The sequence below is a fragment of the Tetrao urogallus genome (genome assembly GCF_951394365.1).
Source record: "Tetrao urogallus genome assembly, chromosome: 9".
Lineage (NCBI taxonomy): Eukaryota > Metazoa > Chordata > Aves > Galliformes > Phasianidae > Tetrao > Tetrao urogallus.
This window is the reverse complement of record NC_136822.1, coordinates 22,256,470-22,544,827: the sequence shown is the minus strand read 5'-3', so window position 1 is coordinate 22,544,827 and position 288,358 is coordinate 22,256,470. Positions and strand designations below refer to the sequence as shown.

The 288,358-nt window shown below is 46.3% G+C and overlaps 8 protein-coding genes across 12 annotated transcripts; 4 read left to right on the top strand and 4 right to left on the bottom strand.

The window, feature by feature from the left end:
- Nucleotides 1–35,845: 35,845 nt before the first annotated feature.
- On the top strand, nucleotides 35,846–70,043 carry MME (membrane metalloendopeptidase; the record flags this gene model as incomplete). Its single annotated transcript, XM_079539774.1, has 22 exons — nucleotides 35,846–36,005; nucleotides 37,367–37,402; nucleotides 41,525–41,686; nucleotides 42,484–42,564; nucleotides 43,277–43,372; nucleotides 43,462–43,580; nucleotides 44,594–44,659; nucleotides 48,156–48,290; nucleotides 49,506–49,607; nucleotides 52,294–52,430; nucleotides 52,530–52,623; nucleotides 54,217–54,345; nucleotides 55,259–55,357; nucleotides 57,183–57,263; nucleotides 57,712–57,815; nucleotides 58,698–58,756; nucleotides 61,317–61,436; nucleotides 62,126–62,259; nucleotides 63,859–63,924; nucleotides 67,074–67,169; nucleotides 67,560–67,644; nucleotides 70,042–70,043. Coding segments are annotated over 22 exons (2,163 nt in total).
- A 30,643-nt stretch (nucleotides 70,044–100,686) lies between these two features.
- Nucleotides 100,687–152,646, bottom strand: PLCH1 (phospholipase C eta 1; the record flags this gene model as incomplete). Its single annotated transcript, XM_079540017.1, has 23 exons — nucleotides 100,687–102,767; nucleotides 105,699–106,059; nucleotides 106,536–106,595; nucleotides 108,086–108,165; nucleotides 108,536–108,682; nucleotides 109,419–109,503; nucleotides 109,911–110,035; nucleotides 110,502–110,609; nucleotides 110,706–110,885; nucleotides 111,211–111,311; nucleotides 112,036–112,127; nucleotides 114,158–114,229; nucleotides 116,647–116,808; nucleotides 118,457–118,564; nucleotides 121,378–121,549; nucleotides 122,918–123,038; nucleotides 123,331–123,534; nucleotides 124,731–124,824; nucleotides 129,683–129,853; nucleotides 132,386–132,515; nucleotides 134,968–135,211; nucleotides 135,559–135,705; nucleotides 152,568–152,646. 23 exons carry the CDS (start codon nucleotides 152,644–152,646, stop codon nucleotides 100,687–100,689), a joined length of 5,124 nt encoding a protein of 1,707 aa, XP_079396143.1.
- An 11,123-nt stretch (nucleotides 152,647–163,769) lies between these two features.
- On the bottom strand, nucleotides 163,770–167,274 carry LOC306949659 (protein C3orf33; the record flags this gene model as incomplete). The annotated part of the gene is made up of 5 exons (XM_079539652.1): nucleotides 163,770–164,030; nucleotides 164,598–164,758; nucleotides 165,242–165,395; nucleotides 167,041–167,100; nucleotides 167,194–167,274. 5 exons carry the CDS (start codon nucleotides 167,272–167,274, stop codon nucleotides 163,770–163,772), a joined length of 717 nt encoding a protein of 238 aa, XP_079395778.1.
- Nucleotides 167,275–169,782: 2,508 nt separating this feature from the next.
- On the bottom strand, nucleotides 169,783–178,865 carry SLC33A1 (solute carrier family 33 member 1; the record flags this gene model as incomplete). The annotated part of the gene is made up of 6 exons (XM_079540099.1): nucleotides 169,783–169,950; nucleotides 171,584–171,799; nucleotides 172,492–172,609; nucleotides 173,529–173,713; nucleotides 174,348–174,538; nucleotides 178,103–178,865. 6 exons carry the CDS (start codon nucleotides 178,863–178,865, stop codon nucleotides 169,783–169,785), a joined length of 1,641 nt encoding a protein of 546 aa, XP_079396225.1.
- Nucleotides 178,866–179,929: 1,064 nt separating this feature from the next.
- GMPS (guanine monophosphate synthase) lies at nucleotides 179,930–200,431 on the top strand (the record flags this gene model as incomplete). The annotated part of the gene is made up of 16 exons (XM_079540032.1): nucleotides 179,930–179,960; nucleotides 183,164–183,341; nucleotides 185,943–186,057; nucleotides 187,575–187,672; nucleotides 188,856–188,965; nucleotides 189,698–189,885; nucleotides 190,197–190,362; nucleotides 191,229–191,380; nucleotides 191,561–191,734; nucleotides 193,253–193,358; nucleotides 194,411–194,526; nucleotides 195,504–195,629; nucleotides 196,388–196,503; nucleotides 198,031–198,161; nucleotides 199,204–199,376; nucleotides 200,330–200,431. 16 exons carry the CDS (start codon nucleotides 179,930–179,932, stop codon nucleotides 200,429–200,431), a joined length of 2,082 nt encoding a protein of 693 aa, XP_079396158.1.
- A 6,728-nt stretch (nucleotides 200,432–207,159) lies between these two features.
- KCNAB1 (potassium voltage-gated channel subfamily A regulatory beta subunit 1) lies at nucleotides 207,160–242,384 on the top strand (the record flags this gene model as incomplete). Of its 5 annotated transcripts, none has more annotated exons than XM_079540071.1 (14): nucleotides 207,160–207,428; nucleotides 226,861–226,904; nucleotides 230,766–230,803; nucleotides 231,812–231,891; nucleotides 232,365–232,409; nucleotides 233,366–233,410; nucleotides 233,549–233,592; nucleotides 234,819–234,905; nucleotides 238,751–238,836; nucleotides 238,956–239,076; nucleotides 239,557–239,651; nucleotides 240,339–240,459; nucleotides 241,580–241,668; nucleotides 242,295–242,384. In XM_079540071.1, 14 exons carry the CDS (start codon nucleotides 207,160–207,162, stop codon nucleotides 242,382–242,384), a joined length of 1,254 nt encoding a protein of 417 aa, XP_079396197.1. The 5 variants fall into 5 exon arrangements, with proteins under 5 accessions (XP_079396197.1, XP_079396198.1, XP_079396199.1 ...); XM_079540072.1 differs by lacking the exon at nucleotides 207,160–207,428 and adding an exon at nucleotides 209,232–209,467; XM_079540073.1 differs by lacking the exon at nucleotides 207,160–207,428 and adding an exon at nucleotides 215,854–216,074.
- A 3,385-nt stretch (nucleotides 242,385–245,769) lies between these two features.
- Nucleotides 245,770–249,268, bottom strand: SSR3 (signal sequence receptor subunit 3; the record flags this gene model as incomplete). The annotated part of the gene is made up of 5 exons (XM_079539457.1): nucleotides 245,770–245,836; nucleotides 246,879–247,010; nucleotides 247,839–247,937; nucleotides 248,732–248,858; nucleotides 249,130–249,268. The coding sequence occupies 5 exons, from the start codon at nucleotides 249,266–249,268 to the stop codon at nucleotides 245,770–245,772; spliced, it is 564 nt and encodes a 187-aa protein (XP_079395583.1).
- Nucleotides 249,269–264,514: 15,246 nt separating this feature from the next.
- TIPARP (TCDD inducible poly(ADP-ribose) polymerase) lies at nucleotides 264,515–283,292 on the top strand (the record flags this gene model as incomplete). The annotated part of the gene is made up of 5 exons (XM_079540033.1): nucleotides 264,515–265,503; nucleotides 277,619–277,787; nucleotides 278,476–278,657; nucleotides 282,410–282,685; nucleotides 282,845–283,292. The coding sequence occupies exons 1-5, from the start codon at nucleotides 264,566–264,568 to the stop codon at nucleotides 283,290–283,292; spliced, it is 2,013 nt and encodes a 670-aa protein (XP_079396159.1). The 5' UTR covers nucleotides 264,515–264,565.
- Between the last annotated feature and the right edge of the window lie 5,066 nt (nucleotides 283,293–288,358).

Below are 288,358 nucleotides of genomic sequence, written 5' to 3'. Positions count from 1 at the left end.
TATTTAATGTAAAGTGAATATAATTTCTATTAAAAAGCAATAACTAACAGCAAGTTAGAGTGAGAAAAAATGAAGCAAGTAGAAAAAAACCTGTAACAAAAACTGGAAGAGCCACACATGAGCTTCTGTATTCCTTACCAGTGCCTGAAACACTCAGGGTTAAAATTTACTGTGTAAATTACTTTTTAAACCTCAAAGATGTTTCTTAAAAACGCCCCTTAAACATCAACATTCGAGGCCTTTTAAGAATAATTACATTTCTGCATAAGGTCAAAAAGATCTTAAAAAAGATCCACGTACTGTCCCATGACTGCTGTTGTTAATCACAGCCATGCTCTTCACCTGCTCAAAGTTATGCTTGCTACAAAATCAGGCTGCTTTGCTGGATCCGAGCACAGCACCCAGCACCTTCCAGCACACAGTCCTCGAAGGTTCTGCAGTTCTCAGAGTACAGACTGGGCTCTGCGCTCCATGGGCAAAGAGAAATGGGAATTACAGGCACTTTTCTCCTCAGCAACAAACCAAGGGAGCAAACTAGTGAAACTGGGGACTTCTGCAGTACGAAGGATTAGAAGTAGGAGATCACAAAAACAACAGAAAACACGAAGTACAAAAAGCACTGAAGACCTTTGTGCTAACATTAATACACCTAAAGCTCCATTCTAAGCTATTCTCACAATTCCATAAGCACTGTAGTACTGATCAACCACAAAGAGTGTGAGCTCTTCAGTTCAGCAAGCTGTGTAAGCCAGGTTGTGAAAGCCACCTACACAAGTTAGTGTGTCTCTGAATGAGCTATAAGCACCTCTGTGCAATCAACAGCATAATGTGCAAGTTACTGTTATTTAATTGCATCTGCATCAGATGGATGGAAATTATGGCAGTTCCTCATCACTAGAGGGAGCTACTTTCACATATTAATTCAGCACTACTCACATGCAAACCCTGAAACAAAAAATGGGATCATGTTTGCATAAACTGCAGTCATAATGTCTGCTTCGTAGGGTCCATCCCAGCTGGGTTAACTCGCAGGTCCAACACAAAATTTACTTTCACTGATTTTGAAAAGAGTTTAGGAATGCAAAAGCAGGTTCTTTTTTGTCCCCAATGTCTTTTCTGCTAGTTTAGTTTAGCAGTGAGCAACACAACATGGTTGTCTGCCCTCACCTGCTATGCAGAGATTCTTCTAACTCTTGCTATGCTCAGATAGCACAGGGAGCAGTATATAATGACACACACACACAAAGAAACTGGCTAGTCATCCATAGTTAACTACATTAAACTACATCTTCCTAATTATTCTCATTTTCTAAAGCTTACACTGCTGTGTCACATCTTCCCTTCTCACACACACAAAACATGCTTAAATCCACATCCCCCCCATCTTTGTTACAGCAGGAAGTCCAGGAAGCTGAGGGTGAACCATTTTTTTCCACAGGCAGCAATGAAACGTCTCCATCACAGCACACCACAACAAACAAAACAAATACACACTTTAACTGCAGCAAGACTGTCAGCTCCTGCTTTATTAATGATGTTTTAAAAGGGTGTAGTTTTCCTGCCCAGCAAGATGCTACCGTGACCTCCAAACATAATTGAGATGCATTGCAAAAGCCAGAACAACAACACTCATTTCGCCACCTGCAGCCCAAGGCCTGGCTCCAGCTGTGGCTGTCCCTGAGCTCAGTCTGTCACTGCCGTCTGGGGGTCACTCACAGTGTGCACGCAGTATCTGCTCTGACATGCTGATGACACTCAGAAAATCACCGAACTCTCAGTCCTGTACTTCAACTTCCAAAGCACAAAACCAAATCTTAAACAAGGCTGGTATGTGGTAACTGACCCAGCTCCTCTAAGCCTCTTCACACAAAGCTGGGTTGCAGCAAAACCATTCAATATGGAGTGGGAAGATTAGGGATCGCTTCTAAGGCTTTTTTTAGGTGCTGAGGAACCCTAACAGCAGCCACGGCTTCACCTCACTGTAACAAGGACAAGTAACCAAAAGATGCAATGCCTATGTTCTTCCTTCCAGTAACTTCAGTTAAAATACTCAACTTGTTTTCTACACGCACAAATAAGCAGGTAATTTATTTGGATTCCAGCTCATCGAAGGAAATGAAAAGAAAGGCTGGATTACCCCCTAACCTCTCTCTTTGAAGAGGTTATATTGCTTCACATAAGCTTACTGTGACATACTTCCATAGATTACGAGTACCTTGTGTCAAGAAACATGCTTTCTTTTGCCTTATTTATAAATCAGACCAGCAGACTAGCCCTGTCCATGGCTGCACAGCATGGTGCTGTGTTGCTCTGCTGGGAACCTAGCTCATGTTTGCATCACAACACGTAAGCCTGGAAGAATTGGGAGATTTGTTGTGGTGCTTGGCCCCTCGGCGCTAAGATCAGTGAAACACTGTGTCGCCCTAATTCTACCAATGGTACAAAAACTTCAGGGATCTGAGGAGTTAAAATACTTTTCCTCAGTCCTGATACTGCTATCAAGTTGGCTTGGGAGGGTTTGGAGGGCTGTGAGAGGACAATCTGGCTGAAAGCATTTTCTTTTGTGGTGTGGCATTCACACTGCTCACCGCACAGACAGAGCAGAACAAAACCACTATGTGAAGACAATCTCTCAAAAATCATCTCTGCCAAATCAGAGATGTCTGTATTGTGCAAGTTCTGAAGGCATTTGGAGTTGTTTAGCAATACAAAAAGCTGTTTGTTTTAATGCGCTCCCTTCTGCTTCGTGAGAATGTCAAAGATCTCCCCAAAGGCTCCAGCAAGAGAAAGCAGCTTCTCACTGCCTCTGGAGCTCTGCTAGAGACTGGAGATGCCTCAAACCAGGTCTCAGAGTCACGCCCAGGCCATCTTCTTGTGCCCCCTGCTCCAAGGTATAGCTGACAGAATTTCTAGGACTGCCTCCTCCTGGGATCTCAGGTGAGACAGTGATCTGTGGCAAATCAAGCATACATGGGGACTGAACCAAAGTCTGTGAAGTATCAGAAATTTGCTCAAATCATTTCCTGTATGTTTTTTGTTTTCCTGTGTTTTCATTCTTTTGGATGAGAAAATGGGAGAAGTAATTTTCCGGACCTTTCCTTAGCAACATACTGATCCTTGATTGATGGAGTCTCTTCTACTCATGGTATGACATCTGCTATTCACTGGTATTCTTCCCCTCTTTTTTTAAGAAGTTTTCCATGCTACAGGCGTAAACATTGAGCCTGAGCTGAACTTCTCATGAGAATGGCAAGTATGGGGAATGAGAGCTGTTACACACACCTACACCTGGTTGTGGATTATGAAGGCACCCCTCTGGGGGGCAGAATGAACTCACCAGGTTCATCACAGGAAGGAATAGGACTCACAGTCCCTGCTCTTATAACCTTCAGTTTTTTCATGTTGGAGTTGTTGGAGGCAGCAAACAACAAGTGTTATGCATAAAATCGTAACAGCAAAGAAACAATGCCTAAAAATGGATGGTTTTTGGCTTGCCTGCCCTCAAGTTTTTGCTCTATGATGGAGTCAGGTCTGAGACTTAGATCTACCAACTTGACTGCTATCAAAATATTTAACAGCTGTTTGCCTGAAGTCATTGCCCTTTCCTCAGCAGAAGAGGACATGCTGTCACATTAACATTCTTCCTAACCAAACTATCAGTTGCAAACTGCAAAGTTAAGACATGATTGAATGTAAACATTAAGGGTAGCTGGAAAATTTTGCCTCTCAACATCACCTTGAACAGAGCAGAGCTTTGCCCAACTCTTCCATGACTGCACAGTAACTGCTGATAGTCACCTCACCTCCATGTGCTCACTGCTGAACACCAGCTGCAGTTCATGCTGGCCATCACACTTCTGCCTGCTGAGCAGCCTCTGTGCTTGAGGAGATCACAGAACGCCATCACTGTGAGGACTTTTCCTCACAACAGTAAATAGAATTAAACACTTTTTCTTTCAGGAAGAAATCTGGATATTCCTGCACTCTGTTTGTCATGATGGCCACTGTTAGGTCCTATATTCCATAATAATGGATACTTCCTTAGGATGTCAGAAAGAATTTAGCACAAACAGCAACAAAGAAACATCGGGCTGAATGAGGAGGACAAAACACTTCTCTATTTAAAACATCCCCGACCTCCAGAAAGATGAAATATTTACCACTGCAATTCAGTCAGCATTTTTCTTGTCTAATATCAACTTCATGAGCTTACGCAGGCTTTCTTAGTGATCCCGTGTGTTCACTGTGTTTGAAGAGGAATCTTAGAGTCTCTCATCTACATTTAGGCTTTTTTTTACACTCTGTTACGGAAATCAGTAATTGTTTCAAATAAAACGTTTGGAAATTTCCGCATGTGCTTTAACTTGGCCATAAAAGAACTGCTTAACCACTGACAAGGAGTTCAGCCTTGAAGAGACTGAAAAGGGTGATAAAACACTAAAGATTCTGCATCCCTGGTTTCAGATGACACACTAAGCTAGATTACTAAATTAAGTCTAATTTAAATACCAAATACACAAAATGCTCTAAGAGAAACAAGGTTATTATGTATGAAAAATAACAGCTATAACATCCCCACAGATTTTAAGTTAATACTTCCTCCCTTGCCTGCAGTGATTAATGCACGCTCCATAATGCCACCTAAATTCTTTGAAGACCATCAGTAGTCCACAGGCATTTCTGGGAGGTCTGCAGTGTTTCTTTCAAAGTACTCGTTGGGTTTTCTGTAAAAAAGGCAATCTCTAAGAGCTTTCAAGAGTTTCCTCGTAATTTAATCTCTCCCTGCTCACTTGCCCCAAATCCTTTCCCTTATTTGTTTCTCAGTCAGGATTTTATTATACCAGAATTTGCAGTTGCAGGAAAGGTAGCACTGCACAGAATAGCATCACTACATACAGATGGGAGCAGCTGGAGCTGAAAGCAACAACAGGAGGACTCAGTGTCAACAAGCATAAAGTCCTGAAAGAAGAAATAAATAGCACAGATCGAATGTGTGGGAGATGATGCTGCACATCCAGAATTTCATGCAGGAGCCAGCTTATTTTACTACTTCCCTTTAATCCATTGCAACTTATTGCTGTACTGCCACGAAACGAGGTCAAACGACAAAAAGCAGGGAAGTGACACATGGAAAAAATACATATACAAAATCCACTCCCACTGTTGTCAGAGTAAGCAGAACTGTAGTGCAAAGGCTGCAGACAGCTCATGACCAGCATGGCCATGCTCTGTATCACATCTACCTTAGAGAGGCAGTCCTGCAAAAACCAGCTCTAGTGCATTTCTAGTGCACATGGAGATCAATACAGACATGAGGTGGACTTGTCCAGAAGAACGGCTGCTCTCTACCTCTCCCTTCATCTCACAACGTATAATAAATATATTGCTGCTCTTTCCTCACTGCATACTTGGGGTCTCTTGAGGAGCCAACACGTTCACCTCTGCCAAACAGCGAAAAGCAAAAGTGAAAGGAATTTTAAAAGCTGCTAAACTGAATTAAGTTATTATGAAAGTTACACAAAGTAAGTTTTGTAAGAACTACTTTTATCTGTAACACTGATTCAAATAGTGACACTCTTGTATATTCTCCAGCATTTCACCCACACAAAGGTCCACGCTGCTGCCTCAAAAAAAGAAAAAAAATCAAACCTTGTCAAAATGGTAATGAAAAACCTCTCCTTATTCCCTCCAACAGTCCCAGTTCCTGCTGGGCTGCACAAACACATCCTTAAATTGTCCACAATCTTTCAGAGATGAATGGAGGTAAAACTGGCAGAGAGAAAGAGCAAACAGGATTACAAACACTGACAGATTTCTTTATTTATATAGTGATCTAAAATGGCACTTAATGTCCAAGTGTATGTGAGAGAATATGAAGTCAGCAGGAGTCAGCACATGGGAGTGAGGAGTGGAAAAAAGGTGAACATCGACATGGAGCACTGCTGAGAGACTGCCAGAGGAGGGGAAAGACGACTGGTGGCTGCAATGGAAATAAGTGAAGAGACGAAATGCACCATGCCACCAACCGTGTCAAGTTCGACATCTCATGTCATGATCTGGCTGCACTGATGACAACACTTTCACAGGGATTCAGCTGGATCTCTGCTTCCTCACTGCTGCTACCTCCCTAGTGGGTCTTCCAGAACTAAATCCTAACACTGCTAAGTGACAAGAGAGGAAGCAGAGATGGTTGTTGCACGTGGATGACAAGATGCCGAGCCAGACCGACACCAGCACTGCCAATGGGGGCTTTCTGATGTTCTAGCTGGACGGTTTCCTTCACTTCCTCACATTAACTCCCACTGCCCATAGTTACTCACAGGAGACTCCAACAACCACCTGGCATAATTTTCTCTTTTCCATAGACATTTTCTGTACTTACTGAAAGTAAGTTCCATTCTCTTTTTGATGTCTTCCGAGCCAGATTTTTACATTCTTTTGTCTGAGCTTCAGCCCACAGTGTGTGAGAGAAGTGCCATAAGCTCAGTGAGCAGGATTCCCTGAAATACCATCACACTGTTTCCCGGTGTCTCAAGAGTGACATGGGTTTGTCCAACATGGTTTGAACACATCCGTAACAGCAGTGCACCAACACGTTGTATCTTGAGTCATTTTTATGACAGGGTATCACTCATTTGTTTCCCAAATTCTGTGGGAGTTTGACTGAATCAGAAGTGAGTAAAGAATGAACAGAAACTTCAGGGCCTGGCTAATGGAATCTCTGGAGACTTGAAATGCAGAAGTGGTGTCTCTGAGTTCACTTCCTGAGTTCAAAACAGCGTAACCTTCAGTGTGTTCTGTGCAAGTTCCTATGACTGATTCAATCAAGGTCTAACTCATCTTCCAGTAACCAAGTACAAAAACTGTACGGCCTGCAGCTTACACAAGGAGCATTCCCCTGTCTTTAAAACAGTAATATCAGCTCTGTAGGTACAGCATCTCCAAATTCAGTGTGAACTACAAAACCATCCGAGAACTACGACGTTCTGCCCAGATCACAGCTTTCTCTGCACTCGCCATACCAAGCTCTAAAATGTATCCACTTATGCTTGAATGAGTCGCAATCACACGAATACCCTCCATTACATTTCTCTTCATCTCCTATCTGATAGTTCTGGAAGATCTGTTTGAAAACAGCACCTCTATCTGCACATTACAAGAAATAGATTCATTTCCTGAACTCTGTCTTTCAAGACCGTATGTAACACCAGCTTGTCTGAGGAAAATGTCTTCAGGTTCCAGACAGCTTTCTTAGCCAGGAATTTCTTCTGATAGCCACTGCCCTGTAAACCTACAGGTAGACCAATTAGTGTGCGGTAACCTTACATACACAACTTCCATGTGCAACAACATTCCTGCTTATCTGTAATTCTACATTAGAGCTCTTCCATTACTGGGTAGGAAAACTTCCAGGCGTAATTAATTCCCATTTGATAGGAACAGACAGGTTTAGTAGGTGGGTAAACTGCATCTCAAAACGATGCTGAGGTCAAAACAGCAGCATGCAAACTGAATGCAATACTTCTAAAGCACTGCATCTGTTCCTTATTAACGTCCATTGCCATTATCTAATGGGAAAATTTCTAAGAGGGAATAATTTGGGACAGCTGGATATGCATTTCCGTACAGGTGATAGGGAAGACAAGAAACCTCTTTGGCCTTGATCCACTTGTGAACTATTCGGCTACCTAAGGTTATTTTCCAATAGAGAATAGGAGCAGTGCTTGTCAACATCACTACGTTTTGAACTGACGATTTACAAAACATCAGTGAAAATTGTTTTCTGCTCTCTCACAGTTCGATCAGCTTCCAGCAGGCACAGACACGAGTCCAGCTAACCTTACCCGCAGCTGAGATACACCACCAGGTATTGTATCTTGCAGGGTTTACTGGTGGAAATTCAGCCAAGTACACCAAGGTCTATCCCACCTACAAATACACGCAAACTTACACTCTAACATGCTCTTCTAAGTCCCTTTCAGACAGTGACTTAAAAGGAAATCCTCTGGCTTACTGTTACACAGACAAGGTCAGAGTTACACCATGTACTTCTTTCTGCACCTGGCAGCCTCGCAGGAATGAGTGCCAAAAAACGAGTGCAGACAGCTCTAGCAGCAGCCATCCACACTGTGAATGTCTCTGCACAGGGGTCCAAGTTGGAAGGCATCTCAAGCTGCAATCTGACCCATTTACGTGTGGTCCAAGTCAGTACAGTCTTTGATTAAATATTCTACGCTGCTGCAAACTACTTCTACTGCAAACAGACGTTTCTTCAAGAACGTGCACATATGTGGGAGCTGGAGTGTAGGAGAACGTACATGGATTTGAAAACAGGATGACTTGACTTTATTTTTAATTACAGCTCATCACTACTTGCCTGAAATCACTGCCCTTTTAACAGCTGTTTTAAGACCCAGATGAAAGATAGCTGGCGATTTCAAGGCAGCCAATGTTGACAAAGCTAAATGCCGACGTTACAGGCATGATCCTAGCTGACAGATTCAGTGGATGCTCAAGAATTTTGTGTGTGGAAGTAAAGGCCACTCAATTTTTCTAAAAAAGGGAAATTGAGCCAATTTTGATATTAGCCTGTTTAAACAAAGTGTGAATAACAGCTAAAAAAAGACCTAAGGTCTGTGAACACAGATTGCACAGTATCACAGTTCAAACAGAGGCACAGCAACTGAATTATGAAGTACTCACCAAAGATGTTCACTTTGTAAGCAGAATTCTAGTCTCCTATGCTGCAAAATCAGTCTTTCTCTAGCACCAAATTCACTTCACTGCTTGCTAAAAGGAAAAAAGAAAAAAGAAGTATAACTTTTGGGAATAATAAATTTTGCAGTGAGCTCTGCTAATGTGAGCTCTTCTCCATCAACTCTTCTTTTAAATGTTTCTAATAATGGGATACATGTTCACATCTGCTAAGCTACAGAGGTAATTTGCGCCCACTTAGAACTCCATTTGATGAGGTATAAAAATAGCTTGGTAACAGGAAATCTGGCCCATTCCCTAAAATGGTGTTTGGAAATGTAACTAAATAATGATTCCAGTTGCATCAGTAACATGAAAATCAGGCAGAAATGTGTCTTCAACACTCCATGACAATCTCTTTATTTACTAGAAATACGAACACAGTTCCTGAAAAGTTTTCTCACTCTTTCCTGCTGCACCTTCTTTCCTCTGGGAAGAAGGAATGGGATGCAATGATTCTGGAAGAAAGCAGAATCGTGCTGCGACTGTTCCAAGACATCTCATGCCTTGAGCTCATCGAGCTGTCACTGCAATTACATGCTCAGTGACACAATCTGCATCTCCACTGCCATTATTTCACCAGCACGTCAGTACTGATTCTGTTATTTTTCTTCTATGGTTAATCTTGCAGTACTCTGGCATACAAATATAGAATATAATGAATAAAATAATACAGAGTTCAAAAGAAAGGGAATTGAATTATAGTCCTCAGTACAAATGGGTCATTTGTGTATGTCAATCCTAATTGGGTTACTGGATTAAAGAAAGAGTACAGATGCCTTTCACTTCTGTATTACTTCATAATGTTCCAGAACTTTGATTTCTGGAACCATCTAGATCCTATTTGGGGAAAAACAATGTTACCAATAATACAGTCATCTTACCAAGTTTTACCAGCCACGGTTATTTTCACTACAAACCGGTGGATATCTTGTCCATAAGTGTACACACACAAAACTCTGTGATACAGACACTTCATTCAGAAGAGGAGGCAGAAGTCTGTGCTGAGCCTTGCACTATCTGCTGCAGGATCTCTTCACCTTCACTTTCAGAATAGCTCTGTGAACTTCCAGATGTTTCCAGGCAATGTCCAACTTCACAGCAACATGGCAGCCCACCAGGTTTCTGTATTTAAGATTCCTTCTCTTTTTAATACTTCTTCTAAATAATAAATAACCACAGAGTTAGAGCTGTATGTCTCCCCTGTGCTGTGTGGTAGCAATTCAACATCTGTATCTTTTTACATCAAGACTTTCCTACAGAAAATCAGAAAGCATTTGTATTGTATTAAAACCAAATGAATTTTTCATTCCTTACTTTTCATTCCTTCTGCAAAGATTTTGCAGAATGCTATGCAGAGAAACAGCACTGCACTGCAAAAAGGGAACCAGCAATGTCTGCTTAAGGCTATCAGTAAGAGCACTGTGACATCTGGCATGTAAGTGCTTATTTGATTTATGATGCAGATGTTACAAAAATATTCATTTTCATTAAAATGTTAGAAATGAAGATAATCTAACTTTCCATAAAGCAACAACCAAAGGACAATACAGCTGCTCCCCAGGGATTCTCCACATCCCTTCTGCAGTGCTGCAGAACAATACAAGAACAGCTGGGCAGCAGGAATGTTGCTCCCTGTAAACCTCTCTCCAAAAGTTCCATGGCTGCAAAGCTTAAGACACAGCCACATTAAAGGTATTTTTCAGCACTGAAAAATCTTTGCACTATCCATACTTATCTTAAATTCATGTCTTTCCTCTACAGAACAACAAACAGCCAGGTCAGTCCTCTTCTCTAAAGGTGGCTTTTCCCAGTTAAAGAAGCAAGAATAGGAGGACATTGTTCGGCTAAAGAACCTTTGTTTAGTTTCATGTCACTCTTGCTCTCATCATTCTCAGATGGACTTTCCAAACTTCCTGCTCTCTCCTTCCTTGCTGCTGCCCTTCTCTTTGCAAACACAAGAGTCCAGGCACAAAAAGATCTGCCAAGCAGCAGGGCTCAGGGAGGGACTGAGGACAGCTCTGCCTTGCGGAAATGATGGAAAACGTGGTAGCAAAGTGGGCAGGATTCTAAGCACAATATTGCGATGCTTGTATCTGAGAGGTAGCATCCACACTTGTGCCATGATCAAGGGATACAGCTGGAGTCACCAAAGGAAAAGACAGATAATGTGGTGAGTAAGAAGAGAAGATGGCTGCAGATTGTCTGAATAGAAACACCTGTGTGAAAAACCTGAAGGGTTTGAAGCCAAATCATCTGAACCACCATGCTTGCAGCTGCTGTGGTCCAGGCAGTTGCTACAGCACAAATTTCTTAGAGCGTGGTTTGATCCCCGAGTGAGTCCATCAGATCCAACAGTGTCAGTACCACAGTCCTAACCTAACTTCCCATAAAATGAGTAGATACCGGAGACATCAGGCAGCCTCAGGTTCCTTTAAGGAAGGGCACAAAACTGAACCTTTCCTCTACCTGTGACAATTCTTTCAGTAAGAATATGATGCTCCACTAAGCAGGTGTGCACACAGGGAAACAACACTCATGTAAGCTGCTACTGCATTGGGATTCTACTTACATCTTTTACCATGCTTTGAAATTTTCTTTTTTGCTCTCCTCAACAGTCACTTCTTCCAGGCATGGCAATACTTCATCACATCTCTCTGTAAGAACTCCTCTTTTCAGGACACATCTATAAAACAGTTCACAAATAACTGCAAAACTACTGAGTACTGTAGTTCAGGAATCACCTTCCTCTCTCTGCCATCCACACCATCCATACTTCAAAACTACTATCAGCACAACCCCCAGCAACAGGAAGCCTACTAAGAAAACCCAGCAACAGAAACAGAAGTCAGAATTAAATGTTTGTATGCAGGTTGTTCTTTGTCTAGAAAGCAATAACACAAACTGCCTTCTCCATAAAGAAGCACTTAAAAACATGATATGCAAGTGCAAGGCCACACGGGAATTGAACACTAAATAAATTAAGACCTCAAATAAAAGATTTAAACATCATCTGTGCTGCAGAAGAATGTGGATGCTTTTTAAGAGCGTTAATCACAATTCTGAGCTAACTGGCACAGCAGCTACATTAGAGCCAAGCCCCCCGAGCCCCTCGTGCTGTGGCCAACCCCACTGTGCCTGACAGGGCCAGGAGCACGCTGGCACACCAGAGCTCCACTTCTCTCACAGGAACACAGCTCGCACTCACAGAACACGCCTCCCATTTAGAAATGTCCTTTTGTGTGGCAGGATTGGCATAGAGGTTCTATCGCCATCTCGCTACAGAAAAGGGAGTAGAAGCAGCTCCTCAGAGGAACGTGCCCACAGACGGGCCACGCAACTTCTAATCCACTTACTGTCCCCAAAGCCTAAGGCACATGTCCTGAAGTCACAGGAGAGCTGCCCCTGGATCATATGCAGATCAACAGGACGAGGAAAAAGAAGAAAACCTCTCCCCTGCCAACAGCCTGTACTCTTGACGTGTTCAGGGCTCAGTGTGAGCAGCCCCAGCTCCCATTGAACAGCAACCTTCCCCAGGCTCAGCTGAACCCCACGGGAAGCCCTCGCACATCCCCACACCTAACAGTCCCAGGCATCCTAAGGAACTCCCTCTGTCTGCAATGAATAGGTCTTTATTACGTCTAAGCAAAGAGATGTATTTGGTCAGGAACAGCATTTGAGGAAAATCTAAACTGCTATCAAAATAAGTGATCTAATTTCTTGTGGTCACACAAGACTACTAAGCTTTGGTCATGTTTGAGGCTTTTTAACTTGGACAATTCCCATTTAACAAACATGCACAATGATTTAAAACCAAACGTTTCCAGCTGGGTTGCTGTACAGCAGGAACAAGAAGTGTTCTGCGACTGGCCTGCGATAAGCGTCAGAGGTTTTCTTGTAGAGGAACACAAAGATGCATCTCATTTCGTTCACTCTGTGCTTTAGATCCAAATTCAGTAAGAGCTTACAGCTATATTCACTCCATTACTCAATTTAGTATGCGCAACAATTCTTACAAAAACCCTGTTTGGTTGCACACTGGTGGAGATGCAAAACTATCTCCACGGGGTCCCACTTAAGGTTTGAGCCAAAAAAGAAAGTATTTGTGAAGCTTCCCCAAACACCTCTAAATATGGGCGAAACGCAGAGCTTCTGATGGTCTCCAGGTGAGTGGTGGAAGCTTACAGGGAGCTGCCACCTCACTGGGTGCAGGAGGCTGAACGCTGATCAGAGGAGCACAATTCCACGAGAAAGCTGTTACAGAGACTATACTGCAATTAGCTACCTCCATTAGTCTTCCATTTCTATAGGAATAATGTATAACCTGCTAGAGGGCAAAAAATAAAAAGGGAAAGGGAAAAGCATCATTAAGTTACTCTCATTTTCAGAAACGGTGCAATAAAAATTGGATTCATGGAGGAAATTCAACATAACACAGAGATTTTTTTTCCTCTGATATTTCACTTTTTCCAGGTACAAAACAGCTGCTGATTGCAGTGAAGGGGATGAGTGACAGCCCAAGGCCCCCAAGTTAGCGTTAAAAAAAAAAAGGTGAAGAAAAACCACTGGCTTTAAGCACAACGGCACGATGTGCTGACAGCCACGCAGCCGAGTTCAGCGCCTCTGCCGGACATGGGGCAGAGGGGAGCTGCAGAATGGCTTCATGGAGGTGAGGGGGAAGGTTTCAGTGCAAAGGGCTCGAGGTCTCTATTTATAGTTGAAATAACATAGCAGCAAGCATAATGTGATGCCTCTGCAGCTGCCTGCCAATGACACACACAGTCAAAGTACAGCTTTTTGAGGTAGGTCTGGGACAGAAGCCGACCGCAATGGCAGAAGTGCTGCTTATTACTGAGAAAGTCTCTGCTCTCTCAGCTGCACGCCTCCTGTCCTTCTCCCACAGTGTGTGTGGAAACATATGTGTATGGAAACATTCCCAAATGAAGAGACAGAGGAAAATACTACTCTAGGATAATTGTGCTCATTTCTGTTGAGGCTTGCATCATAGCATGATGCAGCCAACCACTTCTACCCTTAGAAAATCACCAAGATCTCCATGCTGCAAAAATAACCTGATGGGCTTTTTTCTAAGTGCAAGTCTTGTTAGCAAAACTATCCTTGAAACCCACAGTAAAGCCATGCTGTTTGCCAAATTTCAAATACGTACAAAGAAAATTTTCAACGTCCAGTTCATGCAAGCACAAATATTCCCCTAAAATCCTTGGGTATAAAAATAATGTTGCCCTATCAGTGCATGGAACATACATTTACGCACATTAAAATAGGCTCTGATGGTAACAAAATTATGGTCTTTGCCTCATGTGTATTTTCATGTATTTTTCTTAAGAGGAGTTCATTTCCCCCTGCAAGATGGAACAGCTGAAATCCAGCTCCTTCCCGAGCTGTAACCTGTAACAGAGTAGCTGCCAACACAAGGAATAAACCTTGGAACGCCACGCACGCTGCCTTTATCACGGACCTGATTCAAAGTTCCCTGAGACCAGCCTTCAGTGACTCAATGGCCTTCAGAGTAGAAGCCAAAAAAAAAAAAAAGGGAAAGAAAAGAAAAGAAATAAATGAGAAGCACAAAGCACGCAGATGCTGTGCACACTTCCTGCACTGCGCAGCCCCTCTACAGCCCGTAGCCTTTGTAGGATTCGGTCCCAACCTGCACCCCACAAAGAAAATGACACAGCACACAAAACTCCATTTCAGCCGTCACCCAGGACTGCTCTGTGAGACACCTTCAGAGACAAGACGTGTCAGTGCATTATGCAATGCAGAAATGAAACATTCAAAGGCTCCTCTTCCAGACTGCTTGTGTCTCCTAATTCATGTAACAGCAAGGAGCTCTCTGAGGGACTCCCTCAGAAAATTAAATGGGTTGAATTGATGAAGTATTTTTAATGTATGTTGACAAAGATCCGCAACGAATGCATGATTGCATTAGTTAAATTGAGGACTACTCTGCTCACCCTCACTAAAACGTCACCTTTTTTTATCATTCAGAGGGTCTAACAATAAAAAATATATACAGAAAAAAAGAACTGCATCAAACACTAATCCATTGAGAAAAAACTCCTGTATTTTCTGCAAAATGACTCTGGAAAAGCCTTTTGTTTCATTTTCATGTTTCCTTTATACTGCATTTGTACGCAGTCTTTCTCCGTTCTATTTCTCTGCTTCCCTTGTGGGTGCAAAAAAATAGGAAAACCAGCACCACGTTGTCATGTGGAGCACAGAAAGGACAACAGGAGACCCTGCCTTTACAGCCAGCCTAAGCAAGCAATGCCTGACGACATGTTTATGCTTCCTCCTACCCAGCCCTGAGCTCCAGGAGGATTACCTCACAGATGCCTACACTGCTCAGGAGCTGAGCTTCACTGGAGACCTGGCATCCTGCACAGGCACTTGGAATCACAGAAAGGTTCGAGCTGGAAGGGAACCTTGAAGGCCATCAGTCCAACTCTCGCGCAGTGAACAGTGACTGCCACAGCTTGCCCAGCCTTGAGCAGCCTGACCTTGGCTGTCTGCAGGGATGGGCCCAGATGCGGAGTCCTCAGTCCTCAGTGCAGAAGTGAGGCAGAGCTGCTGGAGCACATCCAGAGGAGAGCCACAGAAATGAGCCCAGGGATGGAACACCTCTCCTATCAGGAGAGGCTGAGAGCTGGGGCTGTGCAGGCTGGAGAGGAGAAGGCTCCAGGAGACCTGAGAGCAGCCTGTCAGTACTAAAGTGGAGCTACAGGAAAGAAGGGGACAGACTCTTAAGAGCCGTTTCAATGTGGGATTGACAATCTGTGGGCAGGTACTGTTAGGGCTGGGGCTGCTCTTGAAACATCACTGCCTGAGATCATGGAAGTGCTGATAACAGTCTCTCTAGTAAGCCAGACAGGTCCTGTAAAGAGATGAACACTACCTTGAAGTTTGGACATTCATTTATGCCAGCGACAGAAACCAAACCCTGTGCTTCTACCCCACAGTGACAAGCAAAGAAGTCCAACCTAGAACAAAACCTCAACTTCTGATCTTTCTCAGTGATAAATCACCGATTCTTCCTCACAAGGTCACAAGCAATTTGTATCTGGTAGGGGAAGATAACAAAGTGATGCTTTAGCAGACTCACTGAGGGACTTGTAGTCTTAAGATCAGAAGGCATTTGAAAGTATCATTTCCAAAGACACGTTTTCAAACACATGCAGCAAGGCTCCATTCCTTTTACAAAGCTTCTCCAAGTGGCATTTCACACCCCATGGCTCTTTCCCCACAGACCTCTTGCCCTATTCTTGACCACAGATTACTGCCGTATTTTCACGGGATCGGAGGCAACCCGGCTGTACTGCAGTCTGCCAGCAGCACCAAGTCGGTAGAGCGAAAGGATTCTGAGTTCAGCACGGAATGGACATAAAAGGAATTCCATTTCATTGATCATTTCAGCTTTAAACTTGGATACCAAACACTGCCCAAACCCTTGTGCCCAGCACAGTAACGGACGCTGAAGAGCAGCAGGCTGGGCTTTTTCAAAGGAGACACAAATCCTTGCAGCACCTGGACCCACCATTTAGCTCGGAATCACTTGCTGGAAACCGGCCCGGCCTCTCCAGCACTGAAGTTACCTTCCCAAGATTCTTCTGTCATTGTCAGCAACCAGAAAGTTCCTGCATGTTTCCAGGGCCTCTGCACTAACAGGCAGAAGGCTGACTTCAAACTGGCACTCACAGGAAGGAGGCAGGCAGCTCATCTCAACAGAAATTCCTCTGGTTTCCATCACACACTGGCACTGTTTTCTTATCATCCACCACAAGCAATGATGATCAAGACTTGACATTCCAAGAACCAGCTTTTATTGCATTCATTTTATTTGGTTCTTTTTAGAAACAGGAAGCAGCCTAGAAAACAGCAGCTGGTTGGGCTTCAGAGCGCAGTCACAGCGCAGGCCTCCCTCCGACACAGAACTGCCCAGCTCCAGCTCCAAACACACGCCTCTCCTTTCAGACAGCAGCACGAGGTCCCAAGCAAAAACATGCACTCCATTAACTTGATTTGTGCACAGAAATGTGGCAAGCACATGAGAATTCAGTGTGTTTGTGTGCAGCCCCGGGCTTCTTTGTGGGAATGCCCCCCAGTCCATAAAAATCTTTGTTCTTTGAAAAACAATGCTTGCAACACAGCATTCAAATGTGCAATCTGAATAAATATGACTGTCCTAGAGTAGCTTAAACATCAGCACCTTCATTTAAATTAGCATCATGGTGTTCCTATTCATCTTGTTAATGCAGCTACCTTTCCATAAAAGAAAATAAAAAGGAAGTGGAAGAAACTGATGCTGAGGAAAAAGTCACCAAGTCACCGAGTAGAAGCTAACAATCCCAACAGGGCTCTACTTTCCAGATCAAACTGAGTATGGGCAGCGATCTGTTCTGTGAGGAAACACTGCTCTGCACTGAACTCAGCCCCGCGGAGCTCCGAACCGTTTCCTCCTCGGGACGTACACCACACCTGAGCACAGCAGGCATCCGGAGGAGGAGGATCTGCAGAAGTCCTTTCTTCCAGGCTGCACCACTGCACTGCCCACAGTTGTGCCTCCAGGCCTCATTCTGTGGAATATCGGTGTTCACACAGCTGTTCCTTTACAAAGAAGTGATAAAACTGAACTGGAGCAGTGGGAGGATGAGGACAAGAGAGCAACCAGAGCCATTCCTGCAGTGCTCTAGTCACAGCTTGTTCTGTTCCTCTGATTCAAAAGGAGCTCTATCAGCGGTGCTGGAAGGAGCCAGGCTACATTTGTATCCATCACCTTCAAAACTATGAAAGTCACGGAGATTCCATGGCAAGACCCTCGCAAATAAAGGGAACAGTGGGCTGAAGCATCTGCAAAAACAAACGCTGTTACATGGGTGAAACACTGCTGCAACTGTTGCATTTCACAGCTCACCCACCATCCTTTTCACTTTCCGTGCACAGCAATATTTGAGAAAGTGTGTTATGAATTCAGCTGCTCGCTGACGGCTACACATTTAGAAGCACTCAGAAAAAGGGCAAAGCTTTGCTTCCTTTCTCCAGCAGACCACCCTGGTCAATGACACTCCAGCACGAGCTGCAGCTGTTCCATCTGGTGCAAAGGGAAGCAGTCAATGTCACTGATGGCAACAGAAGATGTTTTGTTGTGACTGTACCTTCGGGGTCTGCGATAGCCCTGCTGCCAAACACCTGCATTTATTCAGACACATGTGCAACAGAACTACATTTTGGGATTCATATTTGTCTTCTCAGATACCAGCCTCAATGAGGAAAGCTAGTGAAAATTGGGAAATCTGCTTTAACACTGCATGCGTGGCATCCTTTACACATCACATACAAGTCTAAATACCCAGGTAACAAAAAATCAATCTAGCTCAATGTTAGGGCAACTCTGCATAAGCAAATATACTGCAGAATGTACTGTTGGTTAATTCAGTACTTCCTTCAGTTTTACTTTTTTTCTCCAGTTATTACTTGCTTCCTTTTACATGACTAGCTAGATTTGTCCCTCAGTTCTACCTGAAGTATGTATGCAATTTATCCTATCATCTGAGAGAGCAGGTAGTAGTCTGTGTTTTCAACACAACTTCCGACTTGCTTTGTTTAGATGGTAGCTATCTTTTCTGCAGAAAAAGCTAACACAAGATTTCCAAAGAGAGCACTGCTGTGCTCTATGCCTACAAGAGTAGTCAGCTTAATTTCCTAGTTACCTTACATGTTTTATTCCATTAAGGCAACAGAGACTGAGCTCAGGAATTAATCTTCATTCCTGTAGAACCCTTGCATACTTGTGAGGCTGTTACTCAGCACATCCTTCCGTTTTTGACATTCCATTTGAGCTCTTCCATATAAATGACCGAAAAGACATCTTCCCTTAAGCCACACAAGAGAGACGACAGGCAGAACACTGATGCAACCACAGCTCCTTCCAACACAGCTGAGCGTGAGCTGGGGCAGCGCTGACTGCTGGCAGGGTGGGCCAGGCAGGTGCTTGAGCAGCAGCCAGCCGTGCAGCTGTGCGACCAGGCAGAGCCCAGCTCCTCCCCGCAGCACCGCTCTGCTCAGCCCTGCCAGCAGCTGCCCAGCCTGCCCTCCTGTGCCGCGCGTGTGAAACCAGCAGGTAACTGCAGCACCTGGAAAGTACGAGAAGTCTCCATGTGTGTCATTAAACTCAGCTGCTGTTCAGGGACAGTGAACTCATATTGCATCTTTTTGACATTTACACATTTCCTCCTGTTTTGTTCATTGTGTTTGATAAATGACTTCCATGTGTATTTGGAATATAATGAATGCATCTGAGACTCCCTACTATCCAGAGTAATTGCTCTGCTGTTAAAATAAAACAATTCCCATTTTTTCTCTTAGGCAGAGATCAGGCAGCACTTTACCCTGGTACCAACTTCTGTGCTTGGTCACTTGTTTTGTCCAAGGGGGTTTCTGGCAGAGCAAGGAGGTCAGAAATCAGTGCCACAGTGCTAACTCACGGTAGGAACCATTCCAAGGCTTTCCTTAGAAATGTCCACAATGCTGCACAAACTTCAGGGAAAAAACATTAAGAAAAGTTTATATTAAATCTATTAGGCAAATGTTATTTTATTTTACTTTTAACAGTCACGGTCAACTTACAATAAATAACTCAAAAATCTTCTATTCTAGTCCTTCAACAAGTAGTCCAAAGTTTTCCCATTACTCTTGACACACATTACCCTTTATTTTAGTCTTAATGATCACGTTTTAACAAGCATTTCTCTCGTCAATTAACACAACAGATGGTCTATGTTGGGGGCAAGGAGGGAGAGCCTCCAGAAAGCTTTGTAATTTTTGTTAATATTTGCCCTCATTACTTTTGGATGTGTTGCATTTAAAGCGCTGTTCACGTACCAGAAATCCACTGCAGCCCAAGTGTAAAGGAACAGGAGCACAGAACAGGGCTGGCACCTGATCCCTGAGGTCCCTTCCAACCAGAGCCACTCTACAGTTCTACAAAGACAAAAATCACAACCTCAATTGCTGGAGCACCGTTTGAAACTAAAGAAAAACTTTCATCTAACAAACTTTGGAAGAACTACAGTTCTTCCAACACTGACTTCACTGCTGGAGATAATGCTGCCAGAGGAATATGCTTTCCAGATATTTTATTACTGGACCAGTAGTTCAGTTATCAGCAATCTTTCCAAAAACCTAAGGACCAGGTATTTCCTTTCCATCTTATATTTGCCAGCAATAGGGCTACGGCCGCTTACGTTTCAGGCTGTTTTTGAAGCAGCTGCTGAGGTTAAGAAAGCTGAGAGCGCTCCTCTCGTCCAGCCACACCACCCCTCTCGCCCTGTCACAAGCTACTGGTGCTCTCACTGGCTCTATCCATCCCCACACAGCGACACACGTAAGGAGAACAGCCATGGGATACATCTACTTCTTCCTTCAGAGCACTGCAGGCAGCACAGCCCTCTTACAGCTCCCACCAGGAAGAAGTGCCGTAACTCTGGCACTGCTTTCGGGCTTGTTGTTTGAAACTGAACCTAGGGCTGCTGAAGCAAAACACCGCACAGACAGCATACATTGCCTGGCATGGTGTGCTCAATTATTAAGCATACCAATCTTTTTCTATCTATATTTAATTGGGCAGCTTAATAAGAAGCACAACCCCTACATAACTCTGGTGAAACACCCAGCGTACCACCAGTATCTATGGTGCCTTTCCACTCTTAACATAGAAATTTATCTTGAAGAAGACCTCAGGGCTTGCTCTGGCCATTTACACAGCCTTGCTGTGGCAGCGATGCAGATCCCATAAGCACACGTGAAGCTTTTCTACGGCACTCCCGTGGGAATGGCTGTCAAAACAATTTCTCAGGTAGCACACGGAAACTTGCCCTTCATCCTCCCCAGGGCCACACTTCGTTCCTTCTAAGAATCACAGTGAGAGTCATAACACAGAATATTTCACAGCTGCTCCACATACTTGGGTTCCTTCCTGCACTTACTGTATCCAAATACCTACAGAGCAGCCACACAGAGCCTGAACTTCAATTATTAAATCCAAAGATCTTCAACTGGATGAAAAAAGAAAAGCCGCAAGTCCGAGTATTTCCCCACACAGCTCCATTAAAAACTGACTTCACCCAGGACTTCAGGACCTGGAGGACACACAGCTGCAATCAGAAATCCCCTGTGCTCAGTGCAAACGTTCAGCCCAGGAGGAATGGCCACATCACAGGACACAACGGACTGGAATTTTTTACTCATCTGGCCTTTACTGCCTCCACTCAGCACACCAGCTGCAGCCTATGGAGCTGGGTTTGACATCATACCCAGCTTCAAGGAATTTAACTAGCTTAGATTGGACCTGAACGAGAATCTTACAAATGCACTGGCAAAGGTGCTTCATCACTGGCATGAGCCAAATCTGTAAAATAACCCCAGGACCTCTAATCTAGATTTATGACTTGATGTTAAAATTCCATCAAATATCTACGGTCATTTTCTTGCCTGGATTACAGACAATTATGTGGGAATTAATTTAACTCTGTCAACTCCAATAAATTGACACCCACTTTGCAGAAATCCTGAATTTGACTCCAAATCAATCCTCGGCCGTGGATCAGGATGCACAGCATACTGCACATTTCCAGACATATTCTGGAAAACTGAACGGCTCTGTTTTATTCACTCCTCTGATGTCTTTCATCTCTTGAAGGCTTTCTCTCTTTGCCCCCAGATGCCATTCAGCAGAACACTAATGGTGCTGGCTACGGCATTTAACATCACGTTGTTCAGAAGGCACAGTCTGCTCCCCAGTAACTGACACGTGAACTTGCTATTAACAGGCCAGATCGTGGCATCTCTCACCCAAACTGCATCACGTTTTCATCCGTGTGCATCTACTGCAGCTCCGCTGCCACAACTGTTTGTATTGACATTTGTAGCATAAAGGCTACGAATGAGTCTCACAAGGGCAACTTCTGTGAATAAAACTGCACTGAACTTGAATAGAGAGTACAAGACTGCAAGGCAGCCAAGCAGTTGTGCATGTTCTCCAAGGAACCAAAAGACACCATGGGACATCTGCGGAATATTCACCTCAAAAATGAGGTCACTGTATCTCTGACTGGCTTTCAAGCAGCAAAGTCACACTATTAAAGCTGGTTTGGTCATCAGGTATTGAGGTTTACCATTTACTCGTGCTGTATGCAATATGCAGCTGTGCATGCTGCTGTGCTGTGGCTCCTTCAGCATACATGCCAGAGAACCAAAGTGACCACCACAAACCCGCCGCAGCTGGGAGCAGCAGTTATTCTCCAATGCCGAAAGGAACACGAGGCACAGGCTCATCACTCACAGCAGAGATGCAGCTAGATTATGATGTTAAGTATTTCTTTACATTCTGCAAACTGATCACAAGGAACACAAGATAGAACCTAATTTAAAGTTTCTACACAGGGAATCTGAAACAGCTCCTCAGCAGTGTGTACATCTCCCTACAGACCTGACTTTCTTCACACTCCACTGGGCCTATTTTCCATACTAAATCTTCTCAAAAAATCACTCACTCATCGCCAGGAGAGGAATCAGGAGCTGTGCTTGAAACTGGAGCACAGAAACACCTGCTGATGTAAGCAGCTTGGCACACAGACCTGCAGTTTAATACACACCTCAAACAACTGTCTCAAAACAACTGGCTTTCTGCTTGCACTGCAGACAGTACAGGCCACTCGGTATGGACCAGTGAGAGACAGCAGCACACTCATACACTGGAAGAAAATAATTAAGACAACACTGCCACTCTTACATCGAAACTACTTGCAAAACAGTTTTCAATTGGGAAATGCTTATTCCTTTTTCCTGAGGGTAATTACTACTTCACAGTTTCCCTACCCTTCAATTTACATCTCAGCCTACCTGCCTGCCCCAGCGCAGCTGGACTGGTCCCAGAAGCACTAAAACATACATGCTGCAACACTGCCCTGCTAGCCTGGCCTACTTTAAAGGCTTTACTCAACTGCCAGAACTTAAAAGGGAAGGCTTCTTAGATGTGCATTCCCTCCGTGTACTCCTGGTAACCTCCTCCCAAAAACGGAGATGTAAGCAAATTGCATTCAAAGAGACAGATGTTATCTTGCAGCGTAGCCTGACCCAGCTCAGGGCCCAGCTCCCCCCCTCACCAGCACACCCTCTTTCTCTTCTGATGGCTGAAATAACGACATTCAGATGTACCTGTTTCATCTCAGGAGGCACAGCTGACATTCTCAACTCTCCCAAACTCCTGCTGCTGTGCTGCACAGCGTGATTACTTCTACAGTCAGCACCAGGACAGCACAGCTGAGAAAACTTCCCTTCGTGTAATTAACTGGCCTCTACTCCCCCCCATTTCTTCTTTGTAGGAGACATTAAGCAGCACATTACCTTGAAGAATTATTACTGTGGCTCTATCGGGGTATTACCACTGTGTATTCGCTGCTTTATCTGCACGGCAGCATCCACCTGCAGACTGCATCTCTACAAAAGCAGTACCAGGAGTATCCTGTTTTCTTTGTTAAGTATGTACAAAAATGTTCCAAACAGTTAATGGGACTGCAAGGAATGATATTTGAGTATATTGGATTATTCTCTAATCACTGTTAAATCGTATGAAAGATTAAACTGTTTTGTTCTAACCGTTATTAGCAAAACATCTGACAAAGTTTATCCTTTAATCTCTGCATAACTGAAACCCTGTGATCACTATCTCTCTTTGTCACAGGCTGTGGGTATTGTCGCCGTCAGGAAAGCTGCAGCCAACGTCAGCACCAGCACAGAGCGCGTCCGTGTCCACCTGAGCTCTGGGAGGATCCGCAGTGAGCACCGAGGTGCCATGGGGAAAGAGTTTAAATAAATGAAAACAGGTCTGCTGGTATCCATCTAACTTCTGCCTTACACGCAGCTCTGCTTGCTGACTCGTAAGCACATACAGCAACATGTTTACTGAAATCGTCCAAAAAGTTTAAAAATTATATAGAAGAAACTGATGATCAAATTGTAAACTGTGAATGGAAACAGCTGAAATCTGTAAAGTGGGGACATAAAAATGTAATGTAAAAAGTTGCTTTATGGTACATTGGAAACAACAACAAAAAAAAATGCATCGGGCAAGGCTGGGTCCATGTCCCAAGAAGCTGCACTGACTGCAGGCAGTGGCCAAGCTTAGCTGAGTATTCTAATGCCATACAGCCTGTTTTCTCACTAAGGCAAACACACACCAGTACCACAAGCAGCCTGACAGAACACGAGCGGTACCGCTCAGAGATACTGTCTGTAAAACAAAAGAGTGAACTATGACATTCAAGTGAGAGATGCACTTTACAGCACTGCTAGGTAACAGAAAGATCACACAGAGCCCAAGGGAGACACCACGTCATATTGCAAGACTGGCACAGGCCTCCCTATGGTTTCATTACCCCACTATCTTGCGTTCCACTGAACCAACCCACGAGGAGCCATCCTTCCCTTGCTGTGCAGGGGAGCTTCCTCGAGAACCTCTCCCCAGGCAAACATGGGAACCTGTTAGCAAATACTTCTAATGTCTGTGTTTGTTGGGATCGTTCCCTAAAGAGAGAAATGCTTTCCTTTGCTCACGCTGTCCCTGGCATCCTTCATCATCAGACAGAGCACTTCACATTTGCCACGTGCTGTTTCTTTCTGCACAGGAAGGGGATATACTGAGCTGGTAAGAACAAAGCAAAAGCAATTTTTTTGGTTAGTTTGTTTTTTGTCATTTTAACACGGTGTTCCCTGGAGGTTATCTCACGGAATGAAAACAGAACAGCTCACTCGTGGGATGTGCTCAGTGCTGAGGCACTCACTGCTCCCACTCGTGCCGCAGTCCCTGGCCGATGCCCCAGGCCCCTCCGCAGCCCCGCAGCCCATTGCTGAGGCTGGGAGTTGTCCAAGCACAGTTGGTACCACCTGCTGCAAATTCTTCAGTCCTTGTTATCTCTGCAGCAGCTCTCAGCCTTTCAAAAGCTAGTTCCATGAAGAAAGAGGAAAGGACGGTTCGTGCTTCATGCTTAACCTGCAATTCTGTTTTCCAGAAACTCTGCAAATTAATAGCTTTGATTATATTTTAAGAAGTCCCAGTGTGACACAACAAACTATCAGCTCCCGCTGCTATCCTCTCTAGAAGGCCAAACTCTGAGCTGTTAGGTTGCTTGATCAGCAGTATAAACCCAACGTCGTGCCAAAGACTGCAAAGGAACAGCTTTACCAGCAGGTAGCAAGGCTTCTCTGAAGCCATGGAAATAAGAAGTTCATCACAGCTGTCTGCATAAACAATGAGCTGCCCAGCACAGTGCAGACTGCAGCGTTGCTCTGTTTCTGCCACTGCTGAGAACACACACTTTAGTACTGAGGATGCCGTCAGAGAAGCAGTGAGGGATGTAACAGTCAGCAATCGCAGCACTGCTACAGGAACAGCTGAACTTCTATTCCCAACCAAGATTCACTCCAACTCACCGTAGCTGCCGGACCTGACCAGTACACAGCACTGTACAGGTTTAACATCTGCGAACACACACAGATTGCTACAGCCAGCAGGTCAGGCTATGGGCCCCAACTACCCGGTGGGAAACTGGGATGCTTCACAGTCAAAGCAAAATCAGAGTTCAAGCCTAGATCCAAACGTCACCCAACCCGCTGCAAATCCAAAAATAGACATGAATTGCTCAAATTCACACTGAATTGGCCATACAGGCAGGCAGACTGTTTTAATTGTGGCACAGTATTTACATGGTAATCATCAAACAAAGGAAAACCTTACTATGCTTTGGGCATCTTTAACCTGGTAATAAAAATAACAGCAAGATGCTACTGGGAGAACAGTGACCACGTGCTCCAGGCCTTGCACCCAGCCCACCACACCTGAGCCAGCAGCACTGAGAGGTGGACTGGGGAGGAAAGCATTCTCTGCTTGCATGGAGTTGGCTCCTTCTCTCTGGACAGTAAACAACAGCACCTACCCTCAGTTATGAGTAAGAACAAACCACCACTTTGTAATTAAACAACCTGGCATCTAACGTTTAATCTCCCTGAACAGCTGTCATGTCTCAGAACCTTATGAATAGTGAACAGTAGAACCAAAGAAAGCAAAGACTTTATTTTTAAATACAATTACATATTCTAGGATTAGAAAGCAGGACTAATCATATATATCTGCAGCATAATGCACACGTAACGACCAGTTAATTGCATTTTAACATTCGTGCCTTACTAAATATGCACACATGAACTCTCAGAGCAAACGCAGCACAGTGTAAGCCAGCCATGCCTTACCAAGGCAGACTGAAAAATTCATCTCTGCGTTTCACGTTCCCGAAGCCCCGAACCGTTCCCTCCTTCACACAGCAGGTCTCCTCCCACTGCCTATGGCCCAGCTCTGTGTGCAGACACTGAAACGTTCCCTGCCGAAGGAGGTGGTGTCCTTAAAACTTCTTAGAGAATTTAATAGGTCTGGAAACTCTTAGTAGGCGACTAAATCCCTTTGTAATCCTGGTAAGTTCTCAGACTGCCCATTCTCACAGGGATACATGGCCTAATTACAAACCCATTAAACATGGAGTTCAAGGGTCTGCTTTAACTCTGGAATTATTTGATCTGCCTTACGCTCAGCTTCACTGAAACAGAGTATTTATATTAATAAAAAAAAAGGACACTGAAGTGAAAACAGATCAGAGAGCAGGAAACCAAAAACACAAGGAAAGTACATGGAAACTGAAGAACACCAAGCAATATGGGAAAGAGCTCCTCCAGCCACAGGGGAAGATTTTCAGCAAAAGAAAGAAAAAGAACACCCACTTGCTCTGAGTAAGCTATTCTTAGCCAAGTGTAAGCAGAGCAAGGAAAAATATTAAGATGCTGTAGTCATGCCACCCTCCACACAATGCAAGACCAGTGCTTTGTCTCTGCACTTAGGCTTCCCAAAACCAGGGTGCTTCAGCACTGACTGGATCTGGCCACAGCGGAGTGCAGAGCACGTATGTGTGCTCACTGTGCGTGCTCTGCTGCAGGCATGCTCAGCCATCAGCCTAACAGTGCAACACGCAGCTGAACACCGCACATAAGTGCCTATCTGAACAGCCTGATTTTCCAGGGCTGAAGGATATCAGAGGATATCTTCACTCTCCATCCCACAGTGTAAGTTACTAGCAGCTTTGCCACAGGCTTCGGTGAAAGCAGGACAAGTCCTCACTGAGACGACCCTCACATTCTACCAGTCCACTTTCTCAGACTCACACATACCGGAGTTTCTCCGCACTCCCCACAAAGGACTGTAAATCACTCAAGTTAAAACAAAAATTCCTGTTTTTTCATTTGATAAGATCCAAGAAGGACAGTTTGAACAGGACAAATCCCACTGTTCCGACAGTCCAAAGCCAGGGCGGCTTCTTTCTTTCCCGTTTTCTCTACAGTACCTGTGTTACACAAGCCTTGTACTTTGCCATTCAGGATTAAGAGACCAAAGAGGCATTTAAGTAACAGACTTTGTTCAAATGATCTCACTGTCCAGGGACGTGGAGCCAGCTAACCTGCGACGCTGACAGAGAACTTATTTTTCTTGCAGACTATTTGCTTCTGTCATTTGGATGGGGAAAAGAAACTTCAAATCTAGGGTGCAAGCAGCAAGAAAGAGCAAAGCACTGACGCACAGTGTGCTGCTATGTCAGGCACGGTGAGATCTTCCGCTGCTCTGTTAAGCTGCGACACACTGTCCCCAATGATCTAGACGTTGCTTATGAATACTTTAAATCTGTCATCCTAAATTTAAACGTTTCCTTCTCCTCACTTTGAATACCTTCCAGCCTTAACATCTTGATTGTAACTGTACTCAGCACTCAGAGAAACGTGGCCTTCAGCACGTTTATTAGGTTTGCAGTATGTCAACGGCGTACTGTTTGAACATAACATGACAATGAAAGGAATCTCACCCTTCGGCACGTTGTATCCTGATCAGAGCCTGCACCAGTCCGACATCCTTCCAACTACTGAGAAAACACATACTTTGGGATCTGCTGTCTCCTGATGAAAGGCTCCTCATCCCTCACCAATTTAAATCATCAACACAATTCGGATGTGCAGTACTCCAAGCAGAATGTCATCTCACACATCACCCCTATCCCCACTTGCTACATCACACTGTTAACGTTTCGTTAAAACGCGTAATTTGTTTGATGTTCTGAACATTACTTCAAAGTGCTGTCAGATAGGATGCACAGACTTGTGCAAGCGCAGGCACATGCAAGGCAGACACACCAATGCACACAAACACAAACACCAGTATCATACTTGCAGTGGACCCTGAAAGAGTGTCTCTGCTGCACTGCACAGCCATGCCCACCTTGTCAGCACGCTACAATCAAGCAATGCATTAACAGACTCATTTAAGGCTTTACACAGCACCGCCCACGATTTTTAATGCTACATACAAGGCTGGTGACTGCCCTGAAGCTACAGACTACTCTCAAAATCCATTCTGCTCATGGTTATAATGAAAAGCATTTGTCTACCTCGGGTACCACAGGTAAGGTTTTTTCACCGAGCTGTTCTTTTACGCCTCAGTTCTGAAGCAGAATAGTTTTAGACGGCACTTGGGTGATCTCTGTTCTAAGAGCACAGTTGTCACAACAGGGACATTTCAGCAGGCAGAATTTACAGAATTCACTGGACAGAGGACCATAGATGGACAGCAGGGCTTGCAGAACACCCTCCTGGCTCCATGCGAGTGTCCAGGGACACGAGGCACGCAGCTGCTACAGCTCAGCCCTCCCTGTGCCACCCAAAGGCGGTTCCAGACCTGAGGCTCAGCAGCCAGGCACAACAACCAGGTGACAGCACAGAGATCCCCGACTTCCCACTCTCATTCGCCATCCCATTCCTGCTTCTCTGATAACAGTCTCTGGATTTTTCATGGAATAGATCGCCTCCAAAACCCCATTTTTTCCACGGTAATGACCCAGGTTTTCAGATTACCATCAGCCCCTTGAGCTGTCAGCTTCTACACTGTCATATTTCTAACTTTCTCTAAAATACCAATATTTGCTGCAGAACTGTAGGCTACTCAGGTGCCCTCAGAATACATTTTAGCCACAACATCTGCACGAGGGGCAGGCAGTTGGTTTCCCGTCACCCACTCCGTATTTTGGCCACGTTTGCCCACGGACACCCCTGTTACACTGCTCCTGCAGTACAGACACAGCCGCCAACCTCAACACACACCAGCTGCGTGAACTACGTTGCGCACTAATAAAAACAACAATCACCTCACCGTAAGTAAAAAGCTGACAGGTTGCGTGCTGTGAACTTACAGTAGCTGAAGCCTGCTGTTACCAGGACCTCCAAAAATACCATCCAAAAACACCTCCAAACAAACAGCCGCGCCGAGCTCCCAGCGCTCCGAGGTGACCCGGCTGCGTCTGAACCTCCCGCCGCTCCGCCCCGCAACGGCCCTCGTCCGCGACCGACACGCGGCTACCTCGCCGGCTGCCGGGCCGCAGCCCTGGTCCCCTTACCGCAGAGCCGGGTCCCGCCGGGCCGAACGCCCCCCTCACGTCGCAGGGCTCTGAGGGCCGCCGCAGGCCGGGCCGAACGCGGAGCCCGCCGCGCCTTCCCGCCCGCCCCCTGCCGGCCCGCCGCGGCCGCTTCCAGAAGGTTCGGCCACGTGACCCGAGGCGGCGCTCAGCCATGCTCGAGGGCGGCGCTGTGCGGGGCGGCGCCGATCAGCGCCGTCACGGCCCGGGGCGCCGCAGCAGGAGCGGCGTCTGCTGTGCTTGGAAGCCCAACGTCAAACACCGCGTGCCATTGAGGGCGTCCATCCGGTGCACCAGCGGAGGTTCTGCTCCAGTCGTTACCGGCCTGCTGCGCTCACGGTGGTTTGCAAGAGCCGGAAAGGCAGCTGTGACTCACGGTGTGCAGCCTTGGCTGTGCAGTGCAGGAAGGCCCACAGCCCTGCCCTGCTGCCATCCCATGCCGTGGCAGCCCCTGTGTGCCCTGTCCGGCTCTGAGCATCTCTCTCCTCTTTGTTCTGCAGAACCGCTCCCTGCTCTCTGCTCACAGCAGGGACGGCCGGCATGGCGGGATCCCAGGAACCCAAAAAGCTAATTAGGCTGTATTAATTGAAGCATCGTGTGTGGTTTGTAGGCTAGCTCAAAAGAGTAAAAGCACACTGCTTTTTAGATAAATGTTTTTTTCAGCCTAGCAAAGACCTGCGAGTCAGCTGTGGTACGAAGCTGTCAGCTGCAAAGACAGAGCTCTGTAATACAATACAATTAGACCTGAATAATTTAGGCACTGAAGCAAATATTTGAGGCCTGGGCAGTTTGCTTTCCTAAATGAGAAATCACCCAGACGTGGATTTGCTGCAAATCCACCCCCAGAGCCCTGAGTGTGTCAGGCTCCAGCACGGCAATGTCCCCAGCACTGCGCACACTGCAGGCGGAGGGCACAAGGCACAAGGAGAGCTGCCATTTTCTTCTCCTGCCTCTGACACAGGACTTAATGGGGAGGAGAACGTAGCAAGATTGAGATGGGTCATCGCAACCACACAGGCTGCGTTAATGCTGTTTGTTTCTTGAATGTTGTCTTTGTTACTTCGGGAAAGTGAGCTTTCCCAAAAGGAAATACAAGGAGTATCATCAACTCTGTTTCATAGCAATGTAAATGAATCCTAATTTCCTAAGTGTCATCCAGAGGTCATACTGCAAATAAGCTCTTGCTGTTGTCAGTTATTGTGACGCACTTTGTTTTTCTGAAGGCTGCACACTGCACCCATTCTGTGCATTGCTGAGATCTACCTGCCAGCAGAGCTGTAGGAACGCATCCTTCTGCAGCCACTGATTTCCAGGAGGTAACAGTGCTGCTACATCCTCTTAAACCACTAGTGAACAGGAAGCTTTATTTTTCAGGCCACTGATTTAATGATGTTGTGTTTTTTCACCTTTTTTTGGTTATGACCCTGAATCACCGGCTGGGTTTTGGTTCCGTGCACTGTGGCTGGCTGTCAGGACGGAGAGTCGTGGAAGGATCCCCGAAGGACAAACCTGCACTGTCAGCACTGCTGTCCTCTCTGAAAGCAGTAAGGCAACGCGGGAGGGTCACGAGGAAAACTGTTCTGTTCTCTAAATGTGAGGGTTTAATTATATGTTCAGTTCTGAGATGCATTTTTCTGTTGCAGTTTTTGGGGTAGTTTGGTTTTATTTTTCTCTCAGTTTTGTGAAATGATGATGATAGAACAACGATGAAAGATGATGAAGTTGAGTAAGAAGAAGTGCTTAAAACCTGACAGGAAATAATGCAAGCCATTGGTTCCTCTTGGCGCTGGGTGTACACCTCAACATATAGAGTACTTCCACTAATATCTGACCGCAGATCTCTCTGAAATCACAGGGCATTAAAAATAACTAAACACACTCTTGATCTCAGTGAAGAATTTGTTGCAGTTGTTCATAAGCAGAGCTTGAAGTTGACTGACAGGAGGAACTGTGTGCACCACCTACTGCAAATGCCCCGGCCAGCTGGCACACAGCGCTGGGCGGCAGCAGGGCAGCACTGTGTGTGCAGTGCTGTCAGCAGTGGGCAGCTGCAGAACTGGCCTGCAGCGCTTCTAGGAGGCTGTGCTGGCCAAAGAGTTTTCCAGCTGTGTTGAAGGCCTGCTGAAGGCCTGTCAGCCAGCACAAGCTCTGCTTCTCTGGTTGTCTGCAGGAGTGTAGCTATCGGATTTTAGGCTGTTACATTAGGTATGTGATGGGAGTTTTTCCCTGAAGAATGCCCCAACAGGAATTTCTGTATTTGACTCACAAGTCATACCTCCCTTACACTGCATATACAGAAATATATACATGCATGCTCCGCTTTTCCAAGCACAAGGTTCTACAGGAGTGGAAACTCACACTGATCGTCAGGCCTGTTAGTTCTCTCTGGGCTCTCCGAAGGCGAATCAGGCAGTTATGCTTTTTGGATTTACCTGAAACAAGTCTTCCTCTTGCCATTTCAGCTCAGCCCACACACGCTGCCTTCTGCTTTTCCGGTTTTGCTGTAGGCATCCACATGCAGGAACACACATCTACTCTTAGGCTGGGTGGTGAGAGTTGGCCTTGTTTGTCTCAGGGCGACTGTAGGGCAAAAGTGCTTCATTTTCACGTTCTGTTCAGCTGATTCTTTGCTGCTCTCCCACCTTCATCGCATGTGCTCTGCAGACTGGCTGCCATGCGGTTCCAGAGAGGTCAGCTCTTGGTTTCCACTTTTTGTAGAGCTGGGGAAGGCTGTGCCTCTCAAGCTGCAGATGTTTCAGTGTATGCCACCGATAATGAAAGATTTCAGAACTTCCAGTTGCCATTTCTGCCTCAGAGGCGAGATATGTGTCTTTAGGAAGGCAGCAAAAGTGAGTGTGATATCTGGTTTGAGAGAGGATGTGAGAAACTCATCTTGCTTCATCTGCAACTCTATTAGTAAAAATGAAACTTAATAAACATAAAACTCAGTGAGAATGAAAAGAAGTATCTTTTTGCATTGGTAGGCTGGTAAATCTGGTGATAGCTCAGGGCTGTCTCTTCGTGCGAGAAGTTGCAGCTGCCTTTCTTGTGAGAGGAAAGTGAATGAGGATATAAGATCTCGCAGAGGGTACGTGACAGCATCGATTTGGCAAAGGCAATGAGGCTGCACAGAAAGAGGCGCTGCAGACATGCAGCCGCTGCCCTTCTCTGTGCATCATCTCCGTCTCTCCGGAGCCGACCGGGAAGAAAGGCGCACTCCCAGCAGGTCGCCGCTCCCTCGGTCCTCCCGGCTGCCCGCCCCGCGGTACGGCCGGCCATGGGGCAGCACCGCCGGCCGCGGCGCCTGTCGCACCGCCCGCCCCGGGGCACGGCGCCTTCCCTTCCCTCCAGCTAAGCGCCGGGTGAAGCTCCGCGAGGTGAAGAGCGCGGTTCGCCGCCGTCGGGGCGGGGGGGGTTCGTTCGTTTGTTTGTTTCCCGCCCCGTCGCATTTTTACGATCTCAAAGAGGAAGGAGCCTTCGGGTCACCCGGAGAGCCGCTCGGACGGCGGCGGACCCGCGGGACCGCTTCGACCGCCAGCGGTTCGGCTCCGGCGGCGGCGGGAGAGCGCCCCGAGCTTTGATGTCCCGCCGATGCCGGCACTCCGCGGGCGGGACAGGCGCTGAGCCCCGCCGCCAGCCACCCGCCGCCACTCCAGCCTAGCCTTCCCTCCAGCCTAGCCTTCCTCCAGCCTAGCTTTCCCTCCAGCCTAGCGCTCCCGCCCGCCCCGCGCCGCCGCCCCGCCGCTGCCCGGTGATGCGCGTGGCGGCCCCGCGGCCGGACCCCTCCGAGCGGCAGCCGGTGAGTGCGGGGCGCGGGCCGGGACTGGCGAACGCGCGCCGCGCGGCTCCCCCGCCTCGGCAGTCCTGCGGGGCTTCGGCCTCGGGGCGGCGTGCCGTCGGGCGGGCGTCGGGACGGGACGGGACGGGACGTGCGGGGCGCGGAGCCCGCGGGCACCTGAACGGCCGCCCCGGCGCGGCGGAGCCGGACCGCCTCGTGCTCCCCGGCTGCGGCGGATGTGCGAGCGTCCTCACCGCGCGGCGCGGCCCGGCCGCAGCCCGCCGGCACCTCCCCGCCTACGGCGCGCCTCCCGCCGCCAGCTGCCCCCGGCCGGGCGGAGCGGAGCGGCAGCGTCCGGCCCGCCTCGCGAGCGAGCGGCGCGGAACCGCCCGCCCCGAGGGCTCCGCCGGGCTGCCGGCATCCCGACCGCACCGTGCGGGGCGGGGGCCGAGCCGGCAGCCCGAGCGCCCGGCCGTAGCGGGGAGCCCCGGTGGCACCGGTCAGCCCGAGCTGCCGCGCCGCGCTTCTGCCGCGCCGAGTGGCTCGTCTGCACGCTGCGTGCCACACAATGACAAAAAAGGTAGGGTGCTTCGTGCCGCGCTGCGTTCCCTGTAGAGACCGCACCGAGAAGCAGGTATGCCTCGAGTCACCTTTAAACGTATGCATCCCGAGGAGAAAAGCTACTGCATCAGCTCCCTGTGCAACCGCACCGGGGGCTGAGAAATGAATTTCGGCTGTCTGTTGCATCTTTGCTTTAGTAGGCAGCTGGGATCGTGGAGCATTGAAGAAATCTAAGAAAACCACGTTACCTATGCTTTTATCTGCTTACATTACTCCTCTGCTTTTGTTGTGCTTGCAGTTAGCACGCACGGAGGCTCTTACCTGGAGTTTGTTAATGCAGATGGGATATGTTCTCTAAATAACCAGAGGTAAAAATTAGTGGGATGCCTTTAAACACGAGGAGCACTGCAGGAGCAGCAAGATTAGCTCACATGGAAAAACTTAGCTGCAAGGAACGTATTGGCATGCAAAGGTGCAGTGTTTCTGCTGCTCCAATAAACCATGTTTTTACCACTTTAAAGACACTCTCAGAGCCATAAGATAAACATCACCTCTTAAATTAGGCCCCAGGTATTCACTGGTCAGCATTAAGTCAATGTGAATTACATTTTCTGCTGCTTGATATGACTGGAAGTGAGAAGGGTACAATGGTTAATAAATGGTTGTTTCCTTTTACATTACCTATGAATTTCTAGTTCACTGCTAATGCAGGACAAGCTTCTCGGCGCAGCTCTCACTCTTACGTGGCTGTGTGGGATTTCAGAGCTGTGTCTCAGCACTGGGTGCTCTGACCCACTATTCGGAGAGAAAAAAAAAGAGGGGAGATCACAAGAAGTGGAAGGGGCGGCAGTGGTGCAGATGTGAAGAGCAGAGCTGGGCAGAGCCTGCAGAGTGCCAGGCTGGGAGCTGCAGAATCCCTGGCACTGCTGGCACAGTGTGTGGCCCACTGTGTGGGGAGAGCAACGGAGGGGAGGGGGATGCTCTGATCTGAAACGTCCCCTCTTTCATTTGGGTAAGCAGTGTTAGCATGACAGCATTCACCCTATGCTTCAGTATTGCATAAACACAAAAAGTGATTCCTTAGGTCCCACCTGGTGAATCATTGATAAGCACACACTGCGGGGCAGCTGGCTCTTGAGGTGGCCATGAAAAGAGAGCAGGGATTGCTGGATCTGGGGGTTGGACCGGCTGGTCTCTGGGTCCCGTCCAACCCCTACGATTCTGTGGCTCTCTGGACTACAGGACAGCAATCAGGCAGAAACAGAGCGTGCTGAGTACAAGTGAAGACCGCTTATCGGAAAGGTTGTAGCAATTTGAGGACAAAGATGAATCCAAGGCAACAACTTAATCCAGTTGAACATACTGAAGTACAAGCCTGGGACTGGAGTGGCAGCAGAAGCTGAGAAAGGCACCCTTCCCGTTGGTACTGCTGCCTGCGGGGGAAAGTGGTGTGATGGGCATCACAGGAATGCTGAGAACAGACACTGCCAAGTTCCCATTGCCAAAACCTGAGAAATACATCGCCAGGTGTGCAGGAATGTGAATACCAGCAAAGAAAGTGAGCAGGCCCTAAGCAAGCAGGAGCAAAGCTTGGTCAAACTGCAGTGTTGTGGTTATCACCGCAAAGCCCCAGTCTCTGCACTGTCAGTATGGCCTGCTCCCAGCAGAGGCTGACTTATTTATTGTTTTTTGCTATTTTTAGTGACAGCTGCAAAGCTGTAGTCAAGAACTGCTTACACGATACTTTAAAAGATGACAGCGAAGCACAATGGTATATTTTGACCTTTGGCATGAGATAAGTAATTGGCAGATTAAGTTAATTTTTATTCAGGCCAGGAGACTTGCTTTTGCTTCCTTGTGAATTCCTGTACCATCACACAGGATTAAATTGCACGGTGAGTTTTTAAAAACAGCTTTGGTTTGCTGGCCTTCCTTTTCTGCTCGGTGGCCTCTTTGCAGAAGGCAGAGCTCTGCTGTGTCCCCAGGCACATGGTACGTATGCGTGTGGGCACACATCTGAGTGCCACCACGTCCTGGCCGTGTTACAGATAACTTTGTGCCAGTCTGGAAATTCACCCAGGAAGCATCTTGGTTTCTGTGCAGCTGAGGAGCCCATTTCAGGACCCACGATTCGGCGTTCTCCAGTGACTTTTCCCTTTTCCTTTTCAGACACTGGGTTATGGGCAAGTCAGAAAGTCAGATGGATATCACTGAAATGAACGCTCCAAAACCAAAGAAGAAACCGCGCTGGAGCGGCCTGGAAATAGGGCTGACTGTTGTCGTGATTCTGCTGGCCATTGTGGCAATCACAATGATAGTCCTGTATGCCACATACGATGGTGAGTACACGTAAATGTCTTGGAATGTACAAATCCACGTTAATATAAAAGCATTTAAAGAAATGATGCAAAAAGGCTTCATCAAATAGAATCCAGCTGTTCATATGGGAAAGAAAAAAAAAACAAACCTGAAGATTCAGCATATTAAAACACTGCATTAGAAAAGTATGTTGCATATGTACAGAGCTGCACTGCAAAGACGTTAAGAAAGACTTTTAAACGGTCAGCTCAGAATATCTGCCTGAGACCGTAAGTCTGTGCCCACAGTGCAAAATGAGAAGCAGCAGCCCATCATCATTGTGCTGCACAGTGCGCTGTCAGACAGCATGGCACAGTGCAGGAAATGCAGCGCTGCAGCCACGCTCTGCACTGCTGCACAGACACACACTAACTATGCAAAGCGGTGGGAAACACAAACCATCTGCTTGTTTGGACCTCGCAATACTTCTGTTTGTAATTAATGCTTCGGGAAGCAGAAACTGCAGAAGAGAATCCTTCCAAACAGCCCCAAACTGCAGTGTTTCCTCCACATTGCTGCAGAAGTGAAAATCCCATTTTTTCCATTCACAATGATTGCGACAAGCACTCAGTGAGTGCAGGCACACAAAGTGTTTGGTAATTCAGCAGCCATACCAAAGCATTTGAAAATAATTCAGTCTAGGCAGAAATACTGATTTTTTTTGTTGTTTCTTAATGGAAAACACAAGAATGCTCAAAATTCCATTTTGTGAACACTTGGTGAATGTTTAATCACACTAGAATTGACTTTTTTCATTTTAAAGTACTTAATGATTTTGCTTTATTTTTGTATTTCCCATTTATGGAATGGAAAAAATGCCATTCTGAAATGAAAACCAAGAAGTGCCACATTTCTGAATCTCAGAAGGAAATATCTGTGCTGTGGAGCCATGGATTTTGCTCACAGGGCTGCATGGTGAATGTGGCAGAATGTTCACACAAATCCTCCTCCATCTTTTTGTCACTGCAAAGAACTGCTGCATTCAGACTGACTTTGTAACTGTTTTCAGTCTATTTTCTATTTTTCTCCAAATTTCTCCCCTTCTAAATAAAACTAATATTTCTATCACTTGTAATTGATTGATAGAACCTTTCCTTCAAATGACCACGAGGTTCTGCATGATGAGCACAGCACTGAGAGCCCTAAAGGGATAACAGTCTTTTTAGAGCCAGACCCTATAAATCTCACGTTCTGAACGCACGCTGTTCTTTGATCTTTATCTCACTGCACCCTGCAGTTAATGCAATTTCTAAAGTGACTGTCATTGAAAGTAAAATTTACAGTAGCTTTTATTGTATTGACATTGAGTAGAAGTTAAAAGTATGATTGCTTTGTTTTCTAGATGGGGTTTGCAAGACATCAGACTGCATAAAGTCAGGTAAGAATGAACATACGTATGTTTTAAATACATGTATGTACTTCTAGGCAAAATTAAACCACATACTGTTGCCAACTGGCTGTACACAACGCAGCACATTGAGGCATGCCATCTGCTAACCCAAATCATTCCCTTTCTGTATTTTTTCTGCAAATGTAAAATCTCACGATGTGGTACTGTCGAATCTCATAAAGTCATCAGGGTCAGGCTGGTTCAAGACTCAGAAGCAGACTCCAAAAAATACCTCTAGCTGCAGATACTGATTGAAGTGAACCAGAAAACGGCTCTTCCTCACCAAGTCAGCATTCAGGCGGTGCTGCAGCACGTGCTGAAAGGCTGTGTCTCCAAAGATGCATATAAGGAGAGTCTTGACTGCTAACAGCTCTTAAAGATGCCGTGCTGCTGTTTGAGGGGAGGCAGAGTTAGTCTGCATGTCCAGAACAGCTGTGTATTCTATAGGCTGCCTAGCTAATGTCATTCTTCAGAAAGGACTGAACTGCAGAAACAATTCTTAGTTTACACATTGGCCTGAAGTCCGCTAAAAAGCCTCAAGGCAAGATGAGCCACGCTTTCCCTTTCCCCTTTTTTTGAATGGTACAAAAATCACTGATTTTTTTCAGCTGTATTTACAAGCCAGCTGTTAGTCAAGTCAAAGCCCCTGGAGAGAAATATTCTGCTCTGTCTGCTGTATTTTGGAGATTTGTTGCATCAACAGTATCAATAGGAAAGCATCAGAAATACAGCGATATCTATGTGTTATCTTCATGTCAAGTGGAACTGATAAATTCTGTGTGAATTCTGTACATCACGACCGGCCCCTCTGGGATTCAAGGGAAAAGGCAGCCCCAGGAGAGGGCGTAGACCTACTGTGTCAGTGAGAGACACAGGAGAAGTTCAGAGGAGGCATACAGGTTTTGACAGTCGGCACCCCAGAAAAACGTTTTTTCAAGCCAGGGTTCATGTAACACAAGCTAAGTGCAGATGATAAGGAATCTGAAGTGCACAGCACCCCAACAGAGGCTTCCAGAACACTTGGATTCATTGGCCCCATTTAGACTTTCAGACATGCCAGGAACACAGCAGAAGCATCACTCTATTTGTTTCCTTTCTTGTCTGGGGCTGCTCCTTTCAGGCCTCACTTCACACAGCAGTGGGAGCATCTGCTCCACACCTCAGTCCTGTGCAATCATCCCCTGGTGAAGCCTTGGCCCAGCCTGTTGTCTGGGTGCTGGATGCTGCCATCACAACAGGCTATGCATCTCCTAGGATCTATTTCAGGCAGCCTCGATGTATCCTAGTTATACTTCCAAAGGATTTTTCGGCCATCACGATGTGTGATTTGCACTTGTGTATGTATGCACGTGTTGATATGCTGATACACAGGCCTGATGCACGCTGCCTGAGCTCAAACGGCACAGACTGATGAGAACAGGAACTGTTCGTATCTCTGTTATTAATGGCACCTAGGTAAGCACACAAGTTTCTCCCACATCCTTCTCAGGTCACTAGGCGTTATGCCATCTTTTATTACTTTATTTGTAAGCTATTAAAGCAACAACTGGCAATGATGAGAATCAGAATAAAATTAATCATTAAAAGTAGTTCAAATAGGTCTCTACATTCTTCAGTGCAAGTTAGGACACTGAGTAAACACGTTAAGCACGGGAATAGAAGCAATATTTGGATCATCAAAGCAATACAGAGGACTAATGAAAAGTGTAACATCGTATTTTATTTACTTGTGAAGGTATGAGTGACTCTGTATTAGAATTAAGTAACAAAAATACTCATCAGTCTCACACTTCCAATTTCCAGAGCAAAATCATCTCACTGTTTGGGCTTGAATGCTCCACTGGGCCCAAGTATGAACTTGTAAATGACTTCCCATATTGGCATCAAGCATGTGCTCCAGGGCTTCACTGATGACAAAACCACATTCCATTGATTTTAGTTTATTTGTGGTATCAGGCAAATAATCACTTCTACTTGTGCAAAGTAGATGTGCAAATTACACTCTTGAAGTGAGTGTTTTTGGGGGCAGTACCTGAAGTGTGTATTCTGAAGGAAAACTTGAATGAAGAAGGAAGAACTGCAGTTGCCATGACTCAGCTCGGTCTTTTCACAGCATTTAACCTTAATGTTTTCATAAAATTGGATGTGCTAACATGGCTGGTTTGGGCTCTACAGCAGAAATGTCACAATAGGTAATTTTTTATCACAGCAGTAGAAAAGAAAGATTGCACAGGTACTGACTGCCAATAGAGCAACCTGATTCCACGGTTCAAGCAAGGCTGATTTACACAGACAGTAATGAAGTTGCCAGACGTACACAAGATGTAAACTTCTTCTAGTTCTTGGTTTGCTTTTGTTGTTGTTATTGTTTCTTTTCTCCAAAAGTGGCAACACAGTGGTTGAATTACATTTTCTGGGTGTCAGAAGATTTTTCCAACTCATCACTACATTGTGGCAAGGTTGGCACACGGCACTGAAAGAGCCGCTGTGAAGTCAGTCCTGGCTGTTGAGGTCTTTGTTGCTGGATTAACATGTCAGGATAACCCAAAGGACAGTGCTGCCCTCTAGATGCTCCGCTCTAACAGAGGGATTCCTAAGGACACCCTTAAACTGAAAGAGCTTGGTAATGGTCAGCCTTCCTCTGTTACAGCAAGGACCTAGCACAGGAATAAAGCACGCCATCCAAAGCATCCCTTTCCCTTAAATACAGCACAACAAACTAGGAAGAAAATAGATACCGGAGTTTACACAGTCGCAGAAGAGCTGGAAGTGGGAGTGAGCTCCGGGGATCATCCAGCCCGACCGCCCTGCTCAGAGCGGCGCCAACTGGAGAGTGGCTCAGATCTGCCCGACAAGCTTTGATCACTTCCCAGTCAGACACCTCCTAAACTTCCTGGGCAGCACCATTCAGTGCTGACCGCCCCTAGGGATGCTCAGTGGGGATGGGCGTTTGGCTTTCTCAAGAATGGGTAAAAAGCAATTGTCAAACAGTGCAAACAGGACTGGATATCATCATCTCCCATTGCTGCCATGATCCGGTGTTCTTTCAAACTGAAGTCATCCTGCCATTAACTTCACAAGGGAAAAATGGCATGCTAGGCACTGTACCTATTTCCACAATGTTTTTTATGCTACTTGTGCGTTCCGAAACTGAAAATGCATGTGTTCTTGGCTTTTTCCAGCTTCCAACATCATAAAGCCATCTAATGTTGGCTTCAAATGTAACTTTAACTGAACATCCCAAGAGAACCAAGGGAGGAAGCCAGTCCATAGAAATAGTACAGCCTGCCTACACCTCTCATCTCCACCACCATAATGGACATAGAAAATATTGAAAGCACAGAGAAATAACTGTATTTGACTGTATTTGACTAACCCGAGAGGGGGAGGAAGAAATGCTTGTACAAGCCTCACCATTCACTAAAATTAATGTCTGAATACAGGGAGGATATTCAGTATTCTGGCAAATCAAAGGTATCACTAGCTGGTCCCTGACTCTGAGCATCTCTCCCTTCCTTTACAGACCTTCTGCTACCACATTAGTGGTGAAAACAAGCTAGAAGGAATAACTATACAAAGCAAAAGATAAAGCACTGGAATTTTATGAATAGTGGCTGGGAAACAGTCATCAAGAAAGCGGATCTCAAAAAGGAAACCCATGTTATGATCAGTCAGTGACCAGTTAGTCTTTGATCAGCCAACCCTGATAGGGCCAACAAGGAACACAAGAAGCAGTGGAAGTTCTATAAAAATGTGGAATAGAGCTAGAATATCAAATGCAGATTCTGGAAACCAGCTTTTAATTTTTCTTCTCATCCCCTTTCAAAACAAAGAAGTCAGTAAATGAAACATTTTATAACCAAGTAACCACTCACAATGAATAACAAGATTAGATAGAGGAAGCTTAGCCATCCATAAACACAGGCAACAGAAAAGCATATGAGCTGCAGGCTATAAAAGAACAGTGACTGTTACTGCCTTGTACTTGGCTTGGCCTAGGACATTAACGTAGGCTGGAGCCTGTTCTAAACAAAAGGGAAAGTAGCAAACTAATGCATTCGTTGCTGCTCCCCAAAAAGCCTTTTCACCTTGATTTGTCTTATATTACAGCAGCCCGAATCATTGAGAACATGGACACCACCGCAGAGCCTTGCAATGATTTTTACCAATATGCCTGTGGAGGATGGCTGAAGAGGAACGTCATTCCAGAAACCAGCTCCCGTTACAGTAACTTTGACATTTTAAGAGATGAACTAGAAGTTGTTTTAAAAGGTCAGTAGGGTTTATGTTTGTGGACTAGATAAAGTTTCTTCTTTGGCCTCCATGTAACTCTAACAAGGTGTGGTTATCTAGCAAAGCTTAAAATACTACTAAATATTTCATTTTCTTCACGTTCAGATCAGGAAAATCCACCACAAACCGTTTGCTTGGGGAATACCTTGGAAGTTACACTGTTGTGTCTGACACTGGAGCAGAGCCGACTCGAGCTGACCTTTCTGTTATCTGAACTCTGTGTGCTCATCTGCGTATTCTAATTTGTTTAATTACTCTCATGAACTAACAGTAGCAGGGAAGCCAGGTGACAAAGACTGCCAGCTGTAATGCTGGAAGCTGCTCGCTGGCAGCCCTGTCCTGCAGATCTCTGTTCCAGCTGCTGCACCTCAAGCAGCAGGGAGCACTTCTCAAACATCACATCTGGGCCGATCAGCATTTCTGCCTCCACAAAAAGCAACACTGCCAAATCATCCATACTTACTTTTCTCAGACAAAAGTAACAGTGTCAAAGAAACCATTGAGTTTATGCTCACAAAAGATTCTCAAACTGCTCTGGACACAGATCATCCTTTCCCTGCTCACTTAGCTTCTGGTTTTACCAAGTTTGTGGTTCACAGATGTTACAGCTTCCATTTCTGCGGAGCAGTGTTTGTAAAGGAGCGCCGAGTGCGGGCTGCCCTGGGGAAGGAGAGCCAGCAGCCCAGTGTGACAGCAGGGCAGCACGGACAGGGCCTCACAGCTCCTTCCTCCCCAACAGAGATCAGATATTAAGGTACATTTGCTGTGTGTTCCAGATGTCCTCGACACACCGAGCAGCAATGACATAACAGCAGTGCAGAAGGCAAAAACTCTGTACAGATCATGCATAAATGAAAGTAAGTTCCTCCTGTATTTATTGCCTATAGGATACATAAGAATGATGTTAAGGAACAACTTCCAAAGGGAGCTGTATCTCCACACTTGTGGTTTCAGCACAGAATTTTTCAGAAGTTCTTCCTGAGTCTTAGTTACATAAAAACATCAGCAGCACAATGAGTTCTGTGCGTCCTGTTCTGCGTGCTTTGATATTTTAAGTGCATCTGCATTACTCTTGAGCTTCCAGTTTGATGCAGATATTTGAACTCAAATCCTTGCAGTTCAATATGAATTAATTCTTTCTTAGAAGAGATCAGGTAGAAAATCTCTGGCATATCAAGCTTCTATAAAGACACAGGGGTCGTTTACTTCAAGAATTTGAGCTAGGTGCTTCGCTGAGGTGCAATGAAGCAGCAGTGCTACTTAAATAATTTTTTTATTTTCCATCGAATTATGAACATTTCCCAAAGGTATTATTTTAAGTTCTATTTACAGCTGAAATCCAGTAGTCCTGCAATATCATGGTCCTAGAGATTTGCATAAGTTGTTTGCAGTCATGACTGAAATGTATTTAAAACATCAAATCTTCAAGAAGAGGCATAGATCAGAATGTAATTCTGTTGTGCTGATGGTGAGAAGAGTTCTCAGGTTCAGAATTCTAAGCTCATTACAATAGTACACAATTTGTATGTTCTAAAATGCCACATTAGTTCATTTTGTTTCTTCCAAAAGCAACCATTGATAGCAGAGGTGGAATGCCTTTGATCAGTCTCCTGGCAAATTTATCTGACTGGCCTGTAGCAACAAACAACTGGGAGTCTTCCTACGGTAAGACAATCTTCTCTGTTAAAATTCTAAATGACTTCTTTGTCACTGTTTACCAAAAAGAAGACTGAGTGCACCTTTCATTTGCCCAGGTGCTGCTTGGACAGCTGAGACAGCTATTGCACAGCTCAACTCCAGATATGGGAAGAAGGTCCTGATTAATTTCTTTGTTGGCACAGATGATAAAAATTCCTCAGCACACATCATTCATGTAAGTCTGCTGGTAGCATCCAACTGCTCATCATGTAAGTGTAGCAAAAGAACCAGAAAGCACAGACATACGTGTTAGCCAGGAGAAATGTTACTGGTCTGAATGTTACCGGTTGGACACGAGTTTGTGAATCTCTGCAGTTGTTCAGCTTCCCTTATGAGTTTGGCAGTGCAGTGTCCTTTCTCAGGGTTAATAATCTTTATTCACTGTACTGGTACACTGTTATTCTCAGGAAGGTGAGCGCAACTGAGACATACATAGATACATACACACAGTTCATAGGCACGCTGTCCAGAAGTCAGACATGATCTACTTAGATATGCATGCAAGCAAAAAAATATGCATGGCTTCCTTTCCTTGCCCTTGAGGAAGAAATCCCTCTCACTGAAAACCTGGGCTGTGGTCCCAATGGCAAAAAAGCCTGCAGGGCAGGGGGCTGTTTTTATAATGTGCTCTTATGTCAAAGTCCAACAGGAACTGCAGTTCCCTGCCCAAACATGAAAGCAGCTGAGGACGTTTGCATAAGCAGTGTGTCCAGAGCACCCTGCTGTTAGGTGTAAGACATCTCTGACAATGGAACATCCAGAGCAAGATGGGATTGCATACGGTGAATCTGCACTTGCTGCTCCCAAGACACAGCAGTTATAAGCAGTGGGGTCCAGTCATCTCAGTACCTGGGTGCAGAGATCCTCAGCTACTTTGCATGTATGAATTTCAAAGATGCAGGAGCTGCCCTGCTTGTCTGTGGACTGTTTTCTGTACATCCACTGCTTCGGCATGGATTACACACAGCATGCATTGTTCAGCAACAGAAGGAAGTCTGGAGAGAAAGACAAGAAGAATAAGGAGAGTGGAAAGAGTTAAAGGGGCACAAGGGGATAGGAAAGACACTTCCCATAGGGCAGAGGATAACGTTTCCAGAATGAAGCATCAGCACCTGTAATTGACCAAAGAGCAGCATCATGTGATGCCATTTTGTCCCTACACGTTTTAACTTTTACTTCAATTTACAGATTGACCAACCTGGGCTTGGCCTGCCTTCTCGTGACTACTATGAATGCACAGGAGCATACCAAGAGGTAAGATGGAGCTGACAGATCACTGACTACATTCCTGCACTTTTAGCCTATATATTCAAGGCAGGTGTATCTTCCAAGAGTGAGGTTGGCAAAGAACTGGAACAGTCTGTCCCCAGATTGATTCTAATACTACACTGGGAACCATCACTGGCAGAATCGAGTAACCTGAGACAGAAAGGTAATCATTATGAGCATTTAAACAAGGCTGACCTACAGGTGAGAACAGTGTGTGACAGACTGGAGGAAGAATCTGGGGTAAGTGTGCAAGTAGGTGAGAAATCAGGAGCTAGGAGAAAAGGAAAAGCAATTGCAGAAGATACAGATTCTAGGAGACTAGGGGGAAATAGAAATAAATGAGCTAAGAACAGGAGGCAGTACAAGTGTCCTGAAGAGGAGGTATTATATTATTATGCCATTAATGTTAGTGTCCTTGTTTGACCCTCCTGGCTGCACTAGGAGCCAAGTATTTTCCATCTAGGCTCCAGCTGCCAGTATTAACCACTTGTCCCTGCACTGGATGAGGAGGCTGCATATTCCTCTGGTATCACTGTGCATCAGAAATCCCAACCTGCCTCGTTTCCTTCATCATCCATTCTCTCTTTTCTCTTTTAATTAACATACATGTGGAAGAAACAGTAGTTTTCCAAATAATTCCTGTATGAACATCTACTTTTTAGGTTTTTAGGTCCTCCTGAAAGGAAATAAACCTGAAAGAGTTTGCCTTTATTACACATTTTCTGCTAGGCTTTACAGCTGAATCAAGACATAGCCCACACTGAGATAGCTAGAAGTTAAGTGCTTATGGATCACCTCTGTTCAGTGATCACAAAATGATGAACTATGATTGACTGGCATCAATCAGCAAGTGCTGAGAATGACAGGAGTCCAGGGACAGGGTTAGGACTAGGTTAGTCCAGATAGCACACATTTACTGCTGCTCTCATGCCCATAATGGGCATAGAGTGAAAGGGTCCACTGGCTGGAGTTAACCTAAGTCAGAAGACATAATCTAATCATCCTGGAAATGACTTTTCTTATCACTAATAGGCTTAGGAACTAAAAAACACAACCATTTGGAACCAAAGATCACACCTGACTGCATAAAAGATTTGAAAAGATCACAGTCCCCTCAGTTAATTGCCTAATGAAAGTGCACCAGCTAAACTACGATATCATAGTAACTGCTTTAAATACTTGAAATCTCTTGTAGCCTTTAATTTGTGTTATTGTTTGCACATGATTTCATTAACCTGCTAGCACTGACCCTGTGTATCCCTCACTGCCAGCCGTGGTTGTGCTCCAAGTCTTGGAGGGCTGAGGTGTATGTGAGGGCTGGAGCAGCTGGCGTGCTACCACAGTAACCTTTAATTAGCCAGTTTTCTTCTGGGTAACTAAATGCAGAAATTATGAAAAAGCACATTAAGCATGTTGTTATAAAGGTGTTTTGCTGACATGCTAATAGTTTATACTACAATTGAGATTACATTAAATTATGTATGGTGTTAACTGTTCAGCTCTATTATCACCCCGTTACCATGGCCTGGAGGAGATCATGTATCCCAGCTTGCTCCTTTCCTGCACTGCACCCAGTGCAGCACAGGAAACCACAATTTCTATTCTGAACGGTGACCTACCAGAAGGTATCATACTACTTTCCACTTCAGGAGTGTAGGGGGGAAGCATTTTAAAAAAAGAAACAGAGATTAGTCACTAAAAGGCAGATAGAGTAAGAACAGCCAGAGACTGGAACAACCTCCACCAGGGTTTAATATGCAATGGGACAGGACAGATGCTCTCATCCAGGCTCCCTGTTCCCATGAAGGTTGGCCCCACTCATCTTCTGGGCGCTCTGTGATTCTGTAACTGCATGTTTTACAGGCTTGAGCGCCCCATTTCACAGATGTTCCTCCTTTCAGTTCTTGTCCTCCGACAGCTCTGCTTGGCTCTGTTTCCTGCTGTCTCATCCTATTCTTTGAGCTGTATGCAGCAAACCAGCTACTGCCTCCTGCCCTTCAACCTCTGGCTTTGTCAGCGCTTCCAGCCTCTAAGCCACAAGTGGAACGTCTATCATTTTTACAACTTCTTTTTTCTGTTTTAAGGGAATGCTCTTACAGGAGTTATTCTGACATCTAAGTTCCCTCTAAAATATCTGAGAATATTCATACAGTCCATCTGAAGTTAGCTGATGTAACTGTCTGCTCTGTGACATGCAGTGGTCTTCGCCTTTAAGCCAAAAACAAAGGGCACTGATTGCAACTGAAGATTTCTGTTGACTTGCTGGTTTGGGGTAATGTTTGTATTAATATACATTTAATTATATGTGGATTTGGGTATTTTGGAATGGTATTTGCAGGCTTGCTATGCATTCTCTTCTGTGAGTTAATGTAGCTGTCAGTGGCTTAATGGGCTTTTCTCTCTGATAAAATAATCTGCCTTAATTAAAAAGAACACGAGAGTTCAGTTGTGAGCCACCTCTCCTTTTCAAGTCTGCTGTCAATTCTGTTTGTGAGCTGCTCGGTTTTCCAGCACACGCAGGCATTGTTGGCAGGGAGGGGAGGCTGACAGGAGATGGATGGCAAAGAAAGGAGTCATCAGAATGGCCAAATAAACGCAGCATTCATTAGCAGGGCTGTATCCTACTGCCTTAGGTAACTGGACACACCTAGAGATTGCTGTTTTATTCACCACGCACACCTTACTAATCCTACCGTTCTCACTGTTTCAGTAGATTAAGGTATTTTGCATAAAATAGATTTATTATTATAGTTAACTTAGTACGTATTTACCTTGCCTTTAAAAAGCATATTGAAAACAGCATTTTGACCGAAAGAAAATCGAGAGTAGTTTATCAAAGAGGAACTGGAATAAAATTAAGATCTTTAGATATTTGACAGTGTAAGGTTTAAGGAATAAACTTCTATGTTTCCTTTTCTATCCTTGGTAAATTCAGACATACTAAATTTCATGTATACGGTATTACCTGCAGTAGACGAAGCTCTGCTGAACTTACACCCAGCACAGTGATTTCTGGATGTTCCAGGCGGCCGTACAAGAGCTGCTGCTTCTGGGAGCAATGTGCCCACAGCACTCATCCCACACAGCCCATCTTCACTTCCCTGGCTTTTATGTTTCTGGGAACTCTGCTCCTTGGACACAGTATTTTTGGAAGTCGTAATTAAAGTGAACTAGAAGGAACAGAGGAGGTAGTTTAAATATGGACCCACAAATACCTCATTTTAAATACTGAAAACACAGTGCAGCAGTTGACAGCACTTAGGTTTGAACAGTGCTGCAAACAGTACAGTACTTTTCCACGAGGGAATTTTCAAACTTCTATTTGTGATCTAACTGTATCTGAGAATAAATCACTGTGCAGTTATCAAAGGAGGAGATGAAGAACCATGCACTGTTCACAAAATGGAGATGAGATCTTCCATATAATCAAGATATTCTTTGAAGAATTCTGACTCTGAAACGTTTGTGTTTTTCCCTGCAGGCATGTTCTGCCTACGTTGATTTCATGATTTCTGTGGCTAAACTAATCCTACAAGAAAGAAACATTTCTTTCAACGAGACCCAGATTGCAGAAGAAATGAGAAGAGTCATGGACCTGGAGAAAGAGATTGCTAACGTGAGAAAACTCATTTTTAAAGTGTCTTTAAATACCTGACCTCCTTCGTACCTACAGAAGCCAACTGCAAACTGTTGTTAAGCGACATGCTCGTGCTGCTTTGTGGGATCGAACGTTGAGCAAAAGCACATGGGGTCTGCAATACCTAAAAGGAACACTCACAAACACACGCCTTCTAATGAGCAAGGGAAACAGGAGTTAGCTGTTTTCCAGAAACAGCAAATTATTTTATCCTAATCTGTTCACAGAAGCCCTTCCAGGGAAAAGAGGGCAAGAGACAGGCTGGTTTCTGTTCTACCATAGAAAGTGCATTTTAGGAGATGCTGCTGGGGCCTCTTTTCCTTTTGTCCTTTTCTTCACGCAGGCTGCTTGGTTATCAGAGCAGCTGATCGCCATCCCTTGGCTTGCCACGCAACACAAAGTAATGTTTGTCCTACACAAGCTGCTCCACAATGCTGATTGTTTCAAGTGCATTTTAATCGAATGCCTGTTCTCCAGAAAGTATGCCTGGGAGAAATAGCTAGAATTTCAACTTGCACTGAGAAAAACAAGTGGAAATGAAAGCATTCAGGAGCAAGCAAGAACTTGGTCTGTGATTATTAAACATTCCAAAACCACCTGAAGATGAGGATGACTGTAAAATAGTCAAAATACAGATTTCCTAGCTTCGGCTGGTTTTGTAAGTTACGCTGACAGTGAGGGCATGTGTTTGGCAGAGGTAGACCTAACCACTCCATTTGTGTAAACTAAAGCCATCTGATTTTGATTTCCTTCACATTCTCCTGAGAAACACACTTCAGGGTTTAGATCAGAGATAGAAAATTATTCAAAGAAAAGGAATTTACTGGGGAAAGATTTGAAGGGGAGCAAGAAAGGAAACACAAGTGGCATTTCCCTACAGCAGTGGCTGCCGATAAAGAGCACCAATGGCCAGTGCCTCCTTTTTTGACAAACCTGCCTGGTGCAGCTCAGCAGGCACAGTGCTGCAGGTACAAAATGGCCTGCAGTGGAGCCAGAAGGAACTCCGTAGCACAGGCGTGCTGATCAGAAAGCACACACAGCCTGAGGAAATGCTATCAGTACGTACACAGAAGGGGTTTCGCACTTTTGCAAACTTATAGTAACGTATTAAACCTGAAACAAGAATGTTTTCTTTCTACTGCTGCTTACCAAAATTCCTGTGAACTGACTCAATCTCTTTATTAACTTTGACAGGCAACAACAAAGTCTGAAGATAGAAATGATCCACTTCTGCTGTACAATAAAATGACGCTGGCACAACTCCAGAACAACTTTTCGTTGGAAATAAATCATACGGTGAGTGATAATTAATACTGATATTCTTGGCTGATGAGATTAAATGATGAAGCTTGACGTTTTTCTTAATCTCACGCAAATGTGAAGTCAAACAAGATTCCGGCATTGCACCGCCTATTATTTATACACCTGCTGAATCACACTATGCACAGAAGTCTGTGCTTCCGTACCCACAGCTCCTGCTGACTTGGAGGCAGATCTTGCACCTCTGCTTCAACGCAAAGAGATAGAAAAGACTGCAGCCAGCAATTCATTCTAGTCTGCTGTACGACTGTGTCTGACTGTTCAGGCCCTCTATGTTCATCCAGGGCTACAGATTCAGACCAGAAGGTCCTTTTTTTCCCCAGCATTCCCCCTGTAAGATGATCACCCAAAGCAAGCAGAAAAGCCCTGGACACGATGACCACGCGTGAGGAGAATTCTGCCCATTCCTCCCACTGTGGCTCCCCCAGGACGTTTCAGCTCTGCCCTGTCTCCCATCCTGAGTCACACGCCACTTCCACAGCGTGACCTTTAATTCACGGACCACAAAGTCCAGCTAAAGAATATCTAAAGATGCGATAACGCAGGCGTGCCGCCCCAGCAGCACCACGCTCGCTGGACGTGCTCACCATAGCAACTCCTCCTCCGCGCCCTGCACGCAGACAAGCAGGTCAGCAGGGCGCTGTGGCCTGGCTGCAGGACTGCGTTCAGGTGCTATGAAATAACACGACTCCCACCCCAGTTTCATAGCCTGCTATTTTTATTGACTTGAAATTCTTTCATTTTAAATTTCATGACAGTTTCATTCTGAGTAACTCAATTAGTTTCATAATTTACCTCTTCCCACAGATCCAACTTGACAAGTTACCATTACAGTCATAATGTCAGAATGCAATCATCATGTCAGAAGCTAACTTGTTCACAGAACGGTATTGCCCAGGTTATTTTTAGTTTCTGGGGAGTACTGTAGATCAGCAGCAATCATCTGCTCTAAATTTATCCAAAAATGCTCAAAAGACACATGGTGGGAGTTGGTACTGTTGTTGTAATGGCCTAAGGATAGAACAGCAATTATTCCTAAAATTAGCTTCAAGTTTGGTGCTTCTCTTTCAGAACTGAAGAGATTCTACTCCCGAGAGCTCATGTGATTTCCTCAGCTACTTTGTCTGATAAAAGATATTACCTTTTCCCACTTTCCTCTCAAAAGAACCAGACTGGGAAAAATCCCCACTGCTCTCAGACAAATAAGCATAACGAGCGTTTTAAAAATTAACAAAATGTGTTTTTTTTTCTTCAAGCACAAGGATTACTGGCTTTTCTTAAATGCAACATTCCTTTCCACTATGAGCACCCACCCAGCCTCATAAGAACACAAAGTGGCTCTACAGTTTTTATTATGATTTAAAGCTTCTGATTTGAATTGCTTTCTAAGTCAAACTGGTCCTCAGAGCCTCGTCTCTTACAACACGGACCGTGGACCGCGTAAGGAATTTAAAGTAGCCTGTATAGAAACAGCTGTAAATCAGTGCCATTTATTCACAAGGTGAATGGCTGAATTGCTGGAAGAATACACAACCCTGCACAGGCTGCGAGCTGAAAGATCTGTCTGTACCAGCCGCTATCACACAGAGGACAAGAGAAATGCTGTGCAGATTGCTGGATGTCAGCTCAGGTGTGAACCTCCCAGCTGGAGCACACCGAGCCCTGGCAGCGCGCAGCAGTGCTGGCATGCAGCACACGCTCAATAAGGAGGCACTGCCTGCTCTCCGGCCACTGCTGCTCCCTGTCTGCTTTCTGAGGCACGCGATATCACTGACCAAAGACCAAGCGAAGGGAAATAGGTTTTATCAGCCAACTATCAAGAATTTCCTGTTTAGAGTGCCCACAGTAGAAAAACACTCTGTTCACATGGGTGGATGTGACAGAATGACAACAGCAGAAAAAATCTTCCCAGGTACTGCCCACGAGCACTGTGTGGGGCTCTGGCCAATGCCAGCATAAAGCACGTGGGGTTCTGGCACCTGGGAGGCAGGAAACAACAGAGAACATTGATCACAGTGAGAACTGTCTGCCGTGGCATCCTGCTGTCAGGTGCTCGTGGACCTGCTACCAAACCGCTTCTTATTCAGTATCTCACAGCATGGCACACAGAAGAAAATTCTGTACAGACAGTGGATTTAGTGTGTCTGTTTGAAAGCCTATTAGAATCAAGCTTTTTGTGGACTTCAGCATACTTCAGAACAAGCCCTTGCCATGTGCCTGACAGAGGATGCCACAAATACCACAAACTTCACACTACTCTGTATCTGCAGAGCCACATCATGCTGAGCATTAAATCTTTTTATCATGCTTTGATTTAGAAAACCTCAGCTGTATACAGCAAAAGAATTAGTGAAATTTTACTTAAAACACCTGTTCTGCTTTCCCAGACTAAATGGAAAGAGCCATAACGTTTTTAATTGTGTTATTCTGAAAATAAAACAACGTCTGGACCCCTTCTGCTGGATACCATCCTATTTTAATACGATTTTAGAGCACAGGGACATAAATGATCCCAGATCAGTTACTATTGTGATGACAACATTTACAAGCAGTGAAGCTGGTGGGAGATCAGCACAATTGTGCAAGGGAAATGTATTGTTAAAAGTAGCTGAAGGCTGTTTCTGCAGGATTTGTCCTTAAATAATATGTATTCCTTTTCCAGGCATTCAACTGGTCTAAATTCATAAATAATATAATGTCAACTGTACAAATTGATATTGAGAATACGGAACATGTGGTTGTTTACGACCCAGAATACCTTACCAAGCTGAAGTCTATTCTTAATAAGTATAGCCCCAGGTAGGTATGGTAGCTATCTTTGCAATTTGCATTTTATTTCCAGTGTATTTCAAAAGCCTAAAAACGTTCCCAGCTTATTATCGTTGTTTTATTACATAGAGAACTTCAAAACTACATGATCTGGCGATTCGTAATGGACCTTGTGAACAGCCTTAGCCGCAACTACAAGGATACCAGGAATGCTTTTCGTAAGGTGCAGAAATTAATCTTTCTTTTCAAGTTGTAAAAATGATCGTTGTTAACCAAAAAAGATAATTCCTTAATGGCTGTGCTGTATAAAATGTAACGTATCTTGAATGTTGTGCACAAAAGCTAGACGTGCTTGCTAAAGCTCCAGCTGGAGCGTACACCTCCTTTATACCATCTATGTTAATAGCTGAGGCGGATCTGAAAGGCGCTGCTCTGCTACTTGCTCTCTGTTATTTCCAAATCTGCATCGTTCCCCTGATGATACGGTCATTTTGGTAACGGTCCCACTTGCTAGCATCTTATGCAACAGTTTGGATTGGCTTGCTAGAAACTCCTCAGCATCCAAAGGAAGAGAGTCACAGTCAAACAGGATGGGTCTGGTCTCCTTTTTCAATCATTTGATCTTGCAGATATTTCAGTGCTTTTAAGGAAATGCTGAGCAATCCCACAAAGATTGCAGATGGAAATCTTTGCTATTGCCCCAGTTGAACTTTCTGCTTTTAAGTTTGCTAAGCAGCATTAAAAAGCAGTTAAGGCCATTTTGCTTCATCTATCAGTGACAGAGGAAACATTTCTATGCACACACGTAGCGTTTTAAGGAGATTCTGCCTGTTACCAAAACAAAATGGAGTAATTACTGGAGCGAGTTAATGGAGATTTAGTTTGATCAGGTTGATATACCCGAACAGGGACTCGCATTCATTAATTACTTCTTCTTTTTCCCCTGCCTCTTAAAGCATGAAATTTTCAAAATGAATCTTCCTGTTTGCTTAGTCTGCATCATTGAGGAATGTTTCCACAACATCCTAGGACTTCACTGAGGAAGTGTCATTTAGAAAAATGTCAAAGTTTGAAACAACAGAAAAAGACCTCGCCACTCTACGTATAAAAAACACCGACTTTTCTACCAATTAACTAACAATACGTGATATAACGTAGCTGAAGCTTCTCAGAATAAGTGCAATTAATTGAAACTAGCATTTCTCTTGTTAAGTTTGCTTCCAAATGTAACTACGTTTCTGCTGTGTGAGGGAGGTGTCAGTCCTAATGCACCAGGCACTGCACGCATACAGATCCACAGCAATCCCTTTCTACTGCAAGTCACTACTACCTGTATGGCAGCATCTAAGTTCTCATTCCTAGAGCAGCACACAGCTTTCTACACCAGCAGCACACAGACACAGCTGTCACTGGAAAACACAGCCTTGATGCTGCAGGAATGGCTCTGCTGTACAGCTGTGCAGTCACAGTGGCTGCCAGAGTTGCCCTCACTACAGATCCCTGCGACACCGCGAGCTCTGTCTCTGGGTATTCCTCTGTAACCTCTCCCATTCTTGGCTTTTAGAGTAGTTTTCTTCTCTCTACCTTACATGCTTTGAAAAGATAAAGAGCATCACTAATGATTCATCTCTTTCCTTGGCCTGTGGAGGACATGCCCTTCACAGTGAGTCCATTTAGCTGCTGTAAGTACAAACAGGAGCTTCAGCACCGACTGAAGACCCATTAGGCTCCTCCGAGTGCACATCTGCTCATCAGTCCACCCTCAGGTTCCTCGTGCCCTGAGATCACTGCTCTCTCTGCCGTTTCTGTCTCACAGGCTCTGTATGGCACCACGTCAGAAACGGCTGCTTGGCGTCGCTGCGCCAACTACGTCAATGGCAACATGGAGAACGCGGTGGGACGGCTGTATGTGCAGGAGGCCTTTGCTGGAGACAGCAAACACGTGGTAAGCCTTCCAGCAAACTTCCCGTGTGCCATGCAAACATCATTTGTCGCTTATTATGCTTCTATAAAGGTTTGATCACGCTTTCGATTCAATTCCTCTGTGCAGCAGGGTCACTTCCTAAAAGACCTAACCTTTGGATTTGCTTCTCAAGCAATGTACCAGTGAGCAGTGACAAGAATGCACGTGCTACGAGAGTCCTTCCCTCACACCTCAGTACTTCTGCATTGCTAATTCTGAGCTGGCTTGCTTCCATTCAAACAAGCACACTGTGAAGTAATGTGAAACACAAAGAGGCCGTGTGTGCACAAGTGGGGGCAGGAGCTATCTGTGTGCCCATCTGCCCCGTCAGGTGGCCCTGAACCAAAGGCATGCAGCCACGCCAGCTGTGGGCCATACATGACCAAGGAGCAGCCCCTGCCAGAACCAAGGCACTGCTTATCCTCTGCACTGCTGCCGCTTCACATCCCGCCAAAGTGCGGCACAGGGACAATTAGTTCTTTCTCTCTGCCTTCACTCACACAGAATATTTCTGAAAACATACCCAAAACGAAGATGCAGTTGCTTCCTATCACTCCTTCTGCCATTAAAGATTGAAATACACCGTTTTTTGTGGTTGACATATATAAAAATAATTCCACCAGACACCCAACGTGCAGCAGATGGACAAATGACAGATTCTTTGTAACCTGAACCATCATTGCTTTGTGAGCTCGTGCCCATTCCCAGGCTGAAAGTGCTCCTTAACTTGAGCTCCAGAGCTTGAGCATGGTCCATCAACAGCACACACAGTCAGCCAGTGCAGGAGAAACAGGATGGTGATAATAAACCACATATAAGCCAATAAGCCATAACTGCGGAAAAATAACAGAATCGTTTCCATGGATCTGTAACATGCTGGTGTTTTTGTTCCAAGGTGGAGGAAATGATTGCAGATATACGTGGTGTTTTTATAGAAACCTTAGATGATCTCACCTGGATGGATGCAGAAACCAAAAAGAAAGCAGAACAAAAAGTAAGTTCAATCTTAAACACTGGACATACTGTGTGTTTCTCTGAAAAATAAGTATACAACTGCTCATTTTCCATAATAGAAAAGCAGTAACACTTTTGTATGCATATATGTATGCACATGTGTACATAAATGCATATATACCTTTCATAGAGGCACAACAGCTTGCAGACTTTGTGTGTCAGATTCAAATTACATGGGCAGGGGCCTCTCTGGAAATAAGATTACAAAATGGGAGATATCTATATGAAAGAGGAAGGCCTCCCAGGCAAATCAGTGATTAAGTGGATAGATAACGAATATCTACAGGAAAGTAAGTTTGAAAATGAGAAGGAATGATTTGTGGTGATTTAAGCAGCTATTGTGAGCGATAGGACAAGAACAAAGAGTTAAACCATGGGCTGGAGATCTTCAGTGAATTGTCCTTTGAGGGCAGAAGCAGCTTCAGACAGTTCATGCAAGTCTGGAGTAATGAAAATCAACTGTAGAGAGCACTGAGTTGGGTAACTGAAAGCACTTGACTATATCTCTAGTTCGTTTTATCAAGGATAAAAAGTCTTCCACTTTGAGTTCTTACTGATATTTTACTATGAAAATAATAATGCTTGGAAAATGTCATTTTTATATTAATTGCAGAGCAGGACCTCCAAATTTTTGTGCTACAGAATCTTAGGAAAAAACATTAAAAATAACTATTCAAGTATTACTGCTTTATCAACCATCTCTAGACTGCACAGCCTGCAAAAACACATGATTGCAACTCAGGCAGACACAGCATCCACTGGGCTTATCCCTGCTCTCATGGGATCACATAGCAGAGATGCCATCTTATCGGCTGGTGCAAGTGCACCCCTGGGAGGAGAAAGCCTCAATAGCTGCATGCACCAATCAGGTATAACTGCCCAGTAACTCCTGATCAGGAATGGCTGTGTAACTGATGGACCAAACTGCAAACCCTATGAATTCTGTGCTAATCGTAGACATCAGCAGTGCATTTACAAAGCCCCTGAAACGCTTCTACTGCTGCAAACAACTTAACTGACAAGATTAAATGCAACCACTGGAAAAGCCCTGATGCACCCCACAGGTTGCTTATAATGTTCATTTGTTTGGGGGAACAGCCTACATCAGAAAATTAGTTGCATAGATAATGTGATTTTATTGCTAAATTTATTAATGCATGATTATGTGGAAATATTAGAAAGAGCTGCCAAGTGCCACTTGGTTTTTGTTTTGTTTTTCAATTGCTTCTGACATTGTCATCAAGTACAATGAATGTTTAGCTATGGAAAGGCGTGCAGTGAGGTCTGGGGGAGAAGCCTTTGTTAGGACTTAAAATTGCCAAAATCTGAGAAGATTTTAATAACTGGTTTCAGTGCAATCAAGGGACATGAGAGCTCATTAAACATTCTGTTATAGACTCAAACTGAGGTTCTGGAAAATTGTAAATGTGATTCCCTACAACTTCATTAACATGAAGTTAAAAACCTTCCAGACATTAATTTTAGTCCATTTTAAATACTGTAAAATCTGTCAGTTTTTTCAAGAGATCTACTATTGGTTCAACCTTCCAGCTCAAAGGCATCGCTGCAGGGCTTTTGGCATCCTGGGCACATCTCTCTAAGTTCACTGATAAAGGAAGGAACAAGATACTTCCTGAAAATTCCACAGTTACAATTAACAGTAAACATTATAGTGCTTTCAATGATTAAATAAAATAAAAACCGCATATCATTAAAGGTGTGGGCTCTCTGCAGTTGCCTACCTAGTTGATTGATCCAAAAATACGGGTAGATTTGCTGTGGACATCAAACTGTCTTTTCCCTAGGCAAGAGCAATTAGGGAGAGGATTGGCTACCCAGATGAGATCATGACAGATGACAACAAGCTGAACAGCGAGTACCAGGAGGTAAGCATCCACAACAGGCACATAATTAGAAAAAGGTCTTGAGAGAGAAACTGTGGCTTTATCTTCATAACCAAATCATCTGCGTCTGCACAGAATACCTCAATCTTGTCCTCAGTTCTACTGAGGTAAATAAGAATGCATTAAAATTCAGTGTAATACAGCTGATCCAGGACAGATGGTGACGTGTGTTTGGTTACTTCAAGGGAATGTGTAAATTGTAGAGGAGTTCTGCTAAGATAAAACGTAGAGCCAGCGGCGTTCAGCCTACTGTTCCTAAGTCTGCCACAGATTTAACACGGTTTGAAGTAGATGCAAGGCTTTGTAACTTAGTGACTCTATCTGTTTATTCATGAATGCAAACTAGCTCCTGCGGTACAATGTGGACAACCTGCAGAACTCAGACTGCATCAAACACCACCTCTAAGTATTTTTCCCTCTTTCCATGCAGCTGAACTACAAAGAAGAAGAATACTTTGAAAACATCATTCAAAATTTAGTATTTACCCAGAAGAAAAGACTGAAAAAGCTTAGAGAAAAGGTGGACAAAGAGGAGTAAGTATTCAAAAATACCTTATATAAATCTTCACTCGGTTTGTACAGGAGGAGGTACACAGTTGGAAGCCAATCAGCAATGGTTTGACTACTTTCCTGCACTTTTCCCCCCTTTCAGAGGGCAGGTTGGAGGGCATTGCTCCCTTCTCAAAGGCTGGACCTGCTTTAACAGTAGGATGATGAAATCGGGGGATGGCATGGAAGGCTGAGCAGTGGAGTAGCTCTAGTCTGGTCTCTTAGCTCCTGGAGTGGATTAAGCGGACTCTTGGAGAGCAGGTTTTCAATTAAGTTTATCTGAAAGATGAATTTCATCCCCATGCGTTCTATTTCTCTTGTTTGGAGATTACTGCGCAATGCCAAACAAAGCACAATTAAATGAGGATAAGCAGGAATTTACTTCAGAAGTGCCCTCCTCTGAATTAACGCAGATAAACCAGGAGACAGAGAGCTGGGACTGTTCAGCTTTAAGGAGAAATGACAGCAGGGGACGGGAAATGGGATCAGTGGAAGTACTGATGGGCAGGAGAAGAGCAGAGCGAGCATCCTTCTCTGTGGTGTCTAGTGACAGCACAAAAGACAATGAAATACAAGAAATTCCACTTACATCACAGAAACAACTACTTTTAACAGTAAGAGCGGTCAAGCACTGGCACAGTTTGCCCAGAGAGGTCCTACATTCTCCATCCTTGGAGACATTCAAAACCTGACCAGACATCATCCTGAGCAACTTCCTCCAGCTGACTCTGCCTCGAGGAGAGGCCCAGGACTTAAACGCCTCCCAGATTCAATTATTATGCAGTTCAGTCTGTATGTTTGTACCTGTGGTTATTAACTCTGCCATTAAGAACTGAAATTCTAACTTCTGTTTCCTGTTGTTACTAGGTGGATAAGTGGAGCTGCTGTTGTCAATGCTTTTTATTCTGCAAGTAGAAATCAGATAGGTAAGGTTTACCAAATTATTACTAAATGCTTCCAGAAGAATTTTTCTTTTTTCGTTTAGTCCCCATTAAGGAATTGAAGAAGCTGAAGGAGATCCAACAGTCCTACATTTGTAGATGTTGCTGATTCAGGCGATCTATTAAACAGATTCCTGACATCTCTCACTGGGCTCCAAACTCTCTGCAGTAGCTTGCACTTGCAGGAGCACAAAGTTGCTGGTTTGGGGAGCAAGGGAATGCAGCACTCAGCCTTAACTCCATGCCAGCAAGAACAAGGAGGAATGGAGAAAACTCCTTGTGTTGGTGCAAGCAAGGATGCTTGTGAAAGTTCATTAACTTTTTCAGTGAACCCAAACTATTCTGGCTTGGCAGGGGTAGGGACAAAGCTGTGTGACTTAACTGGCATGCGCTGCTTATACTTCAGGATGGCAAGAAAGTGCAGTCATTTTGGTAGGTGGTGTGAGCATTTTGAGCGTATTGCCAAGCATTCAGCATAAAGTTCTGCTTAGAAGGCTTTGTTTAAAATAGTTTTGTTTAATAATTTGCAGAAAAGAAATCATGATTTGTAAGATTGAGGCTGATGACTGGAGGTTAATCTGAGCCATAAATTCTTACCTCATCCTGCAGCTATGGCATATCAGGATAATTAAAGCAGTCTGATCTTTAGAGTGATGTCTGCCTTAGCTTAGTAACATTCTTTAAAAACAAGAAAGAACATAATCTCTAAAAAGGAGTTTTATGCAGGATATGGAGGAAATTTAGAGCTCCATTAATGCATCTTTACAGGGCTGGGATCCTCACGGTTCCAGCAGCAGCACTTAAAGCACATCTTAAAGAAGCTACTCAACATAAAAAAAAAAAACCAACAGTGGAAGAGCTGTTAGTAAGGCAGTCCAGCATTTCTTCCTTTGAGTACCAGCACCCCCTGCCCTGCAGCCGTACCAAACAGAGCAGATCTGTGCTCCTGACTGTTTGGGGAATGCTGTGCAACACAGTCACTCCTGACAAAGGCGTTACGGTTTGCAAACACATTCAGGAAGAAAAGCAGCGTGTTCTTTTGTGCAGGGCTGCACAGATTCTGGGGGAAACACTTCGTGCTTCCTCCTGCCTTGGAGTTCCCAAAGCTGATTAGCAGTCTGTCTTTTATATCCCAAAGGAGTTCCACTTCCTTTCTTGTCTGAATCTCTGTACCCCACTATAGGAGGAATGCCTAACCATGTTTTATGTAACAGAAGTCATGGAATAAATTTGTTTCCTGAAGGGCAGAGTAGAAAAAAAATATCTATGAATTGTGATCTATATGTGGATCAATGTCTATGAATTGAACAAACAAATGGTTACTCTAAAATTGGCTGAGGGGACAGGGTGTTAATTGAACTGAACTCAAAGTCCTGGGAACTGCCCGCCTGCTGGAAGGGAAGGCGCTTCTTTGCCAACAAGCAAAGGCTACGCTGAGCTCCCAGTGATTCCAGCTGTGTTCAGGCCACCAGGACTGACACCCATCATTCTGAGCAAATACCTTGTTAGGCGTGGGCTTCAGGGAAAGAGCAGCTTTCTGATGCTGTACCCCAAGGATTGCTTTGTTTTTCCAGTCATCAAAATACCCATGGCACAGTGCAGCATTTATACTGCTGTCTTTGCTATCAGCATCTGCTAATAAAAACGAACAGAGAAACACGCAGGTAATTTAATGCAATGTCAAAGTAACAATGACACAGAATTACTGTGACAGCAGGCAGCAGTTTGCACAGGACAGCAGCAATAGTTCATTTTCTAACGTCTTCTTTTCCTTATGATTCTTTCTCCTCTTGAAAGAAATGGGCAGAACTGTACTGGGATTTACAAGGAAACACAAGCAGCATGTTCTTCTTCACTCACAGTATGAGAACTGTCAAATAATTCCTTGGCATGCAAGTTTTGCATCCAGAAAGAACCTTTTAAGAAAAATCTTCATTTATAAAAGGTCACAATTGAAAGATGATTTATTTTTACTAAATCACTTCCCGAAAGCACATAGAAATTAGCATAGAAGTGGGTAAAAAGCTCTTTGTTCCAATTCTTTTACTGCTGGTGTGGCCTGTTTGCCTTGGTCCTAGTGGGTGTTACTGCGAGTTACAAAAGAACAGATTTCTCTGAGATTGGTTTCAAGTGGGAACAACCATCAAGGCATGTTTTCATCCCCGAGAAACACCTTGCCATCTTTCAGGACCTTGTGACGCATACATAATAAAGCTACAGGAGTCTGAGCACGCTAAGGGCTGCAAACTGGAAAAGTCCAACGGCTCTTTTGCAAAACTGAGTAGTAACAACACTGACACTGCTTGTGATTATGCAAGCGTCCCAAGAGCTGCTTTCCTTTACACCAGGCCTGGGGAAAGGGAGCGGCCGTGCTGATCTGACCCTTATTCCCTACAGCCATTACCACGTGTAAATAAAATCAGTGTTGCTGCTCAATCTGAGGGAATAGCGTGACTTTGGCACGGCCGGCACATCTGTAAAAACGGTCTGCTCACACAGAGCTGAACGAGGCACTACCTTAATCGTGTCGGGGTTCTTTTTGCAGTCTTTCCTGCTGGCATTCTGCAGCCTCCTTTCTTCAGTGCATCTCAGCCCAAATCTCTGAATTACGGCGGCATAGGCATGGTCATCGGTCACGAAATCACACACGGGTTTGATGACAACGGTAAGGTTGAGTTTCTAGTTACAAAGCATAGAGCGCGCAGAATATTGTACAGGTTTTTGTGCTTCGTCATTCCAGCGAACAAACAAAACGAAGACCAAGTTTCCACATAAAAGACAGAATTTGGATTTCTGAGGTGTTACGGTGTTGTTCCCCATGATGATTTCCAGAAGAGCAGCCAAAGGGTTTCCCAGACACTCCTCTCTCACTGCCAGGCTGCAGCCTGCAGACCCGCAGCACACACAGCCTTCAGCCTTGCACCTGGTCGCTTACTTTTGCCAAGGCTCCACCAGAAGCATTTTCTTAGAGGAACAAAGCAAACAAAGAACTGAGCGTAAGATCCGCGACATCCCGAGCAGTGTGCGCCACAAAGCAGGTCTAGCTGTGAACTCAAGGACCCAGGTGCTAAACCTGCTGCCCAGCCACAGCCACGATTCCTCACAGAGCCTTCCTCGCACCTTCTAATTCAGCTGAATAGTTTGTTTTCTTAGTTTGTTTTCTTCCTTATCTGGAATGCAGCCCTTCCAAAAAAAAAAAAAAAAAAAGGAAAAATAGGAGCATGTCATCTGTATGACTGCCTCATTGGAGAGAGATTCTTTTTATGAGTGATTATATTTATTTGCTATGCTTCTTAATGCATCAAAAGCTTCTTTTTTTCCCGTATTCATCATTCTGCTAAAATATTGTTACAGGCAGAAATTTCAATGAGAATGGAGACCTCGTAGACTGGTGGACTGAAGAATCTGCCCGCAGTTTTAAGGACTTATCACAGTGCATGGTGTACCAGTATGGAAACTTCTCATGGGACCTAGCAGGTGGACAGCAGGTATGCCATATTCATTTGCAACTACCAATGTTCGCCTTTTTTTGATGAGAAACCACAAAAATCTTACGTTCTAAATACGCAAAGCCTTTTTCACATGAACGGCTGAGGAAAAACAGCAAAAGATTCTTAAAAACAAAGATAGCAACTCCATACCTATGCTGCCAGTTCTGAACAAGGCAGGTGCTGTCCTGTCTGAGTGGCAGCCCTAGAAGCCGTTGCTCTAGGAGCCTTCATGGGCCCTCAAAGGCTCTCTTTAATTCCATTAGAGCAGGAAAAAAAAAAATACATGCAAGCTTGATCTTCTTTCCCTACAGCATCAAAACAAACCTTGCTTGCTGCTTTCCTTCACTCAGAAGTTTCTTGCTCTTTCCTGAAGATAAGCATCTGAATTAGAAAGCAATCAGGGTTGAGAAGAACCAGGGGACAGCAGGAGTGCAAGGAAAAGATGGAAAACAGCCGACCTAAACGTAACTGCACTGATAGCACTGTGCAGCTATCGGCATTATTACTGTCTGGAAGCCCTAATTCCATGAAAACAGTTGCAGGATCAGGTCTGTCTGACATCACCTATCGGTGGTAACACACACCAGCAGGCAGCGGTGAGGCAGGCAGTCCTCATGCTGACCATGAGACCAGCCCTGTTCCCATCGACTGCAGGCTGTGAAACTGCAACTGGAAGCGCCAGCTCTGTCTACACAGACTCCATACACCACTCTGTACCTGCTATGCAAGAAGGTATTTCCCTGACTACCACTGCACGGTCTTTACAGAGGCTGACAATAAATCCCGTTCTACTCAACAGGGAAAAGATGAACCCTCCTGTGCTGAGGAGTTCCTCATCACTTTTTAAACAGCTGGGACCAACAGGGAAACCTTAAAGGAAAAGAATTTTTCTGCATGTTTATCTGCCATTTTTCATAGATTAAGTTCAATGTTCAGGCTTTGAATATTGTAACCCAGGGTCCTGGGCTGCAGGTCAGAAGTACAACGTCTTAAAAATACACTGATGGTTCCTGTATTACCGAAGCTTCATCACCATTAGTGATACCTCACTGATTTATGAATACAGTAAGAGCCAAATAGTTTTATTCTCTGCATTTTGCTACCAAAGAGATACGCAACTTGCCCAATATCCAGGAACACACTTAACGACTTCCTAGCAGATTTGCTGATGTCTGTTAACTGGTAATTACAGCTACCTGCAGTTTAGATTTAACTTGTTTTGTAGACCATGTGGACAGATGTTGCCAACTTCCCCTAATAGGAACTGTGGCAAGAACATGAGCATTAAAACCACAGAGAAAATAGGAAGAATGAATGAACACACAACTAAGCATCAGAAATTGAGTAAAAGAGATGCAAGGTCCTAGAAAGCACCTGTGTGGGGACAAAGAAGGTTAGGGAAAACAAGAGTGTCTGCATGGATTTTGAGATAAGGGAAAAGGAGACTTCTCAGAGATCCTTTCTGTCACAGTCTTCTACAACTTCAGATTTTAAGGGAATTCTCCCCATGTAAAAGTGAATTAGGCACACCATTTGGCATCCAGACCCTGGATAAGCTCTTCTTTCCAGAGACTGTATTCTCTTTTTCTTTTACAGCTGAGTGGAATTAACACACTAGGAGAAAACATTGCTGATAACGGGGGTGTTAGACAAGCATATAAGGTAAGAAGTATCCATTTCTTTATTCTAGCTGAAATCATCATCATAGGTTAAGACAATTCATTTCACAGCATTTGAAGAAGCAGCATTGCTTTTGTGGTAGGGACAGGACCACACCTATCCTGTCATCAAAGCACAGTTTAAAACCATTGACAACTGCTGTATTTCTTTCATCCCATTAACTGTCTCAGGCCACATTTGAACAATCACCAAACTGAACTGATGATACTGAGCAGCTCTGGCTACCTGTCTTCACCAGCTTTTCTGTACCAGGAAGGAGGAACAGAATGATTTTCTTCTCAACTCTATCAACAAACACAGGCAGTTTTTGTTGTTGTTTTAAATCTCTGCCTGCATGAACTCTATTCACTACGTACACTGTTCAGAATCTTGTCTCATACAGCATCCCCTGGGCAGGTATCCAAAGATGTCAGTGATATCTGGATGCCCTGTCCTAAGCCTTCCATGGGGAGCTTGTCTGCTTTCTGGTTTTCCTTTCATTCTCTCCCTGAAACAGAGATCTACTTCTTCGGATTTGCCATCTCAGAGACTGAAAGTAAAACAAGGTCTTTTCTTTGTGACAGGTTGAGAGATGAGAACCAAGTCAGCTTCTCCAGGCCTTTTCCATGTTGCTTGCAAATCTGACAGTACAGGCCATCGTAACACAATGCTTTGTCTCCTTCCCTGAGCACCCTGTTCTGTAGCAAAATACCCATCACTGGAAAACACCACTGCTGTCACTGCTCAACAAAGTGCCTGCTGGAATGCACAGGCCAAGTCACACCACTCCTGCAAGCAAGGCCATTAGCAACACTCCCAGCAATAGAAACAGGAATGTTTGAGGGCAAATACTATCATGAATGAGAGATTAAAAATGACTTGAGTCTAAAAGAGGAGTCAGTAGGTTGTAATAGATCACTCAGATCTTCAGTCACCTGAATACTTACACATGAAAAAAACAACACAAGCCCACGACAGAGCATTCTCTTTCTGAAAGGAACGGGCATAGACAGCAAAAATAAAAAAATCGGAACTGTTACCAAAAAAAACCCAGTTGGATTTCCCTAGTTATGACAATATCAGAAGCAGTAAAATAAATACATAAATAAGAATAAACCAGAAGGAATCTTGAGAGGCCATCCAGTCCACCCCCACCCTCGCAGGCACAGCCAACCACTCAAACACTCTGTAAGAGAAGATCCACCACATCCTTGCTGTAGTTTGAATGCTATCACAACCTCGCTATCAAGATGGAAACAAAGAACAATCTATTCCTTCCTTTTCAGCCACCTTTTACATATTTGAAGACTGTTACGTAAAGCACAGACTTCTCTTCTTTAGACTAAACAAACCCAATTCTTTCAATCTTTCCTCATAGGTCATGTTTGCTAAACCTCTGCTCATTCTTGCTGTTTTCCTCTGGACTCCCTCCAGTTGCTCTACGTCTATGAGTGCAGTGCTCAAAACAGTACAGCGTGCTCCAGCTCAGACCTGGCCAATGCCAAGTAGAGTATAAGGATTCTTTCTTGTGGCTTATATAAGATGCTCCTGTTCATACACCCCAGTACGACATCTGCCTTTTTTGTGTTACCGTGGCACTGTTGAATCTTGGTCAGCTTGTGAATGACCAAAATTTCTGGAGCCTTTTAGTAGACCTGTTGCCTGCACTTTCTTCAGCTAACTTCAGTGATTGACTTCACTCTTCTGGCACTGCCTTTGGTCAGAACATTCCTCCAATCTGCCAACATCTTTCTTTAAGCAGAGGTAAACAAACAACACACTTTGACACATGGCCTTTATAAGAAACATGAAAGCAGTCGTTCTTACTACGGAAAGGTTTTAAAGTCTTTTGCCATTTGTTTAAAAAACCAAACCAAACCAAGAGGTTTACTTTTAGAAATCAACCTTTCTATAACGCAACATTAAATAATTGACAAAACTGATTTTTTCTCTCTGCAGAATCAATTTTATGCTAGTAAAATTGGATCCTGGAACTCTGCATTGTATGACATACGCATATTTGATAAATATTTGAGAGGGGAAAAAAACAAAACAGCAAGACAGCACGTGTGCTGTTACAACAGTTTTGCAACTGCTGAAACTTTGTGCCACACATCTCATTAGGGACAAGAAAAAACAAGGCTAGGAGAGAAAGACCAGTGAGTGCAGGAGGAAACAAATCCCTGGATCATGTCTTGGATTGCCCAGAGATCACAGTGGCAGAGTTGGACTGGGGTAAGCAGCCCAGTCACTGAGCCACAGCCCCACGTGCCGGGGGTCCCACGCTGGGACTCAGGTGAGCTGCGTCAGCTCTGCTCTGTTTGGGGCAGTGCTTTGGAAAGCAGCACAGCACCGTGCCTTCCCACATCCACCTTTACCATGCAGGTACAAACTGAGGGTAACTGACAGTAATGCCTGACCCACATAACCTGCAGGAGAGAGAGCTGCTGCAGATAAAGCCTCATACAGAAGCTCTGAGCGCTGACAGTGTGGAGGCTGCTTTAGCACAGAGCTTGCTGATGCCTCACTGCACCAACGCCTGAGTCAATAGAAGAGAATCTCACAGCCATTTCTTTTACAGAGCATACTCTGTTATTCATTCATTAACCCCATGAAAGGATTGCCTAGGAAAATATGTAACCATCCAATGGAATTTACTGCATAAATTATCATAAAGCTTGATGAAGTGTAGTACTAATTCTCATAGCTAGGTATTTCAGAACATCTCACTCATCTGCACCCTTAATTTCTTCCTCTATAAAAAGGAAGCACGGTTACACAAAGACCTAGTGATCTAGATGTGCCTGTTACTCCATTAATCTTCTCTTTTTTTGTCACAGAAAGTTGCTTTCTTTAAGCCTGTTCCTCTTACTACTTAATCCAATGTCAATGAGGCAGTAAACCTGGTGTACAACCCTACTGTAAGGTCCATTCATTGCAAAACCTGTATTGATACAGTCGGGCCACTTGTACTGCAGTACGAAGGAATGGTCCTGTCTTTTTGTGCTGAAAAGCAGCACGTAGCAAGACAGATGACCAAGGTAGTTTGTGATAAATTGTGCCAAAGAATCCACGATGTTCCTCCTTGTCATCACTTTATGTAGACTGTATAAATTGGAAGCTGTAACATTTCTGCACAATTCATTTTGCAGGCCTATAAGAACTTTGTGAAAAAGAATGGCAAAGAAAAACTTCTCCCTGGCCTGGACATGAACCATCAGCAGCTGTTTTTTCTGAACTTTGCACAGGTATTTCACATGCTTGATGGAAGGCTGCGAAAATCACTCTGTTACAGTTTAACAGCAGGTCGGGAAGAGTAGGCTGACTTCTTAGTTCTACTAAGGGCTGTCAGAGCTGCTAAGCTGAGCAGCGTTCTCTACAAGGTAGTGAAAGTAAAGTCTTAGGTAAGGTTCATCTTACCCACATAAATGAATTCATCTAGAGATAAATCTGGTGGGCAGCTTCTTGTGCTCAAATGCCTTTGTTTGAGAATAAGAACACACTTTAAAAATAATAACACATGGTTTTACTACATTTCAATATGAAATTTAATCTCCAAGTACTTCATCGTGAAATGACAGCAGGTTTCTTCCTGGACAATCTCATTGCTAACAGATGCTTTTCTTTGTTATGTGTAGGTATGGTGTGGAACATACAGACCAGAATACGCTGTGAACTCCATCAAAACTGACGTCCACAGCCCAGGAAAATTCAGGTCAGCATGTGCAGCAATCTTCAGTGTAATTCCTTAATATAACATAGCTTTCAGCTGCTGAATTTAAGAAGTCCTATATAGCAGGGTAGGTATTTCAGCATTCACAAAGACAGCAGGGTGCTAACGGCTGAGGGAGGCAGACTGCCCTCCAGCACAGCTTTGCTGATACAAACACCAACATGAGAGACGGCCTTCTGTCAGTAGCCTTTGTTTGCCTAAAGATGATCAGAGAGAGGAACTCCTTTCCTACCCAGAGCCAGAAAAACGTTCTCCTCCAGCAGGGTGGACTGCTGTCCTCGCTGCTGTGTGAGCTGCACTGCTTGCAGTGCTGCAGCCCCAAGCAGGCTCCACTGTGCCTGCTGGTACACAACACCACTGTTGCAAGGGTAACAGAAGAGAGTTTTAGCTGGAAGGTTACTTATCTTCAAACAGAAACAAACCTGTGCGTGTTGGTGCAACACACAAGCCTGTATTTTCTGTCCTGTATCTCTGGTTAGCCTTACCAAGAAAAGGTGGGCTTGAATTCAGCAGAGGCATACAGAAAAATGTCTGTTCAGAGTTGAAATCTTAGGGGCTGTCTGTTCATTTTAGGCCAGAGCAACCTGCTCATCAGTAGCATAACAGTGCTTGGGGTCTAACAGATCTGGTCCAGTGTGGTGAGATGATGTAGTAATGGTGAGATGCTGTAGTAATGCAGACACCACAGTGTATCTCATAGCTTTGAAAAACTGTCATCTCCAAGCCTCACACACACAAAGGCTGATATCTCTCCTGATACAATTCGGAGCATTCATTTCAGTATCTCTCCTTCAGTGCCTTTCCATCACAGAGCTATCTTGTTTGTCCCACATACTCAAATATTTGGTGAAAGTAGCGACTGTTCCTTCAGCTGCTGCTTGACTGGCATTTCTCTGTGGGTGGTTTCTGTACTTCCTGAACATCTCTCACAGAGGCCATTTGTGCAAAGTCCTGTGCTCAGCTGAATTCGGTCTCACTGCTCACGAGGCTGTGCTCTGCCCCTTCCTCCTATGCCTCATTTGTATGAATCACAAGTCCCCCAAAATCCACTAGTTCAGCATCTTCACACAATCCGATTTGCGCATATTTTGAACACGTCACATTCTGTATTGTGCTGTTTTTCAATCAGTAGGAAAGGCTACAAACTGGATATCCAGTTACACAAACACCAATGAGGAACCATACTGATGTTTTCAGAAGGTGAGGTAGTTTGCAGGATGAGGCCCCCAGAAGAGCTCTGAAAAGGAAAGCAGTTCAGTACACAAGACATACCCACAAGATGACTGCAGTGTGACACTATTAAAACCACACGAGGGCTCCCGGTGCACTCAGCTTGATGGAGTTTGGTTGGATTATCTTTTGTTTTTTCAAACACCTGCTGGACTAACTGCAGGCTGTGTCTCCTACAGGCAGGACAGAGTGCTTCATAAAAACTGCTATTTGCCTAGAAGAATTTTAGCTTTTGGGTCAAGAGTTCCAAGTACTGGACAGGTAGAACTGTTTGTCTACGAATACAAGAAGTAACCAGAAAGATGGCTGAGATCAAATCCTTAAAGGCAGCGAAACAGAGCCGGTATCCGAGCATTAATATGCAATGTTAAAACACTGCTGGTGCTAGGTACCAGATCTTCAACTTTCTGGGAATATTAGAGAAGGAAGCAGAATTCTCACCTCATCCTTGTGTTGTTTGTTAATAACAAATGTAAACAGAGTTTACATTTACACCCAAAATACCTATTGCTCTGCTTCTGGCAAAATCGCGTTTCAGCAGTTGCAGTCCATAGATCACTGAAGCACTGCTGCACCATTTAAACACCTTGCCTGAGTTCAGCTGCAGGCCCACATCCACGTGTGTTAGTGCCCACGTCTGACGTTCAGAGCTGAAGCTGCTGCCCCACGTAGGTACTGAACTCCTTCCACTCCTGAAGCAACAAGTGGCTCCTTGCAGTTACACTCACACATGTTCACAATTACACATGCAAAAACTGCCGTAGCTGGAATTTCCTCATACTCACTGGAGAGCTCTTGTTTGTTTGAGTCTTTGTTCCAAGAAACTCCTTCACTGAAACATTTGTGGAGAATGCCCAGAGGAACAGTATCCTCTTCGTTTCCATCTGATTGGAGTACAGATGCAAATGAACATTCCCTGAGAAGGGAGAGCCATTCCTCCAGCTCAGGGCCTCATTCTCCTGATGCCAGGAAACTCGTCAGCAAAGCAGAGCTGTGAAAAAATGCCAGCGGGAACTAAGGATAGGCAAAATGTGATGGGGGAAAAAGGTTAAGAAATGTGGATCTTTCTGTTTGGGTTGGTTTGGGTGTTTTTTCTTTACTAAAGAAAGGGAATTAAAAATGCCACGATGTTCTTGTTTTGTTTTAAAGGGTCATAGGATCATTGCAAAACTCTCCGGAGTTTTCTGAAGCCTTTTCATGCACCACAAAAAGCTACATGGATCCTGCTAAAAAATGCCGGGTTTGGTGATGGAGCTGCACGCTCTGCAGCTCAAGAAGCTTTCCAGAAAAACAGAAATTATGGACTAATTTTGACAACAGGCAGAGGGAAGAAAATGGACAGAAAAACGCTACACAAGTTCCCTTAATCCTTAGGAAACAGGCAAGCAGGAAGCAATCGCACCAAAACAATCCATTTCTCCAGTGCAGGCTAACAGCGAGGCAGCGCCCAGCTCTGGCTGTCGCTGCTCCTCAGCCAGCCCTGCAGGATGCACAGCAGCACTGCACTCACAGCTAACCCTGCTCCCCACCCCGCCATGGCTTTCTGATCATGATTTTAAATGTCCAAGTACAACGCATCATCTCCCACTGGTTGATGAACGCATATTTCTGATCGAGCAAAGGAAGGAAGTATTAAGTAACCCACGGTATTGCTGATCGTAACGTGATAACGAGGCAGCAGTTTGCATCCTGTGTCAGAATTTGTACCCTCTGCTGTTAGGATAAATCCGTTCTACCAAATGCTTTCATTTCTACTTGAAGCCATTTATACAAAGGGAGTCCAAAGATGTGTGTAGTTAAATAACTCTCGCTAATTATTCCATCGTGTATTATTTCAACTCACATTTACAACAGTTTATTTACTGAAATTGCAGGTAATTTATTAATTTTTGAACGCATAATCTATAAGACTGTGATCAAAGACCCTCCACAATTTTCTATGCTTTTTCTTGCTTTCTCTAACGTTGGCCTTTTTAAAAGTTTCTAGCAATGTATAAATCACAGTTTTTGTATTTAAATCTGAGTTACACTTTTGACTTAAACTATTGTAATATATTTTATCGTCATCTGCATAGAACTGGCCAATTAGAGTAATGAGTGGAATCAGACAGTAAGATACAGCCTCCAAAACAGACGTGCAGTGGAGAACACCAATAAGTGTACTGTCATGCACAGCTTTCAGACTGACCATCTCAGCAGTGAGGGTTTCTGTCCTGCACATAATTGGTACACGCTCTAACGGATGTCAGTCCTCACACCAGGAAAGCTGCACAGCTGCTTCCCATAACAGAGCTTTAAATGAGAAGGTAATGGGCTTTAAATCTGCAATGATAGGTACTGAACATCATCATGCAGATTGTAAAGGAACTGCTTTGTATACCAAAGCAAACAGATTTCCAGAAATAAGTGGCAGATACCTCAGATGACTGCTACAATAGGTATATTTGAAAACCTATGTTCCTTTTAGCTTTTTGAGTTTGTCATCTGATAAAAACATTTTGATAATAAACTGAAATTATAAACCAAACACAGTGCGTGTTCTTTACAGGAAATGCAGCAGAAGAGAAGCGTGCTGCCCCGTCTGCATAGTGAGCTGGGAGTTTGGAGGGAAGTGTGAAATACAAACCACCCCTAAGGCATATAAGCAGAAATAGGCAAAGTTCCCTAGCTGTTGTTGGCTACCAAGTGCTCACATGCATCCTGCCTCCGTTACATGACACCATGCCAGCAAGTGAGTGGAGATCTGGGAAACAACCTACAGACACTGCAGGATTTGGTGTCGGAATTTTTATGAGAAGGTTTAAAGAAAAAGGAATGAGACATAGTAGGAACCAAAGTACTCTCGTTAGTAAAAGCCGTATTTACGCATGCCCCCAAACCAAAGCCACGCGTTTCCCAGACCAGCACCCTCCTCACTTCACTAAGTGCAGGACCAAACCTGGAGCAAAGGAGGCTGCTCTTTCCTTCCTCCCCTCTGGAGCAGGTGGGAAAATGAACAGAGGTTGGCTCTGCTCCCAACCAAAGCTGCTGGATCAGGGGAGCATGAGTGCTGAAAGAGCCCCACTGGGACACAGACACACACTGGGACCAAGAGGACACAAAAGCAGGCACGCTCTGCAGCACAGCCCTGCACCCCGTCGCTGCTGGCGCTAGGCCTGTCCTGTGCTCGCAGCAGCCTTGTCTTCCACAGCACTCACCAAAAGCCACTGGGCACACCTGCTGAGTGCAGCAAGGCCACGTGTAGCATCCAACAGAGAAACATCATGCACAGGACGTATTTTAAAAACCAAGCTTTAACCTGTAACACTTAGGATTTTCACACTCATGCAAAAGAGAAAATCAGGTATTCCATAAGAGAAACTAGTAATTGAGATGCAAGATATCTGACGTTAAGCAAGCAGTGAAAAGTCACAACACACCTTTTATCACAGCTTGCAAACTAATTAGCACCAGTGAGGCTTTTCCTTTTTATAATGTTAATGTCAGGGAAATATTTATAGGTATGCTACAGGAAGCATCCACCAAAGGCCTCGAGAACAACAAAGCCCGAAAAACATGCCACTCAATGTGGCATTCCTATTTTGCTGCTTCTCCAGGTCTGCGTAAGCACTCTAACAGATTTCACATCAGGAGCAGAAGTTGTAGGCAACTGCACTGCTTCTCTCTAGGATTTCCTTGTTCAGAAAACCACCACGTTTTGTGCGAAAAGATAGAGAAGCAATCAATGTGGCACCACTGATGGAAGCACCGTGCTGCTGAAGTCCTCCCCTCTCTGTAATGCTCACTGCTTTGGCTGCGCCGCCTAAGAAAGCTGCCTGGGCAGCTCCTGGCCTCACCAACACCAACACTCATGAGCGGCAGATGCTGACAGTGACTTTACAATGAACAAATTTAGATGCAAGCTATTTACTTTAAAGGAAAGGCGAAGCGGCACTCATAGTGTGGTTGGCAAAGAGCAAGGCAATTACCTTAAGCTCACCTAGAGACGTGAAGTGTGGTCACTTACTTAAAACCAAACCAAGTGTCTTCCAAAAAGACAAAATTGAGCTCTATGAAAACTTAAGATTCCAGCTAACTGGAAATCTGCAGTAGTCATATCCATGGAAGGAGATTAAAACCAAGCACCTCAAAAGTCATCTGCTGAGGTTCAAATCATCCCACTAACCTAAAGCAAGTTTCTAAAAATACTGTTTTGTCAGTAGATATTGGAGTAAATTCTCCTCCAGAAGAACCACAGCTGTGCCCATTTTGTCAGTCGCAGTGTGAGCATGGCAGAATTTGAAGTTACTCCATGAAATATAACAACTTCCCACAGCTGAAGCCGTGTTTCACAGAACAGAAAGCATTTAGTACAGAAAACAAGGTGGCAATTATAATAATAAAAATATATATCCTGAGTTCTGATACCAAGCAGATTTTCCCCGAAATTATTCAGATCCCACGTGCCTCTCTGTCTTTCTTAGCCTGCATTACCTTGGGCTGCTCCTCTCTCATTGCACACCAGGACACCACAACCCACCATGGGGAGAAGCTACAGCAGTGACTCAACACAGAAGAAAGATTTGTAAAACCATCTTTTAACAGAAACAAGTCCTGATGAGCTCAGCCCAAACTCTGGGGCTCAGTAATGGTTTGAAAGCTGGATTTGTGCCCCGGCAGGAATCTGTTCCCTCCCTCACGTACATTCAGCTGGGCGTTGTATTGCCCACTGTCTCTGGCACTCAGCTGTGCGATGAGAAATACTTACTGTGCTCCACACCAAACATCATTACCTCAGAAAAGGGAAATGTTTCCTACTTTCAGCAATGGAACAATTGCACTGCCCTCCCCACACTGCAGACCCCTTACAGCCTTCACAGGTACCATGCAACAGCAGGTGAACGTAACAGAATCCATCAAGCAGACATCTGGGACAAAACTTCTCATGACAATATTCACAGCTGTGAATTTTCACTCCCAGCTGCTGCTTTGCACTGACCTGGTGACAACACCACCATTCAGGGCGTCCTGCACCAACCACGCAGACACTCACGTAGCATCGCACACTGAACTGATGGAACAACAGAGAACACAAAGAGCACTTTGTGAGGATGCACATTACGTAAACCATTTCTCTTCTTTAAGCCTTCCTTCCTTACGTGGGGATTTACTGATCAAGTTTTAGATTATCAAAAAGATTCAGATCCATTTCCTCCCAAATTCCCCACATCTACTCCAGGTCTTGTGTCTCAATGATGATACACCAGTACAGCACTGAATGAGAGCCAACTCAGTATTTGTTCTTGTCACTACCACAGCAGATACACAATACAGCACCCACTTTGTTTTACTACATACAAGCATTGCTATATATTCATGTTGGATACAGAAGACAAGACCAAAGAAATAAGTATAGCATATGCAAAAAAACTGTACAATTTGGCTTCTGCAGGATCTCAGAAGTCGGAATGCAGCCCAGAGTAGAGGCAGGCCACGAGAAAGGCCATCCTGCACAGGGTACCTTTGGGGTAGCTGCACGGCACTTCACAACCCAGCTTGCCAGTTACACTCTCCAATCAGCATATTTTAGATATCCTGACACTGCTGTAGTTAGAGCATCAGAACATCAGTTAGATCAGCTGAACATCAGAACTGACCCAGGCAACATGAGTTTGTATTTTAAGAGAAACCAGTACAGGAGCAGAAGACAGATGCCCTGCTGGTGTTGAGACATCCCATGCTAGCTGCAGTTTCTGAAGGACTGGGCTGCCTGCCCACGTGTGCTGCGTGCCTGCAGCCCAGCTAGGAGGTGATGAAGTGCAGCAAAGTCATTAATCAGCATGACGAGCCATAGTAACCCAGAGAAAACTGATGGCAGAGAGCATGACTGCTGGGGAAGAGCTGTGACAGGGAGGATTCCAGCTGCAGCTCCTCTGAGTGAACAATTCTGCAATGCATCCCCAACCAGACGCAGCCACAGAAAGCTGCAGGCCAACCACGATGACTCCACCTGTCTACAACACTTCCTACTCCATCGAGGACAACTTTTGGGGTCGGGATCAATGAACCGGCCTGCTTCTGGCTGCCAGCGCTCCCCTCCAGCTGCTTTCCAGTAGGTGACCTCATCCCAACATCACCTCCTCCTGCTGCTCCCGACCACAGGAAGGTAGGGAGCCTGGGAGCTGCCGTTTGATCATTAAATCAATAAGCTCGAAGCATAAACATACCCTACCGTTTGTCCCTCTGAGCCGACCTGCATTGCCCTGGGGCACAGCCAGCACTGACGCCACCCAGCAGCAAAGCACGGCCTCGCACAGAGCAGCTGCTCTCAGCACAAACCCGGTTTGCACAAAAAGAAACTCAGGTGTTTTCACACAGCAGCCAACCTTCTCTGCAGCTCCGTGTCAAATCAGGGTTTTAACACACAGACATCATTACCCCACGTGCTTCTGGCCGTGGTGAGGGATGCAGGCACACGCGGCCGGACCCGCAGCACAGCCTCATTTCCACACACGCACAGCCACCCCTGCGCTGCCCAGCAGTGCTTGCAGCCAAACACCCACAGCTGTAAAGCACAGCACGAGGCGGCAGCCAGCCGCGTTCAGCAGAGATAAAACCAGCGTTCCGTCCCACAGCTCCTACCTGCGTCCGCGTCCGTGCTGCAGGCTGAGCTCCAACGAAGCCCCGACTGACCCGTGCTGGGCTCAGCCCCCATCCCAGAGGCGGCTCCGAGCCCAAGCGGAGCAGCGCCATCCCCGCACCTGGGCACCGCCCGCACCTCGCTGCCTGCGGCCCCGCCCCCTTCCACAAGGTTCCGGGCCCCGCCCCCTTCCAGAAGGTTCCCCGTGTTGGCGCCACCGTTGCCCGGCAGAGGCTCTGCTGCACGGTGAGGTCCGGAGTTGCTGCCCTGAGGATGGCTGCTCTGCGCTGCGCTCAGCGCACTTCAAGCCTCTGTGGAACGCATTGCTTCCCTGGAATCGCCCGCTTTTTATGACCCTCCGAGCCTGGCAGGAGCTTCTTTCCCTTCCTGCGGCCAACTCAGGAACGCAGTTCTGTTTCGCTCCCCCATCGCTGAGAGCAGCGTTTGCAGCTCATTATCTCATAGTTTAATCTGTAGGAAAAAATGCAGCAAAGAAGCTGGGAGCGAGCTAAGGATCCACAGGGATGAGTGTGGGAGTAGTTGTGTCTTTCCAAGGCACATCTTTCCACTCTCAAAAAACAGCTGAAGCTGAATCAGACTGTTTACACTTTAGCTCTGTACGTTTCAATTTGAAGCGCTCGGTGCCAAGTGTTGATAGGCACCCCAAAAAGCTGCCAGGGGCACCTGGCTGTCTCAGCACTGTGTTCTCAGCAGTGCCTGCTAAATAAACTGGCAGCAGGTGGGGAATGGCTTTTTGGGTCGCAAAATGAGCAGGGGGCTGCAGCACCTGCACTATGAAGACAGGCTGAGGGAGCTGGGCTTGTTCAGCCTGGAGAAAAGAAGGCTGCGGGGTGACCTCATGGCAGCCTGCAGTACCTAAAGGGAGCCTGCAAACAGGAGGGGAATCAACTCTTGGAAAGGATTGATAACAGCAGGACAAGGGGGAAATGGTTTGAAGCTGAGAGAGGGCAGATTGAGGTTGGGTGTCAGGGGAAGTTCCTGCTATGAGAGTGGTGAGGTGCTGGAACAGCTGCCCAGAGAGGCTGTGGATGCCCGTCTGTCCCTGCAGGTGTTCAAGGCCAGTTGGATGGGGCGCTGGGCAGCCTGGGCTGCTGTGAAATGTGGAGGTTGGTGGCCCTGCGTGTGGTGGGGGGGGGGGGGTGAAGATTCATGATCTTTGAGGTCCCTTCCAACCCGGGCCGTTCTGTAATTTCGTGTGATTCTTTGCTGTGAAGGTTACAAGAACACTAGCACAGGATGCTCATATGTGCTGGAATCTCCTCTGGAGATATTCAGAATCCCCCTGGGGGCTTTCCTGCATGACCTGCTGCAGGGAAACTGTGTGATGGGGGGAGCTCCAGGGGTCCTTTCAACCCCTAACTCTACAACAGGCTGCTCAGGGGAAGAGATGTGCTGTTTATCTGCTCATGAAAGGAAGAATAAGCTCACAAGGCTTGTAGATAAAAAGTGTATATGATATCTACAGTGTTGATATTAAAAATAATTAAACATATTTTAGTTGTTAGACATTCCAATTTAACTTTCAGGTTGTTCCGATCAGCATCACTGTAAATTCTTCTGTCCTGTAAGATAAAGAAAATGATGTTGAAAAAGGCACTGATGCACCCCAAAGAACACGTGGATGGCATTTGGTTCAGTGCAAGTCACTTACTTCTGTCAGGAGAAGACGATATAAACCATCAGTGCACAGCCCACTATCCAGCCAACTGCGAGCAGGATGGGTACCACAAGGCGTGAAAGGGGGAGCTGGGCTGAAAGAGGAATGATCATCTTTTTCAGAGAGGGCACACGTTACATTGACTGTGAGCTCACTGCCCTAAACACAACAAAGCCGTTGTTATCACAAAACAAGAAAGATACGTGAGTTTGGGCCACATCTACAATGGCTATTTTTGGCATGGAGTCACCGTGTCTTGGCAGGTACATATACATAGCAAAACCCAAAGCCATTTCCACGCTCTGGTCTCTGCAATCAGATAGGTGCAAGGCTTAACACTTCCAAAAGAAGCAGAGAGCAGAGACAGAAGCACTGTTCTGTCCTTGGCCTCCACAGGTCATCAGGAGAACATCTGGACTGGATGGAGAGCAGACTCAGGTTCAATAGCCTGAACGTACCTGTACAGCACCTTCCAGAAGTCTCATGAGCTTGACGACAGCAAATTAAAAATACTGCAATTATGTAAGAAAATAACACATAAACTATCTGCCTTAGTTGGGCCACAGAAATCTGACGTCTTGCCTGCTCCATCCACTAAGAACTAAAATAGGCTAATAAATAGCTTGGAGGCAAATTGAAGTGGTGGTTCTCTGGGAAGCACACAGAAAGCAGGAACAGCCCTTATAAATGTGAGCCTGGGCAGCAACAGTTTCAAAGACCCTCCTCGCAGTTTGTAGCAAATAGCAGAAGCTTGCCAGTAAGCAGCACATCAACCTCAGAAACTGCATTAGTTACCAGCATATTGCAGAATGCAAAAGTACAACGTTCTGCAGTTAAAAGACTCCCGGGTTTTTGAAGGATTAATAAATAATGTAAAACTCTCCACAACACCTGCACATTTTACATCCAGTAGAGAGACTTTGGAGGGATGCTGAATAATTTAAGGCTTTCCATGTTGCTCTTAAAAAACCCCACCAACACAGCCATGGTATTCCATGGTACATCTACCAAATGGGAAAGAGCACATAGGTGGAAAATCTGCATGTGCTGCCATTAAAACATGGGACATATAAACAGCAACCATGCAGCACAAGGATACAAACTGGCTATGCAATAGAGTGTCCTTTTGCCATAGGGGAATCCCTGCTTGTTTCCTGTAAAGAGTGTTTGACTCTGTGTAAGAAAGGTCCTTCTGTTGGGAATCATTGCTCTTTCATTCTCCTAAAGATCCTGTTACACATAAAGGTCTGGACCCTACTGGGGCACATGGAAGAATTTTGATAGAGCTCTGCCCGCTGCCAATATATCTGCTGGATATCGTGTTTTGTTATGTGAGATCCACTTGAAATGCAGAAAGGTAGGAGGAGCAAGCCAGCGCTGACGGGTCAGCAGGAATGCTGGGCCACCATTTGTCATGGGCAGCAAGCAGCTGGCTCTGAGTGATAGAGTTTCACAGCAGCCATTAAGAGTACTTGTGTTTCATTGCTTAAGAGCAGAGATGACTATGAGATCATTTGCTCTGATCCCCTGCATGTCACGGGACAGATACTCCAAGTTAGAGTAAAGCAGCTTTGTGAAGACTACTTTATGCCACAAGCAGGGGATGCTGAAGCACCGAGCACAGCACGTGCACAAGGCTGGGTGCTAGGCTGCATGAGACATCCAGGGTAACCTGTCTGCAAGGCATCACTTAGAAGGTGGCAAACTCCTTTTGCAAGGCCACAGAAGAAGGTGACAGACTGCAGGGTTCCAATCTTTGGGAAAATATCCCGAGCCTAAATCTGACAAGCACGCATCACTCTCCCCGTGGAGCAGAGCTGGGCACACCCACAGCTGCAAAGACAGCATCTGCACTGTCCAGTGCTCAGTGCTCAGTGCTCAGTGCTCAGTGCTCAGTGCTCAGTGCTCAGGCTGAGCTCCGGTGAGGGGCAGTGGGACAGCAGCAGGGGAGCAGCACTCCTAAGGTAATGGAAAGAAATCTTTACTGACCCCTGCAGGTAATCAGCTGCAATCCTAAAATGTGAGGATACATCATAATTGCTGTTATAATGAATGCAAATGAGAGCAGGATACTGAGGGAAACGTGGGCTGTTGAAGAGCAACCATGAGCATTGCTTCAAAACAGGAAATCAAGCCCAGCTTGATTTGCTGGGCTAGAGCCCACTGAAAGCAAAAGGACGAATCTGGGTGGCAGCAAGAATAAAGGAATCTTACTGTGACCCGTGTACATAAGCTGGCATTCTAGCTATGAATTACTTTCTTTTTCCTCCACTGCAGTAATTTTTCTCTATTTCAGACATGAATTTATCTCAAAATAAGCAGAGAAGGGCAGGTCAGAGTGGCAAACACAGCACTTCTGTATTTCTGCAGAGTTTCATTGCTACATGCAACAAACAGTGCACAGAGTGCTGTGCCTTCACAGATCAGGAGCCCCAGAACTGTCCATGATGGGATGCTGATGTACCCCAGCAATATCAACTGCTGGTCAGCAGAAATCTGGGAAGGAAGGAGCACACATCTCCTGCACCATCCTTCAATTCTGCTGGCACTGGACACAAGAAGCATGGTCCGTGCCTGGTGGCACAGGGTGCTGGGGCTGTCCCAGGGTTGCACCATGCGTTAGGTGGAGCAGACAGGTGTCCCACCACCTCTCCACATCCGACACCACTTGCCTGCATCCTGGCTGCCAGCTCCAACAAACCAGTTTTTCTGAATTCCACGCATGCTACCAATAGAGCGCGGTGCTCTAAAACCCAGTTTAAAGCAGATTGGACACAGACAGGCTTTGTGCTGATGGCTTTTGCCAGCTTCAGACTTGAAAGTCACACAAGCCTGGCAGCCAATCTTTCTGTCTGGGTCTCCTGGCCGTGCCAACCCCCGCCCCAGTGATGCCCAGTCTCACAGTGCCAGGCTCCCATTGCTGCCCCAGGCTGTGTTTGGCTCCAGCCTGGCTCTGTCTCTCACCTATGGCTGCATCACTTTTTTTCTTTTCTTAAGCACAGACATAAAGATTCTACCAGTGCTACACATGCATCCGTACTCATTCACAGTGGAATATCAGTGTAATTTCCATGAACACCAATGAAAAGAAGGATTAAGAAATGGCATTTAGTTCCCAGTTGTACCCAAGCTCAGCAGCATTTCACTGTCCTTTTAGATACCAGTGGTAACTGTGCCATAGACAGGAGGCACAGGGCTTTAAGAGCTACTGGATAAGTTCCTCTTACAAGTAAAAGCATTGCTGAGTAACTGTGCATGGCTGACACTGTACATAAGCACACAGCTCTGTCACCGTGCAAACCTCTTTGGTGAGACAAACAGAGAGTGACAGTGAATACAAAATGCATCTTTATAAACTGCCTTTTCTCATCTTCAGTGGAATTGTGCTCACAGCAAACAGTGCATTATTAAAATCTCATTTTATTCTGCCTTTGGGCTTTGCAGAGTTAAAATCTAAATTGCTTTGTGTTCACCTAGCATTGTGCTCAGACTGCAGCTATGCAATAGATCTAAATTACTGTCAAACGTAACTCAATTTCCATGGTTCAGTTTAATTACATTCATCAACTTAAAATCACAACTACAAAAACAAAAGAAAATAAAACGGGTAGAATTCAGAGGCAGGAAGAACTCGAGCTACATTAAACTCACCGCTGCTAACAGAACTAAGAAATCTTGGGCTTTCTTACTAGAAAGTAATTTGCACAGTGTGACTGAACAACAATTAGTTCTACACAAAGAGCTGAGCATTCTCACCTCATGCTGTTCACGTTTATGACTTTTAAGAATACACGGCCACGCTGACTTCTAATCACACACCTTACCTGGCTCTGCCATTCCTCCCTCTGCCGGCTTTATTGACAAGTTTTAAGGTTTGCCTCTGCAGTTATTCCCGTGAGTGCCGGGATGCTTTAAATAGAGCAATATTTGGAATGCGCCGCAGCTGCTTTGCTCACTGCTGCCAGTTTTTGGCTATATGTTTGCAATTGTTTAGAAAGGCAGGAGTTCAAGGGATTGAAGCTCACCTCATCCTGTTCCTGCAATCACACACCTGTTTTCAAAGAAAGCTGAACATAGAAGGGTCCTTATTTGGAAAGAGAGAGAGAGAGAGATGGGGGCATGGACAGCTTTATGGTCTCTTAACGGCTAGGAAATACTGCATGATAAATTTGTGCCATATGTGCATACACATACTTAGTGTATTCACTCCAAAAGGTCATAACATACAGACATGGGTTTTCATTCCTTCTATAGGTAACAGGCAACAATTCCAAGGGAGGAATGATTTCATCTTAAAGAAAGAACAAAGAGGTTAACCAAAATTCATTGCAGTCTGCACTCTCTAATTCAGAAGACGAAAACATGGAGATGAGTGCCAGATCTCTGTCAAAAGGGTAAAGTGCACATCATCAGCTTTCCCACCCACCACATAAGGAGAGCTCCACACAACAACCACTTGGAGTGACCCCAGCTACATTTTCTGAGCAATAAGAGCTACTCAGTGTGAGCTGGGAGAACCAAAAACATACAGCACAGCCAACAGAGCCTGCATGGTGCATCACACACCTACAGGAAGCCCCAAAGCCTTTCTTTGGGCAGGGGGGGACATTTATCGGACTTGTAGCAGCTTGGTACATCATCCCACTCCAGAGCTGTGCCAGATAGCAATGAAACTGGGATGCTTCCTGAGTGCTCCTGAAGGGGAAAAGAACCCAGTTTGCTCCAAAGCCATTCAACAGAGCAGGTGCACAGGGCATCTAATCTGGACACCTGCAGAACTCAGAGGGGTTCATCACGTTCCCGGGGAAGATGAGGGAGGGCTCAGAAATACAGCGTGCATGTCTTCTAAAAAAGATTATCCCTTACTTGTGTGCTTGTTAATTAAATACATAAAAATTCAATTCCTGTTACCTCCCGGCTTCAGTTATTTTTTCTTTTGCAGTGGCTGTGAAGATCACAGCTCCCTTGGAGCTCCTGTTTCAGGCAGCCTACAGAAAGGGAATTAAACCAAAGTTTGCACCTAGATCCCAATGTGGATAAAACAGGGACTCTTCAGGTCAGCGTGGTCAGACCTGTCCCAGAGCGGGATCCTAACCCACGTGTCTAACACCGAGACGCCCAGAACTGTGGTCATTGGGCACGGACACATCGCTGCCCACCCCCTGACCCCACGGCCACAGAGGCAGAGCAGAAGGCTGAGGGTGCACATCCAGCGTTATGTCAGAACAGCTGGAGAGACAGCCTTCAGAACGCCCAGAGGAGAGATAATTCAAGGTCTGATTTTTTTCAGGAAAAAATACATTTTTGTCCTAGATGCAAAAATGGAAACCGTGGCCCCCAGGCTGCGTGTGACTTGCATACATCTATGAAATATTTTCACTTGGGATGAACAAAAAAAATGGATAGCGGTGGAACATTTTAAATACAATTATTTGTATTGCGGTGATCAGTATCTTAGAAACGATGTAACACACACAGTGACAGAGCAGCATTCAACTCTGGCAAAACTTCACTGAAGACAGTTGTTTTACATCAGTGATGAATTTAGCTTTGTGTAGATTGGTTTTGTTGCTTACTATAAACAGTTCTCATTTTTTGGTCCTCTGAGTTTGGCATGAATTCTAAGATGGCGAGTGCAGAACAACTGAAGCCAAGCCATGCCACCTGAGGACTTGGACTTCTTCACCAGCTGCTGCACTGGATACCCTGACCAAGCTGCTCCTCAGCCACTCCACGCTCCCCATCCCTTAGGCTCACAACTTGTGCTTTCTGAGGCACTGCTTCCAGCTCTGCAGATCCAACAAACATAGAGCTTCACTGTCCTCCCAGTCCCACCAGTCCCACACCAGTCTCTGCAGACTGCATTTTTCCATCAGCTTTGGCATCACCTTAAAACCAGCAGACCTATAGGGAGCTGCTGCTTCCTAGGGTTTCCAGTGGGCATTTGCTGGCTTGAGGCACCCTGGCCCTGTGGGTAGTGCACAGGAAAATCTCCATGAGCCCCACAGAGGATCAACAAAAGCCTTCCACTGGTTTCTAGAGTTTAAGCAAACGTTGCATTAATACCAGCACTAAAACAGCACATTTCCCAAGCACTGAACTTTCAGGTACTGAAGATCCCAGAAGGTCCCATTGCCTCCAATCCCCTGCAGGACAGCTCTCCTGGAAAAACACTCACCCTTCCCCACACTTCTCTGCTTGCCCATGGTGGGTATACTCCTACAATTATAACATTTCATGGCACAATGCAGCATTTGCTGTCTCGTGTCATTCTGAGACAGAATAAAAAGTGAGTTAGGCTACGCTCCTAGCCAAGCTCTGCAGCAGAACAACGGACATTTTGGGATACAAGCCAATTTGTTGTAAAAAGAAATATGATTCCATTCCCTGTGTCATGTTTTATTAAATACAAAAAACTCTGATGCAATAACTTCATTGGCTGCTAAGCTGTTCCCGTAAAAATGCTATCTGTTTTTGGTTCTGCTAATTATATATATACATCTGATCTAATGGAAATAATTTCTACCAGGAGCCATGTATCCCTAACAAGACAATCTGACCTTCACAGATTGGGATCTTTCCAGGCTTTGTTGCCTTAAGCAAGGACAGAGTGTCATTGCTCTTTGCAACGGTTTTGATAACTACTACCCTAATTTAGCTGAAAGCACAGTAAGTCTTCTCCGCAAATCTAAAGCGTGAGGTTAAGGATATGAAAGTTGTAAGCACAGAAAAATGTAGCGTGACAACATGGACATGATTTTAAACATTCACATCTTCCGTTTGGAAGGGAGGAATGAGCTGCAGACATGATTTTCTACAGTAGATCTCAGCCCAACAGCCAGTCAACGCCGGGTGCCAGTTCTGAAGTGTACGAAAGCAGGAGAGTACACAGCGCTTAAGGAAAAGCTCAAGAGAATTACTGGTGGCAAATAAGCATCTTCTCCTTTCCTAGCTGAAGAAAAATACGCAAAAAAAACCAATTTGCTCAACTTGATTTGCGTTTCACATTATATTATAGTTTGTTTTCCTCTGTGCTTGTGCAGGAAGAATAAAATCCTCACTGCACATCGCTGGAGCTGTGTGATTGACAGCGGTGGGTTGAGAAGTGCTGTAGCTGAGGTACCCACCAGATGTGTCCCATTGGAGCAGTCCTCTGGGTGCACTTCCTGACTCCAGTACCATTCACAGCTCCAAGCTAGGAATGCTTTTATCATATTCTAAATACTTCCAGTGCTCTAAGTGAATTGGGGCCAAAATTAGGAGGAACCAATAAGCCAGTGAGGCCGTAAGTCCTTCCGGAAGAGAAAACCATACCGAGGGCAAGAGCAGCACTGATTTCTCTTCTGCAGATCCACGTGGGCTTTGCCAAAGGAAAGAGAAAAAATGTGAGGCTGCTGCTGGAGCCCTGTGCTGGCTGGAGGTCATGCATGCAGATCACAGACCCATTTGTTCCCAGCAGAGCCGCAGTGCTGCTGGCTGCAGCGAGAGCCCCAGGCCAGCCATTCAGCTGTTGTTGTGCCAAAGCTTCGGCCAAGGGTTTGCAGGAACGAAGTCCCTAGCTGCGCCAGGGAGCACCTCACCTCATGTTACAAAGTGCCTTGTTCTGCTGATCACTATCTTTTGGCTGTTCCTGCAGTTACACATAGGAACCGTGTGAGCCTGCCATGGCTGAGCTGCTTAACTGCAGCAACAGGAGGGCTGGGAAGGGCTGGGGAGCCGCTGGCACCCACAGCACAGAGGGGAGCTCTGTCTGCACAGCAGCCACAGGAAAGGAATGGACAAGCACAGCCAGCGGCCAACCCAGGAGAAACAGCAAGAAGAATCGAGCCAGCGCTATAAGGAATGTGTTTGTGGGGCTCTTTAACAGGTTGAAGGTTGTATAGAGGCCTTCCAGTGGTCCACAAGGCCTGAGGACACATTGCCACAACGTGCTGCAGGGAATCAGTTCTCCTGTAGCAGTGCTGGGTGCAGTTAAGCAGCCGTGACGCAGCATCGCTGCATCCCACCACACTGCTCCCTCCCCAGCTCTGCAGGGCTGTGAGCAATGCCCTCTGCCCTGCTCCCCCCCTCAGTGCTGCTCCCTCAGGCAGAGCACGGGGAAAGACAGCCAGAAGCAATCACACATCACCTCGGTAAGAGGCAAACCCTTCCCCTTTTGTACCACGCACAGACATTCTCTACAGCACAGCCCCTCAAGGAGGGCCAGGAATACAATGGGGAAAACAAATACAGCCCACTTCAGAACAGATGCATTTCCTTATGCCACCTCTGCCCAGTTCGGGTGATTTAATGCCTGATGTTTGAGAAGTAACAGCCAGAACACCTCATTAAAATTTGGCCACATTGCAACAAGAATTGGCAATATTTTTTATTTACACAACTAATAAATTTACAGTACATTCTCATCTTCGTCCCTTTACCCAGCAGTGGATTACTGAGCATTAGAACATCAAAGTGAAGCTTTCGTTAGCCTTACTTCTAACACCAGAAAGGCTTCGTGCAGCGCTCAAGAGGCGGCCAAAGACACACCTAAGGTTGTACAAATCCTGTATGATTTGTGTAAACAACTGCACGGTACACTGCTTTGCACTGCAGCAGAGAGACACAACTCATCTTCACAAACAGTGCTCCAAGTAATAAAATCTTTATGGCTTTGTAATAGTGGCACTAAATCTTCTTGTCATTTCTTCTTTTGAGGTGTTTTTTCCTTGAATAAACAAAACAAACGCAGGTGATTTCCTGTATAAATCACCACCACTTTTATATACCTTGACTTGTTTTATTACTTTGCCCCTCTCCTTTGTGACCTGCAGTGTAACAGATGTGACATCAGGTCACTGCAGGCCCAGAGCAGCCGTATGCGTGGGAGCTCTGTCCATGAGATGTGTGCTCTTCTGGTTTGCACCCATCTCAACATTTGAGAGCTCCCTTAAAATCTCTGGCTTGCCTCCACTCACATCTACGTCATCAACATCAAGACAGAGCATTGGCTTATTTGGGTGAGACCTAAAAAATTCAATTTATTAAACTTTTAAATATTTAATTCCACACACTCCTTCCTGGGGCTCAGTGCACCCCTGGGCCACACAGCTGAATGCCAATACCTGATAGGAGAGCTGGAAGGTGGGATGCTGGAGGTGCTCCAGCTTGAAGAAGTGGCATTGTCAGTGCAGACATTTACATGCGGAACGTCACTTCTGGATTTGCTTCCCACTGGCCTCTAAAATTAATGGCTGGAGAGGATTTGGGTTTGTCTTCGTACAGTTTCTCTTCAATGGCTTCAGAGAGACTGGTAAATACTTTTCCAACCGGCCCAGGGATAATTGCTGAGAATAAATCTGCCTGACACAAGCTATAAAAGCTGTCTCAGCTGGGTTTCTAGTGCCGAGCAGCAGCCCAGCAGCAGGCAGGCTGTGCTGCAAGCAGACCTTGGGCTCAGCACTGCTGCGGCTCAGCAGGGCCAGGACTCAGTGCTACCAGGGGCAGCTGCACTGGGCTGCCAGGGCCAGGATGTGGTCTGTGGCCAATGCCATGCATGGCCTTGGGGGCTGGGCTGAGCAACACGCTGGGCAATAAACAGCTCCAGGTACAGCTCAGCACCCAGAGCTTCCCCTCAGGTCTCCGACAGCCCATACAGAGCTCTCCAATGGTTGCTCAGGAAGGAGAACCAACCCTGCACACGCCATCAATCACTGGGAAATGTCAGCTTTCTGGAGAATGCATTTTGAGCTTTATATGTCAGTTTAACCTGCTGGTGTGGCTGTTAAGGTGACAGATGAAGTTAAACTATGAGGTAAATGCCAATTTAAAGGCACCTAATGCGTCACTTGTATTTGCATTGAATTGAACATTCTTGACCACGCTGCTAAGGCCGAGTTAAAACTCCAGCTTTACCACGCTGCATTTCTCACGGGATTTTCTGCTGCCACAAAACACGCGAAGCTCACAACCCTTCCCATCCTACCTTCCTCCATCCGGCTGCATGCAAGCAAGCAGCTGAGGGAGGGATGGGGAGACAGCCGGCCATGAACAGAGGGCAGGCAGTGCCCTGCCCTGTGCTGCCAGCAAAACAAGGGAGCCACAAAGCCCCAAACACAGCAAGGAGCCCTGTGCCACTGTGTGGTACTCACGGCCATGAGCAGCCACTGCTGCAGAGCAGGCAGGAGGCCCCAGCAAATGCTCAATGGTCTCAAGCAGTGGGGTTTCACTGTGATCCCACAGCAGTGCCCAGAGTTGGAATCTGCTGAACATTAGATGACATTCTTGGTCATTCCTTCGTTCTGACTCCATAAAAACAAACTGAATTGCTGAGCTGTGATGCAAATCCCAGATTCTAGGTGCAGGTCTGAATTTCCTGATTGAAAACAACTTTGCAGTCTGATTCAGCATTCAGAAACAATTTCAGCTCATGTGCTATGCAAACTCGTACACAGGCTGAAAACATTCTGATTCGGCCTTATTGGCCCCTTTGAAAGAACATGAGATCATCCCAACAAGGAATACAATGGCAAAAGGCAAACTGCCGTGAGGAGAAAGTATATATTCACTAATATTTCATGAAAAACTTGCCAAAATACTGCATTTAACTAATTTAAATAATTCATTTCCTGAGTTAGTCATTCCAATTAACCATAAACTCTGAATAAAAAATGGAGCAAGATGATTTCAGTGTCTTCTTCTGAATAAAACAAAGGATTTCCTTGGAAGCTTCAATTCTCCATTTCCCCATGTATTAGGAAACCACAATGCAATTCAGTATCAGCCAACCCAGGAATTTATGCCCTAAGGCCACACACCCTAAACTGCACCTTCCCCAGCAGAAATCCCTATCAATATCTTGCTCATATTCCTACAGATGGAGGTTCCCTTTTCCTAAAAACTGGGAAGAGTAAGTTTGCACAAGGTGGCTGCTTCTGGATAGGGGCAAAATTCAAGACAAGAAGAAAGCAACTTCTGATGAAAGCAAAATATATTAAAGTCAGCAAGGACTTTACCAGCTGCAACCCAGCTGCAAGGAAGCAGCATTTATGAGTAGCAAAGAATTCTACACTGCAAAGCCAATTTCTGAGCATGAGCTGAGCCTGTGTGACTGGTGCAGGGCTTGGCTCTGCCCTCCTGGTGGAGCTGCTTTGGCATTCTGATGTGTTTTGAAGACAATTAGCCACAAGATAGTCATTCTCTCCCTTCTCTTCCAGGTGACTGGTGCATATGTCTGCCTGGATTCTATACTGCTGTGAAAACAACCGCCTCCATTTGTTGTTCATCTACTTGTGGGAGCACACAGGATGCATCTTTGTTCCATATCTTTTCTGTAGTTCACATTTTTCCGTTTAAATGAATCATCTGTGATGGGGAATCTATGCAGTTTTAAAATTACCTGAATAAATTGCTTATTAATTCAAAACCGTTTTACAAGCCTTAAAAGAAGCATTAAAATATTCCAAACGTTCATCCAACCAGAAATATATTTCTCAACTAATATTTGGCCATTATTAGTTCCATGCGCAGAGTGAACCAAGGAAAACCCCATCAGCAAGAACAAAAGCAGCTTCCCCACACGAGGCATGCAGACTGCAAGCCCTGGAAGCAAAGACAACGAATAGAAGCTTGTGCTGCAACTCCCTCTCGTGACAGTCGGTGCAACTTCACCTTTTTTGCACCACGCTGCTAAGACCGTAACGTATATGCATATCAAAGAGCTGCTGCTGTTGTTTGTTTCGTTTACGTCCTAAAAAGCTGAATGTGCTGCACTTACACTTCTCTCAGGAATTACGCATTTAGCACTGAGGGGGTTTTAAAAAGCCGAGGAGCATTTCCTCCCCGGGGAGCTCTGCCCCATCTGAAGGAATCCCCTGCAACAGCAGGACACCAAGCACAGCGCTGGGACCCACAGACCCACAGCGCTGCTGTGCACGAACCAGAGGGGCTGAGCACGGGCGGCTGTGCTGCTGGCTGCTGCTCGGATCACTTCAATGAGCCGGGGCACTGCTGGCAAACAGGACCCAGCTCCGCTGTCTGACCAGAATCCCTCCTTCGTCACCTCTCATTTCTTTAGGCTCTTTACTGAGAACTTACCCCACACCGAGTTCCCTTCCCTACAATCCCTTCTGGTACTTCAGAAGCCAGTTCTGTTACTGAACCACAAAAACAAGCTCATCGCAACCCAGGCAGCCTCTGCCTTTCCCTCGTGCGCAGCAGTTCCGTTTGACCCCTGCAATGGGTTCAGGCTGCTACACAAATGCAGCTGCACACAGCCGCCTCTCCTCGCCTGCTTTGTCCCCAGGGCACTCCGTGTTTGGGCCACACAGCCGTAGCTGCTGGGGTGAGACTGACCTGCTGGGATCACAGCACATCACACAGCTTCTTGGGTCCCAGCACGCAGCCTGCTGCCCTGCCTAGAGCCAAAGGGCTGCCCGCCAGCCCGGCTGTGCTGAGTGCCTGGGAAATACATTGGAATGGTAAGCATGTACAGGCACTCATGTCTGTAGTGTTATAATGAAAATATACATTACTTAAACTGGAGAAATACAATTTTGTCCCTCATTTTTGGGCACAAAGCGCCTCCCAGCATGCAGTGTCTGCACAAGGAAAATCAAACCCGCTCCCTCCATCCCTCACCTGCACACACACTTACAGGTTCTCAATCCATAAACAACTCCATAAACAACTGAGGAAGTTTCTTTTCCACTCTCTTGACAATACTTCATAGTCACAAAAAGTCAGAAGTTGATTTTAAATGATCACCACATGAGGGAAGACCCCAATTTAATTGACATTTGGAATGCAGATCTTTGGTAACAACCCACGATGGGAAAAGTTTTCATGCTTCTGCTACAGCCCTTCTTCCAGTTGCCCACTGGTTATACGGAGCAGAGGATAAATGAGGCCTCATGGATTCCCCCTGAAGAAAGGAGATGTTTCACCAAGGATGCTGCAGTGGGAATACTGCCACACAGACCTCACTGGACAATGCAGTCGGGTTTATAAAATCCTCATCCAAAGCATAATGATGAATGTCATTTCTGTAAGGCCTCAAGCACACAGAGGAACTCAACCTCCCAGTTAATCTGGTTTAATTGCTGCAGATCCTTAGTTCAGTTCCTCAGATTCAATGCCACCCAGCCCATGACATGCAGCAGAGGGCCCTGCATGGCACCGCTGTGAGCTCCTGCAGCCCACGTCCCTCCCTGCATGCACAGCCATGAGCTGCTGGGGGTGGCTGCGCCCCTGGAGGACAGCACAGCCACGCTCCACAGGGCTGCCGTGGGCCCTTGGGAGGACTGAGATCACAGAACGAAGCACAGAAGTACCTGGGGAAGTGCAGTTGTGTGAGGAGAGTGAGACCCACCAAGCACTGCGGTGTGGTCAGTGACATCCTGAAACGCATCGCTGAAACGCATCGCTGTGATGAAGGAGGGAACTTTCTGCCGGGGAAACAGAACAGCTCGGATGACCCTCCACACTGGTAAGTTGCACTGATAAAGGAGCTATTTTTGGCATTCTTGGCTATATTTCATGAACAGTGTCAGACAGCCTTTAAACCACAGCTATGTCTGCTCAGTCTGGCAAATCACTCGCTTGCATCCGGCTGGGAGGAAGAGCTCTCCCCACTCACCCTGCAGTGTCCACCGACTGCTCCAGAGCACAGCAAAGCAGCTATGGGCAATCCTATCAGCACAGCTCCAGACGTATGAAAGCAGCTCCTCCCATCAGAAGAAACAGCTTCATCTTTAAACACTGCACCTGGAAGTTCATTTTAAAATTTAGCTTCAAATGACATTAAAAAATTCCTAGTACTGCGGTTATCCCTTATTTAAAGGGTTTATGATATTCTATCCCCTTCCTTTTGTATAAACCAATTCAAGTTATGTAACTTATGTGGATTTGCTTTGACCCAATTCCAGATGACAATATATTATTAAGCCAAGGCTGAATAATTGCAATTTGGTGGAAAACGGGTCAGGATTTTATTACACGTCAAAGCTCTCAAACTGCCCTGAATATTTTGAATTAAAAAGGCATGTAACAAACAACCCTTGAGTCAGAGCGACCTTACTGCGTTACCTTGCTCATGAATTTATATAGGCTGCATATTTTATCAGTTCATTCGCTGCTTTTCAACATCCAACTGTATTGCTCAGCTTGTTGAGACAAACGGTGGCACAAAGCAGGGCTGGGGCTGCAGCTCCAGGAGGGCACCGAGCACCATTCCCAACTGCAGCCGGTGGGAGGGCAGACACAGCAAGGCTCAGCACAAGCCCGAGGAGTTCTGAACCCAAGATCTGGAGCAAGGTGCAGAAACCTCCCACCCACCCATGCTGAGCCCAAAAAGGGGGATGTGCTCCCAGAGCTGCCCCCGCTGCTCCTGCTCTGCCACCGAACCGGAGCGCATCAGCTCACATTGTGTGCCATGAATGGAACTCCAAGGCCAGGCAAGGAAGGGATGCAGAGTGAGATCTCACCTGCAGTGAGCTAGAAGGCTTCCCTGGGCTGACCTCGTCTCCATGCAGTGCAATACGTGGCAAACACAGATGGCTTTTCACTCCTTGAGTACAGAAAAGCGTGCAGGAAGTCAGACCGCTGATTTCCCCCACTGACCAACAAGTCTTCAAGAGACACATTAAATCGTTGATTTCCAGTCCCGTCCCTTTCAATGTGTGATACCAATGCTGTCCATGAACTTCCCTGATGGGCTGCTTGCTTGGGCAGGCCCTGCTTTTTTTCATGCTGTTACACTCCTCAGCTACTTCCTGGTCTATATTAATCTTCCCTATATTCTTTTCTTTAGCTGTCACTAGTGCTGTTTACTAATATGCTGTTAACAGTTGTTTCCAAGTTCATTAACACTTATTAGCCTTTGAAATCAATCAGCACTCTGGAGTTCCTATTTTTCTTCTCTTTTGGGGAAAATACCATCACAGTGACACAGATGTTCAAGAAACAATACAGATTTTAAATTATGGGACCATTTTTCATCAGACAGTGTATCTCAAAACCAAAGCTACTAATAGCTTTGTGTGCACCAGTTTTCAAAGCCAGATGAATACTGAGTGAGGTGAAAACTTTCAGAACCGTAGCACTGCTGGGGTCAATTAATTGACTAATTGACTAATGGTCAATTCCAAATTATTTTTTTTCCTTCTACTTTCTTGACAAGTGTTCCTACAAAAAGTCATCCATATTCGTTGTATTCATTATTTTTGTCTCCAGATAGCTGAAAACTCAATGCATCACAACTTCATGGAGTTTGGGAGGCAAACTAATTTCCCCCAGAGCATCTTTGCATATCTCTCTACAACAACAAACCAATAAAACCTCACGCCCCAAAAGCGAGGTGCTGAAAACAATATTCCTACAGCTGACTCAGACTTGCACCCTTTGGGTTTTTTTTCTGCACCATTCAAGGTCTGTAGAATCTATGACAGAATGCTGCAATTTGGATGAATGGTCCCTTCCAACCCAATGAATTCTGTGATTTTATTGTGGATTGCCCATCCCTGGAGGTGTTCAAGGCCAGGTTGGATGGGCAGCCTGCTCCACTATTAGATATGGAGGTTGGTGGCCCTGCATGCGGCCGGAGGGTTGGAGGTTTTGATCCTTGAGGTCCCCTCCAACCCAGTGAATTCTATGATTCTATGAATCCCTAATGAGGGCCGTGTCCACACAGGCTCTGCAGCAGCAGGCCACTCAGCACTGCTCTCTCAGCAGGGCTCAGCACCCTGGAGTGCTTCTACCAGCATTGGATCGCTGGAAGCTGGATGATACTGACATTTCCATCCCTGCCCAAGAGCTCACAGATTCCGATGTGCATGGCAGACGTTTTCCACCATCATCTCCATTTCCTCTGTCACTGCTATTTCCAGGTACAGATCCTTCTGTTTTTGTGTCAGACTCGTCTGCTTGTCTGAAAAAGCAGCTGCCACGCACCTTGATTCTGTTGGCATGTACCTTATTCCATATTCCAATCCCTGGCCGTTGGAGAACAGCTTCTGAAAGTTGGCTTCTGTTTTCAAATGCAGATTCACTGATGCTTACCACAATGAATTTTAATATTTCTGAAGTAAAATATTCTGCATGTGCTCCCTTGTACCCTTTTCCAAGTTTTCAGAAATCTGGTAAGTTTGAAATGGGGTCAAGAAGACAGAGAAACATCTGAGCTGGTTCCAGCCATACCTAGAGAGTTTTTGTTTTGCTTTATATGAAGCTCCTGGTCTCCAGAGTTTAAAAAAACAAACAACACAGTGATGAAGCATGACCTTAAACTCTCCTATCTAGAATTAAGGCATTGTTAGAGGCCATTTGCTTCCTTCAGCTGCCTCCAACCACAGCTGGCAGCTCAGCTTCACGCCTCCCCACCATCATCAGCAAGCTCTAGGCACACAGGAATGCTGCCATCCCACCTCCAATTACCAACTGGGAATGGGCAGCCCCCAGCACAGCCCCAGGCACCACCAGCACTGCTCCTCCACTGGGAGTGGGTGTCAGAACCCCTGATCACTCGTATCCCTCACAAGGCATGGCATAAAGCAAGGGACCAGCTGCTAAGTTTCACTAATGCTCTCTGCCAAAGCTGCCACTGGAGGATGGATTCTGTTAACGAGGCTGATCAAACAGAAGGTAAAAGTTGCATCTCTGAAAGCTAAAACTATGCTGCAGTCTTCTTTGGTACAGGTGAAATAGTTCTCATTTACAAGAGGGCAAAAGAGAAAGCCTCTGACTGAAGGGACATCCCTGCGATGCCGCCAGATGGACGCTCCTTCCTGCACAGGCAGGGTCAGCCACGCGCCCAGCTGTGAGCAGGCACAGGGCTCAGCTGCAGTGCTGCATGCTCAGCCCCTCCTGCTGCTCCAAGAAGCAGAGGCTGTTTCACCCAGGGCAGAGGGGAGCAGCCCCACAATGTCACCCGCTGGGGTCCGGCAGGGTCCAGTACCGATTTGCTCTCTGGCTCTTCAGAATGATGAATCTGAACGCAGATTTTCTTTTCCTATGAGTGACACTGTCCCTGTGGATGAGGAGCTCTACTGGCCAGAATCACACAAGACGCGTGTCTTCAAGCTCTTCTCCCATGGCTTTTCTCAGCCATCCTCTCCCCCTTCTCACCATAACAGTTTGTGACAAACGGAGCCGCTGGTGGCGTTCACCTGCACTGGCTGCACCACGTCACGTTTGCACTGGGCAGGGAGCTGGATTTGTCACAGCCACACACAGCATAAAACCCGTCTGCTCTGGGCCAGACAGTCAATTATCTAAATCAAATTCCAACTATTTATTAACACATATTCTGTTCATCCTTCATCCCCCGTTTCAATTTCTCCAAAATCTCTCCCATGTGCGAGGCTGAGATTTGTATGCGTGGGCTGTGGTAGGACAGATGGATCTGACAGCAGTGGCATATTCTTTCACAAAAAAATGACAGGATAATAAGTGAAGATCTTGTTAAACTTGGCTACCACTAACACAGCTGCTTGTTTACTAATATTTCACAGCAAGTCAGACTTCCTGACAATGCCTCACTTGCCAGCAGCTGAACATATTGGCAGACACTTTTTCTTAGGCTTAAGGAAGGAAGAAAAAAGAAACGAATGAGGCTTTCTGGCTATAGTCTGGCTTTTTTTTTTTTTTTTCTGGAAATAGATCAACTGTCATTGATCAGTATTTTTTATATGTATAATTCTCTTATAAAAAGAAGTAATTCAGCACATGATGAGGCAAACAATCTTTTAGGAATGAAAAACCAGATTTAGTGTTTTTTCCTATGAAGAAGAAAATAATACCAGCTGCTTGTTTTCAACAGGAGGCCACAGGTCTGTCTAAATAAAAGAGCAGCAATGCCAAGTCCAGAAGGAAAGGGACTTCAGGGGCTGCAGTCTGACAGACACACAGCTGAAGGTGCTCCCTGACTTGTGCTTTGTGCTTTGTTTTTCAGAGGAATTGTGTCCAAGGTTGCCTAAAGAGTTTTAAAACACTTCAGATTACAAATATATAATAAATATATTTATATATATTCCAGTTAATAGATGTATCTGTTAACTGGAACAGCCTAAATAACCACAAAAAGGACAGCAAGAGTATCCCAGCCTCTCCCCTACTGCAGACACATGATGCAGCTTTTTGTGCAGAGGGCTCAGTGAGAGGCAGTGCAATATTAGAAGAATTGAGACAATTTGCTGTCCGGACAGAACAAAGCTGAGGAGGTGACCCGTTCTCTGAACAAGTGCTGCAGCGTGCAGCTCCTGCCCTCAGCTCAATTCCAGCTTTAAAGGGATGATTCACATTCAGAGGAAGCCACAAAGTCTTTAATAGATTTGCACACTGGATAATCCCACTTAGTTCAACGTAACGTGATAAAAATGTCAAGTGTGGTTTCTGTTAGGATTATTTCCCTACACCTAACTGGTCTGTTGTATTCTCGGCATGATAAGAAACCTGTTGCACTAAACCAGCGTGGGCTTTAAAGAGTATCGGCAAGGGGCAAATTTCCACCCGTCAGCACCCTGAGAATCCAAACACAGCTGAGCTGTGCCAAGCCTTGCCACACTCCCCTGCCCCTGGAAATGGTGAGAGGTGGGACGCGGGGCCCTGTGTCTCTCAGCCCTCTGGGTGGATGAGGCACCGCAGCACAAAGCACACAGCTCAACACTATGCAGCACCAGTTTGTGCTACCAGTGCTGTGACTGGATACTGCTTTGTAGAACAGCTCTGATCTCGGTGCCATGGCTCTGGAAAGTGAAAAGGAAGGGTTTGCTTGGTATTATTCCTGCTGCCTTGGTGACTGGATATACTTTTTTCAGTAAATGAATATGGTCCCATTTGGCAAGAACAGAATGTCACATTCAGAAATGAACAGCAGCTGTTGCTTGTATTTATTCCTCCTAGTAAACATTCAGCATCTCTACTCAGTGCAACAGAAGGTGCTGCCAAAGCCAAAGAGATATAGACATTTCATTTGGCACTGGACTGAATCGCTCTGCACGATTCCTAGCACAAACCTACAGCAGAGAAGGGACTGCACCCCACCTGCCTCACAATGCAGGAACTTGAGTCACTGGCAAAAGAACCAAACACACTTCTTTACTTTTGAGTAAAGAAAAGAAATACTTTTCAGCACGGAAATAAAAGGGGCAATTTGCTGGACACGTGTGTATCAGGCCTTCTCCTTTCACTCCTGCTGTCAAGTCTTGCAGTACCCTGCTGCAAGGTTGGCTCGGCACTGCTTGGCACAGAGACTGAGTGTGGAGACCAGAGGCAAAGGAGACTGCTGAGATTTTGTCTTTCAAATAAACAGATCTTGTTTCATCTCATGAAAGTGTATATTAGCACCATGGAAATCCAGAAAACTCCTCTACAACCTCCATTCACACTGCTATGCTGGAGAGGATCCCACTGCAACAGGAAGGTCCCACAGCTCGAGCACCAGGGGAATCAATGGTTTCGACTCCCCATCTCCTGGCTTTACCTATGTGGCCCTTTGGCCTCTGAAGACTGCTGGGATAGCCTTACTCCCAACACAGTTCAAAACAGAAAACCCTAATGATTGTCTTCCAGCATTAGAAATGCAGCTGGTGAACAAGGAAGCCTCATTTTATGCAAACATTGTGCATAATTAGGTTCTCACTTTCAGCTGCAGGAAAACAAATGGGAGTGCAGGTCAACATAGCTATTATTTATTTAAATGCATTCCAAACAGCACACGCACCCTTGCCCAGAAGACTGGGCACACGTTTTAAATATTTAATATCACAGTCCCAAGACAAGAGAAGTACAAGAACTAACATTAATTGCACATGCTCTGCAACTCAGTGGTGTTAACTTCCAGCAAAACTGCTCCACTGGATTTAGAAGTGTCACTTCAGTCTAGTACATCTTAAACTGCAATAAGATTTTGGCTGTAAATGTTTAAAATATGTAGCACTAAAGTAAATGAAAGCATCTGCTTTAAAAAGTCTGTAAATCAAGTGAGAGTTTGAAAACCAGCTATGAATTAATCTTCTGCTTCAAGACATGCTTCCCTTACAATGTCCTCCTTTACGACTGTTGCTCCTTAAAACAGGACCACATAAATATGTCTGACTTACTAACAAACTTCAGTCCCAATCCAAACCTACCAACCAACACATTACTCCTGATTCCCTAATGCTTAGCACGAATCCCTTCCCATCCTGCTGCCCATACACAAATAGCTGAAATCTCTGCTTCGCTTCTTGTTTGACACCCCCTCGTGACTTTGGCTTCCTCAGACAGATGGGAGAAACTGAAAAGGCAGGACAGCTTCCTAGCAGACCTTCACCTCCATGCAGGGTGGAGAGAATAAAGGTTCCTCTGCCATGAGCGAGGAATGAGAAACACCGCTGCATACCTGGCATCAGGAGCACCTTACACTGCTGTCAAAGCAGGGGAAGCAGATATTCCAATAGATAACCATATAAAAGTAACCAGCAACCCTTTTTGCTTCTGAATTTTAAGAAGTCGAATTTCTTAGAAGTAACATTCCTATCTCATTTCTGCTGCTACTAACTTTCTCCACAGCACAGATGCAAAGGAAGCATACATCTCAACGAACCCCAGATGGAAAAAATGCAAATTCTAATTACAAAAGTAAATCTGCCCTCCAAAGAGAGTATTAAGAGAAAAAAAAAAAAAAGAGAGAGAGAGAGAGAGAGGCACGACAGATACCTACTGAATGGATGCTTCCAGTGCAGTATTTCAGCCAAGGATTCTATGCTCTCACCTTGTGTTTATAATCCCTCTATGATACAAATCATGTTACCTCCATGCTTTCCACTGACATAACTGCTCCTGACATGTTGCAAGTGGTGCCTGCAGCTCTTGAACAACACTGAGAACTCGATAGCCCTCACAGGAGACCTCTGGGAATGAATAAAAGATTTTAAGGAGGGAAAGTCTCCAAAGGTTTGCTCCACGTGGGATGTCACAGAGAAGACTGCAGCTTCATGCTTATCTGAAAGAAACGTGGTAAGATGCCTTTCAACTGAGCAGTCAGATAAAACAGTGCTGCACTGGGAGGTGAAGCCAGACAAATAGAGGCCAAAAGTATAATATGTTTTTAAGCACTGGGAATAATCAGCACTGGGACAAGCTGATGTCTGCAGCAGATTCTTCAAAAAAGCATTCACTGTGAATTTTAAAAAGATGCAGCCTTGCTCATTCACAGTTAGTTAATTTTGAATTAACAGATGAACAGCTTTATGAATGTATGAACTGCACATTACTGGTTTATGTCTGAATACTGCTTTCTACACCACTCTTTCAGCTGCTATCCGGTGCACAGCAGTAGCAGTGATTCCTGCTGGCATGCAGGGATGCACCACGCCATGGATGCAGATTGCTGCAGTAGGAAGGCATTCTCAAGGTGTTGTTATTGCCTACCTTTTCCCTGCAGCATTAAAGAAATGCCCTTTAAAACAGGAAAGTTTGTCTTCCTTTCCCTGGAAGATGAAGCTCATTGAGTTCTACTAAAAATGGAGGGTATAAGAGCAGTGCATGAATATACTCTGTACTCGAATGTAATCCTAAATACACGTAATTCTCAGTTCAAGATTCAGAAGCAATATGGGTAGTTTTAAGTAATGGACAAGTTGTTTACACCGATTTATCTGAAAACGAAAGAAATTTACCTTCAAGTATCTTTGACATCTGCTTATAGAATGGTTCCTAACTCTGTGAAGTCTGTAACCAAATACCAAGCAGTAAGCACAGGAACAGCCCAGTGCCCTGGGATTAAGCACATCTTCTGACCTGATTTTTAGAGAGAAACAGCACTGCTCTGGTCCCTGTGACACCTGTCAGAAAACAGGAGGCACAGCAGTCCTGGGGAACAATCTTCAGCTGCCCATCCTGCAAGGGAAGGACAGACTCAGCTCCTCTGCACCTCAAGCTCTTCCTTCCAGAGTCTGAATCCTCTCCGTTTCTAGCAAATTAAGAGAGAGAGAGTCAAATGGCCGCTCTGTAAATATGCCTGGCACACTTGTTTCTATGCAAAATGTTAAGTTTAATCCAAATGCATTGTGTGTGTGCTCACAGCAGTACCACTGCCTTCTTGGTACTTTATTATTTTTATATATATAATTGTAAATAAAAAAAAAAAAAAAGCAACATAGGACACCTCTGGCAGTGCCTTCATTTGCTCTGGAAACATTTTGAAGAGGACTCCCGTAGTCACCATTTGTGGGGTCAGGCATTTTGCATACATTGAAGACACACGTTTAAGGAGCAATCCACTTCTGAATACAACCTTTTATCAGAACTAAAGTTCTGAGATTGAAAACTTTTGCAAAATTACAGAATTTTTCCCTTTCTGAAAGTTCACTGCAAGCTCACAAGAAGACAGATGTCTGCAATCACCAGCTGCTGTCAGTTTAACCATAATTGCATTTGTTGTATTTTCAGTAAAGATGTAACCAGGTGCTTAAAAATCTATTTTAATGGTGTTCTCAAGAACAACAATACTCTGCATTACAAAAGAAAGAGGTATAAGGTACATCTTTTACATATAAGAAAAAACTTACAGCAAAGGCAAAGAATATCTTTAAACCAAAATAAAGCTATGTTGTTCCCTACAGGGAAGCTCCAGGTGTTTGAGATTCCAACATTCATAGAAAAAGATGAAGGACAGTCAAAATAGTTATTCTACTATATCAGCTTTAAATATCAACCACCATCAACACTTTAGCAATAAAATTACAAATATACAGAAAACCAATCTGCTACAAACACAACCGATAGCAAAAATACAGAAAATATGCAGAAATTATGTTTGCTATTCATAAATCCAGATTCACCCCCACGTTCCACTCAGTCCTGAAATGAGCATTCCACACACTGACAAAGACAGAACACAAAGGTTGTTACACTTCACAGAGTGGGCAGAAGACAAATCTATGCACTCCTCACAAATGTGGACTAACCCTAATCGTGCTAATTGTTTGCTGCAGAATCACAGTCCAAACAAGGAAACATATAAAATTACTATTAGCATTTGGGTACAAAGCTGAGTGAAGGCGATGCTCGGGGTCTGCTGCTGGGAAGGGCCTGGCTCAGCAGTCAGAGCCCAGAGCAGTCAGCAGGGACAGAAAGCACTCCATGCAGTACTATATTGCATGAAAGGCCAAAAGCGATCACTGGAGCTATTTTCTCATACAGCAGACTTCAGGAAAACAGAAGAATACTCTTGCATTCATTGCAATGCCATGCCCTTGAGCCGTGCACTACAAATACAAAATGCTACAAATGCTCATTGCGTGCAGCTAGCTCCCAGCCTACTCCCTTGGTAATGGCTAAATTAAAGTAATGCATAAATACGCAAGGATGGAATATGGATTTATTTATGTAAGTTTCAACAGAAAAAGGAACATTAAATTGTGACTGGACGGCCAGCACGAAATTGCATTTCTAAATAATTTAAAGCCTCAAAACAGCGTTTCTTTCTAAAAATCCTTCATTTCAATGAAACGGTTTGTAAACGTTGAAGACTTACATTTATCCAACCTACAGCCTGAGCAGGAAATAGACTTCGGGCTTCTCGTCGCCGTCGGGCTCCAGCTGCAGCAGGGGGCTGTGCGCACACAGTGGCTCCGCGCAGCCGTGGTGCCAGGCAGCACACGTGCCCTCAGGTCGGCCCCGGCCCTCCGCTGCCTCCTCAGGGAAGCTGCCCAGGTACCTGGCTATGTAGGAGCCCGTCGAGTGCCTGTTGACGACGTGAGGGGACCCCGAAGGCTTGTTCCGAAGGACGACCCCCGCTATGCTGCCCGCGTTGGAAGATTTTTGCTTGCTGGCCTCCTGCCTTTCCTTGGCACGACTGGCGATGTTCCGCACTCTGCTCTGGCTCCTGGACGACAGCTTTCTGACCAGCGCCTTTGGGCAGTCCTCATCGAGCTGCCTGGAGTACAGCACCTGGTGGCTGTCGTCCTGGTCCAGAGACAGCAGCTTTCTCAGCTGCTCTGTCAAAGCATCTGTAGAGTGCGGTCTCATCGTCTTCATTGCAGCGAGCTTCTTGTCTCTCATGCCAGATGTGATAAAGCTCCTACTTATGTACTGATACTTACTTTCAAAGTTGCAGGAAATATCTTCTGATGTCAAGTCACCAAGACTCTTGGATTTGCAGGGGCTGGTCTGTTTGATGGCTGGAGAGGGTGGGAAAGCCAACGCGCTTCTGAGCACTGGTGAGCGTACATCCAGTTGGGACCTCCTGGAGGCACACATCAAATCTTTCTGCTTATCGGCACGATGATGATGTAGAAAACCAACATTTTCACAGGCCGGAAAAGGGAGCTTGCTTCCCACAGTCCTAAAGTTATCCGAGCAGTCCAGGGCAGCAGCACAGAGCCCAACACTCGCACAGTTCCCAAAGGTCCTCTCACCACAGCACCTGCCATCCTGCTGCTGCCTCAGTTTTAAAGGGGAAGCCAACTGGCTCACATCTTCCCTTTTGTACGCGCACGCAGTTACCAAGAGATCTTGAGAATCCCCCCCTAACTCTACAAGACTGCTGCTTTCCGAATTCTCACCCATGGGAGGGTCCACAAGCATCTCCTCAAAGATGAGGCTGCTGGAAGCAAGGGAACCCACAGACCTGGGGGTTCCCCAGCTTGTTTCACATTTTCTTTGGGGATTTGCATTCAGCAAAGAGAAAGGTGAAGAACAAAAAGAGCTAGGCAAGTTATTTTCTATGCTCTTTGATTTTTTCTTGCAAACTAACCCACTGTGGGTCTTAAATTCAGAACCTGGCGTAAGAGTTGCCTCGTGGATAATTGTGTACACAGAATAGTCCGCAGTTTCAGGGCTGGAGAACACGGCAGTGTCTGGAGTTGAAAATAACGGGGACTTGGTGGATTTTGTGGTAATGAAGTCATTCTTACAGGGAGTGCTGAGCTCTGCAGGAACTGCGTGCGTGGCCACAGCACCGAAGGTCTGGCTGCCAGCGCCGGGGAGCATCGGTGTGGTGAGGCTGGTTTGGTCATCGGTGACATCCAGCTGGCCAATCAGAGCTGAGACAGCACTGTCCAACTCGCTCTCAGTCACCAAAGAAACTTCATCTATAAGGCGGGAGATGTCGCTGTCCTGCATGGTTAAAGAGGAACGTAAATCAGGAGCCTCAGAGCAGACGGCAGAAGAAATCTCAGTCAGGGCAAGGCATGCCACACTGCTCTTCTGGATGATGTCGTATTTGAGATTTTCAACCTCCTCCACCTTTTCAGGAAGGCAAGTCCTGACAGGAGTTATTTTCTCCTCCTTACACCTGTTTGTGTCATCTTCCCTTGTAGTGCCTGCACAGTTCTTGCCCTGTATTTTTTCTGTGTCGCGCTCCAAGCCAGAGCTCTGAATTAGAGGCACAGTGTCAACAGGAAGGTTGAGGTGATTTGTTTCGGTTACACCACTTACAGCAACTAAATGTTCAGGTTGTTCCTGGGAAGGTGGTACAAGGGAAAAATCAGCTGTCGTTTCCTTCTGGGCACTCTCCTTTTTCAAGGGAGATGCCAAATTTGAAATATCTGCAGTTTTCTCAGAACACGTGAGAACAGATTCTTTCAAGTTTGTTTCCTTCTCTTTTTTATCACCGTCGCTGTTGGCTAAATTAAACAAGAAACACGTTAGTTGCAGATAGTATTTTGTGCTTTGTTTATTAACAACTACTTTGTCCTTAGACAGACAAATGGAGAACGTAAAATTAGGCACAGTTGTGACAGAACTGTTATGGTGTTGTGCAGGCTTAGCCCAAATTATCTGTGATATGAATAAATGGAAAAATACGACTGCAGGCACTTCACTGAAGCTTCCTTTGGATGTCTATTACATCAAGCACGTGATGTAATATTTGTTGCAAATAATGTTAATGAGGTACCATATCATCGTTGGCACGTGGCATTACCTTCAGCTGTGTTCCTATTCAGATTTGTACTATAAAGAAGCGTGGCAATAAAGACAGAACAAAACAGCTCTGTTAAAAAAAACATAATACTTTGAAACAAGAGGCATGCTTAAAAGAGCTTTGAGAATAAAGCATCAAGAAGCTGGACTCCAGGCAGTGTTCTTTACATATAGTTATTGTAAGAGATTAAAATTTAAGGATTAAATTTCTTCTATTAGCATACTGCATTCATAAGAGAGCAAAATTTTGAATTCTGTGGAAATACGTAAGATTTTCTCTACCAAATCTTCTTATTTGTCTTTATTTACCAAATCCCAGCTCCATGACTCACTGCTAGCTTTGAAGCTTTTAATTAAGCAATAAATCTGGTACAGCATATACTCTTTTGCACATTCAGTAGAAACCAGACACCCTAGGAAGAAACAAGAGAAGCCCTGATCATTCTATAACAGCGCCTGAAAGCCCCCGTTACAGATCATTTTAATAAGCCTGGTACTAAGGGCTGATCTCCAAAATTTGAAAAGCTGCCCCAGCCTATCAGTGCACCTACATAAGGATGGAAGAGACGTACAGGTTTTTCATTTGTACTTTTGTTTTTCTTTCCTACAAAGAGCAAGGGAAAAAGCACACTGTTCACTTTGCACAAATCCAACCAGGTCAGTAGAGATGTGTTTAGCCATAGAATTTTAGCAAGAAAGATCTGTGCTGGACACCCAGCCCTCTCCATTCTTCACTGCATCCTGAAATAACGAGCACGCCATCAGCCCGGTAACCTCCATGAGGGTGAAGCTGCCTCCCAGTCTGAACTACTTGCATTGAAGTTACTTCAGGAGAACACCCAAGCCTAGCTCTGCACGCGTGTGAAGCTCCATCACACCTTTGCTTATCAACGTTGAAGGCAAGTTCTTCCAAAAATGGGCTGTGGCCCTTTGGCACAGAGAAGAGAGAAGAAGGTCCTGCAGCCACAGCAGAGGCCTGCATCTAGCATTTCATCTTTGTGTCTCATTTCTTTACGTCTATGGAGGTCAGTCCTCCTCTATGAGGGTCATGGAACAAGGCACACAGACACTCCAATGGACAGAATTTACTTCCTGAAGCAGAATTTTAGGTCATCTCAGAGCTTATGCTATTCTCCTGTAAGAGAATACCCACAGCTTCCAAAAGAGTGTGAAAGTTTCCTTTAAAGTTTATTTCCTGTCCTTACCTAAAGCATCTGCAGGAAGAAATTTGTAAATATAAATGCTTACAACCATTGATAGGAATGACTGAGCTGTAGCAGCTTCACATGCTTATTCAGAGAAAATCTTTCTATTTCAAATGCAGCATTTTCAGAGTTAAATTCCTTTATCAGGAACATCCTTTTTCCTGTCTAGTCTCATCTCAGGTTGGCAGGAAAAAAAAAAAACAGGTTTAATTTTGCTTTCAGTTTCTCTTTAATGCTTTCTCTTGCAGTGATGTCCATAAGTTCTTTCAAAGCCACAAAGGCAGGTAGAAGCAACAAGCCTTAACAGCACGTTCCCACCTGAGCTCAGCTGTCCTGCTACACGTGGCTCCTGGTGCTGGCAGAAGCTGCTGCTGTGCAGCTGAGAAAACTCAGAGCAGAGCAGCGCTTCTATCAGCCACCATCCAAGCCAGGTCCTCACTGTGCTTTCCTCTTACCAAATAGGACAGACAGTGTTTCTGGCTGCCCTGTGCTTGTGGAGGAATAGCCCTGCGGGGACCAACTCCGAAAAAGCGGAGCTGCCAGTACTGACCAGAGCTGGGCACCTGGCCAGCCTGTATGAGAGCACACACCCCTCTCAAACAAACAAAAACCAACCCCAAACAGCAGTGCAGGTGGCTTAGATTAGGTACAAGCTCAAGGTGGAGGCAGCAGGCCTAACAGACTACAGCCATGGTATTTAAAGCTGTCTAGACATACCTAAACATTCCAGTAAATCCAATATCACTGAACACACCAAATTTGCTGTTGGCAGGGGAATGGCTTTCAAAATCCAAAGTGATGTTGAAAAGACTTGGGAAAAAAGCTGTTTTAAGAACTGACTCATGTATCAGGACTGAGATTTTATCTTAGTGTTTTCCATTTAAACTCAGTTACTCACTTTGGTTACTTTAAATACAAAAGTCTGACCTACTGTCCCTGTTTTTAGCGACTTTTGAAAGCCTCCATTGGTCTCTACATATTTTGTAACAAAACTGCATGCTGCATGATATTCTGCCTCCTTGAAAATGGGAGGAAAAAACACCATGCCAGCAACTTTTCATAAGCACACTGACAATAACAAACCAGAAATTAGTGAAGACTAGTTGAACGTGGGTTCTTAAAGGAAGAACCAATTTTTCTTTCTCACGACAGAATTTGGAAAGTGTCCTTTTAAGAGCACTTCTAGAAATTATTGTAAGTCATTTGCCTGGTTTGGAGACGGCTTCCTACTGTCACCCCAACTGAGAACATTCCACTTTCAGAGAATTTGAGGAGATTAAAGATGCTGCAATTTCAAGCACATATCATTTTGTCCAGTAACTCTTAAAAAAGTTGAATAAAACTGCTAGTATACAAACTGCATAATCAACCCTCTTCATAGACAATTTCAACTTTATTACACCACAATTAATTTCAGAAATCTCTTACCAGTTGCATTTTCTTTTCCTTTGGCATCATGAGCAGTTTCATCTTCCGTGCACGGCAGCCCTACAAGAAGGAATTTGTCCACTGGCATAGAAGCAGGACGTGCTTGCAAACTCCGGCTTGTACGCCTTACAACTCCTTCTTTGTCCTTCAGGTCTGCTGGTTCCGATGCACTGTCTTTAATTTCAGAAGCTTCCAGAAAACCCATTTTACTTTTCTTTCTGCCTTTTGCTGGTGCACTGGCCGTGCGCCGGAGAATTCGGTCACCAATAGAGCGCTTCCGAACGTAGTGAGCGCTACTCTCAGCAGAACTGTGCTTTGGGTTCTTGTTGAACAGCCCTCGGAGTCCGATCAGTTGCTTGTTCTGAAAGGACAAGAATAACCAGGGGTTTCAAGGGAGGTCAGACTACTCCAGAAGGGTGCAGTGGAAAAGGCTGCTTTCTGAGCACTTATGAATGATGAGTACAAAGTTAAAACGCAGCAAAGCAAAAACTCACACCAAGCAATTCACATCTACTCTGACCAAGGAACTATCAGCATAGGTCTCCATGAATTCATGCATGTCTGTGTTTCTCCTCATTAGGATGGCAGCCTGCCACAATTACAAGAGAGGTTTGCTCAAAGTCTCCTAATCAGAGATGACAACACTGTAAGAAATGTGCAGCAGTGACAGGCTAGACATTAATTTGAAGTTTTATGCATGGGCATCATCAAAGCAATACTCAAATGTTTCAGAGTTTGAATGAAGAATGATGTAGCTTGGTAGTTACAGATCATGCGATTAGGAACCATTCGAAAATCTGTGCCCAGCAAGTCAAAGTGCATGCTGATGAAGTCTACCTTTGTGGCTCCTAGAAAGTGCAATATTGTGTAACTGGGATTGAGGATTAAGGGGCTCCACTGAAAGGCAAAAAATGCAAATACATTTGGCTAATATTTTCAAGACCACGATACAAGCAATTAAGGTAAATAATACATCAACTGTAAATACAACTCTCTACAGCAAATTATTTAAAGCTATTTATTAGCGTAATGCCAGTATCTCATAGAAATTTGACCAGACATCCTTACTTACAAGGATGGCAATGTAGATTCGGCCCGTTTATACCTTAGAAACAATAATGTAATCCATCATTAAGGCAAGAATTAGATGATAGATTAAGTAATATCAAGATATCAAATCTCACTCAGAATTTTTTCCATCTTCTGTTAGTAACATTTGTCTTCACTATGAAGGTCATCTTTGCTATTCTGCTTTGAAGAGCACCAGTCAAACAGGCTCCCCTCCAGACAATAACCAAAACTCTACACGGTACAGATGTGTACATATCTACTCAACATGCTGTAGATGTAACCCAAGCTGTTCACTCTACAACTCTTTTAACACAGATTCAGTGATGATGAAGACTACCTGGAACACTACAAGCTTCTCTTTGTGCACAGAGCACACACAGGTCAGGCACAGTCAGTGCCATTCTCTCCAACATCTCCCTGGCAGTAGGAATGCTTCCAGGGGCAAGAGCAGAGAGTGCACTGAAACACTGATCCCTGGGCTGAGGCAAGGATGCCAAGAGCAAGACACACATCTAAGTGGCTTAAAGGGCATCACTACATCATTCAGCCACCTAACAGGATCGGTGTGGATAAAGGTAATGGAGTGAAGTGAGGATTGGGATTGTACCAAATCTCAGCCCGTGGGCCTTGTCTACGTTATCTCCTCTCTGCGTTCTACTGAGATCTCCTTGGGTACTTGCAGAGCTGTGATCTTACACACAGAGATAACTACAGTGCTCCAGAACAGACAAAAAGCTGCTTGTCAGAAATAGCTTTGACATAATATTCTCTGCATCTGCTCTCAAGAGGGAGAAAGACTGAAAGCTAGCATTCTTTTCATCTACACCCTTAATTGATTATTATTATTTTTCAATCACTACAGAGGTCCATTTTATTTTAGTAGCCTCTTGAGCCTGGCCTCAACTTCTGTATGTTGATCTCCCACTGACCTTCAGAAAGCTGTTCATGAAGGCTGTTGAAGCAGAGAAAAAGCACTGTGCTTTTGCTTTCATTTTAAAAACAAGCTTTAAAATAAGTAATCTTTCAGAAAAGCAACAAGAGGTATCACTAAAACCTATGAGATTTATGACAAATCAGCTCCTGTGCTTTTCAAATACCAAGTCCTGGTGCAGTTACAGTCCTCAGCTCATTCCACCCCGGTATGAACTGAATAATTTCTTTAAACTTTACTACTGATCAGTTGCAGAGTTAGCTAGGCACGACATACAAAACACACTGTAAACTCTACACAGCATTTTAAATGCACTGGGATTCATTTCTGTCAGAAGAACTAAAACAAAAACTCATTAAATACGTACGTTTGCAAATATACCTACCTTTCCATAGATTTCATTAATGGTTATGTGAACAAATATGGAGGCTTCTGTCAGTCCTTCTAAATACACATGTCGATAACCTGGTAAAATAAAAATATTGCATCCCAGTCAGCTGTGTGTGCTTTGTGGACAACTGGCAACGAGTGTCTGTGAAAGTGGAACATACACACCTGCTGTCTTAAATAAAACCTAGTTTGTCCTTAGGAGTTTTCCAAGTCTCACAGTGCAATCTGCCCCAAGTTAAAGACAGCAGAAATTTCCACAATCCCAGCCACCCAAACTCAACAGTGAATGCACAACCCTAACATTGCAGAACTGTCCAAGTTCACACATGAAACCTTGGAGATGTAGGCATACGTACTATGTTGGCACCTAGTTTTAAACTTGCAATTCAAAGGCATTTGATCTTTGTTTAAACATCTAATTCAAGAAAAACCACACGGGACTAACCAGGTACAAGACTGCTAAAGGCCAGCGTTCTCTGCCCAACGAAGTCTCGCCCAATAGGGTCATGATCCCAAACAAGAAATCGAACCAAAGCTATTTCAGGCATGTGGATGGTAAAAGTGAGCGTTTCCTCCCAAACAGGATTAAACCCTGTAATACAAAAGGAGCAGAAAGTTTCAGAAACACAGTCAGAGCAAGCACTGGTCTCAATTTTCATGAATCACAGCAAGAGGCACGAGAAACAAACAGACCAAATACGCAATGAACACTCATTTACACATTGCTCATCTATGTCTACAATCTCTCAATCTCCATTATAGAAATAACTGAGAGTAAGAAATCCACCTGCTAGGCAGTTTTTACCAAAAAATGGTTCTGGTTGTGTAGGTGGCAGGGACAGCGAGGCTGGCTGCTGTTTTACAGAACTGTGGTAGGTGAAAGACAAAAAAGGAACTCCTCTCTTCCACCCCCTCACAGTATTGCAACTGCTCACACAAGCTAACAGCCTCCTCCCCTGCTGCAGCAGGCTATCCCACTCTGTTCTTCACCTCCTTCCCATAATGGGGGAGATGGCATAAAATGCTTATGTCATGATTTGTTTTTATTTCATTTGATAATATACATTATTTTACACATCCAAATATTTGGAATTTCTGCCCAAATGAGATTTAGAAACAATCCAGGAGATAGATATTGTGGTAGAACAGTTCTCACTCGTGTCTCCTGCACCAGAAATTCTGGTCAGAAAGCAGAATTAATTTAGAAGAAAGTCATTTGATTTCATCAAGTAAGAGGCTCTGCAATTTACAAAGCAATAACAGACTCTGAATCATTTGTAATGACTTCATATTTTTCTCAAGAAAAGGAAATCTGTTGATTATCTTACCATTGTCATCAACCACCCTGGTCTGATCTTTACAGCAGTCAACGGGTAACCCAATGATTTCCACCTCGACAAAGGGATCTATTATCTATTTTAGAAACAACAATACTTTAAAAACAAGCCAGTGATGTAAGCGAAGGTCAATTCTAAGGAACTCACACAAAGAATTAACTTAAATTCCTATTCAAGAACTGTTGCAATTTCCAAGCAGCACACTCATGCAACATGGCTTCACAAACCGTGCTGGCGTGTGGTTTATAGTCTCAAAAGCCATGGCCAGATGAGAGCCATTTTCAAAATACAAACCAAGTTACTTCTTAACCATCGCATGCAGCACACAGACTCTGGAAAATGCCAGTATTGATGACTGAAAGCTCGACAATATCTGAGAGTTATTGGTTGATTTAAATAAGGAGAAAAATTCTTTGAGTCAAAGGCTGCCAGGTCATTCTAGGATCTGCCATAAAAGCACTGGTTGATAACAGAGTGCGTTACCTCTCCTCTGTCTCCTAGCATTGAGTCAGGAGGCTTAGGCAGCTGCTGTCCACTGACGATTTTCAGGATGAGCTGCTTCTTAGGACTGGCAGGAAGTGGATCTGAAGAATAGGGGTTGAACGAGCCTGAAAGTTGGCAAGCAATGAAAGCAAGTGTAAGGATAGATGCACTCAATTAAAGGTACTCCCCCTCAGCCCCACAAGCAGTACGTATACACACAGCACACATCAGCTACTAACTTGAGAGCACAAAACAGCTGTTAATGAATTTTAAAACTCATTCCATTTTAAAAACAAACAAAAAAACTCTCACATTATTAAAAGACCATCCTTGCTAATAAGGAGGGTTTTAGACTATGACTCCTGCCCTAAAAAAAAATTCTTCTACAATATAGTAACCTTACAAATGCTCCACAGTTACAACTCAGATCAACAGTCTTCACATTTCTTGCACATCTGCACAGACATTGACAACAACAAGTTGCTGGCGTTGAGTTCTTTAACTAGCTTCAAACACCCAGATTGCCTCTGACATTTCTCTGTTACCTTTATATTTATTATTATTTAGTAATAAATATAAGTGGAACATTACCTTTGCACATCTGCTGAGGTTTGAGGACATAACCACAGTTGCCATTTACCTTAAACTTCGCTTCATTTAACTGCATCATACGTCCCTCAGACTGGTAGTTTAGTGCCACTGTTAAATGAGAAGACTTGAGTGTCACCGATAAAGATCGTATTTACTCAGCACAAAGCCAAGAAGTCAGAAATAAGATTCTCATGCAACACCCACCTAACTGGCAACCAACATTCCAGTAAGGTAAAGGATTGAAGTTGCTGGAGTCAATCCGGTACGCCGATGGGTAGATCCTCGTAAGTTGTTTCTGGTTGTAAAGCATGAACTGTTCAGCCTTCTGCTGCACTGCTTGGTGGGCTCTCGTTTCACTGAATGACAGCACATTCCCTGTTGATCCTGAATGCATTGTTAACCAACAAACAAGTTACAAAGCAATCCCAGGGCATGGAGGCCTGAACTCACACCTCAGCTATACTGGTATTAATCAAGGGGAAGATCAGAGTCAGTCCAAAGTTACGCTGATAAATTGTCTTGTCATACTCAACCCGTACAGTTTAACTGAAGGGCACCAGTTTCCTCTTTCAGGAGTGCCTTTTGTCTACTCTCAAGTTTCAAGAATTGCAAAGAAAGCCAAGCAAGAGTTCATACTAATTGCCAGGGTCTTTTTTCCTGCAAAATCCTAGATGTGAGCGCTTTGAACAAACTGCAGACATCTACTTACCATCATCTACTATATCCTGGGCTGCCACAGAGTTTGTGTACACCACGAGGTCAGACAGAGCTCGGCACAGCTTCACAGTTTTCCTTCGACGAGTCAATCTACTGATTCATAATTAATACATAAAACAAAGCAGGAGTTTTTCAATATTTAAAGCATATATGAATTCCCTTTATTTTTCATCAGTAAGGAAACAAACAGCTGTACAACTCAAGCTGCAAAGAAAGGTGCAGTAAGCAGGGAACTCTGTGGGGCTAGTCTCCTTACAGAGGTTTCTTAGCAGTCTTCCAGATGACTGTTCCCCCTGTACCTTCAGTCACAGCACAGACAACATTCTTTATTTACACCATAATGAAATAGCCAAACAATGGCTTCTCCAGACAAAGCAAGGGCAGACAGCTTCGAGTTGCCTCTGTAAAAGGAGCTTTTCAATGACAGCAAATGCATTCTCAAAGGCGTTTTTTGATTGCTTTTTCTTTACATTCTCAGATGTAATAAAGCTGACAGGGCTGTGATGTATCCCTACTTAGGCTAAGCAGTTTTCTTTGAGCACTATTTACAGCACGCAAAATGTAGGTTGGCATTTTCCATTAGGAAAGTATTATATCGCATTTCCTTTCAGTTTAAGGGCAATTGCTGTTTGCAACCTATCAAAGCCTACATATTCAAACTCTCAGGCTAAAGCAGTCATAGCAAAACACATCCCAACAGAGCTGTCATAAATGCCTTGCCTTGTAAAACCCGACTTAGCCTCTGACATACACGTATTAATAACAACAACGTGTCATTAATCCAACTGAGCTGAAAATGCGGGGATGCTTAGCTCACCTGTGCAGCTGCCCTGCTTCCTTTCCCGAAGAGTTTTGCTGACTTTCATCATCATCTGATGCGCTACATTTGGACGCTGCCTTCCCTGCTTTCTGATGGGAAAGAATCAAGCACAACGATGTCAGTGTACGGGATATTTCTGCAAGGACACACCACTTATCCACAAACCCAGAGAGCAGGTCTACCTGCTGGCCAGCAGCTAGGGCCAAGCTGCAAGAGAAACATCTCTGCAAACCAGGACCCAGTGCAGCACACCATGCACACTCTGCAGCTTTCCTCCTGCCACAAACAGGCTGTAAATGGGGATAAGTTGGAGGGGAAACAGAGAGGACAGCTCTCAGCTCTGCGCCCCTCCGCTGGTCCTGCTGGATTTCCAAAGGCCAATACCATATTTAACAAACTGCAACACGTGCATGTACAGTGCACTCACCTATGCTTCTCTCTCTCTCTCCCTTCACAATTTAGAGAATTTAACAAGTGGACTCATGAAGCTGAGAACACAACCAACCTCTGGGCAAAATTCTTTTTTTCTGCTGTCTTTTGAGCCATGCAAACGAACATTCAAATCACTCCAATTTACTGCAGTGTACATCAAAGCAACTAGCTATGATAAAAAGATTAAACAGCAGCATCTTTTTGCATAAGTGCTGATGCTTTCACAGTGTCCAATTTCAGCAACATTACATGTTTTGTAACACTTACTGTTCAAATGAGTTCAAAGGAGAGTTTCTTTAATTCCCTTCTCATCATGAGATAATCAACAATATAACTGAAAGCTCTGTATTCTCCAGCTCATTTAGTTAGATGATAATTGAGCACAGAATTCATTTCTCCTGCTATAATAAACTAATAACGCACATAATTTGGTTTATATTTTGAGTTTGCTCTGTTCAGTGCTGAAATAAAGTTGACCACATTGGAGACCATTTGAGTGGTTCAAAGGTTTGGACTGATGATCCCTGCAATCAACTTGCAGGAGTTGCCAGCCTTGGCATTCTCTCCTCCACTGGAGGTTTTACAGAGTTTACACACATATACATGGAACAAGGGCCAAAAACATCACAAGTCCATTTTCCTTGTTGGATAATTCTGCATCTGCAAAAAGATCAACAGTAATCATCTTTCCCAGGCATCCCCTTTAGCTGGAAAGGTGTGAGGGAGAAATTACTGGAAGTCCCCCCTCACTTGACCTACACTAAGATCATTATATATAAAAAACTACACACACAGACCTCTTTTTTTTTTTCCAGCAGAGATTAAGTGGACAAGTCTGTCCCACCTGCTATCTCCATTAGAATAGCTAGTGGAAGCAATTAAAATCATTGATATGCTTTCCAGCTCTCACTATAACCATCTGTTTTTAGTAGCTGACTCGTGTATGTGACATCTCACCCCACAGCATTTGTTTTCCCACCAACAGAACAAGAGGAAAGATAGGCACATCATCCCTCTTGATGGCTGCTGTCTGCTCAGGCAGCACACACAGGTGGAACAGGAAACCTCACGCTCATTTTGATTGCATTAGCTCTTGCTTGGTTTGGTGCAGTGAAGCTCCAGTGAAGACCCAGAGAAGCAAAAAATTTGACCCAGTAGCTACAGATATATAAATAGTGCATGCCAAACCATGAACAGATCAGAGGAAAATGCGCTTTTACAAAGCAGGTGTGTGGGACCAGAGCCGCTGCTCAGTCACAGCAGCCCCTGTGTGAGAAGCCAGGCAGGAGGGCATTGCACAGCCCTGCTCAGAGCGTGGAACAAGGTAAAACCAGACCCCCAGTAAAAACACCATCAGCTTTATGGACAGAAGTCTGGAAAACAAAAACATATCGAGGCATTTGTCTAGACTGCTCTGCTGCTGCTGTAAGTGTGATAAGAAAAGCAGCAATTATCCTTCACTAATTCAGATTATCCTTATGGCCAGGCAAGATTTTCTAAGGTACAGCGACCGTCTCTGGATGATTCTCCATACTTTTGCCAGCTACACTCTTCTAAACAGCAATAACTACACCACTGTAACCAAGCAGTCCTTCCTCATTGCCTCCAAGCACACCATGCAATAAATCATACCCTGTGCCATTAGAACAGTCAGATGGACCAGCAAAATCACTCTCGTTTTACTTACTTTGTGTTTACCAAAGTTGCCCATTAACGATCGACTATGAGACTTTTTCCCACTTTCTTTCGTGTCCAGGTTCTGTACAGGGAAAGTTGGAAAAACGAGTGTAAGTGGATACCTTCAGACTTTTAGAGTCCACTACAGTCTCTAAAAGACACTGGGCTTTAACCCAGTGAAAGCTTTGGCATGCCACTCTGATTCACCATTGTGTGAGAATACACAAGGGAATAATTATTTGCACAGGAGAATAAAGGTAAAAGGGAATTAAAGTCTAAGCACAACACACTGATCTCTGAACACAAATTCAAAACTATTTCATGAAAGGACTTTTCTAATTTAGACGAGCAATCCTCCAAGAGGAAGACAAAAATGAACATTAATATTCAAGACAGCAACCAAGCACAGAGAAAAACCAATCCAGCCAAAAACAACAGCGATAAAAAACAAACACCTGAAAGTGTGCATAAAAATAGCCACAAAGGAAAGGAGAGGAAAAAAATAAAGCTAAAAGACAGCCTGGAGCCCAAGCTTCATCACATCCACAGTCGTGCCCCTGGACATGGCTTTGATAACTCCTGGCAGCACCTAGCTTTTTCCTGCCAGAAAAACATATCCCTTCTTCTTTCAAAGAGCAAAATAAAGACCCAAAGGTGCTGAGGTTATTCCCCCAGCATTTCAGCGATTCCAGCAAACTCCAAACATTCACTGCATTGTGTTGCACATTACCTCTGGCCAGTAACAACCACAGAAGCATTAGGTGCATTGTTCACCAATAATCACCGTATCTACATTTAAAAATTTGCTCCTAGCTCAGGCTGAAAATCTGCATAAAGCAGAGAAGGAAACCCAAGCAGATGAAGGTTGAGTCTCTCTCGGATAAGAACGAGTATTTGGCATTGCCAGCAGCAAATCCAAACTGACTGACAGGACACACTGCCCCTCTCCTCTCCCGCACCCCAAAGACAACTCCACAAACATATAAAAAAAACCTCCATAGAAAACATGGCATCTACTGGCAATAGCATGTGAATTTGCATTGTAAAAGGTTGGGTTCTTCTTTGGTTTGGGTTTTTCAGTTACTGCAAATTAGCAAATCTTCTGGAAAATTGGAAGTTTGTCAGTGAGGAAGGGAAGGAAAGAGAGGTTTGACCAGTAAAAAGTACACAGCCAATGCCAGCAGCCTGCCTCTGGCTCAGCAGTTACACAGCGACTGCCAGAGCAGAGCTTTACAACAGGGCTGCCAAAGTGAGCAAATAAGTTACAGAATCATCAAGCCAGCACATTTAACCATTTATAATTTCCTTCCATCTTAGTCAACAGTTGATATCAACTAATCTGCCAGTTATTTTACCTCTTGTTACTACCCATTGCTCAGCTCTGTACTGCTTAAAGACCCTTGAGAAAAGGGTCAGGCATCCCCCCAGTGTTCGCATCGCATCGCTGCAGGAAGGGATCTTGATGTCCAACAATAATTTTAAATAAGTCAGTTACAAAATATTAGAGATATTACAACCTGACAGATGTTCAAACATTGCTCTAGCTCAAAGTAATGCTGAAGTGGCTCGTATCGAATCGTGTTTACTAACAGTTTGCTCTCTGAAGTCCCACTTCCGCAACCACACAGAGGCCAAAGTAAAGAGGCAAGCTGCCTGCTCTCAGCTGCTAAATCACGATCTGGAAACAACCTCTCTATGCAAGGTCAGGTGGCTCTGACCTTCGGATGCTCACAGCCCCTTCCCATCACAACACAGATGTGACCAGACATCTCAAGCACCAGGACAAGATGAGCATATTCTATGCAGTCAAGCCTGGCTTCAGGCAAAGGTCTCATAGCTCCAGTCTTGCAAAAAGATTGACAAGAACGACATAGAACCTATAGATTGGGGAGATGTGCAGAAAGAACTGCATGTAGTTGACCTCGGAGACCATATCATTTGAGTAGGTACATCCCTCAGAACAATTCATTCTCAGTTTATGTAACAGATTTTGCATTCAGCTGAGGTGAAAATATGGTGACTATGGATTTGAGGTACAAACTGCACTGGTGTATTCAAAATCCCAATACGTTTTTATTGTAATAGCTTTGTAATAATAATTTGATGTCAAAAGGGAAATAAAAACATATCATTCACAACCATAAAACAGTCTGGGTGTGAAAAAAACAGACCCTTGCTTCAGGCAGTAAAAGCACAATCCTGTGCATTACAGGAAACAGCAAGGCTGAATTACCATGGTCAGTCACAGCAGGACTAAGGCAACTATTTGCAGTATCAATGCTTCCTGAATTACTTGCTTCCAACACGTAGAAGAAAATAAAACAGGTCAGATACTCTTCATATTCAATCACTTAAATCCTTAGACATTTTATCTGAAACTATTCCATGTTTTCATTTTAGATGAAACAAAACTATCAGAAGCTGTTCATAAGTCACTGGAATGCGCAACACATCACCTTATTTCATACCCAGAAATGAAGGAAAAAAACACCCACCTACCTGCTTCAGGTTAACACTTAAACCTTCATGAGTTGCCCTTAGCAGTGCTCTCACCGTGAAGCTGTCAGGATCTTCTTTGTCCCTGATCTGGGACTCTTTTAACAGAGATTCAAGCTTTGTTCTTATAAAAGATTCCACCTGATGCTCAGTTGCACCGTTACTCTGAAAAGCATTAAGAGATCCAGGTAAAACAGATTATTACATCCACCACCTCCGGGACAGCCTGAGAGACCACTGCATGTGCCTCAGGCACTCCCACCATTGCCCTTCTCTGAACAAGAAAAAGCTTCTTGCCTAATCCTGCCCAACTGGGGCTTTTACTGTCACTGCCACCTTCCTTTCTTCCCTTCAGGTCCCTGACACATCCCTTGCAGGCCTCACCAAAGTGCTGCCCACTGCACAGAGCAGCCCAGCCCAGGTCCTGGTGTTTCAAACATCACAAGTCCGACCTCCTCTTTCTGAGCATAGCACAAATTCACAACTTAATCACCAACAGATTTCCTCAATGATATCAAACAGCCTAATGGCTACTAGATTCCTGCTCCAACAAGAGAGGAAACAATTACAACCAAATGATAGAATCATTTGAGTTAATAGCAGCACTGACTGTATAAACACCAAATGGTCTCTTACATAAGATGCTTAAAATAGGAGCCTTGAGAACAGCAGTGTGCACCTGGCATTCCCCTCCCTATGGGGCACAAGAGTTCTCTTGAGGCAGGAGGAGAGCAGCTGCCTGTCCTAACAGACTCCCTTGCTGGACACAAAAGACCTTCTGCATTATGGACTGCAGGTTTTCTCTTGGGTCTTTCTGCACATCAGAAGTCTCCCCACACCCCTTTGTTGCAGGCAGCAGCACGGTGTAATCCCCGGGGATTACAAAGTGCTCCTATTCAACAGCACATGACAATGAATTGGAAACTGAATTGGACCAACACAAACATTCCCTTCTAATGAACCACTTCAGGTGGGGACTTCTGTTGTCTCTAAAGCAAATCCCAGCTACTCTGAAAATCTGTCAATTACTAATAGCAGCCAAAATGATACAGGCAAATTAAAAGCTCAGGATGCAAGCCATAAACAGCTAATGAGAATTGCACTGAGGCACTACTGGGTGGCAACAGGGAAAAATCACTAGGCTGCATTCAGAAGTGGAGATAAATAACACTATACTTCCTAAATATTAATCTGACTTTGATCTACTCTTTCTGAATCTCCCTTGATAATATCTTTAGCTCAAAACTTTTGACTGATGAATGAAGCAAGGCTGACTTCTGACCAGAACAAAGCACTTGTTGGATAACATGGGTCAGTGTTGCACACCAGGTTCAGTTTAGCAAAAACAAAAAACGTTAATAAAATCAGTAGCAGGAAAGTAAACAGTAAGACTTAAGAAATAAAGAAAACAGAAAACATTCTTTAATGTTAAAGAAAGTATTGAAAACTATTTTTCACACTTCAAATTCTTTTCATTTGTATGTCTCTATTCTTAATTTTTCACCTAGACACAGTGCAGTAAATCCATTATGACACTGCACTGTACATTTGTATTTGAAAAAGCCTAGCATGCTGACTGTGCTGGCAGCAGGCTACTGTATATATTTGTCATCTACATGATTTAAATGAAAAGTCCTGCATTTCTGAACAAACGCAGTCCTTGTCAAAACATGGAATTATATAATTCCTGCATCTTAAGAGACACGACTTAGAAATCCAAGTTAGAAAACTTAGCCTGCTAACAACAGCAAGTAGGATTATGAAACACACATGCAAGGAATGACAGTTCTGGGAGATGTGTACATGCACATACATAGCAGGATTTTAACTTGCAGTCATCTTCAATTTCATCAGCACTATCCTCATCAGAAACTTCTCCTTCCTCAGCATCTGCTCCGAGACTGCAAGGCAACTTTTTTCCCTAAAAAGGAGGAAAAAAATATTCACAGTTAGTACTCACACGGGCAGCGTTACGTTCTCCAAAGCCCCAAATATCCTTTTACTCCATTAGTGCTTATTTTAAAAGCGGTCAGAGCTTAGAATTCAGACTATCTCATGCAAGCTGGCTCAAGGAGCCACATTATCACATATGATGTCTTCAAAAGGAGTTTGATGTACTTCTGTTAGCTTGTTATTGGAAGACGTTTGCAAGCTAGTTCAAAAAAGCACACTATCTCCCATCTCTGGAGCAAGACAGTGAGTGTCAATGAATTTTTAAAGTTGCCTCCCCAGCGCTTCAGGCTTACCTCTAGCAAGCAAACCATCGTGTGCTTCAAATAAAACCCAAAAATAAGAAGCTGAGACTGTTATAGGCTCTGCATCAGAAGGGAAAATGCATACACAAAAAACTCATTGCAAGTAGCCATCACATGAATGAAGCAGCAAAGTTTATTTTAATACTGCATGCTCATGCAAGCGCGTAGTCAGCAATTCAACATTAGTTGCTAATCCTCTACTTTGTGCTTCATATACCTACATTAGAAAGGAACTACTTCAACTCCATGTCTAGTTTCCAACATCTGATTAGAGTGGTGAGTATCAGGTTATTGGTTACTTCTGGTAAAAAAAAAAAGTTGAGGGTCTGAAAGATGAATTGTACTTACTGGAACATTCAACTTTAATTTTCCTGTTTGACCACTTCTGGCAAGGCCCAAATTCAGAACTGCAGCAATGCTGTCTATAGACCTCTGAAGGTCTTTAGTCCAACCTCCTGCTAAAGGAGGACCATCGCAGCTCTAGATGAGCTTTGCGTAGCCAAATCTTGCCAGCTTTTTAGGATGGAGGCTCCCTCAGCTCCCTGGGCAGCCTCTTCCCATGCTGCACTATGCTCTGCTGAAAGCCTTTTCCTGCTGCCCATTCTGAATCTCCCACGATGTAACTTTTGGTGCTGCCTCTTGTTTTGCTGTCTGCTACTTAATAAATTGGGCCTAGAGGCCAAATTAATGCTTATGAAAACAAGTTTTTATGCTATTACATTTCCTTGTCATCCTCTCTTTTTGCAGGAACGCTTGCAGTTTGTCTGATTTATCACAGACAGAGGTAGACAAGAACTGGGTTTCTGAGGAAATTAAGAGGACTGACTTAAGGACTGGATTTTGAAATGAATAATGCTGTCCTGGTAATGACTTGAAGTTTACATGGGTTTAAATCCCTCAGTATTACCAGAAATCTTTTTTATACTCAGTAGCAAAACGAGAATTATGGCCACAATTTGAAATTCTTCAGCTAATTAGTCAATATTGTATTTCAAAGAGAAAGGCACAGAATAGCATAAATAGAAGTAAAAAAGATGAGAAACTCGCTTACTTCCACAAGAAGCTAAATATTTTATCTTTCCTGATACGACTGTTTAAATTGAACTGGAGATGGGAGATAGGGCTTTGTGGTAGATTCTGTGATGCTGAAAATGGAGTTCCTCATTCTAGAAGCATCAGCCCAGCTGCACACCATTCTGTGACTGTTCACAGGGCTCCAGCCACTGTTAGCTGAAGAGTTGACCCAAAGTTCCAAACTCAGATGTGCCAGGAAGAGCAGCTCAGAAGTTCATGGAAGACCAGCACAGTGCCAGACCTCCTGCCTTTTATTCAGTGACCTATTTCAAGCTGGATTCACTATGTTTTGCAACAACTTGCATTACCTGCTATCTTGTTCAGCTCCCTAAAACACCAATGCTTCACACTCACATAGTTCACGAACAAGAAAACTGCCTCAGTGAAATGCAAAACCACAGCTGACCACCTGAAGGCTTTCTAAATCAGTCACATCTCTGCTATATCGAAATGTCCAACCTAACATCAAACCTACTGTGAATTGCTACAGACAGCTTGACACAGAAAAATGGTATCTCAAGTGCTCACAGCACAGTAATTCTCCTCATGTGCCAAAGTAAATTAGACAACTTAATGAGCTACAATTTCATTAATCATCTTCTCAATGGCCTGCCTAGCATTGCTTCCATATTACATCTCTGCCTTTGAAATTCCTTCAAGAGCAAATATGTTTGCATAGAGGGGCTCCAACAACTCAGGTTGCATACAACACTAACCACAGTGCTGCAGAGCCTCCCTTGCTGCTTTTTAGCCACCTTCTGAAGTGCTCTTCGTTCATAAATGCAGCTGGTGAACCATGAAAATAGTTTCATTTCATTTCATGAACTACTGCTCATAGCAAGGTGAGGGGGCAATGCATGAAAATGCATGTTTTCAGACATTTTTACATTACTCCAAAGCACTATCATACAATCTTTCCTTCTATAAATTTTCTAGATACTTCAGGAATATGAACAATAGGGAAAAACACCCACTAACAACAAACTTCAGAAAAAGAGAAATCATCAGGTAATTGCCACATTTCCTCCTATTCATAAGGATGTGTTTTTTACCACATCCCTGTTTTCTTCACTCGGTGCTACGGATTAAAAAAAAAATAACCAGCATCTCTGAGTTCAAGACCCTTCGATAAGGTGCTGAAGAAGCACAAAGAATTTTGTATACCTTACCGTTGATACAACTGCCCTGTTAAAACACTCACAGAAATGTTCTGGGCCACTTGCTGAGGCTAGAGTTTAGAGAGTTTTATATCAGTATCTCTGTGAAAAGCTTGGAATTTTAACTTACTGCATCTGTGCCAATCATGGTGGCACAGATAAACTTATTCCCCAAAGCCAAAGACACACAACAAATACCAGGCGCTGCCTCCCATTAGATTTTCAATGTGCCATCAGTAGCAAATTACCTTCACTAGGATTTTCCCTTTCAAGTTTTGAGGGCTAGGAAGCTGCCTGGAATCTCCGGTGACTACAGATGACAAGTCCAGTTTGTCACCAAGTATCTCCTTCAAGTACTGAGCAATCTTCTTTTGCTGCTGAATACTGCAATGGTTTTCAATAGACAGTATCACCGGGAACCTAGAAACAAAACCCCAGACAGTGACATAACGGTGCTTCAGGAGAGAAGACCCGCACAGCTGACCACAAACCATCCTGAGCAGTTTGCTCTCACACTGTCAGCAGCCTGGAAACAAACTCCCCTTGTGAGGGAGGACTTTGCACATGAACTCCCAAATCCCCGTGCAGTCAGAATCCCTTTGACAGTCGCTGCAGGAGATTCGGCCCCCAACCCCAACCCCATCCCACGAGCACACAGGTGCCAGTGTCTGATCACTGAGCGTGAGCCACAGACCAAGAAACGCACCATGAAACTCCTCAGCAACACAGAGCCTTGCTATTCAGACGTTACAATATTCCTTCGCACTCTTTGGTCTTCATACTCTGCAATAACCAAGTGCCTTGAAATCCACAGATTCAATGTACTTGTTAACATCTCCCTGTTCATCTTCCAAAGGCTTTATGATAGCAGCAAGATCAATTTGCTTTTGTCTGAACTGCAGCTACAGTGAGCCAGACCAAATCTCTGAAGATGACCAGACTGGGGAGCAGCAGAAATATTTGGCAGTACTTTCCAGAACACTCTCACAGGCTCCAGGAATTTTCAGTTAATGTTTTCTGAGCTAGAGACATTGTTTCTGTACATAAAGGCTTAATTCTTCCAAAAACTTGCCCAGTTCTTTTTTAAACTCTTGGCAGAGCCAAAATTGTAAGGCAAGGAACCGCAGAGCCCAACCACACACCAAATGAGGATCCAATTCCTCCAGTCCTTTATTCTCTCCAAGCTACTCAAAATTCTACATGCCTACTCATTATCTTCTGAGACTGCTGTTTACAGTATATTTACAGCTATATTTACATATACTGTCTACAGTATATTTACAGCCCAACTCCCTACTATTTTGATAATAAATTTTGTTATATAGTAACCACAGAAAGCAAATTAGAATTTAAACATTATCTCTCATCTCTGTATTATAAGACAGCTTTACTACGTTCCTACTGAAATAAAGCATTTCCTTAGGTAGAGAGCAGCACAGCATTGATTTTCAAGGAGAATTTCCCAGGGGAAATGAGTGGGAAGTTTTGCTCAAACAAAGACTCAAGATAATCACTAGATACTGAACAGCCTCAGACTGCTCAAAGAACAACTGAGTTAAAAACACACGAAAGGTCTTCCTAACTTCAGCTGAGCTTTCAAGCTCCACTGACAGTATTGTTCAGGAAGTTGAACAATAAATAGGATGCAGGCAGTAAACAGAGAACAGAATCAGCTTTTTAACTTCTCAGAGCGTTTCATGGACTACGCATACTTTCTGGTTTAATTTTGACATGAGATTAATTACACAAAACAGGTAACTCTAGCTTCAAAACCAACTCCCCACTTACTCATTTTTGATGAAGGCATACTTATTGATGGTTTCTGCCACGTCACGGAAGAATATTTTAGAGGTAAGTGTGTATCCATGATGCACTACTGGCTCTCCATCTGGGCCATCCCAGCAATCCACTGTTAAGACAAAAAAAGCTTCATGTTAAGAGAAGCCCGTGATCTTATATTTTTCTGCTAATCTTGCCAATGGAACTCATGAACACAACTATGCAGGCGTCAGAAGTTTCACTCCATCTATTCAATCTACTCTGATTAAGTTCAAATTAACAAGCCACATTTTTATTAAATGAAAATCTTGCAACTGGTTTTATCTGAAATTAACAAGGTAGTAAAGCGTGGCCGCTTTAGGTCTGTCACTCACTGTGCTGAAAATATCTCTCACAATTAGCAAGTTATATTAAAAACATACCTTCAATACATCGACAACCATCCTGCAGCACTCGTGCATACATCTCCACTCTGGACTGGGACAGCAGCTGGTCTCCTGTCAGGTACGTGTTGTGGGACGAAGCGATGAAGTAGTTACAAAGGGGTTGATCCATATCTTGATGCACTTCACAATGCAATGGATTGAAAACATCACAAGCAGGACTGCGCATGAAGTTGGTGAAACCTTTGAACAAAGAAACAGTTTTTCAAAGATGCCACGCAAACAGCTTGCACTCCAGTGGTTGTTTTTTCTATTTATGTACATGGTGTTAACTCCTGTCCCCCAGACCGATGAATCACACAGCACGAATTGATCTTCCTGTACCCCATATTTTCACCATGTAAGTTAGATTTTTGGGACTTGCCTCTTTCTCTGCAAACTGAGGATGGTGCACAGCATCAATCTACTGCCGGTACAAACGCAGCTCATTTTTTATTTTATTTTTAAATCCTGTGGGAGTTCTAGCACCTTTGAGAAGAACACTCCCAAGACCCAAACCTTGTCCCCAGGCCGTTTTTAAAAAGCTCTGAATTAGAAAATAAAGTATAATCTAGAAAAACACATTCATGACTGCCAAAAAACTCCACACAATCAGCAAGTATTTGCAAAACATGGCATTGAAATGAGCCTGTTCAGAATTAACCAATTAACAACCAACAGCAAAAACAGAACATCGGGTGCAGCCTCCCCACCTCAAGCACTGCGCAGAGGAACTTCCCCACTCCCTACAGAAATCTCCAAGCAAATTATTCTGCTTCATGAAAGCTACCTTCTGGGCAAATTAACAGACCATAGCATTTAATCTGCTTCATTCCAGTTCAGATGTGGATTTGATACTAAGTTGAATTTTGAATAAATAAACCATCCACAACTGCTTTAGCAAACAAGCATAAGTTACTAAAAGAATTCATTAACAAAACACAAGGAAAATGCAACTGATCTTCTGTTACTTCACATAAGCATAAACCAATGGACCATACAGTAGAGGTTAAGCATAACTCAGTGGACCATACAGTAGAGATCCCAACTATACACAGACAGAGCAGAACACAAACTTTGCTTTTGTTACTTCGTTAGAACATATTGTACTACAAATTACATATTTTGTGTCGTGTTTTAATACACAGCTACAATAAGTTTACACAAGCCTGAGGCATCCAAATTAGTCTGTTATACAGCAACATATTGTAGCCACGATGCTGGCTGTTGATACTGCCAGGCATAATTCAGCCCACCTACTCCTGTCTCTCCTATTTCATTAAAATGCACACCTATGCAGCTGACTGCTATACAGGCTACATGAAAACACTGCTAAAGCCCTCCTATTCCACTGTAATAGACCAGGACATAAAGTTAATTTAGAAATCAAAAGGCTTTACCTTCAATCCCAAGAACATTCTGCTCCTTGTTTTCTTCTGATACTTCAAACTTCTGTATGATGTCAAGACAATATTCTGGCGTCACATTACTCATCTGCACAAAAAAATACAGTGTTGGTACATTTCCTTTTCCTACTATGCGACCAGCATGTCAAAATCTACCCCAGAGCAGTTTAAAGTCTTGTAATCAGACACCAAGTTGAGTCAATTAGGGAGGGAACAGCCAGCAATCCTACTGCAAAAGGACTTGGTTTTTGTCAGTGCTCCACCAGCCTGGTGGCTCTTACCTTTTAGGAGAAAAATAGGAATGAGAAGTAGTGGTCACTGTTAACAGCTGTGTCATTTCAGTTTAAAAGATTGAAGAAAATAGCTGTCAAGCACAACTGACAATAGTGGTGCTGGGCAATAGTGCTGCAATGAGAACTATGATGCACTATTCTTCAGTGCAACCTACTTAGACATGCGAAAAGATCTGTAGGGTTTGATTTCATTTTCCAGTATTTTCCACTCCTGTGATTTCATTACTTTCAAGAGACTTCACTCTCTAGGAGAGTAATATACAGGCTCTGAGATAAATAATTAGATTCCAAAACGAAAAACAGCAGTCCTTCTGAAACAAGTAGGAGTTTTGTCATCAGCTCCAGCACGTTCCCAGTCAAGGTCCTGACTCATGAGGTCAGAGCATGCTCACATTTCCTCTGAAACTAGAGGAAAGCATTTTTCATCACACCTACCATCTTTTTTCACCCGCGTCCCCCTAAAGCTGTATGGATCCAAAGTGAAAACTCAGGTTGGGTGCATTTTATTCCCTCTACTAATTATATCACAGAATGATAATAACGACACTGAACTTTGGCAGCTCATTCATACCACTGTTCTGTTTACTGTTTACTGTTTGCACACTTAGCAAAGTCAGCTCAAACACCCTTCTGCAAATCAGTGTGAGGAGCAGTCTGCAAGCAGAGGAACGTGTGCTCTGGTCCCCTCTCTTACCCACAGTGAGATCTCTGGTAGCACGACTGCTTCAGGCAGAGGCAGGAGTGAGACTGCTCACCCTGCAGATCCTGCAGCCTTCACTCTTTTAAGACAGAAAACAGTCCCTTTGTGAACCCTGTCCAAATGGACTCCTCTCTCAGATGGAAAACCAGTTCCATCCAATCTGCTCCATCTGTAGTCTCCAACTAATTTGCTCTTTCCATTATTTCCTATAGCTCAGCGTTCCCAGCACTGGCATTCAACAGCATGGAAATCTTCCCAGTGCAGGCTGATGATCTCGATCTGGTCTTCTGTAAGATCCTGATCCTACCAAGAGTGGAGCTGTCCCTAAGAAATGTGGGTGCCATGACCAACCTCATAGCACCTACAAGGCTACAGCCTAAACATGAAAAATTACCAGAGAAGGGGAAAAAAAAACCAAGCAACCAGATGTGTCAACATTAGAAACGTAGTAACAGAATGAAAGCAAGTGAGCAATTCAACACATATGGTAAGGCAAGCTGAAAGAAGTGTTAATGTGGAGAGAGATTTTCCAGTCCTTCCACCCTTCAGCCTTCCCTTTGCTTTTCCTCTTGCCCAGGGAAGCACTGCCCAGCCTTGTCCAAACAGTTCATTTATGTCTCCTAGCTAAGTCAACATCATGAGACGCCTGCTGGAATTGCACGGGAGAATGGGAATGAGAACAATTTGATAGAGAAAATAACTGATTATCCCAGCTCAAGTAGACGTCACTGTTTGAGTGCAAGCACCATTCAGAGCAACCCTTCTTCAGCAGAGGCTGACTAGAATGACCATTTTCATTATCCCATGCCACTCCTTGACAGGCAAGAGCACAGTACTCATGTGCTCTAAGAATGAAAATGTCTAGCCCAAAGCAGCATCTGTTAAGGAAACGTTCACTGATTTGTGCTTTTTAACTGTAGTTTGAGAGATTGAGACTTAGGAAACTAATATAAATTTATTTTCATTACATTTTTCATTCTTTCACTAGAAAGAATGTCAAATGGTAGCGAATATCACTGGTGTGCATTTAGATGCAAGGACTACCGAAGATGTTCTCTTCCAGAAAAGCAGAGCACTTCAGAGCTAAGAACAGGAATCACCCTTGTTCTCCATATTCTCATGGGAAATGAAAGAACGTGAAGTAGAAGAATAGTTAGAAAACAAAGAAAGTAGAAATTAAAGAAGTGTACTGCTGGTGACAGGTGTACTCAGATAGGATGCCAACCCATGAGCCTGCGTCAGACTGGAAGTTTAGCCTCCAGTTGTTAATAGTTAATTATTCTTTAAGAAAATCAAAATATATTTCATTAAAGCAAATCCCTACATCAACATCTTACATTTAAATTGAGATTGGAAGAAAAATGTCATGATATATGGAGTTATCACCTCAATCAGTAATACTTATTACCCCTTTGTATAAGCACAAGAAGTGGAACAGGGCAAGCATACAACAAGCAGTAAACTTTCCTGGAGCATGCAGAGAATGTTGCTGGAGGCAGGATCTCAGCGGTCAGCCGTTTTCTCAGCACAGATGTGAGGTATAGTGCAAAGTAATTGATCCATAGGAAAGCAGCAGGTGGCAAGCAGGCATGCAGGATACTCCCTTCTTACAGTCTTACTCTTATAGAACCAGAACCAAACGCTTCAGGTTTGCAACACCAAAGTACATAACTTCATTAAATAATCATCCAGAGCAGAAAAGAGGTCTCTGCTGACTGTGAAAGAAAAGCACTTGACGTGACATGAATACAGCAGCAAGGAGGGAAGGACAAACAGCAGCCTCAAGTTGAGAGTCTGCACACAGGACAGCATCGCTAGGGGGCCCGAATCAGTGGGGCAGCATGAGACCAGTCTCTATATTGGGCAGATCCAGAGTGGCCAGCCACCACAGAGCTGTTCTTCAACAGGGAAGAGAGTGTATGCAGAGCTTATTTTGTCAAGAACTTAAAGCCAAGTATGAGATGCCATCAGTCAAAAGCCCCTGGAGACCCTGCCAAGAAGTGATCTGTCATTTAGCAGGGGAGCAACTTCCAAGCTCATACCGATTTATCAGGAAAGGGCACTCCCAGTGGGACAGCAATCAGACATGCAGATATGACTGCACATCCAGGGATGTTCCTCCCTCACAGCCACTTATGGTTAAGAGGACTGCAGTACCTTCCAGGAAACCAGCCTATTTTTTGCCTGTTTTCTGCTTCTCTGACATTTGAAGCCATAAAATTGCAATTTCAATGAGCTGAGTTTAACTGCAATTAAGTGGAAGTAATCTGTTTCACAAGCTCTTGGGTAAGGGCAACAGGGAATTCTTAAAAAAAAAAAAAAAAAAAAAGAAAACCAAGCTATCAGCTTAGCAAGTTAACAAAAAAGCCCAAACCCTTTTATTCCATCCTCATATTCAAAAGCCTCGCCAAAAGAGTAGCAGATGGAGTTGGACAGACTGCCCACAGATTGCCAAGCAGCTAGACAAGAGCAAAAGCTAGATGAGGTTTGGTTGGAGGCACTTCAGTGCTGCATTATGATTTGAACCACCACCAGCTTTTACCTCACCTGAGATCACTGACATCATATCTGCGTTCTGAAAACACAGAAGCGTAAATTTGCTTTAACATTTGATACTAGGAAGTGAGAAGACAAGGGAAGAGGCAAAGAAAGTGCAAGGTGTTGCTGAAGAACATTGCCTAGAGATTCATCTCAGGAGGTCATGCTTCCTTTTGCAGGGGGGAGGGAAGAAATGTTGAGAGCGTTACTGCTCATAGGTCATTCTGCACTCAGGATTTCAAGTAGTGTGCAGACAGGATGGGTGCAGTATTCCAGACTTGACTGACAACTTGCTTTTTCTGCTGCATCAGTACCTTCGTGATGTCCTCATGCACTCACAGGTCTCTCAGTGCCTTCTTCTACCACTGTTCTTCAGCAGCTCCTGAGCTCTTCAGCATCTCCACACACATCTTCTTGGGAGCATTTGTTTCCCATTTGTTGTCTTTGTCAGTGGTGCTCCACTGAAGGGCACCCAGGTAGAAGACAGTGATTAAAAAAGAAAAAAAAAAGGAAACAAAGGAGAAAGTAGAGAGCCGAGAAGACTTGGAACAGAGCATGAAGGGGGAAGATCCAAATGCACTGTGCTTTGAAGCTGCAATTGGCAGAATCACCAGGACCAGACTGCTTGCAGGAAAACCTCTGTGTTGAGGCTGTCAAAGCGAGATCAGTGATAGAACAATGTTCTGTGCTTCAGGGGAGCCTTCCCCTTTCAAGGGAAGAACTGAGGAGTTGTACATGCTATAGAATTGTCCTAAGAGTCAGCAGGGGAAAAAAATCAAGCGACAAAGAAGCAGAGACTTTTGACAATTTTATGGTAGGGATAACTCAGATAAAGCAGTAATTACAGGCAGGATCCCAGAATGGCACAGGACACTATCCTGTGATTGCAGGCAACACACAGCATCTGTACTCATGAAGCACAAGTAGGTTGGGGGTGTTAACACAGAGGTTATTGTGGAACAATATTCTCTGCGTGGATCCAAAAGGTGGGCAAACAACACAGGACCAACTGTCAGAAGTAAACATGAGTGCTAGTGTTCCTCACTGTCTAGCATACCAGTTTTCTCCAAGAGTTCCACAGACAACTTCCATAGTTCAGTGATCAGTTTCTTCCCAGATAGGCAGGAAAGCCTCCACTGGATCAACACATTTAGGCATGGCTAGAGATTTCTTCCAGATGCTGCCCCTTCTTCTACCACATTGTAACAAAAAAAAGCTCAGATTGTTTCTAGAAGCATTTACATCTATGGTTAAACAAAAAAGGAAACCCATATTTCTTCCTAAGTTCCACAGTGGGAAAAGAACCCATAGTTCTTTCCCAAGTGCTCCACTCTAAAGTTTTTTCACACCACTTTTTCCCTATACTTGAATTGATTTATATGCATGTAGATATGTATGAATATATATTTCCATACCTTCTGTTCCACCTTCAGAAACTGAGCAAGTTCTTCAACGGTGAGGTGATCTTTCTTGTCACTGTAGCTTAGGAGCAGTAAGTAGAGGTCTCGACGCAAGGACATCATCTTGTAAAACACTGAAAATTCTTCAAAATTTAGAGTCCCTTGGTTTTCATCTGTGTCAGCTTCCTAAGAGGAAAAGACGGGTAAGCATGCTGGATGCAGGTGAATTCAAGGAACACAGCAGAACAAGAGTTATATATAAGAACAGAAATTTAAACAATTTGAATCTGCAGGCTCAAATCCTAATACACACAGTGTTATCATTTTGCTGTTATTTTAGCCTATCTATTGCATTTTGGGGTGAAAACAGCACTACTGCGGATCCCTACGAAGGTCTCAGTTCCACCTTCAGTTTTGAACTTGTTTCCCATGTAAAGAAGCACACCCTGGGCTTTTTTTCTGATCTATTGCCCTCCTTCATGTCCTGCAGTTATCTGGATTATAACATAGCAAGGAACATTGTAATTTCACCCCTTAGCCTCCTCTAACAGAGTCTGACATTTAAAAACATTCAAAACAAGGCCACAGTCTTAAATTAATGGTAATTCAAACTGCAGCACTCTGATCCCCCTGTCAGCTCTCCACAGGGGGTCCAAGACTGCAGCAGCAGTAAGACTGCACACCAAAATACAACCCCAGCAGCCCCAGTCTTGATTACAGTTTTTTGTTTATCCTTAAAGGTAGGAAGAGAAGAAAACAGTACTTAACGTATGTTAATACAAGCTTTTCACTGTGAACATCTGCCTAAGAGGATTGCTTTGGATTTTCAAAACAAAGAATATATTCTGGAGAACTGCTGTCAAACATTATCTAGGTCTCCACAATAACCAAACTTCAGGAAAACTGCAACTCCTGTTGAGTTTTAGAGTGTAAGCAGATGACAAAATGAAAGTGTAGCAACGTGTTAATGCTCCTACGAAAATCCCTTTTATTCATAGATGTAATACAGTGCTTTCTCTCTCATTATAATAAACCCCTTTGTTGCCCTCAAAGCAGTGTTAAAAAGGCAGGGTTTGCTACTATGCAAGTCAGAATGCCTTCTCTGCAGTCCTCCTAACACTGACTTGTTTGGGCCTGATGGCTTGTCTCTGCACTGGTTCACCAAACAGAAATCCCTCTCCAGAAGGAGTAAGCATCTCCATCTCATTATCACTTCTTCCTTCTCAAGAAAGCTCTACCAGTTCATGCCCAACCTCCTTCTGGAGCAAAGGAGCCCATCTAATAGCAGATGCAACGAGCAGGCCTGGTCTGCTTTACATTCCAAGGATGACATTTTACTTTCCCTTCACAGAAGCTGCTTCATTCATATTCAAGCCTGCCCTAGGATGGGAGGCACCGTTTACACCGACTCCCACTAAGTACAACCAACCAAAGCAGCAGCCCCACGCTCCAGTCCTCAGTGCAGGACAGACCTATTCTGCTTTGTGAGCCCAGCCATCCCTGTGGAGCCAGAGATGCTCCCCCAGAGAGCTGCTGGTGCTCACCCCAAAGCTCCAACCCTGCCTCACAAACAGCATCAACCGCAGCTGACCAAGTGCAAGAGCCATGCAGGACAGCTAAATATAGGGGTAAGGATTTGTCCCAGAGTTACTTTGCCCTTCCCTATTGGTTCCCTGGAGGTTGTTAGCAATTGCCTTACCTCATTCTTTAGCACTTTAATAATCCAGAGCAAACTAATTGCCTATTTCCTATTAGCACATAGCTTCCCAATGGTCTGCTTCTCCTGCAGCAGCCAGCAATATCTGCAAAAACTAAGGAACTCAAGGAGCTGCATTTACCACATTTTGCTAGTGCTACTGTCATCTGAGCTTTAAATTCAGATCACAGCAAGTAAGCCAAGAAGAAATTCATTCCCAGCTATCTGGTGTTGACTGTGATTTTAAAACCACCTCCCCACACCTTAAACGATGTTTACTGCTTGTGAGAACAAACGCAATTCAAGTTCACCTCTGCATCACAACCCTACCAATCTCAACGCTTCCCAAACCCTTGCAGTGACCTACACTCCACGAGATGCATCTCCAATGCTGACTTTATGCCAGACAAACAATGCACTTTTGACCACACAAGATTCTCCCACCTCCCCATGTTTTATAGCAAACTGGATTCTGGGTAGCACCGTTTTTTGAAGTTATAAAAATTTATTTTGCTTTCCATTATGCCTTGGATTGTCTTTCCTTTCCTACAGTGTAAACAAATGGACTGGTGGAAAATAGCAACTGTTTTCACACAATAGACATAAAAAATTGATTCTGGCAAAGAGAGGAATTTTTAAAAGATTGTAATTACTTTCATAAAGCCAGTTTCTATTAAATATTTTTCCACAAAGGAAATGAAAAAAAATTTTCAATAGAACAACTTTATTGCCTATCAATGCCAGCATAGAATAATTCAGTTCATAGCAATGAAAACAACAATGCATTTTAAAAAGTACTATTAATGAATACTCTTCTATGAAGCATTAATGAATTCAATTCTATGTAGCCTGTTCTGTTAAGCCAGCATTCTGATGCATTTTTGTCCATAAAATGACATGACTTTGGAAAAATCTGGAACGGAGGACACACTGTTATGTCCAAACTTCCAGACCCTGTTCTGGATCTGAGCAGACACAGCACTGTCTCACCCCAATAACAGTGGGTGTTGGAGGTCACCAACCTGAAACATCTGCCGCACCTTCCTGCGGGGCAGGTTCACGTTTAGCTTGTGCATCAGCTGGTGGATCTCTTCAATGTTCAGCAGGCCATCTCCATTCTTGTCAGCTTCCTCAAAGGTTTGCTTCACCCAGCTACAAACACGTCAAGGAAAGGTATGAGAGGGTGATCTCCCCTTGGAAGAGGGAAGCAGAGCAGTTGGGCAGGTAAGGGACTCAGGAGCTCCAAACTCAGGAGCATAAGAGTTCCCCAGCTCCTTAAATTCTGCTAGGGAGAAGAACTGAGCATCATTCAATCCAGCTGTCACAAACGTGTCTTCCAAGTCAGAGCCTCTGAGCAAAACTGGTGAATTAAAATATCCCACCACCTGTGTTGGAGATGTTGGGGTATGCCATGAAAAACTCATTGCTGGCGAAGACCTGATGCTATCTACATTGTACTCCCCGTGCTGATGCCAGACCAAACATTTTTTTTTTACTACTGTACATTTTCTGGTACTGCTTGCTATTGCACCATCTAGCTGGTAGAACCAAGACTGCTGACACACAGAGTTAATATCTCAGGGCAACTGGTTTCATGACTCACAGGATGCAAGCCCAACAGCCATCTGTATACCAGAGATCACATTAATCCAATGCAAAGGGCTGGAATAAAGACTCAACCGAACCAGGCAAAGTATGCTATTATAAGCCAGAGGTTAATGAGAGCCTCAGTAACAATTAACCACTCTTGATTTTCCATGTTCTTTCCTCTTAGACTATCGTACATTTATTTCATCTGTGTATTTAGTCATTCTTTCATCTCTGTAGAACTCCTTTGACCCCTGCTTTCTCTCCAATATTTCTACCCTCACGTTTTTGTCACATGTCCCAAAGAACAGCAAGTCTATGAGGTAATAATTTGTACAGAGAAAAAGGACAGCAATTATACATTTAGGACGAAATGACATCAAAGCTAGCAGCTGCCAAGATCAAAAAGCAGGACTTGGTTCTTTACACTGTAGAGATGAGCTATATGCAATGACATTTCCTAGGATGTTCTGAAGATTTGTGTGTGTTTGAACCAATTTTCATCCTTGACCTTGCTATGGACAGCAGTTTCATTTTAAATACTTAAAGCTGGTACCAGTTTATGACAATTATTTCCAGCTTCCAGTTCACAATACTCGCCCCTTCACTCTCTTATTTCTGACATTAGTTTCTCTAACAACGTACTCAGCAGTTTTCAAGTATTGCTACACTTGCTCTGACATTTTTATGCACTTCCCTTAATTTCGCCTGAACTTCTCCGCTTTTCAAGCAGTAACTTTTAGCCCCTTTTTGAGCATATATCCCTCAGCAGCTTTTGCTAAGCTCTTGCTCAAACTGGAACTGTAACATGGTCGTTTGTGTGCTGTCTCCAAGCTGCTGCATTTATAACACAGACAAGGTCTGAAGGGATGTTTCACCAGCAGAGAACACACAGCAGATACGTGCAGCTCAGAGAAGCCATGGATAAATATAGCAAGCTGAGTATGTGTGCAACAGAGCATGCAATATATCCCTCAAATGGATCTGTGCATCAGAATTAACCACTGAAAGTATAAACTTACAACATCTACTGTGTCTGTGTGCAGGAGGAATATTTACAAATGATCATTGCAGCCTTCTGTGAGGCAAAAAAGAGACAAGATAACAATTGCTATCAAGATAAAGTGCTGATTTTGTATTTTTAGTTAGAGGGAAGAGCATTCTTTGTACTTAACATGCTAGTCTGCTCTCCTGCAGAAGAAAACAAACCAGGAAAATACTCAGGGAACATAATCTTTACATAATCTTTGCAAGAAGTTCATTTGGGTTACTAGGCTACAAAAATGCTTAAGGAGTTCTAAAGATTTGTGCTTCTCACAAACACTGGAGGCTGTAATGTAGACACATATCTGACACACATCACATAAGAGAAACGGAGGGCCACAAGTTACTGGCCATTTTACCAAAGGACTGAAAAGTTTAGAATTTCAACTGGGCAAAGGCTAAGAAATCAAAGTTTTCAACCAGTAAATAACTTGAATGCCTTCTAGTAAACCTTGCAGTTTGAAGCAGAAGAATAAAAGCACAGCTGAGCAAACAGAAGATGACATAAATCCTTCCGTGATGGACATCTCCAGACACAGAAGCTTTACCAAGTGGTCAGTAGCACAGGAGCCCTCAGACCAGCCAGGCCACATATACTTGCACACAAACAACACTGAAGAAAAACATGGAAAAAGAACAGCTACAGAGGAGTAACACTATTGCACTGGAGGCTCGCTCAAACTATCCTTTATATACATGCTGGGGTTAGTATTCAATGAGATAACTACAAATGTGTGTTCTGACACTTTGGTAGGGATTTCACTAACAAAATGCAGGACTGCCTGTGATTCAATGGAGTTTAATCCAGTCCCTAATGCACAGTTAACAGATGCACACATGTGCAATACATGTCACACTTATCTAACATTTCCATCTCAATCAGTGGCAACATTTTTGGTCCAGCTGGCAGGAGGCGAAAGAACACCCCATAGCAAAACAGGTAAGTACTGTACTCAGGTCTGTAAAAGGATACTGATCGTGGGTTCTCTGCCGCTTAGCGAGCGAGTCTTCATCACTTATCCCAGCCATCAAATATTTCAGCCCTGTGATCCAGGTGCGAGCTTCCTCCGGGTTAGAGGTAATCAGATCCAGTGACTCCAGGTGGTTGCCGTGGTAAATGGTAAAGCAGCAGCTCGGGTCAAAGTTCCCCTCTGCATGGCGGTGGAAGATTTCAGACTGACGGCCTTCGGTCACTTTGTAAATAGAATCGATGATAACTGTGGGGAAACGAGAAAACACAAACTGATGTGCTTCTGTAGCCATCTGAGCACACTCTGCTTTTCAACAACTCTGCATTATTCAGGCTAGGAGTCATTAAGCATTTTTTAACATTAGATTGTAATAGGGGATCACTTTAAACTATGCAACTGATCCACAGAATGGCCAGGGTTGGAAGGGACCTCAAGGATCATGAATCTCCAACCCCCTGCCACATGCAGGGCACCAACCTCCACATTTAATACCAGCCCAATTACTAGAACTAAAACACATTACTCGCTGTCCTATCTGTAATCCACACTTTAATACTCAACTTCCCAGGAAATTAAAAGGATTACAGATTTACTTTTTGCCTTTTCACTTTTTCTGGATGGTCTCCATCGGATGCAGGTCCTGTGCTCATCCAGGTAGAAGAGACGAACAAGTCCTTTGGTTCCACTCTTCAGCTTAACCATCTGAGTCCCAGACTGCATAACACTCATGCATCTTTCAACTGTGAAGCAGAACAGAGCAAGTGCAACTGAACAGCCATCTATTTCCACCAATAAAATGACATAGCGACTTTCAAACTTCTTCTAGACATAAAACTTTTGCCTTTCACCTTCAGTGTCAGCAAATGCAAGACATACACTATTTCTTCTTCACAAGTTCTCCTTGTAAGAAAATAGAACACATCTGTCAAAACACCTTCACAGGAGTCAACAAAAATAAAATATTGAAAGGAAATATTTTATATTCCTTTTCTATCTTGTTCTATGCTTACTTCCTTCAAATACATATATAATATTATATATATTATAATATATAATACTATATATATTTAAATTGCTAGACATGTGCTGTAATTTTAAAAGCCAGCACTGCCAATTCTGAATGGCAAGACCATCGTTCAGTCCTCATTCCTTTGTGCTCAGTAATACTTTACCTTCGATTCTGACACACTTTGAACTGTTAATGGAATTATAAACACGCAGTCCCACTGCGCTGCCACACACACAACTACAGCCTTCCTCTCCCGCTACCAAATTTCAAGCACACACTGTGATAGCTTCTTTTTATCTACCCATCCCATCTGTGATGATAGTCTTCCTCCTCGTTTTGGTTGCAGTAGACCCATCTCCTCCATTTCATCTCACCTCTTCCCTCCCACGCCTCTCCACGCACTAAGATCAAGATAACGTTTCGCCTTGATCTCAGTGCATAGCTGTGTTCTTAAATTACTTTCCTGTTTCTATCTGTCTGCAGCCTCTCCCCACTTGGTATCACTCCAAAATCGTCACCTGCTGATCTGCTTACACCCTGGCTGGCTCCCAAACACTGCCCAGCTCTGTCTTTACTCCTCCTCATCATCATCATCATCATCATCCTCTTCCTCAACCACAGCAAAGACCCTCACACAGCCTCTTGCTCCCTGGGAAAGCCAGAACCAACAGATGGGTGGACTGGGCAGTGCTTTCAGATGAACCAGAAGAGATGGAAATGAAGGCAGAAACAGGTGCCATTGTCACTAAAGGGTACCCAAAGTGACCCATCGTGGCTTTGACACAAAGCCACCCGCAGGTGCACAGAGCAGCAGGCAGCTATGGCTCCAAACAGCATGGGATGGAGGAGCAGCCTCAAAGAAGGAAGAGTAACTGAAGCAGCAGTCCCTGCACACAGGACTGAGCCTCCCACTTCTGAACAAGTTCACTGCAAGCCTGCCTCCAACTCATCTTAATAAAATTGTCCTCCATAAAAGAAGATGGTGAGAGAGTGTGGATATGGAAACCCAAACCGCTACATTAATTTGGCAGGCAGGCTGCAGGCAGTATTTCACTGCTGGAGTGTTCCATTACAGCAAGGTTTTGGCTTAGAGGCTTAGCAACAAGCTACTCAACACAGAGAATCCGCTTCTTTGTACCTAAGCCTATCAGTTACTAATAAGTCTCAAAGAGAAGTAATTCTCACCTAAGTCTTCCTATTAGCATTAGCTCACCTGTGAGGAAAACAGCTATTTCACTGAGCTGTTGTTGAGGACTGCTAACAAAGGGCAGCAGAGAGGGGACTGCTTTTCCTTCATGTGAGAAAAGCAGATGGACCAGAATCAGATAATTGCAACAGACAACAACTGTACAATTTATTTGTCACTGTTTTAATTGCCCAAATATTACCATATCTTATTGATAAAAATAGATGCATTTCACAATACGTTTTCAGATACACTTCCAAATCAAATTTACATGAAAGATTTTAGAGCACTTCCTCACAAATACAGAAGAAGGGAAGAAATCCTCTTTCCACCAAGATCTCCTCATTCTCCATTTCTCAAATGCCATCTGCAGTAAGCACCAATTCTCCGCTTGCACATTCCCAGTTCTCAGAACATACCACCCAAATGAAAACACGTAATAAGAACAGTGGACACACAAGAAAGTTCACTGCATCATCCCCATAGCATACATGTTAACAGAAGGAATGCACTTTAAAGAAAGGTTTGGGGCAGCCTAGGTACTACAGCATCCAACTTCAGGAGGTTATTTCCTCTTTCTCTCTAACTTACAAGCTACACCATCCTCTCTTTTCAGTTACTTATGAAACACAAGCACACCAAGAAAGGTCTTCCAAGCCTATTTGCAGCACGCTGATTTCAGACTCCAGCCAGGCACACAGCTGAGATGGGCACCATATATTTTCAGACAAAGCAATGACTATCACTCTTAGCAATACACGTCTCATTGCAGGAGCTGCTCTGCTCCTTCGTCAAGCGCTAGGCTGAATGCTGACCCATGGGTGCCAGCTGCACCATCTCTGCCATGTCCACGCTGTTCAGCAACTGGCAGAGCCCCGCCGCCAGGAAGGAAGGCATCCAAGCCTGCCAGCCCAGATGTTACCTGAGATATCACCTGTTCAGGGGATGCAATGCGTTCCACCTGACACGCTGCCCAACAAACCTCACTTATGCCAGAGATGCTAAGCTAGAGCTCTAATCCATAACCGTGTGCTGCCAGGTGTGTAACTTTACTCCATGCCTGCACGGGGATGATGCCACCTGCCTGAGCAAAGAAAGCTGCAAGTCCCACGCTTTTCACTGTGGGTCTGTGCAGGAGGTTACACAACACACACCATTCCAACCATGCATGCTGATGTTTCCTCAGGCAGCTGAGCAGGATCCCACCTGCACCTCCTCCTGCAGGGAGCTCCAGGCAGCCGTCTGACAGCACACACCGCTCTCTGAACAGCAGCCACTGGATCCATAGGGGACAGCCAACAAAACCACCCTGCTTACACAGAGCAGGCTGTGTGGCTGCTGTGTGCAAACAGCCCGCGCGCCCACAGGAAAGCCTCTGGAAATTAACACAGTGGGCCTTAATAAAGCCAACACAGTAAGATGCAAATATACCTAACAGCTTTAGGTACAACATCCTGCAAGAGAGCTGTGAGATTACTTGAGTTGCAAAGAAAAATAAGAGAAAGATGAACGTTATGGCTTCTCTCTCCTCCTGTTCACATACACAAAAGCAATACATAAAATAGTTCTTATTTCTCCCCACTGTACTACTATGTGTTATGAAATTAATATTTAGAAGTGCAACTGAAAGAGAAAAGGTTCCGTCTTGCTTTTATGGACTTAATGGTGCAGCCATCTGACAGAATAAAGAGATTAAATAAGGCATAAAGAGTATTTTCAAACAGACAATGAGAAGTGTAATTACTAAAGAGGATATAAATTGTATTTCTAAATTATATGCAGTCTGCATTAAGCCAACATTAAGCTTAAGGAGATGAAATAAAACCATAAAATAAACCTATAAAATGCAGAAGTTATTTTCAATTGTAACATCAGCTCCTCCCTCTGTATTCTGGCATTCCCCAGCTGTATGAGGCGAGTATTTCTAGTCCAGCTATGCATCTTGCAAATAGACAGCTTGCTTCTCTGCTCAGAGAGGAGTGACAGCAGACACCCTAGCAGCAGGAGCACTGCACAGCTCCTGAGGCCACCTCCTGCAATCCTCAAAGCAGGGGCACATCCTGCATGCCACCTCCACACCTGCACTGCTGCAGTCATCAAGGTGTGCTCCCACCCGCAGGCTGTGCCTGGAGCACAGCGGCCATGATGCACAGCCACATTCCAAAGCAATGGGGGGAGGGAAAAAGAGCACTCACACCTCAGACCAGAGAACAGCATGCAGTTGTACCAGCGGGATCCAAGCAGTAAAGACATTCTGGATGAAACCACAAAAGTTCTATCTGAGCTCTGAGCATCCCACCTTGCAGCCACCTCTTGCTGTAAGTTGGCCATTGCACTAATGCTGTTGGGACTCACAGGCTCCCCACACCCACTGGAGAGCACACTTCATCCAAGTCCCACACAGCCACAGTGACACATGGAACCCTGTGCAGCTTCCCTTTAACACCATCATGCTGCTTTTGGCTGGGTTGTTACATAACGAAGCACAGGATAACGAAGAGGGCAGAGCAAGCAATCTGCCTCCAGCCAGGAGCACTTCTAATAACCACATCTCATATTGGACACGGGATTTTAATTTGCTTTATGGTAACTCTCCCAACCCCTTACATAACTTTAAGCTTCTTACAGTGGCTTTAATCATCGTCTCAGGGCAAAGTGCTGACATGAGATGGACGACCTCTCGCACCTCTGCAAGCATGAAGCCATCCTCAGCCCCACCTGCAGCACTGCCTTTGGGGCTGCCAGGTCCCTGCAGTGCCCAGGAGAGCAGACATACAACCCAAAGAGGCACCCACAGCACACCAACACAGTCTGTGCAGATCATTAAACCTGAAGAACTCGTGCCTGTACATTCACTAAATAACATGCAGGCAAAAAGTGGTTGAAGGTGGAGACCACCACCACACACCCTGCAGAAGGGGAGAAAAGAATTATTGCTATAGTTTTAACCCTTAGGTCTGAGATCTGTCTGGTGTGAGCTTTTGTTTGTTAAAGAGACTTGGGAGTGAGAACTCCCAGCGGTTATGGTTTATGAGTAACATATATTTCATAGTAAGTACTGATCAGCCTCACTTATTCAGATTTCCAGCTTGATGCTTCCATGAAAAGCAATTCAAACGGTCTCTATATCTCTACCTATATTATATATATGCTCCAAGAGGAAAGCTTCTGCTCTATAGCTGGCAGATGCATGACAGCACTGAGCTACTGCTCCTGCCCTGGGAGCACCCAGAGTCCCTTCCTTGCCAGAAAAGTCAGAAGAATGGGAGCAGGGAGAAGCCTGGGATGTCCTGAGGATTTTACTGGATCCACACCCCCAAATCCCATTCCTATTGTGAGATTATCTTTCACAGAGTATTGGTGCAATGCAGAAAATGCCTTGCTGGGACAGCACTGCACTTACAGGGCCTGGGATCCCCTTTTTGAGATCTACAGTTCAGCACTGAAACTGAAATCTGAGAGCACAGCCCCCAGACACAATGCATAATGCATGGTTTCCATCTCTGCTCAGGGATACCTTCCCTCTGCCAGCACAGCAGACTTCTCACTGTTATCTTCAAGAAACTGGCCCAGCTTTCATTCCAGCAGCACTGGGGCAAGTAGCCAAGAAGAGACTCTTGGGCAGGGGCAGCTGTCCTGCTGTGGAACCCCACAGTCCTGACTGGTCCCAGGGCTCCAGGACCTCAGCTCCAGTCTCTTCGTGAAGCAAGAGCCCAGACAGGGCAGCAGTGCCAACAGGGAGCTCAGGGAATGGCAGAACAACAGGTCACAGGGGACATCCCTGCTGCTGGCTGCTGAAATACAGGGTCTCCGAGATCATCTCTCCTTCAGAAACAGATTCCATCAGAGCTGCTCAGTTTGGGAGCTCTGGAGCTTCTGCTGCACAGGATGGCTGAGGGCTACTGAATTTCCTATTAAAAGTAAGGAATTGCTCCTTTATTAACAGCAAAAGGTGCAACCACTTAACCACATAGATGGCCAACTGTCAAAATACATCACATCATTAGAGTAAACAAGAAGCACAGACTTAAGCAAACATAGTTAACAGGCTCTCACATCCTAATCCTCCTCATTGCAGGAGGATCCCTAGGCACAGAAATTGATTGCAACACTGCAGAGCAAGGAGCAGCAGTAGCAACAGGCAAAAAGAAAGGGAGAACAGCTTGCATTGCACCAGCAACACATCACAGCAACCCATGGCAGCTCCACTGCATCGCAGCCCGGTTTGGGGAACGCACCACAGGGCACAGGAGGGACAGAGGGGCTGGAAGAGTGACCCAGTGCATGGCAGCACTGCTTCCTTCTGACTACCAGACCAACCTGCAGCTGGGGCTCCAGCAGAGAGCAGGAGGGGGAAAAGCGGAGCACAACTGGAGGTGGAGTTAATTAACCTCTACATCAATAAATGAAGCCTGCAGTTCAACAGATGATATGAATTAGTTTATTCACAATTCATAGAAACAGTAATTTTCCTAAAGAAACATCCTTCTCTATTCCATTCTCAAACTGTCTTGGTGTAAGTCACCAACAATGAATACTCTGTGGTCAAACAGTGAACTGACAGTCTCAAGTACTGAAGTAATTTTACTACTGAAATAAACGCTTTGTGCATGTGGGTTCCATGCAAATTGTTGTTCTTATGGGCAACACATGGAAATGTCTCCAATCAAGTGTCAGTCACACTGCTGAGCGTACCAAGCACCTGACTGCCAACAGGCACAAGCTGCTGTGAGGTTGTTTCCCATCACCGATATCATCAAAAAAGCAACTTGTGGTTACCCGTAATTTCTGAAGCACACCCACCAGCACACAATGCGGCCAGCATTCTAACAAGCTGACATCTAAGACACAAGCTTCTTAAATGACTACTTCAAGATTTGTGACGTATGCAAAGGGAGAAACACGTTTCCTCTTGCAGGTAAAGCCTGTGTTGTTAGAAGCTGGGCCAATCTGCCTCTGCAAGCTCTTTCACCAGGTTCACCTGGGTGCTGCCTTCCACAGTGAGGACACCATAAGCACTGATCCCAGCACAGCATGCAGCCATTTTCATCTTCATGGAACAGCAAAATGGTCACTTCAACAGCTTTCCATCTAGCCACAGTTTGAGAGACACAGGAGAGCACCTTGATTCTGTTATGCATTACGTGCTCTGTAGATTTATTGAATGAGGAGCTTACGTAACTGATCAGAATAAATGAATGCTAAGCATTCTGCAGACTCATAACTTAGTTACCAATTGGTCTACCAAGTCTCTGACCTGCAAAACCCATGGGAGGGCTCCCAAGGAGATGAGCAGTGTTCAGACCTGGCTCCAACAGCCCTGGCAATTCCTGATGCAGTCATACTGTGGCTGCTCACGAGCTGCTTCACTTTTCTATGTGCCAACACCCAGTGTGTTAAAGCTTTCAGAGCTGCCACATGCCCATACTAATCTATTGCAAGTGCATACAGTGCTGCGATAGATTTAAGCTATTGTTGATATTAAACCTCTGGAAGACCAAGCTCTTCACAGCAGGAGGCTGATGCGTTCAATAGTAGTCAGAACTGCATGTTCCTCATCTAGAGCTAATGCCCCTATACATCACTCACCAGGCTAGGGTCTATACTTAATACCTAATTTATAGGCGCTTGGGTAGATTCAAAGATACAAGCATCCCAAAGAAGCCCTGGCAATGGCTTTACAAAAGGCAGCTGCCACAGCCAGCAGACCAAGCTCAATGCAGCTGGCTGCTGCTTTACAGCCCTCCAGTTTCATTGGAGCAGGAACAGACAGAGAGAAGCTCTGCTGGTCAGCCAGGGACCAAGACTGGTCCCCAGTTCCATACCTCCTCCTTGCACCTCCTTCCATCGCATCCCATGCCGACCCCTGCTCACTAACTCATACCCGAAAGGCACAAACTTACAGCCAAGCCACGGGCAGGCGGGGAGCAGCATCCTCCTGCAGCCACTCATGGCCAGGTCCTGGGCAGGCTCTGCAGCAAAGGGATGCCGTGGCACCATGGTGTGCCAGTGCTGCCATACCAGCACCCTTAGGTGCGTTCATCGCTGCGGGTGAGACTGGTATCGTGAATGCAATCTCACACCTGCCTGACAGGAGGCCAAGTGCTCACCTCCTCCCACCCTTCATGAGTGCAAATAGGTTCATGCCTACAAAACATGACCTCCGAAGAGGGAAAGCAATAGAGTGCCTGTTTTTGCAACATACAACCATCCTCCCCTTCCTCACCAGCCTTTCTGTGAAGGCTCCGTGCTCCTGCTTCCATCAGCCAGAAACTGTTATTTTGCAATGGGAACAACCCAGGATGAACAAATACAAAGCAGGATAACTCCTAGAGGTCTGCAGAACAGGATGCCCACATGCTGCCACTGTTCCTGCATCCATGCCACAAACCTGCAGTGCCCGGAGCTGTGGGACAGTGCCTCGGTGCCCCTAGCCCTGGGCTGCCATCACCCAGCAAAGCAACCAACCAAGGAGCAGCAACAACCACATGGGTGGCAGCTGCTGCTATGCTTGTCTGCAGAAAAAGGACTAGAAAATGCCTTCAGACAGGAGCTCACCAGCAGCTGAACGCTTGGCATGAATGCATTTATACATACAGAACGTTTACAGCAGCTTCAAAAGTTCAACCTGACGCTTTTCTTCTAGGATCACTCCAAAAAACACCCTCCCAATAAGCTCTCTCTGGTAAATTATTCATTGGGACCTATCCATTACCTGCTGTGTCTCAGCAAACAGATGGAGTAACACCTGCTCTCCTTTCCCTTACTATGTGCATCAAAACTTAATGCAGAGCTGTGTGTAACAGAAACCTCCAAAACATGAATGCAGCACAGGGAGCTGCAGCAAAGCACCCCAACAGACAGAGCTGTCCCCATAGGATGCACAAGAAACTGACAGCTGCTTAAAGCAGCCTCAATTTCTTACAGAATAGTAAGAATAGGCATTTGGTTTGGTTTTTCCAAAATTGAGGATAGAATACCCAACCTTGAGAAGCTTTCCCTTTAGTAAATGTCTTTTAAAAAAATTTCTCACACATAACCAAACATCAGAAATGACACAAATACAATAAAACAAAAATAAACTTCGGCTATCTTCATTTCTCCTTCCTCCAATGGCCTTTACTCTATAGCCATTTAGAGGCTTCAAGTAATTACTACTTTCTATCCAGCTCTGACTTAACATCCAATTTTGTTCAACCTACCCGAGGTGCCCTCCTTTCTGCATCAGTCCCCCACAAGTCTCAAAAAGATCCATTGCTCTCTGATCAGAACTTCACATATTATTTGCACATCTGTTTGCATTCTATCTGTAAGTGTTACTAGAAAAACCAGATGCTCATTCCCATGGAAAACTATGCCATGGCAGAACAACAAGATCAAGAGGTATGGTGTTTTTAAAGACAAATACATTTGTAATGATTTAAGATAAAATATAGCCCTGTTTTATCCATACCACAGCAACAGCACACACAATCCATATGTTTACATGGAGAAATGTACTTTGAAGTTGACACAAAAACACCAAGTTTTCCTCTGAAATATTCAGAAAGATTTGTGGGTTTTGTTTTTCATATTAATGATGCCCAAATAAATACAGCACATAAAAGTTACCCACGGTAAACAAAGCATCCTTCATTTTTCTATAAGCACCGCAGACATCACTTGAGCTCTTCCCACATAATTACAAACTGGAACATCCTTACCTTTTTCAGGACTTAAATTTTTATATACTTCAAGGTCTGCCATTAAATTGGCAACTCTTGTGCATCGTCGGCAATGAAAACGGGAATTGTCACAGCAGGAAAGCCTCCACTGAATCTTCACATCTCCAGAGAGAAAACATTTGGAAAGCAGCCCTCAGAAGTACGGGAGCACCTCCCCAGCACCACGCTTCGAGCAGCACGATGAGATTTTCATGAGCCATAAAAGACAGACAAACAAATCCAGAGGCAACGCCAGGCAACTTTCCTCAAAACCAGAGGGCACCACCCGGTAGGAAAGCTGGCAGCGTCTGCTCCGTGCTGCTGCTGCTGCGGGAGTGCAGGAGCTGTGCCTACTTTTGGCACGAGCCGCGCACGCAGCGCTGCGATTCTGCCACTCCGGGCTGAAGGGTCTGCAACGCCTGCACAGGAGAGCGCAGTGTGGGCAAGAGCCTGGAAGCCAGCAGTCACCGAACACTGAGCCCAGCTACAGAGCGAGTGACGCAGGTTGAATGCACGAGAGGAAAAGCTCCCTCGCCTCCAGGTAACTCCCAGCGCCGTCAGCCACGGGATTCTGCAGGAAGGGCTCCTTCCTCTCGGCCGGGTGCCCTCCTCCCCTCTCCCCCCATCTCGGGGAGCACAGCCCGTTGTGCTCTGTGGAACGAGGCCAGCCGGAGCACAGAGCATGCAAATGGTTCAGGCTGTGCATCACTGAGCATTTGATTTCGTAAGAACAAGTAGTCTCCTGAGAGATGCTGAGCACTAACTCTCCCGGCAGCTATGAAAAAATTGCCGTGCTTGCAGCCAATATCGCACTTGTTTAAGCCAAGCCAATGCTTTTGAAACTCAGAGGTTCGTAGTCAGTGTGGAATGATGGGCAGAAACACTCACACTTGCACTTAGTTGTGATGGAGCCCAAGGGGACACTGCGCTGACAAGCACTGCAGGAACGAAGCAGGCTCCACCTATAATGCTTCTCATCTTTGACTTACTGCATTTTTAATTGTTTCTCTGCTGGCTGGCTCTTACAGAATAGCCTTTACACCAGGAATCCTCAGCTGCATTCTCAAAGACTGAGAGCAACAAAACAGGACAGAATTTATCCAGTGCATGCTAGGAGAAAGTTGCACGGAGTGTGATTGAGGTGGGGGGGATGAGACAAGCATGCAGACAACTCGGAGCGAGGCAGGAGACCAGATACAAGCAGAGCTGACGCACATTTCACTTAGCAAGAAATCCTTATTTCTTAGCTGCTGCTAACACGAATAGCAAGGCTTCCGACAGTCAGCATATGATAGGCTGCAGCACAGCACAAGACACATCTCCCACAGCCAGCAAACGAAAACATAAAATGAAGCAACCCCAAGAACACACTGTGGGATCACTGCTGGCTGCGCTCAAGGCTTCTGCTTCTCATCACACCTTCAACTGAGGACAGCAATGCTCTGGGAAGTCACATTCTGCAGAGAGAAGTGTCACTCATCCCAGTTATCATAAGGGAAATGGAAGAGCTACTTAATTACTCCACAGTGGCTCATACCTCACTTCACAAGATTACTTCTAAAGGATGAAGTCACTGCTCTGAAGCCTCGAGGCAGCTGTCAATACATTCACATCTCAGTAAATTGATGTGTTATAGGTGCAACTCAACAACAACAAAAGAAATCAACTGTCACCAGTCTTTAGTTTAATTCCTGAGATATCAAATTGCACTTGATAACGCGTTACAAAGTATAATTCCTAGCCTCTCATTCTATTTCTTGTGACAGGGGCATCATAACGTAGCTGCTTAACAGGAAAGCTGGTCTCATCACTAACACATTCCTCATTACTTCAGCTTCAAAATAATGCTCACTTTACAAATCAAAATGTTTAAGTGCTGTATGGCTTTAGAAACCAGAGTATGCAATATAGTTCACCAAGAACATCACAACAAACAAACGATTTCTACATAATTTGGGGGAAAAAAGCTCAATGGTATGAAAATACCTCTAAGTTTATTCAGCTTCAGGAAACAATCACCATGATGACTCTCTGCTGACAAGCCAGGTTTCACATCCAGTCCCAACCCTATCAGCCCAGGCCAAACCTCAAACTGTTGGGCCCTCAAAGACACCCTGCACTGCAGTGTACTCACATTTTCTGCCCCACAGCCCTTCCTTCCTTTGGCAACCACTGCCAATGACTTGCATACTCAGAAGTCTGTTTTCTCAACTTTTTAAGCTGGTTCAATAAAACCCATTACATGTCCTCCAAGCCTCATCTCACGGATAGCTTTTGACAATCTCAGCTACAAAAGCACTAAAACTCATTAAAAAGATACTCATTCAGTCAAAATCCATCTCCCCCAGTCTAATATTATTTTCTAGTTTTCTTCATTTGCCATTCAAAGCTCTATCACAAAACCATAGAGACTATTTTGAGATGAGACAGCAAGCACCTCGAGGTACAAGGCGGGCAGTGCCAAAGCTCTATCCCCACCATCTCATTAAGAAGGGAGATTTAAAGCTTTCACTTAATACCTGCAGACTGTAATTCTTCCTTTCCACGCAGCTCCAGCCTCAGATCACATAAATGCCTGAAGGCTGCACACCAAACCCAAAGCAGCAAGTCCAGGGTAAGACCCCGTGATGTGTGGCCCCACACGAGCAGCTGTGTGCAGGGTGGGACGGAGATGGAGCAGCCCCACAGGGCTCAACCTCCCTCGGACTACAGCTCCAGTCCAAGTTCTACTGCCAAATATTAATTTTCCAATAAACGAGAATGGTTCAACAATTAGGTTTAGAAGCTACAGCATCAGAAGAATATTAATTTTCTGGCTCATCAGTTTTTCCTTTTTCAATGTCAAAATTGCTGGAAAGTGGTAAAAAGGCTAATTCTGCTACGGAGAAAGCAAGGCTGATTAGAGAACTTCTACCTCTTCCAGCAAGTAGATAAAGAATTAAGAAGACAAACACAGCTTCGTATTCATCACACAAATTTAATCTTAAACCTAAACCGTAATACAATCTTCCAAAAATTCAGCTAGGGTTAAATAAAATTTTATGTTATCTGCACAAACAACTCATCATTTTTATCAGACTGAAGCTTTCATCAACTTCCCTCCTTTGTCATTAATGAAGACACCGTTCTTTGGAAAGCTGAGCTAGATAGGAGGGGAAAAACACAACGTGAAAGGTTAGCTGTCTGAACCACGTTGAGCCAGAGCCCCTGAGACAAATGGAGCTGCTCCTCTCACTGCAGCTGCACATGAAGCAGAGCACGGAGAGGCAGTTTGTGTTCTAGGATTTTTTAATTCTTTTCTAACTTATTTTTAAATCTAATTTTTAACACTCTTTTCTATACATTTTCAGTGACGTGTGTCTGTTTTAAAGAAGGAATTGTGCATATTTTACTATATAATCAGAATATAAAGTATGAATTACCACACTATAACTTCTTCTTTCCCAAGCATCATTACAAAACTTAAATTGAAGATGACTATAAAGATGTAAGAGCAAAATCCTGCAGTCTACATCTGGTATCTTTAGCACTGTAGCCTCAAGCATAGGGCTTGAATGAGGTTTCTGCAGAACTAATCATGAAGCACTGCCCATCAGCAAACACAAAGCTAAGCATATACATACAATTCTGCAATACCATTCACCCAAATCATTCCCCCCAAATTTGAGCTCTAATAAACAAAACAGACCACGTTATTATATAGAACATCATGTATTTTATCTTCTCACTCATTGAACGCAAAAGTTAAAGATAACTAAAGGAAAAAAAATCCTTTGAGAACCCGCATAAAAGCTCAGCTCTTCAGACTGAAACAAAAGGAAAAGCACTGCCATAACACCTGCCACAAGAAATCTCTCGAGATGCTGCCCAAAACTGGTTGTGCAACAGCAGTAGGAGTTTATCTAATAAAAGCAGTGCACAACTGCATGCATGACATTTGGGAAATCACTGAGATGCCCTCTCAAGATAAGCTGTTTCCTTGTCCCAAGGCATTCTCCCCAGCTCAACTTCAGATGCTTACAAGTAGGTGATCTGCAAGAACCCTGTGAAAGATGAGCTGGACATTCCTGAAACAACAGACTAAGAGTGCACAAGAATCCAGGTCAACGTTCCATAATCTCCTTTGCAAGGCCACTGGGATGGGGCCACTCGCTGCACAGCAGCAGATGGCAAAATTACTGCTGGAAAGTACTCTGTTTAGTGCCAGATGAACTGGGTGTTTGAGTGGCTCATTTTGAAGAGTCACTGGAAGGAAATGGGAGTACTGCTATACCAAAGCCAAACTTCAGCAGATCAGGACCTCAATTTCGAGCTCTAGACCAAAGTTGCCATTTTTGCTGTTTTCTCTTTCCTGGAGTAGAAGAAAGCATTATCATCACAGCACTCTCCACTCATTTCCTCAGTGAGATGTTGGAAGGCAGGCATCCAAAGCTACAGATACACCAAACATGATGCAAGAGTGTATTGACTTGACGAGCCTGACCCTAGCTCCAATCCAGGGGAAGAGACTGAGCAACCAAACCTTCTCCACTGCTTACAGCCTGAACGTGGCAATGACCGTTTCCTTCAAGCAGGTTTACAACGATAAAAATAAGCCTTGGAGTTCGTTCCCATGGGTGGCCAAAAGAAATGAATTTAAAAAAAACCTTCAGAAGTTATGAGATGAGAAAGTAATAAATGCAAAGATTCAGATGCAGCTTCTGGCTGGGGAAGCACTTACATCACTGACTGGCAGGTGCTGGGAGTGAATGGAAGACTTTGGTATATCCCTGTCCTCCTTTATACTTCTAGCCCCAAATATTTGCTAGCAAAATAGATAGAAGTTTGGTCTGACAACACAGCCAGTCCTATATTGTTATTGCCAGCAAACAAATCAAATATGGTTTTACAGCATGAAAACCCCAAGAAGAAAAAAAAAAATCTTCTGAGCCTGGAGGCATGATGTACTTTGTATTTTGGCACTCTCTGCAACAGGAAAAGAAAGTAGGTTCACCAAGTCCTTTAGGCTACTTTCAACATTGTAAGAGCCTCTCTTTCTCTATTCTACAGAAACTGCTAAAATAGCTTAAACCCAGATCTGTCTTCAGTTTGTTATTCTGTGTGCACACAGTGCTGTTACTGAAGAAAACTGACATTTTTGCTTCTAGGCAGATGAGACTCCCTAGAGTACAAGGCACAGCAGCAACCTCCATTTCTGCAACAAAAAATTTCAGACAAACAGACAAGAATTTTAGCATCCCACAAACGAAGTGATTAGCAGCTTCCCCCAGCAAAATTTGGAAATGATGAGAAATCCTAAGGCAATTTAGATGCAAATAGTGCTGGAGCATTACGTATACGGATCTTCAGTCATTACTCACACACAAACTGCTGAAGCCCTGTGGTAAGGCACGCAGCCATGTATCAATAGTTTCTCCTTGCCTAAAAACATGCATGAGCCTCAAAGCACAATTACAATACAGCAGTGAGCAGCACAAAGTGAGTACAGCAGCATTTCCCAGAAGGGAATGGAAGCAGTTCTGTTAGCATTTGCTGTTTGCTACACAGGAACTGACCTGGCACCACTTCAACACTCCTCCAGTCCATATTTACATTTGCCAGAATATTGCTTGCTGCTACTAATCATATTTGCAGCTCCAGAGCAGGGGCACAGTCAGGGCACTTCTAACCATGATCAAAACTTTCTGGCCTCCACCTCAAAGGCAGTTAGTTTTTCCCTGCATCTATTTATATGCCTACGGACAATTTTCAATACAGTCCTCAATGTTTCAATTTGAACTTTTCCTATCAGTTCCAATAAGCTGCTTCTTTCCCACATTTACCCCTCGCAAGTGTATTTATAGCCAGCCACATAAACCAGATGGATCTTGACTCCTCTTACAGGTGATTCTCCTGGGCACATCCGCAGACATTTTCTCTGCGTGTTCCTGAGCTACACTTGCTTAAAGGCTGCTGATCAGAACTGCATTAGGCCGGGCCTTGCAGCACTAATGCCTTTATCTAAGAGCACTTACACTTTCTTACTCCACAAGATTCAAAGGTGCATTTGTCTGCGGGTCTCCAGCTAATGCATGATGAGCAAGGTGCTGTCCTGCTATTTGCCACATCTCACACTTCATCCCCCACCCCACCTACGCTTGCAGCCAGAGGCCTCCAACACTGGAGCTGACAGTGCACTGCTCATCCTCCAAGGGAGGTGTTCTGACATTTCTTTAGAGGCACTGTGTGCTCTAACAGGTTCTGCATGCAGGGCTGTGGTCTCATTTGGGTGTTTCTGCTTAAAGATTTTTGCAGTTGCTTTGGGATTTGGTTGGGTGCTTTTATTCGTTTTGTTATTTGTTTGTTCCCAGAAAAAGATGTTTAAACTACTTCTAATAAACATAGAGCTTTGGCATTCTCATTTGGGCAGCCCACAAGTTTCCTGTGCTGAAACACCTCAGTTGAAAGTGGAAAACTTTAACACCACATGGTTACATTCTCAAAGCAATGCAAGTCCCTGATGGATAGGAAGGAAACACGACAATGAACAAGGATGAGCAGCAAGCTTTTGTACTGGGTGTCTCTGTGGATGCTTCCAGATCTGAAGTCTCCATGGAGAAAGATAACCCCAAGATTTTTAGAACATCAGCAAATGCAGTGGGATATTTCTATGTCTGCTTCACAAATGAGGTGCAACAGTTCTTCCAGATTAAAGATTCAGTTACAGATAATAATCACAGCACTGAAATGTGAACCTCCCAGGCAAGCCCAATACAACTGAATTAGTCCATTGCTCTGAAAGAGCAAGACTGAATGGACATGACACCCAACCAGCAGCGGTCAGGTCCCTATTGATATCAAAGTCTGAAAAGAAAGAGGTGGAGAGGCCAGACAACAAAATTAGAAACAGGGAGAGAATTAATTACAGTTATGGAAATGCAATTTAAACAAAAGGTTTGTATTTCTGAGAGAAGAGGAAAAGATAATTGGTCTAAGTATGAAAAGCTACTTTCAGAACTACTAAGACAAAATCAGCTATTTGCTAAACAAGTCTCGTCTTTAATTTAACCATTACAGAATATTAGCACGCATAAATGTAGAAAAATAAGCTAATCAACAGTTCTGCACACTTGCTCCCTGAACAGCCATGATCCCAATGTCAGAATATGAAAATATAACAGCAATTTTTTTAGAAGTCGTAAAAGCTACTTGAATTAGAATTAATAGACATTAGAGGTGGACGTGTGCACAACTGTCAGCAAGTCACAAGGGGTTCAATAACAGTACCGACCCTGCTAACAGATTGTACTTTTCCCACACAGAGTTCACGAGATTTTCTTTCCTAATTTCCCAGTGGTATAGTCAAGATCACTCCATGCAAGAAGCTAGTAAAGGCACTCATCCCTCCTGTCCTGTAAAGGCACTCATCCCCCCTGCTTCACCACTGCCCTGTGCCAGAAGCTGCAGGATCAGAAGGCTCCAAAAGGCACACTGACAACAAGCTAATCCTTAAAAGCCTCCCTCATCCCTTTCAGCTCTATCAACACCTCTTGTAGGAGTCAGGAGCAACATGCTAATTGCTGGGACACGCACACATCTCTTGTGCAGTGCTGTCCAGCAGAACCTCAGCCACCAAGCTGAGCTGCAGCTGCCCTGCACCCCACAGCTGAGCTGTGCATTGGATTCAGCAGGAAAAAGAAGGCAACAATACAGCTTGCTGCTTACCATGAAACACGCCGTTGTCCGCCAAGAAGTGTCTGCAGTACTGCAGGCAGTTTTTCTTATCCAGGCTCCAGTAACTCATCCTGAGATCTTCTGCTCACCAAAGACAGCCACCCTACAAACAGAAACAGAATGAGTAACTGTTCATTTACAAGAAACATGTAACTGCTAGAACTGTAAAGGAGAACTTATCAAATTCCTTCATGCCAAATCATTCTTACCCTCAAAATACTACAGCAAATGCAGCCCTTCACTCTCCAAACACACCAGCCCACCTCCAGGGACACACAGCAAAGGACAGGCGCAGACCGAGCCCATGCAACCAGCTGGACCCCATGGGGCAGCTCCCACCAGCACAGTGCTGCCAAGCCCCAGAGCAGCCTGCTGCTTCATCCAGCCCCACAGCCCTGCAGGCCACCACATGGCCACGAGAAAGGATCAATTGGATCTATTTCATGATGCTGTCCCACATTTAACAGCTGCTAGCGCATCCAACAACACCATAAAACAATACGGATTGTCCCCAGCTAAATTTCCACATAAATAAAGTGAATCAAAGGAATCAAAACACTGGGGGATGTTCACCCCTAGGGACTCTTCCAGGGACAGCACATGGGCAGCACTTTTGAGGAGATCTGCTCACGTCAGCTGTGTGAAATTTACATCCTTCAGCCCCAGGACCCCAGCTTTACGCAGCAAAGAGATGCTCTCAGCTCAGAGTCCCACTCTTCAGTTCCACGTTGTACCGATGCAGCTGATGAGCCATCAGTCTGCTTTACCATCTCCTTACTTCCCGTGTCTCTGTTTTACCCCCATCACACAAACCAAACTGAGAACCCCAGGAGAATGGGGAGCCAAGCACCAACCCCTTCACATGTAGGTCCATGCTGGCCCCAGCCCACCAAGGCCAAGGCTCCCAGCACTGCCACAGGATGGTTGTGCCTCCAGCAGGGACAAGGACATGGGAGCACGCGTGGTAACTGGCTGCAGATGCTCCCACACTGATACCTGGAGCAGACGGCAATGTTTCTGGCCACGAGCCCAAAGCCCTGTTGGGCCGAGCCGCCTGACGGCCAGCGTTCCCCAGACCCAGGCAGCAGCATGTACCAGTCAGTTAAAAAGGATCTGCACACCATGCCAACGTGAAGCAAAGCCCAGCCAAGCGAGGGAGCACGAGCAGCTGAAGCCAAGCGCTGACGATGAGGTGGGAAACAATCCCAATGCAGTCCCTGGGAAAGCTTCCACCATGAGCTGCTCTGCTGTTCCACTGCCACAACCCAGGACAATGGCAACAACCAGAACAGTTACGTTCAGAGCCCAAAACAGTGCAAGTTAACTCATTAATAAGCCGGTGGCTATAACTCAAGACGAGGCTGTGCTCGAGTCAGTTCACCCAACTTCCATTCAGACAGTTCAGCCTTTTGTTCCGTAAGCTGGGCCTCGCAGCGCCCCATCCCGCCCAGCAGGGCTCCCTGCACAGTTGTGGTGACAACAAATCAGCATTTCATATTTCTTTTGTATTTAAATTAACCGCAGATTCCTCGGCCTGCTGCTCAGCCGCATCCTTTCACTGGACCCCCCTCTGCTGCCTGGCCAAGGCTCGGCGCAGCAGCCACAGCAGCCCTGGTCTGCTCAGTCACCACCCCACCTCCCTCCCACCTCCATTACAGGCTGTGTTCTGGTTATGCACCACGTACTGCTCAAACTAAAGGCCAGTTTGACTGCAACTGGGCCCACTATGCAGCTATTGCCATTACATCTCACATTGTGCATTTGCTGGACTTTTGCCCTACCAGGCCATGAGCTTTCATTATAGCTTGCCACAACTATGGTCACTCTTCTGGTGTTAATTAGTAAGGCACAAGCTGACAGTCAGCAGCACAGAAATCACGTTATCACTGCTACCCAGCCTACTGCCAGGTTTTTTCCTTCAGGTACTGGAAAGACAAGCATCGCTATTTTAACTACAGAAATCGTCTCAAGTATTTATCCGTTGGAATTTACACACACAAAGAGAGATGGCATCTCTCGCTCAGCTCCCGCACAGAACTCATATCACAGCTCTGAAGAGAACCTGCAGCCCCCTCCCTCCCTCCCAGCTCACACAATACGCCCTTGTTCAGAGCACTGCGGGTCCCCACACCATGCTGCTGCCTGCAACAAAGGTTCTCCCAGCAGCTGGGGATGAAGGCGGAATTTGCAAGCTGGGATGAAGGCAGTTATTACTGAAAGTAAATTGATTTTGCTCAAGTTTGATAGAAAAAAATAAGTTCAAGTTACGTTCGTGCATGCATACACGCGCACAAAGAAATAGGTCTGTGTGGATACATGGGGATGAGATGAACAAATGAGACTTTTTATCGTCATGATAGAGGGGGAAACTCCTTCCAAGGAAAGTTCCCTGAAAATATTTGGGAAATGAAATGGATTCTAGAATTCGTGGAGCCAAACATACAAGATACTTCTGAAGGCAGAGGCTGCTCTGTGCGGCTGTAACAGACGCTTCTTGCTGCACAGGCTGGACACCAACAAGGCAGCACTCCCCTAAGCCCTGCTCCCATACATGTCCGTTTAGCACCCAGGAACTCCCTTGTCCTGTGCACAGCTCTCAGGAGAGCACTCAGACAGATGAGTTGGTAGTTAAGCCAGCAATATACAGGGCGGAGAGACTGCGAATCCCCTCTTGTCTCACCTGCCCTCTCCCCTTCCTGCTCCTGAAGCACTCCGACAGATAACATTAAGTCAGTCTGATAGCACAAATGGTTCCTGCCAACAGCAAATGGTGCAGCCCACCATTACCTCCCAGTGCCAAAGCCTCTGCACCAGCTTCCAAGCTCACACTGCACTGCCTGCCCAGCCAACTGGCTTTGAAAGAATCATTCTTAAAGAAGGGATTCCTTTCTCTAGCACAGAGTGGAGTATGGGAAAAATAAATGTTCTGTGAGAAGTTCTGCATAGCTGAAAGATAGAAACCCATTGTGACTAGCAATTCCATCTGCAACAGAAAAGGGAAATCCAGAAAACAGTGCACAGAAGCTCCAGATTTTGGATACCTGCAATCATTTTAAATTGGTGATAAATTTTACAATGAAAACAGCTCAGGGATTCTGGAAGCTGCAAGAGACATAAAGTAAAAGCATAACAGAGACAAGGAAAAAAGCAGGTTGGAAATGGGAAGAGAAACGTAGAACCAAACAAAGGACACAGTCAGCACGTTACTGGCAATAATTCTGCATGAGCTCCAGGTGTGGCCATAAAGCAGGCAGCTCTGCCATCTGTGCAGGAGGGCACCAGGCCCCCTGCCTGCAGCCAGCAGCAGCAATGCACCTCCCAGGCACACACTGGCTCTCAATCTGGCAGCTGGGATCACAGCCCAACCTCTGCATCACACACACTCAGGTAGCTTCCAGGTATTGCAAACTGGAGAAAGAAGCACCTCATCAGAGTGGAAGTAACGTCTTGAACTTTCCTCATTGAACACCAAGGCACTCAAAAGCCAAGTTAGCTTCACAGGTCTACATGACTGCTACAACAGAGAGTATAACTGATTTACCTTAAGCTTGAGAGTAAGCAAAAGATTTCCTTGATGTCTTGGGAACAGAACAAAAAAAAACACATTTCAGACCAAGCCCCATAGCATTTCTGAAGTCTTTTCTCAGCAGCGTGGCACACTCACTGCAGCAGCAAGCAGAGAAGACAGGACACTTATCCCGGCTTAGCTGCACTAGTCCAAGAACTCAACCCTCTGCTACATTCATATTTTGAAACAGCAGATACCGAAGAGACAGAGTGAAATCGTGTGCAGTTTAGTTTGCATCGTGACCAGGAAAACTCATGCTTTTGCCATCTTTCTTTCTCTGGAACAGGTTCCAATAGCCTGCAGGTTTCCTCGCACATCTGCTTATCATCAGCCATCAACACACATCATAGAACCACAGAATGGTTTGAGGTGCAAGGGACCTTTGAAGGTCATCTGGTGCAACTCCCTGCATGGAAGGTTTTATACTGGGCCAGGAGAGAAGTAGCTGTTCCTAGTCCATGTTTTTTCACTCTGTAAAGAAGGATCAGCTCTTCTGGTGGAATAACCTTCAAACTTGCATACATAAACGAGAAGCTGTGGAGCATAGACCATACTTAATTGGTACCACCAAAACAGAGTAGCCATCAGACGAAAAGCTTAGCCATCACCGGGCCAGAAAATGGAATCCAAAAGGATTACAGAAATTTCTTAGGGTACAACACGTCTGCAGTCCTGGGCTTTTCATTTCAGAGACGCTAACAGTCACCCAAACATTGCTAAGCATTTAAGCTGGTCTGAGTTCAGGCAGATTGAGACTTAACTGCCATACAAATATAGGCTTTAAGGGTTCCACACATCATCAGTGCAAATCTCCACTGTAATCAGCATCAAATATCTTCACTTATTCAAAACAGCTTGCAGAAATGCTTCTAGTGTCACAAATCCAGGGCAAGTGCAGAACTAGGCAAGGCACGCTAGCAACGTCAGGTTAAAAATTCAATGCTGTTGCAAAAAAGCAATTTTGCCTACAAAATTGGCATTGCTATCATAAAGAAAAGCATCCTCACCTACCTTACTAAGCCTTTTTTTCCTTTGTCAACTACCCACACTATATGTGAGCGCTTCCTAGAATGTAAAGTATCTTGTAGTAGAAACAGAAAGATCAAAAAATATCCCCAAAGTGACAATCCCTTTTCAACAGGGAGCATTTAGCATGAAAAAAAGACAACCGGTAATAGAAGGAAAAATCATTCAACATCTGATCTTTTTCTTATTGCATTTCACTAGAAAAGTTCCTAGAGGAAGAAGAGATCTCCCTGTGCAACACAAGTTGCCCTGCACCATTCCTGCCCTGCAAGCACATGGGATGGCGGCCGGAGGCCAAGCAGGCTGCACTGGGCCATGCAACAAACAGCCTCCTTATCTGCCCAGCCCACGTTAGCAAACAGCAAGCCTTAACCTTCCTTGGCCATTAATTCTGGTGGAGCTTTTGTTTCAAGTCATTCCTCTGCTCTTTCTGGGGAGTCATGAAAAGCATGTGTCAGCACAACTTGCTGCTGAGGACGGCATTAGAAAGGATTTGAACCGACTCCCCATGGCAACAGACCCTGAAAGGGAATTAGCATTTGCTCCCCATTCCTCAAGCAGCCTTAGAGGAATTTGTTTTCCTCCTGTGGAGGAATTGTTTCCAGGAGTGCAGCCTCCATCGCTCAGCAGGCGCTGCTCCAAAGGACACCTACCTCGCACACCCTGCGCTCAGCATCACTCATCCCACCAGGCATGGAGCTGATAAACACAAGTGAGTGCGTAGGGCTGTTTGCCTTACGTGGCTTTCCAGCACACCTTCCAGCTGTTTTCCGTGCACCCAGTGCCACTAATCCAAGTCATCTGTTCGTTCTGCTGCACATACGTTTTCAAATCGTGAATGCTGAACCCAAGAGTCTACGCTGGAGATTTTCATCTGCACAGACAGAACTCGCTTTGCCTCGCTGGCTGTTTCAAGGCACCACCTGCTGCACATCCTGAAGATTCTTCTACACATTCTCCAGTTTCTTCTATGGGATAAAACCAGCACTCCCTTGGGAACAGGCAGAGGAACACACAGCACGCCCAGGACTGGCAGCTTTAAGAGCTACCCACAGCAATACCAACAGCCCCAAAGCATGGAGAAACGACTGACCCCAGACAGCATTTGACAGGCTCCCAGGGACACCTTTGGTCAGCCTGCACCAACACCAGCCAACCTCAGCAGCACTGCAGTGGAAGCACGGACAGATTTACCCCAAGCACAGCTCCGACCTCATGGCACAAGTTCTCAGCTCATGGCCCAGTTCTCCAGGTACAAACTGACCCACGTGAAACATGGAGACACATTCCCAAGGAACTTCAGCAACACTTGAAGGCCAGAATAATTCCCACTGCTGCTGTGAGCAGGGCAAAGCACTGGTCTGTCAAGAGCCCACTGAGCTCTGCTTTCAGCCACAGATCTGGTGAGCATCACCTCACAGTGTGCACCTCTGCCTGAAGCGTGAAATACGAAAGACAAGAGAAAGGAGGAGATGTTTGCAGAGACTCAACACAGCAAGAAATTCACCAACCAGCTGTTAATGACACATATTTAAGAGCTTGCGAAAACATCTGGCACAGATTTCACATCCCATCCCAGCAGCAAAATGATGCTCTGAAGACGCGAAGTCATGACAACAAACACAAAGTGTAAGCTTACTTTGTTCTTACCTAGCATGACTTGGCAAAATAATGTTTCTGGAATTGGAGGTACACACTTCTTCCCCCTAGGGGAAGTCCTTTGAGGACTCCTTCTCAGAAGGCAGGCAGCAGCCAGCACAAGAGGTCGTGCCGGGAGCACCCATCTCTCAGAGCAAGGATGGTAATTCAGACAAGTCATTTTCAGACCCACTGGTAACATGATAGACTGTTATTTGAAATGGGAAATATTCCATTTCAACTGCTGCTCCAGCTATTACTACAATCTGTGAAGCTCAGGCAGCACACAGAATATTTCAAACTATTTGATAAAATACAAAGATAAAAATAAGATGCCTGGGAAAGGCTCATGCTAACACAGGCGGCCATGGGCAGATTATTTGCATCTTGCACGATACTGGGCTTCTCACCAACTGAGATGCAGACCCAAGAGGAGTATGGATGAAGGCTGCTACCTCCACAAGAGCTTCTGCATTTGTCATCAAGTGCTAACGCTGGCGACCGCAAATATTGTTCCATTTTTGCCTACAGATGCACTACCAAATTTGCTGCCACTGCTGGAACTAAGACTGAGCACAGAACACAGGAAGCACGCTCCTGTGAGCCCAGCAATGCCTGCTTCAAACCCGAGCAGACAGTCAGCACATCCTACACCCCACTCACAGACATGCTTGGCCGTGCCTGATGTGCATGGATACATGAACTTTGTGCCAATTCCAATAAATCAAGCCTGCCGTGGTGCACGTGCTCCTTCACACGGCAGATTGCCTCCACCTGAAACTTCTTGCAAGCAGCCTTCAGTTATTTCAGGTTGGAGAGATTCACACAGACACCTCCTGCCAGGAACCATATGCTGTGTTAACGCACGTGGCCAAATACAACTGAAGTGGTTTTGCAATACTCACCCGTGGCCTTATACCCCCAGCAGAGCATATGTTGCATCCTCAGTGTTTTGTCCCCAGCTTTTCCTAGCACTGCAACAGGTGTCTGCCCCCAAGATGCTCTCAGTACCTCTTCTCCACACCCCAGTACTTCCACTGCCTCTGGAGAAGGCTCTGTTAGTGGCTATTTTCAGTGCTGGCTATTTCCTCCCACCTTCCATCCCCTGTAGTGCCCCACCTCTCAGATGCATTCACATCACTCATCTACCAGGCACAACAAAATGGAGCACCTGTAAAGCCAGATGATCTAAAAAAGGCCACACGTATTGGGGCCCTGGGAAAGCAGAGAGCAGGCTCTGGAGTAATGGTAACGTCCTCAGTGTCTGCAGAGACTGGAACAAGGAAACCACCCTCGGTACAGAGAGCAAGAGCAGTTTTCTAAAACAAACAAAATGCACACACACACTTCCTGGCAATTTGGTCAGCCTGCACCAACACCAGCCAACCTCAGCAGCACTGCAGTGGAAGCACCTCCTGCTCGTGGCCTGGGAAGCACAGACAGATTTACCCCAAGCACAGCTCCGACCTCGTGGCACAAGGCAATGAATGAATCCCTGGGCACTGCTCAGGGGCTGCCCCACAGAACTGCGCTTTGCTGGTTGGCAGCTTTCACGCTCTTCTAGTGCAGTGGGCAGGATCATAGAATGGCCTGGGTTGCAAAGGAGCACAGTGCTCATCCAGTTCCAACCCCCTGCTGTGTGCAGGTCACCAACCAGCAGCCCAGGCTGCCCAGAGCCACATCCAGCCTGGCCTTGAATGCCTGCAGGGATGGGGCATCCACAGCCTCCTTGGGCAATCTGTGCCAGTGCCTCACCACCCTCTGGTGAAAAACTTCCTCCAAATATCCAACCTAAACCTTCCCTGTCTCACTTTAAAACCATTCCCCCTTGTCCTATCATTATCTACCCTCATAAGCAGCCATTGTAAACTCCCTCCTGTGGGATGGATGATTGCACAGAACATGCTCTGCATCCTATCGCACCAAGAGGAAAACACCAACATAGAATCACGGAATCACTCAGGTTGGAAAAGACCTTAAAGGTCACTAAGTCCAACACAACCTAACCATACTACCCTAACTAACAACCCTGGGCTAAATCATGTCCCAGAAGCATAACCTTCTAGAGCACCTTCATCTCCATTAAATCGATTCCCCAGGCAGCCTCTGAGCGTCCAAGTGAATTCAAAACACTCAGAAAAAAGTTTCGGTGCACCCTACATGGCAGCGGCGTGCAGCAGCCCGACCTCGTCTGAAGGCACAGGCAGGGAAGCTGTCCCAGGAACACAGCAGCTCCGTGGCAGCCCTGCCAACAGACTGCAAAATTCAAACATGTTTTCCTTTTAACTTCCAGACTAGCTTAAGAACAATAAAAACGAGGAGAAAAAAGAACGCTCCCGTGGGGCTGCGGCCCCGGCTTTGCCATCTGATCGAAGTCACGGCGGCGTGAAAGGCCCGAGGCGTTAAATCGATTCCCCAGGCAGCCTCCGAGCAGAGCCAGGGAGGAGCTGCGCCCAGCGCTGCGGGGCGGCCGGGAGGCACCTGCAGGTCGGCCGCAACCAAGCCGTCCCACCGTTCTCACCGATCGCATCGCTTTACCTGTGGACGGAGACGCGCTTTCCCCGAAACCACCTCCTCTTCTGAAGTTACAGAAAAGAAACGCATCGGTTTAACGACAAAAGGTTCCCGTTGGCGGACTGCAGGCTCGCAGTGCCCACAGAGCCCGGCTCTGCCCGCGCTCTGCCCCGCGCCGCTTCTCCCCCCGCAGCTCGCGGCCACGCGCCCCGTAAAAGCACCTCACAGCCGCTCCTCAAACAAAGGGCCCGAGAGCAGAGCGCTCCGTCGGACGCGGCCGGCTCTTCCCCAGGAGCTCAAGAACGCTTCGCTCCGACGGCACTTTTCGCTCGGCCGGACCCGAAGCTCCTGGGACGGCGCGGCTGCGAACGACCCGAGCGCGGCCCCGTGACGGCCCGTTTGTCCCAGCTCTCAGCCCCAGCGCGCCGTGCCGCTCAGCCCGCGTCCCGCGCCGCGCTCCCGTGCAGCCGCCGCATCGCAGCCGCCCGCCGTGACCCCACCGGCTCGGCTCCCCGAGGGCCGGTCGCGGCGCGGCCCCCCCCCGCCGTGCCGGCTGCCCCCAGCTCCCGGCCACCGAAAGTTCCCTCGCAAACCCCACCTGGACTCGGGCGGCGCGCGGAGCTCCGGCCGCCGTGCCGCTCCTCGCGGGGCCGCCCCGCTCGGCTCGCTCAGGTCCGCGCGCACGCGGCTCGGCTCCGCTCGTTCTCCCCGACCCGCTCGCTCTTCGGTTCAAACGCACGGCGCCGCCGCCCGGCCCGGCCCGCCCTCCGGCGCAGAGCTCAGGGCAAACCCGGAGCCGCCCCGGCCCGGAGCGGAGCGCCCTCCGGCCCCGCAGCGCAGCGCCGCCCGGCGATCCAGCCCCGGTGTTGCGGCGGCCCGGAGCCCGCTCCCATTCAACCTGCTCCATTGTGCGCCCGCGGCCGCCTCCCCTCCCAGAGCTCCGCAGCGGGCAGAGCCGCCTGGCCCCGCCGCCCCCGGGCGGCACCTGCTGCGGGGAGCGCCGCCCTCGGGTAACGCGTGTCCCGAGGCGCTGCCCCGTCCGCAGCTGGGCTCCTTTGCGCTGCTCCTCAATCACGACCCACAGCGCTCCCGCGCAGCCACAGCTGTTTCCTTTCCTCGGCGGTTGTGCTTTTGTTTTTGTTTCTTTTTTTTTTTTTCCTTGAGGAGGAGGAGATGCTTTGGATTTGTTTTCACAGCTCAGCCTGGGCCGATAAGAGCACCAACAAACAACACCTGGTGGGATCGATGTTGTCACCGCTGCTACCGCACACGGCCAGCGCCATTAATGAGAGGTCCGAACCCAGAGACAGAGAGAGCCCTTCCTTTCCTTCCTCTCGGTCTCAGCCTTACGGAGGACCTTGGCGATGAGTATAGCTCCCTTACAAACAAAACGCGGTCTGTGTAGAATTATCTCGTGTTTATTGCAGCAGAAGGCTGCACGCACATTGTGAGTGCTCCGTGGGGAAGAACTTCTTGTAGGTAGGGATGGATAAAAAGCACCAGCTACCTCCAGCCCTGAGAAGCACTGTATCTGTGTGACCCAATGCCCTGGTATCTGAGTGCAGCCGGCTGTCAGCGCCCCATGCAAGTTCCTGATGTTGCTCTGAACACACTGATGCTGGCTGCGCTCCATCACACCTGCCTGCAGAGCCGCCCCAGGTACTCACACAGACACACAGCTGCACTGTGCTTGACAAGAAGCACACCTTGGGAGGACCCAGGAATAAACATCCCCTGTGTGTATTCCTATCTGAGGAAAAGCTGCTTCCAGGAGCCATGGTTCTGCCCTGAAGTCAGCACAGGGTGGCAAAGCAGCCAGTCAGCGGGGCTTGGATGATGAAGCTTTTCAGACCACGTCACTCTCTTTGGTGTCTCGTTGCCTAAGGAATACGCACAGAGAAAAAAATGCATGAAGTCCTTCACTCACGTAATGAGGAGTGTGGGAGACAGCATACAAAGCTCAGGTGTTTGGTATATGAAAAGCCACAATGAACATAAGAAATTCAATCTTTATTCTGGAAAATTTACAAACATACACCTGGCGGACACTTCACACCACTTTGAAAAACAAAACAAGTCCTCGGTGTGCTCTGGTCCCCTTTTTCCAACTCCAGAAGGTTTATTCCATCCCATGTAGGCATTTCTAGAACCATCAGGAAAATGTCACTGCTGCTCACAGCTGTGGGTATCCAGCAGGAACAGGACATGGCAGTTAGGATCTGAGGAACAGCTCAGCTTAACAACACTTCCATTCTTGCCCTGCCTAATATCACTACACTTCAGTCCCATACAGATTAAATTAGAAAGCACTTTGTAGATCTCGGGTTTTCTATTCAAGACAAGGAACCCCAAGTGCTGGCACTTGTTAGCATTAACTTACACTTTACACAAGCATGTAACACATAACTGCCCTGCTTCCAGTCCAGCCTCCCATCCCATCCTTAAACTTAGTTTCTCAACCAGCTCACAAAACGTTTCAATGTCCACATGAGTTTACTGTTGCTTATATGACCTCTAATCCTTTCAGAGAAGCTTTCTTCTTTCCATATCCCCTTATTTTTCCTCAAGGCTTTCAGCTCCGCTCGGAGAAGTCTTTTGTGCAGCTCCCAGAACAGGTGAGAATCGTGCTGCAGTCCTTCTATGCTCGCAGCTCTTCCAAGCCCTTCTCTCAGGACCTCTTCATTTAAGCACACGCTGGAAAATCGGCCCTACAGAACAGCGTGGGGAATGTCACGTCCCCTTATCCCTTACAGAGAGCATGCATGCAGATGTGTGTGCTGCCTCGGAGGTACAGGCTGTACTTCTCATTGAATCTGTGCTCATGCAGAGAGAAACTTTCAACTTTCAAAGCTTTTTCACTTTTTAACTCATTTAGCTGAGTTCAACGAAATTCAGCTGACTTTTAAAATGGTACTTGTGCAAGAGAGCTGTGAGAAGGCATTGCATGGCTTGAACATTAAGCCCACCAGAACTGCCCGGTGCAGCCAGGTTGGTCCACAGATACACTCATCTCAGAATCTGGTTTAAAAATACATTACTTAAGATTCATGTAAATATAAATCCAGGCTGGATGTGGCTCTGGGCAGCCTGGTCTGGTGGTTGGTGACCCTGCCTGTGGCAGGGAGGTTGAAACTAGATGAGCATGGTGATCCTTTTCAACCCAGGCCACTCCATGATTCTATGAAATGGCATCGATAACATTCTGATGTACTGAGATAACTGCCCGATCGCAGCCAAACCCCACAGTTTTAAGTCATTCTTACCACCGCATTTACCTTATTTACTAAAACAAGGCACTCGAGTGCCAAGTGCTCCCTCCCGAGAAGCTGGAACCAGATCACTTGTAGGGGTTTCAGCTCCCTCTGAAGCCACGCCGTGCCCTCGGGGGTCAGCTCCACGCCGGCCAGTCTCACCAGCAAGAGCCCCTCGGGCTGCCCTGCGCACAGACACAGCACTCCTTTACCAAACACAGCAGACAAGTTAGCTGTCACGCTTTGCACACGGCCTCAGCTGTTGTTAATGAGTCTATTCCCACAGACATTATAACAAATAAATCAGTTCTAGGGTTTTTTCCCCCTGGAATGAGAGGAGCCATGCAAACAAATGAACCGCCCAGACACTTGAGTTTTGCTGCCAGAAATATATCGCAGTGCTGCTACTGCTATTAAAGTGTCAGCAAGCTCTTCCTACAGAGCTCTCCTCGCTCCTTCCCATTCCTCAGTTTCCCATCTGTACAGCAGGGGAAGACCAAAGGGCAAAGCCAGACCACAACTTCACCTCTGTCCCAGCACCGATTTCTGTACAGACACAGCACCTCGCATCCCATCGATTCACACCCACCTGTTTCCAAGAATAGGATTTAAAAACTCCTGACCTATTTCTGCGTGCATTGCATTTCTCTCCATGTACTTTTACTCACACTTTCTCTGTATGGAGGTAATGAAAGGAACGCTGATGGGAATGTGCTCGACTTCCAGACCCTTCTCAGTGACACGATGCACTTTTCCTCGCAATTTCACATTCTTTTCTATAAACCCTGCAGGTATATCCAAAGCATTTGTAAACTTTGTTGTCTGTTGATAGGAAGAAGAACAAGTGTTAAAAAAAGGACAGCCACAGAGCAGCGACAGTCAAATCCAACTTCTACAAATAGTCCAACTTCTACAAATATCTGGTGAATCACAGCCGTGCTGTCAAACAGCACGAGGAACTGCTTTTTGTTAGACAGCAGTGAGCTGCAGACACACAGCAGCCTTCACACTCAGGAACGCTCCCCATTCTGCAGGGCATGCAGCACGAGGCACGGGCACGAAAGCTTGGAGAAAAACAGAAACAGATGGGTTTGAGCAATACATGTTGAAGTCAACTTGATTCACCAAGAAAAGAAGGGTTAGAAATGGTCCGGATGGTGCTAGAATGGGGGAGAGGAAGCAAAAAAGTGTTTGAAGACACCAGCAAAGAACAGACACAGCAACAACAAAGGCAGAGTGGAGGACAGAGGGAACAACACAGCCTTTGATAAGGGAGTAAATAGGAGAGGGACAAAAGCAGGTGTGCACCCATGCAGAGATCACAAGATGAGTGAATTCGATACTACATTCTGTTCACAACAGGATTCAAAGGAGAGTTATATGATCACACAAGGAAACAAAGCTTAACAAAGCTGCAGTACAGGAACAAAGCTGCTGCTCTGTGAGAGGACAGAGGGAAAAGATGCACTGGGATGGCACAGAGCTCAGAATGAAGAATCTTAATTAACTTGCAGAGCTCTCACTGCAGGAAACCCTTTGCAGAGGACTGACACACATCATCGACACACCGATGGGAAGAACTGGTGAGGCACTGGCACAGGTTGCCCAAGGAGGCTGTGGATGCCCCATCCCTGCAGGCATTCAAGGCCAGGCTGGATGTGGCTCTGGGCAGCCTGGGCTGCTGGTTGGTGACCTGCACACAGCAGGGGGTTGGAACTGGATGAGCACTGTGCTCCTTTGCAACCCAGGCCATTCTAGGGTTCTATAAACTGAGCTGTTTCTGCAGAGCTCCACCGCCCTGCAGTGACTGCCCTGAGCTGCTCCCCCCGACCACCTCCGTGGGACGAGGTCTCTCAGTGGTGACACAGACTGTTAGGACCTAAAGTCTAAAGAGCAGAAGTGGTTCAAATCTGGTCTTAACAGCTCTGAAAAAACCCCACCAGCCTGGTCAGTGTGGGAAGATTCAGGTTTATGCTGAGAACTGTTAGAAACGTCGTTCTGCTTGTAGAGGTGTGGAAAAAGACACGAGGAACCAACTCTACGTCAACTGAAGCACAAACATGAGAGGACTTGGTCCCTGGGCCACACACACAGCTGTGCAACGGGGAGATGGAGCTGGAGAGGAGGAATCGGGGAAAACAAGACGATAATTTAAAAAATAAAATCCAGAAATAAGGTGATAGGGAATACAAGAGCAAGAACCGGCCTCGCCACCCGGAACGCGAGCCGGGTCACGACGCACCGGAGCCGAGAGGGGGGGACAGGGAAAATGGCCCCGAGCGCCGCAGCAGCGCAGGGCGGGCGGTGCCGGCAGGGGGCGCCATTCCGGCAGGAGCAGCGGCACGGGGCTCTGCGCAGCGCAGCGGAGCTGGGGGCGGCCCTGGGGAGCCCGGCGTCGTTGCGGGGCTGGGGGGAAGTGGGGGAACGGGGGTCCCGGCGCTCCGCAGCCCCGCCCCGCCGCACTCACCAGGCGCACGCTCCTGGCCAGCACCAGCAGCCCGGCTACCGCCACTCCGGCACTGAGACTCTGCGGGGAGATGAGATAGAAACGACGTTCAGCCACTCCGGGCCGCACCGACACCGGCACCGCTCCCAGCTCCCGGCCCCGCCGCCCCGTTACCCGCACGAGGCTGAGGTGCGCGTCCGCCCACTCGGAGAAGCGGCCCAAACCCTCGGCTGCTGCGCTGCGCCGCTCCGCCATGGCCGCCGCCCCGCCCCGCAGCGCCGCCCCCGGGCGGAGGGCGCTCCGCCTCCACGGACGCGCCTCTCCGTACCGAGCGGAGCGGTGTCGGCTTGCCTCTGCGTATGGGAACCGCGCAGAAACCTCGTTCTCAGCGAAAGCGTAACGCAGACGGACAGAGCTTCAGCCTCTGGCATCGCACGGCCTCACCGCCGCTCCGCCTCCGTCAGCTGCCGGCAGCGCCCGAAGGCTGAGCGAGCGCAGCGCAAACCGCCGCCCGGGTTGGAAGAGGAACAGAACGACTTCTGTCACACCGCGTACAGCCCCGATGCGGAGCTCAGTTTTGACGAGGAGTTCAGCTAACGTGTCACTCCAGCAATTCCCAGCGTATCTTCATTACTAGCAGGCTACATCAGCACCTCCAGGAACAGTGCATCAAAAATGCACAGTAGAAGTTAACTATAAGACATCGATGGATTTGATTTCCCACATCCTGCAGTTCAGGATCATAGAATCACAGAATGCCCCGGGTTGGAAGGGGCATTCCAACTCAAGGATCACAAATCTCCAACCCCCTGCCACAGGCAGGGCCACCAACCTCCACATTTCATAGCAGCCCAGGCTGCCCAGGGCCCCATCCAATGGCCTTGAACACCTCCAGGGGTGGATGGGGCATCACAGCCTCTCTGAGCAGCTGTTCCAGCACCTCACCACCCTCTGTGTAAACAATTTCCAGAGGATTTTTTTTTCCCCCAAAAGATTTTTCTCTCAACTGCAGAGGAGCTGGGAAAAAAATCCTGCCAGCACAGACAAGCTGCTGCTAAAATAAGCAGCCCATATGTACCTAACCCAGTAGCACTCATGCGGCTGCAGCTGAAAAATATATCCTTTGGCTACAAATCTCCAGTATATTCTAACACTCTTGCTGTGCTTATGCAGAGGTGAAACTGGAAGACCTGGTTTAGGGAGTAAAACGTGCTGATGTTTACTTTGTTGTTTAGTAGTTGGAACAGATGGAATGGAGCACAGACGCACAGGGTGTGCAGCCCAGGCACACTGCCAGCCCTCAGGGGTGCTGCTCTGACAAGTGGAAGAATGGGCTCTGTACCCAAGGGAGCACTTGGTCACTGTCCTCCTCTGGCACCGTCATGCACGCACTTGATGCACACCCCTATGCCTCCCCAGTCAGTCCAAAGCTGCTGTCAACTTGGCTTTTTTCTGGAGCATACAGGAACAAAAGGTGCACAGGCCGTGCCCTCCCAGGAGCTCAGAGCATGAAGCTCACAGTGCAATACTTCCAGTACTGACAGGGCAAGAAACAGAGCACGGAAAAACAAATCGTGTACCTTTCAGAGGTATTTTTAATCGTTTTAAATGATGTACCATATACATCCATCACGTCACAAGTGCCCTGTCTCCAGCAGTACAGTAGACCTGCTGTACATCACTAAGGCACTCAAGAGAGAAGTCATTCTTCATTAATGCACCAGGAGATTTCTGCTGTTAAGATCAGTACAATTCCTGCAGCACTCGACCACACGATGTACCCTGTTGGCTTTACACACGAGCAGGCTGGATGCCACTGCCCAGCAATTTGGCAAGTTTGTCATCACCAACTCACTTCCAAAGGCACCATCTTCTGTTCCTGCCCCTAGCTGGGAAGAGAGACGTGTTTGCTCCCCGATTTAGAATACCTTCAAATTTCAGCACCAAAGGAACCGACGTGATCAGTTAATCCCACCGGAACAACTGCCTCCACAAGGGCTGCACACCCTCTCCTTTGAAGCCTGTGTTTTATGTGCTAACCCCACGCCGTGCAGTTTGTGCCAGCAGGGCTGCAGGCTTGGTGTATTGTGCGTTACCCAAGTCCTACTTCCCTTCAACTTTTCATCAAGAAATCAAAATGCTTTGAAACAGAGGAAATAAATTAAACAAATGTAACTTTGTTTATAAAAATACTTTCTTATAAATCTTTAAAGCTTAAAAAAGCCAGAAAATACATTTAAAAGAATCTCTGAAACATTAATTCGTCCTCTGAGGTGTGGTTACAGTCCAGAAAGTGAGAAGAAACAAAGCCCAAAGACAAGTTACATTTCTCTTCCCACGATGAACTCTGTAGTACAATGTGCTTAACCTCCAAGTCAAAACACCTTCCACGTCCTTCCCCTGGTCCACTGCCTGCACCACATCATTGGTTTGAAAATTAAGAACTGGAACTCAGCTAACCAAGCTGCTGTTCAGCTTTTCCATACTTACTATATGGAAAATTCAGGTGTTGATTCTATCAGAAGCCATGACTCTGAAGCTAGAGCATGGGGATCTCTATGCAGTACATAAGTGCCATTTTCTCATCCTCACATTCTGAACTTGAATTTTCACACTGGGAAGGCAAGTGGTATCACATTCACACATACCACTGTTCCAGCAAGTTGGCATGTAAAAATACCTATATTCCTGTTTATTGATTATGGGATACGTCTCTGTAATAAAACTAAAACGACCTCGAGTCCATCCAGTATTCAAACCGCATCAGTTGGTCCTCTTGCACTTCCACGAAGACTGTCCTTCATCCTGCAGCTTTTTGAACTTTGGCCCAAGCAGGAACCACCAGCCAAACCCCAGAATGACACAGATGACAGATTCCACGTAGTAACCATCCAGGGTGGTGACACAGGAACCACCAGCTTTTGTGCAGAGCTGGAAGGCAGAAGCAAAGGTAGAGGCGTGAAGTATTGCCTGGGAGATACTGAAACACAAGACTTGTTAGCAGCAGGCACTGGATATTACAGTTTAATTGCTGTTTCAAGATTCTAACTAAATAAACCTTGCTCTTTTTCTTACAGAAATGATGTGAGGTTTTTGAGCTCACAGTTGGTGTGAGAAACAACAAAGCTTTGTTATAAAACATGTGGGAGATGGAGATATTTGGCCAAAGGAGTTAATGCTACTAAAGAGGTGCAATGATTATTCTTAATTTTGTGAGGGGGGAGAAAAATTCTATCCAAATTGCTTTTTTCAGAAATTACAGCCCTGCATGTCACACAGGGAACCCACAAACAGACAGCACAAAGCGAGCAGCCTGCAGTTATGTCTGAGGAAAACATGCCAGGGATGCTTTTTAATTACAGAACTGAAAGATAAAAACACATTGAGGGGGAAGGTGTTTGGTACACGACTGTTTCTGCTATTGTTTATCTCTCAGTGCTGCTATGATCCCAAGATAAAGCAATCCCATAAACAGAGGTTTCTGCCAGCATGTGTGTGATTCCAAGATGTGTCAGAATCAGATTAGGAGGAAGAAGGGAGGTGTGGTGGGGGAACACTGCCAAGTGGAAGGATGCAGAAAAACACTGGAGGGGTGAGCTGAAAGAGCAGGGCCCTGAGCAACAGATGCCAGGGCACAGGGGACCAAGTTAGCAGCAAGCTGAGACGCGTGCTGAAAAGGCACTGCAGGAGCAGCTTCTCCTCTGCAACCACTCAGAACTGCAGCTCCACTGGTAGAAGTCAAATGTGACTTGTCTGAACACTGTGTGCTTAGAGGACCTCACATCCCAGAGTCCTGTAAACACAGGAAGGCACTGAAGACTAAAATCTCGATTACAAGTAAGGAAAAAAAACATGCAATACAACCCCCCCAGCACTTCCACTCCTCCAGACAGTTGCATTAAAATTTGTCATTTGCCCACAAGGAGGCGAATGCAAAATCCAGCTTCCCAGCCAGCTGTGCATGCAGTTGTTTGATCCATGCACAGCAGCACAGTATGATCTCTGTCCTCTTCCACAGGGCTCCCCAGAACTGGGAAGGCAGCCAGTCACACTGCTCAGCTCCATGTGGAAAGCAGAGATCAAAGACAGCAAAGTAACATCACGGTAGAAGGAATCGAGGTATGAAGCCAGGAAGCCTCCAGACAGACAGAACTAAAACCTGCCACAAAGCTGCGGTGACTTGGAGACAGACAGCCTGCCAAGCACAGAGTGCATACTTACACAGCTCCAGGCTGAGCAAAGTTTACTCAGCAGCTACAGCCTCCACATACTGGAGAGGATGCAGCACTGATCTGCTGCTTCCACCATCAGCTTTTCTCTCCAGTTAAGACAGAAAGGAACAACTACTCTGCAAGTGGAAATTTTTGGTGAAGATTTTAACTCTGAAGAGTGCACAGATAAAAACAGACCAAATTTACCAGACACGAAAATCAGTTCTCAGAGAGAGAATTTTTAAGTGTAAACTATGCACTGCACAGGCTTTCCAAGGTGAACAAAACATACTCAGAGAAGCCATTTTACCAAGAAATAGTTGAACAGAGACCTTCACAGCCTGCAAACTTACCTCTGCCTCAAGTGCACTTCCACAGGCCTGTTGCTGGGCTCCTGTGCACTCTTTAACCGTGAGCGGATCAACGAGCCACAGCGCGACGGTGGACGGCCAGTTCCCTCCCAGGTTGGACACAGTGTTGAGCAGCGTCATGTAGGTCCCTCCGATCAGCGGGTCGCTGACTCTGGCATTGAAAGCCATGACTGCAACATACATGCTATACAGCGAGATCTACAGGATGGAAACCCACGGGACAGTAAGGTCTCCCCAGTCACAGGCAGTGACAACAAAAGCCCTAACATAAACTCTGTTCTGAGTGATTACTGGAAGTTAGCAACGTTGAGGCAAAAATAATCCCAACAGGTTTAAAGTTGTACAACAGAAATTAGTCCTGCAGTTTCCCTGCTAACATCAAGTTGCTGTGATGCTCTCATCGAGTCACAGAAATGGATCCAGTCTCACAGGCAGTCGAGTTACTCAGGTAATCCAACTGAAGTTATCACAAGGACAAATAAAACAGCATATAAAAATAACACTTTCGCTTGCTCTGATCCAAAGACCAGTTTGCACCAGGCCTACAGATTGGATCCATTCTGCTGTTTCTGCAGAACAACAGAGCAGTGACAAAGCTTTATGGAGCTGCACAACAGGCACAATCACCACCGTGCTTACAAAGCTCAGTCAGAATGCTGGTATTTCTAATGGTACCAAGCTTCTGAGCTTCTGCATTTGGGGAAAAAGCCTTGGAAACAAAAGCAGGTCTGGTGAACTGGAAGTGGCTCTGCAGAAGATGCCCAACTGAATGGGGAGAAATGATATTTACAAAACTGAAGTTGTACAGCACAACAGATGGCTCCCAGTGAACAGCAGCTGCTCATGGCACTTGTAGTCCTCTAGATATGGAGTACCCTCCTGTCCCTTACCTGATGTAAAGCATAGCTCAGCAGTACTACAGCATAGTAGTAGATAGGAAATCCTCCTTCATGTCTTACTCTAGGAGTCCACCATACCAGAAAAGCAAATTCCAGTCCAAGAAGTAACCTGCAGGAATGAGATAGATAATGTGCAATTCAAATGATTCTGCCCATGTTTCTGTACCTTGACACAAAGCAACTGTCACACACTTGTGTGTACAACATTAAAATAGAAATAGTTTATTTCTAGTTAGAGCTATCTTGTATATAATTACATATTTAATATTTAACAATCAATTTAACATTGGAGCCATAAACACTCTAAACCTCAACAATTCTCTCTCCCCTACAACTGTGACACTGCCAGACCTCCTCCCCCGTCCCTCACACAGAAATTTTATGTAGGAAGCAACACAGGATATACAACTAAATGTTATTTATTTATTCTTTTTTTAAATGAAAACACACATAAATTGCACTGGAGCATAGTCAAGTATTGAACGTTACAGACCAAACATCGATCTACTGGATAAAAGCATTGAGTAACTTGCTGGATTCCTTGGCTTGCTCCAGAACTGAAACTCCTGCAGAATTCCACGAGCAAACTCCCATGTAAGCCACTCAATGCAAACGACACCTCCTCAGCCTGTACCCACTTCATTCACCTTTCATTCTCGGAGATCTCAGTGAAGCACACATTTCCAGGTGCTCCCAATGACTCACCAACACATGGAGCCTCTCTTACATCACCTCATAATTACATGAGGTCCCAAATCCAGTCAGAACAGTCCATGAACAGGGAACTATTGACACTAAGAGCAGGAAAGCACTGCTCTAACGCTACTGTATACACGTGGTGAGGACACTGCGCTCCCTCAGGTCACATACATCACCTTCAAGGCACAAAACAGAGCTCAACTTACTAGGAAAATTCTGACATGCTTTTTCTTCTGTCTGGAAGTCAGAGTTACAAGGCAATGAGAACACTTGATCTGAACACACAAGTCACCATGTTTCCATAAATCAGGTTTTGTTTGTGTTTTTACCTAAAAGGCATAGCTTTGTAAAACGTGTTCAGCGGCTGGGGGCCTGCTGTGTATTTGCTGATAATCAGAGGCAGTATTATCTGTAAAGGAACCATTGGAACTGCCAGCAGGGCTAGATGCTCCTTAGGTACTCCCTCTTCCACCAATTTGAGTCCTGTTACAGCATCTGCTGCTGAAAATCCAACCTGCAACATAAATTTGACAAAATAAACCAGGGAAAGCAGACATTGTGTGGCTAGAAATGCAGTTCACATGGTATCAAATACACACAGAAATGTGACAGAGTACAAATTGGAAACAAAAGTCAATTGATTTCCAAATTGGTTCTGAAACACATTCTCTACTTGCACGCTATTCTCATCATAAATGCCAAAACTGTAGCAGGAACGTTAAGCACAGCAACAGTGTTCATGCCCATACCTTAAAGGCCTGCTGGTATCCAGAGCTGCCAGGGGGATGCCATGGAAACCTACTTTATACAGAGCTGCAGATTCTAGGAATACGATTTGGGTTAAAATAAACATTTTCTGTCCTTTTAACTGAACACTACACAAAGAGCCTAACTGTAAAGAGGCACACTTAAAAATAAACTACTGCAACAGAAGACTGCAATCAGACTTCTCCTCAATACGTGGGTAAACACTTAAATGTTAAAACAAACGTTTTCTGTTGTGCAAGCAGTTGTGTTTCCAAACCCCATGTGAGAATTTGGAACTGCTGACAGCAAAGCTAAGGTACAAGTGACATCACAGGGACTGAGGAATCACAGGAACCTCTCACTGTGTTGGCATCTCATGGCTCATAAACGTGTTTCCTTACCTTTGCTGTGAGAATCAAGAGACAGAACGTAAAAACCGCTGGCATCTTGATTATTGAGAAGAGCAGCTTGTATGTATCAGTGATGCCTTTTGTTTCTTCTTTTGTTGGTGTTAATTCCTTGTTTTCTTTTTTGAAAAGGGCCACAAGTGTAGTGGTAATTAAAAAGACAGCTCCCCAGAAAAACAGGAAATCTAAAATAAAGAAAAGAGACAGCTGCTACAAACACTTGATTAAAAATGTATTAAGTAGCAGAAATACAGTTATTTTGCAACAATATAAAGGACAACTGGTAATAAAAAGTTGAATAGAGGCATTACTCATGGACCCATGTAAAAACAAGCACCAAAGCACAAGCATGTAGTGCAGACAGCAGCAGGCACAGCTCTTCTCTGCTCAGTGCAGAGCTACGTCTGCTGGAGACTCTGACACAGCAGCAAACGAAGGCACTTTGCTCAAGTTCTGTGCAATAGCACAGTGAGCATGATGGAGAACAGAAACGGGAACATTTTGAGGAGCTGCACATAAAACCACCAGAAGTGAACAAAGGAAGAAAAAAACACACTGAATAATTACATGATGATGAGAAAAACCATCAGCGTTGTTCCACCACTCTCCAGTTAATTCACTGTGTAGTCACACTACCATTTTTCACCCTAATTCTGCACTCCATTTAATATCTACCATCTAAAGGAAACAGATCCATATCGAACGAGCATAAGGGCACTCTGACCAAAGTTCCTCTACAATCATCACGTCACTCGGAGAGATGTTTAAGAGCATGTGGCATTTGCTACCTCTTAAGCACGTTGTTCTAAGCAGATGTTATATTTGTTAAACAGTGGATTTGCAGGGAACAGTAGTGAAGCACATCAGCATCTTAAGACAAGTGCCTTGAGTTGGTGAGAAGATCATACAAGGTAGTTCCACCCTCCACCTCTGTGAAAGAGGCAAGAAAGAACTCAATCACGTGCAGAGGGTATAAGAGAAGTAACCTTTCATCTTTCTGATCAGAAGTCACTCCAGAAGCCTCAAGTTAACTGAAAGGAAGAGATGGTGAAAGGGCAAAGACGGGGCCAAGGTTTTGTCAATCATTAGCTGCTCATCATTGGCAGGACAGGCATGGAAGCAGGCATGGAAAGGCTGCTCCAGCTGCACCCAAGCATTTTCAGTTTAAAATTAAAAATGGCATTTCAAACTAACATCTGCTGCTTCCACATCACTTATTTTTCCCTCTTCAAAAATATCTCGAAGGAGAGAAGACCTCATACTGCCAGATTGCTCCCTCCTCTATTGTTGGGGTTGGTTTGTTGTTGTTTCAAATACCCTGGAAGTATTTTCTGAGTAAACATGAGCACTCACAGCCACGCTGCTCACAGCTGCCACGTACACGGGACACCCAGGACATGGCTCTAATGACAGCAGTGTTACCACTGCAGCGTGGGAATGGAAACAGCTGTGAGCATCAACACATGCAGATTCCTGATCAGGTCAGCCCTGCCGGGTGCTTCACAGCAACAGCTGGACTAGCTACAAGGCCACATACAGGAGCCATGAGGAAAAAAAAACCACATTTTTTTAACTGTAGATGTTTTCTAGCATTTTTGGTGCCACCAGTGCTGCCTGTCCCCATTCCTGCTTCATCTCTGCCTGCACACTATCATTGGGAAAACAATCCATTCTGTTAGGGTACAATCAAACTTCAAACCAGGGATAGAGCAGGCTGTAAAAATATCAGCGAGGTGTGGGATAGGACAGTCGTTCCATCACAGCAGCTTTAGAAATACCACAGCTATACATCTCCCAGCAGAAAGCACATCCCAGTCATGAGCCAAAATAAACCCAGGCTGCCTTGGAGAGGCTCCTTCTTCCTGCACTACATCTCTTCCTTTAAACTACAGCAAGTATTCGTGTAACAAACTGCTCAGGAATCAACAAACCCAGCCAGTGAGCTTCTGAAGTAATTTTGAAGTCATTTGAACAGCAAAGCACCAAAGTCGTATGCACGCTAGCACAAACAACAGGAACACGGAAACACGTTCCTCACTTTTTTTCTCCAGAACTTCATTGTTTGTTTTGATGTGTGGTACTACACTGTCTCGTGTTATTTCCCACAGTTCACAGCACAACGAATGCTTTTGCCCCTCAGCAGCTTGAGGCTGACTCAGGCTCGTGAGGCACTGGCTTGTTCTTTCCCTAAGAGCACTCAGTGAACAGCAGCGTTCAGTGAGCTGAACTGGCAGAAAACCAGTCACCTTCGTGCACTGTGAAGTTCCCCGCAGCTCTCCTCCAGCCCTGAGACAACCGGCACTGGGATCAGAGCCACACCTGTGCTTTCAGGGCTGGCTGCTACAGTTGCTACAGGACAAGCATGGACACGGTGAGCTGAGAGGCACAGTCACACAGAGGAGAGAACAGAGACTTCTTCAAGACAGTTTTGCTCCCCTGAAACAACATATCCTGCAACTACAATGTCAGACATACTTGCTTTTTTTTCTCCACCCAGATTAATTCTCCAGTACAAGTCAGACAGGTTCTATAGGTGCTTTGATTTTAGTGTTGTTTGTTTTTTTTTTTTTTTAAAGGCAGCATGTTTGTAAGAAAACCTTTATAAAAGCAGAACTAAAAAGAAAAGACAGCAACAACACACCCTGGAGAGCAAAGGTAAGCAAAGACAAAGGAAGCTCTGAGTACACAAGTAATTTCCAAGTTGCATCAGCAGTGAAAGACGTCAGTCTGCTGCTGCAGCAAGAGGGAAAAGATGCCAGCACTGCTGAACTGCACAGCAAGAAGGACAAAGATCCAGCAGGGACAACTTTGAGGAGTACTCTGTGCTTGCTGACATATGGACAAGACACAGGACAAACAAACATCCGTAACTAACAATTAAATAAGGATGCATTATCAGATTCTGTTTAATTAAGGAAAAAAAATCCCCCTGAATCAACTTAAAGGTGATCTCCCTTTGCAGTCTGGAAATAAGGTAAAGACTAAACCCTCATCACTTCTACTCCTGCAAACACCATCATTTTGGAAGAAGATACTGCCTTTATTCCAGAACACGTTCCCACAATGCCTCCTTAATGAGACAAAACTCTGGTGTCTTTTTTAAACAGTAATCTATTCCACAGTTGTTACACTAAGAGAAGTTAAAGCAACCAAGTTTCTGAAGTGCTGAGCTCAGCCTGTCCATGACGGGGCAGATTTCCCTCACTCAGTCCAGGGAAACTTGGGAGCTCAATCACAGAATCACAGAATGGTCGGGTTGGAAGGGATCTTACAGCCCAGTCCACCTTAACCTCTGCCACAGGCAGGGACACCTCCTCCCAATTCAGGCTGCCCAGGGCCCCATCCAGCCCAGCTTTAAGCATCCCCAGCTCTCTGAGCAGCAGTACCAGGGCTTCACCACTCTCTAAATAAAGAATTTCCTCTTAACATCTGACCTAGATCACTCCTCTTTTAGTTTAAAGCCATTGCCCTTGTCCTATGAATATCTGCCACGTAAAAAGTTGCTCTCCCTCCTGTTTATAAGCTCCCTTCAAGTGTTGGAAGGTCACACTGAGGTCTCACCAGATCTTCCTGGAGAAAAGGGCTTTTCTCCAGGCTGGAAAAGCCCAGCTTCCTCAGTTCTTCAAGCCACAAGCTCTGCCAGCTTCCTACACTCCATAAGACTTGCTTTGAACCACGCTGTGCTCCGGGCTCAGGGAGGAAGCATCACCCTCCCTACACCGGTGTGCACACTGGCACCCAGGCAGTACCTGAGAGGGTGACGATGCCTCGTGGCTGGGGCTGGAAGCGCAGGTACTTGTTGCAGAAGGAGGCTGACTCAAGGGCCAGGAAGAGCACGTTGCCCAGGAAGTAGCCAGCCGTCTGTCCCACCGAGTTGCAGGTGGAGGCGTAGCCCACGTTCTCCCGGGACAGCATGGTGAGGGCCCAGCCATCCACAGCAATGTCCTGAGTGGCCGCCAGGAACTCGAAGATGAAGAAAGTCACGGTGAGGGCTACCACGTCGGGGCCGTGGCCCTGCCCGTCGCCCAGCAGCACGTCCACCTGCGTGGACAAGTAGATCATGAAGAGCCCCAGCACGTATTGCGTGGGCACCAGCCACGACTTGCGGCGGCCGAAGCGCCGCAGGTAAACGGCGTCCACCAGGGGGGCCCAGAGCAGCTTGAGACTGAAGGGCCAGAAGACGAAGCTGAAGAAGGCCTGCTCAGTGTAGCTGGCGTTCTTGCTCTGCAGGATGAGCGGCACGCTGCCCGCCAGCCCCAGCGGGATGCCCTGCAACACGTACAGCGCCAGCAGCAGCAGCACGCTGCCCAGCTCCGCCCGGCAGCCCCGCGGGCCCCTCGCCGTCAGCGTCTCCGGCTCCGGCGGGAGCAGCGCCTCGGCCTCACCGCCCGCCGGGCCGTCCCCGCAGAGCGTCAGCGCGGGCGGCACCTCACTCCTTACGTCCAGGCAGTGATGGTGGCTGCCAGGTCGGCGCTGCCGGCCGCCCACCTTGGCCGCGATGGCGGGCGACATGGTGCCGGACCAGGCGCTGCGCGGCGACCCCAGACGGGAGCGGAGGCCGCGCCACCACCCTCCGCTGTGGAGAAGCCGCGCGCCGGCTCCGCCGCGCCGGTACGTCCCGCCCCTTCCGGTCACGCGGCGGCAGCGGGCAGGCGTGGCCGCGTCCCATTGGTACGTGGCGGAGTCACTTCCGGCAGCAGCCCGTGCCGCCCGAGGACGCCGGACGACGTTTATTTCGGTTCGGCCGCGATTGGTTCCGCCTTCCCGCTGGCGGCCGAGAGACCGGACCGCTGCAGGGCTGGCTGCAGAGCCCTGAGCTGGAGCCAGCGGCGGGCGGACGGTGCGGAGCGAGTCCATGCCTGCAGCGCGGGTCTGTAAGGACCGAGCTGAGTCAGCACTGCTTTACCCCGGTGTTTTTTTTGCCCCTTGCGCTGCTGATCGCTATCGCTGCTGAAACGCACCACGCATCGCGCGCTGTCCTGAGATCCGCTGTTCGATGTCCACGAGCGTTCAGCGCGCAGCGATGAGTGCCAATGGGCGCCTTTTATTCCCCTACAAAACGTAAAGGAAGGGGGGAAGGTTCAACCTCAGCACCTGCCTTTAGTGCCGTGGGACAACGTAAAATAGGAGGCGTTACTTTTGGAGCAGCGTGAACCGCTGAGCTGTAGGTGTTTCTGTGCCAATGTAAAACGTAGACATTTAGTAAAAGCACACGTTATACCGCGATCCGTAACAGAATCGTAGGACAGTTGGGTTGGAAGGGACCTCGCAGCCCCCCGCCCTGCCGTCAGCCGGCTGCACCCCGGGGTGCGCAGGGCCCGGCCAGCCCGTCCCGAGCACCGCCAAGACGGGACAGCCCAGGGTCGGGACAGTCCGTAGATAGGACAGCCCCGCCCCGCCCGGCCAGCAGTACCGCTGCCCACGCCCCTCCCCGGCTCCGAGCTCCGCCTCTTCCTGCCGGGGCGGCGCTGCCCGGCGCGGGGTGCTGGAGGCGGTTCCTCCCCGCGGCGGAGGCGCACACGGGCGGCCTTGGTTTGGCTCGGTTCTTTCTCCGCTCGGCTCCCGCGGCCGTCCCTATGGCGCTGTGCAACGGAGACGCCAAGGTCGGTGCGAGGCTCTGCGCTCGGCTCGGGCCGCTTTGTGCCGGGGGCGGCGGGCACATGGCGCGGCCTGGCCCCTGCCGTGCTCCGGCCCCGCTCGGAACGGCCGGGCCCGGGGCCGGCGGCGGCTCGGGCGGCCCCGCGGCGGTTCCCCGTTGGCTCGGTGGTGCGGGTGGGCGCCGTGCGGAGCGCTGGGGGGCGGCCCGGCCCCAGGCCCGAACAAAGGGCTGCGGAGGCTGCCCGCCGCGGAGCCCCTCGGCCCGGCCCCGGAGCTGCGCCGCGGGCCGCCGGAACCGAACCGCGCTCCGGGAGCGTCCGGTGAGCGGCCCGGGGCTGCTCCTCGACAGGGCACCGCGCTCTCCGGCCCGGCCGTGCGGCCTCCGGAGCCGGGTTGGGGCCGGGGGTTTCCTGCCCGTTGTGGGGTTTCCTTTGCGGGAAGCAGGCGCTTCTCTGCCGCGCGTCGAGAGAAAGAGGAGGACGCGTCCTTACGGCTGCTTAATTCTCGTATCGCAGGGGAGCGATTAATCTCGTAAAACCTTGGGAGCGCCGGAGCGAGCTCCTGGCTGCGGCTCGTTGCGGTGCCGGCTGTGCCGCGGCCTCGCAGGGCCGTGATGGAGGTCCGTGGGTGTGCGGGCACTGCAGGGCTGGCTGCGGGGCTCTGCTTAGCGCCCCGTGTGCGGGCACCGGGGGCGAGGCGGGTTGCGTCCTTCATCGGGCACCTGAAGGCAGGATCCGTGCTGGAGCTGCTCGTGGGATTGGCGTTATTCTTATAGAACCGACGCTGTGTTTTCTAATGCTGAAAGCCAGCGGCAGCACCTTCTCCTTCCGGAGTTATGGGGTGATAGAACTGCAGCGATGGGCCGGCCACTGGTCTGGGGTTTATTGGGTTATTGGTTCTTCAGGTGTGGGTGGCAGTAGGGATGTTCTGTGATCTGGTATGGTTTTCAGCAGGAGTCTCGTGACTCACTATAGCTCACTATAGCCTTTTTTCCCCCCGTTTTTCTCTTAGGAAGTGTAACTTCTGTTCTGCTGCCCTAGCCTTGCTCTCCCGCATGTCAGAGCAGGTGCAGCTGTGTTCTGTGCCTTGAACCATCTTGCTTGCTTGTCCAACCAGGTTTAAGAGGCATTCTCCCAAACAGCCGTTTCTAGGGATTTGTTTTGGAAACAGACCAGCTCTGGTTATAACCCTGCTGAGGGGAAAAGAGCTTGGGTCAGAAACTAGAAGTGCCCACAAGGGCAGTGCTGCCCAACAGGCTTCATGTGCCCATTCCTATAGCAGCTGAGCTCCTCCTCCTCAGCATCCTCCTGGCACGCATGTGATATGCACGTGTGTAAGGTGGACTGCCATGTTGGCTGCACGTTAACAGCATCTGCTTCATTTTTGATGCCACTAAATGGTGTTTGCCATGTTAAATTTGGATTCCAAATCTTGGTTCTGTGCCTTCAAGTAAATGAAGGCAGATCTTGTTTTGACTTCCTGCCTTGTGAGCCACGCAGGTGGTGCAGCACTCCCAGTGTGGGTACAGTTGTCTGTGAAGGTGCCTCTCCCCTGTTGTTGCACATGTGGTGCTGTGCCTTGTGCAGGAGTCAGGCAGCTGGCATCCAGAAGAGCTGTAAGGCCTTCATCCCAGGCACGTTGAGGGTATGCCTCAATGCGCTGCTCTTGCTGTGGAGAGCTGAAGAAAGGTACAGTTTCAGGCAAAGCACAGACCTGCTTGCCATTGAATCACAGCGTGGCTGGGCTGGAAGGAACCTTAAAGATAAAGCCTCTGTCCCTGCAGCATGCTCTGAAGCCATATGGTTCAGGACTATTCGTAAGATCTCAGCTCTAGAAAGAGTTGTGTTTGCCACAAGATGGTAAGAATAAGGACATTGGTTGTTACTACGGGAGCTGTTAATTTATGACTTGCTAGGTGGGCATGCCCAGCAGCACTTTGGAGCAGTAGCTTGCCCCAGTCTCTGCTTGAGCAGGAGCTCCTCGTGCTGCCTGGCTCAGCACTGAGAAGTCATTAAGAGCTTCTCATCAGTTATCAGCTGAAGCAAAGAAATTAATAAAGACTCTAACCTGGATTTAGGCTTTTGAAGGATTTAGTACTGTTTTTTTTTTTTTTTACATCCTTTAATTTAGATGGACAAAACATTTCCTGGTTGCTGTGAGCTCTGGAAGTTCCCTGGGTGCTTGCTATCTGCAGCTGGCCCAGGGCAGCTGCTGGTGGAGCACTGTCCCTCTGGGGCTGAGCAAGGCAGCTCTAGGGCAGCCTTTGCATTTGGGAGAGCTTCAAAATGTCTGCTAAGGTAGCATTTACCAAAGTAAAACCCTTCCTAGGTTTTCCTTCATCAAATTACACTGGCAAGGAAACAGTGTTAAGTTCTAAGTTATGGAGAATAAAACTCCAAAGTGAGTGATTTCAGGAGCAACAGTTTTTTCTGCATGAATTTCCTGGCATCTTAGCATGGTGGAATTCACGTTCTTCCTCAAAGACCCCTTGGTGAGGGTGTTTCCACAGAGCACTCGTTCTCCTTAGAGAAAAAGGAACCCATCCATGTGTTTTCTTGCCCTCTGCCAGGTTTGGCTGAAGCTGGCCATCCAGCTCAAGCAGCCTAGTGTGCAGACTGCAGGGACTGCTTGAATACTGCATTCAAAAGTTTGTCTTTCATAAATTGAAGCAGAAACATTTGTTTTCAATTTCTACTCCCTGCTCCCCCCTGGATGTAATGACAAGTGAAAGCTCAGAGTACGAGGAGATGCAATGGGGAAACATATTTTTCCCCTAGCTTTGCATAGCGCTGCTTTGCTTGAGGAATGAGGCACATGCTCTTCATTATCATATGGTGTGCTGGGCTGCATGCAGAACTGTAATGTGGCAGAGGATGGAGCTGTGCTGGTGAACAGGGCACGGTGCTGCTTGTCTGTGGGAGGCTGTCCCATCACGAAGGGGAAAGACTGATGTAGTTTGTGCTGTGCTTGGATTTGGGGATGGGGACGTCGTTGTTGCGTGGGAGGGAGGTGTTGTGTCAGTGTAGCAAGCTCGTGGACACACTGGGCTTTGTAAACTTGTGGGTTCTTCCATTTACAAGTCTTGCCTTTAGTCTGTATTATTTAGCCAGGAGCTAAGGTGCAGGCACCCCTCGCAGCCCTGCAGCTGTGGGATGTGTGCCATAAGGCCGCAGTGTCCCACAGAGCGCTGACTGAGCCGTGTTCACAGCCAGAGAACACTGGAGGAGAGCTGAAGGACGGGCAGCACCACTACGAAGGAGCTGTCGTCATCCTGGATGCTGGTGCACAGTATGGGAAGGTCATCGACCGCCGGGTGCGTGAGCTCTTCGTCCAGTCCGAGATCTTCCCCCTGGAGACGCCCGCCTTCGCCATCAGGGAGCAGGGCTTTCGGTAGGTGCTGGTAGGGCAGCTGCCTGCTGGTGCTGTGCTGTGCCTTTCCCTGGGGTTGTGCTGTGCTGTTGGATCCTCAGCTCATCCTCCTGGGTTTCTCTAGGTAAAACCTGTGCAGCAGCGTTACTGTTGTCTATTTGCTGCTCATTGCGGTGTTGTAAAATGTCACTTCAATAATTTTTCTTTGTTAATATAACTTAAGTGGCTGCATTTTAATTATGTATCTGCAGAAAATTAGATGACATTGTTCCTTAACCTGTTAAACCAAGATAGTTATTGTATAATTATGAAAAAAAACCAACCTATTTAACTGCAACTTGAGTATTGAACAAATTGTCGTAAATGATGCCAAACCATTTCTGGGAAGTAACTGGAAAAAAAAACCTCATTGGAAGTGCCATGCATTGTTAGCAGCAAGAAACCATCTCAGTTGTGTAGAACTTTGCACAGTTCTTGTTTTATGATGCTTGCCAGAGTAAGCCTCTTTTTGTGTGGGGAAAATAAATTGGCTGAGGTCTGCAAGTCATCAAGGACTTTACTTGTCAGGTTAAAATTCGGAGGTGCTTTGAGTGTTTTTGCTAGAGCCATTCAGGAGATAAGGAGGTGCTGTGTTGCAGAACTGTTTTTCTAATCGATGATAATTAGTGACTCAATAGGCAGTGTGTTTTAGAAAGTCAGATGGGAACTCACTGATCTCTTCTGCAAACTGAACGGAGAACCCAGGAGCTGCTGCACCTGTCAGGCAGCCTTTCTATGAAGAATTTCTTTTAGAAATGCTCTGAAATACATTGTGTCAGATTTAGTTAATGATTCCCCAGCAGGCAAGCTGTTGGAGCAGAGGATGTACCTAACTACCACTTTAAAAAGCATCCCTGCACCTCATTGCTTGCTTCCAGGTGTGGATGGCAGTGCTGACAGTGAGGGGCTCAGAGCTGCACTCTGCTGCTGCACGTTTGCAGTGAGAGAGCTTTTTTTATCCCTTTCTGTTCTGAGTTGAAAATTGTGCTTATCCTGATTAGAGCTGTTGGATTTGTCTTTCCAGATAATTGCTCTTTAAATTTGGGCTCTCCACTCAACAGGTTGCTCCTCAAGGCTGAGGCAGTGATTCCAGCTTATCAGTCGCACCCATCAGTCAATAAATGTCCCCACTGCTGGTCAATCATTTGCATCCTGGAGAGCTCTACAAACACTGAGTTTAGCTGCTGGGTGCCTCTCTGCAGTGACCGTTGTAAAAAGAAGCTCATGGTTTTACTGCAGGGTTTTGATGAAACTCCACGTGCCATGGGAACAGTCTGGTTTCCATATCACAGTGCATGGCATCAATGATGAAAATTGAGTAGCCCTGGGAGCTGTGCTGAGGTCTGAGATAGGCAGAGAGATGGAAAGCGCTGTCTAGTTTTATTTGCGTGTTGCATTTACAAAGGCATCTCTGCAGCTCCTGCAGGTGCAGAACACTGGCACAGGGTGCCTGGTCCTGTAAGGACGTACTGTGTTGTGTCTGGGGGCATTAGTTTGTAGGCTTGGCAGCATTTCTGACCTCTGGGACCTGAGGGCTGGGGAGCAATGGCTGTGTTTTATTTCTGGTGTTTTGCTGTGGCTCCTGTGGGATTGTAGCCCATTATAAACAGGCTTTCTGAAACCTGAATAGGCCGCTTTGGAAGTGGTTTAAGCTAAACCAGAGCAAGGTATCTCTGTAGCAGAGCAAGAGGGAACATCACAAATTACATGGTGGTGCAATGGAACGTTCAGATTCTGCATCTTGTGCTGCAGGAATGTGAGGACAGCTGAGAAGATGCGGGTCATGACTGGCACTGGCTTTCTTCCTGTTTTCCTCTCTCATCTCCCAATTCATTTTGTATTTTAAGGGTTCAGATACAGGAAATCTTTCTGTGTTCTTGAGTTCTTAATTGGCAAGTAAGAGAAGCAGACTTGAAGCCTGTAATTCTCTTTTTTAAACAAGGCAGTAGCTAATTGACTTCTCATTAAAAAACACTTAGTCTATAGGTGTAGCTACGTTTTCCTTTTTCTATATTACTTGGTGCTCCACATGCATGGCTCTGAGCAGATGCTCTGCACAGTTGTGGGGTGGCTGAGGTGGGTCACCCCGGCTCTCTGCAGCCCAGCCCCTGGGCTGCTCCCAGCCACTCCTGCACATCCCCAGCAGCACCCCAGCCCTCCTTGCTCCTTGTGCAGCTCCAGCCCAGCAGTGCTGCTCTCACAGCTCCAGAAACACAGGAGACTCTTTTTGAGCGTGGCTCTCCTCCAGATGGCACAGGCAATGCGCAGTGTGTTTGTGTTGCAACGCTAATGCTCTGTGCTTGATTCTCGCCATCTTGCTTCTCTTGTAGTCAGCATTTGGCTGGGAATGTGAAATGCAGCCCTGTTTTAAGCTGGCTTATGTTTGACTTTGTTTAACCTGATGAAATACTTCTCTTGTAAACTGTTTTTGCTAGCTGTAGCCTAGCAAACCTAAACTGCCTGCTGGAATATCTGTATTAGCATTTAATTCAGAATATACAGAGTTATGAGCATTATAAGGCAATGTCGGTGTTCAAATGAAGTTGTTAAATGTGAGATAATTTGATTATCTCTTGTCTGCAGAGCTATCATCATATCTGGAGGACCAAATTCTGTGTATGCTGAAGATGCACCATGGTTCGACCCAGCGATATTTACAATAGGAAAACCAGTTCTTGGGATCTGCTATGGCATGCAGGTATGGTGGAGGGAGAGACGTTTGCCTGTGAAAGCCTTGTTTCTGCAATTAGCCAGAGTTAAGTGTTACAGGACCAGCTTTCCAAAATAAGCAGTGTTGTGTGCCATGAATGCAAAAGATATTTTTAAGGTGCTAATTGGTAAACTGAGCATGCTGTGTTACCAGCAGCATAAATGCTTTTCTTCTTGCTTTGCTACTGTGAACTGAGTTCTGTGCTCAATTTTTTGTCATAATAAATGCACCCTGACAGTCATTAACTAATTCCATCTGGTTGATATTAGGGAACGTGTCCATCGTAAACACGTGAAGTAGTTTTTCCCTTTGATTTTCAAGTGTGGAATCTTTCTATTATAGCTCATGAGCGTGCTTTGGTGACCCTGCAGTGATCTAGTGATCCAAATGGAGTGAAGAAACACTCCCATGGGGACAAAGGACAGATCAGATGCATGACCTCTGCACGTGCATCTTGTTTTTTCACAAGGTTAGCAGTTTATAAAGCCTTCAGAGCTGCAGAATATGGCTGGAAAAACTACTCAAGAAGGGCTGGTAATTATGGAAACAATGCTGGCACTCCCTGTTCTAAAGGGAAATGTGTGTTGTAATAAAGTGGAAGTGCCTTAAAATGTCAAGCAAATTAAAAACCATGTTAGCTAGCCTAAAGCAGGGGCGTTCCTCAAGGCTGACTTTACAGAACTGAATCAAGTGTCTGTGTTAACACACCACTATTTTTATTAGAATAGATTGGAATCAGACTAGCACAGCCAGTGAAATCTCAAACTAAATCTAAAATAACTTAAATCTCTGAATCAATGTAGTTAGGAGGTGAAAATCTAAAGTGTGTGTGTTTGTTACCAGTCATATCTGAATGAGAAAATCTGAGACTTCTGAAGTGTGAAATGCAGAATGCCTCATCTTGCCTTTTGAAGTTGAATTTTAGAAAGAAATAATCAGGTGAGATTTGTGTTACTCCTACCTAACAAGGGCTAAGAAGAGTCTCCGTGGTCACAAAAATCAGACTAAAGTTTTTGCCTGGTTCTCCAGAGATGATCAGACAGATCTCAAGAAGGTTAAGCCTATGTGAGGGCCCTTCTCTGAGGGCTGGCTGTCAGGTTTTTGTTTAGCAGCTTATCGTCTTTGTGGCAACTGGCCTCACATACTCCACTGATATGCAGACCAATCATTTAGAAGCACACATTGATTTACAGTACTGAATATGTGTTGTCTTGTGCATCTTTGCCCCTAGCCTGCTGCTGTGTATTTCTGTTACTCAGTGTGTGTAGCAGTAGTCCCCAGCTATGCTGACAAAAGGCCAGAGGAAGAGAATGAGCCCAGTGCTCCTTTTTGAAAAGAATTCATGTGGTTTTGCCAAGTGCTATTTAAAATGAGGATAGTCATGACAATCTGTCTTTCTGTGTGTCCGAGGACTAGAACTATTTGTTGGTCACAGGCTGAAGTACAAAGATTAAAGCAGTACTTAATTGTTATGCTTTTTTCATGTCGTCTTTGTGTTTTGGCAGATGATGAACAAGGTGTTTGGAGGTACAGTGCACAAGAAGAGCGTCAGAGAAGATGGAGTGTTCAACATTACTCTGGATAACACGTGTTCACTGTTCAGGTACGTGGATGCTTTGAGTGAGGAGAACAGTATTGGGAAGGGAATGGAACTGGTCTGGAAACTGGTGACTGAGTGAGAGGAAGGGTGTTTTTCAGAAGACAGTGAAATTGCATCCAGGCTCTTACAATTTCTAATAACCCATTACAACTGTGTTCACAAGTAGGCAAGTTATGTATGTAAACAAATATTCAGGAATAACTTCTCAGTTGACTTTTGAAATGTAGGTATGTTTGTTTAGAATTTTATATAAACCCTTTTATTTCAAAGTAAATTGTCTTAATTGAGTTGCTGTCAAGTACTGCTGCACAAAAGTCTGCGTAAAGCTCTTGTGTTCTCCTTGACAGTGCATTGCTTTATGTTAGCTGGCACCCATCCAGTTTCTGAAAGGTATTAACAGTAATTTTGAAACCACATGTGTTCTACATTCCTTCAAAATTGCTTTGTGATGTTTTATAAAATCAGAATTAGATTTCTTAGTAGTTTGTCAGTGCCTCACAAGTTCCTTGCAGTAATCCTAACAGTTTAGTTGTGCCCAGAGATGCAACTTTATTGACTTCTTCCCTGTAGAGCTATTGTAGGACTTTATATCCCACCTCGTGTCTAGAATGCCCAGAATTGTTGTGAGGACATTCAGATTTGACCAAGGAAACTTCACTTAATTGGAATAAAAAGCAGGAATCCAGATATCCTGACTGGCAGTAGAGGGCTGTACGTGTCAGAGAAGGCATATTTCAATGTTGAGTTATTTTAAAAACAGCAAAAACAAACAACCCCCATCAAATTAGCAAAAACCTTCTGAGTTGAGATACACTCCTCTTTTTGTGATGAATGCATTGCATGGGAGCTTTGGCAGCTTCCAATGAAGGAGTCCCAGTTGGAGGTGAGTGCTTCTGGGAAGGAAATCCTGCATGTATTTCAAAGGGGCCTGGTTGTTTTTGGAGCACATCTCCAGGGGGAAAGAAAAAATCCCAACAAATCACCCACATTGTGTCGTTAGCACGAGGTAAAGTATTTGAGGATTGGTGTTGCAGGTAGCTGATTTGTGTGTGTGTGGGCTCTGTAAGTGAGAGCACTGTGAAAGCTTGATGTGTGACTTCTGTCACATTTACACTGCAATGTATGGCACTGTCTTTAAATCTGGCCATCTTATTGTTATTGATTCTAGACTTTGATCTTTGTCTAGGGGCCTTCAGAAGGAAGAGCTTGTGCTCCTCACTCATGGGGACAGTGTGGATAAGGTTGCTGATGGATTCAAAGTGGTTGCACAGTCTGGGAACATTATAGCAGGTATTTGTTTTAACTGAAATTGGGTTTTTTGATAGTCTTTGTTACAAGACTTAAAAGTTACCTCCAGGATGTCACGGGAAAATTCTGTTTTTTGTCAACTACTCAAAGTTCTGAATACCAGGCAGCCTCCTTGAGAGCCTTTCCTGGTAGGTGGAAGATATGGAAGAGTCTGGAGTTTACTCAAACACTTAGTAAGATTTCAAGCTGTTCATGTGGCTTAATGAAAATCTTTCATTAAAAAATAAAGAGTCAGCAATGTTTTACATCCTGCTCTTAAATCAGACCAGTAACTAATTAGAGAAATTCTGGACAATGTCTGTGAATTGTATAAATTGACTTTTTGGATTAATGACGTTAAAATGGCAACTTCTTTGCTTCTGAAAGAAATGAGGCTCTGGTAACCAGGAGTGGCAATGAGAAGCATGGATGGCTTAATAATATCAGATTTTCTCAACTTCCTGGGAGGTTCAGTAATACTGAGGGAGCAGAGATCTGCTACAGATGCTGATGTTACTCGTTATTTCTTGAAAATAAATGAATTGCACCTTTTTGAATGACTTCCTGGTGAAATTCTGTGATGCTTCAACTTGCCTTTTGTATTTTAACCTTCTGAAAAGAACGTGCAGCTTTAAAAATAAAGCGTAGTGCATTTGGAGCAAATGTTCATTTTGCTGTGTGTGCACATTTCACATCCAATTATTTTCCTCCGTTCATTTCTTTGCACTAATGAAGGTATAGCAAATGAGTCTAAAAAACTCTATGGAGCACAGTTCCACCCTGAAGTTAGCCTTACGGTGAATGGAAAAATGATCCTGAAGAATTTTCTGTATGATATCGCGGGATGCAGCGGGACCTTTACAGTGGAAAACAGAGAACTTCAGTGCATTCAAAATATCAAAGAGAAAGTGGGCTCATCAAAAGTTCTGGTAAGCATCTGGAGCTGAAGTCAAAAGATCATTTGCAAAAATCTGAGGAAAAACACTCGTGCATTTAGTCTGGGTAAATGGAAAAGTGCAGAATTGTCATGATTTGGGTAATACATTAAGCAGGTTTGAGAAAGCTTTTGTGCATTGCACAATTGGGTCAATGTGTTGTTTGACTTCCCAGTGGTGACTTGGAGGAAAATGAGAAATCAATACTCTGCTTTCATCGTTGCAGCTGTATCTGAATTAGTAGTTAATACTTTCTCCCTCGACAGCTCTGCAAGTCTGTTTTCCCTTTTTTTCCTCATCCTCAGGTTTTACTCAGTGGAGGTGTGGACTCAACTGTTTGCACTGCTCTCCTGAATCGTGCTTTAAACCGGGATCAGGTGATAGCTGTACATATAGACAACGGATTTATGCGCAAAAGAGAAAGTCAGTCTGTGGAGGAGGCACTGAAAAAACTTGGGATTCAGGTTAAAGGTACCACTGAGCTGCGGCAAAGCTCATTTAATTGCAGTCCTGTCTGTAGTGTGGTTAAGAGTCCTCCAGTGGAGCTTCACTTCTTGTTCTATATGTCTGTCTTCAGAAACTGAGCTCATTTGGGTGATTGAATGCTGTTGGAGCCAAAGTTCTTCCTCAAGGCTTTTTTCCCTCTCCTGTTTTATGGGAGTGTGTTGTTTGTGGAGTAGTTTATTGAGAAGCAGTCTCATGACTTCAAGCAATATGGCCAATATGGTGAAGGCCAGAGTTTGTTCTACACACAGCAGTGCAGGATTTTTTTTGTTGTGGTGTTTTATTTTGTTTCAGAGGAATGCTGTGCCTTATCCTTGCATTCCCCAGACTGAAAAAGTCTGGGCTATGACAAATAAGGGAATCCCTTTATGGGAAATGTGCCTTCTGTCAGTCATGGAGTTCAGTGCTGGTAGAAGATGCCAGAGAACCTCCTAGCTGATCTCTGTATCGAGAGCCTCTCTAAATTAAGAGATATGATGCACCGTGAGGAAACAGAGCGTTGTGTAATTTTGGTTGCAGTAAGGCCTTAGCTTAATAACCATCCTGTAGCTATTTAAATGGAGCAAGTAAGTTGTAATCTAAGAGGGGAGACATGAACTGAACTTGCTTCCTAGCCTCGTGGTATTTAAGAAGTAACCTTCTAGAGCATGTTGATAAAAGAAGTAACGTGCTTTTGCAGCAGTTCATTCTTGAGGTATCAAACAGGCCTATTTAGTACCATCAGCACTTAAATGACTGCAGTATTCCTAAGAACAATAGTCGTTCTTATTCTTTGTAATCTTACATATAAATCTGTATTGGCTTTGCCAACCAATTCCTGTAATTTCATACAGTGGTGAATGCAGCTCATTCTTTCTATAACGGTACAACAACTCTGCCAATCTCTGATGAAGACAGAACTCCACGTAAAAGAATTAGCAAGACCTTAAATATGACTACAAGTCCTGAAGAAAAAAGAAAGATTATTGGTGACACGTTTGTTAAGGTAATGTATCTAGAATTCATGTGGAAAAAAAGAATTATAAATGTTTTCTATCTCGGACTGCTTCATTCTGAAGCACTGTGCACTCGGAAGCACGGTGTTGTGCAGGCTATGGATGACCTAATCCATTGGCAATCCATTGAGACCTTTGGACACTGAAAAGTTTTCTTTTCCATCTTACAGATTGCCAATGAAGTTATTGGAGAAATGAATCTGAAACCTGAAGAGGTTTTTCTTGCTCAGGGTACCCTCAGACCTGATCTCATTGAAAGCGCTTCCCTTGTTGCAAGTGGCAAAGCTGAAGTAATCAAAACTCATCACAATGACACAGAGCTGATTCGAAAGTTAAGAGAAGAGGTAAATGAAAATTTGGATACTGGTGTGTCCTTCTGGTTATCACAAATGTGATGATGCTGAATGTAAAAGATGAGCAACTTATGTTTTGCTGATATAACTGGCCTGTGTTGATGCATCTCGTGATGCTTGTGAGGCCCTTTAAGTTCTGTTTCAATATTGCAACTTATTACACTTCTCTCTGGTTGCCATGTTCTCAAAGTGATCAGAATGGCTTCAGTATTGTCCAGCGTAGAATATTAGTGAAAATGTCAACAGATTGAAGCCATTGCAGTGTGAACAGTGCTGCTCACAATTGTTACCTGAAAACGATTTCATTGCTCTTTTGTCTTTTAACACTTAAACCTATGAGAACTGTGTATGGAAGCAAAACCAATACCAAACACCTATAGCAGATGACTGCTGAAAGGCTTTTCAGACAACTTTAGTCTGATTCAGGTGGAATTCGTAATGTAATGGATTGCTTACTTCTCCCTTTGTGTCTCATTCTGAACATCAGTATGCAATGTTTTGTAATGGCATTGATAGCTCAGATTGCACATGATATGAATTCAGGCAACAGCAGCGATGTGCTTTTAGGTGAAATGATCATTAGTTCCTGTTGAGAGACATGACTGCAAGTCTTCTCAGTAGCACAGACCACTACAGACATAGTATTCTCCTTTGGAAGAGAGTAAGAATTTGGAAAAAATTCTCATCAGAGGGAATGGCCAGGTACTGCAAGTGGGGGAGTCAAGAATTCAGGAATGGTAGAAATGTGGCACTTGGGGACATAGTTCATTGGGGTGGGTTAATGTTTGGACTGGACCACCTTAGTGGTCTTTTCCAACCTTCATGATTCTGTGAATATGTTTTAGTGACTTGAGAACTAGGAGTAGATCTGTCAGGCTCTGATCTGAGGATCCGTTCTCTGTGCTGTTTCATGGCTTGTGCATCAAGTCAATGGCCTGGTCGGCTGTCTGCCAGCAGTGTGCTGGTGGTGCACAATCTGTTTACCATTTGTCAACTTAAGAACCCACAGATCTTTTTGGAATATCCTGCTGTGGACACCTGTGGATAAAGACTGGGAGTTTAGAAATGGTACAAACACAGGAGGTTGAACTGGTGACAGAAGACACTCTGAAGATGCAGCAGAGCCTTGTCTTTTTTATTGTACCCTTGGTTGGTTAGCTTAAACAAACCTATTCACAGTTCTCTGAGGTATTTTCGAAGCTTCTTGATCGGTATGAATTTTGGAAGACAGTCAGAACCGGACTGGCCTACAGTTGTATTTGCACTGCTTAAGCCATTGATACTTTTGGCACAAACAAACTTTGTCTTTCCCCTCTCCTGTAACTGTTCTGCAAAGCCCACATTCACATGTACTTTTCTTTCCAGTGTTTATGCAAGTGTTGGCAGCGGATGCTGTGAAAAGCAGGCCACTCTGACTGCCTGTTACCTAAACATTTGAGGCTTTTTGTTTGAATATGTAAGCTAGAGTGTAAATCACTGTGGTTTTTCTTTTGTTCGTTTTTCTTTAAGGGTAAAGTTATAGAACCACTAAAAGACTTTCACAAAGATGAAGTTCGAGTGCTAGGAAGAGAGCTTGGACTTCCCGAAGAGCTGGTTTCAAGGCATCCCTTCCCAGGTACCAGAATCCATGCTGCTTAGTGAAGGGCTGTGTGCATCAGTGTTGTTTGGAAGATACTTAATGTGCAGAATAAATTTGTGTTGGAGAATGGAACTTACCTCTGAACACAGAACTAATGTGGTGGATTTTCTGAGGCTTTAGTTTAAGCACAGGATTTTCTTTTTGAGGAACTGAGTAATTGAGAGCAGCTTGATTTTATGCACAGTGCTTAAAATAACAGATTTATAATTGAGTTATCATAGAGCTGTATTTGTTTCTTCTTAATTTTGTAAGCCAAAGCAAGAATTATCAGTGAAGTGCAGCTGAATGCTGTCTCAGCTGTCAAATATATCTTGCATGAAATAATGGCCATTGTCTGCCTGCCTTTCTAAGTGACTGTTGCTGTTTTGAAAACGATTGCATGGTGAATAACAACGGTTCTCAACCAGAAAACGTCAAACTATGTAATGTAATAACAAAGTCCATCTTTTTAAGGGATGTGCTCTTTGTGTTTCTGAAGTTGTCCTGCAGGGTGTGTAGTAGTCACAGTCAGAATGCCTAGGCTGCTCTGTTAATGCACCAGCACTGCATGAGGTTAACGACACTGTTGAGATGTACATCTGTAATTTGCTGAGAACTTTTGTGTCAAGTAGTTAGCAGGCCAAATAGCCTCCAGGGATCTCTTTAAAAAACAGTGCAGATTCAACTGTATGTTATAACCAACTCTGCCATCCAGGCTGCCTAGCAAAGGGAAGGAGGAGGTTACTGTTTGCTTTGGCTTGCCATCCAGCACGCTTCATCATCACTAATGCTGCCTTACACAAGCAGCCAATGCAAAATGTCAGTAACTAGTGCTTAAATGTACTGACCAGAAATACTGTTCCAGAATAAACTGCTGGCTTATTTCTTTGGCTTGTTTTGTTGAGTGTCAAGACAGTGTAAGTGGAGGTGTGGTGGCAAAGCATAGTCTACTTAGTGACTGACCTGGTGTTCAGTGCTGTTGCTTCTTGAGTTGAAAGTCAACTTTTCATGTTATTTAGTGTGATGTATTTTTCAATTTTACGTTGCAGGTCCAGGTCTGGCAATCAGAGTGATATGTGCTGAGGAGCCTTATGTGTGCAAAGACTTCCCTGAAACAAACAACATCTTGAAAATAGTTGCGGATTTTTCTGCGAGTGTTAAGAAGGTATCAAAACTGTTAGGTTCTAACGTGTATAGAAGTAGTGTGATCATTCTGTAGTGCATTGCTGTGAAGATTAAGTTGCTAAAATTTAAAAATGACTGGTTTGTGTTCTTTGGGCATAATGCATTCCAGTCCAACTTGCTCAAAGCCATTTGGTATGGTACAGTAGAATTTTTCAAGTCCTGGCTATGGCAAGTGTTGAGTGACTTCTGTAAATTGGAAGCTTATGTACCTTTCAGATAGCAAGTAAATCCTCTTTTAGTCAAAATTTGTGGAGATGAGGATTTCAGAAGATGATTTGAATTTCATAGTGTCAGAAAAAAGATTTTCCCTATTTGGAATAGTTGTAATTTTCTAGGATGGTGTGTACTAACAGCCACCGAGTGCCTGAATTGAGGGTGCGAGAGTGAGGAGCCAGCATTTGCTGGATGTCCCAAACAGAATCCTGAAGTGATTGGTCAATGACATGTAAGCTCTCAATCCTTGAACTGTTGGGACCTTCCTGGTTTCTCAAACTGACTCCTGAGCTCCAAACTGAGCTGCAGGGGGCTGAAAAGCCACCAGTAGAGAGCAGCAGGAAGTGCCGTGTCCAGAACAACTTCCAGAGCTTTTTTGAAGGAACACCAAAGGAAAAGCATCTGTAAGTGCTCTTCTTGAATGCGTGTTGTGTTGCAGTGTAAGGTAACACAGCATTGCTTTGTTCTGTGCTGAAATAAACAGGCATGAAAAATTCAGCTTTGGGAGAGAGAATGAGTGCAGAAAAGCAGTTTCACCTATGGTCTTGGGAGGGCTTCAGCGTAAAATGCACACAGTTGCTTTCACTGAAACTTAGTTGTTACACAAAAGGTATTCTGTAATCAGTTCCCAAGGGTAAATGTGGACTGTATTTAGCCAACCAGCTACTTAATTTTATTTATGTTGTGTCTGAATGTGTGGGGGCTTTAATTAGTTAAAAGTTATTTTTCTGCATCATTGCACAGCCACATACTTTGTTGCAAAGGGTCAAAGCGTGCACGACTGAAGAAGACCAGGAGAAACTGATGCAGATTACAAGCCTACATTCACTGAATGCCTTCTTGTTACCCATCAAAACTGTGGGAGTGCAGGTAAATGAATACATTCCAGGAATATTCTTAAAGCTGCTTCCTAGCAGTTGGCAGGCTGCTAGGAACTGTAAGGATTGCTACTGTGATGTTGCTAAGAACTCTAGAAATCAACTTCAAAAGGCTGTGACTGCTGTGTCTTGTGTCAGCTCTGGTAGAGTGCAGGTGTTGAGAGACCTGAATAGATACATGGGTAAATGCCAGGTGTCATATTTGAGGATGTCATTAAGGTTGAATAATGCTGGTTGCTTGCACAGGCAATTTCTTCTTGATGTTTATAGCCTTATAGATTCCTGTTGTACTCCTGTTGCTCCTTTCAAGGCTGAGCAGTCTTTCTTTGCATTATCATTATTGAATTACACCTTTACTTTTATTACTGGCTGCTTAACCTTGCATGTCTCTTCTGTAAGTCCTTGCAGTCAGCTTTTGTTATTACTTGCAATGGCAATATCATCAGCAGACTTCTGTACCTCATCACAAGCCTTCCTCAGATGGTGCCCTCAAAATATCAACATGTAATCAAGTCCTAGTGTTGTGGTCACCTTATGAATTCTGAACCCCTTCCTTTTATGTGCTCTTGCCAGCTCCCAAGAGACCTGTCTCACTTTGGTGTTTTCTCCATTTACTTGATATCTCTGAGCATTCTGATTTCGACAGGTTTGTGTCTGCTGAATGTTGGCACAAAGGCTGGTCCTGTAACTTACATGGAAAAGTGGCGTGAAATATTTTGGTAGTGAAATTCATATTCCATTAATTGCCAGGGTGACTGCCGCTCGTACAGCTACGTGTGTGGGATCTCCAGTAAGGATGCCCCACACTGGGAGTCCCTCATGTTTCTCGCCAGGCTCATACCTCGCATGTGCCACAACATCAACAGGTGAGTGTTCTCTGCTCAGTGCCAAGCTGCTCTTGTTTCTGATTACTAATGCGTGGAAGCTTAGTGCCCTGCTGAATCTATGGTGTAACTTCTTATGAACAAATGTGTATTATATGGGGGTTACAAATGATAAATCCAAGCTTGGGTTTATTTCTGGAAATACCAACTTGAAGTAATGGATAGTTTATCTCCTCATTTTAATCACTCAATTAGACAACTTCCAACGTAACTTAAATGTTTTCTGAAGAGTTCTGAGCCTGCTGCTGAGCTGTGGGATCGCGCGTTGTGTCAAGAAGGGGATTTGCACGACTGTCAGCTCTAGTGCTGCAGGGAAGAGTTCCAAAGCTGGGTGGTTTTATCTTAATTGAGGTCTCTTGTGAATATATGTTTTCTTCTCAAGTTGCTCAGAGATTAAGTCGGTTCTAGAAAATATGTATCTTTGCTCAGCTGTAGACTTTGACAAAGCTGCTTATAATTGCTTATAGCAAGACTTAATTTTGTCACTGAAGTGACACCCACTGGAAGAGCTACTGTACTTGGAGACATGTTGAATTACAAGATATTCTTCTAAACTATGTGCAGAGCAAATAAAAGAAGGCATGAATTCAGGGCAGCGTGTGCAATTTCCAAGCGTGTGCTGGATGTACAGCATTGCTGTCTTTAAGCTGCTCTGGCTGTAATACTCCCCTCCTGAATATACTCCCACCCCAGGAGTTCTGCTATACCAGGTTGTGTTTCTGAGAGCTTTGGGTCGATGTTGATGGGGAGCTGGGGAAGCAGCAGCTGGAGGAGTGTGCTGGGGGCAGTTGGTGTCTGCCCAGCTTGCATGCTTTGACTACAAACAGAGACACAGAATGTCAAGCATGGGTCCTGCCCTGCTTTGGATTTTTGACAAGTGTTCTTACTTTGTATCTACAAACTCAAATAACTTGCGTGCATTCATGATACACAGTAAATCCTTGTGTGAGGCCAGCTGGACAATATTGCTTTTTGTTCTGCAGCACGTATAATGGTGAGATTAAAAAGATAAAGCTGATGTGATTGGTTTGAATTCGGAAGATACTTTATTAGAAATGCAGTGAAATAGATTTGTAAACAGCAGTGTTAGTGCCCCATTTTGAAAACAGCTATTCCTTAACAAAGAAGGTTTCCTGTCAGTGATATGGTGGTTTCCTAATGGGACTCAAGATAGACATTTTAAGCACATAAGTAGCTTTCTTTGAATAATCTTAACTTTTACTCACATCAAAGTAAAGTTGAAAAGAAAAAAAAAGTCTTCTGTAATACCAGTGAGTTAGTGGTGAATTAGTACACCTGACTTGCAAAGCTAGCACACGTGTTGCCTTTACTGAATATATCCATTAAATTATAACAAGTCCTAGTTGGTGGCTAAGGAGCGAAGCCAAATATTGGGTATTTTTTTGGTTCAGTTATTTTTTCTGCAATGCTAAAGATGTAGTCTTTAGGCAGTCTGTTACATTCCACTTCCAGAAAACGTGTTTTCCTACCATCTGGTTTGTTTTCCAGGGTTGTGTATGTGTTTGGTCCACCAGTCAAAGAGCCTCCCACTGATGTCACACCCACATTCCTGACAACAGGAGTCCTCAGCACTTTACGTCAAGCTGACTTTGAGGCTCACAACATTCTCAGGGAGTCTGGTAGGTATTTAGCCTTGTCCCATAGATGAAGCTGTTGTTTCAAGATCCCCGTGCACCCATCCCTATAGGTGTGGTTACATAATGCACAGTCCCATGGGCTTCTTGATTACGTCCAAAATTTATTGCTGAATGAGATGACAGGCTACTGCCTTTTCTTAAAGGTCTGGAGGTGGAGAGCTGAAAGGCAGGAACTGCTGGGCCTTCTGCTAGCAGAATTAGAGGTAGGGTTGCAGCTTTTTCATTCTTCATATGGCAGCTGGAGATAAACCTCACAGCTGGGTGCTGCTGCCTCATCTGCTGCCTGTTGTCACACGTGGGACTGTGGCTGGGACCATTCTTCTGGTAGGAGTGGGATTTGCTTCAGACACATTGCACAGCTCAGAGGCATGATACTTCGCTGCAGTGTGAACTCCTACAAGAGCCACTATTAGCCAGCAGAAAGTCAAATTACTTGTTGCTGCTGATCTCAGTTATCAGTATCTGCCTGAAGTAGGTGAACTGTGTAGAGAGACTTGGCGTGGTTTTGAAATCATGCTTGGTTATGGAAGGAAGGGAGCTAACTGTTAAATCACCCTACCCTCTATTTGGTGTTATCTAGATTTCATTGGTAATGGCTGATAGTATCTCAAAATGTAAGGTTTTTTGAATTTCTCTTTCTGAGAATTGCTCTTCATTACAGCGAATGTTGGAACAGACAAAATTGAAAGCTTATGTTTTGTGGGTAGGAAGGAGATCTTAAGTTGCAAGTGCAGTCAGTTGCAGAGTTAACAGATTATCCAGTTCTGTTCTGCATGCCTGCAGGCCTTGAAGATTATTTCAAGTGACAATTTGAGTAGTTTTAGTGTATGCACTGCTAATTACATAATTGGATAATCAGTGTGATCTTCTGAGGCCTGGTGGTGAAGTCCCAGAACTGCGGTGTTTCTTTCCATGTAAGTGGAGGAATCACATCTGAAATATGTGTAGGCAATCCTGTAAAACTTCAGTCGTGCTTGTACTTCAAAATCAAGCTAAAGCACTTGGTGCTGCTGTTTTCCTGAAGGTTATGCTGGAAAAATTAGCCAGATGCCAATAATCCTGACCCCGCTGCATTTCGATCGGGACCCGCTGCAGAAACAGCCGTCCTGCCAGAGATCCGTGGTCATCCGAACGTTTATTACGAGCGACTTCATGACTGGGATTGCAGCAACTCCTGGTAATGAGGTTCCAGAAGAGGTAATACGGACCTTCAAGTTCCTTTTCAGAGCTTGTGTTGTAGGTGGCTTGTTCTAACTTTCTTCACTCTCGCTTTTTTTCCTGCTCTCGGTTAGGCACAACGTACTGTTGTGTTGCTTTGGAAAAAAACAGTAACAAAGAGAAGCTGACAGTGGTTTCAATGGGAATGACAAACTTAGAAGATTTCCTGTCAAAATAGCAGAGATTTTGAAGCTTTTGCCTGCATTGGTAATTGGAAGTTACCAATGCTTTCTGGAATTGCTTTGCTTCCCACTTTTTATTTTACTGGAAGCTGCTGCTTAACATCTCAAAACATGCTGTTTCCAGATTGGGTCACTGGAAGATGTTTCAGGCACGTTTTCTAGGAAGCTTCATCGGTGTCCAGCCTGGAGTGCTTTGTCTCTGATGGAGCTAACATTAATTGATTACTCTGGAGAACAGCTGCCAATGGGAAGTCTTTCCATTAGATGCTTCCTTCTGCTATTTTTTAACCTTCACAGCTCCCTTTTCTTGTTTGAAAAGTTCATCATTTCTATCAGGCTGCTGCTTTCTGTTTGATTGTGGGTCAGCTGGAGGTGTTGGTCTGAGATGTCTGCAAGTGATTGACAGCAGAGCAGAGCAGCACACAGTAAAACGTAACCTCTAAAAAAATCAATCTGAAGCTGAAGAGCTGCTGCCTTAAGGGAAGTGTGCTGCAATTGCTGCTCAGTTCTATTGCCAGTGCCAGAAATCAGCAGGTTCCAAATACAGCTGCAAATATTGAGAAGCTGGGAGTTTTCCTTTGTTGTTTTTACTTCTTAATTGGTAGTAATATGCTAGGAGCTGTAGGATTTTTCTCTCCTGTTTATAGAACAGAATGAACAGTGTTTTCCTTGTATAACTTTTTCTTAGGGTAGTTTTCATCACGTCTGTTCTACGTGCTTTTTACAGATCTGTTTATTTCCCCCCTACAGGTTGTATTAAAAATGGTGGCAGAGATAAAGAAGATTCCTGGCATTTCTCGGGTGATGTATGACTTGACATCAAAGCCACCAGGAACTACGGAGTGGGAGTAAATAACTTTTTTTTATTGAAGTACTGTGTGCAGTCTAAATCATATCAGAAACCATTCCCAGTGTTGACATGCAGTACTGTGAAAGAGTGACTGGAGCTGCTACATCCCATCTGACTCCTCTCCTGGAGCGCAGAGCGGCGGTGACGAGCAGTGCAGGGATAACAGAGTGGGGCTGAGGATTTGTACGGGTAAATGATGGCGGCGTTGCCTGTGTGCAGACAGATTCCCATTGCTTTGGCCTTTGTCTTACTGATTCTTCCCATTCCCACGTGTTCCAGTTGTTAACTGTCATTTCAACTTGTCTTTGGTTTTGTACACTGTGTAAAAAGAGACAGCTTATTTACTTCTACCAAAAGCATTGTTACAGCCTAAAAATGTAAAATGAACTCTTTGTGACCAACTGCTTTTGAACAAATTTATTATAAATAAATATTTTGCCAAATGGAGTAGTGGGTACTGCTGAGTTGTGGAATTAACGTGTATCTGTTGTGTGCTGTTAGGCCTGTTCTAGATTGTTTGACCTGTAAGCCCGTGGCAATAACATTGAGTCCCAAAAGAGCAATGCTGAAGTGTTATGAGATGACCTTCTGCCTGCCTGCCTGTCTGTCCTCACTCCCTCTTGCATCGCCTGGCAGGTGTGTTGGTTGGTGACAGGCATGTCCCCATCACACGCTGTGTTTGTGGAATTGTCACGTCCCTGCGAGGTGTCTGTGTGCTTCTGGGGCCTCGGAGAGGAGTAAAAGCAGGAGTGCAGCTCTGAAAGCTGTGGCACCAGAGCTCCAGGATGGCCGAATCCTGGTTCTGGTCTCCAACCCTTATGCAATAGTCCCTTCACAGCCTGCTGCTGCCCATGTGCTTACGTTATACTTGATGATAGTTTGTTTTCTTCACATTAGCTTTCACAGGTTTTTTTTTTTTTTTGATGTAATGTATTCAGCTTGTTTTTTAAAATCCTTATAGTCATTAGTGTGGAGTCACAGTATTGGAGTGGCTTACCCAACCAGTATAGATTATTTCCATCGTGTATACTCTGCTGTTTCTGTAGTTAAGCAATAATTTAAGAGGTGTTTATCTTGGACACCTGTGCTTTCCTGATACATCAAGGCAGAGCTGTCTCCATCCACCTGAGAGTGCTGAGCATGTCCTGCAGATGCTGTCTGTGGAATTGCAGGTTCTGTAGCAGCTCTGAGCTGAGCAGCTTTGCTGGATAACTGCCCATGGAACTGCTGCTGTGTGCTCCCAGTCAGCCCTGCCATCCATTTCTTGCAGCTGAATGGAAGGCAACTGTTCAAGTTCTATGTGGGCAAAACAGTTGCTCTCAACTGTTCAGGAGCATGGCATGTTTCATGGCTGTAGCTACTTATGTTTCTGCTTACACAGATCAATGAACTGGAATAATGGTTGAAAGTGTTCTGTTTTGTTTGGTTGCACATCGTGTGTTCCTATTATTTCTGCATTTACTGCCTATGCATTATGGAAATTTAGTTTAACTCCAGCTTTCAGGACGTGGCTAATATGTAAACTTCTGATTTTTGCCTGTATTCCTGAGCAGCTGCATTTCCTCTGGAGGTGGCATGCAGCAGCCCCTGCACTCTGAGGCCACTCCTGCTGCAGTGGCCATGAGCTGCCCTGCACTTGCAGCTCGCATGGGGCTTGGGTGAACAGATCCTAACTGCTGTGCATCTCAGCTGCCTCCTTCCAAGCTGGTGTAGTACTTGTAACTGCACTCATCGTCACCTCGGTGAGCTTTATGCTATGTGGACGCAGTTACACATGTTAACTCATGCTCTTTTGCTACTGGGCTGTGATCTGTACAAGCTGGTGATCACAGGGCTGTGTATCAGTGGTTGCTGTGGCAGAATCTATTGCTACAGCGTGGGTTCTGTTGAAAGCAAACCTAATTTTTTAGTGTATCATATTTCAAACAACAGCTCCCTGATAAACTGACAGCCTTAGAGTACACTTCAATTTTTAGTCTGAAAGATCTGAGGATAGTTTTCATTGTTGCGTTGGTATCTCTTAGGTAAATGGTGAGATGACAATAAAATCTCCCTGGTGTGCTGCAGAAGTACTTCAGCCTCTGAATGCTGTAGCAGTTGCTTGTTATTAGTAGGCTTGCTCTTGCTGCCACTGCTACGTTGTCAGTTACCTTGACAGCAAATAGACAAAACAGAAGGAATCACTAAAAAGTAGGGAATATTGAGCATTTCTCATATCCCAAACCTCCCCAGTTTTGAGTGAGACACTTCTAGCTGGTCTCCTGGAAACAAACTGCAGTGTGGTTACAAAGCAGCTGGTGAGGTGTGGGTGACGACGGCCACGATGTGCATCAGGATTGGTGTGTTGGTGCCTCGTGATGTGTCCCCAGCACACCGGGATGGGAATCTTGTGTTTGCTGTATGCTGTGGACTGGGAAGTGCTTCCATCTTCCATCTGCACTGGAGGTGTAAGCTGTTCCTGCACACTGTGTGTATGCTGAAGTTGGGCATCCACTTTAAACATCTTCTCATCATGTTGGTCTGTGAAATGGAGCTTGGCAGCAATTCCTGTGCTCTTTTAGAAATCTTCTTACTTGTTTCTCTTTGTTTTTTAAACCAGAAAGGTGAATATTGAAACGTCGAGGCATAAACTATTGCACTATAATCGAAAGGTCTTACGGAAACGAAATTTGTGATCTTTCGCTATCTTCCCCTGTTGACACCTGTGCCATGCATTGTAGGAGTGGGTTGTTCTTAGGAAGGTCAGTGGTGTTATCCCAGCAGTTCTGTGTGTATAGGACAGTCAGAAGTGGAGAGGAACGTAAATACTCTGTTCACTTTCTTAAAATCCTACATTTAGCACATAGTTTACAATCTAATACCTGTAGCTGCCCTGTACAGTTGTTCACCTCAAGTCTTCAGTAAAACATGTCAGCAGTTAGAGGAATTTGTATCGGGGGCATTCCCCACCATTCTCAATTTTTAACATTTTTTCTGCTTGTGAAATGATAAAGTACTGTGAGCCTTAATTTTTATCCACAAATAAAAATATTATGTTTGAACACCGGTGTGATGTGTTTCCTAGGGCTGCTCGGGGCCCATCCCTTCTGGGCTGCAGCCCTTTGTGCGGGTGAGGTGGTGTCCATGGCTGTCCCTTCTGCATCCCCACGAGGCTCTGTGCTGCTGCCTCCTGCTTGCGTTGGTGCTGGGATAGAGGTAACTCATTCCCAAGATGCATGGGATTCGAGGGTGTGTGTAGGTTCCTGCTCTACAAAGAAAAAGGCAATTGTGGAAATAGAGCAGTGCAGTCTGAGGCTGTGCAGAGCTGCCCTTCTTTGCAGGAGTGTGGATGTGTGCTGCTTGTATCTGTGCCAGATGGCCGAGCTGTGCTCCAGCACCCACAGTCCTGGTGGGAGCACTGCTGGGCTGTGCCTGCTGCTGCTGGGGGGCTCTGGGAGCTGCCACCCCTGGGCTGCTGCTGCATTGCAGCCCGTTGGGCCACGCTGCATTTTGTGGCCAATTTGAACGCGATGCAGGCCATTCAGTCGCTTGGCCCTTTGCTTTCGGGGCTGTCCCCATTCTGGTGATACATTCCTTAATTGCTGGCTGCTCCTGGCGCTCAGTGATCCCGCTTGAGGACTGCCAGGTGAAAAAGGCATTAATTAACATCACCTGCATTTCTTTGTGCTCGGGTGCGATGTTTGGCTCTGGGCTGACTGCTAAAAATTCCACGAGAAGATAAAAGACTGCAGGGAGCTGCTTCCTCATCAGGTTAATTGCAGCAGACGGACTCGCTGAGAGAGGAGCGTCAGTGCTGGATGTGTGCAGTGTGCAGCCATGCCAGGTGGGTGATGAACAACAGCACCCGTTAGCCTCTGCTGCTTCTAATTGCACTAATTGCACTGCCTTTGGCCCACGTGTGACAGCCTGTGCTAATCACAGAAGCATTGAGGCTGGAAAGAACAGTTCCCCACCCCCGCCTGCTCACTGCCCACATCTTTGAGTGCCACCAGGGACTGTCACCCCACCAGTGCCTGTGCCAGTGCCCACCTTGTCCTTAGATAAGGAATGTTTTCTAATATCCAAACTGAAAGATGTACCTCCAGTGTAGTATTAAGACTCAAACACGGCCATGCAGCTCTTTCTGGGCCTACAATGGGCAGCACAAACAGGAATTCTCTGGCATGTCTGCCTTGTTCTCCAGAGAGCTGGGTGCAACCTGGGCTGGGGATGCTGTGCTCCTGGGCTGGGCGCAGGGCCTGCTGAACTGCTGCTGGTTGCACAGGGGAGGCACTCGACCAATTAAGCACCTGATGAATCTTTCCCTGATGGGTTTCTAATTACCTTAGGTAGAGGATAAGGTGAAGAGAGATTGCTGTTAGCCTAAAGGCTATCACTTAGGCTTTTGCTAATTGGATCCTGCATTTGAAAATTACTTAGCTCCTATGGGATGAAATCTATATGTTACTTAGCTATCACTTACAGATATTTTCCAGCTCAACCTGTGCCTGTGCAAGGCTTGAGTTTTTCTGCTAAAAACCTCTAGGCAGGACCTTGCAGTAAGTGCTGCCCATGTGTCCTGCTTGGGATATCCCTGTATTCAGGGATGTCCTGGGGACGTGCACCTACCTGGACAATCTGGGGCAGTGCTGGTAGTGAACGTAGCGTGGGGTCTGAAATGCAGGGATTCATTTTAAGAGAGTTTTAAGTGGGTGAACTTAAAGCAAATTTTGCTGGAACTGCTGGAGAATTGGTAGATCAGAATTTGCATTCCTGTGTTTTGGAATGGGGCAAAAGAGATCTCTTGTGAGGGGACGTGCAGGTGGGGCTGAGCAGCCCAGGCTGGCACAGAATGGTTCGAGAGATACAAAAAGCAAAACGAAAAGGAAAACACTTCTAAATGCAAACCGTGTGGAGTGCATTAATTCACCATGGAAACCTAATGCTCTTCTGAGCAGAAAGCATCTATTGGAGTCTGTTAGAAATGATTCTCTTATTTACATCTGAAAAGTACTAGGGATGAGTAAAGTGGTGTCTGAGCCAGAGGAAAATGCAGGTTGGGTGTTAGGAAAATAATATTCTCTGAAAGAGCAGTGATGCAGCGGCACAGCCGCCCGGGGAACACTGCAGTCACAGTCCCAGGAGGTGCTCCAGAGCTGCAGGGACGCGGCACTGATGGATGTGGGCAGGGGGGTGAGCTGAGGATGGGATGGGGATCTTGGAGGTCATTTCCAGCCCTCACAACTCTTAAAAATTACTGCTGTGCACCTGCCAGGTGGACAAGGGGTGTCAGGGGAACGTTCTGCTTTCAGACTAGCAGCACACTGCTTGTTCCTACTGGCCATCCTGCACCCCAGCATGGGACCACTTGCTTCACCAATGAGTGCCTGGACCTTGCTGCACTGCAGCCCATGCCAGGCTCACAGCCGTGCAGCCCAGCACTGGGCAAACAGCACCAGCAGTGTTAACCTGTGTCAGAGTGACTGCGTGATGCTGGCACAGGAGGCTCACCCAGCTCAGCTCCCAGTGCCCATCAATGTTTAATGGCAGCTGAGCGGCTTGGCTTGCAGGCAAGCGATCCTGCTGCATGTTTTATAGGGCAAGTGGGCAGCTCCGGTGGCATTACCGACCCGTGGCACGTGGTGGGACGTGCACTGTCACAGGTCTGCTGTGAGACAAACAATGCTCCGTTAGGGAGGAACAAATAGCGAGCAGGTGCTTTAATGTGGTTACCTCTGTGCTGACTGATCCCTGCTCAGGGCCTTTGTTTGGGAACAGCTGCGTGGTGCTGTGGTTGGGTGAGTGGTAAACACAAAAAGCTGGTTGAGCTCACTGTGTGTTATGCAAATATTTCAGAACTTCGTTTTGCTTTTCATAGAATCTATCATAGAACCACAGAATGGTTTGTGTTGGAAGGACTTCTGGTGCCCATCAGTCCAGCCCCCTGCCATGCACAGGGACACCCACAGCTCCGTCAGGTGCTCAGAGCCCCGTGGCCTAACCATGGCTGTCTGCAGGGACGGGGCACCCACCCCCCTGAGCAAAGCTGGATTTTGGTAGGCAGCTCCCAGGTGGAAGAACTCAAACAATTGTATGAAGCCTGGAAGACATCTGTGCAAGGAGTGTGTACTGCCTGAGTGGCTCGGGGCTGGCTTAGAGGCTCCTGGAGCTGCTGGAAGCTTCTGCCTTTTTGGGAAATGCTATGAAATGTACTGACGTGGGATAGCACTGTAGAACTGCAACATATTTAACATCCTAAGTGCCCTTAGAGTGCTTTTGGCCTCCCTCTTTCTCCAAACACAGGGCTGGTTGTGTTCCTGCATGCCCGATGTGGTTTGTTCCATGACCCTTTATTTCAAGGCAGAAGAAAGCATGTTCAGCTCGAGCATCCCTTCCTGAGCAGATCTTCTTCAAGCACCACTCCCTGCACAAACAAATCAATTGGTGAGAGCCCCAGTTTTGCTCTCCTGTGCAGGGCAGCCACGGCCGCACGGATGGAGGCCGCTTTGGGGCGAGGACCACACTGTGCCGTGCAGCCCATGGGCACAACGGTGTGCCTTTCAGCCCCTGCAGGACGCCATACAGATGTTTCCACGCAGAGGTCGCAGCTCCCCTTTCGGGTTAAGCTCTGCGGCCACGTATCTAATTACGGCTCTGAGCTGGCAGAGGGTTATAGAGGGAGGACGGTGCGTGCCGCAAATCAGTTTAAATGATTTGAGGGCAGCAACTGCGCTCAGGGCCGGACGCGGCGATGCTGGCGGCACGCACGGGCACCGTGGGCAACAAGAGCGCGGAGGAAGCGCTGAAGCTGAGGAAGCAGTCGGTGCTGTCCCTGGGCAGCAGGGAGCGAGCCTCGCGTGGCAGCACCGAGGGCACCAAGGAGGCGCGGGCGAAGCTGGCGGCGCAGCAGCGGGCACGGCGGCTGGCACTGCTGCGGGAGCTGGAGATGAGCTGGTACCTGCGTGGCTGCGAGCTCTCACACGAGCACACCGTCGCCTACATCACCGGCATGCCACACAGGTAGGGCAGCTCGCAGTGCGACAGCCGTGCTGCTGATAGCAGCTGCGATGGGAGCCCACGGCAGCGATAGCCGCACCAACATCGCAGCGATAGCCGCGGCCGTGGCGATACTGATAACGGCTGCTATAGCCATAGCAACGCTTATGTCAACTATGATAAGAATAGAAGGGTTTTGGCTCCGTGATTCTGACATTTCCAACTGTTGGGGGCTTGTTATCCCTGGATCGTGGTGAACTGAAATTGGTGACCTTTTCACAGCCTCCTTTCCCAGCTCCCAGGTTCCTCGTCCAAACCCACCTATGATAATTTGGGCCCTTTTCTGGTAGCTGCTGTTTCCAGGTGGCTGTGGTTGCATCTGAGTGGGGCTCGGAAGCAGGTGTGTGAGATGGTGTGGGTAACAGGGGAACACAAAAGGAAAGTGGTATATAACCACGAGAGGTGGAGAAAGCAGCAATTCAGTGTGAAGCTATCAAACCACTTGCAAAGGAAGACCAAACATCTCTGAGGGCTGAGACCAAGTGGTGGTGGTGGCTGCTCTGTGGCACCATAAGGTCACAGGCATGGGGGTAACTTCTGGGAAAGGTGAATTCCTCATGATACTGAGTTGTGCTGGCCTCTGTGGCCCTAAACCAGAGAAACTGTGATGTCTGAAAACAGCAGGGTGGCTTGTGGGAATATTTCTTTGCTTTTGGTTCGTCTTGCTTTAGAGATGAGCAGAGAGCTGGATCCAACAGGAGGTAAAACTGACAGGTTTGATGTAGGAGCTTGGATGGGGTGGAAGGATGGATTCCTACATGCCCTGGCATTGTGGTGTGGGGAGGGGAGGACGGGTAACCCACATTTCCATGCACAACTCCTCTCTGTGACATTGAATTATAATCTTTTAAAATATGTTTTCTTTTTTAGCTCAGCCCTTGTTTATCTGCTTTGAAAGCTTTAAGGATTAGCTGAGTGCATGATATATCCATCACTTGATTATTTAACTGATATTTCAGATGTATTTGTTTCCAGATGTATTTGGGATTGAGAGGAGAGCCAGGAGGTGGGCTGAGTGTTTAAAATGTAAGAGCCCAGGAAACCTGCATCCTGTGCTGCATCCTGAGCAGCTTCCCTGACCAAGGCATTGCTGGATCTGCTCTGACCTGGAGGCTCTGCTGGTGCCCCCAAGCCTTGCACTGTTTCTCCCTTCCCCCTGGGGATGCAGGATGTTTCTGTACTACATGCACTTAAGAGAAACAGCTGCAGGCTCTGGGAACTCAGATCCCAGCCTTAAAGCCTGTGTGTTGGGTCAGAGGATAATGCAGCACTCAACACAGGCTCAGTATTTCCCCTGTCTGCTTGGGTTATTTGTCTCTGTGGGGCTTTGGCTGCCTTGTTCCCCTGCATCTGCTTATACACGGCATCCTTTTGGACCTTTGAAACGTAGCAGTGGAAGTTACAGAGCACTTAACCTGGGTTGTGACATTTTACATCAAGGTAGGTGAGCCCATCAGGTTTGAAGGAGCCATGTGGGAGACGCTTGCAGCACTCATCTCTCCAACCAAGGCCTCAAATAAACCCTGTGAGAATATTCTTTTTGACGTTTGTTGGCCTTGGGTGGAATCCCAAACAAATATTTCTCATTCTCTAAATATAAGACCTGGGAAACAGGGTCGGCACTCCGTTCCCACTGGCAGCCCTCGCCCCTCGGAGCGCTCTCCCGTTATTGGCAGACAGCACTGCGCTCCCAGCCGGAGCCCACTTGAGTTGGAGCGCTCCCCTTGCAACAACACAAAGGCAAGTGCTGCTGCACGGTGTGGGGCCATGCACTTGTACAAGCCCTCCTGTGCTGACATCCCAACCCACAAGCCGGCCCTGCAGAAAGCCAGCGAAGCGCCGCTGCGGGGCAAAAAGCCGAGCGTGGCCCCCAGAGACCATCCTACAGCTGGGGCAGGGAGAGCGAGTGGGGCCAGCGAGCGGAGGCAGCTGGAGAGGTTCCTCCACCTCCATGGGCTGTCACTGCACGAGAGCGTCCAGGCGCAGGCGGGGATGGTGTACAGGTATGGGCAGAGTCCGCGTGGTGGGGCTGGCCGAGCTGTGGGCAGGGGCTGCCTGCGTCCTAGAGCCTCTGTGGGCGGGTTGCTGAGACCCAAGAGATGCTGCAGTGGCCGTTCTCTGCGCTGTTTGAATGCTGCTAGAAGTTTGCATGGCCCTGAGCAATGGCGAGTGCATGGGGATGGCTTTAATCCCTGCGGGTGCTCGGGCTGGGCTGGAGGGGGTCCTGAGCAGCCTGAGCTGCCCCACGCCTGGGGTTCTGCTCTCAGCTCTGGCTCTGTCACCCTGTGTGCACCTTGGCTGCTTGGCTTATGGGCTGCTCTTCATCCATCTTCAGCCTTTAACGAGATGGAATAAAGCACTACAATACAGTTAATTTCTGCTGAAGATGATGGATTCCAGCAAATCCATTCTCCCGAGTCCATGCATTTTTCACGGCTGACAGAAGCAGCCACGATATGTTGCACTTCACACAGCCCAGCCCCAGAAGAAGGAATGTTCTGCAGGACCATGTAGAACCTCTGGCATATGCTGTGGTGGTTCTTGTTGTTATGTGGGTCTTCTGATGCTTATTTTCTAAAGATTTCTGTCCCGCTTTGGGCCAAGGCCCATTGTGTAAACGCTTCTCTTTCCCAGCATGGCTCAGTCACCTCCCGAAGTTTTGTCCCGTATCTGTAGCTCTGATCTAAAGACAGCATGATTAAAAAAAAAAAAAAAGAAAAACTTTTTAATGAAGAGCTATTTAATTAATTGTGATAAACAAAAGAACTGCTAATAAGAAACGCTGCCTAAATGCTCATAAGCCGGTTTGTTTATAGGGTGATTAGTTCCTTTCCCTTTCATTGCTTCAGCAAACGCAGCTTAGTTCAGCCTGTTACAGAACAACAGGCAGAGCAGCAGTGCATCTCATGGCTTTGTTGCTGGCACCAGCAGCATTGCTCTCAGGCAATAGCAGCACTGCTCTCAGATGGAGCATGGCTGCTGCTGGCTTCAGAGTACAGCTATGTTGTGCTCACTGGATGTACCTCACAGTGCTGACATCTTCCCCACCCTGGTGCAGACCGATGGCTGTGCCCGTGCCTAGCTGTGCCCTTTGTTCACTGCCAGCTGTCCTTTCTGTTAAGTGATTTCTTCTTCTGAACTATGGCTCTCTAGTGCAAGGCAGGTATTCCATGCCCAGCCATTTTCCAAATGATTTCTCTTTCCTCTCGCTGCTTATGGTTCACGTTATTTTTGTACAGCTTTCTGCACGAATGGATGGAGGTGGGCAAAGAGCAGCTGTGTGCAGCTCGGTGGTCAGGGGACCCCTGGTGTGCACGGTGTGGGGCCTCCTCCCAGCACAGCAGGGCAGGGATCTCCTGTTCCCAGCAAGTTGCCAAATGCACACCCATGCTCTTGTACACGTGTGCACACATAGTTTCCTGTGAAGTAATCTACTCTGAAGCCTCTGAGCTCCCCTCAGCAAGCACATCTGTTCCCATCATTGGTAGCAAAGCCATTTGCTCACCTGCTTCTGCTCTCAGAGCACACGGCATCTCCAGCACTGTGCCGTGGTGCTGGCAGAGAGTGGGACCATTTGCAGAGCTCCCAGTGTGTTTTAAATGCCCCTTTCCAGCCCCCAGAATGCAGCTCTGTGACCCACTTTGCGCACAGGGATGTTTCCTCATAATCGATTCCAGTCTGTGAGCCTCCGATCATTATCAGTGAATGATCAGCCCTGGATTCCTGAGCAGGGTGTGTGATGTCCCGGGGAGATGTGAGGAGGAGATGTGATGGGGAATAGGATGCCAGGCAAAATGTCCGTGACAAAAAGCATCGCTCCTAAACCTACAGGCATTGGCAGATGGCTGCAGGGTCCGCATGCTGGGGGAACGCAGCAGCGATGGAGCTGAGCAGGGATGCTCTGCACCCCGTGAAAATGCACTTTTTATTCCTTGTTTCTCCCTGTGCTGTGGTGCTGGTGCTTGGGCCAAAGGCTGCAAAGGGGATTTGGTTCCCTCCTGCAGCTCCGGTGCCTGCTGCCTCCTGATAAGCTCTGCTGAATTTTCTGTGCTGGTTTCATTGTCGCTTGGCTCCATCCCCATTCTGGAGAGACCTGGGTAGCTGCAGCCATGCAGGCACTGTGCTCTGCAGGGGAGCCCTGCACTCCTTGCTGGGTGACACTGCAGCACCTCGAGGGCTGTCCTCGGTTCAAGGTCCAAAAATGTGAAGTACCTTTGTAGGATGCTCTGCAAGAAAAAGGAAATATTCTTCCCAAAGGACCTTCATGGCAGGAGGGGGGAGATAGGAGTGCCAGTCACCCCGCTGCTGCACCAGTTCCACGTACTGACTACAGCAGATGCCCCCGGTACTTTGGGAGTGCTTTCTCTCAGTTGCAGTGCTCCATCTCTGTCAGGCAGCACGAGGGCTGTGGGGCAGAGTCCCTCAGCCTGCTTCGTGGGATGGCAGGAGAAACATGAAAGCTGGGAAAAATCTCTCTTTGGGAAGGACATATTTTAGCAGTGCTTACTATACGTTATTGGTTTAAGCAAAATTGCCGCAGGTGGAACGTGAAGGGTGCAGCTCCAGCAGTGCTGCGGCTCCCACAGGGGATGCCCTGTGGGCTGGTGCTGGGCAGCATGCTCTGGGCTGTCTCCCACCTGCTGCCATGCAGGAAGCTGCTTTCAGCATCCAAGCCTCACATCTTAGAACATATTTCTTTACAGAACTTTATTTAGAGAAATGAGCCGCTACAAACTGCAGTCGGGCGGTGTTTGACGTGTATGGATAGCAGAATAATGTACGTAATTGCCTAAATTTACTATTCAATAAGCAGAGACAAGCTGGAAATACACAGCTTGGGCTGAGCTGCATTTGGAATAAATGTATTAATCACTATGCAAGGAACCTTGGGAAGACTGCGTTGTCTGCGCGGTGCAGTGTGTGGCATAACAGAGAAGTGTTGGCTCAGTGCACGTTGCTCGGTGCACACTGCTTGGTGCACGCTGCTGGCCTCGTGCTCCCTTCCTCACCCTGCCTGTGTTGTTGCACACTACAACAGCACTGAGATTGAGGGGTGCAAGCATCCTCTGAGCTCATAATGGGGGAAACCCTGACCTGCCCTTGGATGGAGTGGTGCTGCAGTCAGCATTGGGCTGGGCCCAGGCTGGGAGAGGGTTGAGAACGGGCAGCTGTTCCCCTTCCGTGATACTTAAAGTCTGTTCTATAGGGTGAACTTACACAGCTGGGCATCCTGCTGGCATCCTGCTCTGCTCTGATTAGAATAACCCCAAATACTCTATTTTCATGATAGTTTTGATATGTTTATTGCTTGTTCCCACCGCAGGGGAATGATAACTCAAGCTTGGGCTAGTCCCTGTGACACAACATTTGTCATCTCCCCTCCTTGGTGTTGCGTTTGCTGTGGTACATCCCTGTAGGGTCAGCCCAATTCCCACTGCTGTCCTGCTACCTCGCCATGCTTGCATAGGAGTGATGCAGGGAGGTGTAATGAAGCTTCTCCATCAGCAGGCAGCCCAGCAGGAAGCCTGGTTGTTTTCTGCACTGAGATAGAGCAGAACTGCACACACTGTGTTCATAGCCAAAGCTTCTGAGGCACAACTTATGTTGGGATGTGCAGTGAGGATTCACCAAGGGTGTCCAGCTGGGCTCAGGGCACATTACCTGCTGCAGCCCCGATGCTGAGGTTTGAGTGGTGTGTGGGGATGGCTCCACGGAGGCAGCGGGGTCTGCAGTGAGCCCCAGCTGGCACCGGGATGGGGCACAGGTTGGGTGGGCTCTGCAGCTCCCGCAGTTGTGCCTTGGGACAGGACTGTGCCTATATGGCAGTGGTGGGGGAACGTCTGTCCTGCAGATCTTTCTGAGGTTAATCCCTGCCAGGTTCCTCCTCTCTGTTGCTTGCTGCTTTCTTCTCAGTGGTGCTGCCTGATCTGCAGCCTGTGTGCTGCAGAAGCCCTGTGGTGCTGGGCAGCCGAGCTCACCGGATGCCTTTTCCCTGCCAGCAGCAGAAGGAAAGCTGCAAACGTAGCAGTGGCGATGGTCACAGAGCAGAGCAGCGTGAGGAGCTTAAGGGCTGCTCTGTGCCGAGTAGAAAGGCTGGATGCTGGCTCTGCCTCTATGCAGAGCACTGCTGCGGCCGAGCAGCTCTCCAAAGCTGCTCTGGAGCTGCCCAGGCGCTGTGCGCAGTGCAGGAGCTATCCAAGCAGAGCTGGGGGAACCAGGGGAAAGCAGAGGGGAAAAAAAAAGGCTGCTTGGGAGCGAGCAGAAAAGCAGCTCCGATTTCCCCTGTAATGTCGCACAGAGCTATGCAGCTGTGCAGCACCGAGCTGTGGCACACTGATCGCCCGGGCTGTGAAATAGAAGCTCGGTGCCTGCAGCGCAGGGTGGTAACGAGCGAGGAGTTGCTCTCCCCTCCCATATGATAGACACGCAGGCACAACTTCAATAAAATATAGCTAAACTGGGAATAACTTCCTGTCTTGTTGAAGAGGCTATGAGCAGAGAAACTTTGCCGAGGGGCTCATGTGCCATTGGTGGGGCCGGTCTCCTCCATGTCACTGCCTTCTCCTGGCAGTGAAGGGTTTCGGCTAAAGCACTTAAAGCAGCTGAGGTGGCATTGTTATCGGTGACCTGGATTGGGTCTGCACAGCTCTGGGTTCCTGCAGCCAGCAGCCAGCTGAGCTCTGACAGCAGCCGTCCTGAGAGCCCACCTCAGGCCCAAAATACATTGGGTTGTGCTTTAAAAGCTGTGTTAGGCTGCTCAGCGTGTTTGCATAACGATTAAAAGCATAACAGCATAACATTTCCATTTTCTTGGTTAACGTGCAACACTTCATGTCTGTGTGGAGCTACAGGGGGAAGAGGGCACTGCTTTGAGGTTTTTTAAAACTAAAGCTGGTGACTTTACACCAAAAGAGGTATCCCACATTTTAAGTGCAAGAACAGTCTCACCAGGAGTTGTTGCTTTTGGGGCTGAGTGGCTGGAAAACTGTGCTGTGGAAAAGGATCTGGGGATGCTGGTTGACATGAGCCAGCAGTGTGCCCGGGTGGCCAAGAATGCCAATGGCACTGCGGCCTGTGTCACTGCAAGAAAGACACTGAGCTGGGAGGGGCCTGGAGCACATGCACTAGAGAGAGTGGCTGAGGGAATGGGACGGCTCAGCATGGGGAAGAGGAGGTGGAGGGAACACATTATGGCTTTCCAACTCCCTGAGAGGAGGTTGTGGTGAGGGCGGTCAGCCTCTGCTCCCAGGTAACAGTGACAGGAGGACGAGTGATGGCCTCATGCCATGCCAGGAGAGATTCATGTTGGATATTAAGTGAAATTTATTCTGTGGAAGAGCAGTCGGGCACTGCCACAGCTGCCCAGGGAGTAGTGAGCTCAACTTCCCTGGAGGGGTTCAGAACAATGGAGATGTGGATCTGAGGGATGCTGGCAGTGGTCATGGTGGGGTGGGTTGTGGTCGAGCTTGGGGATCCTAACCCTAGCCCTGGGCAGCCTGATCTAGTGCTAGGCCAGGGGTTGGCACTCGATGATCTTTAAGCTTCCTTCCAGCCTAAGGCATTCAATGATCTTGGAGGTCTTTTCCAATCTTAACGAGTCTGTGATTCTATGATTCTCTCCTTGGGGTCCCTCTGCACAGCATAGTGCGGGCAGCTGTGTCAGCGACCCTCAGTTCCACACTCACTGGATGCGTAGCAATGTTAATTTGAGATGGGTAGCATGCATTTATTGATGATCTTGCAGTAACCTGACGCCAAACGTTGTGTGGTGGTGACTCCCAGTGCTACGAGCTCAGTTAGCCCAGCTTTTAGACGCTCGCCCCAAAGCCACCCCTGCATCCCATCCTCCACTCCCCACACCCACAGGTCCGCCCCCAGCCCCCTGCCGAAGCCGAAGCGGAGGATGTTCGCTGCGGCCGTGCGGGGAGCGTGGGGCAGGAAGGAGTTAACCCAGCGGCACTCCAGAGCACAGCGCTTGTTCTCGCCCTCCCCCTCTTTTTTTTTTTTTTCTTCCTTTTTTTCCCCATGATTAGCCCATTTTCAACGTCAAGCCGCTCCGAGCGCTGCTCTCCCCGCTGCTTCTTCCACCGGCGCCTTTGTGTCCGTACAAAAGGCAGCTCCTCTCCCGGGGGAGCAGCGGCTCTGGGGGGGCTCCGGGCTCCCGGCTGGGCTCGAGGCGCTCCCGCACCGATGTAACGCGGCGGCGGCGAAGCCTGCGAGCACCGGGGGCAGCTCCATGTTCCCCCGAGCGCCCGACTAAAGGCGGATGCCGCTCCCCGACCCACCGCGGCCGTCGCCGGGGGAGGTGTGACCGCGAGCCGAGCTTGGGTTGGGGGCTTCTGCCCGGCGACGTGTCCCAGGCACCGGCCCCCCCGGGGCGCGGGGCGAGATGCAGGTGTCCATCGCCTGCACGGAGCACAACCTGAAGAGTCGCAATGGGGAAGAGCGGCTCATCAGCAAGCAGAACGCCGCCGCGCCCAACGTGGTGAACGCAGCCAGGGCCAAATTCCGGACCGTGGCGATTATCGCCCGCAGCCTGGGGACCTTCACCCCCCAGCATCACATCTCGCTCAAGGAATCCACCGCCAAACAAACTGGCATGAAATATAGGTACGGTCGCGGCGCCCGTTGCTCGGTTGCGGTGTGTGATGGTTCTTTGCTTTGCAGCTCTATAGGATTTCCTCTCCGGATGCCTCCGGTGTCAGAAGAGAGAGCTGCTGAGATTTAGGGGATCTTTAAACCTCTGCATAACCAAAGTGCTAAGGCTTCTGCCAGCGTGCGTGCCTGTGATTTTGCACAAAGAACACCGTGTGGGCTGTGAGGGATACTTGTGAATTTATGGCACCGCTGTTAAGATGGTTCCCATGAAGTGCTTGACATAACTTACGCTGATGTTAATGAGCAGAATCAATTAGCAAAGCACGTTAGAGGCTGGACAGGAAAAGTTCATTTGCGGCGTGCACGGGGCAAAGGGGAGCAGCTGCCCTCGGTGCAGCTCCATCAGACTTCAGCCGGGGCAGGGCTGATGCAGAAGGAAATCACGAGCATTCCTATAGAATGTTTTGCACAGATTGCTCATAGTCTGGAAAACCAGTACAAGGCTGCTCCTTTGTTCTGAGATGCTCCAGCTGACAGGCTTCTCTGCCACACCTTCAGTTGAAAAAAGAGGGCTCTCCTAGCTTTGTCACTTTGCTATTTTTGGTTGGGATGTCCCCTCATCAGCTGCTGGGGGACAGATCCTGACTGAGGGGCTCCCGTGGGGCTCAGGCTGTGCAGCTCTGGCCGTGGGGCGGGCACTGTGCCCTGTGCCGGGCTGCTGCTAGGCACCGGGTGTGTGCAGCACGGGCTCACTCCACGTAGCACTGCTGTTACAAAGAGGCAATAGCAGCACAGCGAGTGGCACAGACAGAGCAGGGTGCACAGACACGGGCGGGTGGGATGCTCGCTGCTGTTTGCTGTGCATTGTGGGTTTGGCCCCAGTGACTTCCCAGGGCCGTGCCTGCTGCCCTGCACTGCTGTGTGCACAAGCACGGAGCACTACAGATGTAACCCATCACCAAGTCACAGCTTCTGCTCGTTAGTATCGTGGACCATGTGCTGATTGTCAGCAGTTATTCCTGCTGATTTCCTGGGGCTTCCACAATGACCAACGCATGAGGTGGCTGTGCTTTCTGCTGCCGTGCAGTGTTGGGGCTCTATAACTCATCCCGGGTTTAGTTCTGGGGAAGGTTTCTCCAGTGAGGGCTGAGCTCTGCTCCAGCTGGCAGCTGGCACAGCTCCACCGGCTCCCGGCTGCGGGCAGCCTGGGGGACTGCAGCAGGAATAGCATCGCAGCTGTGATGGGGCTGAGGCTTTATCCTTGTGACTAATCCCTGGTTCTGCTCCCAAATCTCTCCATACCTAGGGGAGATTTCTTCCCCAAGAGAAGCAGCATGGGGGAAATGAGAGGAAGAGCTGCACAAAGCTCCCGGCTCTGCCCTGGTGCTGCTGCTGGATTGAGGTAACCTTTAGTTAGGGAAGAGGCTTTCCAGCAGTGACAGAGCTGGTGTTTCGTGTTCATCTCTGGTTCCTCAATCCAAGGGAAATTCCGTGCCTGGAGAAGCCCAAGGCTTTCCCCAACAGCTGCAGTAGTAATGCTGTAAAGTCCTCAGCTCCCTTGTATTTCAGGCTGAAGTCCTTCCCAGTTCATTTTCTGCTTGCATTATGTCACTGCTGACAAGCTTTACAATGTGTGCTGCCTGAAGTGACGTGCTACTTAGGATGCCTTTTGTTTTATGCTAAAAATACAGCACTCCAGCACTGCTGAGTACCTGCACTGAACATGCGGATGCTGTGCTTGGAGAGGATCTGTGTCATTGCCATAGGACATTGCCATGGGGCACAGCATCACCATGGGGCATCGCCTCGGGGTATGGCATTATGGCACTGCCATGGAGCACTGCCATGGGCACAGCATTGCAGGGAGCCTGGTGCCGTGGACGGCAAGCCGTTTTTGAGAGTGGTCCTTGTCTTGCTGTTTGTGTGCAGGGAGATGGTGATGGAGAGTGTTGGGGCTGTGGGGAGCAGAGCTGGCACTGGGGCTTTTTGTGACATGGCTCATTTCTGTCTTTGCTCCAGATGATATTGGAACATAAAATACAAAGCTCACTGGAATAAAGGCATTCTTTTAGGAATGTCTGCAAATATTAGGATCCAGATGTGTTTCCATGCTCACGTTTCATTTGTTCCATCTCACTTCGTTTCCTTCACGTCTAATTGTGGCATCACCCAGGCATCAAGCAGCACAAAGCAAGCAGTGCACGGCTGCAGGAAGCGAGCTGCCACGTGCCATGAGCCCACGTGCAGCCGTGCCATGGAACCATCAGATGGGGCTTCCCCATGTCACTACTTGTGGCAGCTGCATCACCATGGGGCAAGAGGGGGGGGTGTCTGGCTGGGTGCATCTGGTCCTGTCTGGGGGGGTGCAGCGTTCTTCCTCTTTGCCTGGAGGGCGTTGCGGCTGCAGGGCTGCAATCTGCTGTACTGGGAGCAAAGTGCAGGCACAGGTGGGTGCTATGATGGGTGTGGGGCTGCCACCTCCCTGCCCCCCACAGCTCTGTGCCACGGGCAGAGCCACGCACCAGACGTCCCGTGCTCTGCCAGGGAAACCGTGACAAATGGGGTGCCGGAACATCCTGCTTCCCCACCCAGATCAGCCTCTGGTGGCAAACACAATTGGTGCACGCAATGAGGACAAACCCCCATTGTGGTCCCATTGTTCCCTCTGCACAGTGCTGCACCCTCCCCTCACGCCTCGGCCTCAAGCTTCCTCCTCCACTCCTCCTGCACGCACCGTGGGCCACAAGAAACGTTGCAGCGCTGTCAGCAAGGTATGGATTTCCCATACAGACGCATTGCGTTAGGAATGCCAGCGCTGCATTGGCAAAGCTTTGTGGGCAGATGCCAGGCAGTGGAAGTGCACTGTGCATGAGTTGGGTGAGCTCCCTGCTGCCGTGCCCTGTGGTGAGCGAGGATCTGCTTGTGGTATCCTGGGGCTCGGGTCCTCCCTGTCCCTGCCTGCTGCTGTGGACGTCAGGCAGATGGCTGCCTCGTGTGGTCAGGAATTCATAGCTTTTGCTGCAGTTATGGGTAGCTTTAAGCACTGTCAGGCAATAGCCCAATTATTCTGCCACAAGGTTACGTATCATTTCAATAGCTCTCCGGGATTTTTTTTATGGCTCATAGCCTGAGCTTCACTTTATTGCTGTAAGACCGCTCCAGTGAGCAGGAAGGGTTTGCCCTTACATTCACAATGCATTTGCCCTCAGGACTGCAGATTTAATGGATCCAAAGGAGCCGCCTCTCCTCCTCCAGGTTCCATCTGCACAAAGGGGTTTGAGGTGAAGCTTTGAAGCAGAGCCTGTGGGTGGCAGCTGTGCCTCAGAGCTGTGTGCAGGGTCTGCCACTGTCACCATTGGATGGGACATGACTGTGGGTGAGAGGAGTGCTGGCATGGGGTGCTGGCACTGGTGCCATGGGACAGTGGCACTGGGCGGCACTGGGAGGCGATGAGCTCTGGAACTGTGAGATGCAGTGTGATGGCAGTGCCATGCGCTGTGGCTGTGGGTGGCAGGGAGCTGCCGGGCAGCAGGCTGCAAGCATCTGGGCTGCCGGCATGGATGGATGCCACATCCACTCCCGGGCTGCTCCTGTGTTGGTTTTTTTTCCATTTAAACACTGCATGACAACATTAATCTAATGCCTAAATGGGTGAAAGAAAGGATGTGATGTAGATACACTGCTAAATTAATTGCCAGTGAAGTGCGCAGTTTAAGGCATTTAAAAAGAATTGTTCTAGCATGGCCACTTCTGCAGAGTCCAGTTGGAATTTGGAATAGAATATCTTTTATTTCAGACTATTGCTACAGCATAGAGCTGTGAGGCATTCACCAAGAGTGGGACAGGGCAGTGCTCAGTGCTCAGAGGATGCATGGCCCTGTGCAGTGCTCACTGTGGGGCCCTGCAGAGCTCCGCGGGCTTTCGGAGAGCTGAGCCTCCACCTCTGTGCATGCAGTGCTTCCCACGCTGCAGGGAACAAAGCTGGGTGCCAGCACTGCACTCCCTGCTGAGCGCAGAGCACGGGGAACTTCGGTGCATGTGGGACAGCAGCGGCGCTCACTGCAAACCCTGCACTTGGCTGCAGCCCATGCACTTCCACTGATCTGCATTTCAATGCGTCATCGGCAACTTTCTGAAGGATGCAGCCAAGAAAACTGCAGGGAATTTCAGCTCAGACAGCTGCCTCCATGCCTGTGGTTGCGTGTGTGGCGGGGATGGTTTGGAAAGTGTGAAGAGAGCAGGGGACAGGGCACAGCTGCACCCCAACACCTGCAGCCCTGCACTGCCAACTACTGCGAGAGCCGTGAGCAATGGGGCTGTGCTGCTCAGGAGTGCTTTGAGGAGCAGCTCCGTGCTCCAGCACTGCACTGGGCCCCAGAGCCACAGCTTCACCCTGAATGCTGTGAGCAGCCGGCCAGCATGATCTGGGACAGCACTTGTACTGCAAACTTTGCATGCAAACCCATCGGTGTACTGTCATGCTCCAGCAGTGCAAAGTGTGCATCCTGTCACCAGCTCAGAACAGCAAGAGCAGCACAGCAAAGTCCGCTGGGTGCTGGGCCTCTGGGGGCAGTGGCTGAGCAGTGCCAGCAGCAGGGAGCTCTGCACCCACCTTTCTCCCTCCCGCCTGCTTGCACTCAGAGGGAAAGTTGTGGGTCACTGCCCTGCTGCCAGGCTCCTGCAGGAGCTCAGCCCAGGAGCTTTGCTGGGCCTCACTGCTATGTGAAGCAGCCTGTTTGCAGGGAGCAAATTGCATATTTTATTCATTTTCTGTTCAAAAAGAAGCTGTTCCAAAGCAATAATGGGGATGTTTCCAAGCAACGTTGTTTTCCCCCTGCAAGGCTCAGGAATGGTGACATTTTTGTGCATTTTGGTAACAATAAACCAAACTGCCTGCAGATGATCCACAAGAAAGCCTACTCCTTCTTTCCCAGCTTTGCTTATAAGGTGGGATGTGGGCTGCTAGGGTACCAAAGGAGCTCAGGGCAGCCCTGGGGATGTGGAGTCCTTGTCCTTGTGGCCAGCTGCCACAGGGATTGAGAACTCATGTGGGATGCATCCCCTTGGTCTGGTGTTACTGGTAAAGGCCAGCTGCTGTGGGCAGTGGCATCAACACAGAGTAAGGAAACTGGGGGTGGAAAGGGAGGAACGGCGTTACTGGAGCTCTTCTGAGCCTGATTATTCTTCTGTGGGTGTGGAGTCTGAAATGCTTTAGTCAGTGTGTGTGGTGCTGCATAGATTTTATTTAAAACTTCTTTCTTAAAAAACAACATGTTTGTCTCATTTCTGATAGATAGGTAGTGAAATGGATGGGTGAATAGAGAGATGGATGGGGAGATGGATGGATAGATGGGACGTGGCTCGGAGGGCTTGGTGGCAATGGGCTGACAATTGGACTTGGTGGTCTTAGTAGTCTTGTCCAACCTCAATGATTCTGTGATTCTATGGGTGGACCAGTGGATGAACAGATGGATGGATAGCTGGATATATGGAGGGGTGGATAGGTAGATAGACGGGTGGGCAGACACACAAGTGGGATACCTTCATCTTACTGCTTCCATGGCACTGTTGGAGGTCACGAAGCCTTAAACAAGGTTCTCTCAGCCAAGCAGAGACAAGCAAAGCTGCAGGCTCTGAGCAGCTCAGCCCTTGCTTAGTGACACAAAGTCTTACTCTTTTTCTGCCTCTCCTGCACAGGTTGGTTTGGGACACCTGCAATGGGGGCAGCTTCTGAAGATGCACCATGCAGCAGTTGGGATGGCAGGGGGTGTTTGTGGGGCTGCACTGAGATGTTTCTGAATAACCAGGTGTGTTTGTTCCCGATTGCTTTGTCCTATCATTGTAGCAGGCAGCAGCTGTCAGCTAATTAGCTGATTAAGCAGCAGAGGAGGCACAGGCCATAAATCACTACCAGGAGGGCTGTAGGTTTTGGCTGTATGACCATGCTCCCCATATGGAATCACAGGGTGTGCATCAGGTGCTGCCTGAGAGGTGTGTGGGGGCTGGGGCAGGACCAGGGGCATGAAGAACAGCAGGTCAGGTCTGCAGCAGGGTGCTGGGGTGAGTGCTTCCTCCTATGGGGGTACAGAGAGGCTAGGAGGGCCTGGGACTTGGGGAGCTTAGGGCTTGGGATTGCAGTGATGCAGGTTGTGGTGATGCTTGGCGCAGGGATGCTCCCTGCAGTACTGCTGCCTCCAGCACTGCAGCTATCGTTGGGCTCTCCTACGCATTCCCCTGCACTAGAGTTAATTAAAAGCGGTTAATTACAATTGCTTTCTGCCCTGTGCCACAGGAGACAAGCACCACTCTTGCCATATGGCATGGGCTGCTTCTTGGGTATGCTTTTTCCCCTTTCCCTTTAATTAAGGATGCTGTTAGCTCTGAGTGTCCCTGGGATGTGGCCGAGCACTCCAGGTCCCACTGTGGCCCTCACCCCAACCATAAAGCAGAAATAAATTGTATATTCCTTTTGGTCCTGCTCAGCCCTGAGTGCACTGTCAGCATTTACTCTTTAGAGGAAATAATCAAACTCAAAGTGACCGTGAGACACCCAGGGGAGGCATCGGCTGACCTTGGGCACAAAGAGGGGCTGTGCCTGGGGTCTGTGCTGAGTGGGTTTGTTGCTGTGCCGTGCTGAGCACTCCTCACACCTGGCTGGTTTCACCTGAAAGGGTTTTTGTGAGCTTGGGTGAGGGGAGCTTCAATGAGCAGGATTTATAATTGGCTGCCCTGTGCACCCCTGAGTTAATTGGGACAGGGCATCACAGGGAAGGACGTTTTTTGAGCGAGAAATTATATGGTGTTACTTAACAACTTGTCTATAGCAGAGATGGGGAAGGAGCTTGCATGCAGCTACTGCAGAGAGAGGACCTTCTTGAAGGAGTAATGGAGTGGGAATGAGAAGATAAAGCACTCAGGCTAAGTGCTGTGGAAGGATGCTGAGAGCCACCGGGGCAACCCCAGCCCCTGGGAGCGGGGAGAGCACTGAGCTGCAGCACCCATCACTGCCCACAGCAGCCTTCTGCTCCTTTTTCCCTTTTCTTTTTTCCCTGCCGTGAGGTTTGCTCTGGGTTTCCTAAGGCACTGCATGCTAAATTTACTCCCCCTTACACTGCTGCTGTGTGTGCACCTGTGCTGCAGGATGGATGGTGGTAGCCCTGGGCCGATGCAGTGGCTGTGGGTGCTGACAGAGGCACCTTCATTAGGAGAAAGTTGTAAAGGAAGAGTGAAAAGCAAACCCAGAACTGGAGGAAAGCTTTACAACCCACATGGATGCCCTCCTCCTGTGCACAGGGTTCCTGTGGGCTGCAGGCAGCCTGAGGTGCCACTGGACATTGTTCTCATCAGATCTCTTCCAGAGAAGAAGTTAAATGGCCTCAGGGAGCTGCTAAGCACTGTGATTAGTCTCACTTCTCGTTGCCAAATATTCATCTTGGTTTTAAGCCTTTTTGTCTTTTTAACTAAAATTAACTTTTATTTCAGACATAATCTGATCTTCCTACGGTGCCACATCACAAAGAAGCATCCCCTGGGGATGGGTTTCAGCCTTTGTTCTGAGATTCCTGAAAATAAGCTTTTTTTTCCCCCTCTCCTTGAATTCTTACAGTCAGTCTTTATCTCAGATGCCTCTCGTTATCCTCTGTTCTGCATTTCCTGTGCAATGCATTGTTCCCCCTCTTTTCCACTTCCATCACTGAACCCATCATCCCTGTGCTTGGAAGCCTCCATTGTTGCCCTTCTTGTGGACATACCACTGTGGCTGCAGCCACACCATAAAATCCTCCTGCACGTTCTTCAGCTCTGTTGCACCTTTCCACCCAATATTTGTATGGCTCTGCTCATAGATTTGCTCCCAGCGAAATGCCCAACAAGCAAAACACTTTTTCCCCCAGTTCTGTGGAAATAAAAGGCTCTGCTTATTCAGCATCACAGCCAGGTCCGGAACCAAATTCTCTTTGATGAGCACAATTTCGTGTGTTTAAAGGGCTGCAGAGACTTTCCAAGGTGCCAGGTGCTCACTGATGCAAAATCCTGCTGACCACATGGTGACAAAATACCCCTGCTTTTTTTCCTGCAAGCTCCATAAACTTGACCGTATCTTGCAAGATTGCATCTTTCCAACTCTGCCCAGATAAAAATCTTGCGAAGTTTAGGAGGGAAAAAGATGAACAAACACTTCAGCCTGGAGTGTCCTCTCTCATGGACTGTGGTGCAGTGATGGATGTCCCTCTGCTCCTGGGGCTGTGGCACTCGGGGTCCAAGCTGACTGCTGTGTCCCACCCTCTCCTCATGCTGGTCCCCAGCATCTTCAGCTCTGGCATGGGACTGGCTCAGGGCAGGTGCTGTTCAGGCATGTGGGGTTCTCGGAGAGGTTTTTGTTTGCTTTTTCTGAAACTGAAGCTGCTTGGCTTTAGGCTTTGTTTTCTGTAACCAGGGATGTGGTGTGGAATGCATCTCAGCTCCTGATGATGGTGCTCTGATCCCACGCAGTGCAGAGACAGGATGGCAGAGGTGGGAGCAGCAAGGAGAGGTGAGCATGTGAGTGAAGGATGGACCTGAGCTGCTGGGGCTGGCACACGGACCCTGCAGGTGCTCTGTTTCATGGCATCTCCCCCTGCAGCGTGGGCTCCCAAAGTGCAATGCCCTACAGGAGCGATTCAGCAGCATCAGTGCAAGCCTAGCAGCTGTCGCAGTGCCACAAGGCCATGAGTTCACACTGCGGGGCAGCAGTTATGGGATTGCCATGCCTGTGCCACGCTGTGCACTCAGTCCCTGTCCTACGTGCAGGGAAGAGCTTTTCTCATCCACGTCCCGGGGCAAAGCACTGTGATATGAGCAGTTTGGGCAGTTCCTGCTGGCTGGGGATGCTCTGCTGCTCCGTACAGAGCAATGCTCGGTGCTGGGGGTTGTGCTGGGAGCCATGGGGCTGGGCACTGCCTGGCACTGCTGCAGCTTCCACCCTCCAGTTATTTGGAAACAAACCATTGATTTCACTTGGTGATTTTGCAGTTTCCAGGTATACATGCATGTATGTGTGTGCATAAATGAACGCGTGCAGATAATGTATCTGCATCCAATGTATCCGCACATATGCGCACACTTGGAAGATGCAAGTTGGTATGTACATGTATTTTTTTTCTGCTTTATTTTGTGCATGTACACACATGGCTTCTTTTAAGGGGCTGAGAGCAGCCAGCTCTGGAAGGCTTTTGTTTGCTCAAAGCATCTATCTGCCCCAGGAATGGTCCCCAAATCAATGCTCACGTGCTTCTGAGCAGTGTGAGGGCTGTGCTGGAGGCGAGGTGCCCCAGGCAGGTGTTGATTCTGCTCGCTCTGTGTGCAACCTTCCTGCTAATTGGAGCACATGAATGGAGGGGCCATGCCCACAAGGGGGGTTGTGAGGCACTTGGGGCATCTGTGGGCTGCTGGCCCCATTGAGCTCTGCGTGCCTCACTCTTTTGGTGCCAAACCTTATGGAGAATGCACAAAGTGACCTTCTCTGCTTCTACATAAAGCGAATTCAATTAGAGCTAGATTCCTCCTTTGTGCACCGTGTGCTGGATGCCCTCTCGCAAGCTGAGCAGCCACTGGGTTCCATTTGCACTAAAAGGATTTGGCAATTTCAGCATCGGCTCTTTCCAATAGACATAAATTTTTCCAGCACCCCGGCCACGTGCACACAAAGCACATGGCAAGGACAGCGTTTGGGAAGCCAAACACGGTGTTACTGCCCAGATCCATTAGCAGAGAAGGCTCTGTGAGGAGCCGCCTGCAGCTCAACCAGCAGAAAGCAGTTTCCAATGGCAGATGCGTACTGGAAACACCACCTCTGTTGGGATGATGTGACCCACAGCCCTGCTGCCGTGAGCTGCCAGAGGCAGTGCTGCCCTGCTGGGGGCACGGGCAACTGTCGTGTGTAGGTTGGCACTGCTGGTGCTGTCTGCATCCATTTGTTATATGGGGATCCAGCGGTGTTCTCATGCAAAAGGGCAAAAGGAATGGGGTCGGTGCCAGCTTCAAGCCTGCTGTGAGCCTGGGGCAGGTGGTGCAGCTCCAGCATCTAAATGCCAGCCCCCAGTTTGGAGCTGTGCCCTGCAGCGGGTTTGGCCCGTGTCAGCTGAGGGCCATGGGGAGGTGAAAGCACCCAAATGGTGCGGGATCACCACTGAGCTGGCTTTTGGGAGAGTGGGAGGGTTGTCCTGTCCTTTCTTTGGGCTCTAAATAATTCATGGAGAGCAGAAACAAAGTGTAGTAATTGTTTGCAGAGCTCTGCAGTGGAACTACAGAGGTGGCCCCGTGTTACACCTCGGGCTGGCAAAGAAGTTGCACAGATCTGGCTGTGATGTGAAGGCTAAAGCAGGAGGCTGTAATTAGAGGGTTTTTGTGTTACAGCTTTATGTTAGGTAGGGGTGGAACCTGCGGCTGTGCTGGGTGAGAGCTCTGACACAGGGAGCAGCACTGGGGGTGTGAGTGCTGCTATCAGCCTTCCTACACACGGCTTCAAACCAAAAAGGGCAGATTGAGATTGGATATAAAGAAAAAGCTCTGCAATAAGGGTGCTGAGGCAGTGGCTCAGGTTGCCCAGAGAGGTGGGCATCCAGACCAGCAGCCACAGTCAGGGGATGGGCTGAGAGCACCTGATGGAGCTGTGGGTGCCCCTGTACTGCAGGGATGGGACTGGGGGCATTTAGAGGTCCCTTCCAACTCCAACCATTCTACGAAAAGCAGCATTCTCCAGTTGCTTTACCCAACCAGTGTCCTTCATGGGTCTAACACTGTTTTATTTCTTTTTTCCTAGGAACCTTGGCAAGTCTGGACTGCGTGTTTCGTGCCTCGGCCTGGGTGAGTGCGTGGCCTGAGCCCCATGGCTTCTGGGCAAACCTTTCCTCCTCAAGAGCTATAGGGAAGAACAGGGCTTTATTCCAGAAGTGCTGGATCGGGTTGGATACTAGGAAATATTTTTCCTCCAAAGAGCAGCCCAGGCGTTGGCACAGCTGCCCAGGGAGCAGCAGGGTCACCGTTCTTGGAGGTGCTCAGAAATGGCACCGAGGGCAGTGGTGTGGTATGGTGTGGTAGGGGATGTGGGGTCCCTGGCCCCATCAGCTCCCTTGCCAGCAGTTGTATCACCCAACGTGAGCAATGCTTTAAAATGCGTTTTTTTTTTCCCTCAAAATGTTTTGAGAGTTGAGTTTAAAATAGAGGGGGATATGCAAGTCACCCTCTATTGCAAGTCACAAAAATAAGTTCTATTCCGGCAAGAAGAGCTCTTCTGACCAAAATAGATGCTGGGCTTTTAAAGGACTTACGAGCTGGTGTAGAGTTTTCTTTCACACTTGCAGTTTCACCAAGAGCAAATGTTGTTGTGTGAGAGGAAGTGGTGGCAGAAAAATGCCTTGCAGAGCTTTTCTTTAATTGCAGACACGTGGGGCCATGTCCCTATAGATCACCCTTGGGAACACAGCTGCAGGGTTGGGTGCTGGCAGCTGGGCAGGTGTGGGGTTGGGCCATGGGGTGGCGACACCGTGGTGTTCTCATGCTGTTCCTGAGTCTCTGGAGCCCAGGGTGTGCTGGGGAGCAGGGAGCCCTGGGTTCAGCAGTCATTGCTGCAATGCACAGCTCCTCCAGAGCACAGCTCAGTCCTCTCGCACTTCATGTCTGTCAGTGTCTGCCCCACTGCCCGCTTGGGTAGCTGCTCTATGAGCTCCCTGCGCAGCTCCCTGGGAGATGCATTTGTGTCCCTAAGCCCCTGCAGCATGCAAATCCAATTGAAGTTGTACCCAACTTCCTGCCAGCTCAGCAATCTGCCTCACAAATCTGAAATCTCACTGCGTGGGCACATCTTTGCATTGTGTCGGTGAGCCCAAGGTGAGAATTTCAAATGGGAATATCAGAGTCCCGCCCTGGGCAAGTGCATGGGCTGTGGAAGGTTCGTGTTTGGGATGCAGGAAGAAATAAGGTCATGTTTCCTGGTGGTTAACTCAAAGCAAAGTCAGCCTGTGAAGATGGGCTGCTGGTGTTCAGCAAACGCGGGGACGGCCTCCAGCAAGGCAAGGAGCTGCGATGGAAGGAGCAGCAGGATGAAAGCAGCCACCCCAAATCCAAAAATCCAAATCCAGAAAATCCAATTCCTCATAAAGAAGCCCAGGAGAAAACTCGCAGTACAAGAGGTTCCCGCAGCTGCAGAGCAGTACCCACCGCCACGTGGCAGAGCCATCCCCATGGTGCAGACCCAGCAGCTTGTGGTGCAAAAAGGAGCCAGGCCTTTCCCTCACACCTTGGTGGCTTTGCTTTGGGGCAAAGCTTTTGCAGAGCCCACAGCTGAAGGCACCCAGACATCAGTAGAGCAGGGACTGATGTGGCAGCCGGGAGCTCGTGCAGCACTGCCTCACTGCAGCGGGGGGGGATCCGTCCTCGGGGGAGGCTGAGCCCTGTCTTCCAGCCAGGATCTCTGCTCTCCTGAAAGGTGACACATCTGCCAGCAGTGGAATTATCAAGCGGTGAATTTTGCATTCAGCAAATAACCCAGAAATAGTCACAATGTGCCAGGCTGGGAGTTGTGATGGGAACGGAGCTGAATCCTGCTTCGGTGTAGAAATTCCTCCCTTGGAGCTCAGGTATCTGGCTGGAAAGCAGCTTTCCAGTGTGGGGCAAGCACGGCTGAGGAGCTGCTGTGCCTTGGAGCTGTGCTCCACTACACACCCCACACGGGAGAAATGTCCTTGGCATTCTTCTGTGTTCCTACTGCGTCCCCAGCTTCAAGCTTGCTCTTCACTCCTCCTCCTGATAGTCTCAGCGCTCTCGTAATTCCGAGACATCTCCTCTCATGGCAGTGCTCCCTTTTACACAATAGAGAAAGGATCACAAAAGGTCAAGGGCCCCGAAACGCTCTGTGGCTGTGCTGGTGTCCCCGTGGGGCTGAGGACACTGGGGCTGTGCTCACACCGCTAATGGGGACAGGCAAAGGGCACGCAGCTGCTTGGTGCGGGGACAAGGAAGGGTTATGCTTTATTATTTTTTTTCCGCTGTATCTCTTCCTTCAGAGCTGCTCCTGTTGGGCTGTGAATCATCCTCAGCCACTGCTGGAAATGCCAAAGGAGTCTTGTGCTTTCTGGAAGGGAATTTTGGGAACCGCAGCCTTTCTGGGCATGGCACCACGGCCCTGTGCAGCTCCCATGTGTCCCAGCTGTACCCTTGTCAATGCTTTTGGCCACTTGCGTGGCTGTCCTTCTGCTCTTGGCATATCTGTCTATCCTGCTCTTGGCCTGGCACCTTCTCCTGCACATACTATGTCCCTCAGGCTGCTTCCAGCCCTGCATCGAGCAGAGCATTGCAGTTTCCTGATGCTCTGGGGGTTGTCTTGCTAAGCATGGACTCAGCATCCTGCTGGCTTGGCCTGCAGCCACCAAGGCAATGATTTCTCCGGGGCTCTTGACCAGTGGCATTCCTAACATTTGGATGATGATCATGAGCCTGAGCTCCTTAGCACGCACCCCACGGGCAGCATGGGGAAGGCGGGTACATGGAGTGAAGGTGTACCCAGTTCTGCATATATTTACTATTTATATTTAAAGAGAGAAAGAGCTCGTTGTTCTCATGTGGCTTAGGCACCCGAAGGCTCATTTCTAATCAGTCAATGCGTGACGCTGAGCTGGTGGGTGGAACCAGCCCACGGCGGGCGTTGGAGCTGGGTGATCTCCCAGGACCCTTCCAACCCAGCCGTGCTGCCATCCCTTCTGTCTGTCCCTGGTGTCTGTGTGTCTCAGCCCCGTGCTGAACTGGGGGCTCCTCCTGCCCGTCGCTCACCACCTCCATATGTGTTTAAGAATCACTTCGTGGTAAACAGTCTCAATGCTTTTTTTTTTTTTTTTTTCTTCCTTCAGTAAAGATGCATTTTAATGTATTCTTACAAAAATAACTCTTCTGAAGCTTTAACATGGAAATCAGTCTTAGCCGGATTTTTCACTTGCACAAAGAAGCTTAATGATAAAATGAAGCCTATTTTCATTCTTATCGTTATTATGTGGCACCAGAGCATTTCGTGATAAGAAAAATACTTTTTCCAAAGGCTTTGAAATGCAATGAATGTGGCAGGAAGGAGGAGGGCCCTTCTCTGCACTGCTGGGGCCGTGGTGTTGGCGGTGGGTCCTGGCAGGGAGCTGCTCGCTTCCCATGGTGGGGCAATGCAATGTGAGCCAGGAATACCTGTGCTCTTTAAAGAAGTCTCTTTTCTGTTCCAGCAGCAGCAATGTGCTCAGCTTTTACAGACTGGAAAGGTAGGGCCTTTCCTGCACTGCGGTTCTGCAGGAAATCCAGAGTTTCCTTGTGAACACATCTTCAGAATTAACTTTGCATATATGCAAAGGAAGCTGGTACGTAGAAAGGTTGTTAGCGAGGGAAAAAGCAAAGCTCTGTGGGCAGAGCAGGGCCTTTGCTGTAGTTCTTGGCCAAGGGTGAGTGTGAATGCTGAGCTCCAGCTCAGGGGGAGTTACTCTGCACGTGTTTCAGTGCTTCAGCACCTCTGAGCTCTTCCTGCCTGGGGCTTTGAGCACTGAAGCAGGGATTTGGGAAGTCTCGCTGTCCCACTGATGTGTTTCAGCATCTCCAGAACATTTCTCCGTTCCCAATTGTTGCCGGTGGGTCTGAACACACAGACATTGGCACAGGAGCCTTTCCCATGATAACCGGTTGTTTTGGTCTTTGTAGGGACGTGGGTGACTTTTGGAGGTCAAATCTCAGATGAGGTAAGTGATCTTTGCATTCAGTATCACGCACGAAGCAAAACTAAGGGCAGTGCTTACAGATGAAAGCATGGCCAGCACACGGGAGTGGGGCGTGGTGACAGCAAATGGCAGAGCGTTGGCATGCAAAGCAAACGCTTCTGCCGCAAAATATCTTAACGAATCTGACATTTTCCAAGATCAGCTTTAATGAAAGCATCTCCCCCTTGAAACAACCTTCCCTCTGCTGCGTGGAGCGGTATTTCCGTGCTGTACCATTGGCAGCAGTTCTGCTCCTGGAGGAGAATTTGGAAAACTCTATTTCTGCAGACTGTGTGTAATGAGCGGCAGTCATCGCTAGCAGCAGCGTGGTGTCTCACGGTGGTGGTTTTATTTCCGTTTATTTTGTTATTTTTCCCTAATAAGATGAAGCAAAAGGAAAGGTGCTTGTGTTCCCCTCCTACTGGCTGGGGCTCACTGCTGGCTGGGTGTACCAGGGCTGCTCGTAACAAGGGAGAAGGCTCCAGCAGCCCTCCGTGTGGTGCCACAGCAGAAATCCCAAAATAACTTCTGCAGCAGGCAAGAGGCCCAGCATTCTGCTTTCAAACGTTTTTCTTTCTTTGTAAGTGATTCGACCTTTGCTGGTATTTCTGATCGCTGCACATCACGGAGCTGCATTTATTCCTGATTCTGGGTATTGTGGTCTCAAGCAAAAAGAGTTGTTTCAATGACAAATTTAGCTTCCCGGCTCCCCTTGTTTATAATAAGTCACTGCAAAAAGGCAATGCTCAGAACAAGAAGACAAATGTATTCCTGCACTCAACCTCATAGATCTGCAGAGCGATTTCTGTAACCTTGTTAAATTCTTGGCTGCTTTCCCATTGGAAAGCGCAGGGCTTTTCCCTCAGTTCCTCCCAGGATCAGCCCCGGGGGGCTGTGCAGCTCCAAGTCCCCTCTCAGGTCCATGTGATGGCACAGGGTGACCCACCATCCAGCAGTGCTGCCTCACTCAGCCCCATGTCCATCCTGCAGGTGGCCGAGCAGCTGATGACCATCGCCTACGAGAGTGGTGTCAACCTCTTCGACACGGCTGAGGTGTATGCGGCGGGCAAGTGAGTCCTGGTTGGGTGCTGGTTGGGCACGAGGGGTCCCAGCTGCACTGAGTTCCTTCCCTGTGGCTCCGGGCATGATTTTGCTTAGGAAATCTCCTATGAAACTTGGTCATTTCTGGAGCACACTTTAAAAAAAGGCCAACACTGCACCCAGCTGAAATGCATCACTGGTGCCGCCTCAAGCACTTACTGGGAAACATCCTGAATAAATGACAAGTCAATGCCTGTCTCAGTGGTGATGAATAGTCCATGATGGTGACAGCTCTGAAAACTCTGCGAGCAAGGAGCAGCTCCAGCACAGCTCACGCTTTCAGTATCATTGCTGAGCTAAGAAAAGGGAAAAAGTCCATCCCCAGATTTTGGGGCGTAGTGTCCAGTGCAGGACCCCAGGGCTGGGGCTGGCTGCAATGTGGAGATCTGCTTGCCCTGAGCATCCTCTGGTGCCTCTCACATGGATTTTCTCTCTTCTGCAGGGCTGAGGTCATCTTGGGGAACATCCTCAAGAAGAAGGGCTGGAGGTACCGTACTGGGGCAGCAGGGACAATGGGAGTGGGGAGACCTCCAAGACCTTACAGATGCTGAGCATTGGCCAGCCAGAGTTGGTGTGGGGCTCAGGAGGTGCTGTGGGAAGCACTGGGCTCTGGGCATCTCCATCAGCAGCCAGCCCTCCTAACTGCTCCTCATCTCTGCTGCTAGCAGGTGGAGGCTTGGTTAGGAGCTGGCTCTGGGCACCTGCTGGAGCTGTGGGAGTCTCTGCACTGCAGGGAGTAGGGCTGATGGCCATTAGGGGTCCCTTCCAACCCAAACCATTCCGTGAGTCCCTGATCTCTGCACTTTCATCCCCATTTCCGCACACAGAGCAGAGGCAGATTATCTGTGCGGCAGGTCTGCGCACACACGTAAGGCTGTGTATTAAGAATGCAAAGCTGTGATGGGCCTTCATCTCGGCCGCCTGGTAGGAGATGATACCTCATGTAAATGAAGCACATTAGCATATGTGGTGTCATTTTAAGAGCATTTACATAATCTTTAAGGCTCTCCCCTGTGTGTCATCGCCTGCAACCAAAGAGCAGTCCCAGTGGTGTTCTCACTGAAACCAGTGCCCCTGTTCTGGAGGATGGATGCTCACTGGGAAATGTTCCACATCCTGTGGCAGAAAGAAGTCAAGCCAAGCAAAACCCTGGCAAATTGTTACACTCAAACAATTTTGCAGCAAAATAGTTTGATGATGATAAATATTTGATCTGCTATCACAGTGGAGTCTCTAGATTAATTCAGCAAATGTATTTTTCCTGGGGTTTTAATGCCTGAGGGAGCATTCCTTTACTGCGAGCCGTGCTGCTGCCCATGGATGCTGTGAGTGTGGTGGTGCCTTTGGGGAGGAGGGCACTGCCTCGGAGCCAGGTGGTCTCCTGCCTGGGCTCTTCTGGGATCATTTTATTTAACAACAACAGTTTTTCTGTTCTGCTCCTAGGCGCTCCAGTCTGGTCATCACAACAAAGCTGTACTGGGGCGGAAAGTAAGTTCAGTGATGCCTTGTTGCCTGAGGCTTAGGGCTGCCACCCCTTGCTCTGCGCCTGGCTGGGACGTGGGACCTCATCTCTGCCTGCTGCTGGCTGGCACCTCAGCCCCCTAACTGTATGCTTTGTGTTTGCAGGGCTGAAACAGAGAGAGGGCTCTCAAGGAAGCACATCATTGAAGGTGGGTGCTGCGCCTCAGGCACTTTCCTGTGCCAGAACTCTGAGTTTGCTGCCAGGCTCCCTGTAGGGCTGGTGGTGGTTGCTGGTACAGTGGGCACAGTCCCACACTTCTGCATCCATCCTGCAGTGCATTGTGTGTCTATGGAACTGGGGGTCAGGGCTGCTGCAGGCTGGATCCGTGCCTGCACAGCAGTGTTTTGCCGGTGGGGCACAAATAGAGCAGTGCCCATGAAAAGACAAGTTTTTGTCATATTAAGGATCAGCAGCATGAACTGTGAGCTTATTATGGTGAGAACACGTCAGCCTGGGAGGCTGTGCCATCCCCACACACAGGGGATGCGTGTGGGGAATCAGCCAACCCCACAGAGCAGCACCCAGCATTGGGCCCTGCTGCTGCTTGCCCTGTGCTGCCAAAGGGTAAATACCTCTCAGTGATGCTGAGCTGTGAGGTCTGCACCCACACCTCTCATGGCCTTTTGGCACTGCCCCGCCGCAGCCCGGTTCTCATGGTGTGCCAGGGATCAGCATCACCACCAGCACTCTTGGCGAGCAGAGCTGAATGGGGGGCATCCATAGAGTGGGGCCGTTGCCCTAGAAAGCATTCCTCGTGTTGCATGTGCAGAACTCAGTGACATTAGCATATGACTTTACCACTAAGGCTGCACTGGATAACGTTGTGAGCAGCATTCTGTGGGGCGTGGGTAAGTGATGTGTCCGACTGTGGGCAGCCTGGTGGTGCAGGAGGGATCGTGGCCACCCCAAAACCCCTCTGCCACTCAGTGAGAAACTGCTTTGCAAAAGGACAGAGGAGCACTGGCAGCAGATGAAAGAATTTCACAGAAGTACCGAACAGTGTTAAGGTCAATGTTAGCTATTCTCTTCAACACACTTGGTGAAAACAGCCATTTCTTGCATCTCTAACTTCAGCAAATGTTTTTCAGACGGCTCTATTTTGGCTTCTTCTTCATGAACATTCATAAAAAACATTTTGTTCCTGGGAAGATTCGTAGAAAATAACTGTTAGGACATCTCCCCGTCACACACACACATGTATGTGGGCTTTTGGCACCCACTGCCACCAGCTCCTCGCAGAGCCCACGAGGGAGGGCTGCATGGGCCCACTGCAGGTTTGGGGACTTGAGGAGTCTTTTCCAGCTGTGATTCTCTCTTGCATTGCACCTCTTGTGTTGCTGCTGACCCTGCATTGCTCTCTGCTTTGCCCCGCAGGGCTGAGGGCCTCCCTGCAGCGCCTGCAGCTGGAATACGTGGATGTGGTCTTTGCCAACCGCCCGGACAACAACACCCCCATGGAAGGTCAGTGCAGCTGTAATTGAAGGTTTTCCTGCGACTGATCCTGGCTTACAGGCTTATGCCTCCAATGGTAGGAAATGAAGAACAAATCTTTATTAAATATTCAGGCGGGGCAGCTTAAATATGAAATGGTTCTTTCATGACATCCCGGAGTCCTATATATTTACACTTAAATGAATTTGTACGTCTTTAATGGAAATAGGCGTTCCCTTTAAATCCCAATGGTGGTTTTAACATTCCTCCCTGTACTTTCCTCTCCGATCCACACAGATGAGGTTGAAATGAGTGTGTTTGCATTTAGGAAGCCACTGCGCCAGCTGACCTGGCCCCCTGCAGCCAGCTGGGGGGTCAGGGAACCCCTCAACATGCCTTTGGCATCACTTGGTATCCCACATCTGCTTGCTCCCCACTGGCTGCACTCACTGCACAGAGCAGCATCAGCAGATAGCTGGGTGCAGGCAGCAGTGCCCGCTCTGCTTGGCGATGGCCATTGGAGGGGCTGTGCTGTGCTGGGGATTGGGGTGCTCCTTCCCACACACAGCACAGCTGAGCTCTGATGCTGATGGTGTTTAAGCAGCTCTGCACAGTGCTCCCAGGCTGGGGCTTGGCAGCAGAGTATAAACTGTGGGACTTGGTGAGGTTTTCAGCAGGGTGAGAAAAGGGACGCTTGCATTATGAATGGCGCGGTGTTTATTCTTTCCATGTACTTCATGCTTTTTTTATGGTTCACCTACTAAGCCACTTCTATCCCAGAGCATCTGCTGGGCCATCTGTCGGTTCAGCAATATCTGGCACGCGCACTAAGTGCTAAGCTACCTTCATGAGGCACAATCCCAGCTATGCTCTGTGTCCTTACGTGGCCATGCTTTCCCTATGAGCAAAGAGCTGCTCCCAGCTCTGCTGGAAGCCGTGTCCTGGGTGTGCAACACATGCTGCATCCCCTGTGTGCAGCTGCAGGGATGCGGGTGGCTGAAGGTAATGCAGCCACAAGTGTGGCTCAAAGCCACAGAATGCTTTGGGAAGGACAGGAGTTCCCTCTGTGTGCTGTGCAGCTGGGATCCTCACCACGGGATGCAGCTCTCATCCTGAGGGTGAGCTGTCTGTAGGTCACCTTGATGTGGTTGCTGGTTATGGACAGTGTCAAATCATGGTAAACTCGCTCGAGTGGGCAGTGAGGCTGTGGGATATGAAATGCAACTGGAGGAATTAGAGGAAGAGCTGTAAATTATTGTCATGTTATTTCCATGCTTGTGCATGCAAGTAGGTGAGGTTGGAAGGGGAAACTGTCCTGGCCTGAGCTCAGGGCATGGTGCACTGCCACTGAGTGCCAGGCTGGGCCTTTCAGTTCTGTAACTCGGCTGGAATGCAGACAAGCTCAGCCCTCTGGTGCTGCTGTGCTTCTCTCTCTCCTGATGAGCTGTCAGTTCTGGGCATTAAAAGCTTCTCTCGGAAAATATCCCCTTTCTGATCAAAGGAGATATCTGCAATCTGCTCAGACGGCGCTCCTCTCCCCATGCCCTCACGCTACATTAGTCCTGCAGAGATGCAATCCCAGGCTGCGTCGCAGATGTTTCCCTCACTCTGGGCAATGCGTGCAGCTGAGCAGAAGGCAGCACAGTGGGCAGCCCCACACCGGGTGCCGTGCTCCACATCAGGGCACAGAGCTGGCTCGGGTCGGTACTGCCTGGCCACAGGGTTTGGGAACATTCGTGTGCTTTCTTCTGAGAACTCCCCCTCGAAGCGATGACATTTCTGCCATCCAGTGAGCTGCCCAAATGGGTGCTGCCTCAGACCATCCAGAGGCGTGCCCATGGGGGAAGGATCTGGTAAACAAGAGCCGTTATAAATATCCTAGGTTGGCTGTCATTCTTTTGAAGGGAACAGAGGTGGGAGAAACGCAAACAACCACGGGCCAAAGTGTGTAAGAGGTGTGATGGAACACCCCTAAAAATTCCAAAATGATCGTATGGCAGAAATAGAAAACCAACAGCAGTGAGAAGCGGGTGCTGTGGGGGGATGGAGGAATCCCCATAACAGGATTGCTCTGTGGAAACCCCACAGCTTCACCCCACACCTTCACCCCAGTGCGTGGGTGCTTGGGCTGTGACTGCGCTCGGTGGGCTGTGCCTGCCCCAACCAGGATGGCCCAGGAATGGAGAAAAAGGCAGATCTGGGGGAGAGCACAAAATGGGAGAACAATATCTGGCATCTGAGAGCTGCTCTTCACCAGGGGAAAGATCAGTGCTGCCGTCGGGAGTTCTGCCTTTTGGGTACAGAGAGCCACGGAAGAGGCACACTGTCACTTTTAGAGTCCTCCGAGGGTTATAAATGGAGACTTTGCCGTGTTTAGCTGCTTGTCGCTGCCTGCAGGAGAAATCTCACAATAACCTCCAGATTGGCACTGTAAGCGACTCTCTGCCAAGCTGTTTTTTTCCCCCATAAATAGGATGAGAACTCTCATGGTATAAAAGGCAGCTCCTCTCAATCTCAAGGCAGTGATGGCCAGCATCATTTCAGCATCCTCAGCCCGAGCAAGTGCTTTGCACACAGACAGACATACAGACAGCCTCAGCGGTGCTGAGCGGGCTGGGAAGTGCAGCACTGCCTGGGCTGCCTCTCACAGCTCTCCCAGGAAAGGGCACTCTGCAATCTGGCAGTGCTGCTGAGCGCGGGCTGCCTTGTGCGTTACCCGTACCAGTGACTAAGGACTGTTTTCTTCTGCTTCCCAGATCCGCTCAGTGTATTTTTGTCAGTCTGAGTGATGCACTGTTCGTGGCTCACATCATCCATGAGGGTAAATATTTTTCAGGGCCATTTTTCAGTGCTGTTTTGTTGCTGGGAGGATTGGATTACTCAACAAGAACCCATCCAGCCGTGGCTTGGCAGGAAGGGGGGAAGTGGAGGAGGTGCGAGTGTATTGTGCCAAAGGAGGAAGATGTACGTGGGGTGGGAGGAAGGCTCATCCTGCATCCTTGTGTGGGATCTCTTCTTCCCCATGCATCTGCTATCTGCTCCTCTTACTTTTGGAACCATCCCAGAGGGAAGAAATTGATTTTCAAGTTGGTGGAGCCTCATGAAAACAAAGCAGCAAATAGATCTGGAGGTGCCCTGCATGCCAGGCCCACCCTTGCTGACCGGGCTGGTTCCCATCCACTGTGAACCCATGCTCATGGCCCTGATCACCAGGAGTGTCTGCTCAGGAGTGGCAGGAGCAGAAGAACCTTGGGGAGCAGGAAGGGGCAGGAGGTCCTCCCAAAGTGGATGTCAGCAGGTTGAAGCTGCATGCAGAGCAAGGCGCCCAGAAGAAGCTGCATGCAGAGCAAGGTGCCCAGAAGAAGCTGCTGTGTTCTCCAGTTGCTTCATTTCTCAGCAGCATCTCAGTGGCCGTAGTGCGAAGAAGCAGGTGCTAATATATGCTCGTAGTGAACAAAATACAAAATGATTCTTTTTTTTTTTTTTTTTCTTTTGTCTTTTGGTTTATTTTTCGGCCCTACTGCCCTCTAGTGATAAATTTTAGGAGGAATATTATTGTGGGATGATACTTAGACAACAACCAGCTGGTAAAAGTTCCTTAAAGCTGTGAGATAAGCCTATTTGTGCTTTTCCCCACTTTGCTGCATGGTGCAGTGACCCACCAAGCTTTGCTCCTTGCTGCCGTGGGTTGGAGCTGCTCTGGCTGCAGCACCTTCAGCTGTGGGACCGGCCCCAAATCCACATCCGGAGATGGTGGTTGGATCCTGCAGTGCCACACTGTTCTGGCAGCCCCCAGATGTGATGGTAGCACTCCAGCATGCAGGAGCAGCACGGGGTTGACACGGAGTTCTCTTATGTTTGTCTTTTTCCCTCAGAAATTGTCCGAGCAATGACACACGTCATCAACCAGGGCATGGCCATGTACTGGGGAACGTCACGCTGGAGTGCTATGGAGATCATGGTAAAGCAAAGCCATAAGCTGGCACCAGGATGCACATTTCCAGCCCCCAGGGCTGCTCTGCAGGCCGTATGTGTCTCCCTGTACGTGAATGATGTGCTCCCTGCGTGGTCTCTCCCCAGGAAGCCTACTCGGTGGCCCGGCAGTTCAACATGATACCGCCCGTGTGTGAGCAGGCTGAGTACCACCTCTTCCAAAGGGAGAAAGTGGAGGTTCAGCTGCCAGAACTGTACCACAAAATAGGTAAATCTGCTGCTGAGCACTTTGTCTATTTTATTTAGAGAGAGAAATAAGGGAGGGCCACACCTGAGCCTCTGGAGGGGAAGAGTGATTTCCCATCCTTCCCCACCGCTGCACAGGGAGAATGCAAGAGCCAGGAGCCCAGTCCATGGCCTAGCAGAAAGCCTGGCTTGCTGTATCTCTGATAGCAAGAGGTGTTAATTGCCATGTCTGCATTTTGCCTTCAGGGACCAGTGGGCACCGACCTATCTAAACAGGGCTCATGCGGGGCTTTGTGTGAGCACCCAGGGCACCCTGTGTGAGGAAAGGAGGAAGTATGGCTGCATCTGCCAGGACGATGCTCCCAGTGCCCTCCAAGGGGCTGAGGAGCCCTGGCAGTGCCTTACCAACAGGCAGCAGTCGCTGCTCTCTGGGCTGAGTGCACGGGTTCCGGTACAACCCAGAGGTCTCCTGGTTCCATGGCTCTCTGTCCACTCTCTGCAGGGGTGGGTGCCATGACGTGGTCTCCCCTCGCCTGCGGGATCATCTCAGGGAAATACGGCAACGGCGTCCCCGAAAGCTCAAGGGCTGCCCTGAAGGTATTTGTTGGTCTGGGAAAAGGGGATGCGCTGCAGTGCTGAGGGCTGGCAAACAGCACCAGGAATCCATCCCCACTGCTGAAGGGCTTCAGGGAATGAGCTGAAAAGAAAGGTGCAGCCTGCACTGATTTGCTTACAAAGGGATATGATTTTCAATTGGGGTATTTCATAGCATTTGTAATTTATTTTCAACACGAAGGCTACATTTCAAGACAAAGTCTGGGCAATTTACTGCAAGCTAGCTCAGAAGGCAGCATTTCCCAGAGGGACCTGAATTACATTGGTGGGAATGAAAGAGAATCAAATGTCAAGTCTGAATATAAACTGAAATCTCAGCTCCTTCTCATTAGCTTTCTAATCTTGAAAGGCACTGGTAAACCTTGAACAAGATCAGATGTCCTCTCACTTTTCTGGGGGGAGGAAGGAGGCGTGTCAAGCTGACCAATATTTCACCATTTTCCAATTGCCATTGGGTCCAGTGATCCAAATGTGACACTTCAGAGTCAGAACTTCAGGTGAAGCTCATAAAGGCATAGCTCTACAACAGCAGGCAGCAGGAGGGGACATCCTGCCCAGCCCTGCATATCACTGCATCATGGGGATTTTCAGAGATGTTTCTATTCGCACCAACCTTTCAGCTCGGGAAGGTTAAAGTCAACATCTGACTGCAGTGTAATTCCCCTCCAGTGCTACCAGTGGCTGAAAGAAAAAATCATAAGCGAGGAGGGAAGGAAGCAGCAGACGAAGCTGAAGGATCTCTCGCCCATTGCAGAGCGCCTTGGCTGCACACTACCTCAGCTAGCAGTCGGTAAGGGGGGCAGGGGCGCTGTCATTAGCACCTGAATGCCTTTGCTCTTTGCTCTTTGCCAGAAATGCACACTTAGCTCCCATCTTGCTGGTAAAAAGGGAAATACTCTGAGCTGAAGATTCAGTGCCTTCATTGCGGCTGAAAGAGGAGCGCAGATGAACTCCTACTCAAACCTGGGAGGCTGCAGGTATTCTGAGCTCCAGGTGTTTGCTTTGGAGTCAGTAATGCTGACGTAAATAGAAACTGAAAAAGCTGTGTTGCCTTTCAAACAGGACAGAGGGCAGCTTTCTCTTCAGATGTATCTGTAGATGTGTTTTTCAGTTATAACACTTGAATGAGGAATGAGGAATGACATGAGGAATTATGGAACAAAATGGCAGGAATGTGGAGAGACTGATGATGTGAACTGCAGCAGTAATTCAGGAAGGGTAACACATTTCTAGGGATGCAGTAACAGAAGGGACCAAGACCAGTGTAAGATATGGAGGTTGAAGGCCCTGCCGTGGCAGGGGGCTGGAACTTTCTGATCCTTGGGGTCCCTTCCAACCCAAGCTGTTCCATGGTTCTATCTATAATTCTATTATTTTATTATATGAAAATGCCATCTATTGCCTTTGAGGAACAACTGCTCTGTTCTCAGTCAAAAATACTTTCTTTTTTGAGCAAGCAGTAGTGTTATTTAGCAATCAGAAAAGGACAAGGCAACCAGGAAAGGGCTGATAAGGGAAAATATTAGGGGCATGTTTACCTTGGATCAAGTATTCCTGAATTATTTAGCTGAGAGAGGAGCCAGATCAGGAAGAAGACCAAACCATAAAATGACGAATGATGCAGATGCAGCAAAGCAGGCATTCCCAGCCCTTGTTTAGTGGGAACAAGAACAATCCGATGAATGAGAGACAGCACATTTAAAAATGGAAAAGGGAGATATCGACATGATGCATAACCATCCTGCTTAATGGGATTAGAAATGACTCAGAAGTGACCTGGAAAATGACGGCTTCCAAAAATGATAGTGCTCTTCTTCAAATAAAGAGAGAAGCTCTGACAAATACTGGATGGGCAGCAGCACAGTGAGGGGAGCCCTTTGTTCCTGACTGTTCCGTGCCTTTGTTTGCAGCGTGGTGTCTGAGGAACGAGGGGGTGAGCTCTGTCCTTCTAGGATCTTCCAATCCAGAGCAGCTGATTGAGAACCTCGGAGCCATACAGGCAAGTGCCAGAGGTGGGGCAGCTCCTGCCCAGCGCCCGCTGCGTTACATCCACATTGACAACACTGCCCTCATTTTCCTAACTGAATCCCAACCCGTGGTATGTTGCTTCAGCCCCAGTTGCACACCTCAGGCAAACCTAGGGCACCTCGCTGTGACTTACAACCATCTGCAGTGGTTGCATCCATGTTCAGCACTTCAACGTGTTGCTTCACTCTTTGTCTACAGGCTCACTTAAGCAAGTGAACTGATGTCAACACACATGATGCTATATTCCACACCAGATCTTAAGTGCTACTAAGAAAAGCACAGGCCTATGTCATTGCCTTGGCCCTTAATTACTCTCTGTTGCTTTTCACAGATAAGGGCATTCCTGCCACCAGCTTTGTTTCTGCTGCAGTTGAGTGCATATGGAGTTCAGGACAATGGTTTCTGTGATTGTCTCACAGGGCAAAGTCATTTCTTTGAGGGAGAAAGGTATCAAATAAATGCTTAAGTATGTCACATATGCATGAAGAAAGAGAAACAACAGAGGAAACATTATTTGATAAAATCCAGATGTAGATTTGGAAACAATCCATGGCTATCTTCAGTGGAAATTAAATGTCAGTTTTCTTCTACCCCTAGGTTCTTCCAAAGATGACATCACATATTGTAAATGAAATAGATAACATCTTGGGGAATAAGCCCTACAGCAAGAAGGACTACAGATCATAATGCAATGCATGAATCACCTGGACTGCATGGTTTGATAAGTGCTCTGTACAGAAGTCCTGAGTTACTGTCGGGTTATTAGAATCATTCAGCAGCTTGCTGCTCAGTGCCGGCTCCTTCCAGGTGTGCCACCATTGCTACCAATCCGCAGTGAAATCTAAAAGCACAGTCGATCTCCTTTACAAGCAAGAATAATCTTGCATTTTCTTACCTTCGACCGACTTCATTAATTTTTACTTTTCTCTTAGCACTTCATGCTTGTGCTGTGAAAAACAGACGTAAAGCAAAAAAGAATTTGTAACCTTCAGGTACTCGGTAATTAAAGAAGGATGTACAGATATATTTTTTCAATGAAGAAAAGCCAGATACAACTTAAGGTTTTAATAAAACCACATTTGGGAAATCTCAAACACAGAGTTTCTTCAGCCAGGTTGAGAGGCAGAATGGGTAAGTTCAAATTTTCCACTCGCTTTTTTATGCTGAAAACACAGCATAGATTTCTGTTTGTAACTGAATAACGGACTTAAGTCGGAGAACTGATTAGAAGTTACATGGCTCAACTCCTAACTAAACAATTGTTTCAGCTGTGGAGTGCTCTTCGGCAGTATCTCTGAGTACAAAGCAGAAGAGCACAGTTAGAAAGCCCCGGAGTGCATGTCAGGTTAACACCAACACCTGCTGTCTGCAGTGGTTTAATTCTGCATAAACTTCAAACCAAGAAAGCCATGGTGAAACCTTGTTTTTGTGTGTGTGTTTTATAGAAACCTGCCTCTACTTTTGCCTGCTTGTAGACATAGCTATTGCAAATCTTAATACTCTTGAGCTTCTGAGGATGTAGATATTTATATATAAAACATATAGCTGCTGAAAAATGCCAGACAAAATCAGGTGTGTACATCACTGGAAGGCCACATTTGCTTTAACTTGTTCTGGAATCGGGCATAAGTAAATGCATAGTGTTTTTAGGACACGTTTTAAACAGGTCGTTCTTTTGTGAGCATTTCGTCCCTCTACAGGAGTTGATAGTAAACGTTTACCAATTAATTTCCCATCTTGAGAACCATATCATATTTTACCATAAGTTTGCTTTGTAAAGTGCACCTCTGATTTCAGTAAACCCTTTGCACTGGTACTGAATCACACACTTTAGGAACACGCTTCCTAGAGGGTACAGCTCTGTACAGTATTTGTAGGACCCCTGTATTCTACCCCCAACCTTCAGGATCTCTGCTGCGTGTGCGCAGTGCTCACGTGAACAGATGGGAATACTTGATTTGTTTCCTCCTGTATTTATTCTAACAAGCTATGGTCTATGTAAATGAACTTAGCTGCTGTATAGCAAGAAATGCAATTTGACTTTGACTTCTGCTTGGACAAAATAAAAGCATTCTGTGCAACTAATTTTATACTTAGAGACCCTTTACTGACAGTGACAGTGACTGTGGTGAAGCACAGACATGGAGCATGGTGTGGGGAAGTGCTGCCCTGTAGCTTTACCCCTGCAGGGTCCAGCTCTGGGCTAACCTGCAGCATCACAATTCAGCAGCAGTGTGCAGCTTGTACTGGACATTAAAGAAAACAAAGCCATCCTGACCCTAAAACAACAAATCCCAATGCTTTTCTGTGAAGAAGTCCAGAAAAAGAACTGAAGGAAAAATGCAAAACCAACACATGAGAACGCCCATGAAAAACACTTGTTTCGGGCTGTCAGCACTGCAGCATTCGCTCTTCAGAAAAGCTGACACATAATGTGCTCCAGGCCTCGGGAAGTGGCAATGGCAAAAAAACAAGGTGAGACGCAAAGCTGCTGATAAAAGACTCAGCAGGCTGACAGTAATAGCAGAAGAAAGGGCTGCTTCAAATCACTGTTCTCTAGATGGCAGATTTCATGAAAAATACACCTGCGAAGTTTCTGATAGGGCAGCCTTCATCCCTGCAAACGCTGACAGCTAACTCGAGAACTGGCACTGCCTGTCTGTGGCACTGAATCCAAATGCCATGTGCTGCCAGCAGGAGCCCGCTGCCGAGCAGTGAAACAGAACAGGCCTCACATCGTGTAATGACTGCAAGTCAGATGCTGTTTCACATGTGCTAAAGACTTAGTAGTAATAAGGCTGATACTGCTTCATATTTGTACTGGCACTGTACCCATCCAAACCAGTATTAGAAATATGTTTCTTACCCATTCTTGCTGTGGTCACAATATTGTTTTAATCCAGCTCTCAGCTCTGCTCCTCCATCACTAGCCCTTGCACCAGAGCTGCAAGGCAGGCCAGAAAACTACAAAAGCTGAAAATCTGACAACTTAGCATAGAAAAACCTGTTTCAAATTCCTACAGAGGACTCACATTGAGCAAATGCTACCTGGGTTGCCTTGGAGTATCTCCTGAAGTTTCAAACCTTTGTTTTACTGAACTATACATAAATACAAATCTCATAGAAGCACAAAGATTAGCAAAGTAATTTTTACATTAAATCTGATTATAAGATTTCTCTTCCTTGTTTGGGATTGCTATGTAACAGCAGTATCCATAACTTCCAAGTATAACTCCATTAATAGCAGTAGAGTTAAGCATTTCACACAACAGCTGCCTCACTGATAGCCAGAAAGAAAGCAAAAGGACTGCCTGATAAAGTCATTACAGCGAGCCAGCCAGGGCCTTTTAGTTCAATTGTGCCAGAAAAACTGGTTCCTTTTTTTTTTATTTATGACTTGAGATGAAAACCAGTTAAAGAACATTTTCCTAGGAAAATTTCACTGTTCAGGTTTTTATCTCAAAGTTATTGAAAATGAGGAGTATTTCCAATGAAAGCAATCCCACACTGACTTGCAGGAGACTCCTCTTATGGTAGAGGAGAGTTGACAAACCTACACACATTGCTCACCCAGAGAGATACCCGCTTTCAGGAACTGAGAAAGGAAATATAAGGTGTTTAATGACAGAAAGTCTCCTTTTTATTAAAACTTTGCATGTTACAATGAAAAGGGATAGATTGTCAATTTTGATGATTACAGACTGCAGCTCTCCTAATAGTTTACAGGGGAATTCCACTCTGGGGTCTGACTATAGCTGTTGTGTGCTGCTGTGCAGCAGTCCCTTGTGGTCGACTCATACTGTCTAATGGTCTGCAGTAACATCACATCTATGAAATGCTTCAGGAAAGTTGTTTGATAACAACTCACATGCCATTTACTTTCAATACCAAGTAAATATTAGATTCGGTTATTGAGTAATACCATATAAAGATACCAAAGGTAAATGAACTTTCAATTGAAAACCTCCCCCCAAGCCCTCAGGCAGTCCCATTATAAAAAAAATACTATTTTTATTCCACCTTCAAGCAGAAGTTGAACCCTCCCACAAAAACAAATTGCTTTTTCTTTGGTCTACTTGGATCCTGTAGACAGCAGGGCAATCAGTCCAGACGAAGCACTTATGGAAAGGATATAGTTTCTGTAAGAAGAAAGTTAAGGAAGCATACATGGGTAGGTACCACTTCTGCTTTTACAGAACTTGGTAAAAGTTTTGCCAAAAAAAATGAATCAAAAAGGTTTTCCTCTGTAAAGCTTTAAATTGGCACTGCAGCAGTGCAGCAGAAATGCTAAGCCAGGGCTTGAAACCATGACTGAGCACGTGGTGGGAAGGCAGGGCCAACCCAGGGGAGCTCAGGTGCAGGCAATGTACCTCAACGATGGAAGGAGTAGAGCCAGGCTGCACGTCTCCCCAGACTTCATTTAAGGGTTGGCAGTGGAGGCGAGGGTATCCTGTTGGAGATTCCTGTGTACCTGAGGCCTTCTGAAGGCAAGTAGTTTCTTTCCTTTATTTCTGTGCCCACAGCTGTTGTGTTTGAGCAAATCCTTACTTGCTGCAGCCTGAGACCTTGGTATTCTGCTATCACTGCTGTGTTTTCCATCACATTACAAACGCTAACTTGAAATATAGCTTTCAACCAAGGTTATGAACCAGTTGTTCTGTTTACGATGTATTTAACCTTAAAATAAAGATGCCTCTACAGGTTGGCCTGTTCTTGTCAAAGTGCTTATAAATAAGGCAGGTCTCTTATGTATACAGTACATCAGCAACATTTAAGTAACAAAAATATTTATATGTGAAGTTACCCAAACCAAACAATCCTACAACTTTACAGCATTTGACAACACCACTGTAGTTTTTCTGTAAACACAAGCCGCCTCCTGACTGCAGAATTACAAATGAAATGGGGAAAGTCAGAAGATTTCTGTGAGAGCCAACGGCAGATGATCAACATTTGTATGGTTTGGAAGTGTTGGGTTTGGTTGGTTTTGGTTTTTTTGGGTTTTTTTTGTTTGTTTGTTTGGTTTTTTTTTTTTTGTATTGTGTGTTTCTGAGTTGAAAAACCACAACAAATTGCACACCTCAGCAGGGTGAAGGTGCTACACAGATAACACATGTATCTATGAATGGCAACCAATGGGAGTAGGACTTCAGTTGTTTTAGGTGTGGTAATAAAGGATACACAGTGGGGTTGAAATTCTTCAGCACAAAAAACGAAGCAATGATGACCAGGACCAGAAAGAGAGTATTGTTGTAGAAGATGGAAAAGGTTGTTGCTTCATAATCTGCAACTTCATTTTTCTTCCACAGAATCCTAGGAACAAGTAAAAACAATTCAAAATGTACTTAAGTCAATGCATGTCCTGACACATTCACAGTTAAGAAGAGACTTCTATCCAGTGGGGAAGCAAACCACAGCCCTGTTACAGCCAGCTTCTAAAAGACAGAGCACTGCAAAAACTACCAGTCAACTCAGCAGCCAAAGGAAAGCCTGTATCTACTCTGCACTTGTGTATCTAAGTGATTTACAATTGTTTTTCCACCCTGCAGGTCAAACCTAGGGCTACGTAAACAGCAGTCTGTGCAAGTTTGTATCTGCTACGTGCCAACAGCATGCCTGGCAGTTAGAAAAAAAGATGCGGTTCTTTTGCTCCAAAGAGAAGATAATTCACCTTGTATGGTCTTAACAGACACCTAACAAGGAGCAATATTTATCCAGGCATATCCTGGATATCAGCAAGTTATTGAATTGGAAATCTGCATACTTGCTTTGACAGTTATAACCAGTGGGTAAAAAGTGCAACTACTCATGAGTAGCACAGTAGAGCAGTAGAAGGGAATGCTATACAGGAGCTTGCATTCCACTAAGCAAAGTACATTACATGAGTCTGTTCTTAAAGAAATGGATTTATCTTAACTCTAGAGGTAGCTATGATTGTTACTCATCAGCTATTAGCAGCCCTATACACAAAGTTGTCTTCCTTTACACATCAAGAATGGAGAGGCTGCCTTTATAGATAAAGGTTTCAACATTTGAGACCATTCACCAATAACTAAAAAGAGGATTTACAGATGGACAAAAGGCTGATAGTATAAATAGTATTAAAACAAGGGAAAAACAAAAGAGCACAAGGAGGATTACCTTTCATCCTTCTCCTTCCGAGACATCTTCCTGTTGTCTGCCTCAGAAAGCTTGCGAGTAACTTCTTTGGAAACAGCATCTTCTCTCTTCTGTGCAACCCTATAAGAAACACCATTCAAGGTAAAGGTGAAAAATAGGGGGGGGGGAAGGACTATAGGAAGATGTATTACACAGGGAAAAACAAAAGTTAGCCAGATACCAAACAGTTTTGCCAAGCTGAAGGGACGATTAGCAGTAATCAAATTATGAGAAGTACTTGTCAAATGCAGTTTATGGCAATACCCTCTGAGAACAAGGGTTGCTTTGCTGTTTCATCACTCTCCCAGCAGACAAGACAAGTCTGTTCTACAGGAGATGTGACAGATGCAATCAGAAGTTACTGACACCAAAGAAACCTATGAAATACATGCTCAGTCCAAACACCTTTTTACTCCATACTGAAGATAATGATCCCAAGGTATCATTGGGGTTGGACTCGATGATCTCTAGAGGTCCCTTCCAACCCCTACAATTCTGTGATTCTGTGATCAGGTAACAGCAATCAGAAAAGCATGCAGTGGATGCTTTTGTGTCACATCTTGCATTGTGGTCAAGGACTTTCAATGGAAGAGCAGTCAAGAAGCAAATCTGATCACTTAACATTTGAGTTGTGAAATTTCACACTCTCAAAGCTCACAACTCAGCATGTATACTGTCCTCACAACCTAATGCAATTCATCAACTGATACAGTGAGACTCAATGACAGTAAACACTGAGGCAGCCTGGCTTACATCTGTTGATTCAAGCACAAGGGTTCTACAGTGTAACATTCCACATCTTCATAAAAATGTTGACTAGGCTTTTGCTGAATTATTACAAACTAAGGCATACACCAGACAGTCACCAAACTCACTTGTGCTTGAGGACGAACTTGACGTTCTTATAGGCAAACGCCACGAGGTAGGTACTGATGAGAGTCATCACGCTGTACAGCACGGCGGACTGAACCAGATCCATGTGCCATATCCTCCAGTAGAGCCCTTAAGGGTAGAACCGCAACGCGCTGTGAGCGCTGAGTGCCGCCACGCAGCAGCGCGCCGCCAGATCGCTCCAACCCCACCAAGGGTCGGGGCTGCCACGTCGCCAGCGGGGCCCGGATCCGCGGCTGCACGGAAGGGGCCCGAGGCGCGGGAGGGCTGCGCTCGGTGCTCCTTCTCCCATCAGGAGAGCCCGATGCCCTCAGCGTTGCCCACCCACCCCCCGAGGGAGGCCCCGATCCCCGCCGACCCCCGGCTGGCTCCCGCCGCTTACAGATGGGGATGGCAGAGACGATGAAGGCGTTGCCGAAGAAGAGAGCGGAGGACTTGGCCGAGAGGTTGCGGCTGAAATCCTGCAGCAGCAGATCCTCCTCCGACTGCTGCCGCCCGCCGGGACCGCCTTTGGGCGCCATGCCTGGGTACAGTCAGCACTGCCGAAGACGGGGCACCGCTTCCGGTGCGTTGGGAGCTACTTCCGGTGTGTTGGGTGCTACTTCCGGCGCGCGAGGCGCCACTTCCGGTGGTGGGGGGTGGTGGCTGTTCCCGCCGTTCTCGCTGAGGCGATGTTGTCTGCTCGTCTCTCAGCCGCCGCCGGGAGCCGCCGCGCGGCCCGCAGCCGGGCCTGGAGCCGCCTCCGCGGGACGCGGCGGAAGCCGGCGCTGCTCAGGGTCCTTGGCCCGGTTGCAAGTGAGTACGGAAGCCGCGTGTGGGGCCGGTCAGCTCCGGCGAAGCGGTGCAGTGCTGGCGTACGGTGACGTTGCTTTATAAAAAACAAGCAACAGCAAAAAAAAAAAAAAAAAAAAAAACCAACAAAAACAAAACAAAAAAAAAACCAAAAACAAAAAACAAAACCCAGGTTATTTCATATCTAGTTTGTTCAAAGCCTTTGTTTTTAATTTTTCTGGAAATATCCGGCCGTTTCTCCCCTCACACGCACCGGCTTGGCAGGCGGAGTGCCCTGCAGACCCCCGGGCCTTAACCCAGCCCTGGGCACTGCCACGCTCTGCCTCCCCGGGTTTGTGTTTCTCACATGAAAACGACGAGGCGTTATTGAAGCGTCCGTCTTTGTAAAGTTTAACTAAGCCACTTCTTCCAGTTTTGCATCCCCGTCAGTGTGCTTTGCCAGCAAGAAAGAATAGGAGATGCAGCACGTGTTGAGGGAGTGCTAGCTGGGTGTGCAATTTTATATTGTCAAAAAATCATTGTATGTTACGACTGAAAAGAGGTTGATAAAATACGTAAGAGTAGTAGGGCTCTGCTGTTTGATCTTGTGATGAATGTCTGAGACCAAACCTGGGTTTCATAATGCATGCAGCATATTGAACATAGTGCTGATAGAATGGTGTCGCTGATTTTGTGTTGCCTACAGGCAGTGCTGGGAGCGATTCTGCTGATGGTGAGGCCGTCCTGTGTGGCATGGAAATGCACCTGCAGCAGAGATCTCCAGGCTGACAGCATAGCAGGCTGCATGGGGCTCTGAGTGCCAGCAGAAACTGCGGGTGAGTGCTGTGTGAGTGCAGCAGTGCTGGGCCTGACCCCCCTGCTCTGTGCATGGGCCAGTGTTGCCTTTTCATTTATCCCCTTGCTGTCATAGAGTCATTTGAGTTGGAGCCCCTTTAAAGCTGTCAGTCCAACTTCCCCTGCAATGAATGGGGGTATCTCCAGGCTCTTTCTTACAGCCCCTTTAGGTACTCTCAGTCCTCCTGGAGCCTTCTCTCCAGGCTGCACAGCCTCAGCTCTCAGCCTGTCCTCATAGCAGAGGTGTTCCATGCCTGGGATCATTTCTGTGGCCCTCTTCAGGACACACTCTAGCAGGTCAACCTCTCCTGTGCTGAGGACTCCATGTCTGGACTCAGTAATCCAGGTGAGGTCTCAGCACAGAGCAGAGTGGCAGGATCACCTTCCTGACCTGTTGGCCGTGTTTCCTGCCATGGAGTCCAGGGTACAGTTGGCTTTCTGGCCTGTGAAAGGACACTGCCGGCTCATTGCCAGCTTGCCAAGTACCCCCAGGTCCTTTTTGGCAGGGCTGCGCTCTATCCTTTTTTCTCCCGGCTTGTATGTGTAATGGGAGTTGCCATGATTCAGGTGTGAGACCTTGCACTTGGCTTTGTCGAGCTCCATGAGGTTCCCCTGAACCTATTGCTCATCCTATTTAGGTTTCTCCAGATGGCTTTCCATCCCCCGAGGAGGAGGAACTGCCCACGGCCAGCTTTTTACCTGCTAGCTCTTGCCAGAGGAGGAACTCGCAGACAGCCCTGTGTCACGGGTCACATAACAGCTATGTGTATTCTGTTTCCTGGAGCTGTGGCCTGTAGGACTCATGAGTGGGGCATCTCCCTGTTGCTGCATGTGGCCACCATGTAGAGCACTGTGTGGGCACTGTCTTTAGTCACTGTTCTTCTTAGGTGCTTTGCATGCTGTTGAACGATTGGTGATTGCTCTTACACCTGATCGGATTATAATACTATTTCAGCTGTATCTCTTTAATTTATAAGTATTTCTGTGGCTATCTAAGAATGGGAAAAATATGAAATGCATTTAAAAATAATGAAGAGGAATTCAGACTTCTAATGAAATAATTGTCTCTGTGGAATTTATATGGGTCGAGATATTTTAGTGGATTGTTGCTTCAAGGTCTTTAAGCATTTAAATCTGCATGTATATATTTAATTGGACTTGCAAATGTACCTGACTTTCATGGATTTCTTTATTTTAGATGTGTGTTGTGTGGTAACTGTTGAGTCACAGCCTGAACCACTGATAGAGCACCTGGGGAAAGGACCCGGTGAGCCCTGGGAGCACAGGTGAAGGCAGTTCAGTGGTGTGACCAGGAGGGGTGGAGCCTGGCTGCACCGCTCTTAGATCCTATTTAAGGGCTGACTGCCACTGGGGAAGGAGCTCTTTCTGGAGATCCCTCCTTGGTGAAACTTTCCCTTGTCACCCTGGAATGTTCTGACACGGGTGAGCAATCTTCTTCTCTTTCTTTGTAGCACCTTTCTATCGTGCTGGTCCTTCCGTTCTCTCACCTTTGTTGTGATGCCTTTCCCATGGCATTGATCTGTCGATTGCTACAAGAATCTGTTACGTGAAATAAGTGGGTACCTTATTTTTTGGTAACCCTTTTATGTCTATGTTTGGAATGCCCTGGGTCTTTGGGAGTGGAGTTCAATCTTGTTTACATTGTAAAAAGGTTGGAAGCTAAATGCATACTAGGTAGCACCACTATTACAAGTGTTACAAGTCATAAGAATTTCCTTATTGAAGTACCTTTGTTAGGATTGCTTAAAGTAGTTGGAAACCATAAGAAAGACAAAGTGTGAGATTGTTTTAAGGCTCCAGTTTGTTGCCTATGTTCTTGCACAGTTTTCTCTTTCCCTCTTCTGCGTAAATTTGTGTTGTGGTGGAATGTTATTAAGTCTTTTTGTTCCAAGGTTGGGTTTACGTGGGAAGTATGCAATCATTTTAGAACAAAGTCTGCCGGATGATCATCTGTCTCTACGTTAAGATGAAGTATGACATTGTTTTGAGCAGTAGAATGCTGAAAGGTTTTCTTGAAGAAATTTTTTTGTTTTAAAGCCTTGGCACTGGCAGGCTGTAGCTTTGGGCAGAACGCTGCGTCCCATGAAACTGTCACTGAAGCTTCATATTCAATCTGAGTACGTTGTACTTGCCTCCCCAGAAATAAATTGGTATGCAGACTTCTGTCAAAACAACTCGGTTTTTAAGTGCCTGAATCTGCGTTGTGCTTACTGCGTTCTGTCTGAGCCCTCATTCAGAGGCCATTGGGCTCATAAGGCTTCACACCAGAGCAAAAATGGCTTCTTCACCTAGGAGCAAAACCTCTTCTTATATTAATTCTGTGAACTCTTTAACTTACGTCTTACCAAATTTCATAATGAAACAGAAATAGTGGTAAGTATTGTGGAAATACAAGGTCTATCTTTGCTTTTCTCATGGTTTCTCTTAAACTCTGAGCTGGACCAAGCTGACAGCTTGAAATGAGTGCAGTGGCATTTCCCAGCAGGATTTGTTCTGCCTATTTTGCCTCTACTGATCTGTGCAAAGTATAAACTCAAAAACATGTTTGTGTCAGATTGGAAAGCAGACTCCTCAAGGCAGGTGATAAATAGTAAATAAGCCTGCTCTTAGCAAGGCTCTGTTGGTCACTGTACATCTAAAAAAGCATGTATTTATTAGGTTCTGATAGTGTGCTTGCTTAGGTAGCATGAGGAGAAAAGGAGACAGCAGCGCTAACAAATCCATGATGTATTTTTAGGCTTTTTCTCTGTTGATGAATTTGTCATCTCTTCCTTTAGGTGCCAGAATCCTAAGAAAATCCTGAAGGTGCGGAAGGGGAAATTCCTGTGAGACAGCACAGAACAACCTGAGGTGGGTAAAGAGCAGAGCCAGAAAGCTTTTGCTGGGGCCCTTTCCGTCACTACAGCAGTGCTAGAAATAGATGCCCTAGGGCTGAAGGGCTGTAAGGTCCTTGCAGAAGCCTTTCTAGTCAGTAGGGGGTTCAGCTACAGTGAAGTGGTGGTGTTCTGGCCAGAGCTCAGTGCCTGAATACCTAGGGTGTCATCGTTGTGTGGGCTGATAGCAGAGGTCCTTTAGCTGTGCTGCCATATCCAACGCCCTCTGTCTGAGGGCATATCTGTATTAAGGGAAATGAAAGCAGTGTTCTCAATGTGTTACTTAAATTGTTGTTGTTAAATTGTTTTACAAGGGGGAACAATTCTGCATTCCGTCAGATTTGCTTGTTACAGAATCTTGTGTCAGAGTTCTTTTGAACTGTGCGTGCTGTGTTCATGTGGTGTGAAGTGACCTTTCTGTCAAACTCTGGTCGTGGTTTTCCAGCTCTGCCTACCTAAATCCTTGGGAACACACAGAAGTTGTTTCTGCAAGTAACAGGTTATTGTAAATAAGAGTTCTCAAGCTTATGGAAAATTCTGTATTGCTTTGAGTGATGGTTCTTTTTGGCATAGCTCTGCTGAAAAGATTACAGGCTTTTACAGCTTGATGCATTATGCAGTCCTTCTAATCTAATTTAAAGGCTCTCAGTAACAGTGTTTTTTAGGTAACAAAACCTGTGGAAAAATTCCCTTGAGATTAATACATAATGTATGAACAGACCAAATAGGACCAGTTTTGCTGTCTTCCAGTGTTACTACTAGGACATTCCAGTATTTATGGTTCAGTGAATTGCTCTGTTGTTAGTTGCCATGGTAGCTGACAACCTGTGTAATAGAAGAACTCTGAAAACCCTTCAGACAAAGGCGTATCTCTTTCTGGATACTGACTGCTCTCACCTCCCAGCGATAATGGTGGTATCAAAAAAGAGATACTGGCAATAATCTTCTCTGAGAGCCACAAAGTAGTGCTTATGGTTAAATACATCACCCTGTTAGTGATTATAGCTTGATCTCTGTGTTGTTGTACAACTTGCATTTGTGAAAGTAACAGAACATCGTGTGCAATTACAGTGCACACCCTAAACAAAAACCTGGAACAGCAAAGCTTCTCAGCAGGGACTTTGATACACACTCTCTGTTCCTTGCTTTTATAACATGTCTTTATCAGAGTAAATGTGCAGAAATACCTGATGTTTTAGGGTTGGTTGTTTCAGCCAGTTACAGAATGTGAGGCAGAAATGTATGCAGCTATCTTCTAGAAGAGCCTTATTTCTTTTCTGTTGTCCCCTGATGCTTGCACATTTGGAGGTTGTTTGTGTTCTTTTTAAGGCACGAGTGGTGCACGTTGTTACATTTGGGGAGGGCGTCTGTCTTCCTCAAGTTAAGAGCCCTTTTTTGCAGTATGTGGACTAAAAGGTCTGTGCCAGCCTGCAGCTCTTTATTGCACTTCTCAATAGTGTATTCTCCTCATTCTGGCCAGAAGAAATCTGGACAGATTTCTTTGTGTTTCTTTCCTCCTCAGTGCTTGTTAATTGGTATCTAAATTAAACATGTGTGATGAGCGTGAACCGAGCAGTTCTGCTGTCTGTGGTACAGGTGGATGAGAAGCATTTTTGTTCTCTGTGCTATGCTTTTTTTTTTTTTTATAGCTTTTTGTAAAATCAGAGGTTTAAAATTGAGCCTCTAACTTGGCTGTATTACTTTTTAGGCAGATCAATTCCAGGGTATGGTTCAGAGCACAGCCCCCAAACCAGCACAGCTGTTGCACAGCTGGAGGTGCAGTCCTGAACTTGCAGCTCAAAACCTGCAGAATGTCTGGGGCCCTTCTGTAACTGAAGGGAGCTCAGTGTAGCACTGACCCATTTTTGGCATATTGAAATGATCTCATCTGTTCTAGTTTCTTCCTTAAAATGTCTTTCAAGCTTTGGTTGGTAGACTTTTCTGCATGTAGACCAGATGAATGAAATAATGTCTGTAAGTAGGTTCTTGGGGGGGGGGTTTGTTTAGTCAACATTTTCCTCAGATACTTCATGGAGCTGACACCTTGGAAGAGCAATATTCAATGCAGTATTTGACAAATAACTAAGTTATACAGGTAAGAATTAACCTAACATTCAATATGTAGGGCATCTATTTCTCTAACATCATGATCTGTTTTCCATGTTGCTTTGAGATCAGGAGGTATGTCCTGCATGTAATCCGAGTGAGAGCTTTTAGAAAGCAGGAAATAGAAAATCACAGTATCTTACTTAATCCTTTAGCATATCCTGAACTTGTATTCTGATTGAGTACAAAATCCCCTGTTTTGGTTGCTCTGGAGGCTGTGCAGCTTGATGCTGCACATGAATGTACTCCAGCCAAATGTGACCCTAGCATGGGCAGTCACTCAGTGTGCACTGGGGTGTGTAACTTTCACTCAGAAAGACTCTTCCAGACATGCAGCTGTGAGTGTCTCTGCTCGTGGAGGTGCTGGAGGCTTTTGTATGGGTGGTGGGATTGCAGGATGAAATTAAGCCTGTGAGCTGTGTTGTTAATGCTTTGGCACTAGAGCTGCACTGGGGGAGGCTGAGAGAGTTGCAGGAATGAGCCTTTAATAGAGGCAGACCTATCAAACTGTGCTTCGTGTGTGGAAGGCAACTGGCATGCCTTAGGGGAGAGCAAAATGAGTGAAAGGTGTGACTGAGGCAGTGGAGCACTGGCCCAGGGCCCAGGTTTGTTGCAGGCTACGTAGCAACATCTGTAACCGTCCCTTTAGTTGCTGCTTCTGTATTGTGTGTTTTGTGTGAAGGGTGCTAGGCGACCAGGGACAGCCACTTAAATATGGGGTGGTCATCTTGTGTCTCTAACTGGGTGCAGACTGCAAGCAGTCAGATGGATTCCCCACATAAGGAGCGTGTTGGGTGATCTGCAGTGGGGTTTTGCTGGTCTAGTTCAGCACTCTGAAGCCCAGTTAGTGGGAGGAAGTTGGTCAGGTGGGATTTCTGGGTGTTAGATGTGTGTCACACACCCACTGCTCCTTCATCCTTCAGCAGCAAAGGAGGGGCTCGTGGTGGTTGGTGCCACTTCCCTCCTGTGAGTTATCTCTGGGGTTTCCCGTTGCGGATCTCAGCCTATAAAGTATAGCTGCAAAGCTGGCCACCCGTGTGCTGACGGCTCCTAAAGCACTCATGTTTGGGTGTGTGAATAAAAGGGGCTATTTATGTCTACTCCACCGCAGGGTGGTTATTGCAGTTGCATGTAGCACACAGTAGCCTTGTGCGTCTCAGACTCATCGCAGTAATCCCTGCTGCACTGCAGTGGTCTGTGCAAAGTGAAGTGCTGTCTGGTTTTGCCAGATGTGAGGTGATGTTTGTGTTGCTGCTTTCCAGGTGTGCCTTTACGGTTTGCTGAACTTTTGGTTGAAGAATGGCTGCTATTGATGTGTAGATAGTAAGCTGCCTACATATTTCTGGTGGAAGTAGCTTTAATTTTGGAAGTGTTGAAATGTTAATTGGCCAACACTGGATTATAAAGGAGCGTTTTGATTGTCCTTGGTTTGAACTGGAGTTAGGCCTGAGGAAGAATCAAAGCCCTGCCACCCACTTTTTAATGTGGGATGGTTGTACTGATCCAGGAGACTTCCACAAGAGGGTGCACCAATTCAACCATGTATGGAGACCCAACGAGAGGATCCCCATTGCATTTTCTGTCATTTTCTGTATTAATTCATGTATCTAAATCAGGTTCAAAATTGAATGAATGCTTTCTCCAGTTGAATGTCCCAGTTTGTCTCCCCAGCCTGTAACATGAATGGATACCTTTTTCTTTGTGGGTAAGCGAGTCAGGAAGTTTAACTAGGCACTAAGGGCACGTTTCCAAGGAGTGCTGTTTATGCTCATGAAAAGCTGTCTTTAGGTTCCAGTCACCAAATGCTATTTATATCCTTGTTTTCTTTTCAGCATACTCAAAAGTCTTGCATGTTATTAATTCAGGGACAGTTTCCTACAAATGTTCACTACATGCCATTCAAGAATGAGGGCTGTTTAAGTTTTGAAGCATCATTAATTTGCTTTTTCAAACTGGTACAGCTTCAGGTAATAGAGCTGCAGAAAAAAGCCTCCATCAAGGACAACTTCATGGCAGACTCTTGACTTGAGTGCAGCTGATACCTGTTCCTATTTTGTGCTAAAATTATTTGTTGTTTTGTGATATAGACAGGAACTCTTAACAAAACTTATTTTTAGTACATCTTAAGCATGCTAAAATGTTTTGCTGGATGTGTAGGCCAAAGTGCTGTATCCCTTCCTTTGAGGCTGCAGTGCTGAGATAAGATATCTCTTCAGGAATGATTAACTGCGAGACACTTACCAGGAAAATGACCCTTTTTTTTTTTTTTTTTTTTTGAATTGCACAGTCTAAGTGTATGAATCATCCCTTCTTGAGGTGATTTTTATCTGATGGTCAGCAGAACAACTGAAAGTATGGTGATGTTCATATGCGCTTTACAGCATTCTTTTCCCCTGTGCAAAGCTGGTTTTACCAAACTTGCAGCCTCTATTAAGTAAGAGTCAAATATATATGTATGTATTTATTGTTGCTACCTGCAAATACGAAAGTTGGGCTTAGATGCAAAATATGTCACTTATAGTAATGAATGTGAACCACTGTGGTGAGTGCACAGCCCTGGCAGCTCTGAGCAAAGTTGGGTCCCAGCTGCTGCTCTGGGCTGCAGGGTGAAGCATTTGCTGCTCCCAGAAGGTTCTCCATCTGATGTGGAGCAATGCACACATCGACCCGGCCAACCTTTGGTCGTTGCTGAGCATTTCTAGCAGAGAAAGGCTTTAATTAATAGGGCGTTTCATCTCAACGTGTTTGGACTTCGCGATCTACTTCTCTCTGTTTCGGTGAGCTGCAGCCACTAGGTGTCACTCCAACAAAGGCTACTGGGTTACAGGTCATAGAATCATAGAATCACTAAGGTTGGAAAAGACCTAAAAGATCACCCAGTCCAACCGTTCACCTACTCCCAATAGCTCCTACTAAACCATGTCCCTCAACGCAACATCCAGTCTTTCCTTGAACACCCCCAGGGTCGGTGATTCCACCACCTCCCTGGGCAGTCCATTCCAGTGCCTGACCACCCTTTCTGAAAAGTAATACTTCCTCATGTCCAGCCTGAATTTCCCCTGGCGTAGCTTGAACCTTATGCTGAACCTTTGCCACCCTCTTTTTCATTCTTTTTCAGTGAGAGCTGGCTTGCATTATTTCACCTTCATATAAACACACTGAGTACACTTTGTAGTTCTAAAAAAAAAAAAAAAAAAAAAAAAAAAGCAAACCCAAAAAGCCCCGTGATTATAATAACTGGTTCTGGAATTAACAGGGTCAATAGACATGTACTCAAAGTCAAAATGCCTTGTTTGTACAACTTGTAAGAAAGAACAAAGGCATCTGCCTCTCGTAGCCTGAGTCTGTTGGCAGAGAAACATCTGCATCACTGACATTTCTTTTTCCTTGGTACTTGAATAACCTGACTTACTGGCACATGTCTATGAAGAACAAGAGTAGGCTTGAGATTTAGTTTGAAGGCAATTAGCAGATTTCCTCAAGCACTGGTATGGGAAGGAGCTGTCTATTTGGGTATTTTTTTAGGCATTACAATAAAAAGTAGCTGAACAGTTGAATTGAGTTTCGTACTGATTTTCATATAATAAATGTACATCTTTCACTGCGTGCCATGAAGCATTAATAGATTGGCATCAATTTAGCTGCATAAAGGCAGAAATCTACTGATTCTACTAACATAAAGGTATGCTAACTGCAGTCGATTTTGTATGCAAATACCAATGATTTGGTAGTTTAAGGACAGTTCTTTCATCCTGTTTCTTATTTTCAACATTTGTACGTGCTGCTGCATAGCAAAGAAAGGAGTGTATGCACTGCTATGCTTGCTTGGACATTGGAGTGCTGAATGGCTCATCCAGTATGTCAGGTGCTGCAGTATGAGACAAGGAACCTGTGTCCTCCCCTCGTCAGTAACTTGTTGCTTAACTTGGCTGTGATTCATTTTGTACTTTTGCTTAGCTGTTAGAGCAGATAATTATTCTGTAATATTAATGAAAAAGCCCAGAACAACAGATCTCAGTATTTTATTTATTAGTACATAACTGACTTCTTTACCTGTAGGTAATGGAAAATCTAGCGTTGTAAACCATTTTTAGTGTAGAAATTCATACAGTGGTTGGTTATGTAGGAGAAAAGATCGAGAAGTTGGAGGAAATTGGGCACCTCTGAAGTCAACCTGATTCTTTTCTCGATTTGTTGTGTAAAGCAGAGTGGATTGCTTGTATTGTGCACATGCAGAATACAGGATGGTATTGCTGAGCATCTTGCTCAGGAGACTTGTTTCTTAATGCCTTGAAATTCATGAGGGCCACCTAAGCACAGTATTGTAAGTAATCTTAAAATAAGGTGACTTCCAGACAACTCACCTTTCTGTAAACTTGAATTTCAGTCTTGAGAAGTCTGTGAGTAGCAAAGATCTCAGCACGATAGCAGTGGTTTTGTGAGTGCTGAGTTATCGTGCTATCAGTGAAAAGAGATCTTGCAGCACTGACTGTTTTGCACGATGACCTCGATTCACCTTTTCTGGAACCGGCTGCCTTACTTTCCAAAAAGCTGTGCTGGGGGCTCCAGGAAGGTGTGTGCCCTGCAGCACCACGTAACTACTTCTCTTTCCAGTAGTTTCAGTGATCACCTGCACCACAGTGGAAAAAACAAAAGTGTAAGCGTGTTGGAAACTTTTTGGACAGATGACTGAATTAGATATGTAGTTCAGGCAGGGAAGTAACTTCACATTTTGCATTCACTTTTTGCTGGTTTTAAAGATTGTAAAATATGTTGCACCATACATTGGTTTTGCTCCCATGCATATATATATATATATATATATATATATATATATATATATATTTTTTTTTTTTTAACCATTGCTTCAAAAGCTTTTAATTTCCTATGAGAAGCTATTTGAAGAGTCACAGAATCATAGCGTGACCTGGGTTGCAAAGGACCACAACGTTCATCCAGTTCCAACCCCCCTGCTATGTGCAGGACCTCCAACCAGCAGACCAGGCTGCCCAGAGCCACATCCAGTTGTTTCTCAGCAGTTCTTCCATACCACACACCTTTAGGGGAGCACTCGGTTAGAGCAGCCTAACCAAGGTCATGAACGGCCGGTTTATGATGTGGAGGCATCCGAGGACGTGTGGAATACAGTGAGTGGTGAGAGCTCAGGCTTGGATTGCTGGGCCTCTCCAGTAATTGGGTTATGTGGGAGCCCTTGTCTGATTTGAAGCAGTGGGATGTGCCACTCCTAAACTTGCTGGCATGGAGGGAAAGCAGAACAGAATATGACAGCTTTCTTCTTTGCTCCTACATTGAGCTAAAACTTAAAGAGCTTGTGGCAGTGCCTATTCCTCCCCCTTCTGCTCTCAGTACTTTGAAATGCACAAAGCAACTGAGTAAGCGAGATGTCCTTGGGATGTGTGGCTTCTGAGGAACTGAGAAGGTACAGCACAGCTTCTGTGGGCCTTGTTCTGCAGCATCCTTCATTCCCATCAACGTGTGCTGACTTCACGTTAAGCATGAGAAACGGGCAATTGATGTAAGGCAGTATGTTCTTATGAAGTTAAAAATGTCCATTGTGCAAGGACTCGGGTTGAAAAGGAGGCCTTGTTTTTTTTCAGTGGGCTGAAAGCCACTTTGTGAACCTCTGAGTGAAGATATTTTGCTTCTTTTCTCAGCAAATAGGTGATGTGTGCCTGCTGACAGCTACGTTATCTGCAAGTCACGGCTGTAAATGACTGCATTCACTTCAGTGCACTCTGCCATTTGAAAGAAATAATGAAAGCTTTTGCTTAAAACTTGAACATGTATTTAAAAATGAGGTCACGCTTTCCTGGCGGTCGTGGTTGCTTGCTTTTTGCATTTGGGTGGGATAGCCTCAGAAACAGCTTCGTGATCTGCTGCCGTGCCGTGATCTGTTTCCTTTAATTATACATTTGCATGGAGAAAGATTGCAGCCTCCTCCTGTCTTGGTGCCATCCTCCCGCCCTCCGCAGTGGGAGTTGTGCGTATCGTGGCGTGTTGTTCAGCCGGGTGCGTTATTTATATCTCATGCATGAAATCAGCCATTCCAAACAGATAATTTCTGCCCCTGTAATAGAAAACAAGAAGCAAGCGTGCATCCAGTTCTCTCTCGCGGGGTGAGGGTGTGACGCATCGCCGGTCACTGTGCTTACTAAACTCTCCCTGTGCCCTGACAGCGCAGGGCTGTGCCTGCCTGATGTTTCAGGCACTCAGGGCTCAATTAGGGCTGAAAATTTGTTTTCGGCTCCTGTAGGTGCAGATGCCTGCTTTCCTCAGCCTCTGTTGTGTCACTCAGTAAGCAGTTGGCTTTGACTGCATAGAGCTGAGTGCTGTAATTTCTTTGTAGCGCTGGCGCATTATAAATGCATCCGTGCAGCATTTTCCAAATGCACTTAATTCCTGATGTCACCTTGTGAGCTGACAGCTTCTTTCCAGATGCCTGTATTCTTTGGATACCTAATGCTATAAAGTTGTTGAGCATGTATGTACAAAGGGAATGGAGGCCTGGCTTTGTTGAAGAGAACAGCACCGCAGCAAACACCGTGATAGGCGTTCCATCGCCATCCACTTGAGCTGCCTTTCCCCCGCTGTAGGTAGCTCTGTGGTCAGGTCAGTGGTGCTGAGGAGCTGTCAGGCTGTACGAGCACAGGACGCATTCTGCTGCCGTGCAGCAAGCAGCACGGGCTGCCTCAGCCTGCAGCACCCACACAGCTGGGCTGCCTCGTGCGCTCACACACGCACAGCCGCCTGCCGGAAGATGACAGCATGCTGCTGGCTTTTGGACAAAGGAAAGTTAGCTACGCTCGTAACGCCTTCCATCTCTACGCTATGCTGTGTAAATAGACGGGAACTCGCTCCAGTTTATTACGATCGCCTTTGCAGCACGTCCCTTGAAGCGGTGGGTGGGCCGGGCCCGGGTGCTGCAGCTCCGTGCTGGAGCGGTGCGGAGTTACACTCGGGATGGGGGTACGGTGCACGTCGTCACGAAGGAGCGCTCCTAGAGCAACCCAGATTAGGAAGTTGGGTAAGGTCGGGAGCTCCGGTGCTGTCGTTGGTTGTAGTGCAGGCTGTTTGCTCCGAAGCGGTAACGGGGGGGCTGGCAGAGGCCGGTAGTTCCGTTCCGGAGCCGCGCCGAGCCGCCCGGGGCGGGCCCCTTCCCGACACAGGCGGTGCCCGGCTCCGCCCCGCGCAGCTGCCCTCGGGAAGCGCTATTTAAATGTGCGGGCCGAGCGGGCGCGGGGCAGAGGAGCGGAGCGGAGCTGCGGAGCGCTGCCGGGATTGCCATGCGCCTGCCCGGGGCCCGCTCCGCTGCACGGCTCGCCGCCTGCACGGCCCGCCGCCGGCCTGCTGCTGCTCCGAGCGGTCGCTCTGTGGCTGGGAACGCTGTTAACAGCGGCCGGCCGTAGCAGCCTGCTTTTTTTTTTTTCTTTTTCTTTTTTTAATTTTTACCGTTCTTATTTTTTTCCTTGCCCCTGCAGCAGGCTGGTTGCACACACGGGAGCTGCGGTTGGTCGGTAGGTTGGGGAGCAGCTCGGTGTGCAGTGTGCTGGGGTCGGTCCCTTGATTCTGGGGAATCTTGATTCAGCTTCGTGTTGGCTTTCTTCAGCGAGGGGAGTTGGGGGTGCGGCTCGTGGCAGCGCTTAGGGCTGAAATCTCACACCGGGAGATCTTTTTCTGTTGAAATACGTTGTGCAAATATAGCATTGCGCCTGGCGGTTGCTGAGGTTGTTTCTAAATAACATCGAATGAACGATGTAAAAATGCTGAAATAGAAACGGCAGTGAGTTCTGCTGTTCAGTATGCCCACTGCTTTCTATTTTTGGAGCTGCTGGGGGATTCTGCTCTGTACAGCCAGGCAGTTCCGTAAGGGTGAAACGTGAACAGCAAAGTAATCAACTGAGCGCCAACAGTACAGGAGCAGCACAGAGATAGAACTGGAGAGCTGCCCAGGCTCTTACCTCGCACAGCAGGGGCTGCCGTGCGGGGCAGGGCTTGGGGTTACATGAAGGCTGAGGGTACTGCTGGTGGCTTAGGAAGCCTGTTGTAGCTGGGGAGCAGTAAGAGAGGTCCCAGTAATTTGCAAGCTTGCTTTTCCTGGCAGACAAATGCACCGATTGCTTTAAACTTAAAAATAGGAGTGAGTAGTCCAACTGCTTTCTTTTTCCTGGCGGTCTTGGCAGTGCTGTTTCCCAGGGTAATGCAAAAGCCTCTTAGATGAACGTTCCAAAATAAGGAAGACTTGGTGAGAGACTTTCCAGAGTGATCCTTGGTAGTAAGAAATGATGGCCAGATCTTATCTGTTTTCTGAGATTTTGGTTTGAAATGAGAAGTGACTTTGCTTGGAATGCATTTACCATGAAGTAATCCCTAATGGGTTCCACTCCAAGCTCTGAGGTGACGGGCACGGAGGTGGGAGAGGGTTTAATTAAATGTAATCAAATATTGCTAGATTGCTGATTAAAAGGCACACAGCTTGCTTTCTGGTGACTTAAGAGACATGCCACTCATTTATACGTGAGGAAAAAATTTAGTTTTCATCTTAGGGCTAATTGAATTTGTCTCTGGTGAGTAAGCATCAGCCTTAGTTTCTGTCCCTGCCCAGCCTGAGCTCTGCTTGGCGAGGTGGGAGGGGAGCGGTGTGTCACTGCAGGGTGACCGGGTGCAGTGTGCTGTGAGTCAGGAGCCGGGCGTGTGTGTGGGGGGAGCGGCCGTTCCTGGGCAGTTCTCAGGTGTGCGAGTGAGGAGACGTGAAACCGAGCAACACAGAGCTCACTTTTGTGCAGCATGATGAGCTGAAGTGCTGTTTGTTATTAAGCATCGTCGCAGGAAGGAAAGAATCAGACCATCCCCCTTTCCTGCCCCCCCTCTGGGGACTGTGTGTGCGTGCCTGAGTGTCTCTGAGATTTCATGTGAGAAGACGATGAGTGTGTGTTTGGGATTAATTAGCCTGAGTTTAGCTGGTTTCATGCTTTACGTGCCTAGGGGCTACCCGCAGTCACAGAGAGGGGAGGAGTTTGCCGTTGCTGGCTTGAAATCCTCTCCAGGGGTGATCTTGTTCATGTCAACCATGAGCAATTAGAGAGATTAACTGTCTTGTTTTCCTTTCTGCCCTAGATTGATCCTGGTGAGGCTCTGGGACATTTGAAAGTGATTTGGAGAGCAAAGTCTGTGATGGACACCGAAGCAAAGCCGGCGTGTATTGCGCCGCAGACTCACTGCCCAGGAATGAAGTGCCCTCCTTCAGAGGACTTTCCTCCTCAGATAAGACTGTCTGAAAAGATTCCACCGGTGAAGCCTTGCTTCAAGAAGAAACAGCAAGTGCAGAAGAGACTGGACACACAAACTCTCCGGGCTTTGCGGCCAATCTTTACCAGTTTGCTGGGATCTGGGACCTTGGATAGAGTTTTTGTGCCTCGAGGACAAGGAGGGGATCATAGTGATTTGTGTGAACCTGCTGTGAAAAAGGCTCTGGAACTCGGTACTACTTGTCCCCAGCCAGAAAGTAATGTGACTGTGCTGGTTCCAACAGCTCCAGACATGCAGAGTCAATTGCTGGGAGCTCATCCTGTACCTGGGCATCCTGAGCAGGAGGTGCAGTCAGGAGAGCAAAGCTTCTCATCAGAAACTGCTCCTGGAACTGCTGCTGACACTAGTAATGAATCGTTCCAGGATCGCCCTTTGCACCCATCTTCTAGCGATGGTGCTGCATGTCCTTTGTTCCCAAGCAAGCTTCTGGAAAGCTACACAGCTGGCCTATTCCAAGAGAATAGCTGTCCGATGCAATACACTCTAAACTCAAGCAATAAATTCAGTGCTGGAATATTCCAGGATAAAAGTGAGGAAGCTTCACTTGATCTGGTATTTGAGCTCTTGAACCAGCTGCAATATCACACCCATCAGGAAGATGGAATAGAAATCTGTGTTGATTTTCTCCAGGGCGCTTGTGTTTATGGCAATGATTGTCCAAAACATCACACAGTGTTGCCCTATCATTGGCAGGTGAGAAGGACAGCAACCCAGAGTTGGCAGAGCGTGAGCAATGATTCCCAGGAGCATCTGGAAAGACTCTACTGCAACCCTGACAACGATAGGATCAAAGTGAAGTATCGGTAGGTGATGGATTAGGTTACTTATTTGCAAATCCAAGCAGTGGTGCAGAAATATGACAGAATGTGGGTTCTTTGTTCTGGTGTTTTGTGTACAAGGGTTTTCCAAACCCTGTCCTGATGTTGCCTTGATATTTAAGAAGTTTGTCACAGACAGAAAATGATTTAATGCCTGCTAAAACTGATGTTTAGCAAGTGGGAAGTGCAGAAGAAATAAGGAAACTTCGTTTTGGCAGAGGCTGTTGTGAACATTGTACTTGTTCTTTACATTTCTAGTTAGTCTCTTCTCTATATTAGAAGAAGTAGGGGTGTGAATGAGCCTTTGCAGCGATTGAAACAGGAGTGGTGCTGCAGTGCTTTCTGTCACAGTGACTCCAGGCCATGCACTCTGAACAGTCTTCATAATGATGTGCTAAGTAACTGAACTTACATTGGTACTGCGTTAAGTTTCTGTGGCAGGAGGGTTGGAACTTGATGATCCTTGGGGTCCCTTCCAACCCAATCCGTTCTGTGATTCTTTGTGAGACTTCTGTGTGGCTGATAACATAGTGAGGTTTCAGCTGATTCAGTAAGAACCACATAAGGAGCACATCCAGAAATGCTGATCCAGTTAAGTGTTGTGATCCAGGAATGTTGAACTGTATTAGTTCTTGTTTCCTCTGCACATAGTACCATTTTCTAATCTTGGGAAGGGAGTAGATAACCAGGGAAACATAGAAGGTGTTTGCTATCGATTTAGACTCAATCCTGCACCCTGAGATCAAAACCAAAACTACTTAATCTTTTATAACACAGGTTTCCTTTTGAATAGTAGTAGGGAGTGCTGACATTTGCGAGTTCATCAGGTCTATGTTACGTGAGTTCAGGGTATGGACTTCTGAATACTTTCTTTTTCTAGGGGAAATAACAACACGCAGTTCTCACCCTCACCTCCCCCTGCTGCACTCTGTAAGCTCCGTGCAACTTATTCCAGCAGCAGTTGAAATTCAAAGTGATGCTTCCATAGCTTTGTAGCAGAAGTGTCAGATTTGTCTTTGCCATCCGTGTTCTTGTGGATTTGTTCTTGTTGCCTCTTCTTCCTTGCACCACCACAGGAGGATCCCTTCTTCCTCGGTGTGTTAGGGCAGGATTATTTGATTTGCATTTACTATGTAGAGATGTCCAGTTGGGCGTCAGAGACCCAGTGTAATGCACCAGGTGTCCGTGAGCCTTTACCTGACTGGACGTTGGGTTAGATACCACAGTTCAGGCTCTGTCAACTAGCAAATTCATCCTGTTTGTCCTGGAAAAATATGCCCATCTAATTAAGCATAGAATAAATCTTGTAACTGTCTAGCAGATAAAATTCACCATATTTTACAATGTATGCTTCCATTTTTTTTTCCAATTATTTTAAAAGGTTTCTGTAAACAGAAAACATCGAACAAAGGACTAAGATAAGCTCCTGCAAGCAGTTTAAATTTGAGCTTTGCACAGATGAGCAGAATTGTTGGTTTTTTTTTTTTTTTTTTTTTTTTTGTTAGCCTGTTTTTTAGCATATGTCCACAGAATCCATTGCTGTCCCCACAATCTGCCTGTTCTCAGTGTTGGAGTCCCGAATGATTAATCTTAGAAGGAACAATGCTTCGTAATTGCTTAGTCATCGGATGGCAGCTTGTGAAGCTGGCTGAGCCATGCTGTCCTCCTTCACACTTCTTTTGCAGGTTTCCAGGCTGGTGAGTAGTTTGGCCTCTCGGTACACCGAGTTTCTGTCTGAACTGGTCAGGAAGAAACTCAGAGTTGTTGGCAGACACGTAACGTTCTGTTACCACGGATGAAGTCAGAGAAACAGCACGGTCTCGGGCATGGCAGGTGTGCTGGATAAGGGCACAGCTGCTGAGCTGCAGCCAGCCTGGGGTGTGCTGTGAGGCAGGGGCAGCTCCTTCCCGCACTGCAGCGCCCTGAGCAGAAGTGCCTCCTGCTCTTTCTTCTTCCTGCTCTCAGGAGACGTTGCGAAGATCCTTGCTTAAGTCCGTGCTGTAACACCGTGTCCTGCTGCAACACAGGAACATTGTTGCAAACTTAAAATATCCTCTCGTGGAATGATAAATAGACCAGTTCTGTAACTCTTGCATGTTCCATCCCTTCAGAGAGCTGCGTGTTTCTCGGTAAGCATCAGAGAGAACCGGGAAGTGACACTTTTTTTTTTTTTAAGAGCAGAGCTGCTTGCTTCAGACACTGAAGCAGATATGCCTTAAGACTTAGTGTGGTTTCAAACTAGGTTTTGAGCTGAGGGGAAGTGCTTTCCTGTGCCTTGTGGCAAGAAGTGCTCTTGTGCAAGAGACAACACAAATCAGCTCCTGCCTGAAGACCCTGCTCACCTCTTGGGCACAGAGGGTCAAGTGCTGCGTGGCTCCTGCTGTTGCTGGCTGGTGGTCAGTGCAACCTGGCTTTGCTTTGTTCAGGGCCATGTTGTGTCTCATGGCAACAAGATGCAGATAGAGCCTGTTGAACCTTGCTGGGAGACTTGCAAACATGCTGGGACAGCTCATCGTTCACATGGTTACCACATTATTTGGCTAACGCTATTAATCTCCTGTGGTCAGACTAGCTTTACAGGCCTATCTGTACAGATTGCATGCGACGAGGAAATGTCTGTTCAGCAGTTTGCATGTCCAAGAAAGGCCATGCAGAAGCCAACTGCTAATAGCCAGTGGGTGATAGTTGTTTTAAATAGGTTTTGTATGGCACAGTAAGTAGTTATTGCTGTCTGCGTGCCTAATATCATCACAGCCTGCTGCTCTGATCAAGTTGTGCTGAAAGTGTTGTGGGACAGTAAGCTCCAAATTCAAGTATGATGTTCTCTAAGGAGCTATTTATATTTTTTCTTCATGTCCAGTGTTTTGAGGTGAATAACGTAAACATTCAGATAGTGCCTTTCACCTAAGGGGGATGTGATCCTAAAGCAGGAAAATGGGGAACCTTACTCAGTTGCTTCTTTATAACTCAACTGCCTTGGATACTCACTCACTGCATTTGACCGCAGACTGAATGTATAACTTTATGATAAACTGTTTGTAGTTTTGCTCTCTTAAGTCTTACCAAGTATTTATAGCCAAACAGCGAGCTATGTACACAGTATATATGAACTTCAGCAGGTTAAAATACTTCCAAGCACTCTTTTCTTCATGTGTGTGAGGAGTGGCCCTGGAGAAGTTCCAGCATGCAGCCAAGTATTTGAGAGAACAATGCCAAGTGCTGCTTTTCAGCATGAGAATATCCCAGCTGTGATATTTTAAGATGCTCTTGAGGAAGGGGAAACGCTTGGTGCAGAACTCAGCAGGTCTTCCCTATGCACATACACCTGTCTAATCATGCATGTGCTGCTTTGCAAAATAAGCAGCCTCCTAACTGATTACATGAGGATTTGTTTAAAACAACTGTGTGGTTCCTGACCCATCAGATCCCCCTCTTTGGCTGGGAATTCCTCCCCCCTCTTGGCAGAGGAGTTGTCCCTGCGTGCCGTGGGAATCATGGCCTCTGTTCAAACACATGCACCTGGCATGTCCCAACTCACATGAAACAGCAGCTTTTCAGTCTGTCTGTCTGAAATCTGATGCTGATGTGTTGTCCTTTTGCCCCCACCTACGTCTGCCTTTGCTCTAAGTAAACCATAAGCCCCACTGTCCAATTGCAGTCCGGCTTCATCACAGGATTAGGACTCTCCAGTGTCATTATGTTGGTGTGAGTTGTATGAAATCAGTCCTGAGAGCTGGAAGACAAAGGTGTGTGCGTGGCTCCAGCCAGGGAGAGGCAGATGGAGCTCAGTGGTGTATGTTCTGCCTGTAGGCAGCTGGCTAATAATGGTTCTTGCACACAGAGTAAGGAATAGGTGTTCCCCACCAGGACTGTCTGTGAGTGCGTGGAGGGACCTGGGAAGGAAAGGTAAGGACAGAAAGAAATGTGCAGGAGATTGGTTTTGCTCTGCTCTTGTTTGCAGTGTGCTCCTGTGATTCTGTGAGAACATTCTTACCCACCTTTAAAGCGCTACAGAGCACAGTGTAAGCACGGCAGTTGTTTGAGGACTTATGCTCACAGCGTGACCTATTGAATAGCTAAATTGGGAAGTTCTCTTTCTGATCTGCCCAGCTGCCACAGTGTGAGATAACTCATGTGTTACTGATAGCACCGGAGATGAGAAAACATCTGAAATTCACCGTGCCATGTGACTTGGTGTGGTGTTTCTTGAATAGACACAGCTGAGTGGTTCTGAACTTCTAATTCCCTGCTAGAAGGAATGCAAGACAAGGACTCCAACTAAAAGCATGTGAAGAGATTTTGGAAGTGTGTTTGCTTTCTGCTTTATGCCAGAATATTTCAGTGAATTGATTTTTGCCCCACTTTATAGCACCATTTGCATATGAAATAAAACTAATTGGCTTCGAACAGGGAAGTTCCAAGTGTCACGTTGAGCCCTCGCAGGCATCAGCAGTCGTTTATATCCCTTTTCTTGTTTCATGTCAATAAACAGATTGCAGTTTTGGAAACAGCTGTCACCTGGCTTCAGGTTGAGGTCAGTCTGTTCCGTGTGTACTTACATTAATAAAACAGTCCTTTCTGAAAGAAAGATTTATAGCTGTTGAAACAGATTGCCCAGAGGAGTTGCTTACAGGTAATCCAGCAGTCACAGTGCTGCAGCATTGTCTGCCTGCCACTGCGTTGGGCTGAGGGACAGAAAGAGGCTGTTAGAATTATTTGCTTAGCGAGAGCAGCGATGATGGAGTTCCTTCCTGGTTGGTGCAAGGCTTTGTTGAACCCAGTAGGAATTTGAGCAGTAATGACAAAGCGTGCTCCTTGTAGTGAAATGCACAAAGAAGTGCAGCTGGGGGTGCTTGTGCAGCATGGGACGTGAAACGTCTGCATGGGGCGTTTGGGGGCTGAGATGTGTGGACTTGATGGTCACTAGTGAGCGTGAGGCTTGGCTTTGTATGGGCGCTTATGGACAGCATTGAGGAAATGGATGCAGCTTTGTTATTTGTCATAGTCTCAGAGGTCTTTCTCAGTAGCTAACTCCTGAGATTGGGTAAAATTCTGAGCAAATCAGCAGCTGTGTGCATGCAGAAGGTTTTGGAAAAAGGCTGTAGGCTCAATCTGAGTGCCTTTAGGAGGAGGTGGCAGTGCAGCTCTGTGAAAGCAAATACTTTTCTCCTAGCTCTGTTGGTGCTCTGGGCTGTGCTCTGCTGTCTCCAGAACAAACACTGCGAACTCCTGACCCCGACAAATATCCAAATAAAGAACAACAGCATCTTCTATTCATTACATTTTCAAATTTGCTCCTCAAAGGTGGAGTAAAAGCCATTAGAACTGTAGTCAGAAATTCTGTTCATTTTGCTACACATGGAGAATTTCTGGTGTTTTTGACTACTGTCTTCCAATCTGTGAAAATGTGTTTTGTAAGTAAAAGCTTGGAGTTGTAGGGCTCCAACCATCACAGTGCCCGGGTCAGCAGCAAGCTCAGCTGATGGCTTTTGTGGCTGCTTTCTGTCATTGCAGTGACAGAAAAAATTTGAACAAAACAACCTTCTGTGAAACACATCCCCCTCTGTGCAGGGAGGAGAGCTCTGAAAGCAGCAGGCCACCCCAGGCAAGGACATCCATGCTTCTCTGCTGTGGAGAAGAGAGGACTGGCATTCACATCGTGATGTTGGTGCATGCAGGAGTCCTGGAAATCATGGGAAGATGTGAATGTGTTTGACATCACTGCTACAGAATGGTAGATGGAACCGCAGCTCCCAAGAAGGAGCATTTTAACCCAGTGCCTCCCTGGCTGCCAACAGCAGCCATCAGTGAGCTCCTGGGGGTGCGTGGCTGTGTGTGCAGGGACCTGCACAGGCCTTGGTCTGGGGCCAGGCCCTCAGCTCAGCAGTGTTGGGCCCAGTATGTTCCAGAGTTGTGGATCTCGGTCAGGTGGACCCTCTTGCCATGAAAGTCAGCTAACAGTGCAACGTGGGCAGCCCAGGTAGGAAAGCCTGCCTTTCTGAAGACCCAGTAGTTTTGGTAAGGGATAGGAAAAGCAGTGAAGTTGCTGTAGTAATAGTAAAAAGGTGATCTATGTGGTTTGGTTTTTCTCCCCTTACGATGGAGCCTTGAGTTGTAGCTCTTTCTGTAGCACCTTTCTTTTCTTACAGCTGAGAGAAGTATTGCCATGTGAGGAGGCGACCAATTAAGTAAAACACCGAGCTAATTTCCTGCCTTGTCACCTGCTGCCCCTCTTGGTTCAGTGTCAGAACACAGAGATGCTGATAAGATCAAGACCGAGACCAAGGGCTCATGTTTACCAGCTCGTGTTCATGCTGCCCTGCTGTGGTGCTGCTCGGTGCAGGAAGGTGCCGTGTTCTCTTCTCTTCTCAGGCACACTCCTCCAAGCAGCTGGGAGGGATCTGCCTGCGTTTCTGTTGCTGCTCTGTGAGGTTGTGCCCACCCTTGGGTGTTAGTCAGGCTTTCACTGCTGCTGTTTGCGGTTGAATCAGTTTGGGGTTTGAATGGAGCAAATTTTGGCTGCAACTGATGTAGCTATGCTTAAAACAGAGTTCTTACTAAGGCACCACGCCGCAGGAGATGTGCAGTTTCTTGCTCTAACACACCTGATCCCCCAACTGGAGCTGGACTACGGCTGGCAGCTCCAAACAATTGCTGGCTGCCTGTGCTTGTGAAGTACAACCAATGTGGGCTCAGCATGCCATGTACCAGCTTGACTTGAAGCTCCCATAGGAGCAGAGTTGGGTTTGAGCATTGCATACTTACCTACAGAGCTCTCTGTACCTGCTTGGATCCTTTAGGTTTGTTTGCTCCCTTGAGTGGCTTTCAGGCCGTTGCTGGCACGGAGAGGAACCAGCTTAGTCAGAGAGAAAATGGGCAGTTTCATCATCTAATAGTGTTTGGCTCTCAGTGTCACAGCTGTTCTGATGGGAACCAAGTTTCATTTCCTGCACAGCCCTTTGTTGATGGCTGTGTTTTGTTTTTCTGTGAGCTGTGCTTGCGGTAAGGTGCATGACATGTAACTGTACTTGGGAGAGTTTGAAACCACATGCGTTTTCATAGCACTTGCAAAGGCTGTTTCTCCTAGTCACCTATTTGTATATAAGAATTACAGAACTTCTGTGGAAAGAGCACGCAGAGTTCACATGAGGCTGAGGTTCTTCAGAAGAATGCCAGCAAAGCTGAGCCCGAGCACCTGTGTTTCAGTGGCCCTTTGTTGCCCAGCAGCCTGCAGTGCTGCTGCTGGGTGCTTGGCCAGCTCTGTGTCTGTAAGAGATTTTGCCACTGTGTTGGCTCTTACAGATCAGTTGCAGCAAAGACTGAGCTTCTCAGGAGCTGGGTTCTGCTTTTGAGGGCCCTTGTGGAAGTTTATTTCGAGCTGTTGCTGTTACACAGCGCCAAATTTGGTTTTCTCTGCGTGCTGCATTCTGAATAGGGTTCAAATGCTTACTCCTCAGTGAGGATAGCTCCACTGAAGTGGGTTATTTCATGAAGAGAGCCATTTACGAGGCCTATTGTTGGAGAGGCGTTGTTAGCAGTCTCCATTCCCACCTCACGCAGATCTGTGTGGCTTTGGGAAGCTGTTGAAGTCTCCCTTGGGGTGAAATGGGGGTGGCAATTCTCTGCTTCAGCAGCAGGAAATTTTGTGGTGTTTGCAGAGAAATGTAATAATTCTTCAGCTGGGAAACACTGGAGAAAGAACACTGCTTTATTACTGGCTTCAGGCTGTCCTGTTCCATCCTTCCCCTTAGATCTCTGCCTGCTGCTTGGTGCGTATGCCGTGCCTCAGAAGCAGTAACCCATCTCTCAGCACTGAAGAGAAAGCGATGTTATGTTAAAGAACGTATCAGGCGTAACCTTGAGCATCCAGCAGGCTTTTCTTGAGCCCCGAGTTTGGGGTCTGTGTCCTGCGTTTGGGCCTTGGGCAGCCCAGAAGTGCGGTTGTCGCTTCTGCTTTCATCACCGGTGTCTTAAAGCCGCACGCAGGGATGGAATCACGCAACGCCCGCTGTAATCACAGTTCATTTTTCTGCCGTGGCTTTGCATTATGTAAGCTGGTAATAGGCTTTTTAATATGCAGAGGAAGTGCTTTAACCAAAGAGCTATTATTAAGCATCTTTGCTAAATATATTTTAGGATTTCAGAGCATGAGTGCCACTCTGTTGTCATTTGGAAAGTTCATATCCCTGCGTGGAGATGGAAACTGCTAGAGTGCAAATAAATATTGAGATAATATGTATTTTATGTGAATTAGGATTTTTAGCAAAAGAACATCTATTCTTATTGTCAATATTTTAGCTGCAAAAAAAAGAGCAGGTGGCTGTTTGACAGGCAGTACGTTTCTCTGATGCAGTTGTTTAAATATACTTTTATCTAAGATTTTCAGCTGTATAAAATAGTGTTATTCTAACAGATGTTAGGTAGAAAATGTGGGGAATTTATAAGTTTGTAGTTAAAGTATTCATGAAAAAATAAAGCAGATTGTGCAGATGTCAGAGAATCCATATGCTCAATTTTCCATTAAAATCAATGGGAAGCAGCAATCCAAACCCTTCACTAGCTTTACAAATAAAAATAGCTATTTTGGAGCATTCCCCTTTTAATGGAAGTTTGAGTTTCAGTAAAACTGGGCTAAGTTTACGTCATGAAAAAAAATGGCAGAGCCTTTCCCTGCTCCCAGCGGAGGGCAGTGGACAGAGACCACCACAGCAGTGTTTATGTTGTAAGCATCTCAGAAATTGCTTGATGGCATTTTTTCTTCAAGAACTAATTAGAGCCTCCTGGGTTCTCATCTGTCACTTCCTGCAGGTGAGCTCCTTGCAGCTGGGGCTAAGTGGGGCAGCAAAAAGGCAGCCCTGGGTGCCCTGCAGCCGGAGGATGCTCTTTGTGCTGTAGGTGGCTCTGACCCTTATGGTCCAATGGGCTGAACATTGCTCTTTCAAGATGAGGAAACAAGAGGAGTTACTGTGTTGAATTCCAATTCAGATCATACATGTGGTCAGCAGGGGTGTGCAGGGAGCTGGTTGGGTGCATGGTGCCCCGGTTTGTGTTGCAGTGAATTGTGAGCACTGGTCAGCAGGAACTGCCAGTTCCTCAGCTTGCTTACAGGGAGGTTCCTCTGATAGAGGAGAGGCAGAAACAGTGAGCTGCAAAAATGTAAAAAATTCCAAACAGCAGAGAGAATCGTTGCATTTGTTGGTAACGAGAGAAGCAATCTGGCAAGTTCTATGCAGGTTCCACAGAAAAACACTCAGCTTCCAGAGAAACTATTTTCTGTGCAGGCCCTCGCTAGCTGCCCGCCGTGTCACTCTCAAACTGAACCTCAACTGCCTGTAGGTTTTGTTCATGTAGGAAAAGAGTTGACAGCAATGCATTTTACTGGAATGGTATGTGAGGTTTTCATATTTCTGGAAGAATGCTGCACAAACCCTACAGTTCCTCAATTGCTTTGCAGCTAGAAAATGCATGCACAAAATATTTTGCATATGCGCCATCAAGCCAGAGGCTTGGGGAGTTTGTCCCAGAGATCTGTTTGCTCTGCAGGAAAAGCAGCAGGAAAAGCAGCCCACGCTGCCTTCATCTCAACCAGTGTTTGTCCTCCCACTGGGTTCCCTCGCTGCATTGCTCGAATTTTCTCTGCTGTGCCTCTCAGCTCTGAGTGCCTGCTGGAGTTGTGTTGTAGCAGAGCTGAGCACACTTTAGATGCCCTGCTGATGTACCAGCAGCCACCCGTGTCTTCAAGTGCCTGCACAATTTGTTTTCCAGTCTTCAAAACTAAAGATTTGACTGATGTTCATAGGTAGAATCACAGAATGGCTTGGGTTGGAAGGGACCTCAAGGATCAAAAACTCCAACCCCACTGCCACATGTAGGGCCACCAACCTCCATATGTAATACTGGACCAGGCTGCCCATCCAACCTGGCCTTGAACACCTCCAGAGATGGGGAATCCACAGCCTCTCTGGGCAGCTGTTCCAGCATCTCATCACTGTCATAGTAAAGAACTACATCCTTTCTCTTTGCACTGCATCAATACAAAACCACTCCAAGCATTTTCTCACTGTCTGATCTGACGATACCACATGCAACGCACAAAACTGTAACAGCTTCACTTAAACTTTGGGTTACTGTCTTTAAGAGAAAATAACATCTGTAGAGACAAGTCCGTCTGTTTGTTGGTGCTTTTTGGAGGCCACAGATATTTGGAGCAGGGGAACCCCATTGTGTTGTTTGACTTGAAAACAGAGGGAAGTGGGAATGGATGCTTGAGCAATGAGCTTTTGTACTGAGGAATACCTGGCTGTGCATTTGCTTTGTAAAGCAGGCGGCTGTGTTTGGGGGTCCTGAGTCAGGGCCTGGCACCGAGTCCATCTCTTCACTCCAAATGGTAATGCAGCACCAGTTGAAACTTGCTTTTCTCAAAACTGACGGTTTTACTGATCAGTGAAATTCAGAATACAGCCAGGGGATGTATATTTTGCTAAGATAGAGCATATGTCCCTAAAGCAGCGTTAAAAATCCAGTTGCAAAGAACTTCACTCACAAACTCCTGTCGTGCTCCTGCTGGCCAGGAGTGCAGCTCAGTATCACACACAGATTGTTTCCTCATGGTTTCACACATTGTCTTCTAATAGGGTAGATTGCAGCCTGCTGTTGCAGAACAAAATGACTCCATACCAGGAAGGTGGGCTGACTTTCCTGGTAGATCTTTTTTGTTTCACTACCAAAAGCACGTGGGGCTTTTTGTAAGCGCAACGTGTCACTTCAGTCCCTTCACCCTGGGCGTTTATTTTGATTGCTGCTGGTTTTCCTCCCGAATAAATGCATCTCTGCATGCCTTTGGCACACACAGGGAACAAGCTGGGAGCTCCTCATGGATGGTACACAACAGAGCGTTGTCTTGAGAAAAAATGTCATCCAAGGTTTTAAAATAAGCTGTAGATTTCAGGTCTCAGCTTTATGTTTGCTGCTAAGAAAGTACTTTATATAGTCTCAAAAGCTGTATTTCCCAATAGAAGCAATTAGTAGCTGTGAATGAATAGCAGTAAGCTGACAACCTGTAGAGATTATAAAAGTAGAAGACTAATTATGTAAGCTGTATTATTTTGGAAATGCATTCATGTCTAAAATAAGTTCTAAAAAAATACTTTTGTAGGGAGTGAGTGCTATTACTGTCATATCTTTCAGCTTCTTTACATTCTGTGTTCTAAGTTCCTGTTTGCTGCTAAGCCAGCAATTGGAGATTTTTGTTTTAATTTGATGCATCTTTCAACACCAACTCATAAACCAACATTAGAAACTGTTTGCTGAGCCGCTCTGCAGTCATTCATCGTGAAGTGCAAAGGAGAGGCAGTTGAAGTTTCCTTTAGATAAAAGGCACACTCTGGTTCTTCATCCACAGCACCATTGTGTTCTGTGTCCTTTTGAAAGCTCCAGTCACTTCGCTGCAGTTGCACATTAGCATTGGTTTTTGTAGCAGCAATATGTGTACTCAAAAATAGCTGATATTCCTCAGCATCAACTGTGTAATAGCAAACTCTTGTCTCCTTTTCATATTGCACTGGTTCTGTTTTGTTGCACGTAGTGAAAGATACTTGAGCTCCCTGGTGGGTTGGCAGCAGATGCTCCTCATCTGGAGACGTTTGCATTTTCTTTTCTTCCCTGGAGCACTAACTTTCACAAGAATAACCTTTTGAATAGTGTGTAGTTGCTTCTTCCAATGCAGTCGTGTGATGCATTTACTCAGGAAGTATGTTCAAAATGTCAAGGATACGTGTATTGCTTTGTGCAGGATTCATGTGTGTGGAATAAATGCTGCTGGGTCAGGAGGACTGGTGGGTTTGGGTTTGGACTGTTCTCTGCTGCTGATCGTGGTTGGTACTGCTGCCCGCAGAACCTTGTGAAGAGTGAATTGGCCCTGTTTTGTCCTGGCATACATTCCATGTGGAGCAACTCTCTGGTCGTGGGTCTGGCTGTGGGATGTGGGCACATCCAGGCTCTGGGGAACACTCTGTGAGCTGGGGCTCCGTCCTGTGCTATGTCAGATAATTGTAATGGATTACAGAAAGTGACAGTTCTTCATTTCTCTTGTGCTTTCCAGAGGACACGAATTTTGGGTGGATTTAAATGTTATGAAACTATACGAAACTGTGGAGTTTGACCAAATGCGGAGGCTGTCCACACCATCCTGTCCCAACTCCAGCTCCAACTACTACACGGTCTGGAAGTACTTCTGCAGGGATCATTTCGTCTGGAGAGAATACTCTGAGGTATTTAGCATCTTCCAGAGTCCTGCTCTTGGGCTGTAGCACAGACCTATCTGTGCACTATGTGCTATAAGCAGTATGCCCACTTTCAGTCTGTTTTCTCTTTGAACAATTTGAAAAGTTACCATTATTCTTCACTCTTTAGTGGACGTAGCTTTCTGTATCAGGTTTTAAATAAGCCTTCTGTCTTCCAGCTCTTTAACCCCTATTATGGACACATAACCTGCATCCACTGTTAAACACAATTGTGTGAGACAAAACCAAAGCAAAGCAAAATTTCTGTTTGCTCTCCACCAAGCCTTTTAGATACCTGTGGTTGTTAAGGGCTCACCTGTGGCTAACCAGAGCTGTACAAAATATTGTATGATCAGTGTCTTAAAGCTTTGGCAGTGCTAGAAAGATCTCCACCAGTATAAAATGCATCTTGTTCGCCTTTTTTCCTGCATCATGCTGACTTTATATCATGCCAGGAATCTTAGAGCAGAGCACTGCATACAGCCTTTGCAAATAGAATCGTGCAAGAGCTGGAGAGGGTCCAGAAGAAACACTTTTCAGTGGCTTGTGGGTTCAGAGCAAGGGAAAGAGGGGAGGAGAAGGGATTGGATAGAGGGACTTCGAGAGGTGCCTGGCAGAAATACTCACTTTGAACCCATGGTTTATCATGTGTACGTTTTCTATTTTCTCGGAACAGCCCGTTGTACGGCTGATAGAAGAAGCCAGCTGCCGAGGTCTGAAGGAGGTCCGCTTTGTCACCTGGCATAACCAGTATATCTTAAACATCAAAGATGGCTTCCAGCAGAACGCGTGTTTCAGAAGAGAAATCAAGAGAAGGCCTCTTCTTCGCTCCTGCGTTGTGCTGATGCCGTTCTTGCAGTACGTATCCCAGCAGAATGGAAGCTGTTTGTTTTTCACGGTGTTCTGTCCGTGAGATTTGTGTTCATTAGGATGTGACAAGGAGACGGGTATCTTTGGTAGGAAAATGCTTGGCCACATTGGCAACTACTCACTTAATACTTCTCAAGGCAATTGTTATCTGAGGAAGTCCTCGCTGCTGGTCTCTGTTATTTATAGACTCTAATATACCTTTTGGATCTCAGACATCAGAAGCCCAGATGTGCTTTATTCTTGCCAAACTGTTGTCCAGCTTGCAGCCTTTCACCTACTATGGTGACTGCCAGGCCATCACTTCTAGGTCCCATAAAAATGAGTGTTCAAAAACATTCTATAATTTTCAAGCACAATTAAAGCATTCCTTGTTTTTATTGTCATCTCAAGGGGGGTGAACATGTTTACCATCAAAGGCAGTGAGGAAAGTGTTGCATTGTAGTCATTTTTTGATTACAATTCATAAAAATGCCATTTTTGTGATCTCACCAGCACAGCTGGAAACATTATTGTCGGAGTTCAGTAGTTAGGAACATATTGTCCTGTTAGCAAAGGGGTGGAAGTCATTAGTCTGACTGGAAGCTTGGCATGCTGGGCCAATCAAAGGAGATTTAACTGCTGCATTAGGGCTAGAATGCTCGTTAGCTTGCTGGGTTGTTAGAGCATCTAATTGCGAGGTGAAAGTGAATTTGGTCAGAGCCTGAAAACAAGTGGCTGCTAGACACGTTTTTAGATGTGGTTTCTGGAAAACCAAAAATAATTGAAGAGATACTTGGAGGATGCAAATGAAATGAGCAAACATGGACTTTCTGGGTATAGCAGTTATGGTTCTGATCTTAATGAAGAATAAGGATTGAGGTTATTTCCCTGGCATTTTACTAACAGTGATGATTTTATTACAGTTTAAGTCTATGGTTTTGAGAGATGCTAAAATTATGCAACTCCCAGTAAGTTTAGTGGGCCGTTGAGGGTTCTACACCCATGAGGGTCTGACCATAGCTACCAAATCTAAATTGCAGCTCTGAAATTTATGTTGTTCTGCCACAAACCTCATTCTTTTCACTTTTTATCCAAAGTCCTCGTGATTCTGACTTAAAAATCCAGCAACTGTCAATAGAGACCAGAAGAGTGTTTTGAATATTAGCAGGAGACGTCTTTAAAAAGCCATTGTTTGCCTCCACATATCACACAGTGCTCCCCACCTGCGGGGTTTCCCAGCTGCTTGTGGCAGTTACAACGTTTCGAAAGAGTGCTGGAATAGAAACAGTGGTGATGGTGTGACAGTAGTGAACAAATGCTGACTTTTTACTGTTTTCCCTCGTACAATACATGCTTACACATAAGTTACATTACTCAGAATAGATGAACAAAGTACACCCAAGGATGCAGGGTTTTTATTGTGCTGCTGACTTACTCATTAATCCGCAGCTTCCTGTTGTTTTGCTCTTGCTCCTTCAGCCCAAGTGTGAGCGAGGTTCTCAGTTGACTTTAGGATGAGAAGAGCGAACTAAATAAAACCACAGTGGAATATCGCAGGTTGCTGTTTTAATAATCACTCTTAGAAAAGGCCGTCTTCTGGGTCTCTTTAAGCTGTTAATGAACAGTAAGAAGTTTGAGTTCAGTCAAATCCATGCAAATGAGCTGAAATCTCTGTTCAGTTTTGAGCAGCCAGTGGCAGCCATGTGAACAGTTTTGTAGAGTATTCCTGCTTTGAGCAGTGCGAACGGTGTTACAGCTAACCTGGTTTGGAGATCAAGTGAATCTGTTTGGAAGCAGACACACACACCCCGTTGTTCCTGTAGTCCTGAAGAGCTCAAAGGCAATCAGAAATTCACATAGAATTATTTCTGGGTCACACAGAAACTCACATGAGGTTCTTTCAGGCTCATGTATCGGAGATCAAATATTCTAAGAGGTGACCTTAATTGGCATTTCCGTAGCTAAGATGTAAATAGCAGTAAATTGTTATTTATCTAGATAATTATGTTTGCTCTGCAGAGAAAGCAGGCTAACAAGCATGGGCAATCAGATGTTGCTCTGTTTTTTGTATACCTTGGGAACAAATGGGCTTTTCAGCCTGAATTGCACTTGAACAGAAGATGACTGGTTCTTGAAGATTCGCTCTGTGGAAATAACTTTGCCTTTAGCAGAGCTGTGAGTTTGCTCCCCAGTAAACTTCCTTTTACAAAGAGAGGACAGGGAGTCTTGTTTGCCTGTTGTTCCTGTGCACTAAATGCAATTGCGTATACGCAGGGAGGCAGGATTTGGCCTTGGGTGTTGTCAAACCTCAGCTCGCCCAAGGTGAATGCATGAAATTCCCTCCCTCTTGCCCCCTAGGCAGAACGAATCTTATGATTTGGCCGTGATGTTTCATGAGAAAACAAGTGACCTGAGAAATCTCATGAGCACGGGTAAAATGAGCTGTGCTGTTTGGAGACAGGGCTTGCCCTGTGTCTCTCGAGTCAGACAGCAGAAACCTCCTGCCACTTTTGTAAGCTTCCCTAACAAGAGGTGGCTGCTTCTCACTGCTCTTCACCTGCTTGTCACCACTTTTGGTTGATCCTGGAGTCGGTAGCAACCTTTTCTGTGAGAACACTTGAGCAATGTCTTCATCTGCTTAAGTCTGAGAGAGTTCAGTGTATTCCTGCAGCTTAGAGGCAACCTCACCAGCCTCATGAGCTGAAGATATATATGCTTACGGACAGAAAACCAGAGCCTGAACCTGCTAGCTTTACATATTCAAAGTATTTGCATTGACGTAAGTGGGAGAACTCCATTAAGTAAGGATTATTCAGCTGAGCAGAGCTTGCATGTTCAGATTATAATCAGGTGAATATAAGCCACAACTGCCATACCCTTTATCTAAATTTAGTGGGTTCAAAAGCATGAACAATTCCACAGCAGTGAGGGTATTAAGAGTGCAATCTTGCCTTGGCAACTTGATTTTGCCAAGGTGTGGCCCTTTTCTGGTGCACGTGGTGCTTTTCTGTCATAAGCAATAGAGGCAGTGGTTGCCTTCCTTCTGCCACTGCTGACCTCTTCCCTGGCAGCACACCCAAAAGGAGAGGCTGCTCTCACACATGGAAATAAGGAACTGCAAATGCAAATCAACATCTGGCCTGTGCAAACCAAAGCAGTACGATCCTGGGTAGCACTGCAAACATAATCCCTTCTTCTAGATAATGTAGTGAAATATATGCAGCTTTTGCCTGTAAATATTATTGATCATGGATATTCATTATACTGTGCAAGAAACTGTTTCTGCTCCTTGTGTTGTAGTCTAGGGAAATTAGGTCAAATGTTGCCAAATTATTCTTCTCCTCTGATTCTGTATCTTACTCTACATGTTAAAATAAGTAATAGTTTACAACCAGCTTATAAAAGGTTTGTGTTTGATACATTCTGCCTCTTATGTAGTTTATAACCACCCCTCCACCCTAGAATCTGAACAATAAAGATTGTAACAGGCTTTTAAATCACCACCAGCTGGTAATATTTTCCCAAGTGGAACTGCATGCTGGAAACTCAAGATTTTATTATTAGTTTGGATGGATGCAGGAGTTATTAACACAGAAGAAATAGCTGACATAATTGTTTTAAATGAGCATTACGGTGATGTAAATGGTTACAGAATCAAAGAGCAGTGATTGTTAAGAAACATTGGTGACCAAGTAACTGTGATGAGAAGCTGTTCAGCCTGTGAATGTTCAGTTGCAAATTTGTTCTTCTTCCCAAACCAGGACTCTAGGTGGCAGTTCTCCAGTACCCTCTCCGTCAGCCGAACCGCTTTCCTCACATGTCTTATCTCCAACTGCTGTTACCTCTCCAAACTTCTATCCTGAAACCTGGATTAGTATGGATCCGTCTCAGGACTTCATCCAAGTGCCTGTTTTGAAAGAAGATAAAAGCTACAGAACCATTTATAACCTGTTTCACAAGACTGTGCCAGAGACCAAATATAAAATTTTGAAAATTCTCAGAGTGCAAAATCAGTTTCTTTGGGAGAAATATAAAAGGTAAGATGGTGCAGGCACCCTGTCCTCGTGTCTCCTCTTACACCTAATGTTCCAGAGCGTAATGCCCATGCCCTTTGCTTGAAGAGCTGTAGCGAAAACTGCTCTTTGCTTGCAGATCTACGATGAATTCTCATTTTCAGTTTCCATCTTCTATTCCAGGAAAAAGGAATATATGTCCAAGAAAATGACTGGGCTTGACAGGATAATGAACGAAAGGCATTTGTTCCACGGCACCTCCCAGGATGTGGTGGATGGTATCTGCAAGCACAACTTCGACCCGCGTGTCTGCGGGAAGCATGCCACCATGTTTGGACAGGGCAGTTACTTTGCCAGAAAGGCAAGCTACTCTCACAATTTTTCCAAAAGGTCACCCAAAGGAGTTCATTACATGTTCCTGGCTAAAGTACTGACGGGGAGATACACTGTGGGCAATCACACCATGAGGAGACCTCCGCCTGTCAACCCGGGCAGCATCACCAGTGACCTCTATGACTCTTGTGTGGACAATTACTTTGAGCCTCAGATTTTTGTCATTTTTAATGATGATCAGAGCTACCCTTATTTTATTATCCAGTATGAAGAAGTTAGCAACACTGTCTCCATTTGAAAACTTGTGCTGCTGAATTACTCTTATTGACATTTGTAGCAGTTTTTGTGAGGGAAAAAAAAAACAACATTACAGAATTGAATAAAATTACTTGTTTGCAAGGAGGTGACTCTAAAAATGTAGAAGGAAGATCTGAAGTGACCAACTGTGCATTTGCTGTTTGATTATGTATGTGCAAACTGTAAATATTTTTCCATTGTTTATAGTTGAAAATCTGTGCCTTTTGTTATAAAACACTGTTTATTTATGTTAGTAAACGTTCATGTTTAAAATTGTGTTTGTGTGCATTAATTTCAGTTGTGTTCTGTGCATATTGCAGTGTCTAGAAAATTGTGCTCTGGTCTTGAAGTCTTACGGATGGGCATTTCTAGATGGAGTCATCCAGGCTGGGCAGGACCTTCCAGATCACAAAGTCCAACCTGGCCCACCGAGTGCCAGCACTGGGCCGTGTTCCTCAGTGCCATGGCCACACATCCCTCAAGCACTGCCAGGCATGAGGATCCAGCAGTGCCCTGGGTAGCCTGTTTCAGTGCTCAGCCACCTCTCTGCAAAGAAATTCTTCCTAATGTCCAATGTAAACCTTCTCTGGTGTGTCTTGAGGCTGTTTCCTTGCACCCTAGATAATCCAAACTAGATAATTTTCATCCTGGGTCTACTACATGAGAGATGCTCATATCCATTCCTTTTACTGCTTTATTTCAAGAGGACTGGGAGACATTGCCAAACTAATATGTTGCTCATAGTCTGGATTACTAAACAAATTCCCACTGCTATCAGGTGCCCCGAGCTGAAGGAGGGCAGCTCTGCAGAATGTATTTATTGGAAAAGAAACCTCAAAGAAACCCTCTCTTGGATGAGGTTTCGAATTTGGTCAAGAATGAAAGTTCTTGCTAATGTTACTTTTGCAATTAATTAAGCTGATAATGAGTTAAAAAATGATATATTAAAGTAATAGTCAACACATAATACTCATTTAATCAGGGCCTTTGTTGTGTTTTCTAGGCATCTCTGCTTGGCTCGGTGCTCCTCAGTATCTTTAGCTGTGATATGGACAAGAAGTAGAAAGTAGTGACTGCTGGTTGCACGTGGCCCCAGCCAGGAGGAGTGCAGAGGACAGGTCAGTGGTTCAGAGCCCTACACACTGCCCAGGAGGACAAGCTCTTCTCAGTGCCACCTATCTTAACCCTGCTCATATCTGCAGCGGTCAAACCACCTGTAGGTGGAGGAGGGGCAGAACTCAGGCAGCTGGTTCCAGTTAGCTCCCATCCTCTGCTCTCGGCAGTGTAGGGGGTGTTTGCCTTGGGGAAGGAGGGCTGTGTTGGTGCGATGGGCATCCTGGAGAGAAGACATCAGGAAGGTAAGGTGGGCTGTGGGGCAGGGAGGTGGGGTTGGTGATATAGCCTAGGTTGTTGGCTTTTAAAAGCTACTCAGTCTGCTGTCTTGCTTCTTTCTGATGACCATCAGGATTTCCTGGCTAAAGAGCAGTTTGGTGATCTCTTGTAAGGAGAATTGGGAGAGCACGGGCATGATTCAGGCCTTGCAAATGGGAGTGCCCCTGCTGGCTTGGGAGCTAGGGGACTGCTGCAGTTCTCCCTCTGTGCGTTCATGTGTGACTGCATATATGTGTATGTACACGTGTAAAAATGCCATACACGAATACAAGTGACTTGAAACTCCTGCTGGTGAGCACAGGTGGAGTATCAAAATGCTCGTTACTGCATTTCCCACCCTGCTCACTTCCCCTTGCTGTTGTTATGACTTGAGCTTTGCCTGTACCAGCACTGAGGTTGCTGAGCAGGCTTTGTCTCCTCTGTGTCCATGCTGCACAGTGCTGGGCTGTGGCTGCTGCGTTGGTTCTGTTTTTTCCACAGCGTAAGCAAATGATTGCATTTTCTGGTGCTACTTTTGATCGTGGCGTGTGCCAAGAAATCTGGGATTATGTACCCCAGCTCCTGGGGCAATCATTCACAATATACTGCAACTATTTGCTGTAATTTCCAGCCTTAAGTGGAAATCTGAGGTTCTCACTCGGCACTGAGAACTGGGAGCTTGGCTGGAGAACATCTCTTCCACTGGGGCTTCTCTGCCAGCAGCAGTCAGCAGTATCACCTCCATGCTAATGCAGCAAACAAAAAACCCTCTCAATTCTCTAATGGCTGTGACTGCACTGTTGGATTGCAATGTCAGATTGACCTCAGGATCGTTCTTTCCTAATGGATGCTGAGCTCCTTTTTTCCCCTGCTAGAGGGGTACAAACTGTTTTGAGCATGCTTTTATAACTATAAATCATCATCTGCTTTTCTCCCCTTCCACAAGGAATGAGTTCTTGTGTATTGATACACGCTTGGTTTTGTTTCATCTTGCTGTTGGATTTGGTGCAATCTTCTCACCTCTGACTCTGCCCAGTGCAGAAGGGTTTCCCAGACCTCAGCAGGAGTGAAGCTGTGCCTCCTCCAGGAGCAGAGGCTGTTCCACAGTGGGTGGCTGGAGCCTGGAGCAGTCCCCAGAAGGACACGGTCCATGTTGCAGAATGTGGAGGAGGCTGCCCCTGGCCTTGGTCTGGAAGACTCAAGGGCCTGCAGTGCTGTGAGGCTGAATTCCAAACCAGCTGCGTGGTGGAACTTCTGCACCCAGCAGTGCCCATCCCCTCCCTTCTCGCTTCTGGATGCTGGAGAGGAAGAGGCTGCCCTGTGTGGGTGCACAAATGTGCCCTTGGCATGGCACAGCCTGGCTGAGTGCATCCTACTGGATGGAAGAGGCCTTGGAATCATAGAATCGCAGAATCACTCAGGTTGGAAAAGACCTCCAAGATCTCTGAGTCCAGCCCTGGCCCACACCCACCATGCCTTCTAACCCTCAGTGCAACATCTCCACGGAACATCCACATCTCCAGAGATGGTGACCCCACCACTCCCTGGGCAGCCTGTTCCAATGCCTCACCGCTCTTCTGGAGAAGAAATGTTTCCTAATAACCAACCTAAACCTCCCCAGCGCACCGTGAGGCTATCGCCTCTTGTCCTATTGCTGCTACTTGGCAGCAGAGGCCAACCCCCACCTCGCTGTGACCTTTGCTGCCAGCATCCCACCCTGCAGGTCCCAGGAGGACTGGTGGCCCCTCTGTGACTGCCGTGCAGGTGGCACCGCTGGTGTTTGGTGATGGAATTGGGGCTGGACCACGCTTGGTTTCCCACATTGGCACACAGAACCCCCTGGGCACCACAGGTGATGTGTCCTCATGTGTCCCCATGCCCCGCTGGCATGCAGCCTGCACTCTGTGACTCAGCCAGGCCCTGTTGCTGTTAGGGATGCATCCCCTCTGCGCTGTGTGCAGCTGGCTGTGCTGGTCCAGCAGGTGCAGCTGGGCCGCCTGCAGGGAGGGACCTGCCGGGCTGCCTCTGCTCCCCGGGGCTGAATCACACCCACGGCTATCATAGGGCAGCTGAGGTGAGTCCCTGAGCCCAGCACCAGCAACAATTGATGGGCATGGATGGGATCTTCTGAGCCTCCTCCAGGCCGAGCAGCCCCAGCTCTCAGCTCTCCTCACAGCAGCAATGCTCTGGGCCCTGCAGCATCTAGGTTGGTTTGTGTTCTACTTGCTGCCCAGCAGGACCCCTCTGAGCCACATCTAGCCAGATGCTCCCACTGCCAGGACTGCTCTTTGCACTTCTCATTGAGCCACACTGTGCAGACCAAGAACAGCAGCACTGTCCCAGCAAGGGCCCAACAAGACATCTTCCTCCTTCGTGGGCTGCCTTTTTGTTTTCTCCCTCAGCTTGTGAAACACAAGGAAGAAGGAAGTTCAGAGCCAGTGTTGGGTGGTGAGCCACCAAGTTCCCAATGTGGCTGCTACATGTCCTTTCACCAGGGCCCCCTTTTAGGGGTGGGATCATAGAACCATACGGTTCTATGGTTTGGGTTGGAAGAGACCTTGAAGGCCGTCCCATTCCAAGGGCAGATGCCCCATGGAACATCTAGCTGGAAAGGAAAGAACATGCACAGCCCTTCCATCTCTTCAGCACACAAAGCCTGCCAGGACCTGCACTGGGTTGAAGGGGATGTGAGGCTGCTGGCAGTGCTGGTGAGGTGAGGATGAAGTGCAAAAAGAAATGAGGAAATGATTTAAGAAAAGTGAGAACTGGTTTCTTGTGAGGAGGAGGAAGGGAGAGCAAAAGGAGTAGGAACAGAAACAGGGAAGGGAGGGTATGGAGAGCTCAAGGAAATGTCCATTGGAAAAATGCTAGGGTAGAAGCACAAATAGAAAATGAGAGCAGGACAGAAGAAGCTTCAGGAAATGGGAAGGAAGGTGCTGGTGACTGGAAATCAATGGCCAGAAAACAATGAGCGTGCAGAAAGTACAGAAACCCAGCCCAGGGGCAGCTGCTGTGTTCCATCGTGAGTGGGAGGCTGCAAAACCAGGGGATGCTTTCTTGTACCAAGAGGTTTTATGGCCTCTGTGCTCTTCATTGCTTCCTTGGGTATCTGCACACCATCCCAGTGGAAGGAGGGAGCTCTGTACAACTCTGAAACCAAAGGCTGCTGATATCCTCAGATATCTTCATCCCTGTTTCTTTGGGAGGAGGCCTTGTGCAAGAGGAAGTGGAAACCATGGTTCCACTGCCTGGAGTGGCTCCTGCTGATATTTTTCCATAGAGTAAAACTAGAAATGGCTTTTTAGGAAAGCACACTGTGATTTATCAGGGTATGACTGCTCCACATGCCTCACCATGCCCAGCAGCACCTTTCCTATGCAGCAACAGGAGCACGTTGCTTGGGGTGAGCTGGCAGGTCGGGGGCTGGGTCAGCTCCTGCTGTATAGGGCTGGAGGGTGCCAGTGGTGCCCTGCGGGACGTGGGAGGTGCTGTGGGGCTGTGGCTGTGCTCGTGCTGCCCACGACGTGCCGTGTGCTCATCCCCAGCAGTCCCTGCTGAAGCCTGGGGCACGACCACGGCAGGGTGTTATCAAACAGCTGTCACACAGCTCCCACACTGAGATGCACGCACATAAGGTAGGTGTGCTGCCCATCCCCTTAAATTACAGCCTACGCATCTGCAATCTGGGGGATGTGC